The sequence below is a fragment of the Anabrus simplex genome, chromosome 2, assembly GCF_040414725.1.
Source record: "Anabrus simplex isolate iqAnaSimp1 chromosome 2, ASM4041472v1, whole genome shotgun sequence".
In the NCBI taxonomy this organism is placed as follows: Eukaryota; Metazoa; Arthropoda; class Insecta; order Orthoptera; family Tettigoniidae; genus Anabrus; species Anabrus simplex.
The window spans coordinates 334,109,464-334,397,821 of NC_090266.1; the positions used below are offsets into that span (position 1 = coordinate 334,109,464).

Genomic DNA, 288,358 nt, shown 5'->3' on the forward strand with positions numbered 1-288,358 from the left:
CTTTATTGTTCACAGTTTACATGGATCATCTACTGAAAGGTATAAAGTTTCAGGGAGTGATTCAGTTAGGTGGAAATATAGTAAACAGTTTGGCCTGTGCCTACGAGTTGGCCTTAATGGCAGACTGTGCTGAAGTGGTATCTAGGATGTGTATACTCCCAGGATGGTAGTAGCCTATAGCAAATGAGATTGAATCAAGGTTCATCAAAGGTAATGCGGTGAACTCGCAGTTGTGATCAACAGTATTCTGTAACAAAAAAAGTCAGCTTCCGGACGAAACCATTTTTACTACAGACAGTTTTCAGAGCAACTGTTTGTACAGGAGTGAAAGCTGAGTGGATCAGGATATGAAAGTTGTGAAAACGATAGCTGGTACAAACAGGTGGGAACAATGGTAGGAGCGTACTCGGAACGAGGAGAAGGCTAAGATGAACTCATTGGATGAAGCGATATGCATAAACGGGTGGGGTCACGTGAGGCGAATGGAGAAGGATAGGTTACCTAGGAGAATGATGGGCACGGACCAAGACGAAGACGGTTAGACTCAGTTCCTAATGATTTAAAGATAATTGGTATGGAACTAAACGAGGCCTCAGAGCTAGTTACAAATATAGAATTGTGGAGGCGTTTAGTAAATTCACAGAGGCTTGCAGACTGAACGATGAAGGGCATAACAGTCTATAATGAAGATTTACGTGTATGTATGTATGTATGCAATATTATCTATCATTGTGCTGAGTGGCTCAGCCGACAGAGCGCTGGCTTTCTGAACCCAAGTTGACGGGTTCAGTCCCGGGTTAGTCTGCTGGTACTTGAAGATACCATACACATCAGCCTCTTGTCGGTAGATTTCCCGGCACGTTAAAGAACTTCTGCAGGACAAAATCCAGTACTTCGACGTTTCCAAAAACCGTAAAACTTGTAAGTGGAACGTGAAAGTCAGTATTATTATTGTTAGGGCCTGCCTGACCGAGGCGGTAAGGGCGTGCTCGGTTCACCCGGAAGGACATGGGTTTGATTCCCCGTCAGGAAGTAAAAAAAATTAAGAAACGAGATTTCCACTTCCGGAGATGCACATGGCCCTGAAGTTCACTCAGCCTACGCCAAAAATGAGTACCAGGTTAATTCCTGTGTTCAAAGGCGGCCGGGCGTAGAGCTAACCACTCCACTCCAGTAAGTGCCGAGGTTACGGATAGTAGAAGCCTTTACCTTCCATCCCTTCCAGGGCTTTCGTGGCCTGTATGGAGATGACTTTGCTTTATTATTATTATTATTATTATTATTATTATTATTATTATTATTATTATTATTATTATTATTATTATTTCTTTCTTTCTTTCTTTCTTTCTTTCTTTCTTTCAGCGAGGGATCCCCCCTCTTCCATCTCAAGGGCAGTGTTCTGAGCGTGAGACTTTGGGTCGGGCGATACAACTCGGAAGGGGGACCAGTACCTCGTCCAGGTGGCCTCACCTGCTATGCTGAACAGGGGCCTTGTGCGGGCAAGGGCAGATTGGAAGGGGGAGACTAGGAAGAGGGTAGGAAGCGGCCGTGGCCGTAAGTTAGGTGCCATCCCGTCATTTGCCTGGAGGAGAAGCGGGAAACCACGGAAAACCATTTCGAGGATGGCTGAGGAAGGAATCGAACCTGGGCTTCCGGGGGTGGCAGCTAATCACACTAACCACTACACCATGGGAGCAGACATTATTATTATTATTATTATTATTATTATTATTATTATTATTATTATTATTATTATTATTATTATTATTATTATTACTGTGTTTGCACTCATAATACCGCGCTATCAACTAGCAAAGAAACATGCAATAGTGAATACATTTATAGGAGTGGCGTCAGGTCGTAAAACACGGCTTAAATCCACAAGTAATACCGACGCTAAGTAACTGGGAGTGCCTAAATTAAAAGGCACATACCCGACTAGGAAGGGAAAAGAAATCCTTAGACTAAAGTGAAACATGTTTATCTGTGGGGAGCCTACTGCGAATTTAAAACTACTCTGAAGGTCTTGGAAGGAGCCTCTCTCACTCACGGCCTCACGAGGGTAACTGATATGCTATCTAACCTCATTCTCTAAATCTGTTCTTTACTCGTGGAGATCCGTCGCATCAACATCGGCGGACAGACAGCTGTCAGTTAATACACCAAGACCTATGCTTTACGAGGATCCAATGGCATAGCGTAGACTGGGGAGCTACAGGTTAGGATACAAATTTTGCATTTTAGAGCACTACCAACGGCAAGTTTGATAGTAATTTAATGGCTGCCAACAGTGGGGTTCGAACCCACTATCTCTCGGATGCAAGCTCACGGCTGCACGCCCCTAACGGCACGGCCAACTCATCCGGTAATAATAATAATAATAATAATAATAATAATAATAATAATAATAATAATAATAATAATAAAGAATAATAATGAGAAGGAGGAGAAGAAGAAAACGATCGCCAAACTAAGCTACGACACCGGTCTATAATCTGTATGATAACCTATGTTATGTAGAAGGGTATGCAAGTGTGATTAACATCTTGGTTTAGAATTCTGATAGGACTTGAAATATGGTATTGTCCCAGAATTTTTCTGAAGTGGAAGTGGGAAGCCAGGAAACTACATTTAAGATAGCCGTTGTGAGGGATTGAATTCGAATCTCTGATCACTTAATAGTTATCTCTGAAGTGCTATGCAGAGTGATTAGTGTACTAAGATGGGAAGACCTTAACAAATGCAAGAAACAGTAGTTTATGTAGCAGCAGCAACAATAACAACATTCTTCTTTAAAGTGTGACTTCACTAAAAATTCGAAATGCAAGTCATACTTTGAGAGTGTTTTGGAGTCCACAATAAAACATAACCTGGTTAGCGTCTGCACCAAACTGCATTCCGATAAAGCTACAGTGTTTCAATTTATAATCATCTTAAATCTATAAAAGATATGAAATATAATATCACTACCCTTCTTAGTAACCGAGTGCGATTAACGTGTTTCAGGACAAGACTGAAACTTCAAGGTTGAGTGGTTCGACTTCAAACCATTAAGTTTATGACTTTAGTGATTTTCTCCCAGTATCACTCCAGGAAAATACTGGCTTAATAATCTATTTAAGACCAGAAATATCACCACAGCCACTGGGCAAGTTCATTACTGGACAAGAAGTTATTTTCGAACCTAGATCACTGAAAGTTTTGACAAGAGAGATTAATATATTAGTCTTTTGGCCAATATAATATTGAGAATAGTTCGACAGGGTGGAAGTACCTAGATCCTGAGCCTTTCACCCTTCATTCATAATAGAATGCATTATCAAGAATCTAGAACGTGTATTTTGTAAACTTTACTGTTAATCGCGATCACATTTCATTTTAAATTGCATAAATGTTACAGGTAAGGGATAGGAAAGTTGCTAGCCTGTTGACAGGGCAGAAACCTGTAGGTGTGGTGTTTGGAGTGGGGACAGGTATACGTGGGTTGATAAAGCCTCCTCGGTAACTTTCGGCTGGTGGAAGGAACAATTGTACCCTCTTTCTTTCCCTTCTTTACCTGACAGGCACTTACTGAAACATACTTAAATGTATGTGTTGATATGCACTGAACCTCTGATAACGTGTTACTTCGGCAAGAATAATTCAATTTACCTCCATTTTTGTATCTTTGTGGAAACATTAGTAATTACAGTATAACACAAAGAGTTACTGCATTGAATTATCACTAAAATAATTCCAGGATATCAGGTTGCTTGTGCCCATCTCTCCTTTAGACAGAAAATATATTCTTCAGAGATTCAAATTCTATTGTATCTAGGTCGTTCTATGAAACTATTTCTATTCACTTTGTGTTATAACCTGTGCGTATTTCTTTTACACCAGATGTGCTGATTGTTGTTTGGTTATCAACCTTTACACCAGAGTGTGTTATAAGTGTGTGTGTGTGTGTGTGTGTGTGTGTGTGTGTGTGTGTGTGTGTGTGTGAGAGAGCGAGAGATTGTGGTTATGGCCGGCGGAGGGTCGGGGGAGGGGGGAAGGAAAACAAGGCACAGCATTTTTAGTAAGATTAGATCTAATAATCTAATGTCCTGCTCTCCAGGAAGTAGTTCTGAAATGCTTCAGCGCACAACTGAAAATATTAACTGAATATGCTTCATGACGGCACAGCTGTGACACACATTCCATATTACACAGCCAGCCATCTGCCCTGACAATGGGCACTAATGTGGTGAGAGTTGTCTCATTTGAAGTATAGTTACACATTTTGATTTATCTCATAAGTGTATTCGAATTATTGTTTATCATATACTAAAATATAGATGGAATATTCGTTTTTTAGATGAGAATGACTACCACCTTCAGCTGTTACTCAGCTATTGAGAAAGGTAGACTCGTGCATAAATGTACAATCAGGTTGTTTCAGGTATGGTAAGAAAAATCTACTACACTCATTCGCGACGACAGGCGACGATAGACCTAGTTATCTCATATCACAACTACCATAAATTTTGTTGTGTTATGGTTCTAGAACTGAAGTTTGGATGTCAACATTCGAACTTCATTATGAACGTCTAGACCTACCCTAGTAGGTAATATAATATTTATATTATAATCTCAATGCAAGCGACGGTAATAGCTACACCAATATGGCACAAATAGCTGGACAGATGAGCAACGTATAATTATGAAAATTGCCTGTCATTACCATCTCCTTGGAACAAAAATAATGATAGTTTTACGTTTAAGAATAAGAAGAATAATCAAAGAAATAGTCATACACGAAATTAATAACGAAAATATATCATGACTATTAATCTCAGTCGCTGGTTCCAATCTTGCTTTGAGCAATGTACTTCACAGAGCATGCAAACAAGTCACTTCACTAACAATTAAACTAGAATGAAAGCATAGTGAAATATCTGAGAAAATACTATGCACTTATTTATGTCATGATCTGTAGAAATACGATACTTATCTTAATAACAGACATAAACTGACGTTAATAATATATCTGCTAGTACCGTTGTAGATAAATATAAGTCTCGAAAGATGACAAATGTTAACCTCTTCTTAGAAGCACAAACCTACCGTAATACGAACACTTAAAACTATCCTCTTGAACCAAAACTATGTTATACATCTCTGCATATTAACGCAATCCAGGTGAAGAACGTCTTCATGGTTAGATAACTTTTCAAGAAATGACGATACTTCAGATAGTGCTTTAGTTATTTGCAGAATGTAGCGATATTTAATACGAATGTAACACTCAACTGGAGGAGTTACGCCATGGTAATTGATATTGATTTTAAGGCTTTAAAATTATCGGATTTTCGTCTGCCTTGAATCAATATCCTTACCTCAGCCATGTGCTCGTTCGCACTGCATCGCAAACGAATATAGGGACATGACAGTTGATGTTTCTTGTCAGAAACCACTCCTGAAGTATGGTAGAGCTCTCCTGAGTAAGCATTACATGTCCTTTACGTTGCAAATGGCAGACAATAGAAGCCCGGAACATGCGGTGGAGACGGGAGCCATTTCGTCGCTCGCAGCTGGCAACTGGCACAGCGCAGTGAATAGGATCGTGGGGTGCAGGCAGGGCCGGCCGGCTGGTGGGGCGAGCTGTGGACAGCTGATAGGATGGAGAGCCAGCTGCTAACAAAGAAGCCAGCGTAAACCCGAACCCTTCGTTTAGTGTGTACTCGACAGTGGTGTGTATAATGCGGGAGTGTTCGTGCGTGCTTTGCGGGTGGATAGTGACGGCTTAAAATAAGGAAAATTTCATCCCTTAGGACAGTTTCTAATGCGCAATTGAATGCGCAGTGGCACAGCATACAAATATGGACGTCTGGTGGATGGTGAAAATTTTGTGTATGGGACTTTTCGGAAGGTAAAGTCTCTGACCGGGGAGGTATTTTATTATATTAATTGTGATCAGTGTGTGGAGTGAAGTTTGAAGAATTAGTGAGTGCTGTTTGTGTGAGAAAGTGATTGAGGGAAGATGGAGAATATGGGGGAGATGGCCGAACAGCAGTCGCTTAGTGAACCATTACCGGAGTCGGTCGATTCGCCAGCCGCATCTACGCATGCCGGACTAAGCATGTCTCCGAGCGAGCTCAGCCCCACTATTTCACGTTCGGCTGTGGTTGGGTCAGTGCCCACTTCCCACGAGTCACTCACTGAGTCGGGGTCGGGAGAGCAGGCTCATATTCAAATCAAGGAGGAACTAGCCACTAGTGCAGAAGACCTATCTGCAGAGGGGGCCGTAAGTCTAGCGAGCGACACCACCAAACAGGAGAGCCTATCTGTGATAGTACAACCGCAGGACGATTCTCATGACTCAGAACTGCTAAGTCCCGGGAAGCTTTCTCCAACGTCAGGTATCTCCGTTAGTGTTGCCAGTATGATTGACGCTACAGATTTTCGTACACTTCAGCCCGAACCAACGTATCAGACTTTAACCTCTGTTAATGGCAGAATGTCACCTCCAGGATTTAGCCCCAGTTCTTCATATGCAACACTCACACCGTTACAACCTCTACCCCCAATATCTACTATGTCAGATAAGTTTGCTTATGGCCATGCGAGCAATGTTTCTGGGTCGTTTACAGTCATGCAAAATAACGGGCTGGGAAATATTGGTCTCGGTATGGGAGTGAATTCCCCGTATAGTTACGACAAACTACCTTCAATGGGCATGTCTCCGCCCCATCATTATTCTTCACCCAACAATGGATTAGGCAGTATCAGCATTCCTCAGCAACATTCTCCTCTCTCCCCGCAGAGTTCATACAGTCAGAATGGTTTACACTCTCCGCAGAAAAGCATGTCACCTAACAGCTATGACTCGCCCTATACTCAACGGGATTTGGTAGGGCGGGCTACATTAGTAGCACCACAGAGTCCAACGCTCAGCCCTCCATCAGCTTCACTTCACTCACCTCCGAACTCGATCGTCACGAGTTTCGTGGGTACCACAACATTGGCAGCTGCAACTCTCCCGACCATCAATGGGCTCACAACAATCACTCCTCACACGGCAGTCGTCTCGCCGCATCATTCTCCCCCGTCGCTTGTGACCCAACAGATTCAGCGTGAGAACGTCGTTGTGGCATCCCCATCACCTCCGAGCTTTGTGACACAACAACCACCAACACCAGTGGCCGTGAAAACTGTCCCAACATCCAGCGGGGGTGGTCTAGTAGGAAGTGGTGGTGTGGGTCTAGGTGTTGGGTCGGGAGCTGGGGCAAGTGAAGTAGAAGAAATCAACACGAAGGAGCTAGCCCAGAGAATCAGTGCTGAACTGAAGAGGTACAGCATCCCACAGGCTATCTTCGCCCAGCGCGTCTTATGTCGCTCACAAGGCACGCTGTCAGATCTCCTGCGCAACCCGAAACCATGGTCAAAACTGAAGTCAGGCAGGGAGACGTTTCGCCGCATGTGGAAGTGGCTGCAGGAGCCAGAGTTCCAGAGGATGTCCGCTCTAAGATTAGCAGGTGAGTACCACATGGCCAGCACGTGAGGGGGCGTGCCTCCTACAAACACACGCACGGAGTAGCTTTAATCGAACCCATACCCCATGGCCTTTGCACTTGCAATATTGATTTTGTTTTATAGAGAAGTTCCCGCGTTTGAGTGGAGAGTTGCAGTTTCACAAGCTTGCGGACAGATGGCAGACGTTGCTAAATGTGAATTTCAAAATAATAAGTTACAGTAAATAAGTTTCAGTGCAAATTTTCGAATATGTGTATTACTTTTGCTACGTACAGAATGTTTTCCTCCTGTCTGGTTGCCAGTCTTAACATTCAGAATTATTTACGTGGCCACCATTTTTTCCCGTGTTTACCTTCATTGATGGGCTATTTTCTGCTTCTGTTTACATGAAAAATGTTCATATTTGATTTATATTTATCGGTTGCTAATTCTAATGGATATTTAGGCCTAGTGTTCATTTCGAACTTGGAAACAGTACTTAAACTTGTGATCAGTAGAGTTTGGTCAGTAAGAAAACAAACCTGTAGCAAAATGTGCTCTCCAGGGTAGTTTGTAATATTCCTTCAGAAATTCATTCTTTGATTTGAATTTGATATCTGGGATGTAATGTTTCCTGAGACTGTAATCTTCGGTAATATTTACTGGAAAATATTTTCGTGATCAAGTTAGTCTTGTAGCTATGAAATATAATTGTATAGATTTATCCCGTGTGAAAAAAGCGTTCAGTGGGCAGTGAGTGTTTTCTCGTAAACAACAAAATGCACCGTGTATACAAACCCACTGGCAGTGTTACTGCTGCCAGGCTCACTGAAGTTGTAGTTTTAAAGGAACTCGTGTAATCATTCAGTTTCGTGTTAATTCTTTATACAAGGAATATTTAACAGTGACAGTCTGTCGAAATGTACCTGGAGAGCCCTCAGCTTCTATGTTGCTACTATGGAGGAGGCTTACATCATTGAATGAATATTTCCGTTTTAAAGCAGATCGAACCCATTCCATAAAACATGTCATATGTGCACCCCTAGACATACTAATTTGTCGTCTTGGATTGTTGACGTTTTGCATACAATCCTTCTAGTGTAATCATATGCATAAACATTGAAGCTAAAGTGTGTTTTACGATGGAACATAGTAGTCAGAGTTCAGTGCTGATTCTATGAGATATAGAGTGTGAATAATTTATTTATCCTTGAATATGTAATTTTCGAGCCTTGTGTCATTGGGGGTTTAGACTCCTGGAGTGGTGTTTGTATTATAATGTTGCGTGACATGTTTACAAAACTTTTCTGTCTTCTTGACTAGTGGACAATGTTATTTTATTATTGGTTCATAATATTTTGAGTGGCTTTTCTTCCTGGTATTGATTAATATCCGGTTATTAAGACTCTTCCAGGCCAGAAAATAGCAAACTGAGCACATTTAATAAATCAGTGTCCAAACAGACAATGACTAACGTGGCCATGTTTGGACACCGCTTCCGTATACTTTTACACATGAAACGTGATGTTATACTCTTTGTAATGTTGATGTGTGGCCTTCGATATAACACGGTAATGTGACGTTGGAGGGGTACGGGCTGGTGGAGTGAAGATGTTTGTGTTGTCATGCGGGTCACTTAACCATGTCCCTTTAACTCGTGGAGAGGCCCTCTATACCGGTATCCGCCGAAACTTGAAAATAAGGTATCTTGGAATACCGACACTTGAATACTGTCGTTTGTTCGGCTCGATTAAAAGTTATTGTTTTCCTTATTTATTTTATCATCTGAATTGGGTGACTCGATTGTTTTAAGAGATCCTTGAATTAGTTGTTAATTTATAATGATTCCTTCAGTTTTCAGTTAAATCGTATTCATTGCTGACATCCCTCAAGATTTACAGTTAAAAGTCACAATTGTTGTGATACTAAGCCAAGCTTCTTTCAGTGTGATATTTATTTATTCAATTTCAAGTTCTCCTTTCTTGGCATTGAACTTACCTACTGTACCTAGACAAGGGAGCGTGCTTGTGCATTCTGGTTGATAAGATCTGGAAGCGAACGAGCTGAGTGGTTTGCATCTGGGCCACCAGTAACTTGCGGCGGCTACTCTGAAAATTGATCTCCCCTACTTTCTTCCACATTCAACCCAAGTGTTCTGTAGTAATTGCTTTTACTTCAAGTTCCGGAGTACCTTCTCCAACCGAAAGGCGATGGAGCGGAGTCTGCAATGCCTCATAGATGAAGAGAATGAATTAACTCCTAAGAAGAAGGGAAAGTTTCTCTACATCTCATCACGAAGCAATATAAAAATATGTTTTGGTCCGTAATCTTAGACCTAGATAATTATATTTACGCACGCTTTTAGGAACTCTGCCTAGCTCGTGATTGAAGCACACAGGTACAGTGGGTGGGTGACCTAATATAACTCTAAAACATAACAATAAAATAATAACATTCTGTATGTTACATGAAGGCCCTTTTTTATGCTGTAGTAGCCGAGGAGACACGTGGTGTTACTTTTGTTTGAAGATTTTGTGCAACAATCTTGTACGAACGTTAGTAACATGTCATTCACTGCAGTTCATACCCTGAGAAGTTTTGCAAAGTAATTGCACCCACTGAATTAGCGTTTCTCAAAATATTGTTAGAGAAGGTCCAAGTCACGAAAATAGATTAATCGTAGAAATTGTATATATGTCCTTCGAAAGAAATTAAGAACGCTATATTATACGCCGTGTAAGCCCCCCTAGAGTCCCGCCTGTCGAAATGTTTTCTTGTACGGATAGAACAAACACCGCCTCGGGAACACATAAATTCTATGCAAAATTTTAAAGTGTTTTAAGCCAACTGTTTCTACAAAAATTAACAGCGAAATAATTCATTCTAATAATGTTTCTAGTTTTTCGTCCCACTAATTAGTTTTACAGTTTTCGAAGACATTGAAGTGCCTGAGTTTTTTTTATTGCAAGGGTTCCTTCACGTGGCACCAAATCTACCGACACGAGGCTGGCGTATTTGAGCACATTCTACTACCACCGGACTGAGCTGGAACCGAACCCAGCAACCTGGCTCAGAAGGCTTACGCTCTTCCCTCTGAGTATAGATCGTTCACTTTCCTTTGAATATGCATACATTCCTCAGTAAGGATAATATTTTGTGAGGCAGGCTCAGTGGCTCAGACGGTTGAGGCGCAGGCCTTCTCACCTCAACCTGGCAGGTTCAATCCTGGCTCAGTCCAGTGGTAACTGAAGGTGCTAAAATACGTCAGCATTGTGTCGGTAGATTTACTGGCACGTAAAAGACCTCCTGCGGGGCTAAATTGCAGCACCTCAGCGTCTGCGAAAACCGTAAAAATGTAGTTAGTGTGACGTAAAGCAAATAACATTATTGTTACTAATATTCATTATTATTATTATTATTATTATTATTATTATTATTATTATTATCATTATCATCATCATCATCATCATCATCTGTTTACCCTCCAGGGTCGGCTTTTCCCTCGGACACAGCGAGGGATCCCACCTCTACCGCCTCAAGGGCAGTGTCCTGGAGCTTCAGACTCTTGGTCGGGGATACAACTGGGGAGAATGACCAGTACCTCGCCCAGGCGGCCTCACCTGCTATGCTGAACAGGGGCCTTGTGGAGGGATGGGAAGATTGGAAGGGATAGGCAAGGAAGAGGGAAGGAAGCGGCCGTGGCCTTAAGTTAGGAACCATCCCGGCATTCGCCTGGAGGAGAAGTGGGAACCACGGAAAACCACTTCCAGGATGGTTGAGGTGGGAATCGAACCCACCTCTACTCAGTTGACCTCCCGAGTCTGAGTGGACCCCGTTCCAGCCCTCGTACCACTTTTCAAATTTCGTGGCAGAGCCGGGAATCGAACCCGGGCCTCCGGGGGTGGCAGCTAATCACGCTAACCACTACACCACAGAGGCGGACATTATTATTATTATTATTATTATTATTATTATTATTATTATAACTAATTACTTAATTAATTACTAATACTATTTTGTGAGATCTGAAAATGAACTGTGCGAGAGTTCGCGGGAACATACTGGGCTAGAAGTACTTGTCAGCCGACATTGCAGCCGCTACTTCGTTACCTGTTACTACGGCTTCTACGGCTTCCTGTGTATTGAAAAGTATATATGTGATAATAATAATAATAATAATAATAATAATAATAATAATAATAATAATGTAATAATAAAAACCCTCACCCCATGGCACTACAGCCCTGGAGGACCTTGGGCTACCAAGCGATCGCTGCTCAGCCCGAAGGCCTGCAGATTACGAGGTATCGTGTGGTCATAATAATAATAATAATAATAATAATAATAATAATAATAATAATAATAATAATAATAATGGTGGAACTGAGAAATCAAAGTTCTTTTTTTTTTTTTTTTTTTTTACAAGTTGCTTTACGTCGCACCGACTCAGATAGGTCCTATGGCGCGACGATGGGGGCAAGAATGGGCTAGGAGTGGGAAGGGAGCGGCCGTGGCCTTGATTAAGGTACAGCCCCAGCATTCGCCTGGTGTGAAAATGAACCACGGAAAACCATCTTCAGGGCTGCCGACAGTGGGGTTCGAACCAGCTATATCCCGAATACTGGATACTGGCCGTATTTAAGCGACTGCAGCTATCGAGCTCGGTAATCAAAGATCTGGGGTTCGACCACATGCCATATAAGACTATCATGAATGTGATTTTTCTCTGACTTTTCCACACTCACTCAAGACAAATGCAGGGATAGTACTTGTTTTGAAGTCCACGTGCATCTATAGGCCAACCAAGCCTGGCCAAAATAGTTATACTCACTTCACAAATATTGTAATAATACAAGAGTCAAACAAGCAGTTTCCTCCAATCAAAATAAAATGACAGTGTTATTGATTTACGTCTCACTGACTAATTTTACGATTTTCGGAGACGCCGATGTGCCGGAATTTTGTCCCGCAGGAATTCTCTTGCATGCCGCTAAATATCTATCGATACGAGACTGGCGTATTTGAGCACATTCAGATACCACCGGACTGAGTCGGCATCAAACCCGCCAGCTAGAACCATTCAGTTCGTCCCACAGAAATAAATAAAATGATCCTCGAGATCATATGATATCCGAAGCACCTGATTTGAATAACCGAATAGCCGATGTCGTTCTACCGATAATATAGTGTACTGTAAAGATTGTAGCCTATTTTACAGAGGATTAGCGCCACTGTTTTCATCAATCAATCAATCAATATCAATCACTACTGATCTGCATTTAGGGCAGTCGCCCAGGTAGCAGATTCCTTATCTCTTGTTTCCCTAGCCTTTTCTTAAATGATTGCAAAGAAATTGGAAAATTATTGAACATTTCCCTTGGTAAGTTATTCCAATCCCTAACTCCCCTTCCTATAAACGAACATTTGCCCCAATTTGTCCTCTTGAATTCTAACTTTATCTTCATATTGTGATCTTTCCTACTTTTAAAGACACCACTCAAACTTATTCGTCTAATCATTCCACACCATCTCTCCACTGACAGCTCGGAACATACCACTTAATCGAGCAGCTCGTCTCCTTTCTCCCAAGTCTTCCCAGCCCAAACTTTGCAGCATTCTTGTAACGCTACTCTTTTGTCGGAAATCACCCGGGAAAAATCGAGCTGCTTTTCTTTGTATTTTTTCCAGTTCTTGAATCAAGTAATTCTAGTGAGGGTCCCATACACTGGAACCATACTCTGGTTGGGGTCTTGCCTCTCTTTTACATCCTTACTACAACCCCTAAATACCCTCATAACCATGTGCAGAGATCTGTACCCTCTATTAACAATCATATTTATGTGATTACCCCAATGAAGGTCTTTTCTTATATTAACACCTAGGTACTTACAATGATCCCCAAAAGGAACTTTCACCCCGTCAACGCAGTAATTAAAACTGAGAGGACTTTTCCTATTTGTGAAACTCACAACCGGACTTTTAACCCCGTTTATCAACATACCGTTGCCCACCGTCCATTTCACAACACTATCGAGTTCACCCTGCAGCCGCTCACAATCTTGTAACTTATTTATTACTCAGTACAGAATAACATCATCTGCAAACAGCCTTATCTCTGATTCCACTTCTTTACACATATCATTGATATATATCAGAAAACATAAAGGTCCAATTGAGGAATTCCCCTCTTAATTATTACAGGGTCAGATAAAGCTTCGCCTACTCTAATTCTCCGAGTTCTATTTTCTAGAAATATAGCCACCCATTCAGTCACTCCTTTTTCTAGTCCAATAACACTCATTTTTGCCAGTAGTCTTCCAGTTTTATCGAACAAGCATAGAAAACCAGTCTTTACATAATATTTTAGTTGACTGAATAGTGAGATTTTCGGAGGAAATTGTTATTTGAATGGTGTTAGAAGGAGGGTACAAATTAGCGCCTCTCACCTTACACGCACTGCTTGCTTAATTAAGCTACACACTTCGCCACCGAGCGCGCTTGTCACACCCGGTTGAAAGTGAGATGCTGTTCGCCGATCAAGGAGCCGAGACTTGAAAATATCTTATCCTCGGCATGATTCCCCTACAAAACGCTGAGATAGGACGGGGGATCTATTGCAGTCGTATAAATGAATATTATGTTTATTTATTTAATCCTTTTATACTCCAGAGTTGTTTTCCCCCCGGACTCAGCGAAGGATCCCAACTCAACCGCTTCAAGGGCAGTGTTCTGGAGCGTGAGACATTTGGTCGGGGATACAGCTGGGGAGGAGGTCCAGTACTTCTCCTAGGTGGCCTCACTTGCTATGCTGAACAGGGGCCTTGTGAGGAATGGGAAGATTGGAAGGAATAGACAAGGAAGAGGGAAGGAATCAGCCGTAGCTTTAAGTTAGGTACTATCCCGGCATTTGCTTGGAGAAGTGGGAAACCACGGAAAACCACCTCGAAGGTGGCTGAGGTGGGAATCGAATTGACTTCGTGAGGCTGAGTGGACCCCGTTTCAGGCCTCGGACCACTTCTCAGATTTCATGGCAGAGCTGGGAATCGAACTCGGGCCTCCGGGGATGACAGCTAATCACCCTAATCACTATCCTACTGAAGCGGACCGAATTTTTAAAAAATTTCCTTTACGTCGCACCGACACAGATGGTTCTTATGGCGGTGATGGGATAGGAAAGGGTTAGGAGTGGGAAGGAATCAGCCGTGGCCTTAATTAAGGTACAGCCCCAGCATTTGCCTGGTGTGAAAATGGGAAACCACTGAAAACCGTCTTCAGGGCTGCTGACAGTGGGATTTAAACCTACTATCTCTGGAATGCAACATCACAGCTGCGCGACCCTAACCGCACGGTCAACTCCCTCAGTAAAATAATAAAATTTAATTACCATGGATATTATAATAAGTGGGGTTATCTGATAAGTCCTACATTCACACATAAGACGAGACTGGAGGTTGGTTGGTGCTAGGATTGTGTTCACCTATAAATTATCCATAATAACACCTATAAATAAGTCTTTTATGACCTATAAATCCTTCAAAAATAAAAAAATCACAAAAATATGATCTAAGGATAAATTTAGCATAAATTTTGAGTTCTAAATCTTCTTCGTAGGGCAAGAAGTTTTGAACATTCTATTATTTAGACTAGTAATTAATAGACATCATACTCATAATTGAACTCAAGTACCAACATAGAGGACTATATACTACAATATTTGTTAAATTTTGTCTTAGTTTGATCGAAATGATTGCACAAAAATATGTTAACTGATGTAGTTTCCAGGAGTTAGTCCTGGTTAGTTGTTATTTTCCATTTTGCTTTAATGAGTTGCATTATACAGTGACATTTTATGTAAGTTTTCAGAATTGAGTTTTGACGATTGTCAGCTAACATACAAAATGTACGCTCCACCTCTCCACCTCCACTGAAACATTAGGGGCATTCTTAACTTATGCGATATTGCTGGTCACCAAATGACTGTCATCTCCTGCTCCAGTGAGATTAATATTGTTCTCCTTGGATATGGAGCACACCGGTCCATTACAGTGCGATAGAAATGTGGAAATATTGACTATGTACGAGAAGAGAATGAGAATATGTACAGAATTTAGGTACTAATGGCAAAAATGTGTGGAACAATTATGCAGTATCAATGTAGATACAAATAAAAGAACAAAATAAGTATTACTGAGGATGTTTCGACAAAATTAAACTACAGTGCCCTCACAATTTAAAAAAAATCGATCTCGGCTGAGGTCGGTGAAAGTTAAAGAGGTTGTTTAATATTGACAATTGTGTCGTTGGCTTCCAGTATGTTAAATAACTCCTGTGGGACAAAATTCGTACATCCCGGGGGTCCTTAAAATCTATAGCAATCGATGTGATGTTTCCCGCACTATAGTGGAATCGCGGTGCTATGAGCATCACACATGTGAATGTCCTTCATGACTCCAACACTATGTGGAGGGATGTATCTCATTATTGTGAGTTTCTGTGATGGTTGCTAGTGTAGTGTTGTGTAGTGTTATGTTTATTGACTCAAACACAGACACTCAGTCCCAGAACCAAAGGAAATAACCGAACGCGGCTAAAATCATGGACCCGGTCACTCTGAACCGAAAGCTACGACACCGACAATTCAGGCAACACAATGTTACGAGCATGACATATTTGCAGTTTTACCATGGCTATTTGAAAGAACTTCACATTCGTCAAATTTCAGGGGTTCCTTGTAACTCTTCACTAACAATTACAGACTCGATTATTTGCCCACCATGCATGGGAAAATGTCAAAAATCAACAATGCATTTATACACATTCGTTAGTTTATTTGTTAAGTATGTTAATTTGTTTATCCAATGGCAATTTGAAATATAAACAACATACGATTTACATTTATGTGATCATAATTAGTTACAAGAAAGGCGAACGTAACAATTGATTTCACGAATTAAAATAAATCTTTGATAAATCGTCAGCTTAGCTTTTATATCACATTTAGCACATAATTAGTTTTTTAAGCACAACTTATATTTCATAGTAAATTCGAAATGCATTAAACTGAAATGACGAATTACAAATATTTAAAGTAGGCTACCAAATTTCAAATCTTTCAGTGTTTGCTGTGCGACGCGTAACTAAAATATCCTGCCCTGAACACTTCATAGCGGACAACTAATTTTGATCTAAATTATCTGAAATTGAGGTGTCCGTTCTTGCCACGAAAGTATGGTTATACATTTTAAACATTCAGTATTTTGGTTATTTGGTTCAAGATTTACATACCGTACTAATAATTTGAGAAGAAATGTACCGAAAGACAACACACACTCTTTTGTTTCTTTTTTCAAAGTATTCTTTTCAGAGGGAATATATATATATATGACTAACACAAAATGAAATATAATTTTAAAACTTCTGTGTCCTGTTACATTTCAATAAAACAAGTGATAAAGACAGATTGTCCACGGGACTGTCACAAGCCGCTATCGTAGCTGTTACGTTGCGTATTCAAGTTTTGACGTGCGGCATAGTTACGAATATCCCACATTCGCGTATTTGCCGCAGTTGTTTTGCTTCTGATTGCAAAAATGTTGCAGAAAACTAACCAACATGTCATTCTAGATACTTTGTGATAATGAGAGTAGTTAACCAGCTCAATGAAAACTAGCAAATATGTCATTGAATTTCTGGAATATTGTATCTGCTGACGAGTCTTGTTTTCGAAATTTCTTCGTTGAATATGCAGTGGATTATTTATTGAAATGCTCTGAAAATGTTCAAAAATTACTAATATTGAAGAAATCGGACTCTTGAATTTTTGTTAAAATCGGAGATTTGAACATTTGAATCTACCTACATCAGGCAGATTGTGATGGAGATCTGTTTAAAGAGAGAAATTGGTGTACTGCATATTGAATATATCTTGAAATAAGCAATCCATTGTACTGTATTAGTACTCAGAATAGCATAGTAGTATTGCCTCAGACTGTCCTACATTTTGCCTTATACAGTGCTGTAATTAAACACTCGGGATATAGTGGATTCGAACTCCATTGTCGGCAACCTTGAAGATGGGTTTTCTTCCCAGTCCTACCCCCTTTTCTACCCCATCGTCCTCATAAGACCTGTCTGTGCCGGTGTGACGTAAAACAAACATCTAGTAAAATAAGTAATTAAACAGTGTAGCAAAGTTTAGAGAGTGGACAACATTCTGAAGTATATTATAAAATTCTCCTAGAAAATTAAAGCCTCCAAAAGTAAAAGTATATAGGTAATCCTGCAACTATCCCACATCACGCAAAAAGAAACATCCTTGAAAGGAAAAGAGGAGACGATTGGGTTAGAATCGGACTAGAATATATTAGGATTTACTTTGATTTCTCCCCATCTAAAGATAACTGATAGTAATGGGAGTGATGATTTTGTTGTTTCAAGGGGAAAAATTACAGCATTATCAGAAGCTCGAAAGAAACTCAACATAAATCATACAACCATATGTGAGAAAATCTTTCTTTTATGCTACCTGTTTCACGTCATACCAACACAGAATGGTTTCAGCAGTACTAAGGAAAGGGCCAAAAGTGATTACGTGAATGAATGAATGAATGAATGAATGAATGAATTAATTAATTAATTAATCCATCAATCATGACTATGAGAATAGGTGGATAGAGTTTGTAGCTTGTATTTTCATTAATTCTTTCCGCCTTCTGACGCTCCTATTTGCGAAATGCAGTAACTATAATAATTATGAGTGAAGAGTAATGCTAGTTTTCCAGTGTTGTGACTATAATGATGATATATCACTGCTTACCAGTGGAGTTTAAAGGAGAGAAACATGGTGAATGTGACATAATTTGAAATTTAAGAAGTGAAAATAATATAGGCATGAATTTGCCAGGTCATCTTCAGTAACTAATTGAACATTGTATATGCAGCGTCAAGTACTGAATATGTGAAACGTTATTCTAATACAGTTAAACTAACGCTGCTGTGACAACTGTAACGTCAACCACTTATGAAACGTAGGCCTAAGTCAAGGAGAGTAGAAGTAAATGTAACAGAAGACGTTGCTGAGAAGGGCAGGTTGAAACTGTTATTTGCTCCCCTGAACGGTAGGAATCTTCCCGTTCGTTATTTTAACATGATGCCGACGAAATCATTAACTCATTGTGTAAAGTAGGTATAATATTATGACACTGTTGTGTTATCCGAGATGTCATTGTAATATGATCAGTACTATACCGCTGTAACATAAAAAGAACGTCATCCATTAATCTGCGTTAACCTAAAATCACTGTTTCCTTTCTACTCGCTTCAAAAGCGCAAATTTGTAAATCTATAAATTCTTTAAACCATTAAGATAAAAGTGTAGAGTTCAGATTTCATATTACTTTCAATTGCCATATTTTGTCAAAATAAATGGACCTCAACATATTCGTTAAAGCAACTTTCCCCAGTGCGAACGTCGTGTCTTATTATCTTCTGGAGCAAACTGAAATTAATTTAATAAATAAAAGTGGTGTCTCATTTAAAGTATGTATTAATATCTGTTTACTGTAAACTGCCGGACATACGGGCTAGTGAAGGCGAGAACATGAAAAATTGAGAAACATGCATAATCCAATCCAGTGAAAAATTTAGTGGCATCATAGCAGATTATTTTAAAACTTAGCCAGAAATAGTTTATTTTGAAGAATTCTGAGTAATGCTTGTCTGTTTGTGAGAAGAGCGGAACATTTCCTCATGACAGTACATGCTTTCCTTGCCACCAAAATAAATCGTAATCTATGTCCCGTCGACTCAAATACTCAAGCAGCGTGTCACAACACGGTGCTATTGCTCACAGCCACACGTTCACTTTAGCCATCTTCTTCTCCCTTCTCGAATTTTCTCATAACTTCCAATTTTATATTATTGTTAAGCAATTTTACTATGCTTTTCTGCCACGACGACAGAAAACTGAGCTTGAATTCATTTCCACGAAGAGGCTAGACCAATAACAGCGGGTGTGGTACCTATTGTCACGCAATGCGGGGTTAATTACCGTCACAAAAGCTACATTTCTTAACAAGTCAGTTTAGAGAAAGCCTAGTTCAAAGGCAGAAAAATAAAATGTCCCCTAGAGTATATTTTAAAACTATTTCCTTTTTAGGTGCTCGACCAAATAATCAGGAGTTTACAGTTCTATATGTATATAATTTGTTATTTTGTCCGTAATTTTTGAACTTCTGCCCCATACTTCTACCTTTAATCTCTGATTAGATGTTGTGCACTCGTCGTTGGCAGGTTAGTCCTTGTACGATAATAACAGTAGTAATGGTACTAGCGAAGAAGAGTGGCAGGTGAAGAGTTAACAATTACTATTAATCAGTTTTTTGTTAACATTTTGGCATTTGATCTGTAAGACCATGCTGCCAGCTCTGTACATTTATAAAACAGGAAGGTCAAAAAGCAACATCTTTACAACATGGGACCTTTCATGTCATTGTGACTAAGTGGTGATAGAAAGCCACAGTACAGGAACTTGGGTTGGATGAGAACAGTTTAACTACGGACTATAGAACAAACGTATCACAATGTTAAATTGGCTTCACTTAACAATTTGGCTATTGCTTGATATATACGGATGTCATAGCTGCTTAACAACGACGAAACGGAAGTGGGAAGTGGAACTTTGAGTTGTATAAACGTTTGATATAAAATGATTACTTGTGGTTTGTATCTAGTGCATCCTAAAATTGTATGGTTGAAGCCTGCTTCTTGATTGGGGTCAGAGGGACAATTTGGGGAGTCTATAACCTTGAGTAAGAACAGATGACTGGGGTAAGATGCATGTCTAAGTCTCATTCCGATAATTGATGTGATATGACCGCGAGTTAGGGATAGTAGGTTGAATCATGGTTTCTGTGGGATGTGTCTCTGAATAGCGGCGTAATGCTTGCCTTTGATGAGTTGAGTTGCTGCCCGGTGATTTGACCAATCTTTGTGTAGTTAGTCAGTTATTGTTGATAACCTGGCGAGTTGGCCGTGCGGTTAGGGTCGCGCAGTTGAGAGCTTGCATCCGGGAGATAGTGGGTTCGAACCCTACTGTCGGTAGCCCTGAAGATTGTTTCCCGTGGTTTCCCATTTTCACACTAGGCAAATGCTGGGGCTGTACCTTAATTAAGGCCACGGCCGCTTCCTTCCCACTCCTAGGCCTTTCCTCTCCTACTGTCGCCATAAGACCTACCTGTGTCGGTGCGACGTAAGGCAAATTGTATTGTTAATAACCCCCACACATTTTTCGAGTGATCGTTCCTATCGCTACTTCGCATTTTTTTCTGAATTCGATAGATCTCATTATTATCTTCCTGATCAACATGAGCTTAATAACCAGGTAGATTATAAAATAAATCACAACAACTGTCACCGTCGCCAGTTCGTAATCAAGATCACTGAACAGTATTTCCACGCCAGCGTTGCTGGACTCAAGAGCAACTCACATATCTGCATTATTATTGCTCGTAAGACAAAAATGTACTAGACATAATATATATATATATATATATATATAAATTTTATTTTGTATAATTTTTGTTATTTGTATTTTTTAGATAGAACTGATACTTACGTAGATACTTGGAAGTTTATGAAAATATAATAATCGCGAATATCTCCGTTTTAATTCGTCGCAAAGTGAAATGCATCAAACACAGAAGATCCCCCCTCTCGCCATGGCACTACAGCGCTTGAAGGACCATGGCCTACCAAGCGACCGCTGCTCAGTCCGAAGGCCTGCAGATTACGAGGTGTCGTGTGATCAACACGACGAATCTTCTCGGCCATTATTCTTGGCTTTCTAGATCGGGGCCGCTATCTTACCGTCAGATAGCTCCTCAATTTTAATCACGTAGGCTGAGTGAGCCTCGAATCAGACCTCAGATTCGGGTAAAAATCCCTGCCCTGGTTGGGAATCGAACTCACATCCCCCGGGTAAGAGGCAAAAACCCATACAAGATAGGAAATTATATTTTGAATAACGTTTATTATGTACAGATTTTCGATACAGCCAGTATTAACGGAGTAATTTGGATGATAATAATGTTATGTTTTTGCGTCCCACTAACTACTTTTGACGGTGTTCGGAGACGCCAAGGGGCCGGAATGTTGTCCAGTGGGAGTTCTTTTACGTGCCAGTAAATCTACCGACACGAACCTGATGTATTTGAGCACCTTCAAATACCACCGGACTGAGCAAGGATCGAACCTACCAAGTAGGGGTCAGAGGCCAGCGCCTCAACCGTCTGAGCCGCTCAGCCCGGCGGAGTAATTTGACATTTCTTGTCTTGGTCCCGTTAATGTTGCTACACCACTGAATACTAATCAAATAATATACTACCTAGTTCACACCCAGCCTATAACTCAACTTAAATACTTTATTTTTTTTAAAATAAGGTTCCTAGAAGAAAACCTTATTTTTGAAATAAAGGCCAAAGGCAGGCATTTATACAAGTGGAGGCACATGCTTCCCCTGGTGCACTGTCACTGCACTGTCCTACATAGGAAGCTTGCAGTGGTGTCGCAACGGCGCACTAGCCGCCAGCACCTTGGAAAGGTGTAGCAATCCAACTTATGAGTCCACTGCTGCACTAGGGCGAACCGCTGGTAATTTCACGATTGTAAAAGCCTAAAGAGCTAGTGGTTTAACGTTGCTCTGATACATCGAAGGTTTACGGTGACGCAACGTTGGGAAAGGGCGTTTAGTTAAAGTACAGCCCCAGCATTTTCCTGGTGCGAAAATTGGAAACCACAGAAAACGATCTTCAGGGCTGCCGACGGTGGGATTCGAACCACCATGTCCCGAATGCAAGCTCACAGCTACGCGACGCTAACCACACAGCCAAGTCGCTCGGTAACTTAAATACTGAGTTTCCACAAATGCTGAGTCATTTTCCGTGCTACAGACAAACAAACAACCAAACAAGCAAACAAACAACAATTGGACTGAACCTACTTTCTAATTGTGTATACCTAATGCGAGGTATGAACGAAGTCTGCGGCAAAGACAAGTTGTAATGTTATTTATACAGGGTGTAGCAATAAGGCAGGCCAAACTTTCAAGACACAATCCTCACACATAGAAGAAGAAAATATGTAATTTAAACATGGGTATGGAAAAGCTATTTTTCCATGTTGGAACCCATTTTCTACTACTCTGCATAGTTCTTTAATCATGGGAAAGGCACAGGAACAGAACGTACCAGCATACCAGATAATAATAATAATAATAATAATAATAATAATAATAATAATAATAATAATAATAATAATAATAATAATAATAATAATAATAATAATAATAACGGCGTGTTGCCTCTGAAGAGGCCTGGTGCCGGTCTTTCGAGTTGACGCCGTATAGACGACCTGCGTGTCTATGAGGATGGGGGCCGATCTGTGATGAATTCTACGTGATGATGAAGACGGCACACACATCCAGCCCCCAAGCCTAGGAAGGTTAAGATATCCAACTGGGCGGGAACCGAACCCGGGGCTCCCTGGATCAAACATCCATGGAGCCGGATATCATACAATGTGAAACTCTTTCTTATATGAAATGTTGAAAATGTCCTCCGTTAGTATTGATACATGCATGAACCCGCATTCGCATTGAATCTCGGACTCTCTGATGTATCCCTGGAGTATTGCGCATGCATGTATCAATGAACATTTCCATGTGGTATACTGGCACGTTCAGTTCCTGTGTGTTTCCCATCTAGGGTTGTAGAAAATGACTTCTAACGTGGAAATAAAGCGTTTCCAGACCCATGTCCCTACAGCATATCTTCTATGTGGGAGACCGGGCGAGTTGGTCATGCGATTAGGGGCGCGCAGCTGTGAGCTGTGGGTTCCAACCCTACTGTTGACAGCCCTGAAGAAGGTTTTCCGTGGTTTTCCATTTTCATACCAGGCAAATGCTGCGGCTGTGCCTTTCCTATTCCATTGTCGCCATAAGACCTATCTGTATCGGTGCGACGTAAAGCAAGTTGTAAAAAAAGAAAAGAAGAAAGGTCTACATGTGATGAATGTCGTGAAAGTGTGGCCGTAGAGTAGGCGCACGGCAGTCCAAAATAGCCTCACCTGTAATTTTGCCTGTTTATTTGTTACATCACTTAAAACCGGCTGGATTGCATTTTACGTTTTAAGTTTTGCTTTACGTCGCACCGACACAGATAAGTCCTATGACGACGATGCGACAGGTACAGCCCCAGCATTTGCCTAGTCCGAATCCTTGGCTGAACGGTCTGCGTAGAGGCCTTCGGTTCAGAGGGTCCCGGGTTCGATTTCTGGCCGGGTCGGGGATTTTAATCGCGTCTGATTAATTCTTCTGGCTCGGGGACTGGGTGTTTGTGTTTGTCCCAACACTTTCCTCTTCATATTCAGACAATACTACACTACCAACCACCACAGAAACACGCAATAGTGATCACATCCCTCCAATAATAATAATAATAATAATAATGTTATTTGTTTTACGTCCCACTAACTACTTTTTGAGGTCTTCGGAGACGCCGAGGTGCCGGAATTTAGTCCCGCAGGAGTTCTTTTACGTGCCAGTAAATCTACCGACACGGGGCTGTCGTATTTGAGCACCTTCAAATACCACCGGACTGAGCCAGGATCGAACCTGCCAAGTTGGGGTTAGAAGGCCAGCGCCTTAACCGTCTGAGCCACTCAGCCCGGCACATCCCTCCAAATAGGGTTGACGTCATGAAGGGCATCCGGCCGTAAAACCGGGCCAGATCCATTTGTACGACTCAGTTCGCACCCACGACCCCACAAGTGTGGGAAAAGCGGTAAAAGAAGAACCCCAGCAGTTGCCTGGTATGAAAATGGGAAACCACGGAAAACCCTCTTCAGGTCTGCCGACACTGGAGTTCGAACCCACTATCTCCCGAATACTGGATACTGGCCAGACTTAAGCGACTGCAGCTATCGAGCTCGGTAAACTCGGTTTTTAAGGTAAGGAAAAGAGGGGGAGGGGGTAGCTAATTCTATAGTACAATATTCTGTTGTTCCTCTGATAATTACTTCTAGTACTCGTTTTTTTAATAGTCGCTTGTTAATCTCAGTAGTATGTGCCCCGTTCATTGCACACCTTCCTGAGCTGCATTGTTAATGCCCAGTGCCAATGTTGCTTCCCGTTCTTTGTTAACACGTGCTAGCCGGCTTACGCTGTGGAGGACGTCCCTGCCACACGCCATGCCACTGCAGCATGACAGCTGTACGGAAGTGCGAATGTAACGGCAATGGACAACGACTCGAGAGGAATCAGGGAGTGGTGGGGAGAAGGAGGCATACTTGTCCAGCAGTCGCTAAACTGAATGAGTTAACTCTCACTTGAAGATACTGGAACACGTGAAATAGTTACGTGATACTTCAGTGACCAGGCTGACGGCAACTGCTGTGAAACATGATGCCGGTAAAAAAGCGTGCTTCCACCGGATGAGGTTTCTTCGCAACACTGGGGATCCTCTCACCAATTCTTTCAGTTCCTTTATCCACAAAGCACTTTTAACAGTGTATTTTGTTTAGAAAGTCTTGCGCCAGAGAATACCGACGATGATAGCATTAAAACTCTGAATTTTCGTCATCTATTCCTGCATGGATCGGAAGACAAATGATTTTAATCCCACTGTCGGCATCTTTCTGTTCTCATTTTAGTCGGGCGGGCTTAGGCAGTACAGCGCTGGCTTTCCGAGTCCAAGTTGGCCGGTTCGATTCCGGCTAAGTCTGGTGGTATTTGAAGTTTCTTAGATACGTCAGTCTCGTGTCAGTAGATTTACAGGCACATTAATGAACTCCTGCGGGACAAAATTTCGGCACCTCGTCGTCTTCAAAACTGCAAAAGAAGTTAGTGGGACTTAAAACCAGAATCACGAATGGAAAGGCCTAAAGTGCTTGGTGAAATTAAATTATGTTTTCCTTCTAGGAACTTAATTTTTGATATTGGTATTATAATTATATTTCCGTTGAAAAGAATGCCTTCGGATTGGTCACAGGCGCTTCCCTCCGACACCCTGTATAAGTTGGCTTAATTTGTGTTCCTCGTTATTAGTGTAGTTAAATGTGGTTCCAGTCACGTGATATTAATTTAAAATGATATTGCTGTTGTCCTTTTCAAAGCATACGTATGTATTAAAAGATAGTTTCAAACTTCTGTATCTCGCGAATGATATTGTCTAGTTAACATTTTGCATAATATGCACTTTATTCATGTTGCAGTTATTCATATAGAGTAATAACAAAGACGGTACTTTATGGCTTCCTTAGAAAATTATCCCTGTCTATTTATACGTTCTGTAAGAGGTTTAACTATTTCTTCAGTCATTCTATTTCAGAAATACGTGGAAGGGCACATGTCAAGTTTATTTAGGAATTTTTAAAACATTTCTTGTGCGCAAATTATTTTGCTCAACTTTGACTCCGTATTGCTTCACATGAAAGGTAACCGTACGCTTCGCTACACGTTCAAATCGGAATGGACTTTACATTTTTTTTTACAATTGGCTTTACGTCGCACCGACACAGATAGGTCTTATGGCGACGATGAGGTAGGAAAGGACTAGGATTGGGAAGGAAGCGGCCGTGGCCTTAATTGAGGTACAGTCCCAGCATTTGCCTGGTGTGAAAATGGGAAACCACGGAAAACCATCTTCAGAGCTGCCAACAGTGGGGTTCGAACCCACTATCTCCCGAATACGGGATACCGGCCGCACTTAAGCGACTGCAGCTATCGAGCTCGGTGAATGAGGTTTAAGAAGAAGTGTAATGGACAGGTGAAAAAGGCCTATGATGTTTTTCAAATTATTCTTCTTCCTTGTCTTTTTCCAGTTACCTGCGGTCGGTATTTTGAATGGATTTAGCCTAATTCTACAGCCGGATGCTTTTCCTGACGCCAACCATATGTGGGGGGATGTTTTCACTATTGTTTGATTCTAAGGGGTTTGCCATGTTGTAACGTGTTATATGTACTTGAAGGTGCTCAGATACGACAGCCTCGTGTCGGTAGATTTACTGGCACTTAAACGAACTCCTGCGAGACTAAATTCCAGCACTTCGGCTTCTTCGAAAACCGTAATAGCAGTTAGTAGGATGTAAAAATAATAACTTTATTATTATACGTATTTGCAGATGTGTATTAATATGAGCACAAACACCCAGCCTCCATCTAGCCTACAGGAATTAACCAGACATGATTAAAATCCCCGCCTGGCCGTAAATCGAACCTGAGGCCCTCTGAACCGAAGCCTAGTCCGTTGACCGTTCAGCCAAAGCACTGGACTTCGTATTTTTCAAATTCAAGGACCAAAATAGATTCGGCAAGATATTCATGTATATTATTAATGATATAAAATAAGTGGTTTGTCTGTACATTGCTTAGAATTTAAAAAAAGAATGGTATTTCTGTGTCGGCCGTGTCCCAGTAACAAGAAATTGCACTTTTAAATTTTCCGTCATCTGTCTGTCTGTCTGTCTGTATGTATGTATGTATGTATGTATGTATGTATGTATGTACACAGTTCAAAAAAATAGGGGAACATGTTTTGTAACGTCTGGTATGTGATCGTTAATTTGGTAGATGGGGTTCCAATGGTCGTACAACATACCTTGAGACCTTAGCTACTCAGCGTGTGTCAAATCGAAGTTATACTCCATCTATAGGCGTAGCCATGCATTAAACTGTCAGGTGACCCCTCAAAACAAAGTGAATAGCGGTGCGACCGTGTGTCGTTGTGAGGTACACAGACTACTGCGGTCATTTGAGCATGTTCTACGTAAACCAGCACATCCCATGAGACATCTTAACGAGGTTCAAGTCGCAGGGGCGTCACTTTGGTCCAGGAAGGATGGACCTTTCGTCGTGTTGCTGTGGATCTCAATGTCTCTCCGTCAGTTATTCAACGCTTGTGGAATCGCTACAATGAGAGGGGCCAGTTCACAAGAAGGGTTGGACAATGTCGTGGACGCATGACAACCCCACAGGATGACTGATATCTGACCATCTGTGCGTTGCGGCGTCGTTCAGCAACTGCCAGATAAGTGGAACAGTGCTGCAGGAGGGTCACTGGAGTCACGGTATCTGACCAGACAGTAAGGAATAGGTTAAGGGAAGTGGTATTACGACCCAGACGTCCTGTTCGAGTGCCCCGTTTAACGCAGCCTCATCGCGCAGCTCGCCTTCTGTTTGCCCGTACCCACGTCAACTAGCAGCTTCGCCAATGGAGACCTGTGTTGTTCACAGACGAGTCCAGATTCCCCCTGGCACAGCGTGACGGACGTCAACGTGTATTGAGACGCCGTGGTGAGCAGTACATGCTAAATGTTGTCCAGGAAGGCGACCGATTCGAACAAGGTTCTGTGATGTGTGGGGTGGCATCAGTATTGATGGCCGTACGGACCTTGTCGTTGTTCGTGGTAATCGTACCGCTACGGGGTACATCGAGCAGATACTGCGACAGCATGTGTTGGTTGCTGCATACGGTGTTGGCCGTCCAATCTAGCATGTGTGGGAAGGCTTGACAGAAGGGTTAGTGGGCGTTCTGTTCCACCACAGACTCTCCAAGTCCTCGAACAGGTTCTCATTGAAGAATGGGACCTGATACCGCAACGTGACCTCCGTCGACTTATAAGGAGCATACCACGGAGGTGCCAAGCTGTGATAAATGCTCGTGGAGGACATACACCATACTGTGATAAAAATCCACCCTGGAGGACTGTTCTCACTTTGTTTTCGCCCCTACTTGTACATTTCCGTTTGTGTTCTGAAAATGAACGCGAATCCATCGATGTTTTCTTGGATACTTCAACGGTAAAGAATGAAGGTGTAGTTGGTAATATACCTGGGTGTGAAGTATTGTTTTGTGGAGCATGACATACGCTTAAAAACATGTTCCCTCTATATTTTTTTCACTATGTATGTATGTATGTATGTATGTATGTATGTATGTATGTATGTATGTATGTATGTGCATCACGAGAAAATAGATTAAGATAATTTAATGAAAACTGGAATTTAAAGTCGGGGAATGAGCCACTATGATCTAGGCTATAAATAATTTTATTCACGCTGAGTGAAATGGTAGTTTAGGGAAATCAAATATCTATGTTATTAATGGTTCTATCGATAAACATTACACTACTAAACTTTTATAGAATTACATTTTCGATCAGTTATATCTGATACATTTTTACTGTTCCGGCTATGATAACAGAGATATTCATGAATTTCGATTTTTGTTGCTAAGTCCATATCAACGCCGAACCACGAGAAAATAGGTGAACAGAATTTTATGAAAGTGGGTGTGTAAAGTCATAGAATAATTCTTTACAGTTTAGGTTATAAATCATTTTGTTCATGATCAATGGAATGGTAGTTTAGGGGAAGGCGCCTCAAATTTAATTTTTAAATACCTATGTTATTGGTCCTATCGAAATTTACTATTTAACAAAAGTTATAGAGAATACAATTTCCGATCATTTATGTCTTATACAGTTTTACCGTACCGGCTATGATAACAGAATTCATGAATTTGGACTTATGCTCCTTAGTTCATATCAACGCCAAGCATCGCTAACTTGGAAATATTGTTCAATTGTGTTAACTGGCGATAGTTTTTGTCATGATATTCTTAAGGTGTAAAACCACGTGGTCATCGGTCCATATCGACAAGGAAAATTATGAAGATGATTATGAAAAGTGAGAAAAACCATCGAGGAACGATCGCTTGAAGACAAGAGGGAGCCGTGAGAGTCGGAAGAAAACTAAATGTGGAGGCCCGCAATATCGCAACTGATGAACAACGTGTAGAGACCGGCTCATAAGGACTCCCGGACGTTGTCCTCCCTAAGAGGTTTTATTTTCTCTCAACATTTGAAGTCAAATGTTGGACTCGAATAATGCTAAAAAAAATACATTCTAATAAAACTCTAAACTCTCATCTATAAGGAAGAATGTTCGGCAATATCAAACTTCGGTCACTGACTTTTTGCGCACATCTCACTGGTAAATGTTTTCAGGTTGAAGATAGGGCACGGACTCTCGAGCTTCCGTCCGAGGATATAGTGTGGGTTAGAGGGTGCGGGGGGAGCGCGCTGATGGGCGGTTTTAGGGGTAGGAAGGGTGTGGGAAGAGGCTTTCACTTGGGCAGAGTCCATAGCAGTGTAGCAGTAAAAGATGTCCTCACAAATCCCTATACGAGCATGCGCCAGCCAAATCTCCATGGTCGCATGCAATAACATTAAAATAATAATTTATGACCTTGTTTGCCCTATCATTTATATTTTAATAAGAAAAATAATAAATAATTATATTGATATGTAATATATGAGACCAGTAATTTTGATTCAAATCGGGCCTCGGCTTGTATCCCGCGTTTTGTGAGGGTTGGCAACAGTGAATTAGTTTGTTTTCGCACGGAAGGCTTGAATGAGTGCGGTGGTTCCGGTCAGAAACAAAGAAAGAGTTGTGGGAAAATGTACTGTAGCCGCCCCCGCGACCTGTGAGACCACCGGCCGCCAATGTTGTGATGTGATTTATTTCTTCTGCTGCCACTCATCTCCGACGGATGGGATTACCGCTGCGTCCCGAGTAAAACAGCCTGCCTGAATATAGGCGGGAAGTAGCTAGGGACATGCACGCGATTACCCCGTCAATGGTGGTTATTACAACTAGTTATTAATGTAATCATTGGTTTTACGTTCCAGTAGCTACATGCTTATGGTTTTGGGAGACGTCGAGCTGCCGGAATTTTGTCCCTTAGTAGTTCTTTTACGTGCCAGTAAATCTAACTAGCATATTTGAACACATTTAAATACCACTGGACTGAGCCGTGATCGAACCCACCAACTCGAGCGCTTCCGCCTGAGCTACTCAGCTACTCTTTTTTCATTATATTTACGTTCATCGCTACATTTCGACTTACATGTATTAGTATAGGTTACATCGTTAATATACTGTAGAGTTCCATCATCTCTTTACTTAGGGTTCAAAACCTAGGCATAAGAATTATAATTTGGACTTTCCGGAAATTTCTAAGCCGAGAGAAGACTAGGTAAATAACTGATAGGGAATCTGCCACCTGGGTGACAGCCCTAAGTGCAGATCAGTGGTGACTGATGAAATAAAACTGTAGGTCATCGTCATCACTTTAAAAAACAAGAAGCTTCCCCCTGGGAACAAGAAAGGTTACGCTTGCATACTAATGTTGGTTTGCTTCTGAATCTACATTTTCTGTCCCCTTCCCCAGTTTGACCCCTCGGGAAGTTACGATTATTTTCAAGTTTTCTAAGTATACTTGGCATATCTGGTATTCAGATACCAAGTTTGAAGTTTCTAATCGCAATACCTGGACTTCCATTTATTTTTTATTTTTTTGCTAGTGTTTTTACTTCGCACCGACACAGATAGGTCTTATGGCGACGATGGGATAGGAGGGGCCTAGGAGTTGGAAGGAAGCGGTCGTGGCTTTAATTAAGGTACAGCCTGGTGTGAAAATGGGAAACCACGGAAAACCATCTTCAGGGCTGCCAACAGTGGGATTCAAACCCACTATCTCCCAGATGCAAGCTCACAGCTCGCTGAGTCCGAGGGAAAAACCAACCCTGGAGGATAAACAGATTAAGCAGTAGAAGAAGAATAAGAAGAAGAAGCAAGGAGACGACTGCAACTTAAGTAAGGAAATCCCGTCGCAACGGGATTGAAACCCAACTGTTTCTCCATTGACAGTGGTCATTGTGACCAACAATTAACTTCGCTGAGTTCTCCTGGTTGATAAATATACACTTCATAATAGTGAAATGAGAAAACATCTTTATGTTGAACTATGGAATTGAAACTTTCATTTTATGAGTATTTTCTGGGTCAAAAGTACTAATAAACACCTTTACGTACAGTCTCCATTCGAGTTTTTGTTCTTGCTATCTTGTCATGGCTGCTGTTCGTCACTCTTGTATTAAACGCATAACTTTTTCGTAGGAGGATAGCTCGCTAGTTGTACTCCCTCTTAACATAATAATTAACACCATTTCATCGGTTTTAATAAGATGAAATCGGCATCCGGCCTTTTGAATTTTGAAAAGGAATGTAGATTGCTTTTTTCTTACCATATGCTGATTGTGAAATTTCGCCAGTATTTCTCCCCCCCCCCCCCCCCATTCCTCCTTAGAAGGTTTCTACGCTGACACAGATTTGTTGTATTTTGCTGATATACTTCATTGTTTGAGACGTTGCTGTCATCAGATCCGTGTATGTATTTTTATACTATGTGACGTTTTCATTGTTGTTGAGAAGAGATGGGAACTAGTTGATAAACAAACTGTAGCTAAGCCTAGCCTTCATCTTTCCTGTAGCTTTTCAACATCTCTGAAGACATTCCCCTATCTATTATAATTGATAGATTTTCACCCTAACGCCATGGCCTAAAATCCTTGTAAATGGGGATGTGAAACTTTCACCTGAAAAAACCTCTTGTTGCCAGGAAGATCAGAACGGCTCTAGTGACACCGGGGATAAGCTGAAGATGTATATTGATTAAATGTCTGTAGAAATGTGTGCTACTTTAATTATCAGGGACTTGACACGAGGTACCATTACAGAGTTTTAGGGAAGTGAGAGAGGAAATACTCGGGGAACAGAGCAATATATATAGCTTCCGAAAGCTTCCGGAAACCTGAGGGATATTTACCATACTGGTTTGTGGACGCGGGCGACAGAAGGAAAATAACGAGGTATAATTTGCAGTACCAGCATGTTTCTCAGTTGTCGGTGGTCTCTGTAAAGAGATGACTCGAAAGGCTTCCTCCAAAAAGCAGCAAAATACCCATTTCTTAATAAAAATAAATGCCAGTGTACAGAATACAGTATAATTCCTTCGTGTTGTGTGGTGGGTGTAAGCGAATCTCATGCTCGGGAACGGTGAATGTGGCGGGGCATGCTTCACAGAGTCAATATTTGTAATGAGGTTGGGACACCTGTCTAGTGATGTCTCGTGTACATGACATGGCCGGCTGCGTAGTGTGGCCAATTAGGAACTCGTCTCCTATGCGTGAGATAGTTATTATTATTATTATTATTATTATTATTATTATTATTATTATTATTATTATTATTATTATTATTGGCCGGCCCCGTGGTGTAGGGGTAGCGTGTCTGCCTCTTACCCGGAGGCCCCGGGGTCGATTCCCGTCTAGGTCACGGATTTTTACCTGGATATGAGGGCTGGTTCGAGGTCCACTCAGCCTACATGATTAGAATTGAGGAGTTGTCTGACGATGAGATAACGGCCCCGGTCTAGAAAGCCAAGAATAACGGCCGAGAAGATTCGTTGTGCTGACCACACGATACCTCGTAATCTGCAGGCTTTCTGGCTGAACAGCGGTCGCTTGGTAGGCTAAGGCTCTTCAGGGCTGTAGTGCCATGTGGGTTAGTTTGGTTAGGTTAGTTGTTATTATTATTATAGTGATTTAATAATAATAATGTTATTTGTTTTACGTCCCACTAACTACTCTCTTACGGTTTTCGGAGATGCCGAGGTGCCGGAATTTAGTCCCGCAGGAGTTCTTTACCGACACGAGGCTGACGTATTCGAGCACCTTCAAATACCACCGGACTGAACCTGCCAAGTTGGGGTCAGAAGGCCAGCGCCTCAAACGTCTGAGCCACTCAGTCCGGCTATTATAGTGATTTAACTTGCTCTAACACATAGAAGGTTTTTGACGACGTAAGGAAGGAAAATGGCTAGAGGTTGGCAAGGTAGTTCCCGCAGCTTTCATTATAATTAAGTCCCCAGCATTTGCCTGGCGTGAAACTGGGAAACTACGGGAAAATAAAATCTTCAGGACTGCCAGTGGTGTGATTAGTATCCATCAGCTCCCGAGTGCAAGCTCACAGCTACGTGATTAGAATCACACAGTCAACTCGCACGTATTATTATTATTATTATTATTATTATTATTATTATTATTATTGCAGGTAGGTTTACGTCGCACTGACACAGATAGGTCTTAAGGCGACGATGTGATAGTAATGGGCTTAGAGTGCGAAGGAAGCGGCCTTGGCCTTAATTAAGATACAGCTCCCGCATTTGCCTGGTGTGAAACTGGGAAACACAGAAAACCATCTTCAGGGCTGCCGACAGTGGGGTTCGAATCCACTATCTCCCGAATGCAAGCTCACAGCTGCGCGCCCCTAACCGCACGGCCAGCTAGCTGGGTATTATTATTATTATTATTATTATTATTATTATTATTATTATTCTAGGGGCTTTACGTCGCACCGACACAAATAGGTCTTATGGCGACGATGGGATAGGAAAGGCCTAGGAGTTGGAAGGAAGCGGCCGTGGCCTTAATTAAGGTACAGCCCCAGCATTTGCCTGGTGTGAAAAATTATTATTATTATTATTATTATTATTATTATTATTATTATTATTATTATTATTATTATTATTATTCACGATTTAGAATTAATCACTACAAGTTAAGAATACGGAAGCAGCGTGTTTTCGTTGAAACGTACGTTTCTAATTAGAAGTATATCTCTCTCTACTCGAGTCCTAATAAAACTCCAAGAACTTGTGATATGACTTCGCAAACACTCCGCCATGGTTATGTAGAACGGTTACAGATTGTTATAAGATAGCAGTGACATGTAAATGACAGACGAGAATCTGTAGAACACTTATTCGATTTCCCCTTTGCCAAGCACAAATGTTTGGTGTGTTGACTGATAATTACATTCACTATAATAACGAATGAGACATAGAGAATTCGTTGTTATATATTTCAACGTATTTAACAATATTAAATGTTATTGACCTGGGCCGGAATAAAAATAACAGGATTTTTAAAAAGCAGTCCTTATGCAACTCCAAATCCTGAAGTATAAACACTAATTTTAACTCATTTTCAGTATACCTATAAACGTTCGATAACCCTTCCTTTGTAGAAGAAACACTGTCGGAAATAGGTGAACCCACTTACGCTGTATCCGATATCACCATCCCGCCTGCTGTTAATCGCGCGGTCCAGCGTGCACACAAGTTCCATCAATATTACTCTTTATAAATTCAGTATCACACTGTACGGTTACAGTGGTTGTAGTTTTTGATAACCACGTCTGAGTGCTTCAAAACAAGCCCAAGTGCCTTTTTCTACGTTTATCCTGGGCTGAGAAAAAGTTGCTGCAGGAAAATGATAATATTTTTTGGGGTGGTTGAAAAAATGTAACTCTAGTATTAGACTACGAATACATGCGGCAGTAACATATAAAAGTTTCATCACCATCAGATAAGTAATTTTCAATGTATATATTTTTTAAGTGAGCGGTTCCTAAAGAAGAAGCCGAACTATATTTACTTGAACCACAAATAAAAAATAATTAATGAACTTCTAAAACAATTTGTATTATTCACTCTAACGAGGAATTGAACAATGAAAATATTTTGCAATAGGCCTATAGGTTCGGTAGTAATTAAAGCCTAAACTCGAGTGTCCATAAAAAAAGTCCGACAGTAATGTACATATTTTATTCAACTTAATAAGGTATTTTCAGCGGGCTGAGTGTTTTTGACAACGACAAAAACAACAAGAAAACAAGAAACGAAAAATACGAAAGGGTTTGATAGATAAACACAAAAATTATAAGCGTCTGAAATAGGGCGACACCAGAGGTTTTATATTGGTATCTTCCTCTAAATGGTGTAGTCCAGTATTGTTTGTTATATTAATGTATTGTATGTCATGTTTACCCCCTGCCTTTGTTATCCTAGACACTTCTTTCAAAAATCAACTGAACAAGCCCTGCGCGTCTCAAGATGTGTCCTATTCGTTTTTGTCTTCTTCTGGCAAAATGTTCTCCTCTCTCCAGCTCGATTCATTATTTCTTCACTTGTGATCCGATCTACCCATCTCACCTTCTCTTCATTCCACCTTTTTCGTCTTTCTCCGCCGGTTATTGTCCACGTTTTACCACGTCACGCCGCACACAAAAAGTTTAAAAAGTATTTTTCTAATGAGTATAACTGTGTTTGAATAGGCAAATTTCTTTTCTTAAGAAGATAAGTTAAATCAGGGCTGTGATTTATATCTAATAAACATTACTAAATTTGTACAGTCGCTCAAAAAAGTGGACTTTTGGTACTGTATAAGTTTTCTCAGATGCACGTTTCTCAGGAACAACTGAACCTATATATATACAGTATATATAATGTTTTGTGAGCAGTGCGCAGAATTTTGTTAAGGGGGTTCATTATTAAAATGGTTTACAGTTGACATTATCTGTATTTTAAATTGTGTTTGTATTATAATAATATTATTATTATTATATAGTGTTGCGGTATACTTATTTTACCATGTTCAAATAGAACATATTCATTAATACCCTAATAAAATCTTCTAAATGTATTTATATCACAGCCTTAGGCTGCATTATTTTAAGAAATTTTAGTATGTTTTATTTTGTATTGTGAAAATGCTGTTGTCGGTACCACATGTCATTATTACATTAAGGCTACACAATAATAATAATATATTTTAATCAGCCGTTATTTGTATACGATAGGTAAGGCACTTAACATAACAGGAAAATCCCTGGAAGTAATCAGATACCGGTATATTGAAATAAATGTAATTTAACACAGTATGTCAATACAGAACGAAAGAAGGTTGTGGAATGAAACTGGCATGATGAATCTAAATTCGATGCAGATTATATTTTAAAATATGAACTGAAAAATGCACAAAACGTTAAACGAACGTTCCACAATAAAATCTGAACTCAGACTAACAGGTGAATACCGCTCGACAGTGTGCAATATTTCACATCTGTACTGCAGAACAGTCAAAACAATATGTTTCACAACATTTAAGTTTGTATGGTGTCGGCCTTATTTTATTACAAGGTCCGTATTATTACCGTATCTTCTTAACAAACGGTACGGCTTTGAAGCTCCTTTCTCTGTTTCAGTAGACGAGAGGGGGTGTACGATTAATTTTGACACCCACCGCGTCAGTGATAGCAATACTGCGTTCTCAGATGCTGAATGGCAGCTACTTGTGTCGATATGGTTAGTTACTCTGGCAGTGGGAAATTAGGGGGTTGGCTGGGGTGAGAAAACGATTATGGATTTGTCAAAATATACTCAGATATAAATATGTCAATTTTATTTTATACATGCTTAGTAAAATGAAGTGGTAAAACGTTCAAGGAGGGTTCAAACCGGTACCCGCACGCTTGCGTACGCCACTGGTTGTGAGTATCCACAAGATTTGTATGTAGAGGGAAGGTGAATTATATTTTTATATAATGAAAATGAAATCTGCTGAAATATTTAATACTGGGACCATACAATACTATTCGCTCGTTCGTTGACTGGATGACTATAAATGCGTGCTAAAAATTCACAAAATATTGATTAAAGTATGGACTAATTGTTTCTATAAAATAGTGCAAAATAGTATAAAGAATATCTGTACTGTATCAAATTTTCATATTTATAAAAACAGTATAGTTTAATATTTATTACTTAAACATGAAAGCCATAGAATATGAATGTAAATGAAAGCCGCAGAACGAGACTTTGACATTTTTGAAATAGGCCACAGGGGGTTGATTGATAGGGCTAAAGCTAAGAAGAAAGAAAGCAATGTGCATAGAGCAGAACTTGCTTCCCAAATTTCATAGAAATACCGGAACCCAAATTTGAAGTATTGATGCTAATAAAATAAATTCGAAACCATAAAATACGGAACTTGTTTAAAATAAAAGATTTATGTAAACATGTGCGAGTTTTCCTCAAATATGTAAAAAATATGAACTATGCCCTGAATTGTGGACAAATATGATAAATAAAACATGTATCTAATCACTCCAAATATTCTAATTTGTAAACATATGACAACGTTTTTACTATAGCTAATGAAAAAAACAAAAAAACAAATACAGTATGCATTTACCTGGAAATTCCAGCCCCGTTTATGACATAACTCGCTATATTATTCAAAACTACAGTAATAATGTTGCGTAAATTTCTAACAGTTTGTTCCCGGAATAACTTGAAACTATTTATGGTAAATTAATAAACATTTCTTATTCTCTTCCGCTTTCCTCTACCTTGGTAGGTATGCGGGTGCGATTTGTGTCTCACATGGACATGGCCTAGTTTTCCAGCCCTAAATTATGTGGTGGGACGCATTCACTATTGCATGTTTCTGTGGTGATTGGTAGTGTGGTGTGTTGTGCGTGTACGTGAAAAAGTGTGTAGAGCCAAAGGAATTGATCAGGCATGGCAAAATGTCCCGACCTGACCGGAAATCGAACCTGGGACCTTCTGAAACGAAAGTCCTTACGATGACCATTCAACGAAAGAACTGATAATAAATGCATCCTGTACTTCCGTTTAAATCTGTTCCCTTGCTCTGCGGTAATGGTATGTCCGGATTTAGTTGTAAGCTGGATTTTCCAGTTATCTCTTGAAGCTTCGAGATTAAATTGATATCCTTTACGACAATTCCGAGTTCAGCATAGTTTAATTAGATGGAGACTTACTGAAGTCTATGTAAGAAGTTGGAAAATGTCACCGCGTATTGTTGCTAAATATAGATTTAATAATAATAATAATAATAATAATAATAATAATAATAATAATAATAATCTGTTCGCTGTTCATTAAATGCTAAAAAAATTCCCCTAGAGGATGCAGGGTTGGAGGTTTCTTTCCATAGGATAATTTTCTGTAGTGATAAATCTACGAACATAAGGATATCGTATGTATTTAAATTCTCTTAAACGCTGAGTAATCCGAGATCGACTTTTTTTTCGACCAGCGAAATAAACTTTCGATTACCACGTCGTGCTATTTCTCATTTCTGCGTTGAACGCCTCATTACTTTTCAGTGAACACGTTTACTGCTTATAGCTACGATAGATGTAAATTGATCTTAAATTATACGACCTCTAGACAATTGTTTTAAACCGTGCACAAATCCTCGCGATGGCGGAATTCTTGCTCAGTCATCTTAACGGGCGCGTATTGTCTAAGAATTGACATTTTCTGTGCTAAATGCATATCCGTTGATTGTTAACTTGAACATGGAAAGTGAAGAAAGGGCACGTCATCCTGTGAAAATAATCGCGAATATAGAGATGATTTCAAAGAGACGTTTGCTGAAGAAAAGGGTAGGCGCTAGTGTCAGTGACATATTTTCTAACCTGAATTCAGGTGAAGAGGAGGAAGAAGTAGCACACGAATTCCAACCTATTCAACTCTTGTACAGAGACCAATCTGTATATGTGGTAACTATTACGTTTCACTTCCTATTTAAAGTAAAGTAGCGTTATCCTCTAACGTGAAAGGAAAGCCGGCAAAAGCGCCGCTCTACTGACGCAAACAACCTTGGATGTCCGTAAACATGTATTGGAGCATGCGGAATGTCTGTCCGACTTGAGGCCTCCGGTTCAGAGGGTACCCGAGTTCGATTCCCGGCCGGGTCGGAGAATTTATTCTCGCCTGATTAATTCTTCTGACTCAGGGACCGGGTGTTTGTGTTTGTTCCAACACTTTCCTCTTCATGTACATACAACACACCACACTACAAACCACAACAGAAACATACAATAGTGATTGCATCCCTCCACACAGGGTTGGCGTCAGGAAGGGCATCTGGGCGTAAAACAGGGCCAAATAGACATGTGCTATACAGTCGCACCCGCGACCCACAGGTGTGTGAAAAGCGACGGAAGGAGAAGAAGAAGAAATGTACGTAATATATCTTTTTGTCACGGGACTTCTGCACGTGCCTACTGTCAAAGTCGCTGTTGTGATGTTTACTTGTGTGAGTCTTTCTTGGGTACTTGTTAACCAATATCTAGTGGCCTTGGGAACATGTTACAAGTACAGAGCGACAACACTGTGGCTGTATCAGGAACCATATGTAACGATGTAGCCGATTGGAGAAGAATAAACCTGACAACGCCGCTGCGACTTGGTGCAGACTGGCTGTGGTTAATGCTTCAAATGCCCAAGCTGTACCTGACTTGTGACTTGGAAGTTAAGCACATGCTGCAGGAGGATCAGTCTTCCCGGGAGCATTAATCTGTTTGCCCACGTCCAGGGACTCGGTATCGCTCTGAGGTAATCATTACTGATAAGGAAACCAGATTACAGCTCGCCCCAGTTACTCAGAAAAGAGCTCCGGACTCACCTCGGACGAAACATCCCGTATCCATTACCTGTGAAAGTTCACTTTTAGCGTTACGTCACAATATGTTCTAAATAATGTTGTTTGAGGGAGCATCAGCACGATCACTATCAGAATCACCTTCTTGTAGCCGTGCCGAGGATCACTAATATATCACGACATGGGAACTGAGCAGTTCGTTTGCCTGGAGTATGGCACGTTGTTGCAAAGTAACAAAAATTTGGAAAGTTTGGGCTGGGAAGACTTGGAGAAAGAAGACGAGCTGCTCCACTAAGTGGTATGTTCCGAGCTGCCAACGGAGAGAGGCGTGGAATGACGTTAGTAGAGTTTGAATGGTGTCTTTAAAAGTAGGAAAGATCACAATATGAAGATAAAGTTGGAATTCAAGAGGACAAATTGGGGCAAATATTCGTTTATAGGAAGGGGAGTTTGGGATTGGAATAACTTACCAAGGGAATGAAATGAAATGGAGTGTGGCTTTTAGTGCCGGGAGTGTCCGAGGACATGTTCGGCTCGCCATGTGCAGGTATTTCGATTTGACGCCCGTAGACGACCTGCGCGTCGTGATGAGAACGAAATGGTGATGAAGACGACACATACACCCAGCCTAAGTGCCAGCGAAATTAGCCAATGATAGTTAAAATTCCCGACCCTTCCGGGAATCGAACCCGCGACCCCTGTGACCAAAGGCCAGCGCGCTAACCATTTAGCCATGGAGCCGGACTTACCAAGGGAGATGTTCAATACATATCCAATTTCATTGAAATAATTTAAGAAAAAGGCTAGGAAAACAACAGATAGGGAATATGCCACCTGGGTGACTGTCCTAAATGCAGATCAGTATTGATTGATTGATTGATTGATTGATTGATTGATTGATTGATTGATTGATTGATTGATTGATTGATTGACTAGTTCTAACGACAGATACTGAACTTAGCGGTTAGATAATAATAATAATAATAATAATAATAATAATAATAATAATAATAATAATAATAATAATAATAATAATGTTATTGGCTTTACGTGTCACTAACTACTTTTACGATTTTCGGAGACCCCGATGTGCCGGAATGTACTCCCGCAGGAGTTATTTTACGTGCCAGTAAATCTACTGTCACGAGGCTGATGTATTTGAGCACCAGGATCGAACCTGCCAAGTTGGGGTCAGAAGGCAAGCGCCTCAACGGTCTGAGCCACTCAGCCCGGCAATAATAATAATAATAATAATAATAATAATAATAATAATAATAATAATAATAATAATAATAATAATAATAATAATAATAATAATTTGACTTCCTAGCTGAATGGTCAACGTAGTGACCTTCGGTTCAGAGAGACCCGAGTTCGATTCTGCTGGAATTCCACAAGTTAAGCCTCACTGGAATAACCTTTCCTATACCCGAACTGCCTTCTATCGAACCAGTTACCGTATTAATTTCGCAAACGTGCCTAATATAATCAGAAAGAATGCCTTCCCAAAGCTTACTGCAACACATGTCAAACTGACTGGCCTGTAATTTTCAGATTTATGTTTATCACCCTTTCCTTTATACACATGGTACACTACAGCAACTCTCGATTCATTTGGTATAGCTCCTTCATAAAAACAGTAAACAGATGAGTTCTTCAACTATGTAACTACTTTTTTCGGTTTTTGGAGACGCCGAGGGGCCGGTATTTTGTCCCACAGGAGTTCTTTAACGTGCGCGTATTTGAGCACCTTCAGAATGTACTGTATGTTGGGTACTTCTGTGCACTGCATGTTTTTTTAAAGCTATATTTACTTAGAGCACATCTCTCCTCCCAATTTTTAATATTTTTATTCTTGGAGGAGTTCACAAAGGATAACTGCCCATAGCCATAGGTATTATGTGGTCGAACAGGTTAGTAGGACTACTTAGGAAGAGGGATAGGAAAATTAAAAGGTGACCGAATATCATGGAATGAAAGACAGTGGTTAATTACGAACGTTTGAAAATACTGAGTAATAATAATAACGATCTAATTACAGTAGAACCTCGCTTAACCGAATTTCCTCCGAAACCCGGTTTAACTGAAATGCTCTCGCAAAATTTTATTTTAATATTTTGTTTTTAACCTCTCGTTCTTAGTCGTCGATATTAGTAATTCTCTTGCTATACGTGCTGAGAGCTACTAGGCAAACCCTATTTTTATATTAGTCTATGACTTATGCCAGAATGCACGCGTAGCATAAAACAAAACAGTTTCTTACCCTCTAGCTCGTTCCATGATACATTTTTTCTTGAACAAACAGGAATTATTATTATTATTATTATTATTATTATTATTATTATTATTATTATTATTATTATTATTATTATTCGTCATGAATATTATGCAGACGACTCCGACTTTGACAATAGCAGTTCTGAGAATCGAGTTGCAGCAGATGATGGATTTAATACATTAGAGGTAAGATTGATTTCGAATTTTTATTAAAATACAGTACCACACACTTTAATTACACAACTGTAATAAAATTACTGTATACAGTATTCAGTTCAGAAGTAACAAAAATGGTTTCATTATTTCAGTTCGCTTTGCGCTTTGTTGAACAAAGCAATGGATCTACACCATCTGATGTATTGTCGATTAAACGGTGGCGCGACGTAGCTGCACGACAGTGCTGCACCAAGAAAATTCAGAAGAAAATCACTGATTTTATACAATGAGTGGCATTATGTGAACATTTTAATGTTAATATATAGTATGCACCTTTGTTTAACAGAGTTTATGCATTTTCATTTCGACATTAAACTTTCGAAAATATTTGCCATGCGTCATCAGAAAAAACGCGTCAACCGAAGTGGCTCTGCCCCCTTTATTTCGGACAAACGGGATTCTACAACAGACATTGGTGATAATTTAAAAATTAAATAAAAATTGAGAATTATAAATTTGTTTTAAAGAAGAAACTATTCGAAGAATAAGAAGGGGGGTTACAAATTAAGGGAAAGTTGAATAATTGATGCAGTGATTCTTGAAAAACAGAAGAGTTAGCAGAGAAAGTAGAAAAATACCTCGATCGAAATTTTAGATTGTTTAAGGTGGTAATTTTTAATGGCGTGTGAATTCCGAAGAGGCCTGTTGCTGGTCTTTCGAGTTGACGCCGTATAGGCGACCTGCGCGTCTGTCGGGATGTGCCCTACCCCGGCCGGGAATCGAACCCGGGACCCTTAGACCAAAGGTCAGCATACTAACCATTTAGCCATGGAGCCGGATGTTTAAGTTAGTACTAACAAAGAAGGTCGTGGAAATTGATACAAATGTTACTTCACGAAGGAAAATAGTTAATTTGAAATAGAAGTAAAGCACACTGTTAGTAAATTTTAACGCTGTGAAATTACGAAGAATCGTCCAACATCACTTAAATAAATGCGAGCTACGAAGTGCAGTTCACTAGTTGGTAAAATTTAGGAACAAAATTGACGTCGAAAGTCCAGCCAAGCAGGCTTAGAATAATGTTTACTGAGAAAGTGATTGTAGATGGATGGTTTGAAAAAATAGTTTAGTTACACTGGAGTAAACTGAAGTTAAAGAAAGTCTCCAAAAGTTCGAGTGATTACTGCCTCTTGTAAAAATAGTTTTCAGAAGCTGAAGAGTACCAGTATAAAGTTATTTAAAATTTGACGTACAATTTTACATGAAGTTGGAGCGCCGAAGACTGGATCGCAGATCCGGTGTTCTTAAGCGATCATCTGGCTGATGGACATTTGATGGCCGGTTGAAGCAGCTGAGTGTTACTCAGGAAGTGATGACAGCAGGACTGAGTCTGTACAATGAGCTCAAGCAAGATATGGCTTGTGCTGGCTGAAATCTGAACGTAGAGCTGGCGAGACAGAGCATGGCAGTAGGCGTGAGTACCTGAATTAGTCACGATTTAATAATTCAAAACAAAAAATACAACTTGGTCCAATGAAGACACACATTGGTACAAAAATGTTAATTTTAACAGGGAAATCCGAAAATAATTAATAAATGTGAGAATACCACCCAAAACATCACGCGAAACGTCACACCAATACGCAGTGATCTGCCAGTAAGGTACAAAATAATCGGACCTTTCGGAAAGGAGAAGTCACAAGATGAAACAGGCGTTAGTATAATGTCGAACGGCGGGGGTAGACCAAGATATGAATATGAGATGCAGATTAGAGTAGATGTAGAATTTAGTAGTTACGTAGAAATGAAAAGGTTGACACAGGATAGGATAGCATGGCGAGCTGTATCAAACCAATCTATGGACTGATGAGCCAAACAATAACAAAAACAAGAAATTGTACTGTTAATGTATAGCATAGCACATGACCTAATGTAAATGTGGTTAATACAAGCACGAATTTAATATAAGGCTATTGTAATCCAAAATGCCAGTATTAATTAAGGGAATATTGTATTAATTAGTATAATAGTTTTATAACCGATCACGTTCTGCTCCTGTACCATATGAGTTATCAATAAATGAAATTCAGTCTGTCAAAACATTTGCTTCAAGCTGAGCAACCACAAGGGACTGGTATTAGTCCTGACTGCCCAGAGGGAGAGCAATGGGCTATATTTCTTGGTAAGTTACGTGTTCTCGGAGCACAGTGACTCACGAAGTTCAATTCATTGAACTGTGACTGCACATGACGTAGTCACCGTGGTAACACAATGAGTTCATCCCCAGCGGTGTATGCCTTGTTCCTTGGCTGAATGGTGAGCGTAGTCGCCTTCAGTTCAGAGGGTCCCGGGTTTGACTTCCGACCGGGTCGGAGATTTTAACCTTAAATGGTTATTTCTCCTGGCTCGGGGACTAGGTGTTTGTACTGTTCCCAATATCCCTGCAACTCACACACAACACAATCCTCCACTGCAATGACACGCAGTTCCCATACAGGCAGATGCCGCCCACCTTTGTTGGAGGGTCTGCCTTACAAGGACTGCACCAGGTTAGTAATACCCACACGAAATATTTATTATCTATGATATGTCCTCCTCCTTATCGTAATGGTTATTAGCTGCCGTCCTTGGGAACCCGGGTTTGATTCCCGTTACTGCCAGAAATTTAAGAATGGCAGGAGGGCTGGTATGTGGTTAAAATGGTACACTCAGCTCACTTCTATTCCGGGTAGGCCTGAAAAGACCTGTACCTCCTCGGGATGAGGACACGACTTTACTGACTATGATATACTGTAGGCCTATTATTTCTTCAGGTTTCCATCAATTCTTTTCCACATTTGTCTACTACTGGTGTATGTGGAAGTGCTAAATGTGTTTATATTTCAAGAAATGTAGTAGCAAACGATGTGAACAAAGGTTCAACGAACCTCGAGTTCTTCACCCACGAAAATTTCACCCGTAGTTCCAGTCCTGATGCAGACTAAGTGGTGTTTAAGGTACAGCTGTATGTGCAAATGTAATTATTTGCGTTTCGGAGAAAGAAAGGGAGAGGGAGAGAAATTCTTGAAAGCGAGAGCCCACGTTAGTATTTAGAGTAAATACATCGATAAGTTGATCAAGTTATTTTACTACAATTTACAATATACTCTATATTCTAATTAGTTTATAAAATTAATAGCAGAAATTTAGAATACCCATCCATGAACTAGTGACAGAAAATATCGCGATTATTTCACTATTACTTAATCATTTCAAAACAATAGGCCTACCTCTTTTCATAAATAACATTTTTCATATATCTAGTGTCAAGCTCGACTGTTCTCCTATTACAATGTTTCTGACGTCTCATCTTCACAAGATGAGTCACATGTTGACTGTGTCTACACTGGAGTGTGTTTACTGACGTTTCCTCTTGATATCAGTAGTCACTTGTTGACTGTGTGTTCACTGCAGTGTGTTTACTGATGTTTCCTCTTGATATCAGTAGTCACTTGTTGACTGTGTGTATACTGCAGTGTGTTTCCCGATGTTTCCTCTTGATATCAGTAGTCACTTGTTGACTGTGTGTCCACTGCAGTGTGTTTTCCGATGTTTCCTCTTGATATCAGTAGTCACTTGTTGACTGTGTGTTCACTGCAGTGTGTTTCCCGATGTTTCCTCTTGATATCAGTAGTCACTTGTTGACTGTGTGTTCACTGCAGTGTGTTTCCCGATGTTTCCTCTTGATATCAGTAGTCACTTGTTGACTGTGTGTTCACTGCGGTGTATTTACTAACGTCTCCTCTTCACAAGATGAGTCACGTGTTGACTGTGTGTACACTGCAGTGTGTTTACTGAGGTCTCCTCTTCACAAGATGAGGCATGTGTTTTTAAAATATAAAAACATATTTATTTATCAAATATGACCAATTACACTTTTTTGCTGTTACAAATAAATGTTGTAAGTTCAGTGCGGACTGGATTATCTTTCCTATGCTAATTACATTTACTTGTTTTCAGTTTACATCCAGCTGTTAAAATCACCTACGAAGTGATACAATCTACTTTCACAGAGTATTCTAGATAAGGATCTTACTGTACTGTGTTTTAATTTCTCTCAGTTGATAATTTATGGTCTGTAATGTTTTCTAATTTTCTATTGCATTTTCTCAACTCTTGTAACAAAACCAAACAAAAACACCAACAGCAAAATATTTCTTCTCACAAAGCACTTAGATAATGTCCACACACTTCGTTGACTCTGGAAGCAACAAACTTCCATCTTAGTCTCTTCAGGTATGCACTGTAAAGCCCAGCTGTCCATCAGTAGTTATTATAAAATGGACAGTGTGTCCAATTATCCAGAGTGTAGAATTATGTTTTGTCCTTGGGATAAGGAGGTAATCAGGTCTTATGAACTGGTCCTATCTATTGATTGTGAAGTTCATCTGTTGAAGAAAAGATTTTGCTTGCATATACACCGGTCGGACCCTTAGACAAGTGGTCAGTCTATGTAGTATTGAGTCGCCTTGAGAACAATATGAGCAGGAATCCGAGTCAGTCATTCGTATTCGATATAGCCGTTCCTTTGTTGGTATAATGTAAAGGACTACCATATACCATGTAGATCGCACTTTAGCAGGTAAATGAGGAGCACTAATGTTTTTCCAAAGTTGTTTAAAGTCACTGTTTGAAGGGACGTGTTAAAATAAGCGCATGCGTGGTGGATGTGTTTGACAAAATAAATCAGCATAAATGCGACGTGTTACTTGTACTTCTGGTACTAACTTGGCTTCCGTCAAATAGCACCATTCTTGCAAATACATACGGAGAAACTTCAGGGCTGGCGGGACAATCCGAAGATGATGTGGATTGTGCAAGTCCGTCACAGTAGACCAGTGTTTCAACCAAGCAGATGAGAAGCTCCTTTGGTACATTTCTATGTTTCTCCCACGACTCAAGAATAGGGCTTGACATTTAATGGAGACGTTTACCAACCCAAGTCCACCAGCTGTTGACGGAAGATACTGGGTAGTTATCGGGACTCGGAAGATATTTCCATGCCAAATGTACCACGAAATAGCACATATCATCTGTCTAGCAAAAGTGATAGAAGGTATGTGTGAACAGTCCAAGTCTTTTGGATTAGCGAGAGGTCTCGGCATAGGCTTTTATCTTGTTAACAACAGGACCCCATTTTGTTTATTCATTTCAGTGGTTTTTCGAGCGTAATATATTCCAAGTATCTTGTGTGTTTCCGCCGTTTGTAGGGGGCGGGAGTTGATGTAATGACGCCCAGTCTCCTAAGGGAATCACTTTGGATTTATGATAGTTGATAGGCAACCCAGATACTGCACTGAACTGTGCGAGAGCATTTCGCATGTGATCATCGTTATCCCAAGTTAATTTGGACGTCATCCGCGTAAGCAGCTACCGAGAGCTTTGTATTTCCTTGTGTTATTCCTATTATGTCCTTTTGCAGCTTGCAAATGGGAGGATTTAAGGCCAAGGTAAACAGCACCATCGAAGCCGGGCATCCTTGTTTTACTGACCTCTTAATGGGAATGATTTTAGTGTGAAAGCCATTAATTTGCAAAATCGCAGACACATTTGTGTATAGACACTGAATGTAAGAGATAAATGTCAGACTCATACCATGCCATTTTAAACATTTTATCAGATATTGATGATTTACACTGTCAAATGCACACTGATAGTCTAAGGAGACTAATAAGCTCTGAAGGTTTACGCAATCACGCAGCGAACAGGTTCTTCTTTCTTCTTCTTCTTTTCCTACCGCTTTTCCCACACCTGTGGGGTCGCGGGTGCGAACTGTGTCGCACATGTGGATTTGGCCCTGTTTTACGGCCGGATGCCCTTCCTGACGCCAACCCTATATGGAGGGATGTGATCACTATTGCGTGTTTCTGTGGTGGTTGGTAGTGTAGTGTGTTGTCTGAATATGATGAGGAGAGTGTTGGGACGGACACAAACACCCAGTCCCCGAGCCAGAAGAATTAATCAGAAGCGATTAAAATCCCCGACCCGGCCGGGAATCGAACCCGGGACCCTCTGAACCGAAGGCCAGTACGCTGACCATTCAGCCAACGAGTCGGACCACGCAGCGAACAGGTAACATCAAAAATTGTTCGATCAGGCACTCCGCAGTGGTGTGTAGGGTGTATGAGGGAGGATAATAATGGTCGTAATCTCTTGACGAGAATTCTAGCTAATATTTTGCAGTCGTAAGTGAGAAGGGTGATTGGGCGATAATCATTGACAGCAGTAGCTGTAAAGAACTTCTTTATCAGTATAACAATCCCTCGACGATGTGATTCACAAAGTTGTTTCCTCTGTAGAACAGTGTTTAGGACGCAGGTGAGATCTCCGATTATCGACCAGCAGGCAGAGTAAAATTCCTGAGGTATTCCATCAATCCCAGGTGTTTTTTGTGTTGAGTGTGTGTACAGTGCGGTGTGTTTACTGACGTCTCCTCTTCACAAGGTGAGTCATGTGTTGACTGTTGTGCACCGTCATGTACGTATTTCTCAATGTTTCCTCTTGATAGCAATAGTCACGTGTAACTATAGGCTGCGCACACTACAATGTGTTTCCTGACATTTCTACCGGGTCAGAAAGTATAAAAAAAGATATAAATTTAAAGGATATAAATTTACATACGTGTTCCTTACATTTAAGCGGCCTGCTTTACGAAACGCCCGGAAGGACGTGGGTTCGAATCCCCGTCAGGAAGTCGTAAAATTTAAGAAACGAGATTTCCACTTCCGGAGGTGCATATGGCCCTGAGGTTCACTCAGCCTACACCAAAAATGAGTACCAGGTTAATTCCTGGGGGCAAAGGCGGCCGGGCGTAGAGCTAACCACTCTACCCCATCACGTGCCGAGTTTAACAATGGTGGAAGCCTTTACCTTCCACTCCTCCAAGGGTCTTCATGGCCTGTACGGTGGTGACTTTGCTTTGCTTTGCTTTACGAAACTCCGTCTCATTAATCAACTTGAGTTACTCCAGTTCGGCTCCCTAACTGGACAGTTCGGCTCTTCACAGGAGGTACAATATTCTCTCATTGTACTTCGGATCAGTGGCTTCTTCAGGTGTCGGTCGGTTTTCTCATCCCCCTCTTCCTTTCCCAACCCATCTCTTTATCGATTGCTGCTACATCGAGGTAACTTGACGAATTGGTGTGCCTCTGAAGACAAGCAAGTGGAAAGTTCTTTTTATTGTCATCCGAGTCATTTACCTGAGGACCTTGTCGACTTTGGAATTACTGCTGGAATTGTAGTTATGCTTGCAGTGTATTTCTTGCTTGATCTAAAGGTAAATTACTTGCGTAGATTATATAAAGTTGTATACTACTATCAAAAGCGTTCTTCGTACTGGCTAAACATACCCATACTTACACACTGCATTGTCTAGTCTAGTCTTTATGTTTATTGTTCTTATTCTTATTATAATATTATTAAATTGAATTTCGTGCGGCTATTACTAGCCGATTGCAGCCCTTGTAAGGCAGACCCTCCGATGAGGGTGGGCGGCATCTGCCATGTGTAGGTAACTGTGTGTTATTGTGGTTGAGGATAGTGTTATGTGTGGTGTGTGAGTTGCAGGGATGTTGGGGACATCACAAGCACCCAGCCCCCGGGCCATTGGAATTAACCAATTAAGGTTAAAATCCCCGACCCGCCCGGGAATCGAACCCGGGACCCTCTGCACCGAAGGCCAGTACACTGACCATTCAGCCAACGAGTCGGACATTATAATATTATTACTATTATCATTGTTATTATTCTACAGTACATCATTAGAGCAATTCCTTATGCAATGACCGACCACAATCATCTGCTCTGCTGATCTATTCACGATCACTCTACGATAGAACTAGAGTGAACCCAGCGGTTTGAATCACGTAGCTGTCAGCTTGCATTCAGGTGATAGTGGGTTCGAACCCCGGTGTTGGCAGCCGTGAAGATGGTTTTTGTGATTTACCATTTTCACACCAGGCAAATGCTTAATTAAAGCCACGGCCACTTCCTTCTCACTCGTAGCCCTTTCCTATCCCATCGTCGCTATAAGTCCTACCTATGTCGGTGCGACGTAAAGCAAATAAGACAATCTGGTATCCCAAAGTTGCGTCTCGTAATAGCATTACGAATGAAAGAGATGTTCAAAGTGTATAATTAACTATGTTATTTCCTATTTTCCAATACATACTCCGTACAAATGAAGTAGTGGCTTGTATCTAAACTCACTGCAAAACGTTGAACATGTTTTGGGTGTCTTGAATTACCTACTATCAATGTCTTCTTCTCTGCTATCTTTCACCTAATTTCTCTCTTCATCAGCTCGATTACAAATAGTTTAGTTTGTGAAGCAGTCTCTCAATCCCATATTCAGTATACTAATTGACTAATTTACTAATTTTACAGCCTTAGGCATCCACCATCCACACGAAGACATTTAGACACGACGGGTTTCAATTGGTAAACTATGTTACTCGACTTATAACATTTGAAGATTATCCAGAACATCCGTGAAACAGTAGCCACTTGCAGATATTCCTTCAGTACCGGAGGTACGTTTTGATGGAGGTTTTCATCTTTCGACAATTTTCCCCGTTGATATCGACAGTACGAAATTGATTTATTCGTGTCAGTAGCACAATATAGATTACAGATTGCAAATTAGATAAAATGAGACATAGCCTATTCTGCTGTGCTTTGCGATTCTTCATCATCATCATCATCATCATTGGCGCGACAGCCCTTTGTGGGCCTTGGCCTTCTGAAGAAATTTTCGCCACTCTTTCCTGTTAAGTGGAGAGCTCCTCCAATTCTCGATTCCAATGATCTTGTTTGCGAGGTCGTTGTAAAAAGGTCAGGCCGGCTATTTTTCTTCAGATTTCGTAACGAGAGTTTTTTACAGATTGGGCTGTCAGCCCAACGCCACCCCCCAGCAATCCTGGAGGGCCGATGTTTTCTTTCGGGGTTTAGCCGGTGGGTGCCCATTTTGAAGCGCCGGGAACTCGCTTTTTCGCCTTACATGTCTTAGCCGTGTACACGCAGTGTACCCGTTGCCCAGGCGCCGCGGCGTGGACGTGCGTATATCGGACTTGGTCGGAATAAATGACACACAGGACCACACACTACCCCTTCGACCCCCTGTGCTTTGCGATTACATCCGGTAAATTAACTGATTTTGAAGATATCGAGATCTGTGGCGTGAAAGAGAATGTTAACAGATTAATCATTGCACCATCGATAGGCATTAAAATATTTCTATAACTGATGACCCTGGCATGTGGGAGAATGTGATGGAAAGATTACGAGCAGTGTCACACTATTAACTAGCAAAGTGTCCGACTCGTTGGCTGAACGGTCAGCGTACTGGCCTTCGGTTCAGAGGGACCCGGGTTCCATTCTCGGCCGGGTCGGGGATTTTAACCTTAATTGGTTAATTCCATTGGCACGGGGGCTGGGTGTATGTGTTGTCTTCATCATCATTTCATCCTCATCTTGACGCGCAGGTCGCCTACGGGAGTCAAATAGAAAGACCTGTATCTGGCGAGCCAAAACCTTCCTGGGATATCCCGTCACTAAAAGCCATACGACATTTCAACTAGCAAAGTAGACTATGACACAATTTTGGTGAAAGTAACTACTCAACTCCTCTAATCCCTTCACATGTGTCTGTAATAAGAGCAAATACACCTGTATGGCAGCTCTCTCTGTACATGATTTAGGTGTGATAATGAAACAGACATCAAATCCGACTCGTTGGCTGAATGGTCAGCGTACTGCCCTTCGCTTCAGAGGGTCGCGGGTTCGATTCCCGGTCGGGTCGGGGATTTTAATCGCTTCTGATTAATTCTTCTGGCTCGGGGACTGGGTGTTTGCGTCTGTCAAAACACTCCCCTCTTAATATTCAGACAACACACTACCAACCCCCAGAGGAACACGCAATAGTGACAACATCCCTCCATAGAAGGTTGGTGTCAGGAAGGGCATCCGGCCGTAAAACAGGGCCAAATCCAATTGTGCGACCCCGCAGATGTGCGAAAAGCGGTAGTAGAAGAAGAAGAAGAATGAAACAGACATCAAATGGAATCCACGCAGTTCTCGTTATGAACGCAAGGTATGGAATAAGAAATGACCATCTGTTATAACTTACATGAGATAATTTTTGCACTGTACATAAATATCAGGATATTTTTGTAATATATGTACGTAGTTTCTATGAACGAAGAAAAATACATATTTTAGAAGTTTTGTTATTGTTGTTGAAATTACCAGTTCTTCGTCTGCCTATTTTATTCTGCAGAACGGAAGATTCAGGATAATTACAGTGCCCTAAATCGTCTTGTATTGCAATACATGGTTGGCTCAGAATGGAGATTACCGACATAGGTTTTCATTTTCCAATCCTTGGTTGTAGAGGACAGGTTGGTAGGCGTGCGTGCCGCGAGGCGAGGGTTTGTGTTGTGGAGGCGTTGTTACTAGCAACCCGACAGCTAGCACTTGCAATGACGTGGACTGGAATGGGGTCGTTGGAATATGAGAAGCATTCAGCATATCCTGGACGCCAATTAGTCTTCATGTTGATCAGTACAAACCATATTTTTTTTCTCAGTACTTAACGGTAGCTGCCCTGCTCTTATGTCTTCAGACTTATAAATTTATATCATGCACGCGTGGGTGGCCCATGAAATATCGTCACTTTTAATTTGTTTTACACATTCAAGAAGAATGGCTGAAGCGTTCGTACAGTCAAAGTGGAACTGTAGCTACACAGGTCTTGAAGGATTAGGTGGAGCTAAATCGATTATCTGTTGAGGATATATGGTTCTCTTAGTTGATCACTGTGGTTGCATGCAGAGAAATGTACTTGCTTTTTTTTACAGGCAGAAGACAGTAATTTATGGATGCAAGCTGTATTTCCCTCCTTGTGAAGGTAGATCATCAAGTAACGCAGTCCGGCTCCATGGCTGAATGGTTAGCGTGCTGACATTTAGTCACAGGGGTCCCGGGTTCGATTTCCGGCAGGGTCGGGAATTTTAACCATAATTGGTTAATATCTCTGGCACGGGGGCTGGGTGTATGTGTCATCTTTATCATCATTTCATCCTCATCATGACGCGCAAGTCGCCTACGGGGGTCAAGTCACAAAGACCTGCACCTGGCGAGCCGAACTAGTCCTCGGACACTCCCGGCACTAAAAGCCATACGCCATTTCATCAAGTAACGCAACGTTGCGCATACAAGTTCGACATCCCAGAACGGTTCAGTAATTATAAATTCAGTTTAGTTTTTCCAAATTTACTGGGGTCGGCTCTTGATGTAGATTTTCCTTAGGTTTACAGCGGGATGCCCTTCTAGACGATAACCCTGCGTGTTTCTACGGTGGTTTGTAGTTTGATGTGTTATATGTATATGAAAATGAGTATTAAGACACACACACACACACACACAGAGTCCCCGAACCAGAGGCGTTAATCATAAGCAGTTAAAATCCTCCGCCCGCCTGGGGATCGAACCGGGACCCCTCTGAACCGACGGCCAGTACTCGGACCATTCACAGGCAAGGAGCCGGAAAACGCATGTACGAGTATGACATATAAATGAATAAAAACAAGACAGTATGAACTCCGTTCGAGAACTATTTGTGTAGAAGAAATCCTTAAACAGGGCTGAAAATCGAACCAAGGCCTGCTAACCACTAGAAAAAGAAGTTGATGTGCATTACAATTGCTACTTAATAAACTGTGATGACATGACAGTTACTCTGTTTAATGGTGTGCTTGCTTCATGAATTAACTCGACCTCACTTGTGCGATAAACGAGAAAACTAGGCTATATTCGTAGTGACTTTGTGTGGAATAGAAGGAAGGCTAAAGCATCCACAACAGACATTCACAAAATGCTAGTTACTTTTTTTTTCGCTTTGCACGAATGGAAATTGCCATTCACTTCACTCTTGGACTTTTTCCCTTCATAATTTGGGATGCTATAATTATCGACGTTGATTGAGAGTCTCAATATCTATTGTTAAACTTGTCATGATTTGCTCTGTTGGTTCGTTCAGGATGATCGAATGACAAATGGCATACCAGCGTCTGCCGTTGTAGTGGCGACTGATACACTCACTCGGCCAACCAGTATAGTTCTTGTTTTTGTCTAGTGGTTTAACATGGAACGTTTCCGGCGACGCAGTGATGAGAGAGGGCTAGGAAAACCATTTTCAGGGCTGCCGATGATGGGATTCGAACCCATCATCTCCCGAATACAAGCTCACAGCTACGTGACCTGAACCCCACACTGAACTCGCTTGGTTTTCTAAATATAAAATCACGTACTTTTAGTTCAGATTGCCCATAAAACTGGAAGCCCCACGGCTGTGATTACGATATCAATAATAATAATAATAATAATAATAATAATAATAATAATAATAATAATAATAATAATAATAATAATAATAATAATAATAATAATAATTCCCCTTCCCTGAATCGATTTGAATTTTGGATGGGAGTTTAATGCCGGATGCCCTTCCTGAAACCATGTGATTTTTCAAGAAGAAATTGGTCACAGGGGTCCCGGGTTCGATTCCCAGCAGGGTCGGGAATTTTAACCATAATTGGTTAATTCCGCTGGCACGGGGGCTGGGTGTATGTGACGTCTTCATCATCATTTCATCCTCATCCCGACGCGCAGGTCGTCTACGGGCGTCAAATAAAAAACCTGTACCTGGCGAGTCGAACATGTCCTCGGACACACCCGGCATTAAAAGCCATAGGACTACGCCATTTAATTTAGTTCACGGTTACCTGAATTCAAGCCTCGTTCGTTAGGCTGGAAAGTCGGCTGCTAGGATACTTTACTAACCATGCCCCCAGAGTGCAATAATAATAATAATAATAATAATAATAATAATAATAATAATAATAGAGTCGGCTAAGATTGTAGGTTCGAACCCTACCGTCGGTGGTCTTAGGATGGTTTACTGTAAATTCCGAATTTCACACTAGGCAAATGTCGAGTCTGTACCTTAATCAAAATCACGACCGCTGCATTTTCTGGTCCACTTGTGTAGAACAAATCCTTAAACAGAGCTGAAAATCGAACCAAAGCCCGCTAACCACTACAGTAGAAGAAGAAGGTAATGTGCATTGTGATCCTACTCAATAATCTGTGATGACGTAACATTTACTCTTTTTATCCAATTGTCCCCGTAAACCTACCTGCGTGGAAGCAGTGTTAATCGGTTATAATAATAATAATAATAATAATAATAATAATAATAATAATAATAATAATAATAATAATAATAATAATAATAATTTAACTGAGGCTAATGACCTTCGATGTCCACAAGTCCCTTAATCAAACAAAAAATTTAACAACACCACCACCAACAACAAATAATTTAAATTATTTAGCTCAGTAATTATGTTTCCAGAAGGGAACCGTAATTTAATTTTACCGATTGCGAATATTAAAATATTCGAGTTGTTTAGGCCTTTTCAAGCGTGAAATTATCGTAGTTTCATATCCACCATCACCTGAGTTCGACCTTCGGTTGTTAGGCTGGAAAGTGAGCTGCTATGCTACTTACCTGTCATGTTCAATTGTGCCGGCACTTAATCCAACAAATCTCAGACAAACTACGTACTGTGCTTGATTACGCGTTCGCTTCTGTGCTGAAGTTTAGGGGTTCGAATCACGACACAATTCACTAAAGAGTGCTTCAGTGTAAGTGTCCAATTTCAGTAGATTTACTGATTTCCGCGGCATAATTCTAGCACCCCGGTTAAAAAGATAGTATTTGAAAGGACAGTTAAATTATTATTATTATTATTATTATTATTATTATCTGTTTACCCTCCAGGTCCGGCTTTTCCCTCGGACTCGGCGAGGGATCCCACCTCTACCGCCTCAAGTGTCCTGGAGCTTCAGACTCTTGGTCGGGGGATACAACTGGGGATAATGACCAGTACCTCGCCCAGGCGGCCTCACCTGCTATGCTGAACAGGGGCCTTGTGGAGGGATGGGAAGATTGGAAGGAATAGACAAGGAAGAGGGAAGGAAGCGGCCGTGGCCTTAAGTTAGGTACCATCCCGGCATTCGCCTGGAGGAGAAGTGGGAAACCATGGAAAACCACTTCGAGGATGGCTGAGGTGGGAATCGAAACCACCTCTACTCAGTTGACCTCTCGAGGCTGAGTGGACCCCGTTCCAGCCCTCGTACCACTTTTCAAATTTTCGTGGCAGAGCCGGGAATCGAACCCGGACCTCCGGGGGTGGCAGCTAATCACACTAACCACTACACCACAGAGGCGGACATTATTATCATCATCATCATCATCATCATCATCATCATCATCTCAGGAGGCAAACACCTTATCAACTGGACTACCTAGGGCTAGGCGATCTACAAAAATTGCTATGACTTCGTCCTGAATATCACCAATTTATTGCTCACACTTAAGTAGTGTGAGTGAATAATCTTTCAAAGCCTCGTGTTAATGCATTTTCTGTCCGGCTGCATGGCTGAATGGTTAGCACACTGGCCTTTGGTCCAGAGTGTCCCGGGTTCGATTCCCGGACGTTCCGGGGACTTTAACCTTAATTTTTTTATACGTCTGTCTCAGGAGTTGAGTGTGTGCCGTCTTCATCATTACATGCAGGCTGCTTGTAGGCCGTCTACTAGAAAAAGACCTGCACCAGGCCTCTCCGCAGGCCATATTCCATTATTATTATTATTATTATTATTATTATTATTATTATTATTATTATTATTATTATACACTAATGTATCTTCTACAGATAACTCGAGATAAATATTCGTATTTGTTTGTATTTTTTTTTTAATGTCGCTTCGGACCACTCGTTAACTGGGGCTTTATTTATTATCGTTTCGGTTCACCGGTGACCTGATGATTTTCAGTTTGGTTAGTACCTGCTACGAACTCCAAAGAGATACAGATGCGTTTGTTGGGTGGTTTATTGTTGGGGGGACATTCAGACGTCTTTATATGTGCGACAGTGTTCTGATGCCATAAGTGCGCGACCCAAAAATGACCCCGAAATCAGATGATACTTTCTCATTCATTTGGGCTACCCTGCGGGTTATGTAATTTGACTTGTGTATTATTTTCTTATTTTGCTTGGCACCAAAGAAGTATAATAACATCATAAGAGAAAGAATATAAATAGTACAGATGGGAGTTAAATCTGGACGTCAGAAGTAAGCTATCGTAAATGCCAAAACGACTATTTTGAGGATTTTATCGTACTGTATGTGACCTGTTTTGGTCGTGTCTCCTTATGGCACACTATTGTATGCTTTTCAGAAGTGAAGATAAGCTATGTGATACTATCGTATGTGCGAGGAGAACCCAGTGATAAAAATGGTAAGTGGTCATACAGCAGTTCCAACCGTACGCCGCCTGCCGTACTCCTTATCATTTTGGCAATTAATGGTAGTTAAACATGGTCAGAATTGTCGATTCGACTAATTTTAAAGGTAGTGAAATATGCGCCTCAGCAGCTTCTTCCTGCTCTCCTGTAATGTTAGCGAAATGTCACTTACGATAGTTTACCTCTGACGTCGAGAAATATCATAACAATATGGTAATATACATATTCTGTTCCACTACAGTAAGCTGCTCCAGAAATATTGTGTTCCACCGGTGGCCCTAATACAAAAGTAACTCTGTCAGCGAAACCTAAGAACGCCAACCAAACAAAAAGAAAACCCACGGCACTTAACGCCCTTGAAAGGGCCTTGTCCTGCCCAGCGACCACTGCTCAGCCCGAAGGCCTGCAGATTACGAGGGGTCCTGTGGTCAGCACGACGCATCCTCTCGGCCGTTATTCTGGACTTTCGAGACTGGGGCCGCCATCTCACCGTCAGATAGCTCCTCAATTCTAATCACGTAGGCTGAGTGGACCTCGAACCAGCCCTCAGGTCGAGAGAAAAATCCCTGTCCGGCCGGGAATCGAACCCGGGGCCTCCGGGCGAGAGGCAGGCACGCTACTCCTACACCACGGGGCCGGCCTAAGAACACAATAATAATAATAATAATAATAATAATAATAATAATAATAATAATAATAATAATAATAATAATAATAATAATAATAACAATGATTATAATAATCCGTGGTTTCCCCATTTTCACACCAGGCAAATGCTGGGGCTGTACCTTAATTAAGGCCACGGCCGCCTCCTTCCCACTCTTAACCCTTTCCTGCCCCATCGTCACCATAAGACCTATCTGCGTCGGTGCGACGTAAGCAACTTGTAAAAATAATAATGACAACAGAAGATAGTTTTAAAAATCTCAGGATGCATGCAGTTCTGAGAGTGTGTACCGGAGGCTCAGAACAGCAGGGCTGTTTGCCCGACGTCCAGCGGTGTGCGTCCCGCTCACTCCAGCACAGAAACGGGCCCGTTTACTGTGGAGCCGTCAACATCGAAACTGGACCATGAATGAATGGAGGTATGTGTTCTTCGCAGATTAACCCCGCTTCAGTTTGCAGAACGATTCCCTATTGCACATTAACCTGGAGAGAACCGGGTAGCCGATACAACCACAGGAACATCGTGGAACGGGACCAGTATGGTGGTGGTGGCGTCATGGTGTGGAGCGGCATCACCTTGAATGGCCGTACGGACCTGCACATCCTCATCTGTGGTCCGAGGAACACTTTTCACGCTCAGAGATACAGGGATGAGGCACTGAGACCACATGTTCGACTCTTCAGAGGTGCGGTTGGTCCGGACTTCCTCCTAATGGATGATAATGCCCGACCGCTCCGCGCTGCTCTGGTGGATGAATTTCTGGCTGGGGAAGACATTCATCGCATGGACTGGTCAGCAAGGTCTACGGATGCCTGGGATGCATTGGGGAGGCGAATTGCATCCCATCAGCCTCCACCCGGGACCCTCCAAGACCTTCGCATTGCCCTTTCGGAGGAAGGAGGTCGACTGCCACATGAGCTCTTGGACCATCTGATAGAGAGCATGTCACGTCGCTGCGAAGCATGTGTGGCCGTTAGGGGTAACCACACATCCTATTAACAGCATATTTTGTTGTGTAAGACATTGCCAAGTTTTGTTAGTTGTTGTCAAAGGTGTACAGTAGCTATCAGAACCTTTCTGACACTGTGTTTTTGGACAAGTTATGTGACATATGGTTTGTGATTCAGCTACCGTTTGTTCAGCAATCCGTCTGACATTCCTATCAGGCGGTATGGCCTCGTTTAATGATTATACTTTACTTTTGGACACTAGTGTATGTTGAAGACTGTATGGTTATTATAGGAAAGGTAGGTGCTGCATATAGGATAATCAAGGAAACCCTAGGAGGAAACAAAAATAGGTGGACAAACATAAAGGGCTCAGATATAAAACCATTTGTAGGGAAATAAATCTAGGCAGAAAAATGGCAGGATTATATTGTAGTTGCGAGAGCAATTAAAGGTATCTGACAATGCACTTACTATACATTATTTTCCTTAAGACCGGTCACGCTTCCCAGCCACACGTGGATATGCAGTCCATCAGAACAATTTACATTGTGATCATTTTCCCATGCGTACCGCTGGATTCCGGAGATGGGGCAGGTTTTCCTTTCTGTTCTCCGGTCTTTCCTGTCATCTTTCATTCCAGCAACACTCTCCAATATCACTTCATTTCATCTGTCAATCATTAATCACTGCCCCAGAGAAGTGCGACAGGCTTCGTCACCCGGCGCGATTCCTATCCTCGCCACTAGATGGGGGCTTCATTCATTCCATTCCCGACCCGGTCGAATGACTGAAAATAGGCTGTGGTTTTTCATTTTCATTATTTGCAGAAGAATGGAAAGAAAAATTGAAACTCAGTGAGAAGATCGATTTGGCGTCAAGAGGAATGTAGGAGCACGTGAAGCGATCCTGACTTTACGTCTGATCTTAGGATCGAATTAATAAAGACAAGCCTACGTACATGACATTCGTTGGTTTAGAAGGAGCATTCGATAATGGTGATTGGACAGAGCTATTTGAGATTCTGAAGGTGATTGGCATGAGATACCGATAAAAGAGGATGATGTAACTTACAATCTGTACAAAAATCAGTCTGCAGTGATAACATTCGAGGGGTATGAAAAAGAAGCAGAAGTCCAGAAAGGAGTGAGGCAAGGTTGCAGTTTCCCCCCTCTCCGTTTTGGAAAGGGAATGATAATCCAAGATGTGGAAATCTAAAAAATAAGTCCATAACAAAAGTAATGGAGTGTAGTCGAACGGATTCAAGTGATGTAGGAAATAGTAGATTAGGAAATGAATTATTAAAGGAAGTAGATTAATATTTTGTCTTGGGTGGTAGAATAACTAGTGTTGGAAGAAGTAAGGACAAGTCTCCAACCTGATAACATATCGGCTGACTACGAAATTTCTGTCATATTAGCAGTAGATGAGCTTTCCTTAACTCAGAATTTTCCAGCTGTCTCTTTCATTTAGCACTGAGCATGTGGCATAAATTGCAAGCTGGAGGTTTGACAGAACAGTTCATGGCCGACGAAAAAAACTAAATTCGCGCACAGTCTAAGTCAATCAATATATTCCGGTGGAACATAATCTTGAAGTATTCGAGATCTTGAGAGGAGATATTTGTGAAGATCTACGAGAAAATTGTAACTATCTAGAAATTTTCTATGTTCTTAGGAGACGTCAAGGTAGGGGGCGAGGGACACCAATATTTCCACCTAGTGCATGGAATTGCTACGACGGAGTCATTTCGCACCTTTCACGTACAACCAACATCTACGAAGCTTCGCACTATAGAATAAAGAGTTTGGTGGAAACCATCTTTAATTTTACCGTTTGCTCGATTACTTGCAAAAAAGAAAACGGTAAGATAGGTCGCGAAATTAAAAGACTTGAAAGTGGATATTCACCCAGAAAGAAAAAGAGAAAATACTCAGATCTTGATAAAAGGGTTGAAGGGGTCGTAGCAAGATACAAGGAATGTAGAAAGGAGGACAGAATTATTGACTTCCTACGAATACTTCGCCGAAGAATTGTAAATTGTAAATTCTGTACACAAAGAACTTGTGAGACAACATCCCGGTAAATTCTTGAAGTATACACTAAATTATATTTTATATCTAGTAAGAATTGTATCTCACTGATTTGTGCAAAAGAAACTCTTACATGACAAAAGTCGCGTTAAATTCTTGAGGTACACATAAAGACCACAGTTTTAAAATGAGCGTGTAGTATAAAGTCCACTGTTACAAGGTAACTGTCCGAAAGGACATCTGTGACGAAAAGTCCGGAATACGTTTTTGACGTAGGCCTAACATAAAAACCGAAAATAGATCGAATCTAGTAGTAAAACTCAATCCTTACTTCAATATCAACAAAATGTTACCTTTAGTTCTGAAGAACGGGTAACTAGGACGTAGTTATTTATTGCGCAGTTTTGGGAAGTTCGCAAAATTAGCGCCGATGAATGGGAATAATGTGCATCGGGACACATGGTGACCCGAACCGCAAGGAACGTGTTATAGGTTGTATTGTGGTGCGAGTAATTTATATCAGGACCTCAGGATATCTTGGACAATATTAGCCCCGCATTCCTGTGTATTGGAACTACCTTTCTGTAGGGTCTGTTATAAAGTAATAAAAGTAATAAGGTTTTCTGTTCAAAATATGAGTCTGAGGTTGGAAATGCTCTTTTTAACAAGCAGTACAGTATGGTTGTCTAAGCCATCCTATCTTCTCAACCCGTATCATAAATAAATTCTGGTATCATCATAGCAGATGCGGACTGATTCTCCCCTAATAACATTAATTCTCTGTCTGTCTGCTAGTTGTTTTACGTCGCACCGACACAGATAGGTCTTACGGCGACGACGGGACAGGAAAAGGGCTAGGAGTGGGAAGGAAGCGGCCGTGGCCTTAATTAAGGTACAGCCCCAGCATTTGCCTGGTGTGGAAATGGGAAGCCACGGAAAACCATTTTCAGGGCTGCCGACAGTGGGGTTCGAACCTGCTATCTCCCGAATACTGGATACTGGCCTCATTTAAGCGACTGCAGCTATCGAGCTCGGTAAATAACATTAATTATCCTCAGTTGAGATGTATCAAGTTCTAACCAGCAGATAGGCCAAGAAAAATGGCTCCCTCGTTTTTCCTAGTTCACGACAGAACTAAGAGGAAAAAGAGGCTATGGAAATAACCTAAACCCCTTTTTCATTCTTGAAACAGGTTAATTTTGCATTTTAACGTTTTAACTAGATTACCACGTAGGTAATCTATCATCAGTATTTCATTGTAGAAGGCGAAACCTACATAAATGGCGCGACGGAGAGGTCAGAAGGACAGCATCAGTAATGACTATCTTAGAATGGTCCACCACCGAAGGCTACGCGCACTTGCTATTGTATAGTCGCAGCGATTAAAAAGTCTCAGCCAGACGTATTTTCTTGGCGACGCAACTGTCTCTGTCGCGGAATGAGTCATATTGGGAGAAGCGAACCTGCGCACTCAAGCGACCATTCAGTCGTAGTTCAAGTTATCCGTATATCGGAACTACACGGTATATGAAGTTCGCACCGACACAGATAGGTGTTATGGCGACGATGGGATAGGAGTGGGAAGGAAGCAACCGTGGCCTTAAGTAATATGCAGCCTGGTGTGAAAATGAAAAACCACGGGCACCCAGGTACTTACAGTTATCCCCATGAGGTACTATCACACCATCAACACAGTTATTAAAACTGAGAAGATTCTTCATCTTGGTGAATGATAAAACCTGACTTTTCATCGCGTTTACCACAATACCATCGTCAGCTATCTATCTTACAACATTGTCCAGGTCCACTGCCTCTCATATCACATAGCTCTTCAGTTGAACACATGAGGCCGAATGAACCGCGTTCATAAAGGCAGTGGACATTTCTATGACAGCCTATCAGTAAGTAGAGGATTTTGCGCTGACCACGTGCCCTCCAATATGTGTGGGCCACCTAGCTGGGCAGCAGTTATTTTGGCAGGCCTAGGCCCTTAATGGATGCTATGTGTGAGGCTTTTGTTTGTATTGTTGTTGAGAAATACAAGGCAGTGTCGTAAATGGGTTCATGTTGATTTAATATTTGTATAACGGAGAGCTTCTTTTGCTTGTGTGTGCTTAAATTTCATTGTTTTTATTTTAATTGGCATAGTTATTAGACTAATAGTAATAATCATAACAATGATAACAGTTATTGGTTTTACGTCCCTGTAATTACTTCAAGTGCTTTCGGAGACACTGAGGTGCATAATTTTGTCCCGCATTAGTTCTTTAATGTGCCGGTAAATATACAGACATGGTTAACGTATTTGAGCGCCTTTAAATAGCACCGTACTGATTCGGAATCGAACCTGACAACTTGGATCCTATCATATGAACCTCTGAGCCCAGCGATTTGAGGACTCTGAAAATATCCACTTGATAGGCCATACAGTGCCATTCTTTGTTGATAATGTCTTCATGTTTTAAAATTCTGTTTGTAATATAAATTGTGCTCGAGCCTGGAAAGTTCTTTGGCATTCTCATTGTTAACAAGTCAACACTGAGGATCAAAGTTTCAAGCCAATCATTCTGTTGGCATAGAATGATGGAATCATTCCTGAAGGGCACCGTATTATTGGACATAGGCCTATGGTTTGTTTTGTTTGCTAGTAGTTTAACGTCGTACCAAATCAGACAGATTTTTTGGCGACGATGGGATAGAAAAGGGTTTCGACTGGGAAAGAAGCGGCCAAGGCCTGGTGTGAAAATGAGAAACCTTGGAACGCCATATTCAGGGTTACCGATATTGGAGGGTTCGAACCCACTGTCTACCGAATGCAAGCTTGATAAGCCTCTTTCAATTTCACTTCATTAAATAATAATAATAATAATAATAATAATAATAATAATAATAATAATAATAATACGGTCTGTAGCGCACAGCCAACTCGCTCGGTAGCGACCACGCTATACTCTTCGCTGAATCCACTGTTTCGCGTTATCTGACAATAATTGTTGGAATAATAAATACATGAATCGATCCAGGCATCCGTCGTTTAATGACCAGCTCCAAAATATATGGATTGTTCTTAGCTTTTGACCTACACGGCCATAGTGAAACAGTTTTTATTCATAAAAACGTGAAAACCAGAGTATCCACTTGTCGAGGACTCGCTGTCAATTCTACTACCTTGAGTAAAATGTGGATTGTGTGTATCTAAGTGTTCCTCGTACATGTTGCCCAGTAGTGGACATTATTATGTGGTAGGCGCACCCGTGGCCTTCATTTATAGCTCGAACTCTGCGGGAGATAATGTCTGCATATGTCGATACGTCTCTGGAGGAATGACAATCTATTCTTCATACAGCGCTATAGGAATTGTAGTTAGCGATGTGGGTTGTTGGGGTCTGGAGCAAAGTCGCCATTTTTATCCAATACAAAGGTGCTCGATAAGATTGAGGTGGGGTCTTCGGGATTGCCAGTCCATTTCCGGAACTTTGTTTTCCAAAACAAAAATCACCCACGAACATACCGCGCTTTACGAGAGGAAGCATTATCGCGGTGAAAACGCAATGATCAACTCCGAACCGGTCTGCTACCGGAGACAAAACGCAGCTGGCGAAAATGTCATCACATCCTTCCATCTTTAAGGTACTCTCTAGTATAACGAGAGGAGCAAGTCCCTCCTATATAAAACACCCCTAGATTATCACCTACCTCCATCATATTTCTCGGTGGGCGCTGTACAGGCTGGTGTGTATCGTTCGCCTGGCCAAAACCGCCCATCTGACTGGACTGCCATATGGTATAATGTGATTCATCACTCCAAATTAAGCATCTCCAGTCGTCCAAGGACCACGGGTGGCACTCTTTTCACCACCGAATGCGGTGTTTGGCATTCACTGGGGCTATGTGCAGTTTATGTGAGGGTACCTGAGCATTGAGCCCCAGTCTTCGTATCCTCTAGCGCACATTCATGAAACTAGCTGCACAATTATTAGCACTGAGAAATACACGTGCGATCGTATCGCACGAATTTAAGCAATTTTCCCGTAGCACCTTTTTTCAATGCTTGATGTACCCTGTCGGCCAGAAAACGTGGCCTGCCCGGTCGTGGTTTTGTTGTTGTTGTTGTTGTTGAGTCTTCCTGTTTCCACTTCTCAGTCACGCCCCCGGCAGTCAATTTCGGCAACACCAGAAAGACTGCTTACTAATGTGACAACCAATAATCATTTAACGTTTGAAGTCACTAACTCCCTTGCTCCAATCATTGTGCAGGTATCTCGTAGCAGTAGCGGTATTCGTAGCGACATCCAACTCTATTGTACAGTACGTATTGAGAGGGGTGTCCAGACAGTGTATTTGATTTAACTGCATCTGTTAGAATTGCAAGACCGATGCCGTGGTTTGCTGCTTTCACCTGATTCATTCCTCCCCTTTTCCCCCGCTGCACACAGTCCACTTGAAGGACAGGACCGTGCAGGCGATTAACTCCAACCTGACACGATAGTACACTGAGTCGATGTCTCCCGCTATAGAACAAACTTGAAGGCCATGGTGGAATTAAGTTCCTGGCTTCCGTCGTTTCACCGTTTATAGTGTATTTTTAAATGTTGTATTCCAATGAAAATTTCCTTGAAAATGGTGTGAGGAAAGCTTCGTAGCCATAATCGAACGTGACTGCTCCTGTACCGTATCCAGTGTATTCGCGTGGTGTACGCTTGGCACGTAAGCTGCCCGCATCTCAGTCAAACCACACTGGGCTGGTTAGCTTGTTGGCTCAAGCGGTCCTGATTTCGATTCCCGGCCGCTTCGGGAATTTTTAACCTTGAATGGTTAATTCTGACGACTCGGGGGCTGGGTGTGTGTGCCGTCTTCAACATTAGAATTCGTCAGATGTAGGGTCCCATCCTCACAGACGCGCAGGTCGCTTATATGCGTCATCTCCCTTGCTCCAATCATTCTGCAGGTATCTCGTAGCAGTAGCGGCGTTCGTAGCGAATTCGTGTGCTCGTCCCGAGCTGGTGCAGTAACAGGCCACTCTGGTGGCCACACGCTATTATTATTATTATTATTATTATTATTATTATTATTATTATTATTATTATTATTATTATTATTATTATTATTATTATTACTGAAGACTTATCATATCACAGGGTAGGATACATGTTTTTCATAGAATATAACATTAGGACTTAAAAATCTGATAACATGTAAAATTACTTTAACAAAGCTACTGAGATATAAGGACTTGTTTAGCATGCTGACCTTTGGTCCACTTTCAAGGTTACGCTCTCTCCGAATACCTCTGTCTCTGTAAGTGAAGCTAGATAGGCCTACTTCCATTAACTTTATCTGGTTTGTACGGTAAATGTCCTTCAACCGAGCAAGATGGTTACGCGGTTTGAGTCATGTAGCTGTGGGCTTTGCATTCGGGAGACAGTGGCTTTGAACCCCACGGACGTTCCCTTCCCAGTCCTAGCGATGTCCTATATCATGATCTCCATACGACTTGTCTGAGTCGGTGCGACGTAAAATTGATATATGTATGTTCAGTCCACAGCCCTAACGCTGGTTGGATCCTCAACAGCTCCACCATCAGCTGTCATTGATGGCCTAGGCACCACTGAAGAGGCGTTCTGGAGAAATGAGGAATGAGGTAGTTTCCCGTTGCTTTCCTCACCGAGCCAGGCGTTGCTATTACATATCAGTCTGCCAAGCCCACTGACATGCATGCACCAACCGACCCTCTGAGCAACATTTTCACACCATTCATAGCAGGGACTGGCTGCAGAAGGAAAGGCATTACTAGCATCGCTCATACCTGTCACCTTCATATTGTCAAAACCAAGGATAAGACAAAGACAGATCAATGAAAGTAACAAAATTGCTCTAGCCTATACCAGAAGACGTAGTGCACTGTAAACACTAGGTCCTGCCAGCAAAGGCAGGAAAAAAAAAAATCTCTCACATCAGTCATCACACTGCCATAGACTTCTCCTCGCGGGCTATCAGTAGGCCTACATTTGAACACGTAAAATACTGTAAGTGCATTCATGTCCTCGTCCCGAGGTGGCGCAGCTTTCTTCACGCACATCTCCAATGGAGATGAGCTGTATGTAACACTTTAAACCATATACCAGCCCTCCTGCTGATCTTAAACTTCTGGTAGTACCAGGAGTCGAACCCGTGACTCCGATGACGACAGCTGATTACGCTACGGAGGTGAAAGCAAGTTAAAGTGCACGGGTCTGAAGACCAAACATCAAATTTATGACCAGAGCAAATGATTTAAAATCATAGTGTGCTAAAGAATTGCGGACGGTATTGACGTGCAGAAAGTGACGTTGGCAAGGGAAAGAGGAACTGGCCCGATTCTAAATCAAATTAAATGTCTGATAATTAAAAAAGATAAAAGGATTTATTGTGAATTTTCAAATTCCAGGCTCGATTGTCAGAAATTTCTCGATTTTATACTGTCCAAGTCAGCTTCGAGCATTAGAGCTTTATCTAATGTTGTGATTACACACAAACATAGGAGAGCCGTGGGTTAGAATTACTCCAAGTCTCGTCCTTCAAATGTTCCATTCAGTTATGGGCAGTTGCTGTCGTTCATTTTTCATGGCCATTAGCCCCAACTCATTATTGAAAGTAACAGTTTCATAATTTCGGCCCCGTGGTGTAGGCGGCAACGCGTCCGCCCGTCACCCGGTGGCCCCGGGTTCGATTCCCGGTCGGGTCAGGTTTCCTTAATTGTAATGGTTAATATCCCTCGCCTGGGGACTGGGGGTTTGTGTCGTCCTTAACGTTCCTGTCCTCACATTCAACACTCTACGCTTCCGCAATTCCACTTACACGCAGTTTCCTATCATATTGTGAAAGTAGTGGCAAAAGATCTGCAGAGGTCGACGCCACGAACAAATATCATTTTAAAAAACTAGTTTAATAATCCATGTTATCACATAAATTCTAGTCGCTCTGAGTAGCACGGATGGTTAATCATTGTCCTTTCTTCCCAGGATAGCGGCTACAAATTTGTGTTATTGGCTTCTGGAATATTGAAGAGTTTTTTCATCATCATCATCATCTGTTTACCCTCTAGGTTCGGCTTTTCCCTCGGACTCAGCGAGGGATCCCACCTCTACCGCCTTAAGAGCAGTGTCCTAGAGCTGCAGACTCTTGGTCGGGGATACAGCTGGGGAGAATGACCAGTACCTCGCCCAGGCGGCCTCACCTGCTATGCTGAACAGGGGCCTTGTGGAGGGATGGGAAGGTTGGAAGGGATAGGCAAGGAAGAGGGAAGGAAGCGGCCGTGGCCTTAGGTTAGGTACCATCCCGGCATTCGCCTGGAGGAGAAGTTGGAAACCACGGAAAACCACTTCCAGGATGGCTGAGGTGGGAATCGAACCCACCTCTACTCAGTTGACCTCCCGAGGCTGAGTGGACCCCGTTCCAGCCCTCGTACCACTTTTCAAATTTCGTGGCAGAGCCGGGATTCGAACCCGGACCTCCGGGGGTGGCAGCTAATCACACTAACCACTACACCACGGAGGCGGACCCACTGGCATCTCTTGAAAAATCTATAACAATTGAAGGAATGTTAAACAGACAAATTATTATTATTATTATTATTAGTAGTATTTCTTATATTTCTTATCGTCGCCATAAGACCTATCTGACCGGGCGAGTTGGCCGTGCGCGTAGAGGCGCGCGGCTGTGAGCTTGTATCCGGGAGATAGTAGGTTCGAATCCCACTATCGGCAGCCCTGAAGATGGTTTTCCGTGGTTTCCCATTTTCACACCAGGCAAATGCTGGGGCTGTACCTTAATTTAGGCCACGGCCGCTTCCTTCCAACTCCTAGGCCTTTCCCATCCCATCGTCGCCATAAGACCTATCTGTGTCGGTGCGACGTAAAGCCCATAGCAAAAAAAAAGACCTATCTGTGTCGGTGCGACGTAAAGCCCCTAGCAAAAAAAAGTAGTATTTCTTTTTTTTTTTGCTATTGGCTTTACGTCACAGCGACACAGTAGGTCTTATGGCGACGATGAGACAGGAAACGGCTAGGAGTGGGAATGAAGCGGCCGTGGCATTAATTAACGTACAGCCCCAGCATTTGCCTGGTGTGAAAATGGGAAACCACGGAAACCCATCTTCAGGGCTGCCGACAGTGGGGTTCGAACCCACTACCTCCCGAGTACTGGATACTGGCTGCACTTAAGCGACTGCAGCTATTGAGCTCGGTATTATTATTATTATTATTAGTAGTAGTAGTAGTAGTATTAGTAGTAGTAGTAGTAACGGCAATGAAGCTGCGACTGCAATGTTCCAAGCCAGAAACATGATCATTTATGCGAAACAAACTTAGTACCTAAAAGTTTTCCATGAACTTCAAGACCTAGTCAATAGTTTCATGGACTTTCCTTTTCTATTAATTTGTAATGGATGTCAACATGACTTGACATCAAGAGTACTTATAATATTTTTTTATTGTTCACATTTTGTTGTCTATTTTAAATGTAGCGTTGTATGTTGGTGATTTTTAGCTTATGTCTCACCATTTAAAATTGTGATTTTTGTTTTTAATGTTTATTTGTTTTGCACTCCAGCTGATGATGTCCCCTAGGGGACGAAACATGCACTAGATTAATGTATTTAAAATGTATTGAATAGGCGGACCACTAAATAGAATATTTGAGTCCATGTTCTTAAGTATTTCGCTACTTGATATTTTTAATGAAAGATTTCACTGCCAGCATCTGATGGAAAGGTGTTATCTTCTTGACTATGAAGCCGTTGTCACATTTCGCCTACTAAAGTTGATTCAGACGATAGTGATACTGAGTTACTTTAATACTGCATTTGGTAGTTCTTACATACGCCTTCTGCAAGAACAAGGATTGCTGTAAATCCCAGAGCTGGAGAGGATGTCCCCTGGGTCCTTGCCTGAATGGAACTGCTGGACTAATTTAGTAGTTGTTGTGAAGACACTATTGATTCGAGGAAACTGATGTGTTGGCTACCACGCGCTAGTTCCATGCTTGTTTACGTGGAGAGGCGATTGAAATAGAGAAGCATTCCAACAACTTCAGTCGCAATGAGGAATGCCACATCCCAGGCAGCAGCTTGGCTGTGGTATTTCCCTAGAAATAGGGACTGCGCACTGTACGTACACGCCTTCACTTGTATCAGAAGACATCAATTCCATCTGACCGTCGACTGTCTTTTTTTTTGCTAGGCCCTAGTTGTTTTACGTCGCACCGACACAGATAGGTCTTATGGCGACGATGGGACAGGGAAGGGCTAGGAGTGGGAAGGAAGCGGCCTTGGCCTTAATTAAGGTACAGCCCCAGCATTTGCCTGGTGTGAAAATGGGCATCAAATAAAAGTGTATTCGAGAGGTGTGTAAATAGTATCTTAAAGATAAGTTGATGTGAAGGGATTATACCGCCATCTTGACCCACAACGACTTGGCTATGAACATGGACATTCTCATGGTTTTCGATTTGGACAGTTATTAGCAGGATGTGTACCTGATCTTGTTATATTTTGTTATCTTTGTTATATTTTATACCGAGCTCGATAGCTGCATACGTTTAAGTGCGGCCAGTATCCAGTAATCGGGAGATAGTAGGTTCGAACCCCACTATCGGCAGCCCTGAAGATGGTTTTCCGTGGTTTCACATTTTCACACCAGGCAAATGCTGGGGCTGTACCTTAATTAAGGCCACGGCCGCTTCCTTCCCACTCCTAGCCCTTTCCTCTCCCGTCGTCGCCGTAAGACCTATCTGTGTCGGTGCGACGTAAAACAGCTAGCAAAAAAAAAGTTATGTTTTATTATGAAAGTTTACGTTTGTTAAATAGTCTGTTGACAGTGCAAGTGAAATTTGCTCAGTGTAGCTGTATCTTGTGCTTCGCGAATAAATAAATAAATAAATAAATAAATAAATAAATAAATAAATAAATAAAAACATTTTCAGGGCTGCCGACAGTGGGGTTCGAACCTACTATGTCTCGACTGTCTTGACGAGCCCTGCTATAAAGTAGACGAAACATCGACACTACTTGTCAAAATGCGACCGCGGCCAACATCTTACAGTGTATACACGAGTACGTTTTAGTTGAAAACGATATGCCTTCTCAGAACTTGAACCCTCCTGGTTTCAACATGGATCAACTTTCTTCCACCAGAACAGCTCACCACATAGATATTCTGCATTGCGTCCAGCACGGGCATCTTACATAACACACTCTGTCAGTTAAAATTCATAAACTTGATTTAATCTGTTTTGAGAACTTTGGAACTCATCCTCCTTCGCAGACATTTCTGAATGATTGATTAAGTCGTTAATCTGAATGGATTCTTTCTCAAGTATCAAATGCACATATTTAATTAATTGAGCTAATTTCCATACAACAAACAACATATTATTCTTGGAGGTGTAAGAACCACAATGAATTGAAAATGACGGAGGAAATCAAAGTTTGTGGTGAGCAGTGCGTCTGCATTGCCTTTTCGTTCTCCATATCAGATTTATCGTATGCCGACCGGCATTTGAACTTCCAGCTTGAGCCTTTCGAAGGATGCTTCCAACAGTCTAATTTTCGGAGAAATCCTTGGAGTTTGCATTGATATACCATGTAATATTTCCTTTTAACAGAAAGTTTGAGACATTTTCTTTTACGCTGTATTTCATAATATATCTAATCTCGATTGTAACGGTGGGGCGAAGTCATTTTAAGATGGTGTTACTTCTCAACGCGTCACAATGGTTCGATGCCCAGAGACGTCCGGATTTTAAGAACTGTGCCCGTATTTTCAGACGACCTTTGCTGAACGAATTCAGATTTCTTCCATTGATGGATTCCTTCTTTCGTAAGTACCTTTCAGGGCTCGGGTCTACATTCATCGTATCATCCCCTGCCGGGCAGGTCAGGAATATCTATAACCCAACCTCACAACCGCAATGCACGAAGTTGCACATATCTCTCTCTTACTGTTCAAAATTATATCTTATTCCTCGGGATCAACCTCCACCAGTGATAAGTTGGCAACATTTTGGTTGATATTCAAGAAATATGTTCGGTAATAGTAACAACACTAATTCAAGGATAACTCGACCTGTGCTCAGGATTTACAGAACTCATTCCTTCACACGTTCCTCTTGGAGATGATCCAGTCATTCCTCATACGAGTAAGAAACACGGCGTTGAAATGGATGATTTCGAATTATTATTATTATTATTATTATTATTATTATTATTATTATTATTATTATTATTATTATTATTATTATGCAGTCAGCTTTACGCCGCACCGACACAGATAGCTCTTATGGCGACGATTGGAAAGGAAGCGACCGTGGCCTTCATTAAGGTACAGTCTCAGCATTTGCCTGGTGTGAAACTGGAAAACCACGCAAATTCATCTTCAAGGCTACGTGACCCAAACTGCACAACCACTTGCTCGGTGTTGGTTTTTAATTTCTGGGGAGTAGGCATGTGGTAATGTAAATTTGTGGCCTCGTCCCGAGGTGGTATAGCTCTCTTCAAAATGAAATGGCGTATGGCTTTCAGTGCCGGGAGTGTCCGAGGACAAGTTCGGCTCGCCAGATGCAGGTCTTTTGATATGACTCCCGTAGCCGACCTGCGCGTCGTGATGAGGATGAAATGATGATGAAGACGACACATACACCCAGCCCCCGAGCCTGCGAAATTAACCAACGACGGTTAAAATTCCCGACCCTGCCGGGAATCGAACCCGTGACCCCTGTGACCAAAGGCCAGCACGCTAACCACTCAGCCATGGAGCCGGACAGCTCTCTTCAGGAACATCCCGAATGGAGGTGAGCTGCAAGTAACTTTTCAACTATATACCAGCCCTCCTGGCAATTTTAAATTTCTGACAGTACTGGGAATCGAGCCCAGGCCTCCGTTATACTATGGAGGTAGGCACGTGGGATATGTATCTATTCTGTGTGACCGTTGTCCTTTGTTATTGAGATCTCTGTTCTATTATACGTAACTACAGTATTATAATTTTGGTCGGGAGTTAGGAAGGCGACCAAGCAAACTCGTAGTTTTACGTGACTGTTGATATGGTGATCATAGCCTCAGAACGTCCAGTGTTACGTGGATTCCCGAACTACAGGAACGTGATTTTCGATTTCAAAAGAACCGCATGCATTGCCCTGGATTCGAACCACAGCGGCCTTGGTGATCATCTGTTGACGATATCACTCGGCTGACATGCTCCCGAATGATTAAGAATTCAGCAGGATATAATAGATGTTTGTTGACTGAACTGCAGACTCAAGTTTTGCCTCCATGTTATTTAACATCACCTCTGTAGGTCAATACAGTTCTCAGCATATTGAAACTCCTTTCATGTTTATTTATGCGCATTATGTTCAACCTTTTATTGCCAGTAAAATAATAATGTCACATAACAGATATACCTCACTTGACGAATAGCATTGTTACCGTAAAATACAAAACTTTTTGAGTGGAATTATTACATCAGACAATCTTTCAAAGTGAATAACTACATTACAGTAGACGTATGCATTTTAAAATTGTTTTAGGTTTTATACAATTTAGAGATTACTTTTCCACATAAACATTTACAAATCCGTGGTGGATTAGCCAATCAGAACCTCGGACTGCCAAACGATTGCTGCCCAGCCAGATTTCCAGGGGCCTGTTCCACAAAAGTATGGTCTTGTACATTACAAGTAAATTCTCTAGTAACTTGTACAAATACCAGAGTTTCTGTTCCACAAAAGAATTTTCTACAGTTGTACTTTACTACTCCATACTTACAAATTACTAGTGAACTTTTATAGGCGTGTTCCACAAAAGTACTAGTACTTGTAACTTACTAGCGAATTGAGAAGAATTCTCTACCAGTGAAAGGACAATAATATATAAATGTACTAGTGCTATTTAAATACGCTTATTTTGGATACATTTTGATAAATATGTGGTCTAGCAGTAGTGATAGTGATGGTGATGAAAATGAAAACTATCGTCTGTACAGGGAAAGAATAAACTTCCAGTTTAACACTGTATTTGAATACAATGAACGTTTTAGGTTAAGCACAATATAGTGGAAGAACTTTTGATAGATATTGGCCATAGCTTAAAATATCCTACGAACAGAAATAAATCTCTCTCTGCTAAACAACATTTACTAACAACATTACATTGGCTAGGAAATGGTGGTCAGTACCATGGTACTGCAGATATGCTTGGGATGGCAAAATCTTCGGTCTGTGGTAGCTGCAATAAATGATATAAAATTTCCTCAAATTGTTTGTTGGCCTGAAAATACTGAAAAAAACATATTCCAAGAAGGACATTCCTGGAATCATTAATGAGCAGAATATCTCTTACATACGTCCAACTTTTCCCCTCAAAAGCTCCATGAGCTTTTCCCAAGTCAAATATTTCCATCCAACCATTTATTTTGTCTTGTTTTTTCAGACTCTCGCTGAATCCACCGAAACGAATATCTTTCCTACCTTCTATTTCCTTCAAAATGAATAACTGTGTTTCTCTTGACATCATTTTAACAATTCATGCAGAGTTTGCAATTTCGTAACAATTAAGTTTGGCGGCCGAATATCGTTATTAGCGGCATCTGATTCCTAATGACAGACCAAGGTAGGTATGTTAGACTCTCGTAGAACATACGCGAGGATCGCGGAAGAACAGAATGGGTGATAATAACGGAGTAATTTCCTATCATCAAAGAAATAAACTGAAAATTAACATCGTAGCATTAAAAAATTCACAGGAATATTAGTTCTTTCAATCTTTGCTGCATAAGTTACAGTAAAATACGATATTACGATAAATGAGGCAAGCATAACCTAATTCAACGAACGGAATACGAAGATAAACAGCTGATTCGTGCTATGACGTAGTATGTTTATTGATATGTCGTCACTTGTAAAACTTGTAACAATTCACTGGTAATATACAAGAGACTATCAATCTTTTGTGGAACAGAAATGTACAACTCCATACATTACAAGAACCCACACTAGTAACTTGTAATGTACAAGACCATACTTTTGTGGAATAGGCCCCAGATGATACTGCAGTGTCACTTGGACTGGATGATCATACCTTCAGCCGTCTTGCTTAACTCTCTTGACCGTTTTCGCTGCCTCTCGTGTCACAGAGATCCTCAGTTGGTCTCACGAAGCTGAGTGAACCCCGTTTCAGCCCTCAGTCGAGAATTGATCCTTGGACTGGCCGGGAACCGCTCGTGTGGCCTTCGGGTAACAGGCAGGCACGCTACTTCTGTACCACGGGCCCGCTTTATCATTTAACATAAGTTAATTATGATAAAGGTGTTTTGCTAGTAGCTTTACGTAGCGCAGACACAGATAGGTCTTATTGCGACGATGGGATAGGAAAGGCCTAGGAGTTGGAAGGAAGCGGCCGTGGCCTTAATTAAGGTACAGCCCCAGCATTTGCCTGGTGTGAAAATGGGAAACCACAGAAAACCATCTTCAGGGCTGCCGACAGTGTGGTTCGAACCCACTGCCTCCCGGATGCAAGCTCACAGCCGCGCGCCTCTGACCGCACGTCCAACTCGCCCGGTTATGATAAAGTATGGATTTATATTTTTGTGAGATTCTGGAATTGTGGAATTTGACAAGCCTTGTGACCGTGAGCATTATCGATCATAACGCCCTCCTTACCAACCCCACTAGTCTGCGAGCCACTGTTTGAAAGTCGTCATAGAATGTGCTTAGTCTGGAATTCTCATAGACGTAGTTTCATTTTTCTTGCTGACGGAGAAGTGCGTCCGTAATCTTTGTCATTCCTACTCGAGCGTTGCCCTCGCATCATGCGTTACTACCATCTAGATCTTCGCCTGCTAACATTGTAGTTACGCACTGACAGCTCACCTGTAATTCTCCCTCTCACAACAGGTAGTTCGTAAAACGTAATTTGCAGATAAAGAAGCTACATAAATTGAGAAGAAAGTGTATTATGTCCTTCTTGAAGCTTGTACTTTTCCGTGACTGGTGATATCGTGAACATAGCCACGAGATTTCTGGTTTTACGCGGGTCGGGTGAGTTGGCTGTGCGGTTTGCGCCATGTAGCTCTTAGCTTGCGTTCGGGAGATGATGGGTTCGAACCCAATGCCATGCTGTGCCGATCTCAGTGGCTAGGTCAGTTAGTCGTTGTCCTTCTGCACCTAATACAGTAGTTTCAAACCTGACCCTTGTTGGTGATGATGTTCGAATGCGACAAGTCCATTTCTTTGGCTTCACGCACATTAAAGAAATTCTGCGAAATGAAACTGTGATAAGGCGTCGCTTAAAAAATTAGCATTTGATGGGAAATTAATATATTTTTAACCACACATAGGTAAATCAATCAATCAGTCAATCAATCAATAAATCAATCAATACTGATATGCATTTAGGGCAGTCGCCCAGGTGGCAGATTCCCTATCTGTTGTTTTCCTAACCTTTTCTTAACTGGTTTCAAAGAAATTGGCAATTTATTGAACATCCCCTTGGTAAGTTATTCCAATCCCTAACTCCCCTTCCTATAAACGATAGCGATCAAAACACTATAGGGGACCGAGCTAGTTGGCCACGTGGTTTGGCCGTGCAGCTGTTTGCTTGCATTCGGGACATGGTTGTTTCGAACTCACTGTCGGCAGCCCTGTAGATAGCTTGCTGTGATTTCCCGTTTTAACACCTGATAAATGGTGGGCTGTACCTTAAATAAGGTCACGGTTGCTTCCTTCCCATTCCTATCCCCTCAATGCCGTGAGACCTCAGTCGGCGCGACGTAAAACCAAAGGCAAAAAGAGTTTTTCACGGTATCCGAACCACGGGAATGTGAAATTTCCTTTAAAACTTCTCACTTGCATGGTCCAGCATTCAAGCCGCGCCTCCTTGATGGTAATCAGGGACTATGTGCCACTCAGCTACCACGCCTCCTTTCTTCATGGATTTGTTGTTGAATCAAGATACTTTCTTAACACTGTGACTCAGTGCTGTGTGTTTTACGTAGCTGTAAGTATCCTAAGTGCGTCAGAATGTTGGAATTTTACCCTGAAAAGAGATACCTTAGCATGTAGTAAAATAATCTGCTGACACAGATCTCTGGCATTTAACGCTCTCAAATGCCGACTGACTGGATCAGGATTCGGCTCCACAACCGTGTGAGTAGGAGACGAGCGGCTAAAGCGGGAGGTATATGCAAGTAGGGCATTCTCACATTAGGAGTTAGGAGAGAAAGGTGGGGGTTGGGGTAGTAGGGAAGTGAGAACCGCAACATTTCCTTCCCAGTAAACTATCGTGTAATTTCGTGTGGCTATAGCTAGCCTGGCAGCATATGCCGTGTATGGCAAACTGTGTGTTAGTGTGGTGTGCGGTATAAGAGTTGTTGGGATGTACAATCTTCCTTTCCTATAGATGTGTTTAATATTTGTATTTAACTATCCACCTCTGTGGTGTAGTGGTTAGTGTGATTAGCTGTCATCCCCGGAGGCTCGGGTTCGATTCCCGGCTACGCTACGAAAGGATGAAACGTGGTACGAGGACTGGAACGGGTTCCATTCAGCCTCGGGAGGTCAGCTGAGTAGGGGGGTTCGATTCCCACCTCAGCCATCCTCGAAGTGGTCTTCCGTGGTTTTCCACTTCTCCTCCAGACAAATGCCGGGATGGTACCTAACTTAAGGCCACGAAACCCCTCTTCCTTGTCTATCCCTTCCAATCTTCCTATCCCCCCACAAGGCCCCTGTTCAGTATAGCAGGTGATGCCGTCTTGGCGAAGTACTAGTCCTCCTTCCCAGTTGTATCCCCCGACCCAAAGTCTCCCGCTCCAGGACACTTCTTTTCGGGTGGTAGATGTCTGAGTCCGAGGGAAAAGCCAACCCTGGACATTAAACTGATTAAGAAGAAAAGAAAGATTTTTATTAAGTGTCAATATACGTGTTTTGTTCCTTCTCCACTTTGGTGGAAAGTTTCTCACGGCGAAGAGAAAATGATTACTACAATTGCGTTGTTATGGTATTTTCTTTCTGAACCCATATTTTGAACCCTTTCTTGGGGCTTGATGTTGAAAATTAATTTTTACTATCAGGAAGCTTTTAAACTTTCTCCACTCGGTAAATAAATTTTTACGCTTTCGTACTTATTTATTCTGTTTTGCTTTGGAGTCCTATTTTCGACCAACTCCGCCCTTCCCCCACCACTTCGTGGAGCTTAGCGAATTTTCAATTTTTGTAGGAATCTTGGTGTTTTTTGTTTGATTCTCTGGTACCAAGTTCTAGGTTTCAGATGTGGGTGGAAGTACAACATTTATCCATGTCTAATTTCAATTTTATTCCTATCCTTTTAGATCGCTCACTTCCACGTTCATTTATTAGTCTAGATGAAATGAAATGAAATGTCGTATGGCTTTTAGTGCCGGGATATCCCAGGACGGGTTCGGCTCGCCAGGTGCAGGTCTTTCTATTTGACACCCGTAGGTGACCTGTGCGTCGTGATGAGGATGAAATGATGATGAAGACAACACATACACCCAGCCCCCGTGCCATTGGAATTAACCAATTAAGGTTAAAATCCCCGACCCGGCCGGGAATCGAACCGAAGGCCAGTACGCTGACCGTTCAGCCAACGAGTCGGACAGTCTAGATGAGAAGAGAGAACTTGTCAAAAACTTTTGTATCCTTTGTTCATTTACGAAATGTTTAAAAGTGTGCGCATGTGCTCAGCAGATATCATGAGACCTGGGGAAATCTGCGGGGAATTTTCGTTGGTATAAGAGAATTCTTGGTCGTCCGACTCTTTGCCTGAATGTTCAGCGTACTGCCCTAAGGTTCAAATGGTTCCGGGCTCGATTCCCGGCCCGGTCGGGGATTGTAATCGCTTGTGATTAATTTTTCTGGCTGGGGACTGGGTGTTTGTATATGTGCCAACACTCTCATCTTCATATTAAGACAACACACCACACTACCAACCATCACAGGAACAAGAGTTTTTCACGGTATCCTAACCACAGGAAAGTGAATTTTCCTTTAAATGTTCTCACTTGCATTGTCCAGCATTCAAACCGCGTCCTCCTTGCTTGTAATCTAGTGACTATATGATACTCAGCTACCACGCCCCCTTTCTTCATGGATTTGTTGGTGAAACAGAATACTTCATATTCAGACAACACACTACCAATCACCACAGAAAAAAAAAAGAGTTTTTCACGGTATCCGAACTGCAAGTTTGTCGTCAGGAAGGGCATCCAGGTGTGAAACAGGGCCACATGTGCGTCGCAGTTCGCACCCGCGACCTCGCAGGTGTGCGAAAAAGCAGTCGAAGAAGAATATGAAGAAGGGAATGATCTCCATCAGGCAAACGGGTGGTATACTGACTATAAAGTAGAATGTAAAACAGATCATCCTGTGGAGAGATGTATGTAGTCAGTATATGAACTCCTTAAGTTCTTGTCCATTACGCAGAACGTGTGTGTTCCTTCAAACTCACAGTCTGACAGAATCGAACGTGTTTTCAATGGGATCACTCATATCGCCCTTTCTACGATATGAAACGAGCCTGAATCGGTATCATTCCGAGAAAATATTGGGAACAGTGCCGAGGCCCCTTTCTCCTTCCTAGACCCAGAATATATTATCGGATCGAATCCCAGAATTGTCGATCTGCTCTAAAAGGTGCTTAAACGTGAGGAACCCGAGCTAGGAAACTTACCGGGTCGTTAAAGAAACTCGTTCAGGATAAAATTCCACAGTCTTGACTTCTCTTAAGACCGCGACCAGTTGAAGAAATGTTAAAAGCGTAACATTTTGCATCTTATATTCATGCCTGAGACTAGACATACATTACCCGGTAGGTGCAGTAAAAATATACTGCATGATGTTTCATTTCCTTTCATGCCAGTTGTCTGCATTCGTTGTATCATTAGTCGACAATAATTGCTATTATACTCTGCTACTTTCTGCTTTTATCAAATACCCAAGAGTATACCATTATTTAGAAATGATATTCAACAAGGATTTGGGATTAATTTCTATGGGCTTCCCTTACTGGCGTTGCAGCGGCCAGTACTGCTACTAATTTCACAATATATACAGTACATACTATAGTTTGTGTGGAGACTCGTTCCTGTCAACAAGCAGTCGGAGGCAAAAAATCAATAAGGATAACAGAATAGGTAAGCAGCGCGTCCTTAAACTCCAACTACTGCGCATGGTACTGTGGAGCACTGCGTGCTACGGCCGCTCCGTGTCCTCGTGTTGCCGGGGAATTAACATTTCTACATATTCCTAGGTTAGTTATTCGTCTCCAGCGTGGATTCAGATGAGGCGACGTCGTCACTCTGGCCTAGAAGCAGTACCATTCCGCAGATTTGATTTCGTTCCAGGTATCTTCTGACTGTTAGGCTGGACACGGTGAAAATGAAAATTCACAGCATGTTTCCAGTCATTTGACCGGTTCAGCGATGGAATGAATGAAGCCCCCATCTAGCGGCGAGGATAGGAATTGTGCCGGCTGCCGAAGCCTGTCGCATTCCTCTGGGGCAATGATTAATGAATGACAGATGAAATGATATGATATTAGAGTGTTGCTGGAATGAAAGATGACAGGGAGAACCGGAGTACCCGGAGAAAAACCGCTGGACACGGTACAAGATAATAATAGTATGCTGTTAGCGTCCCTTCAGCTGCGATAAATCTTATCTTGAATAAGAAACTTTAAAAGTCCTGACAGGGGTCTGTCGCAAGTGAAACCCCCCAATTTTGAGGACAGAGGGCAAGCTCTGACCAGTTACACTACGGCACTATTTTTAACCCTAGAACAACGCTGATGAATAGCCCATGACCTTGCCATGGCAGGATCATCTCTGCACACGCGCCAGATGATGATATATTGCTGTTGCTCTCTATCTACCTTTAGTATTTGGTTGATGGAGTGATGACTCAAATCGAATGGTTTTCTTTATTTATTGTGGGTTGTTTGGGTAAAATACGACTCTACAGTATGGTTTGTGTTATAAAGTTTAGGGTAAGTGACGCGTGGCGGTGAGTTTGCAATCGGGAGATAGTGGGTTCGGCAGGCCTGAAGAAGTTTTTCAGTGTTTCCCATTTTCACACCAGACAAATGCTGGGGCTGTAGGCTACCTTATTTAAGGCCACGGCCCCTTATTTCCACTCCTATCCCTTTCCTATCGCTTCGTCACCATATGACCTAACTGTGTCGGTGCGACGTAAAACAAATTTTAATTTTTTGTTGTTGTTCAGAATGTTTCTTTACCCGCCACATGCATGGCATATTTAATTAGATATTTGTGTATAGTAGAACGATACATTATTTGAGGTAGAGAACTGTACAAACAGCGCGATGTAGCCTTGGATCTTACGGCCGATGAAATTTCTAAAATAATGAGTGGTGATGTACGACATGGGAACGCAGTTTGCAATGAGTTGAGTGATTTTGAGGATTGTAGTGTTGCATTACCGTTGTTATCCTGATCATAGTTATGGGATGTCCAGTTTTAAGTGGAATCCGAACCACAGAAATGTGATCTTTCATATCAAAATTCTCACTTCCATTGACCGGGATTGAAAGACGACAGGATCTAGGCATGCGCAGAAAGACCAAAATCAACAATGATGTATCAAAACTAAGGTTCCTAGAAGGAAACCATAATTTAATTTCATCGATTGCAAATGTTAAAAACATTATGCTCCGCAACTGCTACACTGGGGCGAAACGCTGGAAATTTCACGATTTTTTTTGGCTACAGTATTTGCTTTACGTCGCACCGACACAGATAGGTCTTATGGCGACGATAGGATAGAGGAAAGGCCTAGGTATGGGAAGGAAGTGGCGTGGCCTTAATTAAGATACAGCCCCAGCATTTGCCCTGTGTGAAAATGGGAAACTACGGAAAACCATTTTCAGGGCTGCCGACAGTGGGGTTCGAACCCACTATCTCCCGATTACTGGATACTGGCCGCACTTAAGCGACTGCAGCTGTCGAGCTCGGTAATTTCACTATTGGAAAGGCCTAAAGAGCTTAATATGTTTAACACTGATGTACTATTTTATGATATTCTTGTGCAAAAGAAAGTACTTCTGAAATAATTTATTTACAATGTGGTTATAATGTGTAGCAGGTCAGTTCTGTAACCCATTTTACTAGTAATTAAATTATTAAAAAAGTGTCGTACAAACTCATATTTAACAGCAAAAAATATCTTAATGCTAAACTTTGGATCAATAAAAAGAGAAGTAATACAAAATTATACATATGTTTTAAAATCCAAAACATGTCGCAACAGCCCAGAAGGTCCTTAGCTACCAAGCGACCGCTGCTCAGCCCGAAGGCCTGATGATTATGAGGTGTCCTGTGGTCAGCACGACGAATCCTCTCGGCCGTTAATCTTGGCTTTCACCGAGTTCGATAGCTGCAGTCGCTTAACTGCGGCCAGTATCCAGTATTCGGGAGATAGTGGGCAGCCCTGAAGGTGGGTTTCCGTGGTTTCTCATTTTCACACCAGGCAAATGCTGTACCTTAATTAAGGCCACGGCCACTTCCTTCCCACTCCTAGTCCTTTCCTGTCCCATCATCGCCATAAGACCTATCTGTGTCGGTGCGACGTAAAGCAACTTGCAAAACAAAAATAATCTTTGATTTCTAGACCGAGGCCTCCATCTCACCGTTAGATAACTCCTCAACTGCAATCACGTAGTCTGAGTGGACCTCGAACCAGCCCTCAGATCCAGGTAAAAATCCCTGATCTGACCGAGAATGGAACCCGGGGCCTCCAGATAAGAGACAGGTACGCTACCCCTACACCGCGCGATCTGCATATGTTTTTAAATAGTTTCCTAAATTATGCTTTTTTCGTTCCAGCTCCTTGGCTTAACGGTCAGCGTCGTGGCTTTCAATTTTGAGAGGCCTGGCTTTGTTTCCCGGCTGAGTCGGGGATTTTAAACGCGTTCATTAATTTCTCCTATTCTTGACTAGGCGTTTGTGTTTGTTCAGCTCCACACAGGGAAGGTCATCCTGTCGTAAAATAGAGCCAAGTTCATATTTGGGACACAGTTCACACCTGTTACCCCAGAAGAAGAAGCCTAAATTATGCTTTTAAAGTGGGTCATCTGCTACCCAATGGTGTGGTTTGCGTCCTGAAAGTGACGGGATGTGGTTCTAGGGTTAATAAGGTTCGTAATTTGCATAACAAGGCAAAAGAGCAACTTTACTGGATATCCCATCGTAGTAAACCCGCACGGTGTGAGAATTAGGTAGCCAATGCTGAATGACTCAGTCTCGAAGCTCGGAATGTTTGGCAACTACTGTTACGGGTTGGTTTGAGATAGTGAAATTTCTTACATCGGATTCTGGAGCACTAAATTTGTTGCCAGTACTAACTTCTATTACGTAGAAATACGATATATTTAACCTTACAGATGGCACCAAAAAAAAAAAAAAAAAAAAAAAAACATGGCTTGTACATTCCGGGTGAGTGAGTTTAAATTTTTACAGCTGGCTAGCATGCTTTCGTCCAAGTGGTCCGGGTTCGATTCCCAGCCGGGTCGGGGATTTTAACCTTGATTGGTTTATTCCTCTGGCCTGGAGGCTGGGTATGTGTTCCATCTTCAACATTAGATTTCATCCTTAGTAGGGCCCCATCCTCACAGACATGCAGGTCGGCCACGGGCGTCAACTCGAATTATCTGTACCAGGGCTCACTGGATGCCATTATTATTATTATTATTATTATTATTATTATTATTATTATTATTATTATTATGGTCCGCAGAGGTTAGGTGGGGGTGTGGGTGGGAGCGGCAGGGCCTTAGGTCTGGACGAAGAAAATAAAGAAAAGAGCATCAAGGTAAGAAAAATAGTATATTATGTCTTAAGTCTTAACTGTTTTTCTTTCTTTTCTTTCTCTTTTGTTTTCAGCACGTTAAGAATAACATTGAATAAAATAATTAATTTATACCAATAATAGAAATTGAGAAGAGTAATCTTAAAGATTTACAATTATTTACAAACTTAATGCTCTCAGAGCATTAGGAAGTACAATAGAACAAATTGGGTTCTTACCTTCTTTTCTTTGCTATTTGCTTTACGTCGCACCGACACAGATAGGTCTTATGGCGACGATGGGATAGGAAAGGTCTAGGAGTGGGAAGAAAGCGGCCGTGGCCTTAACTAAGGTGTGCCTGGTGTGAAAATGGGAAACCACTTAAAACCATCTTCAGGGCTGCTGTCAGTGGGGTTCGAATCCACTCTCTTCCGGATGCAAGCTCACAGCTGTGCGACCCTAACCGCACGGCCAACTCGCCCGGTGTTCTTACCTTTTAAATGAAAAACAAGGCCATGATGCCTTGAGGTACAGATCGAGCACAATGTCACAGCTCGTTACATTCTCAACAAGCTAAGAAAAGTAAATACAGTGTCTTACAAAAGAAATGAAGCACCCAGAAGAAATAGTTGGATGTCAGTGTAACTTCGTACACACCATCGCATCGGTGGGTAGGGCCTATGTAAATTGCAATTCTCTGTGACAGAACAGCCACCAGAGTGCATTAGTGTTGTTCATGTTTAGTGTTGTTACCAGGCCTGGTGTTAACCTCCTTAGCGTAACGGCTAGCACTATTAGCTGCCGTCCTTGGGGGCCCGGGTTTGATTCCCGGTACTTTTTTTTTTTGCTAGGGGCTTTACGTCGCACCGACACAGATAGGTCTTATGGCGACGATGGGATAGGAAAGGCCTAGGAGTTGGAAGGAAGCGGCCGTGGCCTTAATTAAGGTACAGCCCCAGCATTTGCCTGGTGTGAAAATGGGAAACCACGGAAAACCATTTTCAGGGCTGCCGATAGTGGGATTCGAACCTACTATCTCCCGGATGCAAGCTCACAGCCGCGCGCCTCTACGCGCACGGCCAACTCGCCCGGTGATTCCCGGTACTACCAGAAAATTAAGGATGACAGGAATGCTGGCATTTGGTTAAAATGGTACATGCAGCTCACCTCCATTGGAAGTGTGACTGAAAAGAGCTGCACCACCTCAGGACGAGGACACGATCGTACGTTGCCATGCCTGGTAAGGTATAAAAGCAGCATGAACAGCGTCAGATGTTGAGTGATCACTGTGAAGGACACGGAGATGCCGCATACTTGTGTGAGACGGCGTTTTCAGCACCTCACAGGGTTTGAAAGGGGCCTCATTGGCCGGCTGATCGAATCGTGAAATGTACAGATTTGTGGGGCATTCTGATTATGACAGTGGCCCGATGGGAACGTGAGAGCAGGTATACTCAGGGTCAAGGTTCCGGGTCGACCACGTCTGACCACCACAAGGGAGGATCGTCGTAATGTGCACCAAGCACATCTGCACCTACCATCCGAGAACAAGTAATGGACTCCCTGCAACATTCTGTGTTATCCCGCACCATTGCATTTGTCGGAGACTAGCAGGAGCCGTCCCATGCGTTGGCTGCTGTTAACACCACAACACAACGGTTGCGTTTGGAGTGGTGCCGTGACCGGGAAGCATGGACGGTTCATGAATGGCGTCACATTGTGTTCAGCGATAAATTGCGGTTCTGCACTACCTCGTCTGCGACTTGCGGAGAGGCCCAATCCTTCCAATATTTGGGAGAGGCACAGCGGTGTTACTCCTGGCGTCATGGTGTGGGGAGCCATCGCGTATGACTTCAAGCCACGGCTGGTAATGATTGAAGGAACTCTAACGGCACACCGGTACGTCACGGACATCCTGCGTCCTCATGTGTTACCTCTCATAAGACAGTATCGTGGTGTCATTTCCCAACAGAAAAGTGCTTGTCCACACACGGCACGTGTCTCTATGAACGTGATACTGAGGTACTCCCGTGGTCAGCAAGATTCCCAGATCTGTCCCCATAGAATATGTGTGGGACCAGCTCGGACGTCAAATCCATTCCACTGTCGGTATCCAGGATATCCAGGACCAATTACAACAGTTGTGGGCCATTTTGCCTCAGGAGATGATACAGCGGCTTTGACACCTTTCCCAACCGAATCAGTGCACGTATCCAGGCCAGAGGGGTTGCAACGTCATACTGATAAGTGGGCTGGTACTGTCAAGTTCTTTGTAAATTTGACTCGATTTTGCAATCACTGAAATAACATCACATACCCTCTCAATACGTGAAGTTTCATTTCGTTTCCTCCTCCCCTTTTAGGTGCTTCAGTTTTTTTGTCAGGCAGTGTACAACCCAACATTCAAAAGGGGGAAAGATTCCCAAAAATGAACAGGGGCAGAGCTCACACTATAACAGGCCGTAATACGTTACATTCAAGGAATCAAACAAAAGATCAGGCCAGCAACACAAAGAGAATAGGGATATCGGAAACATAACTCACGTTCCACGCGACAGCAAAGCCTAATGGGGCACAAATACTCAGTTACGCAGACGTTAAGCCTTTACTGAACTGCGACTAGGAGGTCGGGAGGGAGTTAGAATAGAAAAATCTAGATTAGGTTAAGTTTAGAGAAAAGAGAGAGTGCAGAAAATTTGATAAAGGTAAACGAGGGTTCATACTCATGCTTCCTTTACAAGTCTTTAGCCATAATTTGGTACCTACATTTGTCGTGAGAGAAAGAAGTTAACTGAAGAAACGCCTGCATTATGAAAATAGGAAAGGTGAAAGTTACTGCTCTAAACTTTACATTATAAGATCACTTGTAGGATCTCCGTCAGCCAATAGATTTTAACGGTTACGTGGTGGTTGGAGCCTGGTATCCTACCCTGTACTTGCCTCAAGCGGTCAGCCGCCCGATCTGGAAAGGTCGTTTAGAATGCATATAGTGCTATTCTGTGAGTACTCGCGGCCTTTTGTGCTTTAGGCCGTGGGTCTGATAGGAGCGAAGAGTGTTGATGAGGGGGGTTACCACTGAGTGGGGCCCTCTTGTACATTGTTTTGGAGAGACTGGCAATTCTCTCCCTAACGGTGTCAATCTGACACAGGTCATGGAGGTGGATTATACGTGTAAACCGACAACAACCTGTTATAAGTCGCAGGGCCCGGTTTTGAACGGACTGTAGCTTACACGGGTGAGATACGGTGACAACGCCCATATAGGACAGGCAAACTCAGGTAGCGGCCTAATCATCGTCGTATACAGGAGGAGCCTGAGTTAGCGCAGATCATCGGGAACAATTTAGACACCCTTGCGTGGGCGTCCTGAACTAATACATAGTTATATGCTCACGGTAGGTCAGTCCTCGGTCCAGGGAAGAGCGTAGTCTGGCATTTGCCGATATTAATTTGGATGCGCCATTTCTCGAACGAGCGCTCGAGAGAGGTCAGTGCTCTCTGAAGGTGTTGCTCGACTCTGGGGGCTTGCTACGAGACCGCGGACAGAGCTGTGTCGTTAGCATATAAATGCAGTTTAGTGTTAGGAGTTTTAGCCATGTCGGAGGTGCCCGGGTAACTACCCCACCTTGCGGTATAGACCTCTTGGAGGCAACAGCGGACTCCTTTCATTTGCAGTGAGCTGGCTGCTGATTAGTCAAAGGTACTGTCAACTTAATATAAAAAAAGGAAGGTGTGCCGACACATAAAAATACATTACTCTCTTGAAAGTTCAAGTATTTGCTCCATGATGACAACAGCAGCCGGTAAAGCGACGCTGATGGGCAGGCTTGAGAAACAAACAACAACAACAACAACAATAATAGTAATAAATAATAATGTATGTATGTTGAGTCCTCAGCCCTAAGGCTGGTTGGATCCCCAACAGCTCCAACTCACTCGGTCAACCTGATGATATTACCTGTCATGTATGATTAAGCCTTAGCTGAAATGTGGTATTAAAGTGCACGTGACATTCGCCATTCACGAAAAGAAATTGTTCTTCATTTTACAGGCTAAGGATAGAGCGCTATACTGTGTGTAGGTGTGCTTGAAAACTATAATTTTTGGGAGAATTTCCTCAGGTTCCTACGTGAACCTCTGTCCCAATAATTCTCTGGAAGGAATGTGAAAGAAACTACAACCAGGAATGTCGATGTCATTAACTGGTGTAGTTTCTTACTCTGCCGAGCTGTGTAACAGCGTCTTCAACTGGGAAGACGAGACTGGAAAGGAGCAGCTGTTGGAAAGTGAATTGATTGACCAAGAAGCGGTACGCATGTCTAGAACTGGTGGAATGAGAAGTGTCGCGCGCGGAGAATTCTGATTAATATCCGTGTATTGTTACTGCTGCTGCATGTGTGAATTCCAAAGTTTTGCTCTAGGAAGAAACATATATAACTGCAGTTATATGAATTTAAGATGTCCTGGGAAAAATTTACTATATAATATTTCAATTACAAACCCGGCTCCATGACTGAATGGTCAGCGTTCTGCTTTTCAGTTCAGTGGGCCCCGGGTTCGATTCCTGACTGGACTGGAGATTTTAACTGTGTATGGTTAATTCTTCTCGCTCGAGGACGGGATACTTATGTTCATCTCAACACACCTCACTATCAACCACTACTGAAACACTCTCCACACAGGGTTGGTAACGGAAGGGGCATCCGGTCGTAAAAGTGGGTCATATCCACACAAGTGCTGACCCCAGGAAAACTGGGGAAAAAGACCAGGAAGAAGAATAAGAAGAAGAAGAAGAAGGAGGAGGAGGTTTTAGTTACAGCTGCCTGACATCCATATGGTGAGTGTACGGAAGTCAAACCTTATTACTTCGTCCAGTGCTATGGTCTTTTGTCATAAAGTATTTTTCATCTTTCTCTTTAGTCCACTACACACTTCGTCAATAAAATCTGGGCCTTTCAGAGTAGTGGTCTTCGGTTCAGAGTGCTCCTGGTTCGATTTCTGGCGGGGCCGGGGTTTTTAAACATGTCCTTTAGTTTGAGATCTGAGTGTTTGTGTTCGTCTTAATACAACACATCATACTAGAAACCATCACAGGAACACCCCAAAAACCAACGTAGAAACGCACAATTAAAAAAATACATCCCTCCACACAGGAAATGAATCAGGCCGTAAAACTCGGTTTATTTCACAAGCAGTGCCAATCCCAATTAATTGAGAAAACGGCAAGAAGAAGAAGATACTTTGTATTTTTTTGGAGTTCTTTTATGTTGTATTTGGAGGTGCCCGACAGCCGAGTGGCATAATCGCTGGTTTCTCGTCAAGGCAGCCGCAGTTCCTATCCCGACCAATTCAAGTGTGAACATTTAAATGAAAAGTCATTTCCCTGCGGTTCGGATTCGACGTAAAACTGTATATCCCGTGGCTGTGATCATATCAATAATCATGTCCGACTCGTTGGCTGAACAGTCAGCGTACTGACCTTCGATTCAGGGGGTCCCGGGTTCGATTCCCGGCCGGGTCGGGGATTTTAACCTTAATTAGTTAATTCCAATGGCACGGGGGCTGGGTGTATGTGTTGTCTTCATCATCATTTCATCCTCATCACGACGCGCAGGTCGCCTACGGGAGTCAAATAGAAAGACCTGCACCTGGCGAGCAGAACCCGTCCTGGCATATCCCGGCACTAAAAGCCATACGACATTTCATTTCATTTCATTTCATTTCATTTCATTTCATTTCATTTCAATAATCATGTTGGCTACAAGCTTGCTATAGGTTAAGTAAACGGCAAGCGATGTTTAGGGGAATTTGTGGCGAATGTGATCACTTAAATTCGTTCTAAAAGCATTGGTCAAGTGTGTGTAAACCTCTGTGAATGAACTCTTCCTTTCGATCGTGCCTGAACACGGGTACCACATTCAGACGATCCCTTTTTGTGCCAGTAGGCGTACATGTGACATGCTCTTCCTGTCATTCTTCTTTCCCGACTGAAGCGGATGTCCGACTCGTTGGCTGAATGATCAGCGTACTGGCCTTCGGTTCAGAGGGTCCCGGGTACGACTCCCGGCTGGGCCGGGGATTTTAACCTTCATTGGTTGATTCCAATGGCCCGGGGCTGGGTGTTTGTGCTGTTCCCAACATCCCTGTAACTCACACACCACACATAACACTATCCTCTACCACAATAACACGCAGTTACCTATACGTGGCACATGCCGCCCACCCTCATCGGAGGGTCTGACTTACAAGGGCTGTATTCGGCTAGAAATAGCCACACGAAATTATTATTACTGAAGCGGATGATCTTGGTAATCTTATTTCCTGATTCTGATGGTTTGAGGTGTGTAAGCAGGCCTACTGCATTATGGAGACATTCATTTTACGAGCTACAATGTACAGTACTTTTCCTTCTCCCATGCCGTCATTTCTTCGAATTGTCACAACTTTTTCTCTTCCTTCTTCAGTTCATGTTGCAGGGACTAATAACCTTACAGTATTATTATCTCTATCATTTCTATCATTTCTGTAATACATCATCGCTGCTACCATCTCGTAAAATAACATTATTAGTGGTTCAGGTGTGCTCTAATTCAGTACTGTGAATTTTGTGATTAGATCCAAGCCTGCTGCACCGGAATTTTCGTACAATGCCCTTTCTATACCCGTCATTACACTTTACACAATATTATCCATATCCTAGCGACGAACATGCACAAATAATGAGGAGGAATAACCGAGAATTATTATCATAAAATCAGCAGTCACATAATACTGTATGCCTTCTTTAATAACTGGGAATTCCACAAATCGTAAACGATTCTTCCTTCACCTCATATATATTTTTCCAAACTTTGAGGTAGGCACGGGTGTGGATTTGGCCTAGTTTTACGGCCCTATGCCCTTCTTGAAGCAGCCGTATGTGGCGGGACGTATTCACTATTTTGTGTTTGTGTGGTGGATGTTAGTGTGATATGTTGAATGTAAGTGAAGATATGTATTAAGAGGATCAAAACCACCCAGCTCTCGAAGTAGAGGAGTTAATCAATCAAGGCTAAAATTCTTGTCTGGCAGGAAATTGAACCCAGGGCTTTATGAGCTCAAGACTACAACGGAAACTATTCAGCCAAGGAACCGGATTATTATTATTATTATTATTATTATTATTGAGCAGCTTGGTTATGCAGCACTGATCGTAAAACGGTAATATTACACTCGGAAGATGGTGGATTCGAATACCACCGTCGACATTGCTGAGCATGGTTTACCGTAGTTTCTTATTTTCATTGTTAATTAAGTCTCCAGACACTATCTTCCCAGTCTTAGTTGTCTCCTTTCTCAGCGTCACCGAAAACCTGTCTGAGTCAGCGATGATATATTATTATTATTATTATTATTATTATTATTATTATTATTATTATTATAAATGACTACGTTGTACCGGACGCGTAACTTGCATTGGAGAAATTATGGGCTCGAACCTCACTATCCGCAGGTCTAAAATGTTTTTCCTTGAGTTTCCATTTCCACACAAGGTATATGTGGTGGCTATACATTAACTAAGGCCACGGCCGCATCATTCCCAGTCCTGGCCCCTGTTTTCATCCCATTGTTGTCGAAATCGTATCTGAGTTAGAGCAACGTTAAACTACTAGCAATACGCAGCGTGATGCAAGAAGATTCCGTAATGATATTGTCAATGTAAGCCTGCAGACATCCTGTAGACCTGATCAACTTCACCTGTTTTAATGCAAAGGCATTTGAAGCTTTCCTTTGGCAGAATGGATGTTTTCTTAAACTCTCAAACTTAATGGAGACCAACTTGAGGGGTTCTGTTCATCAATTTTATCTTTATGTTAGTCCTCTCTCTGTAGTGTTTCCTAACATCACTTACAAAAAGTGATAAGTATTGCTTAGCGAACGTAATTTGTAATTCTTGCCGTCGGTTATTATTATTATTATTATTATTATTATTATTATTATTATTATTATTATTATTATTATTATTATTATTATTATTATATTATTATTATTATTATTATTATTATTATTATTATTTTCCACTAATTATAGGTACAATTTAGGGATGGTGAGTGGAGGAAGGGCATAGTCCCACGTACACGAAAGTGCCTCTATCACCACTTTCTCTAGCATCCCCACTTATACTTTAGCTAGGCCGGTTCACTCATACCCATATACAGCCTCACTCACTCGGGATCCCATAAACCTTCATCCGTCCTCCCACTCATACTGAACATTCACACAGTAGAAAAAAATATGTTATGTACAGTAGGTTTCGTTATACATACATCCTTTTTACCTCTTTACAAAATTTTTCTGCAGGTAGTTCTTTTATCTGTTTTGAGAGTTCATTCCACAACCGAGCAGAACGAATATAGAAGCCACTTTGATATGATACTGTTCTTGGAAATGGAGGGAAAAGGGATACACCTCGAGCTCTTTGAGCGGAACGATAGTTCAGCTGTAAGCGGTTGAATGGTTTTATATGAATGTTACCTGCGAGGGATTTTCTCAGAAAAGCAATATCTATTTGTTCCTTGGTTTGTAATTACAGGTAGCGAGAAGATAAATTATGTAGCCTACTACAGCAGAGGGTAGCAGGTAATTAGTTACTACGTGATTCTGTCCGGTATTTATCTGCTACTACTCCATACCGTTCCTCAGGACATATGATTTGTCAAGGAAAATTCCTGCTTAGTCACTCACATCTTTACGTAAGACGATGTGCCTCACTTATACGGGTGGAGGGTGTCACGAGAACCGGGGGTTCTTTTCATCGTTGATACATTTTTCAAACTGGCAACATCTTTTGTCACTAGTCTGATTGATTCTTTATTTTTTCCTCCAGATCTACATTATATATGATCCATTGATGTAGAGAAAAAATAACAAGTCTGACCTAAATCAGCTCACAAAAAAGAAAAAGAATAGAATGCCACCAGATAGGCAGACATATGAAAAAAACCGGAAATAATAATAATAATAATAATAATAATAATAATAATAATAATAATTAAATAACAGTGCTGCAAAATAAACACTGTCGTATGGCCCAAGATTAACCCTTATTGGTGGTCTATTGGCCATGGCAGAAGGCAGTATGGCAGTATGATAATAAGAAACTAAAGTAATAACTTATTACTGTGTAATTTGTCACTAGTCGTGTGTACCTGAGAGTGTACAAAGTATCTTATAACCTGTGGTATTATTGTGATTGGTGGATTGTGTGTAACTCGAAATATTTGAAGCCTAGATTCGTGGTGATGATCTGGAAGATCGCAAATATAATGCTATACTAGGATTATCTGGAGTGAGCGCGGAAAATTGGGGAAAAGATCACGCTCAGTATGGTTGCTATCAATACGGGTATTCGAACTTTGGAACTCCTCTCTAGATTGCTTCTGTCTCCATCAGAACCACGTCGATGCGGCGAAGAGGTACTAACACACGTACTAAATTCTCGGCGCTAATAAATAAATTGTCCATTATTATGACGTAAAGTAATATTTATTAATATTTTCAGCTATGTCGCAAAGCCGTGGCTATTATTAACATCTTCTGATTCAAATTGCACTATGCATTGGGAAGCTTTCAAACATAGTCTTTCGGCATTGATGGTTTAGGAAAGGACTAATACTGCAGTTGGAAAGGTAGCGGTGAGGGATTAATGAAGGCACTGTCCTGACGATTGCCTGGTGTGACAAATGGAAACCATAGACAGCCATCGTCAGTGTTGCCGATGGTGAAGTTCCAACCCATCATCCCTGAGTGCAAGTTTACCGCCACAAGACCTGTTTAACGCAATTCACTCTCACGGTACATTCATTATGTGCAGTAAATTTCATTGGAAAAAACTTTTCCTTTTATGCTCGCTAATCTCAACGTACTCCACAGGTCGAATGGTTTGACGTGAATCATCCATCGTTAAATTCCAGTTGTGAGTTCTGTGCTGGACAAAGCTGAATATCAAGATGCAATAATAATACTAATACTACTACTAATAATAGGGATATGGATGTGACGTCATGTTATCCCTCATCCCACATCCCCCTTCCACAACTGTGCTCAATAAGTGAGTATTATCTGCCACCACAGTTATGGGTGGTTCAATCCTGACAACTGTTGTTTCGTCGCTGCGCCTGCGAAAACCTCTGTGTGTTAATGTTGATGGAAAAATACTGACCCGCGACACATAGACTTATTGTAAGAGCGAGAATTCTTTGAAATAATTCACAGTATTGAACATTAAATAATAGAACCTTGTCCGGTTCCATGGCTAAATGGTTAGCGTGCTCGCCTTTGGTCACAGGGGTCCCGGGTTCGATTCCCGACAGGGTTGGGAATGTTAACCATCATTGGTTAATTTCCCTGGCACGGGGGCTGGGTGTATGTGTCGTCTTCATCATCATTTCACCCTCATCACGACGTGCAGGTCGCCTACGGGAGTCAAATAAAAAGACCTGCACCTGGCGAGCTGAACATGTCCTCGGACACTCCCGGCACTAAAAGCCATACGCCATTTCAATAGAACCTTACTGGCCAAAGTTCTAAGCTGAAATATTTCACATAGCGGTTTCTGCAGGCGCAACGATTTTGTGTTTTCTCTTGGTAATTTTCGACTTTCACTCCAGGAAAATTCTGCGTAGTACAGTACACTTTATAGTAGGCCCTAGTGTAATTTGGGACTAGAATTGGATTCGGCGCTGCGGCACTTAAAGTAGGTTTTATTTTACGTTTTCCTGGATTAAGTACGGAAAATCACACTCTGTATAATCACTATCGAACCTCAGATATCTGAACATATTCACTCTTGTGTCATGTCATGCTCGGCAAGGAGGTCATCCGCCTGACATAACTTATTATCTATCAGCTATGTGAGGATCCACATTACCTGTAGGTTTCAGACTGGGAATTGAAGCACCATCGACCTACTAAGAATAATACACCCACTTCTCGATTAACATTCCGCAGACATTGTCAGGGATTGGGCATCAACAGCTGGTGGCCATCAGTGACACCAAGAGTTTCCTCAGAATCTCTGTAACACCTGCTTTTAAACCGACCTAAGGATTTCACTCACCGGGCGAGTTGGCCGTGCGGTTAGGGGCGCGCAGCTGTGAGCTTGTATCCGGGAGATAGTGAGTTCTAACTCCACTATCGGTTGCCCTGAAAATGGTGTTCCGTGGTTTCCCATTTTCACACCAGGCAAATGCTGGTGTTGTACCTTAACTAAGGCCACGGCCGCTTCCTTCCCGCTCCTAGCCCTTTCCTATCCCATCGTCGCCATATGACCTATCTGTATCGGTGCGGCGTAAAGCAAATTGTAAAAATAACGAAATAAAACAATCTCAGTACTCAGAGTACTCAGAATGGAAACTGTAGGACTATATTTCATTGGACTTACTTGCTTTATAAAGAGCACTTTTAAGGGAAAGATGTCCGCCTCCGTACCGTAACGGTTAGTGTTATTAGCTGCCGTATTCAGGGGCCCGGGCTCCATTCCCAGTAGTGCCAGAAATTTAAGAATGGCAGGAAAGCTGGTATGTGGTTGAAATGGTACATGCAGCTCACCTCCATTGGGGGTGTGCCTGAAAAAAGAGCTGCACCATCTCCGGACGAGGACGCGAGTTCACCAAGTGAAAGATGGAAATAATAATAATAATAATAATAATAATAATAATAATAATAATAATAATAATAATAATAATAATAATAATAATAATAATGTCCGACTCCTTGGCTGAATTGTCAGCGTTGAGGATTTCGGTCCATAGTGTCCCGGGTTCGATTCCCGGCCGGGTCGGGGATTTTAATCGCCTTTGATTAATTCTTCTGGCCCGGGGACTGGGTGTTTGTGTTTGTTCCATCACTTTCCTCTTCGTATTCAGACAACACACTACCAACCACCACAGAAACATGCAGTAGTGATTACATCCCTCCACTCCATGGCTAAATGGTTAGCGTTCTGGCCTTTGGTCACAGGGGTGCCGGGTTCGATTCCCGGTAGGGTCGGGAATTTTAACCATCATTGGTTAATTTCGCTGGCACGGGGGCTGGGTGTATGTGTTGTCTTCATCATTATTTCATTCTCATCACGACGCGCAGGTCGCCTACGGTGTCAAACCGAAAGACCTGCACCTGGCGAGCCGAACATATCCTCAGACACTCCCGGCACTAAAAGCCATACGCCATTTCATTTCATTTGATTTGATTTCATTTCATTTCATTTCATTTCATAGGGTTGGTGACAGAAAGGGCATCCGGCCGTAAAACAGGGCCAGATCCACATGTGTGACACAGTTTGCACCCGCTACCCCACGGGTGAGGGAAAAGCTGTAGAATATAATAATAATAATAATAATAATAATAATAATAATAATAATAATAATAATAATAATAATAATAATAGTGATAATACGGTAGTAAATGTTCTCTAATATATGACTCAGCAGCTGTTCCAGTTCTAATATGACACCGTTCTGGTGTGTGGGTTACCGTCATTACACGTTGCTCGATTTGTCCAGGTTCGATTCGTGACCCAGCCATTAACATTTCCTTGCATTAGAAGTAGACCTTAGACTGATGAATACAGCTGAGAAGAGACGTGCTTTAAAATCCCACTCCCAGTCATGTGAGGTCCTTCCCGGCCCCATTCCAGGTGAATGATGGGGTGATACCTAACTTGCAGGTTACGGCCGCTTCCTTCTAAATCCTAGCGCCAATTAATTACAGATTTGTTTATAATTAAATACAAATTAATCGGTCTTGAAATTTGTCCGGCTCCTTGGCTGAATTGTCAGCGTACTGGTCTTCCGTTCAGAGAGATCCGGCTTCGATTCCCGGCTGGGCCTAGGATTTGAACGGTGTATGGTTAATTCCTCTGTTCGGGGACTGGTGTTTGTGTTCGTCTTAATTCACTTCTCTTCATGTACGTAAAGCACACCACACTACTAACCACCACAGAAACACGCAACAGTGATTATATGATTATATGCAAGGGCATCCGACTGTAAAATTAGGCCAAGTCCATAGCAAGTGTCGACTCCAATAAATGGGGAGAAAGGCAAAGTAGAATAAAAAGAAGAAGAAGAAAAATCAGCATTCAATTGACACCTACTTGTCTGATAATACGACAACCACACATGCATACTTCTAAAGTACATGATCACGATGTCCCAAGCCCCTTTCATGAAGAAGCAGAAACTATATCAACAGCCTTAAACAAGTGCGTCTACATTGTTCCCTTATTTGTATGGAATTTAATAATTTATTTATAACTTCTCTGTTTTATCATGCAATTATTCATTGTCCTATGCATGTGAGAACAGTGCCCTATGATAATATTAAACTATAAGGGAAAGTGATGGTTATCCTTCTACGGGTCATGATCCATTTCTCTACGTGTATATTTTACTTCCTCTTTGGAGAATACTTATCTCATCACTTACATTTGTGTGGTACCTGTACTGGTGCGTATTTATAATTATTTACAAAATTTGTAAGATTAGGCCTACCTTTGTAAAAGCCAAGTCTTCTCCGTACAGGCCGTGAAGGTCCTTGGAGGGGTGCACGGTAAAGGTTTCCACCATTTTTTTCTAGTGGCTTTACGTCGCTCTAGCACATCAACGGTTTTCGGCGACGTAGGGATGGAAAAAGACTAGGATTGGGAAGGTGGTGGGCGTGGCCATAATTAACGTGCCTGGTGTGAAAAATGGGTAACCACGGAAAACCATTTTCAGGGTTTCCGACGGTGGGATTCGAACCCACCCTCTCCCGAATGCAAGATCACAGCTACTTGACCATAACTGAACGGCCAACTCCCTCGGTACTTCCACTATCAGTATACAGTACTTATCCTCGGCACTTGTTGGAGTAGAGTAGTTAGCTCTATGACCGGCCGCCTTTGCCCCAAGAAATTAACCTGGTACTCATTTTTGGTGCAGGCTGAGTGAACATCAGGGCCATATTCACGTTCGGAAACCTATTACCATATATAATCCAACATATCAGATGTCATTATTTTCAGCCTGGGAAGCTTGGCAGGCGGTATTTTGCAATGCTGTCATGTACCACAACAATAATTAATCGTTTCTTAACATTTCCCACTTCCCGACGGGGAATCGAATTCATGTTCTTCAGCGCGATCCGAGCACGCCTTTACCGCCTTGGCCAGGCATCCCCTGGATTACCTGTGTGATTTATGGACAAGGTCTCTATCCTAGCAGTTATCTATTGTTGAAATGGGAATTCATGGAGAAAGTCAGTTATGGGATGACTGACATTGGTGCGGTAATAATTAATTTCGTGTGGCTATTTCTAGCCGGGTGCAGCCCTTGTAAGGCAGACTCTCCGGTGAGGGTGTTTGGCATATGCCATGTGTAGGTAACTGCGTGTTGTTGTGGTAGAGGATAGTGTTCTGTGTAGTGTATGAGTTGCAGAACAAGCACCCAGCCCCCAAGCCATTGGAATTAACCAGTGATGGTTAAGATCACCGACCCGGCCGGGAATCGAACCCGGGACCCTCCGAACCGAAGGCCAGTACGCTGAACATTCAGCTAACGAGTCGGACATTGGTGCGGTACACATGCGGGACTTTATGCATTCGGTTGTGAAGGAATGTAACTAACACCAACACCTTGATGTTCTCCAAGTTGTAAACCTAGGTACTGCTTCTCTATTTGAAGTAAATATAAGGCGTGATCAAAAAGTTTCCGTTTGAGGGCGTTACTGCAGAGGATATGACACGTAGCGCGATTCCGATACGGGTATGTAAGCACGAACATGTAGGCAAAGAGCAGTCGATTCGTGCGGAGGTGCGTGCGTTAAATGAGGCCACGTGAACTAAGGCGACGTTATTACCAAATGTGTCCAAACAGGACCAACGTGCTGTTATTCTGTTCTTGGCTGCCGAATGAAGACTGTGTGTGGGGCAGCTTGTCTGTTGGAAACCACCGTTGTACAATGGTGCACCAAGTTCAGCGCGGGTCGCGTTTCGACACAAGACGCCGGTCGATCTGGGAGGCCAGCTTCATACCCCATACCGCACCTCGAGCACCCGCCCTACAGCCCTGATCTCTGCCCACGCGATTATCACACCTTCGGTGTCCTCAAAAAGGCCTTGAGGGGTCGACGCTTCCTGTCGGAGGAGGATGTGCAGCAGGACACGGTGTTTTACCTCTCGGGGATCTTCAACCTGGTGCGTCGGTGGGATGAGTGAGTGTCTCAATGCTCACAGCGACTTTGCCTGTTTGGTATCCCGATTCAAGACTGTACGGCCGTCAAACGGAAAATTTCTCTTCGTCCCTAATAAACACAGACACCTATTGCCGTATGTAATCTAAAATATCGTATGACATTATTATAAGCCTGAAAAGCTTTGTAGGCTGTATTTTGTAATGCTGTCATTTATCACACCAATAATCAAACATTTGGCACTGACGGCATCTGCAGTGCTGTTTACAGTAGAGGACAAGCAATCAGAGTGTCCGTCATGTTCGGGTCACTAATAATTAATTCATAATTTCGTGTGGCTATTTCTACCCGTGTGCTTCCCTTATAAGGCAGACCCTCCGATGAGGGTAGCGGCATCTGCCATATGTAGGTAACTGCGTGTTATTGTGATGGAGGAATTGTGAGTTGCAGGGATGTTCGGGACAGCAAAAAATACCCCGCCCCCGAGCCATTGGAATTAACCAATGAAGGTTAAAATCCCCGATCCGGCCGGGAATCGAACCCTGGACCCTCTGAACCGAAGGCCAGTACGCTGACCATTCAGCCAACGAGTCAGATATTCGGGTCACTTAAATGTATGAACATATTTTCTCCGTGCTTAACACGTATCACGGGAGAAATATAATCCTTATGTTGCTGCAGTATTACTTTCAGTGGAATCTGCTAGGTTCTGATGCGTATTGTTCCGAAATATCATCATCATCATCATCTGTTTACCCTCCAGGTTCGGCTTTTCCCTCGGACTTAGCGAGGGATCCCACTTCTACCGCCTCAAGGGCAGTGTCCTGGAGCTTCAGACTCTTGGTCGGGGGATACAACTGGGGAGTATGACCAGTACCTCGCCCAGGCGGCCTCACCTGCTATGCTGAACAGGGGCCTTGTGGAGGGATGGGAAGATTGGATGGGACAGGCAAGGAAGAGGGAAGGAAGAGGGAAGGAAGCGGCCGTGGCCTTAAGTTAGGTACCATCCCGGCATTCGCCTGGAGGAGAAGTGGGAAACCACGGAAAACCACTTCCAGGATGGCTGAGGTGGGAATCGAACCCACCTCTACTCAGTTGACCTCCCGAGGCTGAGTGGACCCCGTTCCAGCCCTCGTACCACTTTTCAAATTTCGTGGCAGAGCCGGGAATCGAACCCGGACCTCCGGGGGTGGCAGCTAATCACGCTAACCACTACACCACAGAGGCGGTATTGTTCCGAAATATTCCCTGCATTTTTTTAAATAAAAGTGGTGGTTCATTTCCAATGATTCCCAAAATGGCATCAAATATGTCTTACACATCAAATTAAAGTTTCTAAATGATTACTGTACAGTTGAATTAAAAGGAAAACATTCGAAACTAGCCAATTGAGCCAAATCATGATCCCGGAAATTTCACATCGTAAAAAGTTGTAGTAGTTGTGTTTATATTTCCAAGATGAAACTGTTGCTCGGGTCCATCAGCCTCCAAATCACCAGGTTCTATTAACGTGCTGTGTAAAACTTAGAATTCATTTGAGGAAGGACAGAAGATATTCGGACGCTCTTTAGGTAGGAATGTAAACCACTGAATGTTTTCGTTCTCCTCGTCTACTGTGAATTGCATTGAGACTTCATTAAAGAAGAATGATGAACGTTAGTTCCAGAGGCATTTTTTGTTATGTAATGACACAACTTGTGACTTGTATACATTGAAACTATTCATTGTTCCACAAAATTTTGAATTGTTTCCAGTTGTGCCGATTTCGCAATGTCCTTCTGAGCTCATGTTGGCGGCTTCGATCCCAGCTCAATCCGGTGGTATTTGAAGATGATCAGATACGTCAGCTTCGTGTCGATAAATTTACTAGCACATAAAATAATTCTTGCGGGACAAAATTCAGACACCTCGGCGGTACCGAAAGCCGTAAAAGTAGTTAGTGGAACGTAAAAGCAATATTATTATTATAAATCAGTCAGTCACCACTGATCTGCATTTAGGTCGTTCGCCCAGGTGGCAGATTCTCTATCAGCTGTTTACAAGACTTTTCTTAAATGATTTCAAAGAAGTTGTAAATTTATCGAACATATTTTTTTTGTCATCTCCGTACAGGCCATGAAGGCCCTTGGAGGAGTGGAAGGTAAAGGCTTCCACCATTGTTAACCTCGGCACGTGATGGGGTAGAGTGGTTAGCTCTACGCCCGGCCGCCTCTGCCCCCAGGAATTAACCTGGTACTCATTTTTTCTGTAGGCTGAGTGAACCTCAGGGCCATATGCACCTCCGGAAGTGGAAATCTCGTTTCTTAAATGTTACTACTTCCTGACGGGGATTCGAACCCACGTCCTTCCGGGCGAACCGAGCACGCCTTTACCGCCTCGGCCAGGCAGCCCCTATCGAACATCTCCCGATGTAAATTATTCCAATCCCTAACTCCTCGTCCTATAAATTAACATTTGCCCCAATTTTTCCCCTTGAATTCCGATTTTATCTTCATGTTATGATCTTTTCTACTTAAAAAACATTCAAGCTTGTTCGTCTGCTAAGTCATTCCACGCCATCTCTTTGCTGACAACTCTTTGCTTAGTCGAGCAGCTCGTCTCTAAGTCCCAAGTCTTCCCGGCCCACAGTTCACAACATTTTCGTAACATTACTCTTTTGTTGGAAATCACCATGAACAAATTATGCTGCTTTCCTTCGGATCGTTTCCAGTTTTCGAATCCAGGAATCTTGGAGTGGGTCCCATACAATGGAACCATTAATTGAGGTCTTACCAGTCTTACCTTCAAATCCTTACTACAGCCCCTAAAAACCCTGTGACCATGTGAAGAGAGCTGTACCCTTCATTTACAATCCACCGAGCGAGTTTTCTGTGCCGTTAGGGTCGCGCATCTGTGAATTTGCATCCGGAAGATAGTGGGTTCGAACCCCAATGTCGGCAGTCCTGTAGATGGTCTTCCATGGTTTCCCATTTTCATACCTTAATTATGGACACGGTCGCTTCCTTCCTACTTCTAGCGCTTTCCTATCCCACCATCTCCATAAGACGTATCTGTGTCGGTGCGACATAAAGTACCGTAAATTTAAAAATCTTATTTTTATAATCCCGTCTATGTGATTATCCCATTTTAATATTTCCTTATATTAAGACCTAGGTACTAACAGTGATCTCCACGAGGTTCTTCCATGTGTTATTTCTTAAAAAATAATTATATTAGAGTATGTTTAGTTGGAGGCCGATGCCGTGAGAAATTCGACAGAACCAGCCAGCCAGCTAGCTAATTATCTTTCATAGGGTTTCGAGTTACTGCGTTCTGAGTAATTTAATGACTTATTTTGGGGGTAGAGACATTTTAACCGCCATTTCGTGTAAATGGGTGCCTTAGACCTATATGGTAGCTTATGTCATTGTGGTATCTGTAGTAATCTGTGTAAGCGTAACACTTTTGAGTATATGATATATCACTCTGTATAATCCCAGTAAATTGCAGTGAGAAACTACTACTCGGAGGTCTGGTCACTATAAAGTCTTTGTTACGTTAACAGGTCCAACATTTTAAAACATCTCTTAGTTAATTTATACAGGTGATATGAACTGTCGATAAGTTGACCATTAACCTCTTCCTCCTAATATTACTCAAAACTGCTAAATGAGTACTGTGCATTCTTAATAATGTCTCTGTTTCATCCCTTCAATGTACACGATCATTTCTTATAAGTTGCACTTCATTTTGTTCGAGAACAATTCAAGAAATGAAGTAACCATGCGAGTTGGCCGTGCTGTTAGGGTTGCGTAGCTGTAAACTTGCATTTCGGAGAGGATAGGTTCGAATCCCACCGTCGGCAGTTCTGAAGATGGTTTCCCATTGTTTCCCATTTTCACACCAGGCAGATATTGGACATGTACCTTTGTAAAGTCATGGCCGCTTCCTTCCTACCGGGCGAGTTGGCCGTGCGGTTAGGAGCGCGCAGCTGTGACCTCGCATCCGGGAGATAGTGGGTTCGAACCCCGCTGTCGGCAGCCCTGAAGATGGTTTTCGTGGTTTCCCACTTTCACACCAGGCAAATGCTGGGGCTGTACCTTAATTAAGGCCACGGCCACTTCCTTCCCATTCCTAGGCCTTTCCTGTCCCATCGTCGCCATAAGACCTATCTGTGTCGGTGCGACATAAAGCAACTAGCTCTATGTCCTAGCTCTTTTCCGTCCTTGCGTCGCCGAAATCCTTCGATGTGTTAGTGCAACGTCAATCCACTAGCAAATAGAAAAAAAAGTAACAGGACATCCATCATCTTTTTCTTCCCCATACCTGTGGGGTCACAGATGTTACTTTGGCCCGTATGACCTTCCTGACGCCAACCCTGTGTGGAGACATGTGCTCACTATTGCGTGTTTCTTTGGTGGTTGGTAGCGTAGCGTAGTGCGTTGTGTGAATATGAAGAGGAGAATGTAGGGACAAGCACATACACCCAGTCCCTGAACTAGAACAAATTATCACACGCGATTAAAATCCCCGACCCGACCGGGCATCAAAGCCGGGACCGCTCTGAACCGAAGGCGTCAACGCTGAGCATTCAGCCAAGGAGTCGGACAAAGTAACAAAACATCTCTGTACACTTGTTTCAGTATTTCGTCGCTGTTAGGGAGAAACACTGGTCTGCAGCACGTATGTCATCCAGAGCGAACATTCTTTGAAACTACTCACACAATATTGAAACTTAGGTGGCAAAACCTTGCCGGCAAATGTTCTAAGCTGAACAGTTTCACATAGCGGTTTTCGCAGGCGCAACGTTCAGTTATATACTGTATCATTTATACTATCATAAAATAAATCAGTTTCAAGCGACTGACATTAAGACCTGAAGCATCGCTGATCTTCAACATCGGTTTCCAATTCTCTTCCCCTTTGAGGCTTCTCGAATGGCCCCAAGAGATGGATATCACAACATGTTGGTCTAGTACTCCCAGTGCAATAGTAGTGCTACAGTGACCGTCATAATTTTTCGAACAGGCAGAGTTCCTTTGAAACGAATAAAACATATATAGTTTAATTGTGCTTACTTCAGAATTAATTCAGATATAAAAAATAAACATGCACTTCATTTCATGATGCACAAACTGTTTGGAACTTATGAATGTAATTACAATAATACAAAATTGCCTGTTCATAAATATTCGGACAAAAATGCGCAAGTACAACACATATATGAGGGATGGAGTCCATGTAGGAATATTAATACTTCGTGATTCTTCCCTTCCTGCGAAGCACTTCAGTCAGGCGTCTCGGCATGCTCTCCACGAGTTTTCTTGTGGTAGAATGGGACAATTTTTCCCACTCCTCTTGCAGTCGTCTCTTCACATCAGCCTTGGAATTTATGGGAAGTTTGTGAGTGTTATTTTACAGTATATCCCATAAATTCTCTATGGGGTTAATGTCAGGACTTTGTGGAGGAGGATTCACAACTTTAGGACAGTTCTACAACATCCATAGCCGTACATTATTGGCCGTATGTTTCGGGTCGTTGTCCTGATAACATTTACAACAGTCCCCAACTCCCATATTTTCTGCACTTTTCTTCAGGTTGTTTTTTAAAATCTGAAGATACTGGCGGTGGTCCATGGTTCCGTCTATAAAAAGCAGCTCACCTACTCCTTGAGCCGACATACAGCCCCACACCATAACATGTCCCCCTCCATGTTTTACCGTTGCCTTCATATTTCTTTCTTCAAACTCTTTATTGGGCTGTCTCCAAACTATGATGCGTCCATCTGAGCCAGAAACGTTGAATTTCGATTCATCGCAGAAAATTACAGTCTTCCACCAGTTCATATCTTTGCTATGATGCTCCTTAACAAATCGTAGTCGCTTGATCCTATTTATTTTGTTGATATAGGGCTTCCTTCTTGCAGTTCGCCCGTGATAATCACCTCTATATAACACCCTCCGGATTGTACTTGCACTGATCTTCTTTCCAAACTCGCTCTCAACTGCAGCAACAATAGTGGACATAGTAAGACGTGGATTTATATTCACTTTTCTTATTACTGCCCTCTCTTCTCTCCTAGTAAGGAACCTCGGGCGACCTGTCTGTGGCAAATTTTCAATTCTCTCTTGAAATTTGTGTCGGCAGATAATATCGTTAACAGTACTTTTCTTCATGCTCATCAAATCTGCGATTTGTCGACATGTTTTCCCTTTCTCATGATGGAATATTACTAATTGCCTTTGATCAAATGTTCTCTTCTTTCCTCTGCGTCCCATTTCACTCATGAATCATTGCCTCTGCTTTGTGTATGAGGAAAGCACTGACTGGGACCTGCCTGCACAGCGCATAACAAGTGCAAAGCATGCCTCGAGTAGCTAAACATCTCATGTCCGAAAAATATTGACCAGCAAATTTTCGTATCTCAAATAAGTAAAATATATTATTACTTGATAAACTCATCTACAAATTGCAATTGGATAATTACGGTACCTACAAAGTGCATTAAATTCAGAGTTTATTCATTTCGAATTTTTATTACCTGTTCTTTCTTTAATAACAGGGGTATTACATGTATAGATTATTCTGTCCGAAAAATTCTGACTGTCACTGTATGTGTGGTTGACTGAATGTGGCCCCGTGTTTCGTCCAGCGTTACGACGTCTGTTAACAATGAAGTTGGCTGAATGTAGTCTCGTGTAATCTTCCAGAAGTACGATGTCTGTTCACAATGAAGTTGGCTGAATGTAGTCTCGTGTAATCTTCCAGAAGTACGACGTCTGTTCACAATGTAGTTGACTGAATGTAGTCTCGTGTAATCTTCCAGAAGTACGATGTCTGTTCACAATGTAGTTGACTGAATGTAGTCTCGTGTAATCTTCCAGAAGTACGACGTCTGTTCACAATGTAGTTGACTGAATGTAGTCTCGTGTAATCTTCCAGAAGTACGACGTCTGTTCACAATGTAGTTGACTGAATGTAGTCTCGTGTAATCTTCCAGAAGTACGATGTCTGTTCACAATGTAGTTGACTGAATGTAGTCTCGTGTAATCTTCCAGAAGTACGACGTCTGTTCACAATGAAGTTGGTTGAATGTAGTCTCGTGTAATCTTCCAGAAGTACGACGTCTGTTCACGGTGTAGTTGACTGAATGTAGTCTCGTGTAATCTTCCAGAAGTACGATGTCTGTTCACAATGAAGTTGGCTGAATGTAGTCTCGTGTAATCTTCCAGAAGTACGACGTCTGTTCACAATGTAGTTGACTGAATGTAGTCTCGTGTAATCTTCCAGAAGTACGATGTCTGTTCACAATGTAGTTGACTGAATGTAGTCTCGTGTAATCTTCCAGAAGTACGATGTCTGTTCACAATGTAGTTGACTGAATGTAGTCTCGTGTAATCTTCCAGAAGTACGATGTCTGTTCACAATGTAGTTGACTGAATGTAGTCTCGTGTAATCTTCCAGAAGTACGATGTCTGTTCACAATGTAGTTGACTGAATGTAGTCTCGTGTACTTCCAGAAGTACGATGTCTGTTCACAATGTAGTTGACTGAATGTAGTCTCGTGTAATCTTCCAGAAGTACGACGTCTGTTCACAATGTAGTTGACTGAATGTAGTCTCGTGTAATCTTCCAGAAGTACGATGTCTGTTCACAGTGTAGTTGACTGAATGTAGTCTCGTGTAATCTTCCAGAAGTACGATGTCTGTTCACAATGTAGTTGACTGAATGTAGTCTCGTGTAATCTTCCAGAAGTACGATGTCTGTTCACAATGAAGTTGACTGAATGTAGTCTCGTGTACTTCCAGAAGTACGATGTCTGTTCACGGAGAAGTTGGCTGAATGTAGTCTCGTGTACTTCCAGAAGTACGATGTCTGTTCACAATGAAGTTGACTGAATGTAGTCTCGTGTAATCTTCCAGAAGTACGACGTCTGTTCACAATGAAGTTGACTGAATGTAGTCTCGTGTAATCTTCCAGAAGTACGATGTCTGTTCACGGAGAAGTTGGCTGAATGTAGTCTCGTGTACTTCCAGAAGTACGATGTCTGTTCACAATGAAGTTGGCTGAATGTAGTCTCGTGTACTTCCAGAAGTACGATGTCTGTTCACAATGTAGTTGACTGAATGTAGTCTCGTGTAATCTTCCAGAAGTACGACGTCTGTTCACAATGAACTCTTAGCACGTTATAGTTTAGTTTTGTTGTCTGTTATGCGTTACTATTTCCTTTAATCGCACACATTGTTGTCCATGCATTTTACTGTCCTTCGCGAGACCATATGGCATTCGAATCACAATGGGTCTTCTTTTCTTAAAAAAAAAACACAAATGCGCAGTCTGCATGTCAAGAAGTATGTGAGGTAAGAAGTTACAATGGCATTGAACACCACAGAATCAAGCTGATTCATAAGAATTAGTGCTGGGGCAGAAGTAGTGTAGACGGCGATTTGTTAGCGGAAGCAGCCAAGCAAGCTGTGTTGGTCGACATCATGATCATAGCCACGGGATCTCCAGCTTTACATGGGAACCGAACCACAGAGACGCGAGTTTTCGATTAAAATATCCCACACGAGGTGGTCGGGATTGGAACTGCGGTCGCCTTGAGAGACCAGTGACCATGTCACTCGGAAATCACGTCCCATGTCATGGATTCTCGTGGTCGTAGACAAAACACAGCCATTGGAGTGTCCAGACGACCTCGAGTTCATCCATTTGTGTGTCCAGGCATTTTTATACTCCCAGTGTGTTACTGTCTGCCAGTAACTCTTAGAAATGACAATTTAACTTCTTTTGTAAATTCTGACAAGTTAACGACTTAGGAACGCGGAAGAGAAGAGCCTTAACCATATACCTGACAAGAATTCTGACAAGGACTGTGAAGTATGAGTACTGGTAAAATATTGCCCCTAAGATGGGAAGATATTCACTACTAAAGAACTGAAGACTTGTTTCCATTCTGGTGTGAACTCTATTCTGCTCGAATTCTGAGTACAGAGACGCTCACAGGTAGTGAGGTTGTTACCTGAAAACGTTCAGTGTCTTTGTTTATTGCAGTTATTAAATATCGTGAAACCACACGATGTAGGTTTTACCATAAGTTAGAGGTAAAACTGGAAGATATAATTAGTAAGTGAAAACTAAAGGAGTGACATTCCTCGACATTTTCATCTTTCTTCGTCCTTTGAACGTCTGAAATCCTTTGGACATTGCTTGAGTACAACAGAATGTGCATGACATTCGATTTCAGCCAGGTACCTGTTATGGAAGCAATAGTAAATAGCCTGTTGTTGAATACATACACAATATTTACGTAGGTTTTGACAGTGAATTTATTTTGTAAATTGAAAAATTACGAGTACTTCCATGGCACCACTTTACCAATGGCCGCTACAACTTCTTCACATGTGTTTGATGCCTAGGTCAGCAGCTAAAGAGCTGTTTTTCTCCCGGCGCGAAAGCGGAATGCTTCTTTCACCCTGGTCTGGGAAATGATTGATTGTGTTGTCCTATCCTATTATGTTATATAAATACTGATCTTAAAGCATTATGACTGAATCATAATTTTATTCCGTATTTTTTCAGCGGCATCTCAGGGAGGTGTGCTAGCTGAACCCAGTATGTGTGTGGCACGTGAGTGTTAATTATTGAGTGCATGTGGTTACCTAATTTTGGTTGGGGTGATAAAACGAGAGGACTGAGCACTACTATCGTATTAAAAATTAACCATACGTGGGAGCTTTAGCCGAGAAAAAATGTGTATGATGACCGCTGGAATGTTTCAAATCGGACCACTCGCAAATTCTATCGTAAAATTCTTGTATTCTTCGTGGTACTATAAACACGGTAAACTTATTATATTATTACCCTGAACTGTAAAAAGCATTTTCAACCGAAAGTAGCAAATTGATTGAAAAATCGTGGTTTATTGATGTAAATTAAGGGCTTGTTGATTGTTCAAATGACGTAAAGCTGCCTGGATCTAAGGAGTAAGAGTATTTCGCAGATAGAGTATCTAGCACTCTTTTAATTGTGGCGCTGACCTGCTGCGGCCAAGTTGGTGGATTCAATTCCGGCGGCTCTGTGGTGGTATTCGAGAGTGCTCAAATGCGGCAGCCTCGTGTTGGTAGATTTACTAGTGCGTAAAAGAACTCCTGAGGGACAAAACTCCGGTGAATCGGCGCCTTCCAAAACCGTAAAAGAAGTTAGTGAGACGTAAACCCAATACCATTATTATTGTTTTAAAAGGAACTGCAACTGGACAACGATCCTCTAGTAACACTAATTAGAGGGAAGATGGAAAAGGCGCGACCCTTTGTATCGGCAAAAGAAAGGGAAGGACTTCCTAATGTCATCAAATGTCATAAAAGATGAAATTTATCAAACAAAATGAAATTTATCAATCAAGGACTTCCTAGACCTCGCGGTCGGAAGAGGAAACGAGTTGACCAAAGAAGGTCAGATAGGAAAGGTAAATGCCAAGAGTCTCCCATAATTAAGGGAGGACCCGTTGTCAGAGAGCTCTGCGCAGTGGGGGGGGGGTCTCTTACAACAGGCAGTTGTGTTAAGTTACTCAGACATTATTTCAAATTATTCTGTTCTGAGGGAGAATTTTCAGCTATACTATTGAAAGGGTTGATGATGATGCTTGTTGTTTAAAGGGGCCTAACATCTAGGTCATCAGCCCCTAATGGCACGAAATGTAAGGTCAATTAAAAGTCCATAATCCTCCACTGACCAGAATTCAAAACGTGAGGACGAAGAATGAATGGATGGATATGAAGTTAAAACAATCAGTGGATCCGAACCGCAATGCCTCACATTCCCAGAAACTAACGTTAAACAATAGTATTACTGACCAAGGGACTGCTTCTAAAGCACAATACTGAATCGATGATGCTTGTAGTCTAAACGGGTCCAAAATCCAGATCATCGGCCCCTCATAATGGTACTGATCGCTAGGAAAGTAGAACCATGGTATTTGTCATGTTGCAGTACTAATCAAAAGTAGCGTAGACTCGCGGCATTCCACACATTATGGTACTACTCACAGGTAATGTAATGCGCACATGTAATACAGACCTATGGTGTTTCGCACATTGTGTCGCTATTTACAGGCAACGCGAACCTATACAGGCAACGGAAACCTATGGTGTTCATCGCATAAGTGGATGAACCACAGGGACTCGAACACTATCCCGTGGTGTTCCTCACATAGTGGGTACTAATCATAGGCAAGGCAGAACCATGGTGTCGCTCATACAGTGGTACGAATCACAGGTACTGTAAAATGCATCTTGAGCCCACACTGTCGCTACTAATCACAAACCTATTGTGTACCTAACATAGTGGTATTACGCGCAAGTAAAAGCGACCGATGGTGTGCCCTGAATGGTGGTACTTATTACAAGTAGTATCATGGTTCTAATTTGATCATCCCTTGGTCGCCCCTTTTAGTCACCTTTTACGACAGGCAGAGGATATCGTGGGTGTATTCTTCATCTGCGTCCCCCACCCACAGGGGGTTGTGTGTTTGGTCCTCGAGAGGTATTTTATTTCCCTCAAGTCCGCCGGCAAGCCGGTTAGGACCCCCCTATCCGCCACCTGGGACGTGCGAGGTGGGAGTATCACCTCTCGCCCTGCTACGCCAGCTTAGTAGGTTCGTGGTATTTAAAGGGAGAAGTAGGGAGCAACAAATGCCACTTAGAGAAATAGTCCACAATGCGAAGGCCTAGAATCGTGACTTACCTGCCTGAACTCTGCGTTCCACAGTTTCGTTGAAGGGATACCACATGAAAACAAATCTTTCGGGCAAAGAGTGAAACCAAACGGAATGTTGCCAACCTGCTGAGAGATAACTTTAGTGACTTTAGTGTGTAGTTGTAGATGGATGCTTGGGTGGCAACATTGACAACGTTTCGTCACGATTGTCTGATCGAACTAGGTATATTCCTCCCTAAGGCACCATGTGCTACATCAATTCTAATGGTTGCAGTCCGTTCTCAGGGATGAAATCGGATGTCAGTTCTTCTTTGTCAATTCTATATGGCGTGCTAACAAGTCTAAACTTACTTGAGTGTGTTGTGAATAGGTTGGTAAACGTTACTGGAAGGGTTGCACTACACGATCTTTAACTGTTGTAAATGCAACGAAGGTAGTTGAGTGTTACAAAGAAAAGCAATTTTTTTGCTATTTGCTTTACGTCGCACCGACACAGATATGTCTTACGGCGACGATGGGATAGTAAAGGCCTAGGAATTGGAAGGAAGCAGCCGTGGCCTTAATTAAGGTACAGCACCGGCATTTGCCTGGTGTGAAAATGGGAAACCACGGAAAACCATTTTCAGAGCTGCCGATAGTGGGGCTCGAACCCACTATCTCCCGATTACTGGATACTGGTCGCACTTAAGCGACTGCAGCTATCGAGCTCGGTAAGACATTTTTAATTGTTAACACCGGAGATATAGGGACTTCGATACTGGTGTGGATGAGACCAGGCAATAATACTCCAGCCTGACTGAAGTTCGAGGAAACATTTGAGTGGCTCAATAGAAGAACTACCCATCCCAACCTACAGGTGATTTTTAGTTCTATGCGGAATAAGTATCTTAGCATCGTCTTCTAGCAAACATCAGTAGCTTATAGTTGCACTCTTACTCGTTAGACGGTAGCAGTGCGTTTCTTTGATAGAAAACTTTTCATTGTTGTTGTGCGTTAATGGAACAACTCCAGTCACGTGACGTCCACTGCCCGCTTGCTCAAGTATCGCAGCGGAGCAGTAGGCTAGCAAATACTTTATTATACAGTTATAAGCGTTGTGTATTGTATATTTTTCTTACTAATAAACGTGGTCTACGCATTGTATTACTATACTGCACGTATACACACGTTCCAAGTCGTAGGAATCTCTTCCTGCAGTTCACTGGCGTATTTCGCACGTTCACCGCCTCAGTGATCTCTTCTGCTGGTTATCTACGAGCAAAACTTTCCGGAAAGTCGCGCAGCAGCACGGCATATCGAAAACGCAGTGGCAACACAAAGTGAGACAGTTGGAAATTGGCTTATATTGATATCAACAGTTCAATCAATCAGTAACTATTGATCTGCATTTAGGGCAGTCGCCCAGGTGGCAGATTCCCTATCTGTTGTTTTCCTAGCATTTTCTTAAATGATCGCAAAGAAATCGGAAATTTATTGAACATCTTCCTTGGTAAGTTATTCCAATCCCTAACTCCCCTACCTATAAACAAATATTTGCCCCAATTTGTCCTCTTGAATTCCAGCTTGCTTGTATAATGAACGCCACGAAAGAAATGGAAAAGCTTAAGAAAAGATCAAGAGCTCCTAACTGGGATAGTACGGAAAACGTAATTGTATTGAATCAATGAGTTGAAAAGGGTACCTACACATTCCAAAATCCTTACTTTTCAGGAGAAAGGAATAACTGTTTTGTAGCTAAAAGAAAGGTTTGATCAAAAAAGTTTCTATTAGGCATTTATACATCATATATCTGCGTATTCAACTACAAAGTATGGAAATAATATTACGTACGGTTTTCAAGGTATACCATTTTTTATGTGAAGGAATATGTCACGAGCCGAGTGATCCACCGTTCCGGGTTGTTTTTTTCATTTTTCGATCGTTCTCTCTACGGTGAGAAGCAATCATTTTTATGGGTTTCTCGTCACAGCGCTAAGAAGTGTTTCGAGCATGGGCGTTGCGTTCATTTAAAACCTGCCCGCCGGGCCGAAGCCGCGACGGGTCCCCTCGTGTTATCCCCGCTCCACTGAGTGAGGGAGGTAGATACCCGATGCCGAACGTCTGCATCGAAGGAGACGCGGCTACGCGGACCGCGACACTCCCGCTGTCGGCGACGGACGAAGCCGCCGCTTACAGGGTACGTACGGGACTCGCCTGAGCTCGCAACAGCGGGCTCGGCAGGAGTCTCGCTCCTCGAGGGAGCCTCGCCGAAGGAGAGGACCGCGCGGGGCCGCCGCTTACAGAGTGCGTACAGGACTCGCCTGAGCTCGCAACAGCGGGCTCGGCAGGAATCTCGCTCCTCGAGGGAGCCTCGCCGGAGGAGAGGACCGCGCGGGGCCGTCCGACTCCTCCTTCTCGAAATGCTTTTTGATAAAACAATTTCGGTAATGATCCTCCCGTAGGTTCACCTACGGAAACCTTGTTACGACTTTTACTTCCTCTAAATAATCAAGTTTGGTCATCTTTCCAGACACATCGGAAACTGCGTGAAGCAAATCCCGTGTACCGGTCCGAAGACCTCACTAAATCATTCAATCGGTAGTAGCGACGGGCGGTGTATACAAAGGCCAGGGACATAATCAACGCGAACTTATGACTCGCGCTTACTGGGAATTCCTCGTTCATGGGGAACAATTGCAAGCCCCAATCCCTAGCACGAAGAAGGTTCAACGGATTGCCCGGTCCTTTCGGACTAGGAGGACACGCTGATTCCTTCAGTGTAGCGCGCGTGCGGCCCAGAACATCTAAGGGCATCACAGACCTGTTATTGCTCATCTCGTGCGACTAGAAGTCGCCTGTCCCTCTAAGAAGATTTGTTGTCGCCGGTAGCACGAACGGATACCGGATGTGACTATTTAGCAGGCTAGAGTCTCGTTCGTTATTGGAATTAACCAGCTAACTGTTGGGTTCGATTCAGTGTCACTAAGCATACAGTTTATGGACGCTGTCTGCCGGTACATTGGCACATTGGCACAATATAGTCATGGTTTATTACGTATTGCCACTGCCGTGTTGTCAAAATCACTAGTGTTACATTTGCGGGTATAATTAAAGCATATTTTCTTTTTTCTATGGGATTGTAAATATGTTTGGGTAATATGGTAATGACATTAGTGCACGAATAAGCTTTTTTTTTGCTAGGGGCTTTACGTCGCACCGACACAGATAGGTCTTATGGCGACGATGGGATAGGAAAGGCCTAGGAGTTGGAAGGAAGCGGCCGTGGCCTTAATTAAGGTACAGCCCCAGCATTTGCCTGGTGTGAAAATGGGAAACCACGGAAAACCATCTTCAGGGCTGCCGATAGTGGGATTCGAACCTACTATCTCCCGGATGCAAGCTCACAGCCGCGCGCCTCTACGCGCACGGCCAACTCGCCCGGTACGAATAAGCTTAACCGGAGCTTATAAAAGTAGGAAAGATCATAGTATGAAGATAAAGATGGAATTCAAGAGGACAAATTGGGGAAATATTCATTTATATGGCGAAGAGTGAGGAACCTGTTCGATAAATTTCCAAGTTCTTTGAAAACTTTTAACGAAAAGCTATTGTATTGGTAGGGATAGGGAATGTCCCACCTGGGCACAGCCCTAAAAGCAGATCATTGATTGATTGATTGATTGATTGATTGATTGATTGATTGATTGATTGATTGATTGATTGATTGCATGAGTGATCGATCGATTGATTAAACTTTCGCGTTGATGTGAAATGACGAACGCAGCATTTCATTAATTACGGTCTTATTTCGTTCAACACTTACGTATAGAATTCAATTAGGATGTCTAAGAAGCAAGAAAAATCAGCAACAACTCATCCGAAAAGGAAAGACTTCCTCTATAAAGATCAGTTCAATTCAAATTGAAGGAAATTTCGTTATCAACCTAACTTAGCCTAACCTTGTCTTGTCACGACTTTAGCACGCAGACTGTGTATTCTTATTGACTTACGGCATATGTGTACACATGTAATGTATTTGCTTGTGTGTATTATTACAGTATGCCTTCTCCTCAGTCCGACAAGTAAGTTAATAGCAAATTTCAAGAAGGGAGATGAATTATTTACACAATGCAAACACGGAAGAACACTGTTATCGTAATGTGAATATCAAAATAAAGGCAGAAATGTATAACATTAAATTGAGTGAGGGTGAGAGTGTGTGTGTGTGTATTTCCTTAATTCCTCATTAAGCTTGAAATCCGAACTAATTTATAAATATCTTGATTGGTCATTTACTTTGGTAAGGGAACCTGTATTGTTGATACTTACGTTGAGGTTGGTTTGTTGATGGTTCTGTCTCGTGATTACAATATGTAACTAGTCAAGTTGGCAGCAGAGATGAGCCATGAGAAAAAATAGGGCGGCGATATTTGCCCTTCGTGAAGAGTTCTATAGCAGTGGAACGACAGACGTGGCTGGATGTGTGTCATATTCCAAAGTCCCAAAATGGAAAAGTGAATGGGCATGTGTAGAAAAAAGAAAAATTTGAAGATAAACATTTTATTATTATTATTATTATTATTATTATTATTATTATTATTATTATTATACTGTAGTTACATGACCCATCATTTGCAGGAAGAAAGACTATGACATGTACTAGAATCCTAATTAATATCAATAAAAAGTTTACCGAGCTAGTTAGCCGTTTGGTTATGGGTCACGCAGTTGTGAGCTTGCTTTCGGGAAATAGTTGGTTCGAACCCCACTGTCGGCAGCCCTGAAGATGGGTTTCCGTACTTCCTCATTTTCACACCAGGCAGATGCTGGGCCTGTACCTTAATTTGGCCACGGCCGCTTCCTTCCCACTCCTAGCCCTTTCCTATCCCATCGTCGCCATAAGACATATCTGTCCCGGGCGACGTAAAGCAAGTTGCAAAAAAATAATTCAAAAGTTTCATGCCGTACACAATTTAAGTTGTTTCGGGGTGGGTGTGCTATCCATGCCCCATATGTTCGGGAACACTCTGTATGTGAAATGCTTATTGATAAGAGTGACCGTTAGTCTACAGGTTACTCTCTAACTGTCTGGTCGACATGTAAAGGAATAGAATTGTATCTTTTTTTTTTTTGCACGTTGCTTTACGTCGCACCGACACAGATGGGTCTTATGGCGACGATGGGACAGGAAAGACCTAGGAAGTGGAAGGAAGCGGCCGTGGCCTTAATTAAGGTACAGCCCCGACATTCCGACATTTGCCTGGTGTGAAAATGGGAAACCACGGAAAACCATCTTCAGGGCTGCCAACAGTGGGGCTCGAACCCACTATCTCCCGATTACTGGATACTGGCCGCACTTAAGCGACTGCAGCTATCGAGCTCGGTGAATTGTATCTCTAGAGTGGATGCTTCATGGGGAAAATTAAAAGCTTTTCGAAATGAGTGTAAATATTTCATCTGATCGGGTTCCCGGATTTATCTCAGTTCCTCCGACAACTAGCAACATTATAGCAACCGCCTGGCAATTCCTTGTATTCCAGATGGATCTTCCTGAAGATATTCCTCTCACTGGCACTGTCGATTAGTCATTGTCCTTCTGTTTCCAATGTAGTGGGTTCGATCCTGGATGAAGTAATCAGAATTTGAGGGTGTTTAAGTGCCACAATTCTGTCATTGGCATCCAGCATGTTAAGGAACCGACACTCGGCCTCTCTTAAAATCTATAGCAATTGAAAAGGTTTTAAATAACATTGTAATTAATTCATTTACTTACCGGGCGAGTTGGCCGTGCGGTTGGGGACGCGCAGCTGTGAGCTCGCATCCGGGAGATAGTGGGTTCGAACCCCTCTGTTGGCAGCCCTGAAGATGGTTTTCAGTGGTTTCCCATTTTCACACCAGGCAAATGCTGGGACTGTACCTTAATTAAGGCCACGGCCGCTTCCTTCCCTTACTGGCACGTAAAAGAACTCCCGCGGTACTAAATTCAGGCACCTCGGTGACTCCGAAAACCGTAAAAGTAGTTAGTGGGACGTAAAGCAAATAAAATTATTATTAATTGTTGGATTTACACAGTTTGTCAGGAGCAAGCTGTGTAGCCAACGGCCGTAGCCGTGATGAAACACCGGATCCCATGAGATCTCCGAAGTTAAGCAACATTTGGCGTGGTCAGGAGTTGATGGGTTGCCACGCGCTGTTGGTGGGGGGTAAGGGAATGGAGGAGCGGAAAGGAACTGGCCACCCTACCGCACGCAAACTCCGGCTCAGGAACACCTCTGCGGAGGTTCGGACCTGCCTTCGGGCAGAACAACCCTTACCTACCTACCTACCTACCTACCTACTATTAATTTAGTGTTTTACTCATTGATTTGTGTTTTGGGGAGTTTATATCAATAGAACACGCCACGTACAGTTCATTCACATTTTCTTGGTCAGGTCAGTGAAAGCGCTTTGCAGCTCTGGTTATTTCTTCTTTTATCGTAGCCACTTTTAGCTGCTTATGAACATCCCGGTTTCTTAGGTGGTGCGGTGCGTTAACAATAATTATCAGTATTTTGTTTTGTCACTTTTGCATTTTTTGATGTAGCACTCCTTCGCTGTGCCTCTACACTGTTGAAGCATATAGTGTGACAAATCTAAGGAGTGTCTTGTTAGGGATGTCTAGTTTGGATCTTTTGTTGAGGAGACATTCTACCGACTTTAGCGCGTTATGTGACTTGTCCAATATACGCTTGGAATTGTAGGGTATGCTCTTATTGGAGAGTACGGTCAAGTTTCACCCCCAGATACTTGGCTTTATTTACCCACGATATTTCTTACCCGTTGATGTGAAGTTTTATGGTGGATTTTCTGTCATAAAGAACAGTATACTACACGGTTATAGGTTTATCTATCTATCTTAATCTGTTTACCCTCCAGGTTTGGTTTTTCCCTCGGACTCTGCGAGGGATCCCACCTCTACCGCCTCAAGGGCAGTGTCCTGGAGCGTGAGACATTGGGTCGGAGGATACAACTGGGGAGAATGACCAGTACCTCTCCCAGGCGGCCTCACCTGCTATGCTGAACAGGGGCCTTGCGGGGGATGGGAATATTGGAAGGAATAGACAAGGAAGAGGGAAGGAAGCGGCCGTGGCCTGAAGTTAGGTACCATTCCGGCATTTGCCTGGAGGAGAAGTGGGAAACCACGGAATACCACTTCCAGGATGGCAGAGGTGGCAATCGAACCCACCTCTACTCATTTGACCTCCCGAGGTTGAGTGGACCCCGTTCCAGCCCTCGTACTGTAACTGTTTGAATAAATAGCAATAAATAATCATAAATAAAAATATATAAATAAAAGACTTCAAATAAATTAAATTGATAAACATAATTAATCGAAATGTCCGTAACATGGGCGCCAGAGTTCACCAGAATGGATCCCTCGAATTTAGATAAAGCATGATAATTCTTTATCTCCCAGGGCGTGTACATAATGCTGCGTACTGGTACATCTGCTTCAGGCCTTACCTAACCTTCTGAAAACGACTAAATAGGTAGAAACTGCACCTAGGTTCATCAATAACTCCACTGATTCTAAAATATCTAACTATATTCTCAATAAAATCCGTGCATGAGCACCTCATCAACACACCAAAATATACATAGAATACACACACAGAATATTGCTAGAAGACTCCATATTTACAACAACAAAGAAAACAGCGAGAAAACGAAAGCGAGAACAAAGCCACCATTTGTAGTTAGTTCGTTGAACAATATACATATATTATGTATATAAGAACCCTTCACTGTCTCTGTATCAACACGACTTGCCGATTCTCATAATCAGCACTTATAAAATCACACAGATACTGTACCTCGTAATACTGTGTCCACAGACTTTAACACTTGTTATAAAGATGTATACATTTGAGCAACACACGCTTGTCGTTCCTGAGCATAAATTATGGAAAGTCTGAGAGAGATCACCTCCCAGCTTTCAGCAACATGTAATACCAGGCCACCACAAAGTGATACAATACATGGTTGTATGTCAGTCACTTTTCACAAACATAAAAACACTACGTTCCACCAACGTTTGAAGTCCAGTCCAGTATAGTGCAGCAGTCTCACTCCAGTACCGTATATCCAGTTTCACTCCCGTGTGTGTTAGCACTACTTCCTTCCCGTTCACTGTGTCTGCACTACTTCCTTCTCGTACAGTGTCTTCCCGCCGTTTGATCACCTGCTAAATAGACATAAGCATTCCCCTTCCTCTCACATGATTCGCCGAGATCGATCCTGGCCAGCCAATCATGAGTGGATCCACATGTCAACCACGCCGTGAACTTCTTCTTGGTCCCAAGAAAATAAACTCTGGGGTGTTTCACATGAGTCATAGAACTTCCCGAGTACAACAACAAGCCCATCTCATAAGAAACTGGGATGTCCGCATGAGTCATACAAATTACCAAGAGTTATTAAAGCAATGTTTTCCCAACCGTTGTACAAAACAAATTACTCATGCCACATATGTGAGACCTTCCAGCGTACAAATATTAATGGCAAAAGATACAACTGAAATACTGATAATAATAATAATAATAATAATAATAATAATAATAATAATAATAATAATAATAATCGAATACTGAAAACAATATCTCTTCTATATATAGTACGAGGGTGTGATATATGTACTATCACATTACCACTTTTCAAATTTCGTGGCAGAGCCGGGAATCGAACCCAAGCCTCCAGGGGTGGTAGCTAATCACACTAACCACTACACCACAGAGGCGGACGCTGTGGGTTTAACTAGATTTATCTTCACTCTCCACATCCGGCACCATATTTCTATATGTTCGATTGCCTCTTGTAGGTCTCTGGTTACGATGTCAGGTTTAAGTGACTCATCCGTGACTGCAGTGTCGTCCGAATATAAGACAGGTTCAGTTTTATTGGTTGTTGGTGTGTCAACATAGAAAATCAGGTAGAGGTAGGGTCGAAGGATTGATCCCTGAGCTCCCTCCTGTTTTATCTCCGACTTTTCGCTTGATAGATCTACATTAAACTGTCTGTTTATGAGACAGTCTGCAATTAAATTCCGATAGACTTTTTGGAGACCTTTGTGATGTAGTTTATAAAGTAGGCCTTCGTGCCAGACTGTGTCAAATGTATGCGCCACATCCATGTAATGTATACCTCTTCCTCTTTTGGTGTTCAGCATTAGAGACGTCTTTTGCCACTTTTCCCGCACCCTGATGGGATCGCGGGTGTGAACTGTGTCGCATATGAGGATTTGACCCTGCTCTTCGTGGCCCCAATTCTATGAGGTCGTCGCCATAAGACCTATCTGTGTCAGTGCGACGTAAAGCCCATAGCAAAAAAAAAATCTATGAGGCGGGATCTATTCAGTATTATGTGCTTCATTGGTGTTGTGTGTATCTGACGAGGTGTGTATTTATACAAACACAAGCACCCAGTATCTAAGCTAGAGGAATTAGCCAGTTACAGCTAAATTAATATCTCCACTAGAACGACGAGACATTGATGGAAAGCACGACTTGATACTCCATATTTTAGGTCAGCAGCCCCATATACTTAGTACGTGTAAGATTTGTATGATAACAAAGTGCTCAAATACTCCAGCCTCGTGCTGATGGATTTATGGGGGCGTAAAAGTACTCCTGTGAAACAAAATTCCAGCCTCTCCGCGTCTCTGAAACCATAAGCTTTGTTAGCGGGATGTAGAACTAGTAGCATTATTATGAGAGTATTATTCTCCATCGCAGAGGATGAAATAGAACGCAGAGCAACCAGACTCGAAGCTTATATGCTAACCGTTACATACGAGGTCATGATAGAAACCTTAGAGCGAAAGAAAGTCGCTAAAATGTACAGTCGGTCAAAAGAAAAACGTGTGTTCCGTTTACGAGATGTTGGAGTGTGCCGTGTTGCAGCATGTTCAAATACCACCAACTGGACTGGGATCGAATCCACCAACTTGAGTTCAGAAAACCTCTTACATTGCATTCGAAAGGGAAATCGAGATATTTAATCCTTGACTCGGTTTGTATATTTACTATATAATGATAATTGTAAGAACTATAATAATGACGAATAGACCCCCAGCAAATTACATGTAAGAACTATTCTTCGTTTGATATTCCTGAGAATATACGTATTCAGGATGTGGCCAGTATTCATACTCGTGAACTTTTACTTCACTTACCTCAGTATTGCTTGTGAGGCAGGCTGCGATGGAGCAGTTCGTGAGACGGTTGAAGGTTGTGGGATCGAATCCTGGCACAGTCGGGGGGTATTTTAAGAGTTTTCGAGATATGTGACAGATATACTGGTACGTTAAAACCTCTTTTCATGGCAACATTCCAACATGTGAAGTATCAAGTCGTGATTTCCATCAATGTCTCGTTGATATTATTTTAGCCTAAGTGGCTAATTCCTCTGGCTTAGATACTGGGTACTTGTGTTTGTATAAATACACGCCTCGGCAGACACACACAACATCACTGAAGCACATACCAGTAGTAGTTAAAGGATCGAGAAATACGAGAGAGAGAGAGAGAGAGAGAGGGACAGAGAGAAATGTGTGTGCCTAACGAGCGATAAAGAAGAGCTTTGGGCACCTCAGTGTCACTAGATTTTCACCAAGGTGACTGTAGTTCGAATCCCTATCTGTAGAAGTGAAGTTTCTGAAATAGAAAGCTACTTATCAGCAGTTCTGGGGCCGATGACCTAGTTGTTAGGCCCCTTGAAACAACAACAACAACAACAATAATAATAATACCAAACCAAACCCCACGGCACTTAACGCCCTTGAAAGGGCGTTGGCCTTCGCAGCGACCGCTGCTCAGCCCGAAGGCCTTCAGATTAAGAGGGGTCGTGTGGTCAGCACAAGGCATCCTCTCGGCCGTTATTTTGGGCTTTCGAGACCGGGGTCGCCATCTCACCGTCAGATGGCTCCTCCTCAATTCTAATCACGTAGGCTGAGTGGACCTCGAACCAGCCCTCAGGTCGAGAGAAAAATCCCTGACCTGGCCGGGAATCGAACCCGGGGCCTCCGGGCGAGAGGCAGGCACGCTACCCCTACACCAAATAATAATAATAATAATAATAATAATAATAATAATAATAATAATAATAATAATAATAATAATAATAATCAGTAGTTCTGATTCCATGTGAAACTGTAGGTCCTGTAACTCGTTTGATAGTCACACTAGACTTGAAGCTTGCTTGGAACGTAACTCTTACAGGATGAAGTACTCGTAGCTGCTTAGAAGGCGAGTAGTGACCTTTGTGTGATTAGTTTGATTCAGTACTTCGTCACTGAATCAATATGTCCGTTGTGAAAGGAAGGAACGAGCAGGAACTGAACCATTAAATTGTGCTCAAGATGATAAAATGAGTTCTTACTAGAATCTGCCTCATTACATGAAGATATTCTGGAGATGAACTCAATTGGAGTGGACGTAATTCTTGTGTACTCGTGCACTTGGAGCTAGGAGCGGTGTGGACTGTGGCGAAGGGTGAGTACCATCCGGCCAGCCCCTTTTACTGCGTGGGAAAGTGTCACCTGCACCACTGCAGGCTCCCCTCGTACCGCTCACCCTTCTCCTTCAACCCCTAGAGCTCTAGTTTGTCCCTGACGCCAATTGTGACGGACGGGCCAGTCCCAAGTGCATACGGACGAGAAGTGCGCTTCCATCATAGCACCACTGGACACCATTAGGGTACAGTCTCAAGGAGAACACGATGTCGTTCCTCACATGCAGTTAATACCATTGCTTTAGATCTTGTTGTTCTGAACAATATTGCATCCTTCATACTCTTCCACCACTGTCTTAAAATATATACAGTAGGGTTTTTAAATAAAATTCATAAGGAAACGATTCACGTCCCACCGTCTGTAATTAAGTTGTACCGAACATATTAGACCTGGTCATCTGAGCCAAGTACTCGGCCTTGTTCTAAAAGGAATCATCAGTCGATGTTATTCATTTATTACCCAGCGAGTTGGCCGTGCGGTTAGGGGCGCACAGCTGTGAGCTTGCATTCGGCTCGAACCCCAATGTCGGCAGCCCTGAAGATGGTTTACCATAGTTTCCCATTTTCACACCAATACTGTACCTTAATTAAGGCCACGGCCGCTTCTTTCCCACTTTTTGCCATTTCCTACCCCATCGTCGCCATAAGACATATCTGTGTCGGTGCGACGTAACAACAGCTGCAGTCGCTTAAGTACGACCAGTATCCAGTATTCAAGAGATAATGGGTTCGAACCCCACTGTCGGCAGTCCTGAAGATGGTTTTCCGCGATTTATTTATTTATTTATTTATTTATTTATTTATTTATTTATTTATTTATTTATTTATTTATTTATTCACGGAGTACACTGAGCACACTTCATTTGATCTCTCAGCAGGCAAATTAACAAACACAAACTTTGATAATAAAATATAACAAATATAACAGCTAAGTTACAAGATCAGGCACACAGCCAATTAATAACAACTGTTCAAATCGAAAACCATGAGAATTTCCATGTTCATAGCCAAGTCGTCGTAGGTCAATATGGCGGTATAACCACTTCACAGTATCTTAATTTGAGAGATTATTTACACTCCTTTGCAATAAACTTTTGTCTCTTAAAAGATTGTTAGGGAGAGTTGGGAGACGGATAAGAAAGGATCGTTGGAATATTGTGTGCAGAGTGTGGGGAATGTGGAGAAGGTATTTGACTCTGACGAAGTGGGGAGGAACACAGAGAGAGAAGAGTGAAACAAGATATTCCAAGTAGTAATATCAATGTAAGATTCTGTGGAGGAAACTCAGGACAGTAGCCTGTCGCCTTATGTGCAACAGTGACACATTTTCACCCTTAATACCTGCTGTGTAGATTGATTATTAAGCTTGGGGTTTCTGTTCCTTACAATTGCAGCAAAGAAGGAATCTGATTTGTATATCTGGTTAATTTTGGAGGAGGAGTCTGTTGTCCAAATCGGTGAGTAGGCCTAGTAGTTCAAGAGAGGTTCAATGATCGTGACGAAGAGAGCAGTGTGCCGGGCTGAGTGGCTCAGACGGTTAAGGCGCTGTCCTTCTGACCCCCAACTTGGTAGGTTCGATCCTGCCTCAGTCCGGTGGTATTTGAAGGTGCTCAAATACCTCAGCCTCGTGTCGGTAGATTTACTGGCACGTAAAAGAACTCCCGCGGGACTAAATTCCGGCACCTCGGCGTCTCCGAAAACCGTAAAAGAGTAGTTAGTGGGACGTAAAACAAATATTATTATTATTATTTTTTTTTGCTAGTTGTTTTACGTCGCACCGACACAGATAGGTCTTATGGCGACGATGGGACAGGAAAAGCCTAGGAGTGGGAAGGAAGCGGCCGTGGCCTTAATTAAGGTGCAGCCCCAGCATTTGCCTAGTGTGAAAATGGGAAACCACGGAAAACCATTTTCAGGGCTTCCGACAGTGGGGTTCGAACCTACTATCTCCCGAATACTGGATACTGGCCGCACTTATTATTATTATTATTATTATTATTATTATTATTATTATTATTATTATTATTATTATTATTATTATTATTATTATTATTATTAAGAGAGCAGTGGGATCAGAGATGTTTGTGAAACGGTAGAGAATATCTAGCAATTTCATAGCCTTGCCTGTATAAGTTTGAATGTGGATCTTGAAATGTAATTTGGTATCGAATATTACACCTAAGCTACGCCGTTGATGGACTTGTCGCGTAGGTAATCTGATGTCGGTAGAGGAGATCTCCGTAGGGCTATGGTCAAGTGGCTGCATTTTTCTGGATTGGGGTTAAGTTTCCTAGGATATACTAATGGCCATATTATACCCTTAACCTACTCCATTTTAAAGATACGTGATTTACTACGCTAACTTTTAACCTATTGGATACGATTGTCTGTGCCGTATACAGTATTAAATGAGAAAGCGGGTGAAAAGACGACTACCATCTTCCCCGACAGCTACCGTTTAGTCACTATCCCCCGTCAATAAATGCACGTGGATTATAACAACACCAAACACGTAGAATTTTATTCGCTTTTAGCCAACAGAAGTAGAGTCACCAACTGCTCCATCTCATAATATTGTCTGCCTGTCATAACACAAAGAAAGCCATGGCAAGAGATATGAACTCTACCAAGCGGCATAAATATTGAATATCATAGCAGTCCGTTGCGTAATCTATTGCTCCCAGTAATTGGCAAGTTTTCGTGTTTTACCCTCTAATTTATGATATTTTTTGCAAAAGGTTACTTATGACTTAACAGAAATCTCTGAGCCAAATTTCACTCTCACCGGTGTGTGGTAGTTCCTGAGACGTGATCGAATGAGTGAGTGAGAGGGTAGAATTTTGCATAAATATACGATATAGATTATAGTAAGTGTTTCCCAGCTATTCATGAATACCATTCAGTTTCGAAAAGTATTCACAAATCATCTGATAGAACTAATAATATTTATTTTTGCTGACTTACTTGAGGGGCTGTTACCATCCTCGTATATCAGCCCCATGTATTTTTTCGGTTTAAACTGCGTAATAGAAGGTAGTAATTACGGCTCGGATCGATATGCTTGATAAAATCTCCAGATATGCTCGAAAACCATGTGTTATATGCTCGAAAAACCCATTATATGCTCCATAGATATGCTCGAAAAAACCATTATGTGCGGTTAAATATGCACAATTTGCTCGAAAAACGCCGTTAAACTAGAGAAAGGAAAGTGAAACGAAAACCTTCATTACGAGAGAGCCAGATCCATGTTAAAATTACTTTTAAATTGTTTAAACGAGAATGCGGAATACGTCAATTTTGCACGAATTCATACCTTTTCATACTCTGATGAAACGTCGTATGCTGCACATACGGCTTACTTGAAATTTCAACCGTTTGACCAGTAATATCTTTAAGAACGTAGATGTGAAAATGTCAATAAAAACTTACTTCTTTTTCGCACATTTTGCAGAAAAGAATTTTCCTGTCAGTAGAAAACGAGTCAGGGTCTTCCTTTGTACATCGTCGGAGTAAAATACTCAGAGATTCCTTAACTTTAGGCATCGCGTACTTAGAAATCACAAGAACTCGATAGGTACGTACGGATACGATTACGAACTGAGAACTGAGAGTAGAATGCAAGAACTTCACTTGGACCGGGTCGGATCTTTCACCACTTCATGGGAAAAGCCACCTAAACAATACTGGTTCCCAAAATAGGCACACCACTAAAATACTCCACATTTCAAATCGAAAGGATGCTTGGAGCTTCCAGAGCTTATCTGACGAGTCGCAGTCTAATCCGGCAGAGGCCAATTAAAGTGTGTGAATGACCTCACTAAAGGTTAAAAACCTGCGGTTCTATTATTCGCACCAGATAGGCTTTTCAATAATTATTTCTGTTTTCGAACCTTAAGGATGGTCAGGGCCCGAATTCAGGGGGGGGGGGAAATTCAAAGAAAAACTATTTAGACGAAAACCACAAGAATATGCATTTATATGCTTCTATTCTGAAAACCGCGATTTTATGCATTTATATGTTCGATAAATTTAAATTCTGTTGGTTCCAGAGAGATGAAAATACCACGGAAAGGCTTCTTTCAATGTGTACTATTCAGGAAAAAATTATGCTAATATGCTGGAATCCGAGCCCTAGTAATAATGTTGCGCCTGTAGTGTTCTGTATACTTGAATGTCGGCCTAGAATATGAATAGATATCGTAGGATATCTAGTGCATCGTTGGTATTCTTCCAGCAGGAGGAAATCCCTATTGAAACGGTTTCATTTAGTCCTTCAGATATCGTTATCCTAATTACTTTGTACTTAAAGCGTAGGTCTACAAGTATAAGCGTGTTATTACAATAATCGAGCCTTTGGCTGTGCGGTTTACGTTACTTAGCTGACAGCTCGTATTCTGGAGATAGTGGGCTCAGCTGCTAGTCCCTGCCTCTAGTGCCTCAACAGGAAGAAAATTACAGCTATGAAGTTACAGTAATGGAGAATATTCAATACTACATCGAGTTAGGTTTCTGCGGCCAGTCAGAAGTTACAAGATAGTGATTGTGAGCAAAACTGCAAAATGACCTCGATAATGTTGTGAGATGTACAGCAGGCAATGGTATGTTGATAAATGGGGTTAAAAGTCAGGTTGTGAGTTTCACAAATAGGAAAAGTCCTCTCATTTTAAATTACTGTGTTGATGGGGTGAAAGTTCCTTTTGGGGATCATTGTAAGTATCTAGGTGTTAATATAAGGAAAGATCTTCATTGGGGTAATCACATAAATATGATTGTAAATAAAGGATACAGATCTCTGCACATGGTTATGAGGGTATTTAGAGGTTGTAGTAAGGATGTAAAGAAGAGGGAATACAAGTCTCTGGTAAGACACCAACTAGAGTATGGTTCCAGTGTATGGGACCCTCACCACGATTACTTGATTCAAGAACTGGAAAAAATACAAAGAAAAGCAGCCCGATTTGTTCAGGGTGATTTCCGACAAAAGAGTAGTGTTACAAAAATGTTACAAAGTTTGGGCTGGGAAGACTTGGGAAAAAGAAGACGAGCTGCTTGACTAAGTGGCATGTTCCGAGCTGTCGGTGGAGAGATGGTGTGGAATGATTAGGCGAATATGTTTGAGTGGTGTCTTTAAAAGTAGGAAAGATCACAATATGAAGATAAAGTTAGAATTCAAGAGGACAAATTGGGGCAAATATTCGTTTATAGGAAGGTGAATTAGGAATCAGAATAACTTACCAAGGGAGGTGTTCAATAAATTTCCAATTTCTTTGAAACCATTCAAAAAAAGGCTAGGGAAACAACAGATAGGGAATCTGCCACCTGCGCGACTGCCCTAAATCCACATCAGTAGTGATTGATTGAAGACTATGAATATGTTGACGGAAATGTCAACTTCATATTAAATATGTAGCTCAACATAGGTTTGGAATACTGTAGTTTTGACTTTATTGACGTCTCATATTTTACTTACTCATGTTGTTAAGCAAGAAACAAAATAAATATAAAATCAACTCTCAAATAATTCCACTTTCTTGAAAAATGACTCACAAAAAACCCAATTTTTTTTTCAGTACCTATGTCTTCAGAATACACACTTGTAGGATGTTCATCATTGAGGTGATTATCATGCATTAGTGATGGGTACATCCTGTAAAGAATGAGATCTTGCACTGTATCAGGCCTGCTCGGTATCAGACTATTCGGTTGCTCATGCAGTAAACTCTTCCACCCCTCTATGGCAGCATTGCTGAAGTCCCGCAGAGTAGTAGATGGGTTTGGCCACTTCGAAATTGTTACTTTCAGCTTGTCCCATGCATGTTCGATTGCATTCAGTCTGTAGTCCATCCGGCTGATAAGTTCTTGAAGATACTGACTGACTAACCGTCATAATACAATGTCTTCTACTACATAGAGATAGTCCCCAACATCAAGTTTGTTGGACCAAACAACGGTGTTTAGAATTTCTTGAACGTATCTGGAGCCAATAGGAATGCCATGAATGGAAGTACAGGTCACTGTCTAACCATTATTTCAGCCCAGAACATGAGGCCGTATTGATGGTTTTGCCTGGAGGTCCTCCATATTTTCGTGCGTCTGGTATCCGGTCTCGAACTACTGTAATTGTGATGCTCCACACTGCACACCATTTTCGTCCATTATTTAATGGTCCAATGTTGCTAAAAAAAGTACCCGCTTCCAACAAGTTGCTTTATGTCGCACCGACATAGGTAGGTCTTATGCCGACGATGGGACAGGGAAGGGCTAGGAGTTGGAAGGAAGCGGCCGTGGCCTTTATTAAGGTACAGCACCGGCATTTACCTGGTGTGAAAATGGGAAACCACGGAAAACCATCTTCAGGGCCGCTGACAGTGGGAATCGAACCCACTATCTCCCGGATGCAAGCTCACAGCCGCGCGCCTCTAACCGCACGGCCAACTCGCCCGGTTGAAGTTAGCTTACTGGGTAAAGTTTTACATGTGGTTGAAATATCAGTTCATAACGAATCGTGGATTGAAGGTTTTATCTTAATATTTATAGTAATGAAATGGCGTATGGCTTTTAGTGCCGGGAATGTGTCCGAGGACTTCTGCTCGCCAGGTGCAGGTCTTTTGATTTGACGCCCGTAGGCGACCTGTGCGTCGTGAAGAGGATGAAATGATGATGAAGACGACCACCCAGCCCCCGTGCCAGCGGAATTCACCAATGATGGTTAAAATTCGTGACCCTGCCGGGAATCGAACCCGGGACCCCTGTGACCAATGGCTAGCACGCTAACCATTTAGCCATGGAGCTGGACAATATTTCCAGCAAAATGATGGGACATGTAAAATCGGACACTTATTAATTGTTCGTAAGTCATGAACTGTTAAATGATTCCTCAGTGCTAAGTTCGCAATCACCACGTACACCCGCCTTCCTGACCAGGATGTCCCTAGTTCCTACAATGAACGAAGAATAACCCACTGCGTCTACTGTTGTTGCTTCATTTAAGATGCTCCGTACATCGAAGTTAACTGTCTAGATTTCGGGTTTGTGTTGTTGTTGTTGATGATGATGATGATGATGATGACAATAATTATGATAATGATAACGTGATGATGCCTTAAGGCTGCACACATCCGGATCGTCGGTCCTTACTTACCATGTATGTACGTATGTAATAGTGCAATGTTTTTTAAAAATAGAAATAAGGTACAGCCCAAAAATCGGCGAGAAACTGCTAGAGGAACAACCACGAACGATTCCTCCCCGGGATTCACTTGTGGTGGTATATTTATTTATTGAATATCCTAATAGTTTGAACCCTATTGTACATGAGTATATTAGGGTTATTGTTATGATTGGTTTAACCGCGAGTTAGCTGCATCAAGGTCTGAAGAAAATAATATACAATTTATTTTGATAGCATCGGGGTTACTTATAATTTACATCGTTCATCATATATATGTGTGTGTTTTATTTATAAAATGATAGCACGTGATCGGATATCAGGGGCTCATCCGTCAGGTCAGTTAACGAATGCTGGCGATATGCATGACGGGTCAGGCCATACATCGTGCACAAGTAAGACTTTTTGAATATATACTGACGTCTTTTTTTGAGAAAGACAGCTATATATTACTCTGACAGAAATGTCATGTGACCTCTCTGTCATTTAGTAAGTAAGATTTCGTTTCTGTAGAGATGATGTTAATAGTATGTTGAAGAAGTTCGTGACATTCCTTCCATTTGCTACGGTATCGTCCTGTATCTTCGTCTTCCTGGCCTTTTCTTACTTTTCTGGCGTCCGCACTTTGCACGGATTTAGCTCATTTTTACTGCCGGATGCCTTTCCTGTCACCAAATCTTTGTCGAGGGATATATTCACTGTATTAAAGCAAACACAAACACAAAACCCAGTCCCCGAGCTAAAGGAATTAACCAAACGTGGTTAAAATTCCCGGTCCGGCGGGGAATCGAACCCAGGGACCCCTAAACAGAAGACCAGAACGCCGACCATTCAGCCAAGGAGCCGAACGTGGTATCTTTCTATATTAATTTAATAATGTTTGTGGTTCAGAAGGTACTGTAGCATCAGGATAAGGGAAGACTAAATAATAATAATAATAATAATAATAATAATAATAATAATAATAATAATAATAATAATCTGTTGAACTCAGCTCTTTAAAGCACGCGTTGCCTCTCTTCCAATTACATCGTTTCATTATTCGACTCTCGGTTCAAATCCTTTCTTTTAATTTAATACATGATTACGTGAATATTTTCACTTCATATTGTTCATTTTATTTTTTCTTTGGCATATTATATTTAAATTACTTTCTTCAATTTTTTTGCACCCTCCTGATGCTATTACTCTTGGCTATCTATACTTCTTAATATTGCACTATTTTGCGTTTCCCTCGGTACTATTCCTCCTTAGTCTGTTCTCATTCATAACTTGCCAACACTCTCATCATATCATTCTTCATTGCACCAAATATTTTTCTTGCAGGAAGTTTTCTACTCTGTTCTACCCTTTCTATATTTTCTCGCTCCTCTTCGTCATCTCTCTGGTCTCTTACCAGTCTTAGTGTGACGCTAAACACATTGTGTCTTTGAAGCGAACATTTTGCGACAGGATGATGCAAAAATACTGCACCAGGGTATATAATCCTTCATTAGTATTTTTCGATTTCACCTTGGTACGTTCACCTTGGGACACAGCTTGTGAAGATGATCAGTCTTGCACCTGGGCACCTATCGTTCAGTTGTTATCGATGTATTCGGGAAATAAGTGCCTTCGAAACCCAATTTTGGCCCTCTCATTGTTGGCTTTTTCAGACTTATTCGCGTTTAGTAAAATGCACTGACAATATATTTCTCTGACACCATGGCCAGTTTCCTTGATCCGTCCCATTTCCCATCCTCACAAGGCCACTGTCTTTTTGAAGTGGCTGTAGCATGTATTCTCAACCGAATGTATCATCCGTAAGAAACTAGAAGGTAAGCAGGCTCACTCGTCCTGCCCTGCTCTCACTCACATTACATCGACGCCACGACATCCGATCCAGTGCTGGATGTGCACATTCCATCCCGTTAAGGTTTGCGACAGGGTGAATATTCCTGGTGCTATTTGCAAAATTAGAAACTTGCCTTGCATTTATTGTGGATCGATCTCATTTTATTCTAGCCGGCTGGTTAGCGCCCTAACCACCAGCCATTGAACCATCTGGCAGCAAATGAATATTATTTGAGTGTTGATATTGGCAAACGAACTACTTATTTCAGTTTTCCAAACATACATTATTTTGTACCCAGTAGCTACTTATGCCAGTAGCTGATCATCAAAGAACAGTCAGTCTTAACCTATTTCTTGATCCATTTGAAGTGGCGTGTGGGTGCGATCGTCTTTGACAACTCCGTGCCCAGGACGTTCAAGACCTCCCGGAAACAAATTCTGACAACTCATCTTTTAGAACTTAACGTCTTTTAAAACTATTGGTCGTAAGAGTGGACGTAAAAAATCACTGTATTATTATTATTATTATTATTATTATTATTATTATTATTATTATTATTATTATTATTATTATTATTATTATTATATGGAATTTTGCAGCCACAAAAACTACTGTATACTTGGAAACTGTTCGATTTAGTTCACCTTTCAATGATCAGAGAAATTCGCCTGTGATATCACAATTCGAATGCTCCCGTCTGACCCTATCAATTTTCCTTGTGTTAAGAATTCTCAAAATTGAACCAAGATGCTATTCCCTTATTCCAACAAAGCTGGTACCTAAAGAACTACGAATCATCCTAACGGCTCAGTTTATTATGTTGTACCGAGCTCGATAGCTGCAGTCCCTTAAGTGCGGCCAGTATCCAGTATTCGGGAGATAGTAGGTTCAAACCCCACTGTCGGCAGCCCTGAAAATGGTTTTCCGTGGTTTCCCATTTTCACACCAGGCAAATGCTGGGGCTGTACCTTAATTAAGGCCACGGCCGCTTCCTTCCCACTCCTAGCCCTTCCCTATCCCATCGTCGCCATAAGACCTATCTGTGTCCGAACGACGTAAAGCAACTAACAAAAAAAAAAAAAAAATTATTATGTTGTGTTTTGCTGCTTGTTGTCTTCCAAAAGAGTGAACTTCATTATCATGTGTGGAGTGTGATAAATGTTGCCTATGAAGGTTTGCTGTTTATTCCTCGTTTCTGCTCCATGTAAGGGACTTTGAATAACGTACCCAGTAACCCCGTAAACTTCATGTGAGTTAGGATTCTTCCAATTCTGCCCGCACTTCTACTGCTTCTGCTTTGGCACTGCAGCCTTAAAGCCTTATCCTCCTTAGATATATTTTTTCTTCCATCTCTACTGGACGCCGTCTTCTTCCATTCTTTTATTACCAGAACCTGAAAATCTGCCTTTACATCATCTAACCAGTGCAAGTGTAGTGTAATTCTTCCCATTTGTCTACATCCATAGGGTTATTTCAAGAGAACATTTTTCACATAAATGTCCACTGAAATTGCATTCCAACAATGGACCATGCACATTCTAGCCTGTGGATCTTTATAAAAGTGTCCATATCAGGTTATTTAAATTATTATTCCAATTCGCAATTCCCTCTTTCGTACTTAGGTCCTAAGATCTTCCTCAATATTTTCCTCTCAAATATCCGAAAGTTTTCTTCATCCCTCTTTGTCAACGTCCATGTCTCAAATCCATAAATTTGAACTGGATCCAAAAACATCGTATATAGATTGCATTTTGTTTTATTTATAAGAAGACACGTTTTCAGTAGCTTTTGCTGTCCCTAATAACATTTGGACGTATAAACTCTTTCCTTAATTTCTTTACTGATGTTGCTAAATGTTACGTGAAAACGGAGATACTTGAATTCCTTCACCAATTCTTTTTATGGTTAGCAATACAATACTGACACAGGCAGGTTTTAGGTTACGTGGGGGGAAGTCTCCCAGATAATGAGATTGTGTCTGTGTGGTGCCTCCACTGACGTGTACACTTGTAGTTTATACGGGCTAAAATTGTGAGGAAAGGCCGTGGCCTGTAGGCTGTATTTGTTACCATCCCCTCTGTCCCTTGGATGTATGTATGTTAAGTCGTCAGCCCGAAGGCTGGTTGGATCCTCAACAGCTCCGCCATCAGCTGTCATAGATGGCCTAGGCATCACTGAAGAGGCGTACCAGGGAAATGAAGAGTGAGGTAGTTTCCCGTTGCTTTCCTCACTGAGCCAGATGTTGCTATTACATATCAGTCTGCCAAGCCCACTAAAATGCATGCAACAACCAACCCTATGAGCAATATTTTCACACCATTCATAGCAGGGACTGGCTGCAGAATGAATGGCATTACTAGCATCACTCATACCTCAGTCACTTTCATTTTGTCAAAGCCAAGGATAAAGCTGAGACATATCAATGAAAGTAACAAGATTGCTCTAGCCCATACCAGAAGACATAGTGCACTGTAAACACTAGGTCCTGCCAGCAAAGGCATGTCCCTTGATAAGAAGGCATAAACCTCAGAAAGCCATCTCTACCTATAGAATGAAAGAGAATGGGATTTTGAAGAACTCGTGTACTGATCTGATGTAGTCCCTGAGACCGGTCTTTAATTTTGTGTGGAGTAGGGAATCGAATACGAGCCAATAACATTGCTCTTGCAGAAGTCACGGGGAAGTATGCTGTTCTGTACTGTATTGGTTTCTTTGTAAGTGTATTGTAATTATCTATGAAGGAGTAGCTGAAAATGTGCCCACCTCTGACACTCGAATCCGAAATGCGAGCGTTAACGGTGGACAAACCAGATGAAATATGTAGCATTTTGAAATGCAAGGAATGAATTCCTATGGGTACATTTGACTTTATATTGCAATTATATGCATCCAGGACAACGATAGACATACTTGGATCTGAAGTCATTTATCTCCAAATTGGAGAAAGGTTACTGTATCCAGAATCGAACATAAGCCTCTCATAGTTTGCCACTTGGTCGTTGGCACTGGGACACTTGAGCAAGATATCTTAATATACAGGGTGAAGCGTAATTCGCGCACTCGGGCGTCGCAGCGCGACTCCTCACATGCCAGCAATAAAAAAATGTCTCTTACAAAATTTCGTCTTGCGAGTATATCCGGCAGAAAAACGACGTTGAAGAGTAACAATCTGGCAACACTGTAACCACATGTAGGGTAACTACCTCTGTAGCAGAAGTTAGTCGTACTGTAGAGTTGGTGCAGTGGATAGAGTTTTGGGTTGGCATGCAGGAGGTTGAGTGGTCGATCCTGGGTTGAGGCGTGTGTTTTTTATTTCGTAAATGTAGTCCAGTCCGCCTCTGTGGTGTAGTGGTTAGCGTGATTAGCTGCCACCCCCGGAGGCCCGGGTTCGATTCCCGGCTCTGCCACGAAATTTGAAAAGTGGTACGAGGGCTGGAACGGGGTCCACTCAGCCTCGGGAGGTCAACTGAGTAGAGGTGGGTTCGATTCCTACCTCAGCCATCCTCGAAGTGGTTTTCCGTGGTTTCCCACTTCACCTCCAGGCGAATGCCGGGATGGTACCTCACTTAAGGCCACGGCCGCTTCCTTCCCTCATCCTTGCCTATCCCATCCGATCTTCCCATCCCTCCACAAGGCCCCTGTTCACCATAGCAGGTGAGGCCGCCTGGGCGAGGTACTGGTCATACTCCCCAGTTGTATCCCCGACCAAGAGTCTGAAGCTCCAGGACACTGCCCTTGTGGCGGTAGAGTTGGGATCCCTCGCTGAGTCCGAGGGAAAAACCGAACCTGGAGGGTAAACAGATGATGATGATGATGATTTCTGAACTAGTTCCAACGCCAATTTATAGTAGTTACATGCACTTGCAAAATCACCATATTCAGTCTTCTAACACCCCTTTAGCATTGTACTGATGGTTGTCTTCTCTCCATATCAGATATAAACAACATTGCCTATATGTCACCATACTAATGAGCGTCTTCTCTTCATGTGAAATATAAACAGCTTCGCTCACATTGCTTAGCAAGAGCTCTGCACTTGTTTACTTCTATGTCCATGTGGTATGAATGTGACAGGCGGATAATAAAGTGATACGATTGTATTTTTTTTGTCAGTCAAGTTATGAAATAACTTTCTATTTTTGAGTATTTGCATAATCTTAGAACGTAACCACGAGCCATAATGGGGATTTAATTCTTCCTTCTTTGAAAACGAAAATACACAGCCTGTTTTCAGTCATTCCACCGAGTCAGGAATCGGATGAATGAAGCCCCTATCTAATGGCGAGGATTCCTGTTTCTTTGTTTTAAATGTTCTCCTCAATAATTCTGGTGAATATTATACACAATTAATAGGCAATGATCACTATAAATTGGTCAGTTTTTTGTTAGTAATATTAAGTTCTCGGTTATATAATTATTAAACCTGGAAGAAATTAGCTCCCAATAATTAGTTGTCATCCACTTGATTACTCACATTTCAACCACTGCCATTCTAGACTGAATGAGTCAAGAGATCTGCGACTTTCTGTATGACAGTTATATCTGCTATGATTGATGGACTTCATTTGAAGAATATCCCTCTTTCTCTAGCGCCCCCACACACACAAATATCCGCAAAATATCAAGGACGTGTAGGATATCAATGCAAATATACTAAAATGTTGTAAAGTTTAAAATTAATTATGTCCGCCTCTGTGGTGTAGTGGTTAATGTGATTGGCTGCCACCCCCCGGAGGCCCGGGTTCGATTCCCGACTCTGCCACGAAATTTGAAAAGTGGTACGAGGGCTGGAACGGGGTTCACTCAGCCTCGGGAGGTCAACTGAGTAGAGGGTGGTTCAATTCCCTCCTCAGCCATCCTGGAAGTGGTTTTCCTTGGTTTTCCACTTCTCCAGACAAATGCCGCGATGGTACCTAACTTAAGGCTACGGCCGCTTCCTTTCCTCTTCATGGTCTATCCCTCCCAATCTTCCCATCCCCCGACAAAGCCCCTGTTCAGCATAGCAGGTGAGGCAGCCTGGGCGAGGTACTGGTCATCCTCCCCAGTTGTATCCTCCGACCCAAAGTCTCACGCTCCAGGACACTGTACTTGAGGTGGTAGAGGTGGGATCCCTCGCTGAGTCCGAGGGAAAAACCGACCCTGGAGGGTAGACAGATTAAGAAAGAAAGAAAGAAAGAAAGAAAGAAAGAAAATGAATTATAACAATTTTCATGGCATTTTTATTGTTTATAATGTAAAAGAACGGATAGGAGTACTTGAGTGACTAACATCCTTTGTAAATGTTAGGTATCTCATAATTCCTAAGTACACAGCTTGGAAGGTAACTGATGCACGAAATTAACACATATTTGCTGTACGTCGCAGCGTCATAGATAGGTCTCGCAGCGACGGGGATAGGAAAGGTCTACGAGTGTGAAGGAAGCGGCCGTGGCCTTAATTAAGACACATCCCCAGCATTTACCTGGTGTGAAAGTGGGAAACAGCGGAAAAGCATCTTCAGGGCTGCCGACAGTGGGGTTTGAATCCACTATCTCCCGAATGCAAGCTCAACTGTTTGACCCTAACTGCACGGCTACCTCGCCCAGTGTAATGTTTCGTACATCCAACATTAAATATAGGGACATTACAAATTCGTTACAAATGAATGAATGAATGATCTACCAGTGGGTTCTTCCCCCTGATTACTTTTTTTTGCTTAGTATGTCACTACGACCGAGTGTGATAGACGTGCGGTTAGGGTCGCTTAGCTGTGAACTTGCATTTAGGTGATGGTGGTTCGAATCCCACCGTCGGCAGCCCTGAAGATAGATTTCCGTTGTTAATAATAGTAATTAAGGCCACGGCCGCTTTCTTCCAAATCCTAGCACTTTCGGATCCTTGCGTAGCCACAAACCTGTAATCTATTAGCGCGACATTGAATCACTAGCAGAAAGAATGCTGTCTGTACCTGCTGTTGAACAATATTCTTCTTCCGGTTTTTCTCACTTCTCATACGTTCATTTGCCACATATCTGATTCAGTATCGAACGGCATAGAGTCCTCAAATATATACAATCCAGAATATACAATATTTACTCTATTTACGTGTTTTGTACAGAACATTATCTGGTGAGTTACATGTGCAAAGCCAGACTACTCATTGGCTGAATGGATTTGGTACCATTTTTTGAACAATATAAAGTTGGATGTGGTACTTCTTGATATCAAACCCTCTGTGAAGGGGATCTGGAACATTTTGCTATAGATGAGTTTACAAGCAGCTTTGGTTAAGTGTCAAGGATGTGGTGCCACATGTATCTCATTTTTAAACATTGTAGATTTGTTACCTTTAGAAATCAAACTCCATAATATGTTATTCGGTAAGTGAGCTAGAATAATATACTTTTGAAGTTTAATGTAGGAAGAACTTGTCTGTACTTAGTATTCATAACACAATTTCAGTATCAGAATACTATTCAGTTAAATAAGATATATGTTTATTTTAATTTTGCTGTACGGTACTTCTCAAACCAAAGAAGAACATTTTACAAAACTTCCGAATTTAATAAATAATGTCAATGTTGAAATTAAAATCAGGTTTTATGTTGTAATGTTTATGCTTAGAATGTCCTCAGAAAAGTGCATTTTGAGTGATGGAGCTGCTTCTTAATTGTCCTGCATATCTCTGTTATTTCGATTATGATAATGTTATTGGCTTTACGTCCCATAACTACTTTTACGGTTTTCTGAGACGCCGAGGTGCCGGAATTTAGTCCCGCAGAAGTTATTTAACGTATTTGAGCACCTTCAAATACCACCGGACTGAGCCAGGATCGAACCTGCCAAGTTGGGGTCAGAAGGCCGGCGCCTCAACCGTTTGAGCCACTCAGCCCGGCATCTCGATTATGTCTACAGTGATACCTAAACAGGTTGAACAGACTTAAAAGGCCTCCATCACTTTTAGTTGAAATACATATCACATTCCTTAGTTTCCCTACGTCACACTTCTTGGCCGAATGGTCGGCGTAGTGGCTTGCGGTTCAGAGTGTCCCGGGGTCGATTCCCTGCTGGGTCGGGAATTAAAATTTAGTCTGGTTGATTCCTCTATCCCGGAGCTGGATGTTAGTATTCGCCTTAATACACATCTTCATTAACAGAACACATCACAGAAACAATCAATAATGACGTTCCTCCGCATATAGTAGGGTTCGGGAAGGGCATCACGCCGTAAAACAGGGTTAAATTCATACGAAGTGTTGACCTCAGGCAATTGCGAAGAGGCCAGGAAGAAGTATTTCCCTCAAGTCAAGAGGCCGTTTCCTTTCCTCTTCCTTGTCTATCCCTTCCAATATTCCCATCCCCCAGCAAGGTCTCTTCAGCATAGCAGGTGAGGCCGCCTGGGCGAGGTACTGGTCATCCTCCCCAGTTGTATTCCCCGACCCAGAGTCTGAAGCTCCAGGACACTGCCCTTGAGGCGGTAGAGGTGGGATCCCTCGCTGAGTCCGAGGGAAAAACCGACCCTGGAGGGTAAACAGATGCGCCTCCGCGCATATTGCTGGCAACTAGTTGTGGATATTCTTCCTGTATAGAGTGTGAGAACCTCCACCCGGCCATATACGGGTACGCGATGCCCGCATGATGCACAATGTTCCGTCTCGAGCCGTTTAGTATGATAGGCTGCATTGGAATTTGAGTTGGATGGTGAATGACTGGCAGTGTTCCTCAGAAACTAGAGGGACCTGTCAAGGATATCTATCTCCAGTTATCCTGTTTGCTGTTGTTCAACTTTCGAATCTTGTACACAGGCATGGTACTGCTCTCAGTGGGTAGAACATATGATTACACTCGGTGTTCTGCCATGCATTTACTTACTCGAGTCCTCCAGATATGATTTTACACCTGTATACTTCCTGGAGAGAAATGGCCGAGAACAGTCGTCCTTTTTGTGTTGTCTCCATTCCTTTGCCATACCTGTGTAATTATAGTGTCTGTCTCGGCGGGTGTGCTGCATACGTACTTGTCTCCGGTATTCAATGTTTTGGATTCGATCTTATCGTCGCAAATGATTCTAAAGAGGGAATTCCAAGTTCGAGACCAGCAAAAGAAGATGGAGATTGAGTTATTGCCTTTACTGTTGATCATCCATCGAGCATCACTCTTGTGAATAGTAAAATATTTACGTTAATGATATTTCCTCATTTATTTCGTCTCTAAGTACACACTATCTCCTTAATAACAGTCTCGTGAAATTCAGATAGCGATGATTGATTTACGTACTACATTGCAAACACGCAGCTATCGACATAATTCTGTTCACGAAGTTAAAGACACATGAGTAAATCCCGCTGGGCAGTGAGATATGTTTTCCCACTGGGTTGGGTTGGTCCGCCTCTGTGGTGTAGTGGTTAGTGTGATTAGCTGCCACCCCCGGAGGCCCGGGTTTGATCCCCGGCTCTTCCACGAAATTTGAAAAGTGGTACGAGGGCTGGAACGGGGTCCACTCAGCCTCGGGAGGTCAACTGAGTAGAGGTGGGTTCGATTCCCACCTCAGCCATCCTGAAAGTGGTTTTCCATGGTTTCCCACTTCTCCTCCAGACAAATACCGGGATGGTACCTAACTTAAGACCACGGTCGATTCCTTCCCTCTTCCTTGTCTATCCTTTCCAATCATCCCATTCCCCCGCAAGGCCCCTGTTCAACATAGCAGGTGAGGCCGCCTGGACGAGGTACTGGTCATCCTCCCCAGTTGTATCCCCAACCCAGAGTCTGAAGTTCCAGGACACTGCCCTTGAGGCGGTAGATGTGGGATCCCTCGCTGAGTCCGAGGGAACAACCAACCCTGGAGGATAAACAGATTAAGAAAGAGAAGAAGAAGTTTTGGTTGGCACACTAGTGCTGCCAGCAGTTAATACACGGCTTCTGCAGGCATTGCTATGTGACGTGTGTTTACACTTGGTTTTCCTGCGTTTGTTATGCAAAGTGATATTATGAAGTTTATTGTTTATAAGTGATTTTTTTTACGTAGGTCTGTGAGCCACAGATATTACATTGTTGGGGATATCTGGATCGCTGGCATCCATGGCTAACTGGTTAGCGTGCTGGTCGTTGGCCCCACTAGTCCCGGGTTCGATTTCCAGCCCCGTCAGGAATTTTAACCTTCATTAGTTAACTTCTATGGCTTGTGGGCTGGGTATTCGTGCCGTATTCAGCATTAGAATTCATCTTAGGTAAGGCCCCATCCTCACAGATAGGAAGGTCGCCTCGAATGACCTGCAGCGGACCTCTCCGGAGGCCTCACGTCATTTTTATTACGCAATGGATTTACACGAAAAGGATATTGTGAACCTGCTTAAGGATTTCTGACAGTGAAGATTCGCTTTTTGGATCGTGGAGTGGTTTCTGACCCAGAATGTTTGTGCTCAATTGTAGAAGCATTGTAAACAAAGGAATCGAATTAAGTAATTTAATAAATATATACTTAGCAGATATTGTAATAGGAGTTGAATCATGGCTGAGAAATGATATAATGGATGCAGAAATATTCTCACGGAACTGGAGTGTGTACCGTAGGGATAGGATAGAAATGGTACGAGGGGGAGTATTCATTCTGGTGAAAGAAGAATTTCTAAGCTACGAAAAAGTTAAGGATGAAAAACATGAAATTCTGGGTGTAAGGCTCATCTCTAAAGATAATAGGCAACTTGATGTCTTTGGAGTGTACAGACCGGGAAAGGGTAGTGCTGGCGCTGATTCAGAATTATTTGATAAGATAATCAGCTATGTGGGAAACGATAAGGAGACGAACGTGAGTGTAGCGGGTATTCTCAGTTTACCAAATGTCAATTGGGAAGGAAATGCGAACGACAGGAAGCATGAACAACAAATGGCAAATGTGTTAATATGGGAAGGGCACCTGATTCAGAAAGTGATGGAACCAACTAGAGGGAAGAATATTTTGGACGTGGTGCTGATAAAACCAGATGAGCTCTATAGAGAAACCGAAGTAATAGATGGTATTAGTGATCACGAAGCTGTTTTTGTCGTAGTTAAAAATAAATGTGAAAGAAAGGAAGGTATTAAAATTAGGACTTTTAGGCAGTACCATATGGCTGATAAAACAGGCATGAGGGAGTTTCTTAAAAGTAACTATGATCGCTGGAAAATGGTAAATAAAAATGTAAACAGACTCTGGGATGGGTTTAAAGCAATTGTTGAGGAATTTGAAAATAGGTTTGTACATTTAAGGGTGGTAAGGAATGGTAAAGATCCACTATATTATAATAGATAAGTAAAGAGACTGAGAAGGAGGTGCAGGTTGGAACGAAATAGAGTTAGAAATGGTTATGGAAGTAAGGAGAAATTGAAGGAACTTACTAGGAAATTGAATCTAGCAAAGAAGTCAGCTAAGGATGGCAAGCATAATTGGTGGTCATACAAATGTTAGTGAAAAATGGAAGGGTATGTGTAGGTACTTTAAGGCAGAAACAGGTTCAAAGAAGGACATTCCAAGAATCATTAATGAACAAGGGGAGTGTGTATTCGAGGATCTTCAAAAGGCAGAAGTATTCAGTCAGCAGCATGTAAAGATTGTTGGTTACAAGGATAATGTCCAGATAGGGGATGTGAGTAATACTAAAGAAGTATTAAAATTTACCTGTAATAACAATGACATTTACAGTAAGATACAAAAGTTGAAAAGTAGAAAAGCAGCTGGAATTGATAAGATTTCTGGGGATATACTAAAGGCAATGGGTTGCGATATAGTACCATATCTGAAATAGTTATTTGATTATTGTTTGGTTGAATGAGCTATACCAAATGAATGGAGAGTTGCTAGCCCCTGTATAAAAAGGAAAGGGTGATAGACATAAAGCTGAAAATTACAGGCCAGACAGTTTGATGCATTGCATGTAAGCTTTGGGAAAGTATTCTTTCTAATTATATTAGACATATTTGCGAAATTAATAACTGGTTTGACAGAAGGCAGTTTTGGTTTAGGAAAGGTTATTCCACTGAAGCTCAGCTTGTAGGATTTCAGCAAGATATAGCAGATATCCTGGATTCAGGAGGCCAAATGAACTGTATTGCGATTGACCTATCTAAGGCATTTGATAGAGTAGATCATGGAAGATTACTGGCAACAGTGAGTGCTATTGGACTAGAAAAAAGAGTGACTGAATGGGTGGCTATATTTCTAGAAAATAGAACTCAGAGAATTAGAGTGGGCGAAGCTTTATCTGACCCTGTAATAATTAAGAGTGGTATTCCTCAAGGCAGTATTATTGGACCTTTATGTTTTCTTATATATATCAATGATATGTGTAAGGAAGTGGAGTCAGAGATAAGACTGTTTGCAGTTACAAGATTGTGAGCGGCTGCAGGGTGACCTCGATAGTGTTGTGAGATGGACGATGGGGAATGGTATGATGATAAACGGGGTTAAAAGTCAGGTTGTGAGTTTCACAAATAGGAAAAGTCCTCTCAGTTTTAATTACTGTGTTGATGGGGTGAAAGTTCCTTTTGGGGATCATTGTAAGTACCTAGGTGTTAATATAAGAAAAGACCTTCATTGGGGTAATCCCATAAATATGATTGTTAATAAAGGGTACAGATCTCTGCAGATGGTTATGAGGGTATTGAGGGGTTGTAGTAAGGATGTAAAGGAGAGGGCATATAAGTCTCTGGTAAGACCCCAACTAGCTAGTTGTTTTACGTCGCACCGACACAGATAGGTCTTACGGCGACGATGGGACAGGAAAGGGCTAGGAGTGGGAAAGAAGCGGCCGTGGCCTTAATTAAGGTACAGCTCCAGCATTTTCCTGGTGTGAAAATGGGAAACCACGGAAAACCATTTTCAGGGCTGCCGACAGTGACCCCAACTGGAGTATGGTTCCAGTGTATGGGACCCTCACCAGGATTACTTGATTCGAGAACTGGAAAAAATCCAAAGAAAAGCTGCTCGATTTGTTCTGGGTGATTTCCGACAAAAGAGTAGCGGTACAAAAATGTTGCAAAGTTTGGGCTGGGAAAACTTGGGAGAAAGGAGACGAGCTGCTCTACTAAGTGGTATGTTCCGAGCTGTCAGTGGAGTGATGGCGTGGGAGGACATCAGTTGACGAATAAGTTTGAGTGGTGTCTTTAAAAGTAGGAAAGATCACAATATGAAGATAGAGTTTCAATTCAAGAGGACAAATTGGGGCAAATATTCGTTTATAGGAAGGGGAGTTAGGGATTGGAATAACTTACCAAGGGAAATGTTCAACAATTTTCCAATTTCTTTGCGATAATTTAAGAAAAGGCTAGGAAAACAACAGATATGATATCTGCCACCTGGGCGACTGCCCAAAATGCAGATCCGTATTGATTGATTGATTGATTGATTGATGTGTAGTTCCGTATTCTAGACGTGTAGGAAAGGTAAACATTCCATCCTCTAAAGCTCAATGTATGTGCATTACAGTTGATTAGCCACACATTGGCTACGTGCATCAGATTCATTCATGCGACATTTTAATAACAATAATGTTACTTGCTTTACGTCCCACTAACTACTTTTACGGTTTTCGGAGACGCCGAGGTGCCGGAATTTAGTCCTGCTGGAGTTAGTTTGCGTGCCAGGAAATCTACCGACACGAGGCTGACGTATTTGAGCACCTTCAAATACCACCGGACTGAGCCAGGATCGAACCGCAAAACCACACGTGTGAGAAAAGCGTAAGAATAATAATAATAAGAATGAATTAATCAGTTGCGATGTATTTGTTCATCATCATCATCCAAGCCTCCTCCACTCGTTTCTGTCCTTCCACTTTTCCTGCTCCATTACTTCTGCCACATCCAATCCAGCTTCTCTAATGTCCTTCCAAATCTGATCCATCCACCTTCTTCTCAGTCTTCCAACTGGTCTCTTTCCCTTAACTTCTCTTTTCAATTCCCTTCTTGTTTCCCATTCCTTTCCCATTCTTTTTACATGTCCGAACCATCTCAGTGTTGTTTCTGTATGTTCTGTACTAACTGTTCTATATTTAGCTCTTCTCTGATTTTAATATTTTGGATTCTATCTCTTCTTGCTTTTCTAACCAATGTTCTTAAAATTTTCATTTCTACTGCTTGTATCTTACTCTCTTGTCTCTTATTAGTTACCAGCGTTTCTAGTCCGTATGTTACAATTGGTATGAAATACTGTTTATATAATGTTCATTTCGTTCTCTTGGGTACTTTGTCATCCCATAAAATCTCTCTGACTTAGTTTGTTATTAATTTCAGGGTTGATTTCACTACTTCCATTAATAATGCTACCCAGATATGTAAACTGTTCTACATTCTCTAACCTTCTCCGTCTATGTTCACTTGGCTTCTCTTTTCCTCTTTTCCACAGTGCATGAATACAGTTCACATTTTACTAATTACCATTCGAAACTCCTTCAGATTTTCTTTCCAAATGTCCAGTCTTCTTTCTACTTCCTTTTCTCCCTTTCCCCAAATCACCACATCATCTGCAAATACCAAAGCATTCACTTCATAACTGCTGATACTCTGACGTTTTATGAAGGTGTGATTCCTCGCGTAGTCTCAGAGTATAACCGACCTATTCTCCTTTACGCCTCACCGTCTCAGATAAGTATTATGGCGACGATGGGATAGGAAAGAGTAAGGATTGGGAAGGAAGCGACCGTGGTCTTAATATAAGGTGCAGCCCCAGCGTAAATGGGAAAGCACGGGAAACCGTCTTCTGGGCTACCGACAGAGAGGTTCGAGCCCAGTATCTCCCGAATGTAAGCTAATAGCTACGGTGCCTGAATCAAACAGCGCGGTGACTTCTTCGGTATAACCGACCTTGGAGGACAAAATGTTAAGAACCTCTCATTGATTGGGTAGTTCAGTTGGTCGTAGCTCACATGCTGTGCTCAAGGTTGTGGAAGCGAGTGTGAGTGGATTATGTGGAACGTGCCCAGAACTTGTGTGAGATGAGTTTTAACACGAACTCCTCCCGCGAGTTGTGATACAGCCTGTATAATGGAACCGATCACAATGGATCACGAAAGCATATAAATAAACGTTCAGTTAAATATTGACAAGCTTACAAGGCGCCCGGCCTCTTGGCCGAATGGTCGGCGTTGTAGCCTTTCCTTGCCATCTCTCCACTGATAGTTCGAACATACTGCTTAGTCGATCAGCTCATCTCCTTACTTCCAAGTCTTCTCAGCTCATACTTCGCAACATTTTTCTAACCCTACTCTTTTGCTGGAAATCAACCAAGAAAAAATCGTGCTGCTTTCCTTTGTATCACTTCCAATTCTCGCCTCAAGTACTCCTTGTGTGGGACCCAGAGACTGGAACCGTACTCTAGTAGATGTCTTACCGGAGACATTTACATTCTCACTACAAACCCGAAATACCCTCATAAGCACATGAAGAGGCGTATAACCTTAATTTACAATCTCGTTAATGTGATAAGCGCAGTGAAGATCTTTCTTTATATTAACACCCACCCAGTGATTCTCATGAGGTACTGACACCGTATCAACAAAGCTATTAAAAGGACTGTTCCTCTTGATGAAACATCCAACCTCATTTTTCATACCATCAGTTTGTTTGCTGTCAATTCACAACATGGTCTAGGTCCTTTTGTATTCCCTCACAAGCGTGTAACTTACTCTATACAGTGTAACATCATCCCAAAAAAGCCTTCCTTATCTGTGATTCTAGTTCTTTTAGAGCATCGATTATCTGAATACCGATCAACCGAAACATCGTTTAACTGAAAGAGTTGGATTCGGCAAATTCAAATTTGCGCCTCATGTAGAAGTTCCTCTAGTTGTTCATTTCTTTTTTTTTCTTGTCACGAAGTTATTCCGCTGAATTCAAACAATTTATCACTGTAATAGTGCTTTGTTTGCCAATTGTAATTTTACATTAAAAACCCATTTTTCTCCCATAATATTCTGCCAGATGTAACAAAATGTGTATGGTACATGTATCACAGCTATATTAAGAAATCTGCGTACGGAATTTTTGATTGCAGAATTTTTGCTAGTAGTAGTAGGGATTTTTAAGTCCAAAATTTTAGAACGTAAAAATTACACAAAGTTTAGTACGATATATTTCCTTATGTAAATTATGTACAGAAAAATCGATACGTAGTGAATTTAAAAAGAAGTTATATCTACCTAATTACGAATTTACATTTCATGAAAAAATGGAATTAAAAATTTTAAAAATATTTTCGAAAAATATTAATTGTATATGAAAGAAAAGTTCGTAAAAAGTTGCCATATAAAGTATCTCACCTCATCCCCAAATCCGTGTCAGGAAATGGGATTAATACCACACGTGCGTTCGCGACCGTTGTAGTAAATGCATTTGCTCAAATTAAAGACTAATTTCCAAGAAGAAATATAATTTTGTAACTGGTTTTCGTGCGTCTTCTTTGCCTGAAAGCTAAAAGGAGACACATCCAAAATCATTTGTAATCATGAGTATAAAGAAATTATTTAGTGTTAACTATAGTTTCTTTTTACAGTTGTAAATTGTCCCGGTATTTTCAGTGCCCGTCCTGCACGCGCCGCTTCTGCAGCTGCAGGCTCGCCTTTGCATGGATGTACTGGCGACAAAATATAGGCGGGTAGCGCTGTTCAAGGAAATGTCTGTCTGTACGTCGGGAAATTGCTTGCCTGTAACCGGTGTATAATAGCACTTCTATAGGCCTACAGAAGCAAGTGACCCATTCAAAGTCGAAGTTACCAATCACTGTCTTATGTCTTGCACATGTTGTTCTTCCTGCCCTTTTACAAAATGTTTAGGGACAGCATTTTGTATAAAGTAAGCCCAGTGTTACGGCCGGGTGCACTTCCTGCCGCCAACCCAATGTGAAGCTATGTGCCCGTGGTGGTTGGTAGTGTGATGTGTTGCGTGTATATGAAGAGCTGTGTATTACGACTAACACAAACACCCTGTGAGGTGTAGTGGTTACTGTGATTAGCTGCCACCCCCGGAGGCCTGGGTTCGATTCCCGGCTCTGCCACGAAATTTGAAAAGTGGTACGAGGGCTGGAACGGGGTCCACTTAGCCTTGGAAGGTCAACTCAGTAGAGAGGGGTGGGTGGGATTGGGTAGGGGTTCCATTACCACCTCAGCCATTTTCGAAGTGGTTTTCAGTGGTTTCCCACTTCTCTTCCAGGCACATGACGGGATGGTGCCTAACTTAAGGCCACGGCCGCTTCCTTCCCTCTTACTTGTCTATGCCTTCCGATCTTCCCATTCCCCCACAAGCCCCTGTTGTGAATAGCAGGTGAGGCCACCTGGGCGAGGTACTGTTCCTCCTCCCCAGTTGTATCCTCGAACTTAAGTCTCAGGCTCCAGAACACTGCTCTTGAGGCGGTAGAGGTGTGATCCCAACCCTCAACAAAAAACGGATTAACAAGAAGGAGAAGAACACCCTATACCCGAGCCAGTGGAAATAGCCAAATGCTAAAATCCGCGACTCGACCGGGAATCGCATCCGGGGCAGATACGCTGACAATTCAGCCAAGGTATGTAATGTATATCCTTTTCTTATCGAAGATATATTGTTGACATTGCACTATCTCTCATGGTATATGCTAGAAGAGAAGTATCGTATTATGTTTACTGAACGAAATTCTATAAGAGAAACAACCCAGCCAAGTAAACACGAAGCATTAAGGGTGTAATTGTTCTAAGTTACGTATGCACCCAAGAACTACGTAAAATGAAATAATTTTTGAATTGAAATTTCCAAAAATCGGAAAAACGCTTGATCCGCACAGTATGGTGGTAGTATTGTTTACAATTGCATCGAATAATTTAAATTATAGAACTTTATCATAACTGAAGGAAGCTTTCATTAGGAACATTTTTTTAGGTAATATAGATAAAAATATATGTAAAAAGACAGTGTTTGATGTTTAGTGCTCTCCTACACTGAGATCTTGCTCCATGACCATGCTCCCCTGGGCTCAGTCTGTCCAGTGTTTTTTTGTTTGAGCGACTATACATACATAGTGTTCTTTATCAGACTCAACAATTTTTACTGACATTATGGAAAAATGTAACCCTCTCTGACGAAAGAAATCCATCATAGTACAATACAGTAGCACAACACGCATATTATTTCTACGGTACAGGATAAAGGGATACTCTTCTGTCTCCGATTCTCGCTATATTGCAGGTATGTTGAAGGAGACAGGATTGGTTTTTGAATGCTTCCGTCCAGAACGTAGGTAGCCTACGTGTAAAACATAGAAATTAAGTGTGGTGAATGTCAAAAGACTCGGTCCGTAGCATAACGCGAGTGATATCGGAGAATAGAGGGTTAACTAACCTCTCTGTGTAATCCGGCCTTTCTAGAGGAAAGGGACTGTGCTAATCGGAATTTTACATGTCTCATCACTCGGTAATTATGTGATTTGGATATTGTTGGTGGTACGTTTATGAGTTGTGAGCTTTCACAGTCACGACTATCTCCTAGGGACATATTCTTTGAATAAGTCCAGAGGTCGCTGCCATCCAGATTAATCTCTTGGAAAGGATTGCCAGCCAAACAGGACTGAGGATCTCAGCAGAAAAGACCAAATTCGTGTCAAACATCAAAGATGGACCAAAATTCCTGGAATCAGAGATGGGACGGATAGGAAGGGTCAAGAAGTTCCACGTACCTTGGTGAGACCGTACAAGACAATGGACTAGAAAATGCTGCAGTGGAAGAGCGGATCTCAAAAATGGAGAGAGCATACGGCTTGACAAAAAACATCTACAATAAGAAGTGCTTATCCTGGAATTCCAAATTAAAACATTACAACACTGTGTTCAAAACAGAATGCCTGTATGCCAGCGAATGCCTGTCCATGATCTAAACGCTGGAGAAGCTAAAGGTCCTGGAAAGAAGAATCCTCAGAAAAAATATGGGAGCTGTCCAAACTGAAAGCGGATGGAAACTTCGGAGCAACAAAGAAGTTTACCAGAAGGTGGAAAGAATCTCAGAGACCATGAAGAAAAGGAGACTGGCGTTTCGCGGACATCTGTACAGAATGGACGCAAACAGACTTACCAAGCAGATATTTGATTACTTCTTGAGAAAAAAAGACCACTACAGCATGGATTAAGGAAACGAAGAAGGATATGGAAAGGTGAAGCATCTCGGAAGTCCAGCTGTTAGAAAGGAATACGTTTAGGAACACAGTGAGAATTTGGAAGGGGTTCAAGCCGCAGGAAGAACTAAGAAGACCGAAAGAGCCTGGACAGCTGAACAACGGAAGCAGGCCAGCGAACGTATGAAGGAGTATTGGACACAGAGTAAACTCCGCACGAAGAGAAAGAAATGAAATTGTCGCGTGGTCCTTAGTGGTCCATTCGCTTGTAAAATATATATATATAATAACTTTGAAGAAAAGCATTTGTGAAAAGTTGCTCTTTCATCATTTGAGGGGCTAGGAATAAGGAAGAGTGCGTTAGTTTATCGTATCTGATCTCAGCATCGGGACTGGGAAGCAACCCCTTTCGGTGATAGGAGTTACGAGTGTTGGCGCTAAGAACGCATATCCTATGTTCTTGATTTCTACCTCTCACTTTAAAAGTCTTCACACACTGTGGACTGAAGATGTTTTGGCAGTAGCATAACAGATTTAGATGGAAAACTTTATTACATTCAGTGTTCGAAATACTGATGACCTTTAATCATGTCTTTCTGTAGGAGAAGTTCATTCTTGCTAAGATTACCGTGAGCTCGGCCACGCACTCCTTCATGTCTTGTGGTACCCGTCCTGCGAGTAGAATTACAGACAGACTAGATGTTCCTAGTCCAAGTCGGAGTGTATTCATATTTTCCATCACCTTTTAAGGCTTTCGGGAAGGATGATGATGTTGTCTGATGTAAGAAGCGTGATACATTTTGGACATCAGTTCATTATAATTAGTGTATGTGATGCCTGTGATTACCTGTGTTGATGTGGCATCTGCACTGGCGTGTATGTTTGTTATTAATGCTGTTGGGGTTGAGAAGGAAGTGGCTGTGGCCTGTACGGTAGGTACCATCCCGGTATTCGCGCGGAACGGATGTGGGATGCCACAGGAAATCATTTCTAGTTAATTCCACTTACTATTTTTTTACAAGTTGCTTTACGTCGCGCCGACACAGATAGATTTTATGGCCACGATAGGATAGGAAAGGGCTAGGAGTGGGAAAAAAGCGGCCTTGGTCTTAATTAAGGCGTGAAAATGGGAAACCACGGAAAACCATGTTCAGGGCTGCCGACAGTGGGGTTCGAACCCACGACGTCCCGAATGCAAGCTCACAGCTGCGCGCCCCTAACCGCAAGGCCAACTTGGTCGGCACTTCTTGTCAGGTTCAGTAGAAAATAGCCTCAAGTCTTCCAGGGTGATTGGATCAGACGGTTGAGCCCAATTTCGCAAGTTCTACAGACACGACAAACTCATGTTAGTAGAATTACTGACACGTGAAAGAACTCTTGTGAGCAATATACTGGCACCTTGGCGTCTCCGAAAACCGTAAACGATTTAGTGGAATGTAAAACTAATTACATTAAAAACATTAATATTAGTCTATATCCATGGTAGAGCCGGTAATCGAACTCGGTCCAACTGGTCACTACGCAGTCACGGAGACCAATATTATGAGCTGTTCCTCACACGGTAACACGGAGCCAACATCCACTGGAGGACTCAAGAGAGACCGGAAGCTCTTCCACATAGGGGCGCAGGTGTGTCGGATGTACGTGCATGGCGAATATTCAGCGAGGGAAAAGAGAACGACGTCTGCTAGCCAGGTAGAACGTGAAAAGTTAGCAGTCTGCAAATAGTTGAAGTAAAACAGAACAGTCGTTCGAACACAAATATAAACATAAAATTAAATAAGAATTTTGATATTACATATTGGACTACTCGCCTCGCTTTATTTTCCAGTAGTTAACAATTGATTTTGATTTGATGTTTGATATTTGATTTGATGTAATTTTGATAAATTTCAAAATTTCCACAGGATCGCAAGAACCACTGGAAATTCTTCACTTTCTTCCTGTTACCAAGTAAAAACTGAGATGCACTGCTTGTAACCAGTCAGTTACACGCCACAAATGTTAAGATTCTGAAAAAGGATAAGAAAGTTCTCACCACCGTGAAAACAAGGAAAATTCAATACCTTGGCTACATTATAAGAAAAGAAAGCAGATATCATTGACTGCAATCCATCCTTCAAGGAAAGATACTAAGAGAGAGGAGTGTTGGTAGGAGAAATTTCTGCTTAAACAGTCTCAGAACCTGGACCACCCTGTCAACTACAGAACTACTCCACGCTGTGTGCAGCAGGGAAAACAATGGCGAGATGGCTGCCGGTATCCGGAACGATTATTATTATTATTATTATTATTATTATTATTATTATTATTATTATTATTATGTTATCCATTTATTTGAAATTCTGAAATTTTGTAACAGCTGTGTCTACGTGATGCCTGATATACGTTACGTATGTTGCGTGTTAACGTCATTTCAACTACTGTCAGTCTTAAGAGATGTCCCGAATAGAGGTTATTTAACGTACTAGAAAATCTGCTGCCCAAGGTGTCTTGCGTTACGTTTCTGAGCCTGTCAAATACGTCTTCAGTTCGTACGTCAAACGGTTTTGGGGGAATGATTATTTATTTTAGAATATAACACACCGGGCGAGTTGGCCGTGCGCGTAGAGGCGCGCGGCTGTGAGCTTGCATCCGGGAGATAGTAGGTTCGAATCCCACTATCGGCAGCCCTGAAGATGGTTTTCCGTGGTTTCCCATTTTCACACCAGGCAAATGCTGGGGCTGTACCTTAATTAAGGCCACGGCCGCTTCCTTCCAACTCCTAGGCTATTCCTATCCCATCGTCGCCATAAGACCTATCTGTGTCGGTGCGACGTAAAACCCCTAGCAAAAAAAAAAAAAAAAAAAAAAAAAGAATATAACACGCACTTGAACCTCGTACGGAAGATTATGAATGTTTTAAACCATACCTGATTTAACATTTAGGAACTAAAAGCGACCAACCTGTGAAATTTTGATTTTGTACGTCGAACAGTAATGGAGAAATGAATAATTTTTTAAGGGGAGAATGTTTTGAAATATTTATTCACATCTAGAATATACAGTAGAAAACCACCATTCATAAAAAGCATATGTTATGTTCATGTCTGAAACTGTTTCGGAAGAATGGATATTGTGTTTCTGAGAGTCAACCACCATCTAAACCTCTTAGGGGAGGAATGTTTTGAAGTGTACGGTATTTTACACCCAGGACATAAAATAAGACCCTTCTTGTAAAATTACAACTTTGTACGCCAAACGGTCTTGGAGGGATGAATGAATAATTTAGGCACTTTATCGGTGGAACGTTTAAAATATTTCCTATTTCACATCTAGGATTTAAAATATATACCGCTGTTTGGAATTTTGTCTTCGTACGTTAAACCGTTTCGGAGGAAGGAATTGATATATTTGTTTTCGGATCTTAACCCCCATTTAACTCACTGAGGGGTTAAATTTGTTTCAAACCTTCTGTTATTTAACACCTAGGATATCATTTGACATTTTACTTCGTAATTCAAACGGTTTCATATGGCGTAAACGTATATTTCTGTCATTCTTCCTCATTCCCCAGTCAAAAGCCCTTAGCGGTGTACTCTTTTAAGTCCACTTCTCATTCATATCTTCATACAAAGAAATTCATATCTTCATAAGAATAATTAAATCCTTTTACACCCCCCCCCCTTAAGTTGATTCCCTCCCCCCAACAAAAATGCGTGTTCCTGTATTTTAAGAGAGATTCCAAATACCTATTTTGACGTCCGTAACATCCTTCGCTTTTGTGATAGAAGTATCTTCATACAAAGAATTAAACTAATTTTTCAAATCATTTACCCACCCTTAATTGAATTATCCGCAAACAAAAAATGCGTGTGTTTTTATTTTTAAAGGAGATTTCAAATAAACATTTTCATTTCTGTAACATCTTGAGTTTTTGAGATATAAGTGTCCTCATAAAAAGAATTCAATCCCTTTTCAGTCCTGTTTACCCCGTTTAAGTGAATTTTACGAAAACAAAAGAATACGTGTTTCTTTATTTTTAAAGGAGATTCCAGATACCAATTTACCCTTTGTAGTATCTTCACATTTTGAGATACCAGTATCCTATTATTTACCGAGCTCGATAGCTGCAGTGGCTTAAGTGCGGCCAGTATCCAGTATTCGGGAGATAGTGGGTTCGAACCTCACTGTCGGCAGACCTGAAGATGGTTTTCCGTGGTTTCCCATTTTCACACCAGGAAAATGCTGGGGCTGTACCTTAATTAAGACCACGGACGCTTCCTTCCCACTCCTAGCCATTTCCTGTCCCATCGTCGGCATAAGACCTATCTGTGTCGGTGCGACGTAAAGTTATTTGTAAAAAAATTAATAAATGAAAAACCTACCGACATGAGGCTGGCGTATTTGAGCACCTTCAGCTCAGCTGTTAAAATTCGACGACTAATAATAATTGTAATTTAAAAAATATGTGATAACATTTATTTTTATGTTGCAATTTCGCGCACAATATAGGATATCATTTACGTTCCTATTATTATTAGACTATATTTATTGTTTTTTTTAAATACAGCTAGTGCTTAAATATCGAGTGGAGTGACCGCGCGTGTTAAAACGCTAGGGCTAAGGAGCAAAGTTCTGCATTCGTGAGACGAGTGGGTTCGAACCCCACCGTCAGCTGCCCTTAGAATGGTTTTCTGTGGTTTCTCATTTTCACTTCCTGTCAAATGCCGGGAGAGTTCCTATGCATAGGTCGTGGCCGATTCCTTCCACCTCGTTACCCAATTTCATTCACCAAAATTAATTTGATCTTCATTACGTCCTCAAGGTGTGTTGGCGTCAGGAAGGGAATCCGGCCGTAAAACATGGTAAAACATGCCGTGTAATTCCATCTCACCTCATTACCGACCCCGTCAGGAAGCGAGACTAAGATGTAGACAGAGATACATACAGCGAATGCTTAAATATATGACATACCCGCTTTCTTCCTGTACCTCGTTATCCTGCTATTCAATAAAATCATTTTGCAGAGCGTAAAGTTTTACATTCGATCACAGTCATGCGGTCTCCCTTGCCACGCTTTGTCTGTAGTCACTGAAACTGCTGTTGTAATGTCATCTGCCCTGAACTCTTATGCTTACTCTCATTGTATTCTAGTAAGCTTTGTGTCTAGTGGCATTTACTGTAAGCTTACCATAACTGGTCTACGACACACTTCTCGTGTTTTAAAACATTCTAAACCGAGCTCTATAGCTGCAGTCGCTTAAGTGCGGCCAGTATCCAGTAATCGGGAGATAGTGGGTTCGAACCCCACTGTCAGCAGCCCTGAAGATGGTTTTCCGTGGTTTCACATTTCACACCAGGCAAATGTTGGGGTTGTACCTAAATTAAGGCCACGGCCGCTTCCTTCCCATTCCTAGGCCTTTCCTATCCCATCATCGCCATAAGACCTATCTGTGTCGGTGCGACATGAAGCAAATAGAAAAACAAAAACAAAAAAGAACATTCTAATAAAGTACAGCAGTAATTCATTTGTTTTCCCCCTACAGATGTTGCATTTTCCCAGGACTGCAGTTGCCATTCTATCACTACCAAGAGTCGTAGTGATCGACTGAAAATGTTTAAGTCCCCGAGTACAAGTACAACCGAAAATAAGGAAGGTATTATCATAAAGATTTCTTGGCTATTTAATACCCGGAGGTTTAACCACATTTACAAATAAAAGGGTACACTTCTAGAACGAGTTTCAGTGATAGCATTGGCTACACATCGCTCTAAAAGCTGCTTACCATAATCCTGTAGAACAGTGCAAGTTTATCGGCCAAATACATATTAAAGAATAAAGCAATAAACACCTTTTTACGAAAAACAAAGTATGAAACGCGGTATACAAAATTTTACGCTGATTCTTCCGTCAAAGAGTCCGAACATGAGGATGCAACGACAGTGTTGACCGGTTCTCTTACATCCATTATTTGACCTCTTCTTTACCTTTACTTCCACTTAATAATGATTTTGACAGACCACTTATATTTTGCGGTGTTTGACAATGTAATTGAAAATACAAAATTCAGCAATAAAATTAGCATACATCATTATAGACCATTATGACTTTCAACGTTCAGTCTGCAAGCCTCTGTGAACTTACTACACGTCGCCACAATCCTCTATTTGCAACTAGTATCGTGGCCTCATTTAGTTCTATACCTCTTATTTTTAAATCGTTAGAAACTGAGTCCAAACATCGTCGTCTTGTTCTCCCTCTACTTCTCTTACCCTCCATAACAGAGTCCATTATTCTCTTAGGTAACCTACCCATCTCCATTCGCCGCACATGACCCCACCACCGAAGCCGGTTTATGCGTACAACTTCATCCATCGAGTTCATTCTTAACTTAGCCTATATCTCCTCATTCCTAGTACCCTCCTTCCACTGCCCCCACCTGTTTGTACCAGCAACCATTCTCCCAACTTTCATGTCTGTTACTTCTAACTTAAGAATAAGATATCCTGAGTCCATCCACCTTTCACTCCCGTAAAGCAAAGTTGGCCTGAAAACAGACCGATGTAAAGATAGTTTCGTCTGGGAGCTGACTTCCTTCTTACAGAATACTATTGATCGCAACTGCGAGCTCACTGCATTAACTTTACTGCATCTTGATTCAATCTCACTATACTACCATCCTAGGAGAACACACATTCTAAATACGTAAAATTATCTACCTGTTCCAGTTTTGTATCAACAATCGACATTCATATTCTCTCGGAAATCTTACCCACTGACATCGATTCAGTCTTCGAAAGGCTAATTTTCATACCATACTCATTGCACCTATCTTCAAGTTCCAAGATGTTAGAGTGCAGGCTTTCGGCACAGTCTGCCATTAAGACCAAGTCGTCAGCATAGACCAGACTGCTTACTACATTTGCACCTAACTGAATCCCTCCCTACCACTTTACGAGGTGTACCTTTCAGCAGATGATCCATGTAAACTCTGAACAACAGAGGTGAAAGATTACAGCCTTGTCTAATCCCTGTAAGTACCCTGAACTAAGAACTCATCCTACCATCAATTCTCACTGCAGCCCAATTGTCAGCATAAATGCCTTTGAGTGATTTTAATAATGTACCTTAATTCCATAGTCCCCCAGTATGGCGAACATCTTTTCCTTCGGTACCCTGTCATATGCTTTCTCTAGACCTACGAAACATAAACTCAACTGTCTGTTCTTCTCGTAGCATTTTCCAATTAACTGGTGCATACTGAAAATCTTATTCAGAAAATATGGTCTGAAACCACACTGGTTTCCATTCAACTTCCTCTCAACCACTAATTGCACCCTCCCTTCCGAGATGCCAGTGAATACTTTGCCTGGTATACTAATCAATGAGATACCTCGATAGTTGTTGCAATCCTTCCTGTTCCCTTGCTTATAGATAGTTGCAATTAGTTTGCTTGTCCAATCTGAAGGTACCTTACCAATACTGCATACTATGTTGTTGAAAATATATTCGAAGACCGAAACGGGTATATTTCTTGAATGTAGTGCGAAGGGATAAGGACATGACATTTATAACATAAACATTTCCTTTAATTTCATGTTTGAACTTTGGCATCCTCGCCATGTAGTGGATCCCTTCGGAACGTTAGGACCATTTTTATGACCTGGAATCCACTTATACAGGCGTGCACGTACGATCGAGTATTTTCTCACACGTAATAATTTCGTGTGGCTATTTTCTAGCCGAGTGCAGCCCTTGTAAGGCAGACCCTCCGATGAGGGTGGGCGGCATCTGCCATGTGTAGGTAACTGCGTGTTATTGTGGTGGAGGATAGTGTGATATGTGGTGTGTGAGTTGCAGGGATGTTGGGGACAGCACAAACACCCAGCCCCCGGGCCATTGGAATTAACCAATGAAGGTTAAAATCCCCGACCCGGCCGGGAATCGAACCCGGGACCCTCTGAACCGAAGGCCAGTACGCTGACCATTCAGCCAACGAGTCGGACTTCTCACACGTGACTTAAAGGTATACGAAAAATGCCGTCCGGGTTGTGGTAAAGCGGATCAGGACAATCAAAATGAGAACAGAAACCGACCTTCTAACTTGCAATTTTCTCTCAGTCATGCGGAAAAGTTATGTAATGTAATTTGGGCTGGGAAGACTTGAGCAAGGAGACGAGCAGTTCGATTAAGCGGTATGTTAGGAGCTGTCAGTGGAGAGATGGTGTGAAATGACATTGGTAAACGAATACATTTGAATGAAGTTTTTAAAAGTAGGAAATATCATAATATAAAGATAAAGTTGGAATTTAAGAGGATAAATTATGGCAAATATTTGTTCATGGGAAGAGGAATTAGGGACTGGAATAATGTACAAGGGAGACGATTGATAAATTTCCAGGTTTTTGAAATCATTTAAGAAATATCTGGAAAATAACTGATATGGAATCTACCACCTGGACAAGAGCCCTAAATACCGATCAGTAGTGGTTGATTGATTGATTGATTGATTGATTGATTGATTGATTGATTGATTGATTGATTGATTGATTGATTGATTGATTGATTGATTGATTGATTGATTAAATCATAATTTACCTACATGGGTGTTCTGCTTGACCTGAGTTTCACTTTTACATTTGAACTACGATAAGATTGAAGGAGTTATTCCAACATGGCAGGTTCGATCCTGACTCAGTCCGGTGATAATTGAATGTGCTCAAATATACGTCAGCCTCGTGCTGGTAGATTTACTGGCACGTAAGAGAACTCCTGCGGGACAAAATTCCGGCACCTCGGCGTCTCCGAAAACCGTACAAGTAGTTAGTTGGACATAAAGAAATTATTATTATTATTATTATTATTATTATTATTATTATTATTATTATTATTATTAAGGAGTTATTGTATTCGTGAAAAATGTTGACCTCCAATTTTTGACGAGCCTTGACGTTGCACGGTCCCGAGACAGCGAAACAGTGGGTTTAGTTACATGCGATAAGATTAAGCGTGGTGTACGCTCCTTCCCGGCCATTTCAAGGTACTGTATACAGACCTCGTTCTAAGCGACAGTATGTTAGTTAACTGGTTGAGAATTGCGAGGTTTAATTGCCCTGGTCTCCCCATGTCACGGCCTCTGACTACTGGACGGCAATTTTTGGTACATTCTGTGTATGACCTTAAAATTTTTATAGAACATTTTACAACTTTGATTTTCTCTAATGGACTACCTGAAGAAACCGTTCTGTGGCACAACTCCTTGGAGACAGAGGGGAATTACCACAATAGTTTTCATGTAAATGAGTAGGGTGATAGCGTCTGAGTTTGATTCACGGCTCGTCCAAGTAAAAGCATTTCTATTTTGATCTGTTATAAGAGGTTGTGAACGCAGTTATGAAAATCAAGCAACACGACTGACCATGCGTCACTCCAACATCTGCAGAGCATCTGGCTGGGCACCAGTTGTCTTGGCCGGCCCAGGTCCCTCAAGTATAGTATGTTCAACTGACGACTTTAAATCGGCATATTTCGTTTCATGCACCCGACCGACCACTTGGGTTCCTGAATCAGAGGATACGTCAGCAATGTAGCCAGGGAAACAGCTATTTGAGTCATTTCCCCTACCGCATTCTTCCTCCTCTTCTTTTTCAATCCTTCAGCCATTCTCCATACAACTTCCGATCTTTAGCCATCTTCACTTCCTGGAATGCTTTCCCCTAAGCCTCACTACGCCTGTCACATACTGTTCCAATTCCATCCGTTGTCGTCCTCTACTCTACCTCTTCTTCTATCAGGTCTTGCCCCCATCACAAGTTTAGGCTTCCTGTTCTCATCCATTCTGGTAACATTGACATATCATCTCAAAGTTCTATTTTCACACAAGGTGACAAAGTACTCCAGACGAAATTGTCTTCGTATCACACTGTTTCGCACGTAGTCCCTTCTCGTCTTCCCCGCAGCCTTTCGAAAATATTTCATTTCGGCCCCTGTCAGTCTACTTCTGTGTTTCTTTAGAACTGGAGCACCATACATAAGAGACGGAAGGAAGACAGATTTGTACACACTTCTTTTCGTCTTGCCTCGTATCTCCCCATTATATTTTGATATTGTAAATTTTATATATATTAATGATACATAATATTATACAAATACAATTTATTTATATATCCTATATATGATAATTTGTAATTGAAGAAGTCCGCCTCTGTGGTGTAGTGGTTAGTGTGATTAGCTGCCACCCCCGGAGGCCCGGGTTCGATTCCCGGCTCTGCCACGAAATTTAAAAATTGGTACGAGGGCTGGAACGGGGTCCACTCAGCCTCGGGAGGTCAACTGAGTAGAGGTGGGTTCGATTCCCACCTCAGCCATCCTGGAAGTGATTTTCCGTGGTTTCCCACTTCTGCTCCAGGCAAATGCCAGGATGGTACCTAACTTAAGGCCACGGTCGCTTCCTTGTCTATTCCTTCCAGTCTTACCATCCCCCCGCAAGGCCGCTGTTCAGCATAGTAGGTGAGGCCGCCTGGGTGAGGTACTGGTCATCCTCCCCAGGTGTATCCAACGACCCAGAGTCTGAAGCTCCAGGACACTGTCCTTGAGGCGGTAGAGGTGGGAGCCTTCGCTGAGTCCGAGGGAAAAACCGACCCTGGAGGGTAAACAGATAAAAAAGAAGAAGAAGAAGAAGAAGAAAGTGATACACGGGCCCCGTAAATTTCATGGAGTTACTTTTTTGTTGCTAGTGGTTTAATGCCGCACTAACACATCAAATGTTTCCGGTAACGCAGGAAGGGGAAAGGGTTGTGATTGGAAAGGTAGCGGCCGCAACCTTAATTTGCCTGGTGTGAAAATGGAAGTAACGAAAATATATCTTCAGAACTGCCGACTGTGAGATTCGAACCCATGATCTCCCGAATGGAAGCTCAGAGCTACTGTACACAACTAGCTCGGCTCTGGAAATACGCAATTCATGTAATACTGCCAGACATTAAAGTCGAAATTGCTCGGTTTGCTACGTACATGCCAGGAACGAAAAACGAGCAAAACTTGCGCACGGAAAACGACTAAGTGCTACAGTATATTTGCGCCAAGATGAAAGGACCATTCCACGAACGTACTGTTTGCGTGTTGTTACAATACAAGTACTGCTGATGCGATCAATTTAGTGGGAAAATGCTGATTCAGCACCCACTGTTCCAAAACATACTTTACACATAGGCCCTACCACTATCGTGACATTATTCATATCTAAGCCCGATATTTTTTGAATGTTCATATTACACACGGAATAGCATATTTATAAGCTGGTTTTAAAATACCTCACTAAAGAACTATCGGGGAAATTGTAATGTTCAACTCTAGCTAAGTTGTTTGCTCCTACTTGGCATTCAATCCTCTTAGACTTTGTCACTGGCGTGGTTCTGGACAAGCTGTCACACGTTCTTTCCAAAGTGAGATGTCCTAAGCAACTTTCAGGGAATGTCTTCCTATGCGGCGTTTTCTCAACAGATATTAGTTAACTAAGGAATAGATATCGGCTGAAATTCACGAGTTCACTTGCCTTTAGCAGCTTAGAAGCGGAATTTGTCACCGGACTTCGCTAGCAGGATGGTATGAGTGGTGCTTACTCGACTCTTGAAGCGGTATCACCTGTGCATTCATGCATAAAGCCATTACGTAGCCGATGAACATGCAAAAGATAAAAATATAAGAGATGAACAGGAAAACTGAAATGCCATTGTTAGTTTTTTAATTCTATGTGACCATAGCAAGAGATATATTTTCTTCGCCTATTATATTTGAGGGTTCAGTTCATATTTTAGCGTGTCCAGATCATAAAGTTCCTTCCAACGAAAAGCTGATTTTAGAAGAGAAATACAACGAACAGATGAAAAGAAAGGCTAAAAATGGGTGCAAAAGGTAACAGGTTAAAGCAAGATTTTGTAAAATATATAAATTTTCTCTCTGAATTATTCAGATGGTAACCTGTTCATTAGTAGTCCATTATTCCCGTGATACTGTTGAATTCTGAGGTATGATTTTATTGGTTCTGGCCCAAATGTAGAAGGAAATACCACAAGTTAATAATTGTCAGAAAAGAGAAAAAGGATGATAAAAATACGGGTCCAGATGAGAACACTGGCCGAGGCAGCCAAGTAAAATACCATTGAAGTAATGGAATAAACAAATAAATCAAAGGCATCCCCTTTCCCTTCCCCTTCCCATGCTACCATGTTTTGAAACAAAAATTAATCCTCTGTCTGCTTCCAAAGTTTTTATAATTTGCTTGTACGTCCTGCTTAAGCTGCACTCATAATCCCTGTTCGCATTATCAAAATGCTTCTCAACTTCAACATTCGCTCTCAACAGTCAGCTAATGATTTTAACTCTGCATATTTAGTTTCACGTAACTGCGGACCTGGGTTGTTGAACCAAGGGGGTACACCGGCATTGTGACTACTGAATTTGAGTCACTTCTCAGCTCGATACTTCTAAGTCCTCATTATAAATATGTTGATATAATTTAATCTCCTTCCACGGGTCTCTGGGTTGTTATAGTACCCTGGTCTCTCAACTGTTTATCTTAAATTCCCATCAAGCTCATTGGATATGTGACGAATAATTTTCCCTCATTCCTGAGGCTGATTATCGTAGTTTTCAGTTTACTTCTTAACTTTCGTATCAGATGACGTTATTATATTCTTTGTCCGGCTCAATAGCTAAATGGCTAGCGTGTTGGCCTTTGGTCACAGATGTCTCGGGTTCGATTCCCGGCAGGGTCGGGAATTTTAACCATAATTGATTAATTCCCCTGGCACGGGAGCTGGGTGTATGTGTCGTCTTCATCATCATTTCATCCTCATCACGACACGCAGGTCGCCTACGGGAGTCAAATCAAAAGACCTGCACCTGGCAAGCCGAACATGTCGTCGGATAGTCCCGACACTAAAAGGCGTACGCCATTTAATTTCATCATATTCCTTCTCTCGAGTAACACCGTGACCATCTTTCTAGACGTGTCGGGACGTTGTATACGGTGTGTTCAGTAAAAGCTGATATTTCACTTTGAGATTGCTTTCCATAAAAGAAAGATACTTTAAAAAATGGGATTATAATGCCATATAATATCGAAGTACCGGTACCCAGGATAATTGATGATGACCGATCAACTGCAAAACTTGAGAGGAACATGTCTAACTTTTAACACCAAGGAAAGTAACTCTTAGTCTTCCCAGATTTAAAAATTCAATTCAAATAATCTTGAATACGTCATTTGAGCAAGATATATTTTTGTGAGGTAACTGAAATTGAAAGTGCATTTCCTACATTCGCAGAAAATAACTTCAGGTGAAGAGTTGGAGGAGACACACCGTGTTCTGTTTGATGGCAAATGCCTTTTTTTGTTCAGTGGCCCTTTTTACTTTAGAGTAGAAGTGAATGAAACATTCTCTCTTTAAGTGCTGTATTCGTTTATAACAAGATCCTTTGGTTTTTCTTCTTGAGGATTAGTTCATATGTCCATTATAGTTACTGCCCGTTGCGTTACGCAGTGCAAGCAGGTAGTGTATCAGATGCACATAAAATAATGTTCAATCTCAGTCTGTTCAGCAATAATAACTGCATACTCTCGTTTATGTATTATACATGTTTACTTTTGCGTAATTCAGATATAAAATTCTGTGAAATCTTCTAACCAGTTGACAGTGAGTACCACATATCTTTGTGAAAGAGAACAGACAAACCATTTGTAGGATTTTCATGATGTGAATGAAATTCCGCGTTTACTCTCTTAATGTTTATGAGCCACAATTCCACTTGTAGCGTCTAAGAATAAAACGTCCTCCGTAGCTTGAAGAAACAAAACCCAGAAATAATAACATTCTATCACACAAAATGTACCAGTGAGACAATCCACGATAGGAAATGTACGAATAGGATTCATGTGAGATGCGCTGGATTGCTGTTCATTAGTCTGACAGGTTGTGCATGGTCATAAAGCTCGTTTCTCACATGCTAAATAATATGCTTTTTTTTCTTTTGCTAGTTGCTTTACGTCGCACCGACACAGATAGGACTTATGGCGAATATAGGACTGGGAAGGGCTAGGAGTGGGAAGGAAGTGGCCGTGGCCTTAATTAAGGTACAACCCCAGCATTTGCCTGGTGTGAAAATGGGAAACCACGGAAAACCATTTTCAGGGCTGCCGACAGTGGGGTTCGAACATACTATCTCCCGAATACTGGATACTGGCCGCACTTAAGCGACTGCAGCTATCGAGCACGGTCTAAATGATATGAGATGAACCGCTAATGTTCCACTAACACGAGGGATGTGCGTGTGTCCTGCGCCTGATTCTATATTTAATATTTTCTTCCAGTCTGAGAATTGTGCCTTAACTGTAAGCGAAGGAGGAGACACGCGAGTGAGCTTGATTCATCTGAACAACCGTGCAGTACTTAGTGTCGCTCTCTTAGTAACTTTTTGCCCAATTCTGAAGTACGGCGTGTAGCATATGAACCTATTATCTCAGTTCTAGTCCGAATTGCTGTTCATGATCTGTAGGTTCATTTCTGTTTATAAATGAGAATTACCACTATTGCTCCAAGAACCTAATAATAATAATAAACCGAGCGAGTTGAGCGTGTGGTTAGGGGCGCGCAGCTGTGACCTTGCATTCGAGAGAAAGTGGGTTCGAACCCCACTGTCGGCAGCCCCGAGGATAGTTTTCCGTGGTTTCCCGTTTTCACATAAAGCAAATGCTGGGGCTATACCTTAATTAAAGTCACGGACGCTTCCTTCACACTTCTAGTCCTTTCCTATCCCATAGTCGCCATATGACCTATCTATATTGGTGCGACGTAAAGCCAGTTATAATAATAATAATAATAATAATAATAATAATAATAATAATAATAATAATAATAATAATAGCCTGTCTGATTACCTTAGACGATAGAGCGCTCGGCTTCTGAGAACCCGCTCAAGTTGACAGGTTCGAACTTGGCTCAGTCTGGTGGTATTTGAAGGTGTTCAAATGCGTGAGTCTCGTGTGGGCAAATATATCGATGAGTAAAAGAATTCCTGCGGGACAACATTCCGTTATCCCGGCATCTCCAAAAGCCCTAAAAGTTGTTGCATGAAACCAATATCATTATTATTGCTGCTGCTACTACTAATGATGATAATAATAATAATAATTTTGTGCCATTGTGGGTCTTGTCACATTGGGATTCACATCTTCATTGAGGGAAGTTACGGCTGAGTTGAAGGTAGAGTAGATTTTAAAATGGATAAAGTGCACACTGTGAGAGAAGTTAATCAAGTAGAAAGTGAGCTTCCAAATGTTCAAATTAGAAGTTAAAGGAAAGATTCCAAGTTCAATAAAACTGTCGGACCCATTAATATAGATAGTTTGGGAGCAGGAGTGGGCTGATTACAGATACACATTTCTAGCTCAGATCTAGACTCAGTTTATGGAGCTGTTTAGGGCCACAATTACCAGCTGTATGGTGTTAAAGCTAGTAAGTAAGTTTCATAACTGGTAACATTTATGAGGAATTCTTGGTATAGATCAGTCAGAAAGTGAATGTCCTTCAAAAATCAGCTGTAATTAAAGTATAGGTCCGGTATTTGTCTAGTGTGAAAATGAATAAACGCGAAAACTTAACTTCGGGGCTCCGGATAGTGATGCTCAAAACTCCCATCTCCATAAGCTGCACAAATCATACCGCGTAGACTAGTCGCTCGGTTTGTTGTCTGTTCTCCATTTACCGTGATCTGATTTACCTACTTATACCTTTCCTTTTCTCACTATGTGAGCCAACGCTGATATTTTTCTAACCGATTTTATGTCCATGGTACGTATACTTCCTAATAAAAAAAATAATAATAAATATACAGAAGTTTATATATTGTTTGACGGTAAAATGAAGCACTTTTATGCTTTTCGAGTTTAAATGGTAGTTTTCGCTACAAACTGTATTGCCACTTTTCTAAAGTAATAGAACTGCGATATGAAAGTTTACTGCCAAAATGTGTATTGGAAAATGTTCATCAAGGAGAAAAACTAGAAATATGTAATTACAAAATATCATAGCACGGGATAAACTATATGAAATTTGGCAGTAATTTCTCTGTACACAAATCCACTCGGTTTTTGTCAGGAAGTGTCATTTTTACGAGTGGGAAAACAAAGTTGAGGGATACCACGCTGTCTTTCCGAGGCTATCCTAACAGCAGTTATCTTAAGATGTTTTCACTACCACTTCAGGTGGATGGCGGGAAGTCCCGTGTTACCTATCCAAATCTCAGGCTCAAATCATTTCTGTTGCACGATGTGTAATACGCACTAGAATAATACACAGGAATGTGGACAAGTATGTCCCAAAATCTTAAACTGTAAATTCAGGTCGGTGAGATTATCCAAGCCATTTAAGTAATCCTGGATGTGTTAATGATAATCGGGTAAGGGAAGATAACGAGGAAGAAAAAGGAGATTTTAAAGTGAACTCAACAGGCGTTAAGAAGGGAAGGCCAAGGTGTGAGGTAGAAATGTTCATCAGGAATACTATTGCACGCAACACAGTTTGTGGTAGGCACGTAAATGACCGAATGGTGTGGGTACATTGAACAGTTGGAGGAATTAGAACGAGAATTGGCTCTGTGTATTCAGCATGTGAGGGTGCAGATGAGGATGAAGTTGACAATTTTTATGAAGCACTGAGTAACATCTTAGTAAGGGATAGGAGCAAGGATAGGTTAGTGCTAATGGGCAATTTCAATGCGAGAGTTAGAAATAGAACTGAAGGGTATGAGAAAGTGATGGGTAAATATGGGAAGATATAGAAGCTAATAGGAACGAGAAGGTGATGGATAAATATGGGAAAGATATAGAAATTAATAGGAATGGGAAGTGTTTACTCGACTTTTGTGCTAGTATCGGATTAGCAGTTGCGAATGCATACTTCCCCAAGCACAAGGCTATTTATCGCTACACATGGGAGGGTAGGGACACCAGATCCATAGTACACTATATTATAACTGACCTTGAATTCCGGAAATCTGTTTAAAATGTGCACATATTCCGCGGAAGTTTTTGATGATGCAGGCTGCTTTCTAATCTATAGTGAAGTAAATATCCCTAGTCCTAGACTAGAGAAAGTGAAATCTGCCTGCAGACGAATAAGGGTAGGAAATATGCAGAACGAAAAAGTAAGGAGAAGTACACGTATATGATAAGTGAAGAGTACTAAGCAATTGACAGTATAAGCATGTTCAGGTATGGAGAGAGAATATTTGGCATTTAGGAATGCTGTAGTAAAATCAGGAATGGAATGCCTAAGAAGAACTGTGTAAAGATTGGGAAAGCGAACATATTGGGGGAATGATGAAGTGAGGGCAGCTTTGTAAACGTAAAAAGAACCCATTTCAGAAATAGCCCCAAGCAAGGACTGATGCAGACAGGGAAATGTACGCAGATGAAAGAGAACAGAGTGAAACAAATAATTGCTGAATCCAAGAAGAAGTTGTGGGAAGATTCCAGTATATAATAATAATAATAATAATAATAATAATAATAATAATAATAATAATAATAATAATAATAATAATAATAATAATAATAATAATGGCGTTTGGCCTCCGCAGAGGCCTGGTGCAGGTCTTTCAAATTGACGCCTAATAGGCGTCCTGCGCGTCTGTGATGAATTCTAATGATGAAGATGACACACACAAACCCAGATCCGAGCCACCGGAATTAATCAATGAATGTTGAAATCCCTGATCTGGCCTTGGTCAAAGGCTAGCAAGCAAACCATTTAGTCGTGGAGCCAGACAAGATGTGTGTCTAGGTCAAGCCGCAGGGAAACCTTACTGGACAGTAATAAGCAAGGGAGAGGAAATCAGGTGAACTCCCAGAGACAGGTGGAAGGAATAGTTTAAAGATCTTTTCAAGGTAAAAGGAAACCGTTCTGGTGACGTCGCGGACAACCGAGCTCATGGGGAAGAGGACAGTGGTGTTAGTGGAATTACGCCCGAGGAAGTGGAAAGGATGGTAAATGAACTTCATTGTCATAAAGCAGCAGGAATACATGAAATAAGATCTGAAATGGTTAAATATAATGGGAAGGCAGGAATGAAATTGCTTCATAGAGTAATAAGATTAGCATGGAATGTTAGTAAGGTACCTTCTAATTGGACGAAGGCTGTAATTGCACCGATCTATAAGCAAGGGAACAGGAAGGATTGCAACAACTATCGAGCGAAGTGAGGTATTCCCTGGCATTTTGGAAGGAAAGATGCTGTCAGAGATTGATAGTAAGTTAGATGATGACCAGTGTGATTTCAGTCCACAAAGGGGGCTGCCAGGATCAGATATTCATTATGCGCCAACCCCTAAAGCCCATGGCGCAACAGCCCCGAAGGGCCATGGCCTACTAAGTGACCGCTGCTCAACCCGAAGCCCTGCAGATTACTAGGTGTCGTGTGGTCAGCACGACAAATCCTTACGGCCGTTATTCTAGGATTTCTAGACTGGGGCCGCCAACTCACCGTCAGATAGCTCCTCAGTTGCAATCACGTAGGCAGAATGCTGAATAGACCTCGAACCTGCTCTCATATCCACGTAAAAATCCCTGACCTCACCGGGAATCGAACCCGGGGCCTCCGAGTTAAAGGTAGGCACGCTACCTCTACATCGCGAGGCCGACTTCAGTATGCGCCAGGTAATTGAAAACTGCTACGAGAGGAATAGGTAGTTGTGTTTGGTTTCGTAGATCCAGAGAAGGCCGTACCGAGGTATTATGGGATTGAAGGTGATTTTAAAAGAAATCAAAGGTATATATGTTGGCGTCCGCCTCTGTGGTGTAGTGGTTAGTATGGTTAGCTGCCAGCCCCGGAGGCGCGGGTTCGTCTCCCGGCTCTGCCACGAAAATTGCAAAGTGGTACGAGGGCTGGAACGGGGTCCACTCAAGCTCCGAGGTCAACTGACTAGAAGTAGTTTTCCGTGGTTTCCCTCTTCTCCTTGAGGTAAATGCCGGGATGGTACCTAACTTAAGGCTACGGCCGCTTTCTTCCTCCTTGTTTGTCCCTTGCGATCTTCCCACCCCCCACGAGGTTCCTGTTCAGCATAGCAGCTGAAACCACCTAGGCGAGGTACTGGTCCTCCTTCCCATTTTTATCCCCGATCGAAAGTCTCACGCTCCAGGACGATGTCCTTCTGAGGCGGTAGAGGTAGGATCCCTCGCAGATTCCGTGGGAAAAGCCAACCCTGGAGGGTAAACGGATTAAGAAAGAAACGAAGATACATCTTGCAATTGGGCTGTAGTGAGAATTGTTAGTAGAATCAATTCCTCGTTCAAAGCAATTAAAGGGGTTGGGCAAGGCTGTAAACTTTCACCTTTGTTGTTCATCTTCTGAAAGGTGTAACGCGGCAGGGAAGGATTTAGTTAAGTAGAAATGCACTAAGCTGTTCGGCCAATGCCGACGAATTGGTCTTATTGGCAAACGGTGCTGAAAGCCAGCAATCTAATATCTTGGAACTTGAAAATTAGGTGCAATGAGTATGACATAAAATTCGGGCCTTTGCAAGACTTAAGTGATGTAAGTAGGGAGGAAACCTAAGAGAATCGAATGTCAGGTTGGGAATACAAGACTGGAAAGGTAGATCGTTTTAAGTATTTAGGATATGTGTTCTCTCCGGGCGGTAATGAAAGTTAGTGAGATTGAATCGAGGTGCAGCAAAGCTAACACAGTGAGCTCATAGTTCGGATCAGCAATATTCTGTAATAAAAAAAAAAAGAAAGAAAGACCAGCTCCCGGACGAAATTGTCTTTACACGAGTCTGTTTTTCGGCCAATTTTACTGTGCGGGATTGAAATCTGGGTGGGCTCAGGATATCTTATTCATAAGTTTGAAGTAAGAAGCATGGAAATAGCGAGGATATTGGCTGGTACAAACAGGTGGGAACAATGTCGGGATGGTACTCAGAATGAGGGAGATAAAGGCTAAGTTAGGAATTCACTTGATTGTTGAAGTTGTACGCATAAACCGGATGCGGTGGTGCGATCATATGAGGCGAATGATGATAGGTTGCCTACGAGAGTAATGGACTCGGTCATGGAGGGAGACCAAGTCGACCAAGTCGACGATGATTACAATCAGTTTCTAATGATTTAAATATAGGACGTGTGAAACTAAACGAGGTCTGTGAGCTAGTTATAATATATGATTATTAAATTCACAGAGGCTTGCATACTGAACGCTGAAAGGCATAACAGTCTAATGAAGATGTGTATGTATGATATCCAGTAATCTGGTCATGAATTCTAGGACTATCTTGGTTAGCCAGATAGCAATGAAACAACTCCTGGACTCCAGTGCTATCTGTACATTCACCCAATTCACTCAGACCATCATCTGCTTTCATCTCAGAGCGTTCACATGACCTCCTTGAAACATGTTTGTCACCTAGCGAATACGAAAATTTTTAGCTCACAATTGTACTTACTTACTTAATCTGTTTACCCTCCAGGGTCATTTTTCCCCTCGGACTCAGCTAGGGATCCCACCTCTACCGCTTCAAAGGCAGTGCCCTGGAACGTGAGACTTTGGGTCGGGGATACAACTGGGAATGAGACCCAGTACCTCGCCCAGGCGGCCTCACCTGCTATACTGAACAGAGGCCTTGTGGGAGATAAGGAAGGATAGACAAGGAAGGGGGAAGGAAGCGGCCGTGGCCTTAAGTTAAGTACCATCCCGGCATTTGCCTGGAGGAGAAGTGGGAAACCACGGAAAACCACTTCGAGGATGGCTGAGGTGGGAATCGAACCCCTCTCTACTCAGTTGACCTGCCGAGGCTGAGTGGATCCCGTTCCAGCACTCATACCACATTTCAAATTTCGTGGCAGAGCCGGGAATCGAACCCGGGCCTCCGGGGGTGGCAGTTAATCACGCTAACCACTACACCACAGAGGTGGGTGCTCACAATTATAGATAAGAATAATTTAACACAAACTTGTATTTGTCGAATGAAAAATAATTATAAGGGCATTAAATGCCGAATTTAAAGATAAGAAATATGGAGCTAAACGAGCTCATAGGGCTGGTTAAAAATAGAGGACTGTGGCGGCGTTCATTAAATTCACAGTGGCTCATGGACTGAAAGCTTTAAGGCATACAAGTCTATTATGAAGTTGTATGTAGAGCCGGCCCCGCGGTGTAGGGATAGCGCTCGTACAAATTACTAGGAGGCCCCGGGTTCGATTTGTGGCTGGGTCAGAGATTTTTACCTGGATATGAGGGCCGGTTCGAGGTCTACCCAGCCTGCGTGGTTACTATTGAGGAGCAATCTGACTGTGAATTAGCGGCCGCGGTCTAGAAAGCCAAGAATACTGGCCGAGTGGATACCTCGTAATATGCAGCCCTTCGGGACCGCTGCGCCATGTGTTTGTAGATCTATGTCTGTGTATGCACTCTATGTATAATACCTTAAGTAAGTATTCTAGTACTTCTGTCATTTTTTTCGATAGGGCTAGTATTTAGGGGATAATTTTAGACCTCTCTCTAAACGAACAATCAGTTCATTACCCAAATAATTTATAGCCGAGGTTTCCATTAACGTAAACATCCCATGTCGTAAAATTGCATTCTGCCGTACTCCAGACAGGAGAAAACAATTCACTGTTAATGTTTCATCTGAAACAGTTTACAAGACGCATGCCATAGGGTATACCGAACATATTGGCTCAGATGGTAAATATTTCTGAGTCCAAGGTGGCGGGTTCGATCCCTAATCTCTCCACTGGTATTAAATGGTGGTTTTATGCCAGTAGATTCACCAGAAGGTAAAATAACTCTTGCGGTACAAAACCGTAAAAGTAGTCAGTCGAACGTAAAAACAGTAATATTATTATTGGTGTTATTATATTGTTGATTTACTGGATATCCCAGATAATGTAGATAAAGCGCTCTACCTGGTAAGTTGGCCGTGCGGTTAGGGGCACGCAGCTGTGAACTTGCATCCGAGAGATGGCTCGAAGCCCACTATCGGCAGCCATGAAGATAGTTTTCCGTGGTTTACCATTTTCACACCTGGGGCTGTATCTTAATTAAGGCCACGGCCGCTTCCTTCCCACTCCTAGGCCTATCCCATCGTCGCCATAAAACATATCTGTGTCGGTGCGACGTAAAAAAAATATTTTAAAAAATCGTTCTAAATCAGGAGACAATTACTGCAGGGTGAGCAGTTTCTTTTCCCTCCACTAGGAAACAGTAATTTTTATGAAATATACGCAACATATATTCTTTTTTATACATTTTATAATGTGAAATGCAAAGCAAGTGTTATAATTGCCCAGTGTTTAAGTAACTGCTATAATTTGCGTAGTAATAGTAATCTATTACTGTATTATACCACTGGACTGAGCCGGGATCTAACCCGCCAGCTTGGACTCAGAAGGCAAATTCTTTTACGATCAGAGCAAACCAGTTCGGTGCTATTTGTTCGGGGCATCGACGTAGGAAGATCTTTTGCCCCTACTTGCACCATATGTGAGGAACCTGCGTGTATATTGTAAATGGTGGAAGTGTAAAGTGTTGAATGTGAGGAAAGGAACGTTAAGGACGGCACAAACACCCAGTCCCCAGGCCAGGGATATTAATCATTTACAATTAAAAACCCGTGGCCCGGCCGGGAATCGAACCCGGGGCCGCCGGGTGAAAGGCTGACGCGTTGCCCCCTACACCGCGGGGCCAGACTTGGTGTTATTATTATTATTATTATTATTATTATTATTATTATTATTATTATTATTGCCGGGCTCAGTGGTTCAGAGGGTTAAGGCGCCGGCCTTCTGACTCCAACTGCAGGTTCGATCTTGGCTCAGTCCGGTGGTGTTTGAAAGTGCTCAGATTCGTCAGTCTCGTGTCAGTGGACATACTGGCTCGTAAAATATTCCTGCGGGAATAAATTCCGGCACCTCGGCGTCTCCGAAAACCATAAAAAGTAGTTAGTTGGACGTAACGCAAATAACATTATTTTATATTATTATTGAGAAATTGAAAATTTACGGCCGGTTTCCTGTCATTCGACTGGGTCAGGAATGGAATGAATGAAGCCCCCATCTAGCGGCGAGGATAGGAAATGTGTCTGCTGCCGAAGCCTGTCACACTCCTCTGGGGAAAAAATAAATGAATGACTGACGTACAGAGTGAAATGTTATTGGAGAGTGTTGCTGAAATGAAAGATGCCAGGGATATTCGGAGTACCCGGAGAAAAACCTGTCCCGCCTCCGCTTTGTCCAGTACAAATCTCACATGGAGTGACCGGGATTTGAACCGTGGAATCCAGCGGTAAGAGCCCGTCGCGCTGCCGCCAGATCCACGGAGGCATTATTATTATTATTATTATTATTATTATTATTATTATTATTATTATTATTATTATTATTTGTTGTTGTTGTTGTTGTCTCTTATTATCTTTGCTTTTCCTACCGGCTGTTTCTCCTTTTGGTCAGAATTCTCGGACTCGCAGAAATACGTCCCTTGTAACCCAATGCATCTTTGCTCTGTCATTGGTGAGTGTTTCACTTTTTAAATATTGTTGAATTTCCCTTTTGGGATCCGCTTCCATATAACTTCGCAACCATTAGCGAACAGGATGCTGAGTAGGACGATGGCTCTCTGAAAGATACATTTTCCTTATATTTTCTCATCCTTCCTAAATGTACGATACCACTTTAATTTCAGACAAAGAGCAACTATAACCGTCCTAGATCAAGTAAGAATGGAGAGTAACACAAGACCTCCGACATATTTTTAATGAGAGGTTCTGTGTGTCAATCTCTGGCATGTTATTTTAAATCACGCTGTGAAATGCGATTTGTTTGCATTTATTCCACATTTTCTAAGTGCAGTCAATATTTTCCCACCTTTCAAACTTTATCTATTGCCTTTTCAGACCCCCGCTGTATTCTCCGTGCTTTCCAAGTATTTCTCTTCGTCGTTACGGAAGGAACTGTTGGCTTCACAATTGATGTATTGCTTAGTCGTGCCCCTTATCCTCACTTGTGACAGAAATATAATGTTTAACTATATAATAATAATAATAATAATAATAATAATAATAATAATAATAATAATAATAATAATAATAATAATAATAATAATAATAATAACTATATCGCCCCTTCAATTTCTGTCTTTTTTAGAGCTGCCAGGGTGTCGGAAAAATTTTCTAACACCCTAGAAACAAAGGATGACATTATCTGAATTAAGCACCCCTCAGATGTCATCAGCCCTCGGCCAGGGTCCGATCCACTTTCTTCGGAACATTAGGCCAATGACTATCGAACTACGCCGGGAATCGTACCCGGGGCCCCTTGAACCGAAGGATGACCATTAAGCCAAGGAGCTGGACATCAAACCATGTCATTTTCTTTATTTCTTCGTGTTAATTCCACATCAGGCGGACGACACCTCTTCTGCAGTCCTCCCTATACGTGTAATTCTATATTGAAATCTTGTCTGTAGTTTATTGAGCTAGAAACATGCTCTGGTGACAGTTGTTTGAATTGGGGGAGGGGTTGTGTGATATCTCACCAAGGTGGCGCGGTTCGAATCGTAGGGAATTTTGGAAATGAAAAACCACGCCTCAGTGGTTCAGATTCGCTATGATCACGATATCAACAAGCACGCAAAACTGCAAGCTTGCTTGCCTTCTCTTATTTGAGAGCTCCTGGATCTGAGCAAAGCAGGATGACTCATTAATTGAAGAGTTAAAACAAGATGTTTCGGTGCTGGTCACGAAAACTGACTTTGACGGCAGGAGGATTCACCATAGTGACTGCGGTTCTATCCCTTGGAGGCAGCTGTCTGTCAGTAGTCCCTACGTCCCACTACTACTTTTACAGTTTTCGGAGAGGCCGGGGAGCCAGAATTTTGTCATCAGGTCACGAAAACTGATTTTGACGGCAGGAGGATTCACCATAGTGACTGCGGTTCTATCCCTTGGAGGCAGCTGTCTGTCAGTAGTCCCTACGTCCCACTAACTACTTTTACAGTTTTCGGCGAGGCCGGGGAGCCAGAATTTTGTCATCAGGAGTTCTTTTACGTACCGGTAAATCTACCTTCATGGGGCTGGTGTGCTGCCGGGTGAGCCGGGATCGAAGTGCCAACTTAGGTTGAGAAGGCCAATTCTCTGTTGAGCTACTCAAGCTGGCATTACTCCGAAGTGTTGGAGTTTCTGAGGTCCCACTGAGTCATGGTAGCCGGGTCAGTTTCCCCGTCCCTCGACATAAATTGAAAGTATATAACGCTGAGTGTTTAGGTTACGCCGAGCTCCAGCCGGGGTATCTGACGGGAGTGTAGTAACCACGTACAGTTCCTGTATGACGCTCTGAGGAAGACACGCGGGGAACTTAATCCCACAATACGATCTTAATTTGTCATTTGTCGCACTAGAAGAATCCAAAGAACGAGATCGACTCTAGCTATGTTAAGGTAAACAGGGGCGCTTGGTTAAGATTATCGCATATTTGGTACCGTCATCATTCAAATACCTAGAACCAGCGTTGTGATAGCAGACATTCCACACCTATAGAGGGGTTGCTTAACGTTGGGAAGGCAGGAACTTCCTTACCCCCTCTGCCACTCAAGCCCGCAAACCATTCCATCTCCTTTCAAACGTGCAGCTTGCGCGCTCCCCCGTCCTCCCCGTGGCTTTAGTGGAGCAGAGAGAGAGGGATTAACCCACCCACCTTTGTCATTCATGCTTTAGCCAAACCGCATGCGGCAGATTGATTGGGCTGTCTGTACAGGCAAATAGGCAGGTTGGGCTTTCCCAGTGCTGCCGCAGGCCGGGCTTTCTGCTTATGCTTGCGTTGCTGCCGGGCGGAATCGGATAATGTACATTCTTCTTTCTCTGTAAAAGCGAATGCCAAACATATTTTGGCAGGAATTGCGAGTTTAAAAGTGATATTAAAACGGGAGGAGGGCGAGTCCTCTACTACCTGCAGAAGGTAGCTCAACATCCAGCCCAACCTGAGTAATGATTGGCAGCCAGAAATTAATTAGTTTGCCTTTCAACAAAGCCGCATGGTCCGCTCCGGCCTGAAATATTTTAATATCAAACAGGGAGGCATCTATGATAAAATTATGTGATTATGCCGCCCCTTCTACCTCGAGCGAACACACCGTGCAGGCGGGATTTAGTTTTTGAGGTCACGTGATTCAAGACATATATGTATAGAGTAGCGCAGTGTTTGGGGATAAAAGAATTTGTCCTCAACTTACCTTAATTAATTTAGAACGTCAATATCACCTTGTGTTGCTTAATTAACCGATTATTCTGTCAGATATTATTTGAGCGATGGTATTAGCTGCGAATCAACGGTGGCGTATTCTCATTCGAACTTTATTCTGCTGTACCTCCCTTGCCCTTCTTTCGTTCATTGCCTCGGGTTCAGTTAGATTTGTGTTGGTTGTATTGACATTTTGGTTTGTACAGTATGATGTATTTGTACCTACGTAGTGAAACGGTTAGCAGTATTGGTTGCTGTCCTCGGAGACCCAGGTTCGATTCCCGATGCTGCCTGGAAGGGCAGAAGGGCTAGTTTGTGGTTAACATTAGGTACGTGCTACTCTCCTCCATTGGGGGAATTCGTGAAAAGAGCTGCATCATCTCGGGATGAGGACACGAAATTACATTCTTCCTAATATGAGATCGTGTAAAATCTAGTATGCAGATTTGTTAATTGTTAACTTTGAATTTTTACTAAAAGGGTGTAATTTTCCCTCGGACTCAGCGAGGGATCCCACCTCTACTGCCTCAAGGACAATATCCTGGAGCATGAGACATTGGGTCGAAGGCATACTACTCGGGAGGAGGACCAGTAAGTTACCTCGCCCAGGCGCCCTCATCTGCTATGCTGAAAAGGGGGCCTTGTGAGGGATGGGAAGATCGGAAGAGATAGGCAAGGAAGAGGGAAGGAAGCGGCCGTGGCCTTAAGTTAGGTACCATCCCGGCATTTGCCTGGAGGAGTAATGGGAAACCACGGAAAACCACTTCGAGGATGGCTGAAGTGGGAATCGAATCCCCTCTACTCAGTTGACCTCGTGACGCTGAGTGGACCCCGTTTCAGCCCTCATACCACTTTTCAAATTTCGTGGCAGAGCCTAGAATCGAACTCGGACCTCCGGGCGTGGCAGCTAATCACAATAACTACTACACCACAGAGGCGGACAATTATTATTATTATTATTATTATTATTATTATTATTATTATTATTATTATTATTGAGCGCAGTGGCCGCGTGTGTTTACGTGCTACGCCTATTGGAACCAAGCTATATTTTCGGAAGACGCGTGTGCTCGAGACCACTGACGGTTGTTCTAAGAATTGTTCAGGGGCCACCGCCGATTCCTTCTAATTCCTTACCCAATTCAGCTTCATTAGCTCCTTAACTGAGGTTGACGTCAGGAAGGGCATCCGTCCGTAAAACAAGCCATATGCTTTCATCTCATCCCCGACCCCGTATCAGGAAACTGGACTAAGGGGTTGAAATGTATTATTATTATTATTATTATTATTATTATTATTATTATTATTATTATTATTATTATTATTATTATTATTATTATTATCACAATGGAGCGGAGCAGCCATGCGTGTTAATGCGCTAAGGTTATAGAACCAATCTCTGCATTCAGAAGACGAGTGGGTCGGGACCCTACCGTTGGTTGTCCTGAGAATAACTTTCTGTGGTTTCCCATGTTCTCATCCAGGCAAATGCTGAGAAAATTCATATTCATAAGCAAGAGACGATTTCTTCTACCTCCTTGCTGAGTTTCATTCACCCTCATTCATTTCATCTTCAGTAGCTCATCAACTGAGATTGGTGTCGGGAAGGGCATCAGGTCATACAAACAAGCCATATCATTTCATTTCACCTCATCCCCGACTGCGTATCTGGAAACGGAACTTAGGGGAAGGTAGGTACACATACATTATTATTATTATTATTATTATTATTATTATTATTATTATTATTATTATTATTATTAGACTATTATTATTATTATTATTATTATTATTATTATTATTATTATTATTATTATTATTATTATTATTATTATTATTATTTTGTTTAACGTCCCTTAAATTTTTATAGAGTTTAAGGGAGAGCAGGTTGTCCCGCCGGAGTTCTCTAATCCTATAGAAGCCAAAAACACGGATTGGTTTGCTTCAACAGTTGTCAGTTGTCCGACTCGTTGGCTGAATGGTCAACGTACTGGCCTTCGGTTCAGAGGGTCCCGGGTTCGATTCCCGGCCGGGACGGGGATTTTAAGCTTTATTGGTTAATTCCATTGGCATTATCGGGGTTCCTGTTACAGTGCTAGGCTTATATAATTAGTTTCACAACAACTACAGACACAACTAAGTATCTTGTTATTGGAGACTTTCATACCCAATTACGTATGTATAAAGATATTTTGAGGCCTAAATACGAAATAAGTTTCCTAACTGACTTCTCTTTGTCAACATTTACTCTCCTCCAAGTCAAGATATTTGATATCGAAGACATTTAATTTTCCCCGACTGTGTTTACTCCTTTCAGGTCTACATTGGTTTTCCGCTATGACTAACAGCATATTTTAGGGTAGTACTTTATTTCAAATCGAAGGGCACATACTCTAAATATGAATAAAAACTATTTCATTTAACGCTTCAATACGGCAACACCAGCTCTCAGGCAGGTTTCTTAAGCACATACAAACACTTGGCTGATAACAGTGGTACGGCAACCTCAGGTCCGAAAAGAAGCAACAGAGAACAACCCGCTATATTCGAATTTGACACTCTCATTCTTTGTGGGCTGAGGATTCTACCACCTTATCTAAACTCTAAATACTGAAGTTTCTAGCCTGTTTATAACTCTCGGCAGTCAGTGTAGTTAAGCAGGTCTACGATGGAGCGCAGTAGCGGCGCTAAGAAGCTGCCCCCCCCCCACCTCTCCCCACTCTCCTCGCAATAATTGAAAATGGACGCCTCGTTTTAGGAAAGTTACAAGTTTACTTCATAGTACAAGGTTGTATATTATTACAGTGAACAGGAACGACGATAATAATAATAAGAAGAAGAATAAGAGGAATAAGAAGAAGTTACACAATGTTGTTTTCAAATCCAAAGAAATAAAAGTAATACATTTATATGGTACGAACACACACAAGAAAGGCATATTCCAATTATAGTAACCAAAACACACTGACCGTCACAGTATTAAGAAATCATCTCGTTCCTAGGACCAAATAATTTACTACTATTTACAACTCAAGCGTCCATCGTAGGCCTACTTAGGTACACTGACTGCCGAGAGTTATAAACAGGCTCGAAACTTCAGTATTTAGAGTTTAGATGAGGAGGTTGTCCATGTTATTGCATCTTCTCTGACTACTGGGTTCTCAGAACAGGCTAATTACTTGAAAAGCCTTGTTGATTGTTGTGAGTGGAAACAAGGGATGGTTATTATTGGAACAGGTTGGGAAACCCACATTCTACCAGAAAAAAACTACCGCACTCCTATTGACGAAAGAAGTAGTTCTGCACTACGACGGCCTAAGTTTGGAATAACCCTCTGTAATACAAATAATACTGTGTTGTATGCTGAAGCTTTATCGATATGTAAAATCACTCTTCAGCTATTGAATTAAGAAAGAGTCATGGGCCCCTCACAAGCCGTGCCGTACTCGAGTCCTTGCGCAGTGCACACTGACATAGTGTGGGATTATTATTATTATTATTATTATTATTATTATTATTATTATTATTATTATTATTATTATTATTATTATTATTATTATTATTACTATTATTATTATTTAAACTAGGACCAGGCTGAGTACCACAGACGGTAGTGTGCTGACCTTCTGAGATTAAGTCGGCGCACAGTGCGGCGATCATATGGAAGTAGTGGACAAAAATCAAAATTAAGTTTTCTTCAGGTGTTTATTGTCTGCGAAGGCGCTCACTGGCCAATTAGACCTAAACAAAGATGTTTGCCGTCGTTGAACTTTACAGCTGTAAATATATAGAAAATACTATCTCGTCCAAGAGTCATGTATCAAACTTCACAAGGCACTTGTAAACATAAGTAATAACACTGAAAATATAGCAAAAATAAATAAATTAATTATATGACTTCAACATGTCTAGATTTCCTTCTATCAGTCATCAGCATGACAGTCTACGAAATCATAGTTGCCCATACAGGTATCATTTCTAAAACAAATGTCCGGATCTGTATCTATCGTCCTTTTCTTTGTGTACGTCTTTATATGTGATTCATCAGGTCTATGGACCGGCAACCTGTACAAACTGCTTGGTATGTAATACCACCTTTATAACCTTAGATACAAGTCTTTGGTATCGCAAGTAAGACTTTTAAGCCTGTCTACGTCAGTGACTCTGCCACTTGCAACTAACCGTAGAATCACAAACAGGTTCCTAATAGTGTAAGTGTTTCATCAATGCTTGTTACTTCAAAAGCCTTCTTAAGATAAGTAAAGAAACTTCTGGCCGTAATACCATCGTTGGAGGACCCAAACCTTATTTGGGTTTATCAACAATGAAGCTCATTTTCTCTTTAAAATCATTTTGGATTCTCTTTTCTTTCATAAAAAGTACCCTTCTTTCTTGACCCCTAAGCGGCCAGGATTTGAAGAGTAGATGATTCGCAGTAGGTAATAAACATTCATATGTTCTTATGGCATGAAGTGGAGATAGACCGAATGAAAGGACAGCTTTGTTTGCAGACTTATCACAAGGTTTAGTAGAATTCATTTCTGTTGGTTTTGAACCACAAAATGAAACAATTTGACGTTGCGTTAGTTCCACTTACAGTGTTACACACGCTGCCATATGCCATACTTAAACGCAAATGAAAGACGACATCTAATGTACAGTGACCAAGACCAAGGTACAGTTCACAAGATTCTCTATACGGTACGAGTCTTCGTGTCAGATTCTTCTCGTAAAACCAACTTCTGCGATTGTTTCGAGAATATGAATCTAATAGGCCTACAGTATGATTTTGATTCCGGATGATCGTTGCACCACAGTACTGTTCCCGATATTACATCAATCAATTAAATAGGGATGAAGGCAATCAAAAACCGGTAATCATCCGTATATTCCACATCCGGATCATTGAATGTCTGTTTGTAAATACTGTGACCTACACTGCCGTCAATTTCCCATTCACAGATCAATTTGGCTGTTACATCCTGTTGTACATTCAACGATTTGGAAATGCTTTCAGCAATGATTGTACAAAAGTTCTTGTAGCTCTACATGTGCAGATGTTTCGGTGACTGAAATACATTGGGGCAGAAGTTCTTCCTTTGCTTGCCTTACACTGTACTAAGGAAACAGTCTGCATGAATGTTGTTGATGACTGATCTCAAAGTGGTGTATTGCTTTTCGGAAGGATCGAGATCTACAAATAAGGATAAGGCTTCATATCGGATAGGCATTTCGACTGTTCTGTATTTCTTGGTGTGTTTTCTTTCGCCGCTGCTTGTTTACCAGCAAAAGAAAGCTCCTCTGCAGAGTTAGTCGCTAAAAGAGGTTCTGCACGCCTTTCCTTTGTTTTTAGTGAACAGTACTCGACCTATTTACAGGGCCTACCGCGAGCAGAGCAAGCTGCATCGGTCTTGACTGTACTCTAGCAGTGAGCAATTATCAACGTTGTTACATAGTCCGACAGTGTACACGGACGATCGAGCCACTCTGCATGTTTAGCTAGGAACACCGACCGAACCCTGTGAGACACCCGCCATGTTTTGCTCAATGTCACGTGCAGTAATTCACTAAATTTACGTAAACTGTTGTACATATTATCTGTGCAGGTTTCAAGTTTATAAGCGCTACAAATAGCCTTCAGAATTTCCACCTTCTTTCGACTAGCATCGGTGGTTGACATCCACCTTTCAAAAATGTGTTGGTGTTTCAGGGTGCATTCTCCTGAAAAATACGTCGTATAAGCCAAACTTGCGGACAGATAACACAACGTACTGACAAACCTAAAGATAAATGTTAGAGAAAGATATTACTGCGAAGATCACGTGACATGTTTTGGCTTTGTTAAGATATCCTTCATATACCAGAGAAAACATGTTTACCAAACGTTCGTCGTAAAGGAAAGCACGTACTTGTACAGAAACTGCCCACTAGTAACAAAAAGCCTCAGCCTTCACTGTGTTCTCAAACACCAATGCACGCACTGGACGAGTGGACCTGCAAGTGGGGAGGTAACGACTCGGGTTGGTCGAATAGTGTCGTTTGGAGCGCTCACTCTGTTGACTGTGGGAGTTTCATTTGTTTGCGACGTGGGTTTTCTACCTTAGCAATCAATTGTAATTCATTCTGTGCTACGCAAACTTGAGATACAATTGCTATTTTTTTTATTTTTGTCCATTGGTCAATGCCGGCTCAGCCCGGTGGTATTTAAATATGCTCGGATATCAGTCTCGTATTGGTAGATTCACAGGGACGCAAAAGAAGAAATCCTGCAGGACAAAATTTCAGGCTCTCAGCGTCTCCGAAAATGTAAAATTAGTTCTTCGCTCCTCAGCTGACGACAGCTTGTGATTTGCTCCGCAGCCGGTATACGCTGCTGTGGGTTCCGCTGGTTTTCGGACTTCATAAATCGTCTTTCGCCAGGTGTTTCTGTCTGTAGCTGTCATAAATCGTCTTTCTCCAGGTTTCTCTGTCTCTAGCTGTTGCACAGGTTTGAGTTATAGTAAGTCTTAAGTTATTCAAGTCACGCTGGATCCGTTTCGCCAAGGTCCTCTGGGATGCTGCCCTTTGAGCCTTCCGAAGTGCTGGCCGCTAGTGTTGGCTACTGAATGCATGATTCGAAACAGTGTATCGATTCATTCAAGTGCCCGAGTTCTGAGTGAATCGATTCACATGAACGGCGAGCTCACAGCACACGATTCAGCTTACTCCCAGCGGACAGTGCTGAGTGGCGCACTCACTTAACGTTGACGAGGAGCCGAGCTTCCGCTGCAGCGAGACAGTGAATCATGGCACATCGAAAGAATCGTGAACGAGCGCGGCTCAGTGAGACACAAGATACACACGGCTCCTTATCGGCTCACTGGATACTGGCGGAGAGCCGAGCTTCCGCTGCAGCGAGACATACAGTGAGCCATGACACACCGAAAGAATCGTGAACGAGCACGGCTCAGTGAGACACAAGATACACACGGCTTCTTATCGGCTCACTGGACACTGGCGGGGAGCCGAGCTTCCGCTGCAGCGAGACATACAGTACGCTATAATGGACTCTCGAGCTCAGCTCATTTGAAAATAATACCCATTTGCATTCACTGTCCTCTTCTTACAGGGAGGTTTAAATAATAGATGGATTTATTTGCAGTGTAAAAAAAAGGTGGTCAAAACATAATTCTGAAGTAGCTAGTAAGTAGGTAGGTTATTAGGTTATACTATTTATTAGTTTAAAGAATCTTAGTGTTATAACTTAGTTGACATTTGACAATTAAACTCGACTCTAGCCTGCCCTATGACTATGAGTCATGCTCATGACCACTGAAAAGTACCTGTTTTATATTGGGAAGAACGGCTCAGTATTCTCTCAGTTCATACGTCACATCGTTGCACAAGACTTCAATCATATGTGGACAGACGCAATAACTTAACCAACAGTATATTGAATCAGAAAACCAGCGGGCTACTGTACATCTCGGGTAGCCTATACAAAATATGACGATTTAAAAAATCCTCGGCTGATAGAAAAATACATATTTTCAAAAATGACTGAGCGAGTTGTCGTGCGGTTAGTATCGCGTAGCTATGCGCTTGCATTCGGGGGATGGTGGGTTCGAATCCCACCGTCGGCAGCCGATAAGATGGTTTTCTGTAGTTTCCCCCATTTTCACACCAGGAAATGCTGGGACTGTACCTTAACTCAGGCCATGGCTGCTACCTTCCTAATCCTAACCTTTCCCACCCTGCGTCGCCGGAAACCTTCGATGTATAAGAGTGACTAGCATTTTTTCTAAGAAAGGAGTTCATAGTATGAAGACCAGATGGCAGCTGCGAGCACTGAATGCTGTTGCTGCTGTCTTAGCAGCACATACTACACAGATGCAGTAGGAGCGGTGACTAATGTGCCGTGAATCGGATCACTGTATCGATTCCGTAAAATGAATCGAATGTCCCATCACTACTGGCCGCTACCGACAAAGAAGCCTGTATGGTACCTTGTCTTCTTCCATCTGACAGAAATGAACAAACCACGGAAGTCTCCTCATCTGAATTACTTCTTCAATACTTGGTAGGTCATTATATTTTTTCCGAATGTTCACGTTTCGTTAAGTGGTCACGGGTGGTAACGCCGATAATTTGATAAAGGTATCTCATCTGGAAGACCTACATTCTGAAGATCTCATTTCAGAAGGGCCCATAGTCTCGGAACTGGTAGAACGAGTGTACGAAAGAGATGGATCTCTGTCTTGCGCCTGACGTTATTCTTCCTCCACAAACGCCACCTCCTAGGGGATGCGAATGCTACCGCTGCCTGTTCAATCCTGTTACGTACTTCTGCACTTGTTGCCACTTTATTCTTGTTCTTGTTCTTGTTCAAGTACAAAATCAACATAATCAGCATAATCATCCACATGACAAAACTAATTAAATACATTTTAATTCTATTATTCTCTCAATTTTGAATATTTTTTGCTAGGGGCTTTACGTCGCACCGACACAGATAGGTCTTATGGCGACGATGGGATAGGAAAGGCCTAGGAGTTGGAAGGAAGCGGCCGTGGCCTTAATTAAGGTACAGCCCCAGCATTTGCAAGGTGTGAAAATGGGAAACTACGGGAAACCATCTTCAGGGCTGCCGATAGTGGGGTTCGAACCTACTATCTCCCGGATGCAAGCTCACAGCCGCGCGCCTCTACGCGCACTCGCCCGGTCAATTTTGAATTATCCGAAGCTCTACATAAATTCAAAAATTCTACCTTAAACATTTACATTTAAACTTATTAAAAATTTACTAACTCCTACGTATCCCCTGCACCCCATCCGTCGTTAAGGTTTTGGTTTTGTCTCCGTGTATCTTCAGGCCACACGACGAGGCAATATGGTCATGTATGTACGTAGCATCAGCATCGGTATCAGCGAAGATGGCACTGTCATCAGCAAACATGAGGTTGGTCAGGACGAAATGTTCGTCATACTGAACTGCTGGTGTACCTTCAAAATCTTTACTCATAATCGAATCAATTACCATATTGAAAATTGATTGGCGGACTCCTGATTGAATTAAGAACTCTTCTGACAGTTCGTTTCGAATGAATGAATTACCGAATGATGCCTTCAGCACTCACTTTTACCGGTGACTGTGCTGGAATTCTCCACTGTTTGCCAGTCATGAAAACATGTGATGCGAATTTGCCATCTAGGCGGCGGAGTTGGGGGCTGTTTGTCTAACTGTTGTAGCAGTCTAATCCTTCACCCAGAGCAGCTATTCCGAGCGCTCTCTGTGGTCAGTCGATGTATTGATTCAGAATTGTCTGATAGTCAAGAATGGCATTTCTGCTCATAGGGAAGCGGCTGTAGTAGGAGGTGCTCACTTCTCAGAGTTCTTCTGACGGTAAGAACTGAGCTGAAATCATTACAGTTCTGATCATGAAATCTGAGCTAACTGTGGATTTCCATCCAGTTCTTTGTAGGAGAATTTTGCCATTTCACCTGTTCTTACCCTGACCTCAAAACACTTTACGATTCATTCGATAACGACAAAGTAAGAGACTAGTTGAGTGGCTCAGATGGTAGAACTCAATTTGGTGGGTTCGATCCCGGTTGGTCCAGTGGCATTTGCTCAGATACGCTCCCGGATGCCAAGAATATTTCGCTTGATTGATCGGCTAATCTCATGCTTTTATAAACTGTACATAAGCTAGATGGGAACATACCAAAACATTATTTTCGACACGAGACTGGCTTATTTGAGTTCCTTTAAATACTACTGACACGTAAAGGGACTGCTGTTGGACAACACTTCAGCACCTTGGAGTTTTTAAAAAATCGTAGCAGTAGTTAGTGGGACGTGAAACCAATAACATTATTATTATTATTATTATTATTATTATTATTATTGTTATTGTTGTTGTTGTTGTTGTATTTTTTAACTGGGCAACGGTTCTGATAAGAGTGCTGAATATGGACCAAACCATACTTGTCACAGGTCGATCTAATAGTTCTTAAATGGCACAGTAAGGAAATAGGCTGTTTAGATTACAATACCTCACTCCTCGTAGGTATGAAAGGTATTTTATGAATATGAAGATCATTTGTTCCCCATTCGTATTGACATCGCGCACCATTAGACGAATTGAAGAAATACAGTTCTATTTAACGGAGAGAAAAATGTGCAGTATTAAAGAGAGAGATTTCATGAGAATAAGAAATATTCTTTAATTCTAATATAGTGTGTGTCCCTCGGTTAAGAATGTGCTCTCAGTAGTCATAGAACATTTTCAGAAAGAAGTATGCACGTAGAATATCGTATGACGCATATTTGATGATGATGAGGATGATGATAATTGTTGTTTAAAGTGCCTAACATCTAGATCATCGACCGAAAGACGCATATTTATCATGTATTATGTATCGATCTGCACTATTTGCCAAAACAGTAACTTCAGTATAGAAATATCCCAGTGAAAATCTCGCAGTCCTGCCTTGAATGATTTGCGAGTTAATTTACTGTTGTGGTTAGTCAATCTCTGAAACACGATGGACAAACTGTAGGAAAGGCATTCCATAGCTTTTTAATTCCTTACACTTAAACTACCTCTATGTTATTACCGTTTGGTGGTCTAAATGGTGAACATGTTCTTCATTTCCTAATAGGAACACCGTCTGTGTTACAAGTAGACATCGAAAATATATGCAGACGCATATTGTGTTTGCTGCTGTAAATAGATCTGTAGTTAAGTTAATAGGTAGGTATAATAGTGCATATATTTACATGTGTTAGAGGTTAGTGCATATATTCGGACTTTTAATATTACTGTGCATAATTTTGTATTCATGTATATTGCATATATTTTAACAGGTTTTTTAAACAATCACAATATAATTTAAGTCATAAGGCCTTGAACAAGCACTCTAACTATGCTGCCTTCTGCCACGAGAGAACACCAACATTCGCCGATTCCCATCTACACTTCAGAGAATTTACTGATAGATGGTTGTGTAGAGAGCAACGGATAACCAATCAGCTGAGTAGCTCTTGGTATAATTGTGCGATTTTGTGGAGGAAATTGAAAATAAAACTTTACTGAAATGGCTGTAATATGTAAACAATGAAATAACTTGATGACCAGTAATACTAACATCTTCAAAGTTTCCGTACCCATGATTGCGATATTTGTTGTTTCGCAAGGGAAGGAGAAGGCGCAGAGGTGAAATGGTCTGATGAACTCTAGAAAGTATTCCCGACAAGGAATGAGTCAGCCAAAGTAATGTCTGGCTTAGAACATGCCGATATTCTTTTCCTGCAACTGCCAATTTCGGCTATACAGTGGAATCCAGCATTGCCAAATAGCGGTGGAGTGTCCTTCAGTTTGTTCACACTTTCCTCTGCTGTTTAATCTGTCTCAGACTTCTCGAGCAGCAGTTGCTATGTTAGATAAATATATAGTAGAAATATCTGTATTTTATCGGCCGTGGAGTAGTGGTGAACAAGTAGACGTCTAATTCGGCCCAAATACCAGGAACTTCTTGTCAAAGAATGCCGACCGCTCTTAAAAGAGGTAACATAGTAGCTTTGTAATTCAGGTTTTTGCATGTGGCACGTGAGTATTGTTACTTAGGGAAGGGGATAGGGAGAGGCCATCTTGTTCTGAGTCAGACTTTACAGTGCTCAGTGTTCAGTAAACACAGAACCTGTGGAGACATACTTTTTACACTAAAATTGTTTACTTTCGCAGTGTTGTTAAGGAACGAACCAGGTTACGTGCTTTCGTAAATGTAATTTTGAAGCGAAATCGGAAGGGCCTGGATTGGAGATGACGCCGGGCTGGGTGCTCAAGCAGTGGAGTTCTGGCTTCTTGAGCCCAAGCTGCGAGTTCAATCCCGGCCCAGTCTGGTGGTACTTGAAGTTAACGATTACGCCAATAACATTATTATTATTATTATTATTATTATTATTATTATTATTATTATTATTATTATTATTATTTTATCGTCGCCATAAGACCTATCTGTGTCGGTGCGACGTAAAGCAACTAGAAAAAAAATTGTTTATTATTATTATTATTATTATTATTATTTGTAGTAAGAGTAGTAGTAATAGTAGTAGTAGTAGTAGTATTGGGCGGTAACATGTTTGCTTATTACGTTTGTGCAAAACCAGTTCCGAGCGACACCTCACACAACATTACAATAGCATAATAGCAGAAATTACATATGTGTTAAGCGGATGGGTACCGGTAACAAGAGATCAACTTTACGGACACAAGAACTGCCATCCTCTTCTGCAGAGAACAAATGTTACCCTTCATCATACAGTAGTAACTGTACCAAATATCCCATGGGATAAACTGAACAACTCTTACCTCCGCACCTTTCTTGGAAAATACTGCAACCAAACTATGCCACAAGTGTCTGCACTTGGGGAAGCATATTTCAATAAATGCCATAATTCAGTGACCGAAGAGAGTTGTACAATTGTCTGCTTTGGGGAGTTGTAGGGGAGGCGGCGTATGCGTAGCAAATATGTCAGTTGGGAAGTTGTGTGGAGATGAACCGTAAACGAAGTGTACGGTACAATAGAGCAAATCATTCTGCAATTGCTGACTTTTTCAATAAGTACTATTTGAAGGGTTCGATTCCAGTGATAGTAGCGTTATTCAGCTGGCCAAAATACTTTCAATAACGAAACAGTTCAGGTGGATTTAACAATTATCAGGACACACTTCAAAATGATATCAGTAAACAAAGGAACTAGGAACACGAGGTGATTCGCAGCAGACCTTCGAGACAGTGAAACGTAAACTCGAGCCTTTAACACCACTTGCAAACAAGATCGTGCGACGTCCTAAAACGAAATCTGTGCTACAGAAATATGGTAACTATAAGCAAGTATCTGGAAGACGTTGGCTGTCTGGATCTGCCTGATTGTGTGCGTAACACCGACACTTACTCACGAATTCTAATACTGCCCTCTTAGATCCTGGCCAAGAGCTTGAAAGATTCTGGCGTGGTTCACGGCATTACATACGTGGAGAGAGACCATTTATCTTTACAAACATAATATATTTACACCCTCTAAAATACTCCCAGTGTTTTGAAAGATGAATTATGTCAGGCAGTAAGTACTTACATAAACTGAAGAGTGAAATTAAGAGTGTCCACCTCTGAGGTGTAGTGGTTAGCGTGATTAGCTGCCACCCCTGGAGGTCCGGGTTCGATTCCCGGCTCTGCCATGAAATTTTAAAAGTGGTACGAGGGCTGGAACGGGGTACACTCCTCTTCGGGAGGTCAACTGAGTAGAGGTGGGTTCGATTCCCACCTCAGCCATCCTGGAAGTGGTTTTTCGTGGTTTCCCACTTCTCCTCCAGGCAAATGCCGGGATGGTACCTTACTTAAGGCCACGGCCGCTTCCTTCCCTCTTCCTTGCCTATCCCATCCAATCTTCCCATCACTCCACAAGGCCCCTGTTCAGCATAGCAGGTGAGGCCGCCTGGGCGAGGCACTGGTAATTCTCCCCAGTTGTATCCCCCGACCCAAAGTCTGAAACTCCAGGACACTGCCCTTGAGGCGGTAGAGGTGGGATCCCTCGCTGAGTCCGAGGGAAAAACCGACCCTGGAGAGTAAACAGATTAAGAAGAAGAAGAAGAAGAAAAGAAATGAAGAGTGTTTCTTTGATCTACGAACACTATTTTCAAGCACCCTTGTAAATAATTACCTAACTTTAAAGGAACTACATTGGGTATATTATTTTCGTTTGTGAAATACTTGATTCCCGGCCAGGTCAGGGTTTTTTACCTGAATCTGAGGGCTGGTTCGAGGTCCACTCAGCCTACGTGATTAAAATTGAGGAGCTATCTGACGGTGAGATGGCGGTCCCGGTCTAGAGAGACAAGAATAACGGCCGTGAGGATTCGTCGTGGTGACCACGCGACACCTCGTAATCTGAAGGCCTTTGGGCTGAGCAGCGGTCGTTTGGTAGGCCATGGCCCTTCGGGGCTGTTGCGCCATGGGATTTGGTTTGGTCTGGACAGTGACCAATGAAAATTAAAGACGTTTCATAAATCATACATTAAGCAATTGCTTCCAGTGGAGTAGCCCGTTGGTATAAGTAGGATACGATTGATCTTTGTTTGTTCACTCATCAATAGCAGGCTACTTAAGCAAACTTGTATAGATATGGGTAAATTGTTTAAGTGTAATAAGTATATTTTGTGTCCGAATATCTTCAAAATATGTTAAGTAAAATAGAAATAAGTGCATACTTTAACACTTTTTTGCAGCATTGTTGCACTCGAACACAAATGGAGATATTTGCGATCGCATTTATTTGGAATAAAGAAAATTCCAGACACTGTAAGTAGTGTACCATTACTTTGATTGAGCGTGAAGGAAAATTCGGACGAACTCAGAGCCAAACTCAGGAAAATCACTTAAAAACGTTGTGGATGATTGAAATTCTTAGATTTGTTTTCTCAGTTCCGTCGTGGGGGTATCTTCACAAGTTTCATTCCAGTGGGGTGTGGAAACATGACATGTATCCTCAGCCTAGTTGATAGCAATTGAATTGGTGTACTGTACCATTGTTGGTATATAGCGTCATCACGGAGCTAAGAATCTTACACACCGGGTGAGTTGGCCGTGCGGTTAGGGGCGCGCGGCTGTGAGCTTGCATCCGGGCGATAGTGGGTTCGAATCCCACAGTCGGTAGCCCTGAGGATGGTTTTCCGTGGTTCCCCATTTTCACACCAGGCAAATGCTGGGGCTGTACCTTAATTAAGGCCACGGCCTCTTCATTCCAACTCCTAGTTATTTCCTATCCTATCGTCGCCATAAGACCTATCTGTGTCGGTGCGACGTAAAGCCACTAGCAAAAAAAAGGAATCTTACAGAGTATATGGATCAGTCACACAGCATAACATCCGTTTCAGATCACGATTAAACGACTTTTATTTTCGGACACTTATGAATAAACATTGTAAGGTAGCAATGAAACCGAAATATTAGCACGGATTATATGAGGTGGGAGGTAATACCAGTGACAGCTCTGTTGCTTTACACACGGAACGTTTCACAATAATGCAGTAATCCCCTATTGTAATTTCAGCAGACAGTTAACGGGTTCCCATATAGGCTACACTGATTCTTGAAGACCATTCCTGAGTCACTTCCAGAGCTGCGGTTGTTGTTTAGATGCAGTTTTGTAACAGCTTTATGGAAGGAGATCCAGTAACAGAGTGATGTAATTGTTATGGACGAGTCTTGAAGATGGCAGACGTAACAATAAACTGTTTATAATCTAAGTCTTGCGCGCCCGATTAAAATCCTGTGCTGCTCAAGCGACAAAATTCAGATTTACCGGTATAACAATAATGACCGATTTTTTTGTGATATTATAACTGGAAATTGTTTCTTGATGTATTTTAATATCTGATATTTTTTTAAAAATTCAGTATCAGCAACAGCATTACGCCGAATTACAAAGATCCGAGCTATGTACAATAGATATTAATCTAAAATGAAAGATATATAAATATTTTAAAAGGACACAAATATACACAATAAAAACTGTACAATCATACATAATACATTACAACGACATTAACAAAGGAAAATACACTTACAGCAAATACAGGGGCAGAACAGGAAAGGACAAGAAGGAAAATTAAGTTACGTGAGAAATATCATGAGAGTAGGAAGGAAACGTTACGAAGATGTCCAGGTTCTTGTTGATAGATAGTTATTAAACATTGCTGGAATACGTACAGAAAGGGATCTTTGGGTGAGGGAAAGCCGGGAGTAAGAAATATGGAATAGGGTCTTCATTCTGGTACTACGGGATGGGACGTGGAAGGGGAATAAGGAAACTAAATCAGGAGACCTAAATAGAACATTAACTGCTTTGTATAGCAGCTTTAGGTCGGCTACTTTCCTCCGAGCAGAAACCTATTCCATAATGGTATTGTGACTACCATTTGTGTGTGTTTTCTAATGTCCAGGCACAACGGCCATGATGATGTACGCACTATCCTCCTTACCTAAGAGGCATAGGTAATGACGTGAGTGTGTGTGTTTCTTTGTCCATTGTAATGACTGCATGTTACGTGTTGTGTAATGTGAAGGTGAAACCCGGTGTCGGCTTACTCCTGTCGAATAACACTAGGGGTGTCCGGCGAACGAATCACCAGCAACAGCTTCATTTACCCCTAAGTAAACTCGCGTCGAGGTGGTGCAGCCCTTTCCAGGCACACACCCGATAAAGGTGAGCTGTATGTACCATGCCTGCCCTGCTGATAGTCTCACATTACTGGCAGTATCAGAACTCGAAATTCGGCCTCAGAGTTCGGCAGCTAATAACGCTAAGCGTTGCTCTATATGAATACTGCGGAGAGGTTTGGGATTGAAATCGGGCTTCTTGGTTAGGCTATTTTGTTTTCAATAATAAATAAAAATAATAAGCCGAGTTGTGTGACTGGAATGATAGAGCGCTGGTTTTCTTTTGATCCCGACTCAGTTCGGTAGTAGGTACATTTCTTTTACAGGTTGACTTACGTCGCACCGACACAGATAGGTCTTGTGCCGACGATGGGATAGGAAAGGCCTAGTAATGGGAAGGAAGCGGCCGTGGTCTTCCTTAAGGTACAGCTCCAGCATTTGCCCTGTGTGAAAATGGGTAACAACGGAAAACCATCTTCAGCGCTGCCGGCACTGGGGTTCGAACCCACTATCTCCCGGATGCAAGCTCACAGCTGCGCGCCTCTAAACGCACGGCCAACTCGCCCGGTAGTTCGGTGATATTTGAAGGTGCTTAAATGCGCCGGCCTCGTTCCGATTTATTTACCGTAGTAACTCCCTTGGTAAAAAATTTCTGGCATCTCGGTCTCTCCTAAAACCATAAAGAGTAGTTAGTAAAAACAAATAAAATAATAATAATAATAATAATAATAATAATAATAATAATAATAATAATAATAATAATAATGACCATCTACATGTACATCAACACAGCAAAGAAAGGTCCGCTAGAGATGGAAAATGGCACAATTTCACATGTATCCTCCTTCAAATCCCTTGGAGAAATCATACTACCATCAGGATAGACAGTATGGCCAACATAGAAAGAGCCACTAAACTCCATAAGGCGTACAGACTAACGAGGAATCACTACAACAAGAGAGCCATACCGCTTAAGGCAGTATTAGGACATTACAAGACAGTTGTTTTTGCCGCCTCAGAAACCATATTCCTCGGAGGTCACTCTAAAATTATAGAAATTGAAGAGCAAGAAAGGAAAATTCTCCGAAGAATGTATGGTCCCAGAAGAGAAAATTAGAATGTGAATAAAGAGGAGAACAACGGACCTCTACTCATTAACTGACAGGTTCACCGAAGTCGTACGCAAGAGACGCCTCAAATTCTTTGGCCATATGTATAGAATGGACAGCAACAGACTCACCGAAAGATTATTTAAAATGATCAACTCAAAGATGGTCAAAATAAACTGGCTAGAAGAGGCTAAGGCGGCCCTCCAAGAAATGAATATCACGGACGACATCATAGAAGACCGTGGAGCCTTTAGTACAATAGTAGCCAAGCACAAATTCGTGGAGAAACCTGAAAAGAAAACTGATGGGAAGTGGTCCACAGAACGCAACACAGTGCATTCCTGAAGAGATTTTGGGAGGATAAGAAGGCGGAAGCCATCAGGGCAACGAACAAGTTCAAACGTGCTCTTTGAATGGGCATAGCGAAGAAAGAATAATAATAATAACACCGGAATGCCAGAATTTTGGTCCAAGAAGTTGATAATTTCATATGCCACAAGGCGCGTCTTTCTTACATTAAGTGTCAACCGATTGCGGTGAGATTCTGTCCCGCAATCTGTAGCACAAACGATGAGCTTCTAACCAAGTGCGCTAGTCAACTGGTCTCACTATGGGCACAATTCTGTTGAACTGATCTGAATCAAACTGTTTTCATTCGAACACGATACACACCGACGTGTCTCAGAGTAAATGAAGTAAGTTACCCTCCCAGGATTCACTAAAACAAATAATTGTGTAAATATCTAAATAAAATGTAAGACATTGTTGAGGTCTGATTGAATCACTTTCGAGTTCATTATTTAGATATGCGTTGGGAATTATATATCAATAATTTCCTCATTTCCGTTGCGAATATAATATATCGTTCACTCGACAAAAGACATGTACATTTGAAAAGAATGCTGATAAACCTGTAATTATCCGAAGGTGTATTTGTATAAACTTGATGGATCTGGCATAGCCCCAAGTTACATTCAAAACTTGTGTGAAATAATTAGTAACGTCATAGAGGACAGGTCAATGGGCGAAGACTGATCGGGAGCGAATTTTACGCCTTCATGTTTTGTGTTCAGTGTATTCAATGAGGATGGTCAGTTTTTGATATTTTATTTCCTTCTCAAAGGGGCTGACCAGGGCCTCTCACCGCTGGATACCGTGGTTCATGTACCGGTCACTCCATGTGAGATTTGTGCTGGACAAAGCGGAGGCGGGACAGGTTTTTCTCCGGGTACTCCGATTTTCCCTGTCATCTTTCATTCCAACAACACTCTCCATTCTCATTTCATAGCATCTATCAGTCATTAATAAATCACTTTGGTAGTGGCGACCCCATTGTACAAATAGCATCTGCTTCATTCATTACATTCCTGACCCGGTCAATGACTGGAAAACAGGGTGTAGGTTTTTAAGGGGCTTACCAGATTGTAGTTGGGAGCATTCATTATTTTAGATTTGCTCTCATTTCTATTCGTAAAGACACAATAAAGTCGGCTTTGGTGCTCGTGAGGTCACCACCCCAATTATTTATATTTGCATAACAGTTCTGTGACTAAAGCTTTTTACCACCTTATTTACATTCTATGAAGAGTGCTACTCCACGGGTCGGGTAGATGAACATCCAATGAGCACCTTGTAGTTGGTGTGATTAGTACTGTATACTTGTGACTGGTAAATAACGTAACTAGTATTTCTAACCGGTGCGTGCTTGTTTAGAGAATGTGACGATTACAGGAGATATCCAGTTACTGAAATAACAACGGCTTGGCTAACGAGGGGTACGCGCAGACGTAGACTACTTGCAAATCGGTACCAGTAACCGCCACAGTAACCAGAATTTTACTAACCAGTGTTGAGTGGTTAACACGTATTTTTTTGCATTACCTGGGTTATGAAGAGTGCAAAGACGTGTTATATGTAGTCACATTTTTCGGTGACAGGTAGCGAGTTCGCTAAATACTGTATGTGTGTGAAGACGCGCTCATACAAGTTATTTAAGCATATCGCCGGTTAAGGAACCATACCGCATATCTGACAATGCTCTTCCTATCTATTATTTTCCTTAAGACCGGTCACGCCTCCCAGCACGTATGGATATGCAGTCCATCACAACAATTTCCTACGCAAATGTGTAAAGAAACATGAAACTTACCGTACCGTACTGCGTGTTTGCATGGCGTATTTACGCACTCTTTCAGTAAAATTACATTTAAGGGCCATTTTGCTTTACACATAAGCATAGGAAAATTGACACAATGAAAACTGTTCTGATGGACTGCATATCCATATGTGGTTGTGAGGCGTGACCACTCTTAAGGGGAATAATGACTAAGAAGAGCATTGACAGATAGGTAATATTGTTTCTTAACGTGCGATCTAATGACATTATTCATGTGTTATGTTCGGTTATTATTTCTTGTATTTTCTCTTATTGTGAGCCTAGAAATTAGAGTTCCTGTTTAGCAGTTACTCTAGCTTTCTATAAATAGTTATTTAAGCATGCAGTTGACATTAATGTAAATACTTATTTTATTATACAGGGCTTTTTTAATTTTCTCATTATTGATATAACTTGCGTATTTACGCACTCCTACAGTATAATGTATTTAAGGTCAATTTTTCTTTACACACAAGCGTAGGGAAGTGAACACAACGAAAATATGTGGCTGGGAGGCGTGACCAGTCTTAAGAAAAGCATTGTGAAATACGAGGTTTCACTTCTTCGTTTGTATGGTGCAGTGGTATGAAATTATGAAACTCAGCTTACAAGTTGGGCTACTTGCGTAAACCATGCAGTTGTTACTGGTTCTGTATCTCCGTAGTACAGCGAACACAATATGAAGATAAAGTTGGAATTCAAGAGGAGAAATTGGGGCAAATATTCGTTTATAGGAAGGGGAGTTAGGGATTGGAACAACTTACCGAGGCAGATGTTCAATAAATCTCCAGTTTCTTTGAAGTCATTTAAGAAAAGGCGAGGAAAATAACAGATAGGGAATCAGCCACCTGGGTGACTGCCCTAAATGCAGATCAGATACCTTCAGTATAGGATCACCCTTGTACTAGTGTCATCGCTAACGAGTATTTGGGGGGTAATCATACTAGGCCTAACCATTAACCAAAAATAAGAACTAAGCCCATCTCTGCTATAGATAGTGATACTGCCGTCTGGAAAGTATATGCAGTGAAGATGTTGTGATCTAGTAGTTGTATATAGTTTAGTTAATTGGTATCAGAGCGATGGTGTAAACTACTTTTTAAGATTTTTTTCTGGTTAATTAACGGTACACAGACATAAGATTCGACGACGGTGGGGTAGAAAAGTTCTATGACTGACACGGAAGCCACCGTGGTCTTAATTAAGGTTGAACCCTGGTATTTGCTGGTGGAAAACTGGAAACCACGAGAAACCATCTTCAGGGCTGCCGACAGTGTGGTTCGAACCCACCATCTCTCGAATTTAAGCTTTCAACTACACGGGTTTTTCGAATAATTTATAACTCAGTTATTTCTTAATAAACGTGGGTTTAATTTTATTTGATAGGGCATCAGCCCGGAGGCAGGTTAGATCATCAAATAGTATCACCAAAGGTTATGTGGTTATAGGAAAACCACAGAAACCAATGGCGACGCCATAATAAGGACTGAGAGGCATGGCGAGGAATAGAGGTAGTTTGATATTGCTTACCTTACTGGGCCAGAAGTTACTATTACAGCTCTATGAGTACATCCTGATGCACTAGTCGTACTCCAAGTGTCATTACACAGAACCACCCATAAGTTATATAATAGGTTTCATGTTGGCTTTATGCCTGACGTCCCCTCTGTGAAGCAACGTGCGTTGTATTTTTCTCATTTATAAGGCTTGGCTCTACTCGTAGAAGGCGGCTTGGTGGTGACCTTTGTTCTTTTATTAAATGAATTGAACATGTAATCTGCTTTTCTTTATGGTGATTTTTAGTGAGTCATTATTATGCTTAAATAAAGGAAGTTTGAGAATCGAATTTATCTTGTAAGATTATCTAACTCAGTCATTTACTGTAGTTCCACGAGCATAACTTTTAAGCGTGTTGGTCCTAACGTCAGTCATTCGCATGTAGGAGATTAGGAATATTATACATGTGCAAAAACTATGCAATTTATGAAAACCAAGAAGAAAAATAGTATGTACATTATTTTCAGAATACCGGTAATATTATATTTAACTTTCTCTGAGGTACTTTGAATTTGTCTCAGTCTAGAAAGCTAAGAATAACGGCCAGGAGGATTCTTCGTGGTGGCCACACGATACCTCGTAATCTGCGGGCCCTCGGGCTGGGCAGCGGTCGCTTGGTAGGCCAAGGCACATCGGGGCTGTGGCGCCATGGGGAACTTTGAATCTGTAACGCACTGTCCCTCTGATGAGAGACCTAACTCCTGCTGAAATGTTAGAAGAAAAACAATTACACATTCAGACTCAACAACGTGATAATTAATGATGTTGCTTGTTATTTTAAGGGGCCTAACATCGAAGGTCATCGGCCCCACGTGATAATTAAAGATGGGAATTTGCCTATTTGCATATTTTATCCCTGTGTTTAGAAACGTAGGCTTTTGAGATATAAATCCCTTTTAGGATATTTTAGCTATATTTATTTGGTTTTATTGTGCCTATAAATGCCTATTTCAGGGGTTTGTACCTATATGGAGTATAATTGCCTATTTGATGCCTTTTGACTGTATTTAAAAAGGGCGATTTTCTTCCAGTGCATTATATTGTAGCCATTGTGCTCGACAGAATTATCTTCTCTTTTCTCGATATCTGTTTATCCCACGAACAAAAATGGGAATTCTCATAAGTCACCAGAAATATTTCTTGGGAAATTTCAATCGGGAGGAACAAGGAATAATTTGACCTCGAAACCTTCAACCCCTCCAACCTCCTAAGACATAATTATGCGAGAACCAGTCAACAACCCATATCCCCTGTACCTCCTTTTCAATGCGAACAGTTGTACGCGGACACTTTATCTTCAGAACGTGTTGTGATTTATTGTGAAGAAGAAGAAGAATTGTGTTTGCAGCAATGTCCAAAGAAAAATCGTCGAAGTCCTACTGGCTGAAGCAGTGGATCACAGAGGATCCCAATTTCACTACGGATGGAAGGGTAGTCTGTCAAGTTTGCTGTAAGGAGGTAAGTTCGTTTGTTCCTTTTATCTTTTTTGTGATTGAGAACTATGATCGCATTTCATTGTAGCATTTATGGGCCTATTAATTCATGTATTGTGGCAAGTTGTTTTGTTGCAATGCTGTATTAGTCGTCAACTTTCAATCATTTATATTGCTAAAATGTAAATAATAATTCAATTACTAAACGATGAGTTAGAACGCCGGCGGTGTCTTGTCGCAGAGTGGATGAGAATTAAATCAGTATTTTGAACTGTGATTCTTTTCCTGTGAAAATAGAGATTTACAACTGAAATGCAATTTTTAAAACTCCCTTTAAAAAATCGTGAATTCTATTACACTTCCGCTAAGCCTTCGCGAAACACAAGTTGCAGATCCAATGTAGCCCGGCTAGGAAGATGCCACAGCATGTTTTACAAGGTTGCCAAGACTATATTTACAAGACCAGGCCAGCGAAAATAACGTTGGTCTGGATTGGTGAGGTTCGGTTATTAACCGTTGTGCTGGGGGGGAGAAAGAGAGTGTGAGGGGCGTAAGCTCCCAGGTTAGCGCCATGAAGTTGCCAACAAGCCTCTAGCATCCCCTCTAGAGTCTTGCTAAATTATGACAAAAAAACAAGGTTATGGGCACATGCCATGACAATTTCAAATTACGCCGTTTCGAGGGTGGCAGCCTTGTGGGCACACATGATGCAGGATTTTCCTCTTGATAGCTGACCCGGTTGACCAAAGCCGGCGAATAGCAACGAGTAAAATGTTCACAGTTCTGAGATTTATAGTGCCTTCGTTTTAATTCATCTATATAAGTAAGAATACTGCTAGGGGCAGCTTGGTGGGTCCTTGGCAAGCCTAAAGGACGGATCTCTTCTCTACGCTACTCCGGTATCTTTTCACGTCTTTTTTATTGTATGTTTCACCCGGTGAAATGGACACGACCGAGCTCGATAGCTGCAGTCGCTTAAGTGCGGCCAGTATCCAGTATTCGGGAGATAGTAGGTTCGAACCCCACTGTCGGCAGCCCTGAAAATGGTTTTCCGTGGTTTCCCATTTTCACACCAGGCAAATGCTGGGGCTGTACCTTAATTAAGGCCACGGCCGCTTCCTTCCCACTCCTAGCCCTTCCCTGTCCCATCGTCGCCATAAGACCTATCTGTGTCGGTGCGACGTAAAGCAACTAGAGAGAGAGAGAGAAATGGACACGATACTGCCAAATTATAACTGAAAATCTTTGAGGACGTATTTCCATGTAAAATTCGAATTTCCTTGTTCCTACTTTAAAGTTTTGTACTTCTAGAAACATCATCACTAATAGTCTTTTTTTATGAAACAAATGCATGATATAAAGCATTATTGCCAATTAGCCCAACTGTAGAAATTTAAGATATAGGGACAATGAAATTTAAGTCGACTTTATTATTTTTCAGATCAAATGTGAGAAAAATACGACATAGATCAACTTAGAAATACTGCGATACATCTGACACGTGTACAGAAATCTGTATCAGCGCAGCTTTTCTACCATTCGACTTTGCGCAGCGACCAACAACCATTTTCTTAAAACCTATGCACTGCAATGGGGGGAGCTAATATCTCCCTGCATAAACCGGAGCATCTTCAAACTTCAACAAGCTGCCGGGAGCAATCATCAAGTTGGAGAAGAGTGCTAAGCACCTGGTGCAGTCATTTAGGGTTGTGGAAGAATTCAGGGGAAGTTTTGACCGAACCTCTGGGAAGGCAGCCGCTGTCAGCGAAATAAAACCAGGTGAAGTGATTTCATTGAAATATTGCCCAATCACTTCATATGATGTTGAGAGAGGTCTCGGTACAAAAACATTCTGCATGACAGGGGAACAAGATTGTTACCGGAAAACATTGAAACGTTGCTTATAAATTCCTTTTATAGTAATTGAGGAGTGTGTTATTAAATTATAAGTAATTTTCTCATGCCTATTTTGTTGCCTATTTTGTTGCCTATTTTATGCGTTAGTGCCTGTTTTGGCCAATTTAAGAGCCTAGATGCCTGCCTATTTTAACTGTTTTTAGTGCCTATAATTCTCATCTCTAGAATAAGTTGCCTTGTACATATACATAGACCTTTCTCTGGAAGATATAATTCAGCTTCTGTAAGACCAATGTAAAGGTATATAGATCCTCCTGATGTCCCACTTATGGAACACAATCATCACTCCTCGTGTAGGACTCGATATTGATATTGATATTATGAAAAATATACTGTGCAAAAAGCAACATTTTATATGGTTATTGAAAAAACTGTTAAGCTGGAATTACATTCAGACATAGCTGAGTTAAATCCCTTTATTTTTATTGGATGACATCTTTCTTATTAATATCAGAGTTTAAGGAACAACAAGTATTTTGATTCATTTGCTGATATTTTGTGAGAAATTTGTTCATTTATAACTTGATTTCGTACGAAATGCATGTTTTCCTGCCAGATATTTAAATCCAGACCTCGTATATAAGGAACTTTTGTAGTTCACACTGGAAGTCATACCGATATAAGTTTAGAAGGAGTGCAGCATCTGTACTGTTGCAACTAGACCATTCAAGATGGTCATCAGTTACTTTTTTGGCGTTGTGGTTTGGAGGTAGATGACTTTCATTTCAGTTGTCGTAATAATTCACGTACTTTTAAATTATAAGTCTTATATGCATCTAACAAGTATTTTTACACTTGTTAAAAGGAATAAGCCAGCCCCGAGGTGTGGGGGGTAGTGTATCTGACTCATACCCGGAGGTCCCGGGCGCGATTCCTGGCCAGGTCAGGGAGTTATACCTGAATCTGAGGGATCCTTCAAGGTCCACTCAGCCTGCGTGATTATAGTTGAGGAGCTATCTGACGGTGAGATTGCAGTCCCGTTCTAGAAAGCCAAGAATAACCGACGAAAGGGTTCGTCGTGCGGACCACAGGACACCTCGTAATCTGCAGGCCTTCGGTCTGAGCAGCGGTCGATTGGTGGGCCGTGGTCCTTCGGGGCTGTTGTGCCATAGGGTTGGCTTGGTTTAATTGAATAACAATTTTATTGGCTTTGTTTTGGTTTTGTTTTAACCGTGGGTACGAGTTTGGGTCCTGGGACTTGAAATAAGGCACCGTCCAAGCAGTAGCTCTAATTGTCAAGAACGTCATCCTGAGCTTAGCTTTCTAAGGTCCTGTGATCTGGAATCGAACCGTGGACGTCAACTAGAAATACTTGTACCAGGCCTCTTCGGAGGCCACACGCCATTATTATTATTATTATTATTATTATTATTATTATTATTATTATTATTATTATTATTATTATTATTATTATTTCAAGGGATAGACAGTCTGTGAGTGATATTTACGTAGAAAAATGCTGAAATGTTAGATATTAATAAGGGAACTGGTGTTTGATTCGTTCGCAGAGTCTTAGAGATTGGAAGTTAACGGACAGTGGTGATCCATTTCTCCACTGCCTTCTTTCTTACTATTTCTGATAGTGTCGATTCCCCTTCATATCTTTAGACATTCTGTACGTGTCTTACTTTGATTACATTTCAGGTTGAACCCAACTGGAATCTGAAGCTACGTTGTAATTAAGTTTGTTCCTCGTTATCTTATCTCTATCCACTTGCCTCACATTTACAAGTATATGACAGAATTCTTTAATGCTGTCGTTTCTCCTGGATTCTGTCTTTCTCGCTTGCTACGGACTTGTTATTTGAATATGAAATTACACATCCTTTTACGACAGACTTTAAAAAGATAAACCGTTTACGAAAAGATGGAAATATATAATAATAATAATAATAATAATAATAATAATAATAATAATAATAATAATAATAATGCAATGCGTGTAAAATCCCTTCATTTCTAATATTATTTGTTTATTGACTTTAGCAGTGGCGAAGTTAAGGCTCGTGGCCCTCTCTTACACTTAACCACATAATTAATCTACAGATAATACATATACTGTATAAAAGAAATGTACTATCATATCATAAAATCAAAGATAAGCTAAAAATTACAGATTTGGACAACATATAATGAAGAAAGAAAGTAGAGTTCAACAAATAAAATAGAATAAAATTCGGAGCGTATAGATAATGAGAAAGAGACAAAGTCATAATGAAAAAGTAAGATACAAACTGTAAAAAATAAGCAATGAATTAAGAGGACACAACAAGTAATACAGTAAATGGAAATACAAGTATGGCCATAAAAGTGTATGTACATGAGTAAGAAGCTAAATATTATGTACATTACACTATAACAATAATAATAATAATAATAATAATAATAATAATAATAATAATAATAATAATAATAATAATAATAATAATAATCACAATCACACAACATATCGTACGTCATCACACACACGAAACAACCAGAGGTATTCAACAGGTAATCTCTACAGGCAGTCTTAAATTTCGATATTGAGTCTGAGTTCCTGACAGCAGCTGGGAGTGAATTCCAAAGTCGTGACTCAGCCACAACGAAGGATCTCTTATATATTGAAGAGTGGTTGACGGGAATAGCGAGGGAAGTGCCAGATCTAGTGTTACAATTATGGAATTAGGATAGTAAATGGAATTTTGAAGAGATGTATTTGGGTAGATTTTCCTTCTGAGTTCGATATATCAACGTAAGTACGTGGAATTTCCGTCGCCTCTCGGGTTTCAGCCAGGAAAGAAATGTGTAGCTTGGGGTTATGTGAGCATCGTAACTCAAGTTAAAAACAAATCGAAGACCAGAGTTCAATGCTCGTTGAAGTTTTATAGTTTGTTCACGGGTTGCATCAATGAGGACAATGTCGCAGTAGTCAGGTATTGGTAGTATCAAAGTTTGGAGTAGTTTTATCTTTACGTCTTGTGCCAAAATGTCCTTGTGTCGTTTCAGAGGGTGTAGCGTCGCGTAAGATATGTTAGTGTCGAAATTTCACTGCGAGAGCGGATTCTGCTTAAACAGGTCTCACGCATTTAAGCATTCTCATATGCTAATTGACTGCGTCGGTATTCAACTCCGTCACCTTGAGCATAGAATATGAGTGCCTGAACCAAGTATTGTTCGCTACGTAGCCGCTCCAACAGACCACATGCTGCACTCCATGGCACTTGGATATCAGTCGAGCTATGAGTTAGCCTACTTTATCTGGATAAAGCAAAGGAAGGACAAGTTTCTCGGAGCTACAGCATGTGGTTTTCCGTGTCGCAGTTCATTTCAATACATTTCCATGAGCTTCTTAATCCAGTATTATACGTAGTCTTTGCTATGAAAACCGCGAAGTTAATGAGCCAGGACTTCATGTGGAAAGATGCGGTATAAACCACATAGCTATGACCAAATATAGCAATACTAGTCGTGTATATGTTGTGACTTGGACCTTTTAGTCGCTCAGCGTGTGATAATTCACCATATAAATTTTAATTGGGAGATGAATGTACCAGGTGCATGCATAAGTTTTTGCTGGTTTTTGAGGTAAAGAAAACACGTAATTTTGAAGGGAAATTCATTTTTTGTTTATTCACAATACTGGCCGTCGGCTTCTACACACTTCGCCCATCTTTTAGGTAAGTTATGAATTCCATACCAGAAAAACTGCTTGACTTTTGCAGCAAACCATTCGTCGAGCTATTTTCCAACTTCCTCGAAATTGCTGAAGTGCTGCTGAGTGAGCGCGTGCTCCATTGATGCGAAGAGGTGACAGTCAGATGGCGCCAGGTCGGGGCAATACGGTGGGTGCGGAAGGATTTCCCATCCAAGCGATTTCAAGGTGTCTTTCACTGGTTTCGCTGTACGAGACGGCGCATTGTCGTGTAGCAAAACCACTTTTCCATGTCTTCTGGCCCACCCCGGTCGTCTTTGGATGAATGCGTGATTTAAATGAATCATTTGTTGGCGACGGCGTTGTGCGTTAACGGTTTCGCCGGGCTTCAAGAGTTCATAATACACAATACCAGACACCAATCATCAAGTTTAAATTGTCGAAACCATGTCCCACAAATTCTAATCGATGGAGCGTGTTCAGCATATGTTTCTACCAGCAAACGATGACTTTCCACAGCCTTTTTCTTCTGTTTAAATACGAAAAGCAATGCGTGCCGCAAATGTTCTTTCTCAGGCACAAACGTCGACATGATCGCTGAACGATACAACACAGACGCTAGTGTTTGGCGGGGTTGGTAGGTTGATGTCAGACGAACAAACTGACGTATGTGTCAAACTCATACACTGCGTACTGTTCGCTGGCGGTATCTCTTAGTGAAACTGGAAAAAGACTTATGCATACACCTGGTAAACAAATAAGATTGCCTTACAGTAGGGATGGCGAACCTATGACACGCGTGCTACTAGGTAACACACTTACACGATTTCTGTTGCACACCGCACGACATATCAACAAAATTTTAGTGTTTTTAATAAATAGGTCGAAAATCTACCAATATAGCCATTTTTAATATTACGCTTTAATAAAATTAATAAATATGTACCGGTATGTCACAATGTTGCCATTGATGCTTTCACGGTCTGTACTTATATACATGATACAGGCTTTTGGGCTGTGCTCTGTGTCATCAGAAAAGAATATCGACTGTCCACGAGAAAGAGCACATTTCTCTGCGAAACGTAAAGAATTTCACCTTATTTCTTGACACGGCATAAGCCCAAAAGCCTATATTATGTCTAAATATGTCACAATTTTATTGCTATATTTTTCACAAATTTTATTATGTTAAAGAATAAATATATCTTATTCATAAAATTTATCTGTTGTCTGAAATGTAATTGTCGGTGTTGTTTGCAAAATAAAATCAAGAAACATTCACTCGATTCGATTTACATGTAATGCAATCTTCTACTTAAGCGAAGTGAAATGAGAGGTTTTCATGATGATTTTAAATAAAAATAACCGGTGGCACACTAGAGAGTAAAAAATAATGAAAAGGACCTTAATTGACACTCTAGTCGGAAAAGTTTTGCCATCCTTGCCTTGCTGGTGAGCAAAAATACCGTAATTTCCCGTTAGAAACCATCAACAAAAGCAGGGCCTACTTTTGCAAATATCATGTGAGTCATCAGCGATTATTTTCCCTTTTTGAAACTGAAGGAGAATCGTAGGGGGGGGGGGGGTATTCTCTCATGTTCAAAACTAAAGTTGAATGGATTAGTTTCCGAGTTTTTATCGCTCGTTCTCTCTCCTAGCAGATATTGGATTGTACTCCATATCAAGTCTAGGATAAGCCTCCTCAAACCGAGTCTGAAATACATAGGTAGGCAAACACCAACACACATTATTCGACACTTTTCACACAAACAGGATAATTAATGTGCCATTCATGGATGTGAAACAACTGTATCTAAACCTAGAAAGGATATCGTGAGTAAAAAAAGACTGATTTTTGAAAAAAATACGGCTTATTTGAGTAACCGTTTTAAAATTAGACGGTTCTCAGTTTTTAATTTCAACGAAGAAAGCTGTTGTTAGTAGACAAGTTCGGGAACTGATGCTCTGTAAGAGGGGACAAATTTTCTGACACTACTACAATTTGCAAATATCGAAATATTAAAAATAAAATAATAATAATAATAATAAATAATAAATAATAACAATCATGTTTTACATGACCATTTTGCTTTACGTGGCACCCACACATATAAGTCTTACGGCGACGATGGGATAGAAAAGGATTAGGAGTGGGAAGGAAGTGGCCGTGGCTTTAATTAAGGTGCAGCCCCAGCATTTGCCTGGTATGAAAATGGGAAACCACGGAAAACCATCTTTAGGGCTTGGGTTACAAATCCACTATCTCCCGGATGCAAGCTTACAGCTGTGCGCCCCTAGCAGCACGGCTAACTCGCCCGGTATGATAATAATAATAATAATAATAATAATAATAATAATAATAATAATAATAATAATAATAATAATGGATCATGGTGTGGGTTACTGTAGTCACGTCCAACTTCGTGAACCATGGGCAACGGCTGAGTGGTCTAGTAAGTGGTCCTGAGAGTCAGGGTACCAGTTGCTATGGAATGGGAGTGGGCCTCCTTGTGCTCAGGCTGCTAGGACTATACAATCCACCGGTGGTCCATAACCCGTTAGAGGAGAGATCCTCACTTGGACTATGTGTAAGTAGGGTAGCATCCTGCTTCATAACTTTACCGAGCTCAGAACATTTTAAGGAAGCCTCGGACATATGGGAGTAACGGAGTCCCACTCTCATTTGACAGGCGAGGGGCTCCTTGGAAACAACTTGGCGAACGAAATGGAATTCAATGGGGAGCTATCAATATTAATGGGGCTTATGGAAGAAAGAAAGTAGAACTGACTGAGTCAGCAAAGACGATACATCTGGATGTACTAGGAGTAAGTGATATTCGGATAAGGGGAGATAACGAGGAAGAGATAGGAGATTATAAAGAGTACTTGACGGGTGTTAGAAAGGGAAGGGCCGAATATGGGGTAGGACTGTTTATCAAGAATACCATTGCACGCAACATAGTTCCTGTTAGGCATGTAAATGAGCGAATGATGTGGGTAGTTTGGGCAGTTGGAGGAATTAGGAAGAGAATTGTCTCAGTGTATTCACCATGTGGGGATGCAGATGAGGATGAAGTTGACAAGTTTTATGAAGCATTGAGTAACATCGTGGTCAGGGTCAACAACAAGGATGCCGGGCTGAGTGGCTCAGACGGTTAAGGCGCTGGCCTTCTAACCCCAACTTGGCAGGTTCGATCCTGGCTCAGTCCGGTGGTATTTGAAGGTGCTCAAATACGACAGTCCCGTGTCGGTAGATTTACTGGCACGTAAAAGAACTCCTGCGGGACTGAATTCCGGCCCCTCGGCGTCTCCGAAGACCTTAAAAAGTAGTTAGTGGGACGTTAAACAAATAACATTATTATTATTATTATTATTATTATTATTATTATTATTATTATTATTATTATTATTATTATTATTATTATTATTATTATTATTATTTAACAACAAGGATAGGATAGTGCTAATGGGCGATTTCAATGCGAGAGTTGGAAATAGAACTGAAGGATACGAAAGGCTGATTGGTAAATGTGGGGAAGATATGGAAGCTAGTGGGAATGGGAAGAGTTTGCTGGACTTCTATGCTGGTATTGGTTTAGCAGTTACGAATACATTCTTCTAGCATAAGGCTATAAACATGGGATGCTAGGGATACCAGATTCATAATAGAATATGTCTTAACCAACTTCGAATTCAGGAAGTCTGTTAGGAATGTACGGGTTTTTCGGGGATTTTTCGATGATACAGACCACTATCTGATCTGTAGTGAACTAAGTATCTCTAGGCCTAGGGTACAGAAAGTGAAATCTGTCTGCAAGCGAATAGGGGTAGAAAATCTCCAGGACGAGGAAATTAGACAGAAGTACATGGATATGATTAGTGAGAAGTTCCGAACAGTGGGCAGTAATTAGGTTCAGGATATAGAATGAGAATGGGTGGCATACAGGGATGCTGTAGTAGAAACAGCAAGGGATTGCCTAGGAACAACTGTGTGTAAGGACAGGGAAAAAGCGATCATCTTGGTGGAATTATGAAGTGAGAGCAGCTTGCAAAAGGCTTATTAGAAATGCCTCCAAACAGGGGCCGATGCAGACAAGGAATTGTACGTAGATTAAAGAAACAGAGCGAAACAAATAGTTGTTGAATCCAAAATGAAGTCGTGGGAAGATTTTGGTTATAACCTGGAAAGGCTAGGTCAAGCAGCAGGGCAATCTTTATGGACAGTAATAAAGAATCTTGGGAAGGGAGGGAAAAATGAAATGAACAGTGTTTTGAGTAATTCAGGTGAACTCATAATAGATTCCAGGGAATCACTTAACAGGTGGAGGGAATATTTTGAAAATCTTCTCAACGTAAAAGGAAATCTTCCTGGTGGTGTCGCGTACAACCAAGCTCATGGGGAGGAAGAAAATGATATTGGCGAAATTACGCTTGAGGAAGTGGAAAGGATGGTAAATAAACTCCATTGTCATAAAACAGCAGGAATAGATGAAATTACACCTGAAATGGTGAAGTATAGTGGGAAGGCAGGGATTAAATGGCTTCATAGAGTAGTATTTGTAAGATTAGCATGGAGTGTTGGTAAGGTACCTTCTGTAAGAAGAAGTCAGTTCCGGTTGCAACTTACATCGGTCTGTTTTCAGACCAACTTTGCTTTACGGGAGCGAAAGCTGGGTGGACTCAGGATATCTTATTCATAAGTTGGAAGTAACACACGTGAAAGTGGCGAAAATGATTGCTGGCAGAAACAGGTGGCAACAGTGGCAGGAGGGTACTCGGAACGAGGATATAAAGGCTAAGTTAGGAATGAACTCGATGGATGAAGCTGTACGCATAAACCGGCTTCGTTGGTGGGGTCATGTGAGACGAATGGAGGAGGATAGGTTACCTAGGAGAATAATGGACACTGTTATTGATGGTAAGAGGAGTAGAGGGAGACCAAGACGACGATAGTTAGATTCAGTTTCTAACGATTTAAATATAAGAGATATAGAAGTAAATGAGGCCACAGTACTAGTTGCAAATAGAGGATTGTGGCGACGTTTAGTAAATCCACAGAGGCTTGCAGACTGAACGCTGAAAGGCATAACGGTTTATAATGATAATGTATGTATGTATGTATGTATGTATGTATATGTATGTATGTATGTATGTATGTATGTATAATAATAATAATAATAATAATAATACCCCAGGCCCTAGTCTTTCCCGGTCATCGGATTCTTGAGGAACGAGAACATCATGTGGGAATGGATTGGAGCTTTCCAAATGTATTCGCCCAAAGTGCAAACATTTCATTGGCACCTTAAACATGAATACTCGTCTTAAGACTGGAAAGCTAAAACAACTAACAAACACACTAGATAAATTCAACGTCCAAATTCTAGGACTCCAAGAAACCAGGTATGCTGATGAAAATAATTTTGATTCAGACAGTTACAGAATTTACAAAGGTAAACCAGCAAACTCCCTCCCTAACCAGCCAGATCAGTTTGGTACTGCGTTTGCAGTGAGGAGAAATCTTACAAACTCAGTACTGAACTTCACGTCTCTTTCTGAAAGAATTCCATTACTCTCAATTAAATCAGGAAACAAAGCCTATACACTAATCACTGCACATGCACCTACAAACAACTACAATCAAAAACAACTACAGGAAACTACAGCCAAAATTCCGAAGCATCTTGTCAAAATCATTTCGGGAGATTTTAATGCCCAAATTGGCTAGGAAAAGAAGTTCAGAACCATCGTGGGACTCTATCCAGCTCACCAGAGAACCAATAGAAACGAAAAAATATTAATTGGCATCTGCGAGAGTTTTGATGTAAAATTAATATCAACTCATTTCCTGGCACTACCACAAAAGAGAACGACTCTGAGATCCCCTAACTTTCACTTAGGGGATTTCCAGTTAGATCATATAGCAATTTCTATGAAAAATCAAAGGTAAATTATGAATGTTGAAGTCAAGAAATGAGTTGATGGCTCCGATCACCACTTACCTCTAGTTAAAGTCAAATTTCAACCTAACAGACACAAAATTAGAACAAACAGGAAACTGCAAATCGACCTGGAACATCTTAAAGAAAACTCGGACTCCTTTATTGCAAATAACTCCAACCAGAATCCATCCGACTGGTTAGAACTCAAAGAAGCATTTGTAGAAGCTTCCAAAGTATAAGCATCCCTTCCAGGAGACGCAAACACAGATGGTGGAATGAAACCTGCCACAAGGCCATAGAACTTCGAATGAGAGCCTGGGGAGATTGGAATTTCCATAAAACTGGATGAACTTGGCAGGAATATATTAAGATCCAGAATCAAACCTCAAAAATCATCAGATGTGAGAAACGCAAATATAATTACAGAAGAGTGGCAGAAATTGAACTGTAATTCACAAAAAATAATGCACGAAACTTTTACAGAACTTTCATAGAAGAAATATCAAATTACCAGGCACCTAGCGTTTGTTTCAAACGTCCGGATGGAACTATAGAAACAAATAACCAGGAAAATTGCAAACTGTTAGCAAATCATTTTCAGAAAGTTTTAAACTGTGAATCTCCTGGAGAACAACTCACCTTTGAAAAACCCACACCTAATCCAGATTCAGAACCACCTACATTAGAAGATATCAAACAAATTTTCAGTGAACTGAAAAATAACAAAGCTCCAGGTGAGGACGGTATAATTGCCAAAATGTGGAAAATTGATGACGAAAGCCTTGCCTCGAAACTTCATGCTATTCTCAGCAATATCTGGATCAGGAAAGGATTCATGAGGATTGGAAATGTGCACTAATTCACCCACTGCACAAAAAATATGATAAAACTGACATCAACAACTACAGAGGTAACTCCTTGGTATCAGTTACCTACACAATTTTCTCCAAATTTCTATTGAGAAGACTTGAAAGACAAACAGATAACCTCTTTGGAGAATACCAGGGAGGTTTCAGAAAGGGCAGATCATGCACAGAACAAATACTCAATCTCAAAAATATCTTACAAATGCGTAAAACTAGACAAACAGTGATCACCTTCGTAGACTTTAGAAAAGCATATGACTCCATAGACCGACAGACACTTTTCAAAGTACTCGAAGAATTTAAAGTAGACAGAAAAACAAGAGAATTGATCAGACAAACATTAACTGACACTACTACCAAAGTTCAATTCTTAGGAGAAATATCTGAGACATTTGATTTCAACACAGGGGTTCGACAAGGAGATGGACTGTCACCTCTCTTGTTCAATCTTGTTATAGAAAAAGTAATCAGAACATCGGAAAAGAAAGTTAAAGGAATAACTCTTAGTAGACTACTGAAAAACAGAATTCACGTGCGGTGTCTAGCTTTTGCAGACGACCTGGCAAATCTTTCTAATAATAGGGAAGAAGCAATCCACTCCCTCGAAAACCTACATGAAATTGCAGCCAAAACAGTACTTCAAATTTCATATAAAATTACCCAGTACATGGAAGGAGCCTCTCGGTTTATAGATGGGCAAGCTATGATGACTAAATTTGGACAAATTTCCCAAGTAAATAAATTCAAATACCTCGGAGAAATCATTCAACTTCCTGGATTAAATCGTGAAGCAAATAAGGAGAGAGATTAAATTACAGAAAGCATATTGAATCACTTGGAACACATATAACAAAAAATCACTATCTCGAAAAACAAAACTAAGACGTTGTAATGCAGTAGAAAAACCTGAAGCATTATACGCATCGGAAACCACCATCATTGGTGGTAGATCACTTATAATAGATATAGAAAAGCAAGAAAGAAAAATTTTCGGGAATATTTTCGGCCCAGTCTGCACAGAGAGAGTATGGATGAAAAGGAAATCTAATGAAATTTATTGCCATACTGAAAAAATCTCAAACACAATCAGGAAAAGGAGGTTGAAATTCTATGGTCACATTCTCAGAATGAACAATGATAGACTGACCAAAAGAATTCTAAATGTTGCCCTCACACTGAAAGTTACGAACAACTGGCTAAATGAAATAGAATCAGATCTTCAGGAAATCATCATCAACCAGGAAACTGTGAAGAACCGATCTGCTTTCAGAACACTGATGTTTCGCGGAACCAAAAGCTAGAAGTAATAAAACCTGGACAAAAGATCGTAAGGAGAAGAAAGCAAAATCATCAGCTAAATAAGTTGAGTCGTGTTCCTCAGGTGGGCATAACGGTGTAAAAAACAAACGTCCCAATGACTGCTTTAGGGGTACATTGTGTTTTGCTTTTTATCAGGAATATGATATTGTTGTCATCAGAAAGACGATATCTTCTTATACTAGAATCTCGTTACACGTACTACTATATGACTTATACTTCCTCCTTATGTTTTGTACCATTAAATGTCAAAATCAAAGCCATCTCCGTTACAAGCCATTAGAAGGGGAAGTAAAAAGTTTTTCGCTGTCCATACAAAGTGTGATAGAGTAGTTTAGCTTTACGTGCAGCCGTCTCTAATAGTTAACTACACTAGTGTCCAAAAGTTAAGCATATTCACTAAACGAGGCCATACCGCCTGGTAGAAATGTCAGGCGGATTGCTGAACAAACGGAAGCTGACTCATACACCATATGTCACACAACTTGTCCAAAAAAACTGTCAGAAAGGTTCTGGTAGCTAAGGTACACCTTTGACAACAACTAACAAAACTTGGCAATGTCTTCCACAAAAAATATGTTGTTAATAGGGTGTATGGTCACCTCTAACGGCCACACCTGCTTCGCAGCGACGTGGCATGCTCTCTATCAGATGGTCCAAGAGCTCTTGTGGTGGTCGATCCTATTCCTCCGAAAGGGCAATGCGAAGGTTTTGGAGGGTCCTTGGTGGAGGTTGAAGGGATGCAATTCACCTCCCCATGCATCCCGGGCATGTTCTATAGGATTCAGATCCGCAGACCTCGCTGGCCACTCCATGCGATGAATGTCTTCCCTAGCCAGAAATTCATCCACCAGAGCAGCGCGGTGCGGTCGGGCATTATCGTCCATTAAGAGGAAGTCTGGACCAACCGTACCTCTGAAGAGTCGAATATGTGGTCTCAGTACCTCATCCCTGTATCTCTGAGCGTTAAAAGTGTTCCTCGGACCACAGATGAGGATGTGAAGGTCCGTGCGGCCATTCAAGATGATGCCGCTCCACACCTTGACGCCACCACCACCACCATACTAGTCCCGTTCCATGATGTTCCTGTGGTTGTATCGGCTACCCGGTTCTCTCCAGATTGGTGTGCGACGGGAATCGTTCTGCAAACTGAAGCGGGATTCATCTGTGCAGAGCACATGCCTCCATTCATTCATGGTCCAGTTTCGATGTTGACGGCTCCACAGTAAACGGACCCGTCTCTGTGCTGAAGTGAGCGGGGCGAACACCGCTGGACGTCGGGCAAACAGCCCTGCCGTTCTGAGCCTCTGGTACACAGTTTGCCGGGAAACGGCAACCCCTGAGACGGCTGCAAGCTCCGCCGACAATTGTCTTGCAGATGCACTCCGATTAAGGCCAGATATCGGTCCCGCTGTGGGGTTGTTACCCTTGGTTGGCCTGGTACTGGCCTACGACTAACATCTCCTGTGTCTTGAAATCGTCTCCAAAGCCTGGAACTGACACTTTGTGGCACATTCAAGGATACGGCGACTTCGATCTGTGTCTGGCCTGCTTCCAGGCGGCCGAGTATTCTACCCTGCAAAACGGGGTCCAAATGGCGTCGTTGTGCCATTATGTTGTCACGTTCACCACAAGGCTACACTCCGCACACTATAACAGGGCAAACACGACTGAGGGAATATGGGGCGCAGGCACTGGCTGTGTTTACCTTGTGGTTACGCCGCTAGTCAAAGCAGGGAACACTCCTTTCCTATACAGAGCGAACACGTAAGGTTGGTAGGGGCATATGTCGTGCGATTTGCGGTCTATTTCCTGTTGCCCTGCTTACTCGTGACTTATGCCTAACTTTTGGACACTATTGTAGGTACTTCTTTCTGTTGTAGGGTGAGTGTACCTTACGGGCTTAGACCTCTCCAGAAGTCAAAATTACGTTTCTAAATACCTGAATTTCTGAGCGGGAATCAACCCACGCTCTTCCGTGAGAAAGAAGTGCGCTTTACGTAAACGTATTTTGCCACCTCTGCCAGGCACCTTCTTCTTGCATTTGCCATAAAGTGAATATTGTAATAATAATTCACTGCTGTTGGACAAACTACACCAGAATGAAATTGATGTATTGATTGAATACTTAAATGGGGAGGTGGGGAAGGGAGCGTTGGGGGCTGGGGGACGACGTTCCCTAAGGATTGCGGGCGACAGTTGATTTGTGTTCTAAAGAGTTGTTATTGATGAAAAGTGAATATATTTCCAGTCTAACACAATTTATAATATTAGCTGTAAGTTATGACATGAAGATTGAAACAGTAGCCTAACACTAGACCGCCTCAGAAATATACACGTTACAATATTTCATTTTGTTTTGATGAATCTGAAGATGTCCACGTGATCGGACGAAACGTGTCATTCCGTACTTAATAACATTAACGATCTAGTTTTTATCCATTAACTGTAACGTGTTAACCGAATAGCATTGTCACTGGCTTCTCGCCAAGGCAGTCGGAGTTCGATTCCCAGACAATGGATGTACAATTATGGCAATGAATGTTCGTGACATTGTGGTTCGATTTCCACGCAAAACTAGAAGTCCTTTTTTTTTGCTAGGGGCTTTACGTTGCACCGACACAGATAGGTCTTATGGCGACGATGGGATGGGAAAGGCCTAGGAGTTGGAAGGAAGCGCCCGTGGCCTTAATTAAGGTACAGCCCCAGCATTTGCCTGGTGTGAAAATGGGAAACCACGGAAAACCATCTTCAGGGCTGCCGATAGTGGGATTCGAACTTACTATCTCCCGGATGCAAGCTCACAGCCACGCGCCTCTACGCGCACGGCCAACTCGCCCGGTAAACTAGAAGTCCCGTAGCTATCATTACGTTATCAATATTCACGGAAAACTGCAAGCTTGGTTCCTTTTTTCCTTTATGTGTTAATTTCTCGTTTACGTAGTAAGTTGTGTTCGTGGTAGAGTAGTTTAGCTTTACGTCCAGTCGTCTCTACACCCGGTAATTAAATAGGTACCCTACTTACTTCTGTTGTAGGATGAGTGTAACCTAGGATCTTATACCTCTCCAGAGGTCAAAATTACGTTTCTAAGTATCTGCATTTCCTGAGCGGGAATGGAATATTTTTCACATTCTCATTGTTAACAAATCGACATTAAAGAACGCGCCTTGTTATTGTTTCATATAGGCTAAGGGCTTGACATTTCCTTGGTCATTACAACCTGTGTCATTGACAGGTCTCTGACAGAATAATTATTTGACCTACATATGTGGCAGCCGGACTGAATCGTTGAGAAACTAATTTCTGGACTGAAATTATCGGGTTCGATCCCGGCTCAGTCCGGTGGTATTTGAAGGTGCTCAGATACATCAACCACGTGTAGGTAGATTCAGCGGCACGTAAAAGCACTCCCGCGGGCAAAATTCTGGCATTTCGACGTCTCCGAAAACCGTGAATGTAGTTAGTATTGACATTTAACGCCATGTCATCCGGCGAGGCGGCATTGAGAAACACCACATTCAGAAGAAAGTTGATGTATTTATTTATTATTTTTTTTTTTTTTGCTAGTTGCTTTACGTCGCACCGACACAGATAGGTCTTATGGCGCCGATGGGATAGGGAAGGGCTAGGAGTGGGAAGGAAGCGGCCGTGGCCTTAATTAAGGTACAGATTCATAATAGAATATGTCTTAACCAACTTCGAATTCAGGAAGTCTGTTAGGAATGTACGGGTTTTTCGGGGATTTTTCGATGATACAGATGATATTTGCCTGGTGTGAAAATGGGAAACCACGGAAAACCATTTTCAGGGCTGCCGACAGTGGGGTTCGAACCCACTATCTCCCGGATACTGGATACTGGCCGCACTTAAGCGACTGCAGCTATCGAGCTCAGTAAAGTTGATGTAAAGCAGCAGCCTCGAAGCGGTACATTGACCAGATAGAGAGTGACGAAATTGCCACCTAAAATAATAATGTATATGATAGAAGACCCCATTGCATGGCGGAGTAGTGTTCACAGAATTATGTGAAGGGTCGCGAAGGTCGGAATAGAGCCGCGACCAAGAACAGCATATGATTTCTTGCTTTTTCTACGAACATTAGATCGGGCCTAAATCTAACCAGCGTACCACACTTAGAAGGGAACTGTTTGGGTTGGATCAAATAAATTGCATTGAAACTTGGTAGGATGATCAACTAAGACATCATATACTTAATGATACCAGTCATTCAGTCGTAAAATAATATTTACATAGTTAAAGACAGTTACTTATTGCTGCAGTTTTCAATGGAACTTGTCTCCAAGGCATTCATTGAAGTGAAATTTGAAAGGATGGTCAATTGAGAACTTCGCTGAACGCCTGCCTTTGCCACGTACGATGTCTACAGCATGAGAAAATGAGCGACTCTGAGCAGGAATCTGGCAGTTTCCTCGTTTGTGCTTATATAACATTAATATTAGTAATAATATGTACGTTTATATATAGATGACCTTGATTTTATTCTACGTAAGATTCTATCTTCCATTACAAACGATTCAGAAATATTAAAACCCTAATATTTTATATATTTTTATACTACATGTGTTTGTAGAGCGTTAAATTTTGTTCGTGTTGTCAGCTTTTTATTTTTGGTATAAAGTGTTTTTGTACCTTTATAACAGAACTTCATGTTTCTCGAGTGCGTTAGGACATCATCAGTTAACTGCTCCGATCTGCCCAGATGGTTTTCAGCAATTAATTACAACACTATCGCCGATTTTACTGCAAAATAAATTTCACCATTCAATTTAGGATATGTAAATTGATGATTGGCCCAAGTTTCAGTCCAACCTGAACAGTTTCCTTGTCAGTTCCTTTTCTTGTGGCTTGAAGTGGAGACTTTTAGTTATGTAAAACGCAGGACCGGGCGAGTTGGCCGTGCGGTTAGGGGCGCGCGGCTGTCTGCTTGCATCAGGGAGATAGTGGGTTCGAATCCCACTGTCGGCAGCCCTGAAGATGGTTTTCCGTGGTTTTCCATTTTCACACCAGGCAAGGCCGCTTCCTTCCAACTCCTAGACCTTTCCTATCCCATCGTCGCTATAAGACCTATCTGTGTTCGTGCGACGTAAAGCAACTAGCAGAAACGAAAAGAAGTAAAACGCAGGAAGGAAGGATCCATCAGTGGTGAGTGCATCAAGATTCCAGTGAGTTCGAACCTCGTCGAGGTCGGTGGCATTTAAGAGTGTTTAAATGTGACAACTCCGTCTTGTTGGTTGTCAGCACGTTAAATAACTCCTGTGGGATAAATTTCTGACACTCTAGTGTCTTTGAAAATATATAGCGCCGGGCTGAGTGGCTCAGACGGTTAAGGCGCTGGCCTTCTGACCCCAACTTGGCAGGTTCGATCCTGGCTCAGTCCGGTGGTATTTGAAGGTGCTCAAATACGTCAGCCTCGTGTCGGTAGATTTACTGGAACGTAAAAGAACTCCTGCGGGACTAAATTCCGGCACCTCGGCGTCACCGAAAACCGTAAAAGAGTAGTTAGTGGGACGTAAAACAAATAACATTATTATTAAAATATATAGCAGTTGAAAGGATGTTAAATGATTACATTCTTCTTCCACCATGTTTCTCTCACCTTGCTGCGAGCTATGGAGCATGTGGACATTACCCAGTTTTATGGCCAGATGCCCAACCTGACACCAGCCTAATGTGGTAGGATGTTTACAATATTGCTAGGGGAGGTGATCTTTAGCATGTAGAAATTACAAATTTGGGATTTTGATTTGTACATGTAGCATTTAGTAGCGGTTATATATCTGCAATTCAGCTTTTTATACTAATTTGAATAAAACATAAAATGTGAATTAATTCTGATAAATAGGTAACGTCTTTTGATAGTATTAATGAGAAAACACCGCATTTGCGCAGAGCGTATCAAATTAAAAATGTACAAATTATAATAAAATTGTACATCAATTTTTCACAAGTTGCTTTACGTCGCACCGTCTTATGACGACGATGGGATAGGAAAGGTCTAGGAGTGGGAAGGAAGCGACCGAGTCCTTAATTAAGGTACAGCCCCAGCATTTGCCTGGTGGGAAAATAGGAAACTACTGAAAACCGTCTTCAGGGCTGCCGACAGTGGCGGTTTGAGCCCACTATCTCCGGCATATAAGCTCACAGCTGCGCGCCCCTAACCGCACGGCCAATTCGCTCAGTGTACATTCATTTGAAATTGATGCAGGATAAAGCATAACAGATTATAAACAAATTTCTATTAATGCAATATCGGAATAATAAAAAGAAAATACACAACATTAACTTAGCCATATTCATGAAACCGTGACACTATTGAAGGAAATCACGGAACATATCTGAGAATTTGGTTTTGACATTCGAGTTCGCCTATTACTTGCCGTTAAATAGTATTTACTGAAACATCATTCAGCATCTACACGGTTGGTAGAACCCTTATAAAGCATGTTAGTATACATTTCGCATATTACCGCGTTTTCAGAACACATTAAAACGTGGTTTACAGTCGTGAAAAGATAATATACAAAAGTATAAAGCTTTATCTTATATGCATTTCGCGTAATATCGCTACTGCGAAAAATCACCACTCCTGACTATTGCGTGTTTCCGTGGTGGTCAGAGGAATTAACCAGACGCAGTTAAAATAACAAAAGCGTCCGGAAATCGAACCCGGGACCCTCTGAACGACGCTGACTAATGAGCCAATAGCCGGGCCTACATGATGATAGTCTTCTTTCTTTCTTTCTTTCTTTCTTTCTTTCTTTCTTTCTTTCTTAATCCATTTACCCTCCAGGGTTGGTTTCTCCCGCGGACTCAGCGAGGGATCCCCACCTCTATCGCCTTAAGGGCAGTGTCCTGGAGCGTGAGACTTTGGGTCGAGGATACAGCTGAGGAGAAGGACCAGTACCTCGCCTAGGCGGCCGCACCTGCTATGCTGAACATGCGCCTTGTGGGGTAATGGGAAGGTAGGAAGTGATAGACAAGGAAGAGAGAAGGAAGCGGTCGTTGCCTTAAGTTAGGTACCATCCCGGCATTTGCTTGGACGGGAAGTGGGAAACCACGAAAAACTACCTTGAGGATGATTGTGGTGGGAATCGAATCCCCCTCTACTCAGTTGATCTCCCGATGCTAAGTGGATCCCGTTCCAGCCCTCGTACCACCTCTCAAATTTCGTGGCAGGGCCGGAAATCGAACCCGGGCCTCCGGGGGTGGCAGGTAATCATACTAACCACTACATCACAGAGGTGAACTTATGATAATAATTATAATAAAAGTAATAATAAATTACCGACCGAGTTGGCCATGCAGTTAGGAACGTGCAGCTGTGAGCTTGCATTCGGAAGATAGTGGGCTCGAACTCCACCGCTGTCGGCAGCCTCGAAGGTGGTTTTCCGTGGTTCCTCATTTTCCTTAATAACGGCTACGGCCGCTTCCTTGCCATTACTAGCCCTTTCCTATCTCATCGTTGCCATAAGACCTCTCTGTGTCGGTGCGACGTAAAGCAGCTTGTAATAATAATAATAATAATAATAAATTATAATAATGTTATTGTTTTGGCGTCCAAATAACTGCTAGTACGGCTTTCAGAGACGTCGAAATGCCTGAATTTTGACACAGGAGTTCTTCTACGTGACGCTAAATCTAGCGACGTAAGGATGGCATATTTGCGCACCTTCGAATACCGTACTACCGGACTGAGACAGGATTGAACCCACCTGGTTGAGTTCAGAACCAGCTCTCTGCCGTCTGAGATACCCTAAAGTGGAATCCAACCTCTCCAGAATGAAGTCATTAACACTATAATTTGGTCAGTGTTCCACATTTTTCATGCTGCATTAGGTAGCAATTCCATCAATAACGGCCGTCACTGGCAAGCTCCACAAGTTAATACAAACGATCGAGGAGGCTTGTTTTGCATCTTGGCGCTCACATCAACTTAGATTATGATGCGGTTAGAACTTACGGAGGGAAGGAAGCTTGTTATTCTCGTACAAGCGCTGTTTTCAGGCGTGGGAAATGTCGCATAGCTCTGTAACAAATGAAAGCTAGCAGTAAATCTGGCGAGTGGCGTTAACTTCCATTGATCAGTGATTGTTTTCCCGCACCACGCGAAAACAACATAGTTCCTTCTTCGAGAGAAACTCCTTCATTGTGGGAACTCTAGTGATTTGTCACAACTTGGTCACCGAGAGCCTTCAATGCATTTCACTTATTTTTACAATTTCCCTCGGATTCCTTATCAGACGACAGCCGCGCAGGCTTGAGAGGCAAAATCAGGATGAAAATTACCGACTGGTTTAAGGAATCCGTTTTTCCTTAATCCTTTTTCTCTAAGCTGCCATTAATTCTGCAAATCGTCTGAAAATAATAATAATAATAATAATAATAATAATAATAATAATAATAATAATAATAATAATAATAATAATACGAATCCTCATTCTATGTTGGAGTATCTCTTTTTCAAGCACACTCCCAGTAGGGGTGAGCTGCATATACCATTTCACCTATATACCAGTCCTTATGCCATTGTTAAATTTCTGATAGTATCGGAAATCGATTCCGGGCCTCTGAGGACGGCAGCTAATAGTGCTAACCAGTACACTACTACTACTACTACTACTACTACTACTACTAATAATAATAATAATAATAATAATAATAATAATAAATAGGAACGAGCCACGAACTCGTGTCCCAGCAGCTCACTACGGCCTTGGCCTGCCAATACATCTGCTGCCCAGGCGGATTGCTTGCAGATTTTGCAGTATCAGGAGTTGAACGTAACGACATTCTCAGCTGTATTACTTGGCTTTCTTGACCAAGTCCACAGCCTTTGGTAACAGGCAGCTTCTGCCCCAATTTGTCCTCTTAAATTTCAACTTTATCTTCATATTGTCATCTTTCCTACTTTTAAAGACACCACTCAAACTTGTTCGTCTACTGATGTCATTCCACGCCATCCCTCCACTGACCAGGAATCGGACCCGGGGCCTCTGAGTAAAAGGCAGGCACGCTCCCTTTACTATGAGGCTGGAGATAATAATAATAATAATAATAATAATAATAATAATAATAATAATAATAATAATAATAATAATAATAATAATATGTATTTACAGTATGTGTGAGTGCTCAATTCGAAGACTGGTTGGATCTCCAACAGCAACGCCATTAACTATCAAAGACTGGCCAGGTGTAACTGAAGAGGCATACTAAAGAAGATAGTGAGGTAGTATCCCGTTGCATTCCTCACTCAGCCAGAAAGTGCTAGTACATATCAGTCTGTCAAACCCAGTGAAAATAATGTATATATCAATTGACCGTGTGAGCGACACTGTGATACCATTCATAACAGGGACTGACTGCATAAGGAATTACGTTATTATCGTTACTCATGCCTCAGTTGCTTTCATATTGTCAAAGCTAAGGAGAAGACTAAGACAGATCAGTGAAAGACCCAAATCTGTTCTAGTCCATACCAGGAGACATAGTGCATTGTAAACACTTTGCCTTGCCAGAAATTGATCTGGAATTAATAATAATAATAATAATAATAATAATAATAATAATAATAATAATAATAATGAGAAGAAGCATCAACAGAGATATTTTTTAGAAATAAGTTGTTAAAAATGGATGGATTCCAAGGTCGGGAGGTAAAGAAAACCGGCTCAAAATGGTCCGAGGAGACGAAAAGGAGACACAGTGAGCAGATGGAGTGTTGGAGGAAAAAGAAGGAACAACAAATGTTGAAGCATAGAAATTGTCACGTGGGCCCTAGAAGACCCTAGTGGACAAAGATAGTAATAATAATAATATTGATAATTCCACACTTCTTATTATTAAAGTAGTAAAAACTGAGTATACCAGTCGTCACCTTGGCCTCCGTCCATTTCAATCAATCAATCAATCAATCAATCAATCAATCAATCAATCAATCAATCAATCAATCAATCAATCAATCAATCAATCAATCAATCAATCAATCAATCGATCGATCAAACAATCAATCAATCAATCACTACTGATCTGCATTTAGGGCAGTCGCCCAGGTGGCACATTCCCCATCTGTTGTTTTCCTAGCCTTTTCTTGAATGATTGCAAAGGAATTGGAAATTTATTGAACATCTCCCTTGGTAAGTTATACCAATCCCTAACTCCCCTTCCTAAAAACGAATATTTGGCCCAATTTGTCCTCTTAAACTTCAGATTTATCTTCATATTGTGATCTTTCCTACTTTTAAAGACACCACTCGAATTTATTCGTCTACTGATGTCATTCCACGCCATCTCTCCAATGATAGCTCGGAACATACCACTTATTCGGGCAGCTCGTCTCCTTTCTCCCATGTCTTTCCAGCCCAAACTTTGCAACATTTTTGTAACGCTACTCTTTTGTCGGAAATCACCCAGAACAAATCGAGCTGCATTTCATTGGATTTTTTCCAAGTTCTTGAATCAAGTATTCTTGGTGAGGGTACCATACACTGGAACTATACTCTAGGTGAGGTCTTACCAGAGACTTATATGCCCTCTTCTTTACATCCTTACTACAACCCCTAAATACCTTCGTAACCATGTGCAGAGATTTGTACCCTTTATTTACAATCATATTTATGTGATTACCCCAATGAAGATCTTTCCTTATATTGACACCTAGGTACTTACAATGATCACCAAAAGGAACTTTCACACCATCCGTGAGAATATTTCTGTATCCATTATATAATTTCTCAGCCATGATTCAACTCCTATTACAATATCTGGTAAGTATATATCTATTAAATTACTTAAATCTATTCCTTTCTTTACAATACTTCTACACTTGAACACTAACATTTTTATGGCATCCCTACTTGACTTCCAGATTCCTGTACCCTTATCACCGCTCCCTAGACCACCCCGTTTCCCTGAATGTACCTCCGTATAACCCTTCTAAACAAATTCCCTAACGTATATGTTCCAGTGCGGTTTAAGTGAAGCCATCTGAGCGCAGATCCCTACCTCCTACCCACCCATTAGGATCTAGAAATCTCACTCCCAGTTTCCCACATCCCCACTCCATAGTCTTATTTAAATCCCCAATCACCTTCCAGTCATTGTCCCTCCTACGCAGTATTCCACTGATAACAATCTCCGCTTCCTTAAACGTCACCCGTTTTTTTTCATAGTTGCTTTACGTCGCACCGACACAGATAGGTCTTATGGCGACGATGGGACAGGGAAAGGCTAGGAGTGGGAAGGAAGCGGCCGAGCCCCAGCATTTGCCTGGTGTGAAAATGGGAAACCACAGAAAACCATTTTCAAAGCTGCCGACAGTGGGGTTCGAACCTACTATCTCCCGAATACTGGATACTGAGACGTCACCCGTGCTGCATTTACCAGATCCCACACATCCCAACTATGTTGGTACTTATACCTGCTTGCCTTACGTTGTTGTTTTTGTTGTTGCTAGTGGCTTTACGTCGCACCGACACAGATAGGTCTTATGGCGAAGAAGGTCCTTACGTTGTTGGTACCAACGTGAAACACTACCGCCTTCTCCTTTCTTTCCTCCTTTTCTTCTACTTTTCTCAACATCTGCCTTAACCTAGTTCCTGGATAACACTCTACCGTAGTTCCCTTTCCTCCACACACTTTCCCCACATGTCTAACAATGGAATCCCCCGTGACCAGAGCCTCAACCCTACCCACCTCATTTGATCCCCATCCCTCCTGGTCAGCCCGATCTTTCGTCACTGCTGCAGAAGCTACTTCCTCCTCCCTTTTCTCCCTCCCATGACCTTGTTCCACCTGTCTTTTCCTATCCTCTGTTCTACATTCCCTTTCCTAGCCTTTGCTTTCCTCCTACTTCCATACTTCTCAGCTGCAGTTCCCTATTCCTCATTTTCTTTCTGTCGTTCTACCGCCAGTGACTCGTACCGATTTCTCACAGACAGTTGTCCCGAATTCTGATCCTGAATACAGCCATTAGCCTGCAACCTCTTTCCCCTTAAAACTTTAAACTATCTGTCTTCTATAATTCCCCCCTTTCCTTCCCATCCCTCTTTTTACACCTACTGTATCCTGCACATTTTTTAGAGAGGTCTACTTTCCTTCTTGTCCTCTGAGAGAATCCTAATTATCTTCCTCAAACTCTCCAACTGCTCCCTCATACTCCTTAATGCCTGGCCACATCCACATTTCCTACACTTGCACTCCTTAGCCATTCTCTACGCAATAATGAAAAGAAAAGGAAAAATAAAATACTTATTCTGTGAAAAATATAAATGTAAGGAAAGAAATATTGTCTAGGATAGTACACAAAGATCACACGACAACAAGGTAATTAATACAGGCTAATCCTACTAGTTGTAGTAAATTTTTATCTTACAATACCCTTACAGGATGAAAATAGCTGTTAGTTACTGAAAAGAGAAAGGAATACACAAGAATTACACAATTTTAAACTGTATTTATGTCTACCCTAATTACTACAACAGAATTCTAGTAAGAGAGTTACTACAGATACTTCTACTAAACTACACAAATATTTCACAGTAAACGAATAACCACGTTAATTTCTGATACTACAATGCACTACAATAATTTTAAACTAAGTTCAGACGTATCCTACTGTAATTACAATAGCTTATTCATCATCATCATCATCATCTGTTTACCCTCCAGGTTCGGCTTTTCCCTCGGACTCAGCGAGGGATCCCACCTCTACCGCCTCAAGGGCAGTGTCCTGGAGCTTCAGACTCTTGGTCGGGGGATACAACTGGGGAGTATGACCAGTACCTCGCCCAGGCGGCCTCACCTGCTATGCTGAACAGGGGCCTTGTAGGGGGATGGGAAGATTGGAAGGGATAGGCAAGGATGAGGGAAGGAAGCGGCCGTGGCCTTAAGTTAGGTACCATCCCGGCATTCGCCTGGAGGTGAAGTGGGAAACCACGGAAAACCACTTCGAGGATGGCTGAGGTGGGAATCGAACCCACCTCTACTCAGTTGACCTCCCGAGGCTGAGTGGACCCCGTTCCAGCCCTCGTACCACTTTTCAAATTTCGTGGCAGAGCCGGGAATCGAACCCGGACCTCCGGGGGTGGCAGCTAATCACGCTAACCACTACACCACAGAGGCGGCCACAATAGCTTATTACTAAGCAGAAACCGAAATGGAAATTGGAATTAAAGTTTGAAATTCGCAAGAACTACTCAAAGATTACCAACAAAGGTAAATGCGTATACAGATTATTATTAGTAAGTTACTATTTTATCCTACTATGCTCTCATAGAAATGAAAACTGCGGTTTGGTTAAATGCTGAAGGAGCGAGAGGGCTACCGTAGACAAAGATACATAGGAATATATCAGACAAGATACTATCTAATATACCGTAACTTCACTACAGTTCTTAACTGAAATGCGGTTATGTTATTATTACAGCTGGTGGATTACTATTATTTCCCTACTTCACGGGACAGAGAACAAAAGCGTCCTTAAATGCTGAAAAATAAGAGGTTGACTACAATAATTTCTATAAAAATCTTTTGTCGAATCTACGGTGGGGACTTGAATTTGTCTTACACTCTGTGACCGAGCTCATCAATCTCCTAGGTAGCTTATCCACCTCCATTCCCCTCACATAGCTCCACCACCGAAGCCGGTTTGTACATAGCCTACAACTTAATGCATCGATTTTCTTCCTAAATTAGCTTTTATCTCATCATTCCGAGTACCTTCCTGCCATTGTTCCCAACTGATTTTACCAGTGATCGTGTCTGTTACCTTCAACTACGGAGCCAGTGGCTGCGTGGTTTGGGTCACGTAGCCATCAGCTTGCATTCAGGAGATAGTGGGTTCGAACCCCACTGTCGGCAGCTCTGAAGATGGTTTTCCGTGGTTTCCCTCTTTTTCACAACACGTAAAACAAATTGTAAACATTACTTCCAACTTATGAATAACATATCCTTAGTCCACCCAGATTTCAATGCCGTGCTCTGAAGTCGGTCTGAAAACTAACCTATGTAGAGAAAATTTCGTCCGAGCTTTTACTTCTATCTTACAGAGTAGCGTTGATCGAGCTCACTGCATTAGCTCTGCTGTATCTTGATTCTATTTCACGCAGGATGCGAACCATACTAGAAGGTTACAGATCCTTGGTACTAGAAATGATCTACCCTTTTCAGTTTCGTATTCCCTATTTGGCATTGAGTCCTCTTCCCTACTGACATCACGTTAGTCTTGGAAATGCTAATATTCATTTCATTCTAGCTGCACCAGTTTTTAAGTTACAATGTATTATGTTACAGGCTTTCCGTACAATCTGTCATTAAGACCAAGTCGCTGGCATAGGTCAAACTGTTTACTACATTTCCACCAAACTGAATCAGTAAAGGATTCACGAACTTCATACTGTGAACAATACAGGTGATTTTTTTTTTTAAAGAAATGCTATTTGTTCGGGGCGTCGACCTATGGAGATCTTTTGCCTCTAAAGGTGAAAGATTACAGCCTTGTGCAACCTCCTTAACTAGTTTGAACCAAGAACTCATTCTCACCGTGGTCCGATGCATCTGATTGTCTGTAACAATCTACCCCTAATCCCACAATTTCCCAGTACATATAACATATTTCCTCTTGGTACTCTCTCTTAGGCCTATATCTTTTCTAGATCCACGAAACCTAAATATAACTGTCTATTTTTCTCATAGGTTTTTCACTTATTTGATGCATGCTGAATATCTGGTCCTGACATCCCCTCTGTGGTCTGAAATCTCACTGGTTTCCAACATACTCTCCACCATTTATCGTACCCTGCTCTCCAAAATGCGTGTGAGCAGTTTCCCTGGTACACTGATCGATGTTATACCTGGATATTTGTTGCAGTCCTTTCTGCTCCCTTGCGTAAAGATAGGTGGAATTCCGGCTTTCATCCAACCAGAAGGCACTTTCATGCTAATCGTAATACTCTGTGAAACTATTTCATCCCTGCTTTCCCACTATATTCTATTTCTTCTAATCTTTCTGCTTTATTACAATGCAGTTTATGTGCCATGCTTTCTGTCTCCCCGAGCGAAATTTCACTGTTATCGTTGTTCTCCCCCATTAACTCCATTTTTCGGGACTTCACCAGAATGATTTCCTTTTATGTTGAGAAGACATTTGAAATATTTCTTCCTTCTATCCATTAATTTCCTGGGGTCTACAATGAGTTCACCTGATTTATCCAATACACTATTCATTTTCCTTTCTCACTTCGTTTCTAATATTCTGTAATCCGGTCCAGAAAGGTTTCCAAGCCACTTGAACAAGTATTGTCACATGGATCGAAATCTTTCCACAATTTCTTGATGGACTCTACAATGGTTCGTTTCGCTGTTTCTGTCATCTACGTCAGCCCTTTCCTATTCTATCGTCGTCATAAGACCTATTTGTATCGGTGCGACGTAAAACAGATTGTGAAAACATATTATTATTATTATTATTATTATTATTATTATGATTATTATTATTATTATTATTAAGAAAATAAGTGATATACAGCAGAGCCTTGAAAACGGCGCTCCCCGCACAAACAATTGTAGAAGTCAGTCTAACTCTCTCCCTCTCCCTTGCTTACCTGACATTTATTCAGAGCTTGCGATAAGATTAAACACGCGTGCTTGATGAATACCTTTCAACTATGGTGAGTCTTGTAAAGAAACAGAGAAGAGGAAACGAACAACGTTGGGAGATGGATTATTTCTGCATTTAAATGCTAAATATTTGTGTGATCTTGTCGTTTGAATTATTGAAAGAAACATTCTCCGGAACGCCATTATAATTGAAAACGTAGGGAAGTTATTCGACTTTTAGAAGATGAAGTTTCCACATGTTTTAATGACTTTGGATAGTTCAAGCCCACTTCTGGTTTATTTGCTGAACTGTTTTTGAGTGTGTGTCAGATGAACCTTGCAGATGGAGCTCCTTGAACTACCTTACAGTCAGACCGAAAGATGGGTTTTTTCTACTTTGTGGGAGTTTTACGGAAAATTCGCTTAACGAGTACATCCGAGAGTCCATAAGGTGGCGGTGAAAGTGCTCTACATGTTCAGTTATTACATACGTGAAAAGCCTTCTTCCGGGAAATTTTTAAAAGAGGAATTTTCCACACGCCTCCTACGACTTTGAATAGCTCAAGTCCACATTATTATGTAATTTTAAGTCACGATATTTAGTGCAGAACTCGAAAGAGCGAAGAAAAGCAGGGTGTCAGTTTGAGACTTCTGCAAAATGCATTCGAATGCTGTTCTGCGAAGTGATTTTCGTGGTACCAGGTTTTATAGGTGTGGACTGTGTAGGGCCTAGTGCAAGTATTTTGGAGTTGACGCCCTGTAAGCGACCTGCGCGTGGTGGTACAAAGTGACCACAAATGACCTGGTAGGGGCTCGGGGCGCTGATAAGCCTGTTGGCGCATTGGCGCACAAAGTCTGGACAAGGCACACATGCAGGGATGCTATCGTAGAAACAGCAAGGAAATGGCTACGAACAACTGTGTATAAAGATGGAGACAAGTGAACATCATGCTGGAATAATGAAGTCAAAAAATTGCTTCAAGCGGCAACTGTTGTAGACATCAATTTTCTTAATAATAATAATAATAATAATAATAATAATAATAATAATAATAATAATAATAATAATAATAATAATAATAATAATAATATTTTGCAATATGCTTTACGTCGCACCGATACAAATAGGTCTTATGGCGACGATGGGATGGGAAAGGGATAGCATAAGGGAGGAAGTGACCATGGTCTTAATTGAGGTACATTTGCGTTGTGTGAAAATGGGAAACCATGGAAAACCATATTCAGGGCTGCCGACAGTGGGGTTCGAACCCACCACCTCCCGAATGCAAGCTGATGGCTACGTGACCCAAACCGTGCAGCCATTATCACTTTATGCAGCTTAATGCGTTCTGTGCTATAAATACGACAGTACTTTCAGTATTCACATGATTATTTGGCTGAAAGAATTTAAAAAAAATATCTCTGTAGCTTTCAAATCGGAGAGTGCGGTTTGCATAGTTTTCATGTTGAAGGAGATTAGTTTTACTGATAAAATAAGTAATATAAAATAGAGTTAGAGTTTGAGGCAATATATAGTTTTGTAGGATTAATGTATAAAATGAAACGTGTGATGCAGGTTTGAACTGTCTGTCGGGAAGTAAGAAGCCCGAAGGAAATATATTCCTGACCTACCTGTATGTGTGGACAGGGTCTGAAAGGGTTATCTATACATACTTCAATAAATCTACGATGGTCCTCCAGAAAGTACTTTATCCTTAATTATTACCGTTCGTTTTTCTTCTAATTTTTGCATTAGTCATTATTTTTCAAAATAAATTTCTTGTGACAGGGAAGGGAACCTCAACATTGAGTCATTGTGGAGCGGCCCGTTGAACTTGTGATAATTGTTCATACTTGAGTTAATTAGCCTGGCACCAATGTTAACATTCAGTGGAGGTATATACAGTTCAGTCAGCAGTGGTTTTGAACTCCCCCCTCGACAACTAAATTGACGTATTTTTCCTTGATAAGACCCAACAAACTAAAATAAGGACAATTACATTTATTCAAGATGGGAAGTTTTCAAACGAATGCACGGTATAGAAGAGGCAATTGATTGCAAACGAAATATTTTCAATATCAGCCAACTTAATTATGTTATAACTGCTATTGTACCAATTATATTTGAAATATGTTCAATAGTTTTTATAACTAACTAACTAAATAAATAAATAACTAACTAAATAAATAAATATTTGTCCGCCTCAGTAGTATAGTGGTTAGTGTGATTAGCTGCCACCCCCGGAGGCCCTGGTTCGATTCCCGGCTCTGCCACGAAATTTCAAAAGTAGTACGAGGGCTGGAACGGGGTCCAGTCAGTCTCCGGAGGTCAACTGAGTAGAGGTGGGTTTGATTCCCACTTCAGCCATCCTGGAAGTGGTTTTCCGTGGTTTCCCACTTCTCCTCCAGGCAAATGCCGGGATGGTACCTAACTTTAGGCCACGGCCCCTTCCTTCCCTCTTCCTTGTCTATCCCTTCCAATCTTCCCATCCCCCACCAAGGCCCCTGTTCAGCATAGCAGGTGAGGCCGCCTGGGCGAGATACTGGTCATCCTTCCCAGCTGTATCCACGACCCAATGTCTCACGCTCCAGGACACTGTCCTTGAGGCGGTAGAGGTGGGATCCCTCGCTGAGTCCGAGGGAAAAACCAACCCTGGAGGGTAAGCAGATGAAGAAAGAAAGTATATAAGTGCAAATAGTTTCTAGAGGACCCGCTGCAATCGCTGTTGACGAGCAAGATGCTGGATACCATACCACCTGGACTACATTTACGAAATGAAAAACATACGTCTCAACCCAGGATCGAACCGTCGACCTCCTGCATGCTAACACAAAACTCTATCCATTGCACCAACTGTACAGGTTGCCTAATGTGTGCTGACAGAGATAATTACCCTACATGTGGTTACAGTGTTGCCAGATTGCCACTCTTCAACGTCCTTTTTCTGCCGGATATACTCGCAGGACGAACTTTTGTGAGAGACATTTTTTATTGCTGGCATGTGAGGAGTCGCGCTGCGACGCCCGAGTGCGCGAATTACGGTTCATCCTTATACTTTCGACTCTCGACTGTAGTGAGGTATGGTGGGTTCAATTAGAGCATTGTCTTGTTCATCTCACCAGTGTTGGTATGTTGTAGTCGAACGAGGTGATAAAAGTCTGCATGCGTCAGTGAGGGCATGTTGCCTGCACTCTAGTTCCATGTGTTCGCTGCTCGATGCCCGCTCGCTTGCACCGAATGTGTTGACCTCGTCCTTTGCCCGCTTTTCCTTCAGTTGAGGCTGCGTGACCTTAAGATATGTTGTATGTGTAAATACCATGCACAATTTCATCCAATAACTTCAACGGTATTAAAATTATGATAAAAGGTTGGGTAAAAATTAAGGCGAGTGCCAGGCGAAATATACATGCCAGCCTGTACAGCGCTCACTGTGAAATTTGGAGGAGGTGAGGTGACAGTGTGGGGGTGTTTTTCATGGAAGGGCCTTGACCCCGTCATAATATTACAAGGCATATTAAAGGCCTCTGTGGTGTAGTGGTTAGCGTGATTAGCTACCATCCCCGGAGGTCCGGGTTCGATTCCCGGCTCTGCCACGAAATTTGAAAAGTGGTACGAGGGCTGGAACGGGGTCCACTCAGCCTCGGGAGGTCAACTGAGTAGAGGTGGATTCGATTCCCACCTCAGCCATCCTCGAAGTGGTTTTTCGTGGTTTCCCACTTCTCCTCCAGGCGAATGCCGGGATGGTACCTAACTTAAGGCCACGGCCGCTTCCTTCCCTCTTCCTAGCCTATCCCATCGATCTTCCCATCCCTCCACAAGGCCCCTGTTCAGCATAGCAGGTGAGGCCGCCTGGGCGAGGTACTGGTCATTCTTCCCAGTTTCATCCCACGACCAAGAGTCTGAAGCTCCAGGACACTGCCCTTGCGGCGGTAGAGGTGGGATCTCTCGCTGAGTCCGGGGGAAAAACCGAACCTGGAGGGTAAACAGATGATGATGATATTAAAGGCAGAGGGATATAAGGACATTTTTGCCAGCTACATGTTTCCTAGTTTGGAGATGATCACAGTGTGTTTCAGGATGATAATTTTCGCTGCCATAAAATGGGGTATCTTCGTTAGTGGTTTGTGGGTGATAAAGTTCTGCAAGTGGACGGGAATTTCAGTACTATCGAACACATCTGGGATGAATTAGAGCGGCGACTTCGCTCCAGACTGCAACGATGAACATGGCCAACTTATATAGGTGTAGGCTATATGACCAGGGGGAAGATACCTTCCAGCCGTTTGTCGGGTGTTAAGTGAGAAATTACAGAAAACAATTTCAAAGATAAAATTGTACGTGATGATTTGACAAGCTGTATAAGAAGCAGCACAGAACAAGTTCCGCCACAAATTACTATATATTCCACTTAATGGGTTTGATGAAGGGCAACACAGCTTCATTTCTATCATGAACTGCATAACTACCACCATGGTGGTTCTATCCGAGTCTACAGTGATCATTTTGTGTGAAGTTTCTGAGTTCACTCTGATACATTGGTCTCGTTCCCAGAATCAGAAGTGCAGCCGGAGTTGTATCACCGGCAAACAATTTGGATTAACCCTTTCTGGCCTCGTGGTTTCACTCTGCGAGTGGTCCGTATCCAAGAAAAATAGTGGTATCTAACTGAAGTCTGCAGTGTAAGCTGTTTGGCTCTTCCTATACGTCACAATTGCAAATACCTTCCTCAAAGACTTCAGACTGTCTGTAATTACTGGATCAGATTCTTCATCTTCCATTCCTATGTGGATGACGTCAAAAACGCATATTCAGTATGCACCTATTCTATTCGTACAGGCTGTTTGCTTTAGTACCTCAACGCACTGTCAGAAAATAATAAACTGAAAGGGATTTTATTCACTGAACATATATCCAATAAATCCTTCAGAAAACATATATCTACTATATCTGTTTGCAACCAAGCTTCTAATAAAGAAAAGCGCGCACATAATCTGGTATCTTTCCTATTCGTACAAGCAAATTGTACACTTGAAATAAACAAAATAAGGGGTTCCTGGAACATGTTAGTATCTAGTGGAATGTCCCCTAGCCTTTATAACTGCCTGACATCGTCGCGGCATAGAATACACTAACTTTTTCCACATGTCTGGGCTGATTTTCTGCCATTCCTGAAGAATCACACTTTTAAATTCCTCCTTCGCACGCACACGTTGCCTACGTATATTTCTCTTCAACTTAGACCAAAGATGTTCGATGGGATTTAAATCCGGAGACTGGGGAGGTGTTCTAAGCTGATTAGGAATGTTCCAGATCAATCATATCTTATTAATGTCAGCTGTGTGTTCTGGGACATTATCATGTTGGAGCATATAAACAGGTGGCACCTCCATTTCTTCGGCACTCACCTTCACGTTTGCCCTCAGGATTGCATTATAGCCCTCCTTTTCATTATTCCGTCAATGAAATGTACTGTATGTTACCCACATACAGCCCGAAAGCATTACAGACCCACCACCGTATTTTACAGTTGGGAGTGTATTTGTCACATTAATGTCCGTACCAATTTTTCTCCGTATTCTGTGGATGCCAACTGACTCGAAAAGGTTTATTTTTGTCTCATCAGACCAGATAACATCATTCCAGAATTCGTTCTCCTTATTTATATGTTCCTTAGCGAATGTCAGTCTAAGCCGTCTGTTTCTTCTACTTACGTATGGCCTTTTCCGAGGAATTCTTCCATAGTACCCATGCCAATACGGGATCCGACTCATGGTGAAGTTGCTGATCTTCTTTCCGGTTCGTTCCTCTGTGAGTTGCCTCAATACTGGTGCACTTAATTTGAAATCTGACTTTATCAGCCAAACAACAAACCGTTCTTTCGTTTCAGTTAAACACTTTCTCCTGGGTTTCCTTGCCGTGTTCTTAATAGTGCCTTTGTATTTAAATTTATCAACCACATATCGCACCGTAGAATGTGTTCTATTGACCAGCTACCCAATCTTTCGTAATGAAAATCCTTTAAGTGCCAGTTTAAGTATAGTGTTCTTAAACTCTGTACTTAACTCTGTACTCCTACCCACATCCACCACAGATGCACTAGGAAGGAGACTAACAACACTTGACCAGTCGTATGCCGTCACTGAGACTTTTCCGTGCATCACAACCAAACGGTGGGCATCATCCTGTACGAATACAACTGGTACACCCATTTGTCGATGCCGACACATTCATATCGAATCTTCCTGCTTGTATTTATATAAGTATGGTTTTGACTAACGAATTATCATTGACAAACCACGTTTTAACCGGCAATGCACGTTTTATTTCAGTGTTTGAATCGTTAATGTGAATATACGAGACTTGATAAGAAATTGAAGCCTATACGAATAACACAGCCACATACTGTAGAAGCCCAGTGTTTTTGCGGAGACTTGTCATTATAAGACCTGTTATACGCCTGAGAAATGACCATTTCGTAGATTGTGGTTGCACTGAGGAATCATATTGCACGAACTGGTGGTGTTGGTGTGGGGTGTGGAGTAAGATATGCAATGCAAGTCTGTATTTAACAAAGAATAAAGAACTGTTTCGTAGAATTCCACAAGCATTTAATTTTGTCACAAATGTTTAGAAGATCCGTGATTAATTCTCGCAAAATGTTGAATAATGGTAAACATTTTCATTGTTTGTATATAATAATTTATTTTCTAAGGATGAAATTTTGTAGTTTCTGTTTTAAATTAATGAGCCTGAAGGGGTAACACAAACACTGTAAGTGCTCCAGGTTTAAGGTCACCTCCCCGGCTTGGAAGTTACAGGAGACTTAGGGTTTTATTTCTGACTCAGTGACACTCTACGAGCTTCTAAAACCTCCTGATGGTAAACAGGGGAAGGGAACTGGCCATCCTACGTCACACGAGTGAGTCATTCTAGCTACAGACCCAGTCATCTTTAATTATTACGCGTACACGTGAACAGATGACCTCAGTGGTGCAGTCGGTTAGTTGTCGTCACTATGTTCGTAAGATTGCGTCCTCGGTGGCATTAGATTATGTTTTAATGTGACAACTCCACGCCATTGGCTTCGGGTATGTTAAATAACTACTAGAAACAAAACAACCAATCCTGTGGTCTCTCATGCCCAGCTTGATTTGGAGTGTTATGTGGTTACATGATAATCCCCTAAGCCATATCTGCCTCTCATGTCAGACAGTTGAAACAAAGAGGCAGAGTGAACATCGTTCCAGACCTTATTCCAGGATTAAAATCCTTGGACGTGTTGGGAATCGAGCCTGGAGTGTCCATTAAGGGGCAGATACACTAAACCTACACCGCAGACTCCCGGAGAAAAAGTCCTGCACCCTGTTTCTCTTAAGATGTGTAGCAATTGGCGGGATGGTATGAAAATATTGTTTATAATTACACACTAATAAAATAATTTTACTGTCGTTAAACATTGTACAGTGGCAATTGACAAAAGTTGATCACACGAAAGAACTTAAACACTTCTCCGTGTTTATTTATAATTCAGTGAAGGGCAGCATGTAAACCAACAACAACCCAACGAAGAGAGAGTCCTAAACAGCCGAGCCTGAACAGAAACTGGTCTAGCTGATGAGTGCCGCTACAGCGGAAACTACCAATTCTCTGCTCATTGATTGGATTTTGTTTCTACAGCAACGTGATGGCATGTATACAGCCTCTTCCTGCAAGTCCAGATACTTTGGAAGAGCGTCTACATAGTACTTCTTTGTGTTCAGATATCCAGTGATGTTAAACATGAAATCCTATCGGCTATAGTAATGGATAGATAACGCTTCTTCTTAATCTTCTTCGATGGTTTACCTCGGTTCTAATTTAGACTGTGTGGTCATTCTTTTCCGCAACCACCAAACCAGGAAGTACTCTGGTACTCGTGTCTCTTACAGGGTGAGTGAAAACCAGAGCTAAGTGTAAATCCTGGTTCCTAAATCTTCTGAATATCTCGTGGGTAATCGATCTAATGTCCTTCCTGGGTAACTACGTCCCTTTACTGTCTCTTCAAAATAGTAATTACTGAAACATGGTATCTGTGACGTTTAACGTTATATAATTCATGAGTAATTTTAATTCTAGTCTTGTGGCATATACCGGGATTTGAAGTGGTTGCTTGTGTAGCCACGTGGGAGACTGAGGGAAGGACGCGGCTCTCAAGGACAAAATATTAATATAATATTGAATAGGACGGTAAGATCACTTGTAAACAGTGTGTATTGTACTGGGAGAGGTAGCGAAAAGTATGCAGGGGACGCCCGCGGAACAGACTGCCCGCAATGCAATGCTAGACTCAGCGGTAAGTTGAGCAGCGCGGGCGGGCGTTGTTTCATTACGGTAGGCGTAAATTATTAGTTAAGAGTCAATAATGAATTAAGTTGAAAACCAATGTAGATCTTACCTTTCATCAAAACAGCTGTTGAAAATGACGTCCATCGTTCTGGATACAAACGTTTCGTCAGCGTAAACAATTCTGAAGCACTCGTATCTCTCCGCTTGTGAATTTCATGTATATCAGGGCTTCAAGAGTACATGAATTGTTCGTGTACACTTTCTGTTTTAAAGTTCCCCAGAAATAAAAATCACGACTGGGGAATGAGGGAGTGGGGGGTGGGGAGGGCAAAGCCCACGAAATGTTTCAGCTAGAAATATCCGTTGTCCAATACTATACGTCACCATACTGAAAGCTAATACAAATAACATTCAAGACCAAGTGTAATAACGTAACACTAATAACGGTAATAATGTGCGCTCAACAAGAACTCCGTTCGTTAACTATATATTCATGCCGTACGCTTACCGCTAACCATGCTCACTGCGCACTCTTTCCCCGCCGCTCAAGAATAATGTAAGCATTTCCCCAGCCTACCTGCGCGGCAGTGCCGGTTAAAATGCCCGTAAGTTTTCGCTGTCTCTTTCTGTAACAATTTTAGCTGTCGATAATGATATTATACTCGAGCCTAGATACGACAGAGCTTACAAAACAAAAAGACAATATATTCGATATTCCTTGTTGGGGGATGAACTCATGACAATCTGTGCTGTGACTGTAAACAAGAGGCCCGGGTTTGATTTCCAGCCCGGTCAAGCATTATAGACTGACACCGGGTCTGGAATGCCATGAACCATGAGAGGTGATATTCCCACGTGGCGCGTCCCAGGTGGCGGATAGGAGGGTCCTAACCGGCTTGCCGGCGGACTGGAGGGAAATAAAATACCTCTCGCGGACCAAACACACCCCCCTGTGGGTGGGGGAGGCTGACGAATAATACACCCACGGTATCCCCTGCCTGTCGTGAGAGGCGACTAAAAGGGGCGACCGAGGGATGATTGAATTAGAACCATGAAACTGCTTTTGATTCGTACCATCACGCGGGGAACACCACGGGTTGCCTGTACTTGCGAGTTGTACCACTATGTTCGGTACGAAATGGGTTTGTGTTTAGTAGTAGTCATGAGCTTGGCCTGGGGGTTTCCAGTACCCGTGCGTCGTACCCATGTGAGCACCATCGCGGGTCTGGGCGTAGCCTGTGAGTTGTACCACTATATGAGCGACACCGTGGGTCTGCGTTGCCTTTGATTACTATCCACTCTGTGAGGAACACCACGGGGCCCGTGGGACCGGCATCCGTGCCTAGTACACCTAGGTGAGGAAACTCATTGGTTTGCGTTGGCTCTGAGTGGCGCCATTGTGTGAGAAACACCATAGGTCTGCGTTACCTGTACGAAGTGCAATACTTGTGAGTAGTACCGTCTTGTGTGGAACACCGTGAGTTTCGCTACTTTTGATTAGTACCCCAACATGCCAATACCATGGTTCTACTTTACTCGCGACATGTACCATTCTGTGGGGCCTTAGACATGGATTTTGCACCCCTTTCGACATCAAGTATCATCGTGCTTTATGAGTGGTCCCTTGGTCAGTAATCAATTATGTATTATGATCTTTGTTTGAGCCTGATCCACTGTATTTTCGTTGTTTGTTTCCTTTTTTGGGGGGGGGGGTTCATGTCCATCCATCTATCTTCATGACGACATTATTATTATTTTTTGATCAGTGGATGAATTTGACATTTTTGTTCTTTCATTTCGTACCATTGGGGCCGATGACCTCGATGTTAGGCCCCTTTAAACAACAAGCATAATCATCAACATCATCATCGGGTCTGGAATGTAGATTATAAAGTATATGTAGGCCTACTGTATGTCACCTCTCTGAGGTCCACCGTCATCTTGGAGACTGCTGAGAACCAAATATATTCCTACCTCGGTGAATTAGGGTAGAGCCTCCGTCTGATAATCCCAAGTTACGGAGTTTTATCCCGGCTTAAGCAGCTCATTCTTGATGGGCAGTCAAAAATCTTGGCGCTCTATGACAGATGGCCTACTCTGCTTCCACACGGCAGAATTTACTCAGACTCAGTCTTAGGAAGCGTACAGTCGTGTCCTGCTTCATTGCTTCAGAAGACCTGCAACATGGTGGCTTGCCTCAGTGACTCAGACGGTTGATGCGCTGGCCTTCTGACCCCAACATGGTAGGTTCGATCCTGGCTTAGGTGCTCAAATACATCAGCCTCATGTCGGTAGATTTAGTGGCATGTAAGAGACCTCTTGCGGGACAAAATTATGGCACCTCGGCGTCTCCGAAAACCGTCAAAAATGTAGTTCGTGGGACGTAAAAACAATAACATTATTATTAAAGGACTGTGAAGTATGTAATGAACACGGTAGAGGAATTCTCCGTCCTGATCACGTGTCACCCAATGTCGACAGGCATCAGCTCACTTATTGAGTACTTAGCTTGACATCACATGGTAACATTTTTACAGGTTAACACTCTAAATGTTTGACGTTACGTTGAACTTTTGAAATTGAACGAGGTGCTAAGGAAGGTCACCTTAATGAAAGGAACTATGTTGGTTTTTTTTTGCTTCTAAGACTGTTCTACTTTAAATGAATTATTAATGTGTTTTTGTACCACAAGGTTCTAGACCCCACTGGGTAGTTAGCAATAATATCATTTTCAATAAAATTGAAATTGTGCTTTAAGCCAAAAATATTAATTTTAGAAGTGGATACGAATGTGACTGTCGATAATTCCCGAAATGGATTTCTGTGGTTTTCTACGTCAATTCCAGCCAAATACTGAGTACCTTCTTCTTAAAAGCAAAGTCGATTCCTTGTCAGTTCCTAATTTACTTCCCTACTACCCATCCTTGTGGGACTCAGTCAGAGCATACCTGTCAGTGTAATATTTCCAATGAAATGATTCCACCGATGATCATCAAATCACATCTGCTATTTGAAACTTTACGTATCCTTGGCTTCATTGTTAGAAATGAATGAAATAATCCAACATTACTCCAGAGAATTAGCCAAGCAATCTCCATTACATTACCATGCAGGCCCCTGGATGAGTGCACGTTTCGTAACCTCAGCACTGAATGAAATGACGTGGCTAGCGCTGTGCTCAGCCGCCTTAACGTCCACTAATTTCTGTTGGAGGGTGAGTGATGTTCACCAAACACTTCGTACAGAACAGAGACACCATGAGATCCCATTATAGCCATGCCTACTTTCAACCGGCTTGATGTTGTGCAGCAGACAAGTGTGTCCAGTTCCCCGACCCATAACTTCGTTAACAATATATGCTCATACACGTTGTCGCAACTTTAAAGCGTGAAATAATCTGAAAGGCGTCGCAAAACTGCAGTGTTCTTTTTTAAAAGAGGGTAGCTTCTGTTAGTGGTTTGATTCCGGTGTTCAGTGACGGGGCAGGTAATACGGTTGTGGGGACGGGAATGAAGTATCGGAGGGAAAGAAGTGTTTGTCATCTCCTTGGGCTCTGCACCCTCTGTCCAAGAGATCCCTCACGTTACCATACGTTGACTGTATTATTCTTGTTGACCGTGCGTAACCTTGTTCTCAATTACTCCGTGTTGTTTGACTTGGACGTGATTATCTTACCTGTTGGTTTTCCGACCTGAAAATCGACTTTCCAATCCCAGTGACGAAAGGGGCAGGGTGCGGTGACAGGGGTAAAATAAAATAAAAAATACGCGTTTATTAATTTACTGTTTTAGTATTGAATTTGACATACTGGATCAAGACCCATATTGAAACTTATGCTCTGCTGACACCAGAAATGTCATAGAAAGATGACATTGGAAGGTATAGAGTGTATTTGCTGATGCGGTTAGAGGCGCGCGGCTGTGAGCTTGCATCCGGGTGATAGTGGGTTCGAATTCCACTGTCCGCAGCGCTGAAGATCGTTTTCTGTGGTTTCCCATTTTCACACCAGGCAAATGCTGGGGCTGTGCCTTAATTAAAGCCACGGCCGCTTCCTTCCAACTCCTAGGCCATTCCTATCCTATCGTCGCCATAAGACCTATTTGTGTCCGTGCGACGTAAAGCCACTAGCAAAGAAAAATGAAGCATTTACCGATCTCGATAGCTGCAGTCGCTTAAGTGCGGCCAGTATCCAGTATTCGGGAGATAGTGGGTTCGAACCCCACTGTCGGAAGCCCTGAAGATGGATTTCCGTGGATTCCCATTTTCACACTTCTTTTCTTCTCACTCCTAGCGCTTTCCTGTCCCATCGTCGCCATAAGACCTACCTGTGTCGGTGCGACGTAAAGCAAATAGCGAAAAAAAAAAAAAAAAAAAAGTGAAGCATTCTTCTGAAAATTTTGAAGATCCCGAGTAGGAACCGAAATCTGATCAGCTGCTATTGTCGCCTTGGTCTCTTCGTTCCTTTCTGGCAAGTATCTCGGGACCTTTCGTCATAGTGGTTATTCGTTCCTTACAGATGGAAGAAAGAACTTGCAAAAGCTGTATTGCCATTCCTAACTTCAGTTGTTAGATCATAATCTTCGATTAATTCTTCAGTTTTTCCTACAGTTTATTTCAGCTGTCGCCTGCATACTACAAAAGCAGTGCGTGATATCGAACATTGTAAGTTTCAGCTACAAGGCTTCTCTTATAAACCCAGACCGAGCGCACGGTGTTTGTACTCTGCGCTGTGGCAGCTGCCTCAGCCCAACTTACGTCGCGCGCGGCCACACTGCTTTAAGATGCTGGAAGTGTCATCAAATACAGTAGAGACAATACGCGACACTTACAGATATAGCCTTGTTAAAATGGGAGACAATTCGACGGTGGCGCTCCTAGTGACTTGATCTGAAAAGTCGCGCTAAATTCAAATATAAATGGAAATGCATATACGAAAATGGATAAATAAATTACGTCTAGAAAGAAAGTATGATTGAGATATTAACTTCGAAGTTGCTAAAGCAATTCTGGATACATGAATGAAGAATTACTGAAAAAGGTTATTATTTAAAGACTGAAATTAGACATATAAACAAGATGTGAAATGGACTGCTGTGAAATGGCTTGATCATTTATGCATTACAATTTTTGCTTTAGCATTCCTGCCTGAACTTTTACGGTTAGAGTTGTCTTTCTTCTCATTTAAAAACATTTTATCGTCACATTAAGACACTTGTCAATAAAAATATCGGCACATTCCTTACACACATGATGCAATGAATTACCATTTAAAAGCTGGACAATTTTCCTCTTAACATGAAGCCCACTAACAGAAAGAAAATCTATAAAATCCCGGCTTTAATCTGAGAAGATGGATAAAAGAAAGAAAAGTATGAAAATTTTGTCGATAGTGATGCTTTGAGGAATATTTACGTACAATTAGAGTAAAAATGTAACATACCCTTGGCTGTATAGTCGAGGATTTTTAAAGTCGCTGGCGTGGAAATGATCTGAACAGATCTTATAATTCTTATATAAGCGTAACGTCCCTTCTTTCTTGTACACCTTATCCAAATCACTTCTGTAACATTTCAAAACCCACAGATCACACCTACAACACCACCTCGGTATTGAAGGTTAACTGCTGCACTATACAATAAAATATGCGTATTATATTTTAAGCCAGTTAAAATATGGGTCGAGCAGGTCAGAAGATTATGAAGTACTAGAAAAATATCTTTGTCACTGGCAGAATATATATGCAAACACAATATTACTTACATTTTTTTGTCACGAAGGTAGCGAAAGAAAGACCGCGCATTCTTCTCTACTTCATAGTTACTGCAGCCAAACACAGCACATACCTTTCCCCTCACGTTGAGAGGAGATATCAAGGAATGACACACGCTAGTATTTAATTATGTCAACTCACTGAAAACGCATAAATAACACCAAAAACTTCACACACAAATACACATGTTCTTATGGCAGAATCAGTAGTTCTCAGGTCTACACGCTAGAGGGAGCTCTAATAGCTGTCCCTCGATATCTCGCTGAGTGTCGCGTATTGTCTCTACTGTATTTGGTGTCATCCTTCATAATGAGGGACTTCATAACCACCATTAGGATTTTCTGCACACTAATAACGAGAATTATAATAACGGTCGAGAGGATTCGTCGTGCTGACCACACGACACCTCATAAACTGCAGGCCTTCGGGCTGAGCAGTGATCGATTGGTAGGCCAAGGCCCTTCAGGGATGTGGTGCCATGGGGTTAGGTTAGTTAATAACGAGAGTTATGACTGTTCACGCGACCATTAAGATGAAACCAGGCCTCATCCGAAAACAACGCAAGCTGTGGTCGAATAAATGATCATTCAATGATGCAAGATACCACTCGCAATATCTCACTCTTGTGGCTGGATCAGCAGGTTTTAAACAATGAGCCCGTGTAAACCTAATAATAATAATAATAATAATAATAATAACAATAATAATAATAATAATAATAATAATAATAATGGACGAGTTGGCCATGTGGTTAGGGACGCGCGGCTGTGAGCTTGCATCCGGGAGATAGTGGGTTCGAATCCCACTGTCGGCAGCCCTGAAAATGGTTTTCCGTGGTTTCCCATTTTCACACCAGGCAAATGCTGGGGCTGTACCTTAATTAAGGCCACGGCCGCTTCCTTCCAAATCCTAGGCCTTTCTTATCCCATCGTCGCCATAAGACCTATCTGTGTCGGCGCGACGTAAAGCCCCTAGCAAAAAAAAAACTTCCTTCCAACTCCTAGGCCTTTCCTATCTCATCGTCGCCATAAGACCTATCTGTGTCGGTGCGACGTAAAGCCACTGGAATAATAATAATAATAATAATAATAATAATAATAATAATAATAATAATAATAATAATAATAATAATAATTGCTTTACGTCTCACTAACTATGTTTACGGTTTTCGGAGTTGCCGAGGTGCCGGAATTTTGTCCCGCAGGATTTCTTTTACGTGCCAGTAAATCTACCGACACGAGGCTGACGTATTTGAGCACCTTCAAATACCACCGAACTGAGCCTGGATCCAACCTGCCAAGTTGGGGTCAGAAGACCAGCGCCTCAACCGTCTGAGCCACTCAGCCCGGCTCATGTAAACCTGTACGGTTTCATGTGCAACAGCTTTGTAGCTATGTGAGTAGAAAAAAAAACCGAAACCCCTACTACTTGTGCTAATTTTGTGAGTGATTTATCCGGTGACCGTTCAAGATTCGCACCAATGCCGTCTAGCTTTTCCTGTGTTAAAACTGTTCGTGTGCGTGCATGTTTCTTATTGACCACTGAACCAGTAGTTTCAAATGTATTTACAACTGGCTGATGTACCCGTGCTTCTTTACGGAATTCTACATTGTATACAGAATTCTAGGTTAGGGAGTGTGCACGTTGTAAGATTGTTTTAAATTGCATAGCTCTTAACGTTACCACAGAAACGCAACGGGAAGCCACCATAAGTCTTTTCTCGTGTGAATAATGCATTAGGGAATTTTCATTACTATGGTAGGCCTTCTTGCCTACCATCAGTCACAGTCAAGTTGGGGAGTTTTCATTATAATGACAGACACTCACTTTCCACCTGCCTTTTAATATCTCCTGTGGTTTTCCCAACTGAAATCACCATAGGTCATTACAATGACGTCAGTAGAAATGTCGCGATTAAAAGCAATGCTATCATATGAAATACTCGATCAAATGAAAATCCACACATTTTCTCACTTTTAACTCAACTTTGAACGAACAGTACTATGCTGTAGAGCTGGATTGACCAATCAGCGCCTCATGGTACGGACCGAATAAAAGGAATACTAGGATGGATCAGTGTATTACGTACCATCAGTATCAGAAATGTATGAACCAGAGGAATGGCATGCTAAAGAAGAAAGTTATCAAACTCCCCAGCTATTTCCTGCCAATATTCATGCAGGCTGTTATACTCGGTACGCAGGAGTAATCCCATCTATGGGGGATGATTGGCAGCAGAAAAGACAAAGAACATCACAACAAACAGCGATCCATGTAATGTTATTGTTGATCAATTTTATGAGCTTTCGATATTGTAGGCCTTCATATTCAGTTTCCTTCCGACTCTGAAATACTACTCTTACCATAGTCGGCACGCTTAAACTGAATATGATATACATCATTGCAAATTGCTTTATCTATAACTTTTGTTATGTAGTTCTTTTCGATAGGACCAGTAACGTAGGTAGCTAAAAATTAAATTTTAGGTACCTGCCCCTAAACTACCATTTCATCCAGGGTGAATAAAATTACTTATAGCCTAGATTGTAGTTTCTTATTCCCCGACTCAGCATACTGATTTTCATTAAATTCTGTGTACCCATTTTCTCGTGGCTCGGCGTTGATATGGACTTTGCAACAAAAATACAAATTCAAGAATATCTCTATCATAGCCGGTACAGTAAATATGTATAAAACATAAATCATCGGAAATTGAATTCTGTACAATTTTAGTTATGTAGTAGGTCTTTATAGATAGGACCACTAACAACATAAATATTTGAGAATTAAATTTTAGGCCTTACCCTAAACTACCATTTCACTCAGCATGAATAAAATGATTTATAGCCTAGATTGGTGTGGCTCATTCCCCGACTCTACATACCGACTTTCATTAAATTATCTTTACAATCAAATTGGGGAGTTTCCATTATAATGGCAGACACTCACTTTCCACGAATTTTACGTGAGTCTCTGCGGGTGAAGGGCTCACTTCACCAGGAAATTGCTGAACAAATGCATCGCGTACCAGTCGAAAGAACTCGTACGTAAAATAACTTTTACATATGAAAATACGGTGTTGGAATGATGACTGTCTCACCACGTTAACAGCTGAGATTCAGGCTGGCTACTGATCCTCGGTAGAACACGTGCACGCTCCTTACAAGGTCAAGAACTATTCGCGTGCCTCCCGTACAGCTGCTTAGGTCTCCGAGGGTAACAAACGGTCTGGGTTTATAAGAAAGACCCTGTATCGCTTATAGGTTCACAGAAATGTCTATAGAATGGAAATAATAACTTTAAAAATCCGTTTCTCTAGTTTTTCTTTTTTTACAAGTTGCTTTACGTCGCACCGACACAGATAGGTCTTATGGTGACGATGGGACAGGGAAGGGCTAGGAGTGGGAAGGAAGCGGCCATTGCCTTAATTAAGGTACAGCCCCAGCATTTGCCTGGTGTAAAAATGGGAAGCCACGGAAAACCATCTTTAGGGCCGCCGACAGTGGGGTTCGAACCTACTATCTGCCGAATAATGGATACTGGCCGCACTTAAGCGTCTCGGTATCTTTTTTCTTTTTTTCTTTTACACTTTGCTTTACGTCGCACAAACACAGATAGGTCTTATGGTGACGATGGGACAGGAAAGGGCTAGGAGTGGGAAGGAAGCGGTCGTGGTCCTAATTAAGGTACAGCTCCAGCATTTGCCTCGTGTGAAAATGGGAAGCCACGGAAAACCATCTTCAGGGCTGCCGACAGTAGGGATCGAATCCACTATCTCTCGGATGCAAGCTCACAGCTGCGCGCCCCTAACCGCACGGCCAACTCGCCCGGTGACTCGGTATCTGTAATTAAAGAAGCACAAGTTCGTTTGTTGCATGTATGCTAGATATACTCTCCTTCTGTACGCAACTTACTTCGAACGTATGACTTTATCTCCTTTACAAATTACTTTTGAATAATCAAATCCAATTCTTAACTGCAGCCCAGTGAAGAATGATGTGACCTCTTCCTGCTCATTCACAGTGCAGAAAGCCAATGTATTCTCTAATCACATATGATACGTAAAATTTCCCAGAGAACCGCAAATCTTATTTTTCAATCTATTTTGCATAAATATGCTGCACCATACATGTAAGTCCATGTGATTGCGTCTACTTAGCAAGTCTCAGATTAGAACGTTGAATTCATTTCAGTCACATTCCTTTGACAAAGGTAAAATAAAAATATTGCATGTTTATTAGATCATTGTTTCAGCAAGGAGGATAAAACTTGATCATTTGTTTTCTCAACAGGCATCTCGGCAGCGCGCGGAGCTCACTGGCTACCGAACAAATACTGTGCAATATGAGGTAATTCTGCGCATCACAATCGTAAACTAGGATCTCAATCCATTATTTTCTCGACTTCCCTTCTCCCTCCCCTTTCACCCCAACCCACCAGAAAACAAAACATATACGTCCTTCATCCCCTTCTTCTGCCTGGAAGAAACAAAAAAACCCTCGTATAGTGTTACGATGAGAAAGGATGTGGATGTGTGAGTCCAGTTTTCATTTCACTTGCCCCTGGCATGTTTTAATCATCGTCGAGTGCAGAAAGTCTCTAATTAACATGAGACCTCGACAGTCAAAACAGTTCATCAAGAATACAAGCAGGAAACTCGTGGAAGTTAGGCATTACTGGATCTTGTTCGACAAAAGACAATTCGCCATAACATCCCTAATGAAATGTTGCGTGATTGTTGTACTTAGGGCGTACCCTGCCTTCCTTTCTTTCAGTATATTAGTTACTTTCTTTCTGGTGCACGTCACTTTCATTTTTGAATTAAAAGTGGTTTGTTAGGATATATTTATTTATTTTTGAATTAATGAATTAATGAATTTAGTAGTAATCAGATACAAGTACAAAGTATTCCATTTTTCACTGATTGTATCACAATATAAAATATTAGCATTAAGAAAACAAACAATAACATTTAACAAAGAAGGGTCGTAATACCGACAAATTCTTTAGATAATAAATAACAATTATATATATATATATATATATATATATATATATATATATATATATATTTGCTTTACGTCGCACCGACACAGATGGGTCTTATGGCTAGGAGTGGGAAGGAAGCGGCCGTGCCATTAATTAATGTACAGCCCCAGCATTTGCCTGGTGTGAAAATGAGAAACCTCGGAAAACCATCTTTAGGGCTGCCGACAGTGAGATTCGAACCCACTACCTCCAGGATGCAAGCTCAGAGCCGCGCGCCCCTAACCGCACGGCCAACTCGCCCGGTAATAAAATAAATAACAAGGAAAAAACACATATACAATAATACCCTTGACACTAGTAATGTTCTGGCCATGTTGTCAACAGAGAATCGAGAGCTTACTCCTTTAGTATACGTTTCAGTTTGGTTTTGAAGAGACGGTAGGGAATGAAGATGTCAGTCTCATGCAGGGCATTTGCTGTTGTGGGAAGCCGACATAATACGGAGTATTACGTGCACACGAGGGATATGGGATAGAGATCTATTTCGGATCTTACGTGAATGAACATGTGACAGGAAATGAGGTTAAAAAAAAGATGTGCATTTAAGAGTCCAATTAGCAATTCTGTGAAGAAAGCAGAGATCCCTTAGAGTTACTCGAACTTGTGACGTAGGTGTTCAGTGAACATATAAAACGGTGCTAACTTGGTACCAATAATAAATGTGTCATTTCATATATTTACAATACACAACGATTTAGTGATACAATGAGTAATAAGAAAAAAAATACTATTCTTTGCAAGAGCTTTACGTCGCACCGACACAGATAGGTCTTATGGCGACGATGGGACAGGAAAGGGCTAGAAGTGGGAAGGAAGCGGCCGTGGCCTTAATTAATGTACAGCCCCAGCATTTGCCTGGTGTGAAAATGGGAAATCACGGAAAACCATATTCCAGGCTGCCGACAGTGGGGTTCGAACCCACTATCTCCCGGATGCAAGCTTACAGCTGCGTAGCCCTAGCCGGACGGCCAATTCGCCCGGTAAAATACTATTCTGAGCTTCTTATAAATTGTAAGCCCAGAATATATTCGGATTCATAAAATATCTCCCTCTGATTGCTTGTAGGTGAATGACACGAAAGATTTGAATTGTGACAATTTCCTGTTTACACACAGTCAACTACAACTTATTACTATTGTCGTAGGTTGGGCCATTTACGAAACATAAAACGGGTTGTTTTGACTATCTTACCGGTAATTTAATGCATTGCACATACAGCACATCTGGGTACCAAGGAAAATAAGCTGAAATGAATGTGTCCACGACAGAGATCTACCTACTGATGCGGTAGGAAGATTTTCTACTTACAGGAAGATACACGCGTAATGAACACCCAGCACAGGTCACGGAGCACATGCCTAGTAGTAGAAAACGGTTATGTATGTTGGGTATTCAGCCCGAAGGCTGGTTTGATCCTCTACAGCTCCACCAACAGCTGTCATAGAGACCTAGGTGTCACGGAAGAGACAAACTAGGGAAATGAGGAGCGAGGTAGTTTCCCGTTGCTTTCCTCACTGAGCCAGAAGTTGCTATTACATATCAGTCTGCCAAACCCACTGAAATGCATGCAACAACCAACCCTATGAGCGATATTTTCACACCAGTCATAACAGGGACTGGCTGCATAAGGAATGGCATTACTAGCATCGCTCATACCTAGGTCACTTTCATATAGTCAAAGCCAAGGATGAGACTGAGACAGATCAATGAAAGTAACAAATTTATTCTAGCCCATACCAGAAGACATAGTGCACTGTAAACACTACATCCTGCCAGCAAAGGCATAGAAAACGGTTACAAATCATTATTTTTATTCTCTTCTACAAAAAAGCGCTGAAAACACTTATTAGCACATGCTACTATAACCTTGTAGGCTTGTATTGAGAGAGCCATTGACCTAGATGTTAGGCCCCTTTAAACAACAAGCAAGCATGTAATGAGATCGGAATTCTCTCACCGCATCTGCATATATAAATTCATACTTACACACATACGTACATACATATAGTCTATACATACATGCATCGTCCAGTCACCACCCGAGCCACTTCACACGTGTACGAGCCACTTCACACGTGCAGCTTCTTACGACGTGTTTAGTCTTGACTTGGCCTTAATTTCTTCCTTGCGATTACCTCCTGCCATCGTTTCCATCATTTTTGACCTGTTATAATTATCATTACATTCAGCTAATAATAATTTCATGTGGCTATTTCTAGCCGAGTGCAGCCCTTGTAAGGTAGACCCTCCGATGAGGGTGGGCGGCATCTGCCATGTATAGGTAACTGCGTGTTATTTTGGTGGAGATAGTGTTATGTGTGGTGTGTGAGTTGCAGGGATGTTGGGGACAGCACAAACGCTCAGTCCCCGGGCCGAGGCAACTAACCATTTAAGGTTAAAATCTCCGACCCAGTCGGGAATCGAACCAGGGACCCTTTGGAACAAAGGCCAGCACGCTAACCATTTAGCCATGGAGCCATTCAGCTTGTGAAGAAGACATTTGGATTAGGTCGCTGGAGATACTGCTGTCATCCTTTTGGAAGGCACGGAACTCAGATCTTACTCTTAGTCTGTTGATTGGTGAAGCTCCTTTTTATCCCTGCTTTGCCACATGACACTGTATTTCGCCAAAGTATGTAATAGAGGAGGTACTCTGTGGATGAAATTCTTCTTGGAAACTGGACGGAGTTCTCAGAAAACACGCTGTCACATTCTACAGAACTGTAATGCTATCTTTTAGTAGACTCGTGTGGAGATCGATTTAAAACTACGGTATTGTAAGAAGCCGCGTCACTGATTATTGTTGGGAACAATAAGAGAGAAAGGGGGGAATTTAATCTAATTGATAAATTTGTCTGACTCCTTAACTGAATGGTCAGCATACTGGTTTTCAAGAGCCCCGGGAACCGGGCGAGTTGGCCGTGCGCGTAGAGGCGCGCGGCTGTGAGCTTGCATCCGGGAGATAGTAGGTTCGAATCCCACTATCGGCAGCCCTGAAAATGGTTTTCCGTGGTTTCCCATTTTCACACCAGGCAAATGCTGGGGCTGTACCTTAATTAAGGCCACGGCCGCTTCCTTCCAACTCCTAGGCCTTTCCCATCCCATCGTCGCCATAAGACCTATCTGTGTCGGTGCGACGTAAAGCCCCTAGCAAAAAAAAAAAAAAAAAGAGCCCCGGGTTTAATTGACGGTCGGGCTTGGGATTTAAACTGCATGTGGTTATTACTCTAGCTCGGGGACGAGGTATTTATGGTTGTCTTAATACATTCATCTTCATGTAATCGCAACACACCACACTACTTCTTCTTCTTCTTCTTCTTCTTCTTCTTATTATTATTATTATTATTATTATTCTCCTACTTCTCCTACCGAGCTCGATAGCTGCAGTCGCTTAAGTGCGGCCAGTATCCAGTAATCGGGAGATCGTGGGTTCGAGCCCCACAGTCGGCAGCCCTGAAGATGGTTTTCCGTGGTTTCCCATTTTCACACCAGGCAAATGCCGGGGCTGTACCTTAATTAAGGCCACGGCCGCTTCCTTCCACTTCCTAGGCCTTTCCCATCCCATCGTCGCCATAAGACATATCTGTGTCGGTGCGACGTAAAGCAAATGGCCTACTTCTCCTTTATCTGTTTACCCTCCAGGGTCGGTTTTTCCCTCGGACTCTGCGAGGGATCCCACCTCTACCGCCCCAAAGGCAGTGTCCTTAAGCTTCAGACTCTGTGTCGGGGGATGAAACTGGGGAAGATGACCAGTATCTCGCCCAGGCGGCCTCTCCTGCCATGCTGAACAGGGGCCTTGCGGGGGGATTTGCCTGGAGAAGAAGTGGGAAACCACGGAAAAAACTTCCAGGATGTCTGAGTTCGTAATCGAACCCACCTCTACTCAGTTGACCTCCCGAGGATGAGTGGACCCCGTTCCAGCCCTCGTATCACTTTTCAAATTTCGTGGCAGAGCCGGGAATCGAACCCGGGCGTCCGGAGGTGGCAGCTAATCACACTAACCACTACACCACAGAGGCGGACACACACTACACTACAAACCACAATAGTCCGGCTCCATGGCTATATGGTTAGCGCGCTGGCCTTTAGTCACAGGAGTCCCGGGTTCGATTCCTGGAAGCGTCGGGAATTGTAACCGTCATAGGTTAATTTCGCTGGCCCGGGTGTTAGGCGAATGTGTCGTCTTCATCATCATTTCATCCTCATCACAACACGCAGGTCGCCTACGGGAGTCAAAGCAATAGACCTACACCTGGCGAGCCGAGCATGCCCTCGGAAACTCCCGGCACTAAAACTCATACGCCATTCCATTCCACCAAACACCATAGAAACAGGCAATAGTGAATACATCCTTCTACTTAGGGTTGGTGTCAGGAAGGCTATTTTGCCGTAAAACTGGGCCAAATTCATATAATGTGCAAATCCCAATATATTGAGCAAAAGGCGAAGAAGAGGAAAGAAGAAAAATTATTACCTCAAAGATAGAGCTTCAGAATAAAGCAGCTGAAAAGAATGTGCTTCCCCTGCTTTCAACCCCAGGATGCTATATTTTTTTGCTAGTTGCTTTACGTCGCACGGACACAGATAGGTCTTATGGTGACGATGGGATAGGAAAGGCCTAGGAGTTGGAAGGAAGCGTCCGCGGCCTTCATCAAGGTACAGCCCCAGCATTTGCCTTGTGTGAAAATGGGAAACCACGGTAAACCTTCTTCAGGGCTGCCGACAGTGGGATCTTCCCCAGGATGAAAGCAGTCGCTTATCATTCTCGTGTACGGTATGTTCAAAGTCACGCGATTGTGACGTAATTTCACTGCTCACGTGATAAACCAAGGACACCTCGGAAAGAAACTAGCGGACACACTAACTGTGAATGAGGTGCTATCAATATCTACGTAGCGTGGTGAGTACAATATTGATGGAGTTGGTAAATAACACTACATGATGTGTCGTGTGATTTCGATAAGATGAACTCCGACTGGATGAAATCACGGCAGTACCCGTACAAACAATTGAAAAGAATATATTGCAGCGACACGTTGGTCAGTATTCATTGATGACGAATGAGATGGACGAAAAGCAACGCGATTTAAGATCACAATGTGATTGTCAAGACTTTCAGTATATGCCCAGTAACTGAGGAATACCATGAGAGTAATCCAGGAGAACAGATATTGACATTCGTAGCACCAGAGACGGAAACACGCTAAATTTACTCGAAACAACTTCTAGCACACGGCCTGAAATTTAAATAGTAGGTACCATACTTCAAACTCAGAACTGATGATGATGATGATGATGATGATGCTTGTTGTTTAAAGGGGCCTAACATCGAAGGTCAAACTCAGAACTCAGTAAACGCGGAATAAACGACATGACCATATTTACATAATTTTAATTCAACACCCGCGGAGATTATAGATCTCTTATCCAGAGTTACCGGGGTTTTCATTTGTACGTTCTTAATGGCCAGCGGCAAATATGCTATTGTGCAGCCTGAGCACTGAGATCAGTTAAGACAGCCATATGTTTATAGAATGATAGGTTAGACTGAAAAAAAAAATATTTTGCTGAATAAATAGTGCCGTTTAGCCTGCTCTACGGTTTTATAGGGAGAATTGCAGGGGTTCTAATGGGCAGCACTTCTTCTTCTTCTTCTTCTTCTTCTTCTTCTTCTTCTTTATCTGTTCACCCTCCAGGGTCGGTTTTTCCCTCGGAATCAGCGAGTGATCCCACCTCTACCGCCTCAAGGGCCTCCTGGAGCGTGAGACATTGGGTCGGGCGATACAACTGGGGTAAATGACCAGTACCTCGTCCAGGCAGCCTCACCCGCTGTGATGAACAGGGGCCTTGCAGGGGAATGGGACGATTGGGAGGGATAGACAATGAAGAGGGAATGAAGTGGCCGTGGCCTTAAGTTAGGTACCATCCCGGCATTTGCCTGGAGGAGAAGTGGGTAACCACGGAAAATCACTTCGAGGATGACTGAGGTGGGAATAGAACCCACCTCTACTCAGTTGACCTTCCGAGGCTGAGTGGACCCCGTTCCAGCCCTCGTACCACTTTTGAAATTTCGTGGCAGAGCCGGGAATCGAACCCGGGCCTCCGGGGGTGGCAGCTAATCACACTACACACTACACACTACACACTACACCGGAGAGGCGCACATTTATTGTATTACTCCAGAATAAGTCTGGGCTTTGGAAATTTACTTTAATTTTAGTAATTTACCACATACCCTTAACTCACTTTTTACAACATATTCCTTTTTTATTACATCCATGCTGGGGCTGTACCTTAATTAAGGCCACGGCCGCTTCCTTCCCACTCCTAGCCCTTTCCTGTCCCATCGTCGCCGTAAGACCTATCTCTGTCGGTGCGACGTAAAACAACTAGAAAAAAATGACATCCAATTAAATAAATAGTTGTGAATGCATAAAAAATTAAATGTCTTTGCATATCTGAAGTGGAGCCTCCGTGGCTCAGGTGGCAGCGCACCGGCCTCTCACTGCTGAATTCCGTGGTTCCAATCACGGTCACTCCATGCGAGATGTGTGCTGGACAAAGCGGAGACGAGACAGGTTTTTCTCCGGGAACTCCGGTTTTCCCTGTCATCTTTCATTCCAGCAACACTCTCCACTATCATTTCATTTCATCTGCCATTCATTATGCCCCAGAGGAGTGCGACAGGCTTCGGCAGCCGGCACAATTCCCGTCCTCGCCGCTAGATGGGGCTTCATTCATTCCATTCCTGACCCGGTCGCATGACTGGAAACAGGCTGTGGATTTTAATTTTCATATCTGAAGTCTATTTTTCTTGATTCCTAGGTAAACGCTATATTAGAGAATGAAATTGACCTAGAAAGTCTATTACAATCTTCGGGGATATTAACTGATGATTATACTGTAGGGGTATGCCATCATCCTGGGCTGGATGTATCCTCAAACTCCACTACTGTAGCTTGATGGTTAAAGACAAACCACAGACACTCAAGGTGGTGGAATAATGAGGCCTAGTACGTAAGTTGAGGACTAAGGTTGTTCGCCATTACCCTCCTCACTGAGCCGTGAAATGTTATTGAAGCACCATTAACCCCATACGGAAGACTTTTCCTCTCTCAGACTCCGGCTGTGGCCCCAATGCGACTATACAACATTACCCATCCTCGAGCAGCTTCCGAACTACCACCGATACAGATATATGAGACTTTGTCTCTCATTCTGAAGAGAATGAATAGTCTATACTTGGTAATATACAGTGTGATTCAGCAGCCCCTTCCAATATCGTTTGCTGCAGTTCAACTAACGTGCACATGGTTATAGGGGTGCTATTACCGTGCAGGCGTACTGTATGGTACTAATGTTCAGTGAGCACATTTTGCACACGATTCTGAACCCTAGCAAAATGTTATATCATCCGTCCGCAAAACATGACGCCTTGAATTCATGTAGCAACGTCCTTTTACCATGTAACTATGTTAATATGTCGTGCCTCGTGACCGGGTGTAACGAAGAGGGGAATCAATGCATAAAACTACGTAACGGTGCAGTAATTAAGGTCTTAAACACCGAACCGGATGGCGTATGTACTCTGCTCTCGTCATACTACCAGCATGTTTTCAGCAGTGGTTAGGCGTTCGTCTAGCCATTGACGGTATGTGCCAGCGGCGGTTCGAGACCTGCATCGATCAGATATATTTGCATCGGTATGATGTTTGAATACGTAAACATTGCCCCACGATTGCCACATTCGAACAGTAGAATGACGCTGTTATTCATCCTGTGCCCTGCGCATACTCCGCTGGTTAGTACCTGAATGTACTGTAATCTCTGCTGTCATTCGGCATGTTTTCCACAGAGGAATACGTTGACATGCTCCTCATTTATGGGGAAGCAAAACAAAAACGCGTGCGAGGCACTACGTCTGAACCGGGAACGGTATCCCGACTGGCGTCACCTGGCTGCTACAACATTCCGCCGTGTTGAAAGACGTCTCAGAACAACAGGCGTGGTTTCCAACCAGCCACCAGTCCGCGATAGCCCGTTACATCGGGTGAAATAGAAAAGGCCGCTCTGGAGCCAGCTTGTAATAATCCACACATCAGTACAAGGGCGATTGTACGACAGGTGAACACCAGGCAGCCTCGTCCGTCTGGCGAATACTGCATGAACATAAATTTCACACTTACCATCTCGAGCTACACCAAGAGCTCCATGGGCGGGATTTCGAAGCTCGAATGGAGTTCTGTCGGTGGCTATTAGGCAGGCTGGACAATGATGCAGCATTTGTACCGCATATCTTGTTCTCGGACGAATCGCGCTTCTACAATAATGAGACGTCAATCGCCACAACATGCACTATTGGAGTCCGGGCAATCCTCATTGGACCGGGCGATTTGGCCGTGCGGTTAGGAGCGCGCAGCTGTGAGCTTGCATCCGGGAGAAGCTCTGAAGATGGTTTTTCGTCTTTTCCCATTTTCACACCAGGCAAATGCTAGAGCTGTACCTTAATTAAGGCCACGGCCGCTTCCTTCCAACTCCTAGCTCTTTCCCATCCCATCGTCGCCATAAGACCCATCTGTGTCGGTGTGACGTAAAGCCACTAGTAAAAAAAAAATCCTCACTGGCGGCCCATTAAGTACGATGAGGAGTGAATGTTTGCTGTGAAAACTTGGCGGATCGCCTGTTTGGACCTTATTTCTTTGCGGGCCATTGGACGGGCCCACGCTACTTGCACTTTCTGCGTCAGGAACTCCCACTGCTGCTGGAGGATGTGCCCTTGCACGATCGTTTGACGATGTGGTTGCAGCAGGATGGCGCTCCACCATATTCGACTTTGCCCGTTCGTAATCATCTGAACGAGGAACTGCCAGGGAAAAGGATAGGACGAGGAGGCACTGTTTCTTGGCCCACCAGATCACCGGATTTAACGCCGTTAGACTTCTTCTTGTGGGGACATTTGAAGAACGTCGTTTACACTGAAACGCCGGAAAACCCTGACCAGCTCCGGCAATTCATCACGGGCGCCTGCCGAGCAATTACACCTGGAATGCTTCAGCGCGCAAGACGATCTATTGGACACCGGGTCCAAATGTGCATAAACCAAATCGGTCATCACATCGAGCATTTGCTGCAATAAAACATTGTCAGGGCAGTTGTGTTCCTATTATTTCCGGTCTGTATGTGTCCGGCTTGCTAACTAATCAGCCCTTCTTAGGGCCACAAGCACATTCATTCACACACAGTTTGCATGAGAGCGGGTATTGAACTTACATTACGTGCGGTACGTATTAAACAAATATATTTTAAAAATTGCGATCTTCACCCCAGACTCCAACCTCCCATCTGACATGCAACCCCGCTCCGCCACTCCTTTACCAACTACACTACCGTTCCGTATCGAACAGTGGGTAGCTTATAGTAAGTATTAGGTTTACTGCGGTCACAATATCAATTTAGTGTTTCGCCGGCGTGACAGGCTCTTATAATCTAGAAGGCACACGCATGTCTTCCAGTGTTTAATACGAGTATAATATTACGGAGTCCTATCATGGTGAGGCGGAACTACCAAGATATCCGGTTGTGTTGTCTGAGCATTCTGTTAGGGCAGATGTTTTCAGGACGGAATGAATATTGTGGGTTGCATAAAACTACATGGGAAGGGGCAGCTGAATTAGGCTGCATATCAGCGTGTGTTTCTCTAGTAAGAGTACCGGGTGGTTCACAAACCCCTTGCGATTTAGGTTTACGCATCCCACCGCTTTTACTATAATTCTGAAATACATCGGCCCCTCTCCCTACACCGGGGTAATATAACGTGATGTTGTAAGGACCGTCTTGCACGCTGCAACATCTCCGGCGTAACGGATCGGCATGCCTCGGTGATGAGCTGTCTAAGGTGACCAGGACTGCTCGGCGCCTATGCATACACCAGTTGTTTTACATGGTTCCACAGAAAAATCAAATCAAGGGGCTCAAGATTGGGCGTTCTGACGGGCTAGGGGACTGGTGCTCCACTTTCTATCCAGTTATCAGGATGCGTCGCATAGAGATGGTTCGGGACGACCAGCGCCGCGTGTGGTGGAGCTCCGTGATGCTTACGACACATACGGCCCATCACAGGGCCAAATAAACAAATCAGTCTGTGGAAGCTATCAAATATGCAACCTTACCACATCCCGGGCAGTTGGCGGCAAAATAAAAATACTTGCGTGGAATTCGAACCTTCAAGCACCGTCCACTACCACAACTCCCATCTCGCCTCTGCCAAATGAACTATTGCGAGGCTTGACATGCAGTGCGCAGTTTCCAGCCTACACAGTGCCTGCTCCTGCTCAGTATGTGCACCTCCTGTTGTGAGGTACATGTTCTTCGTGTCTGTACTCGTTTTACGTGTTCATTCCAGGTACCCATAATTAATTATGACCGAGCTCGATAGCTGCAGTCGCTTAAGTGCGGACAGTATCCAGTATTCGGGAGATAGTAGGTTCGAACCCCACTGTCGGCAGCCCTGAAAATGGTTTTCCGTGGTTTCCCATTTTCACACCAGGCAAATACTGGGGCTGTACCTCAATTAAGGCCACGGCCGCTTCCTTCCCACTCCTAGACATTTCCTGTCCCATCGTCGCCACAAGACCTATCTGTGTCGGTGCGACGTAAAGCAACTAGCAAAAAAAATAATAATTATTATGAGTGGCGCTCACGATTCCTACTGTCTTCTGGCCCGTAAAAACACATTTCGTTATATTACCCCGGTTTAGGGGGAGGGACCAATGTATTTCTGAACTGTAATAAAAGCGGCGGGATGCATAAAACTAAACGCAAGGGGCTGGTGAATCACCCGGAATATACCGGGTGGGTACATTTAAACTTTCCCTACCTAACCGTACCCGTATGGAAAACGAGCGATGGCATGAATAGGAAATTAAAATGTGCATTGCCAATGAAATGAGAATGAGAAGCGATAAATAAGAAATTCTAATGGAACACTTAATGCCTTGCTGTTTCATAATTAACTACAAACATTTTCATTCCGCACCCTGAAGGTGAGGGGGTTGGTGGCCCTGGCCTATACTAGAACTGTCCCGACATTCGCCTTAGTGCAGGAGAATGGAAAACTACAGAAAAACATTATGAGGACAGCCGACGGTGGTGACCAGACCCTCTCCGTCCCCCGGACACAGACGCGTAGAGCCACCACTCCTCGGCTCGGTTGATCTGTTAGAATGCAGAGCTCTCGGACCACGGACCAGCCGTGGCCAATTGAATGCCAAAACCTACTCTGCATCCGCCGACGCCATTTCATACAGTATCCCTGGTTTTTATGAACAGTGTCCGCCACACTACAAAGTGCGTTCGCAGTGTGTCCAGGACATTATTCCTACCGAGCTTGGTCCACGTACTATGAATAGTATCCTGTCCACAGAGGGTTAAGTAGGGAAAGTTTAATTGTAACCACCCGATATACAGTTTCTCTAATAGGTGACGTGCCGGCCCCACGGTGTAGAGGTAGCGTGTCTGCCTCTTACCCGGAGGCCCCGGGTTCGATTCCCGGCCAGGTCAGGGATTTCTACCTGTTCGAGGTCAACCCAGCCTACGTGATTACAGTTGAGGAGCTATAGCGGCCCCGGTCTAGAAAGCCAAGAATAATGGCCGAGAGGATCCGTCGCAGTCTGTAAGCCTTCGGGCTGAGCAGTGGTTTTAGTAGGTGACGTATCTCATCATGGCCGACCCCGTGGTGTAGGGTTAGCGTGCCTGCCTCTTACCCGGAGGTCCCGGGTTCGATTCCCAGTCAGGTCAGGGATTTTTACCTAGAACTGAGGGCTGGTTCGAGGTCCACTCAGCCTACGTGATTAGAATTGAGGAGCTATCTGACGGTGAGGTAGCGGCCCCGGTCTAGAAAGCCAAGAATAACGGCCGAGAGGATTCGTCGTGCTGACCACACGACACCTCGTAATCTGCAGGCCTTCGGGCTGAGCATCGGTCGCTTGGTAGGCCAAGACCATTCAAGGGCTGCAGTGCCATGGGCGGGGAAGGAATATAATAGAAAGACTGATCTAGCTGTAAGTGACTCTCATTTCCTGAACGTGTGCCATGGTGAATGGCCTACTGATCCCGAGTTGCCAGGTTCGATCACTGCTCCGTCCGGTGGCGTTTGAAGGAGCTTAAAAAGGTGTCGCTAGATTTTCCGGCACGTAAAATAACTCTTGAAGGACAAAATTCGGGCACATCTACGTCTCTAAAAGCTGTAAAAGTTCGTAAAACTAGTAACTATTATTATTATTATTATTATTATTATTATTATTATTATTATTATTATTATTATTATCATCATCATCATCATCATCATCTGTTTACCCTCCAGGTTCGGCTTTTCCCTCGGACTCAGCGAAGGATCCCACCTCTACCGCCTCAAGGACAGTGTCCTGGAGCTTCAGACTCTTGGTCGGGGGATACAGTACCCCGCCCAGGCGGCCTCACCTGCTAAGCTGAACAGGGGCCTTGTGGAGGGATGGGAAGATTGGAAGGGATAGGCAAGGAGGATGGAAGGAAGCGGCCGTGGACTTAAGTTAGGTACCATCCCGGCATTCGCCTGGAGGAGAAGTGGGAAACCACGGAAAACCACTTCCAGGATGGCTGAGGTGGGAATCGAACCCACCTCTACTCAGTTGACCTCACGAGGCTGAGTGGACCCCGTTCCAGCCCTCGTACCACTTTTCAAATTTTGTGGCAGAGCCGGGAATCGAACCCGGACCTCCGGGGGTGGCAGCTAATCATGCTAACCACTACACCACAGAGGCGGACTATTATTATTATTATTATTATTATTATTATTATTATTATTATTATTATTATTATTATTATCATCAGAATATGCAAAGAACTATCACGTTGGTTCACGACCAGACTTACTTCATGAGTGATTCATTGTTACTCTCATTTAGCGGCTTTGGATGTTGTGACCATGAACTGCACGAATATACTGTGAGAGAGGATGATGGTTGATACAATGTTTTAACTCTTCGTTTTAATTTTAATATTGAAATATTAATTTAGATTCTATAGATGGATTATATATGGCTCCGCGGTGTAGGGGGCAACGCGTCCGCCTGTCACCCGGCGGCCCCTGGTTCGATTCCCGGCCGGATCAGGGTTTTTTAATTGTAAATGATTAATATCCCTGGCCTGGGGACTGGGTGCTTGTGTCGTACTTAATGTTCCTTTCCTCACATTCAACACTTTACACTTCCGCCATTTCCAAAAACACGCAGGTTCACAACATGTGGTGCAAAGTAGGGGCAAAAGATCTTCTTAGGTCGACGCCCGGAATAAATAACATATAAAAAAATAGAAGGATTATAGAAGCAGAAAGGTAACAGCCCCGTGGTGTAGAATCCGGTATCGATTCCTGTCCAGTCCAGATATTTTGATTCCAATCTGAGCTGGAACGGGATTCATTCAGCCTCGTGAAGCAAACCGAGGAGTTGTTGATACGAGATACAACTGCCCCGACTGCAAAAGATGAATAATAAGACTGAAAGTGCCGTTACGCTGACCAAATGCCACTCTAGCATCTGCAGGTCCCTGGGCAGTAGACGTCTTGGCAGACCCAGGCTCTTAATGGGCTGTTGCTTCAACGTTTTTGCCTGTTTTGCTTGTTTCACTAAATGACGTGGCTAGCCGCCACATTGGGTTGCTAATCAGTCAGTGTGATCTATTGTCGCGCAAGCAACATAATATTCCCTGGACAGGAGTTGCGTATGGCGATCTACAGGTGTGATAAAAGTTCGGATTTCAGTTTCAGTTACCATTCATGCGGGTTTCTTCCCTCTTCTCTCGTACCTACCCACATTTCGTTTACGTAGTGTTTCCTGTATTTTCCGGTAGTCAAATCATTTCTCTTTCTGATGCGGAGTAGGTAGTTTTGTAGTTCACTCCACAGTGATCATGATAATTCACTTTTAATTCTCCTTCCCTCCACAACAACGTTTGCAACTTCCTGCGCACTCCTTAAAAAAGAAATTGAGGACGATCTACTTGCTCTAGGGACATTTATAGATATCACCCAGAAGTAATATTTAAGCAATTCTTTCCATTAGCATTTTGTTAAGTAGTGTTGAGTTAGTGGAAATTGTTGTTTGCGTACCTATGAGGAGTGTGTACTATTTCCGCTTCTTTTTTTAGTATTTCATTCACATGCATTAAAGAAGATGAATGCTGTCGAATGCCATGAACAATCCAGACCAGAAAGATGTAATTCTTTAAAAGTAGTAGCATACCCAAACATAGGTATTTTCCATGTGCCTTGTATTATACGTTTCCTTGCGTTTTTCCACGATTTTCTTAGAGTGTAAATGGCGCCTTTTGAACAGACATTCCTCATACATATATGCATACATACGAGGGCGAGTCAATAAATAAGTCGCAAAAATGAATTGAGGCAAAAATAATCAAAGTAACTTTCTGACATTTATTTCACTTTTCCACATATTCAACCTGTTCATTCAGGCACTTGTCCCATGTCTTTACAAGTCCTTGAAAGCCAGCAGCTAAGAAGTCCTTTGGTTGCTGTCGCAGCCAGCGTGTAACCTCATGGATTATGGCATCATCTGTATCAAAATGACGGCCACACAAATGATCGTCACACGCCGGTCATTACGGATGAGTTGATCCACACGCTGCAATGTGGTTGCAGTTGACACCTACGCAGGACGACCAGGACGCTCCCCATCTCTGCTGTTTTCCTTCCATGGTTAAACTTCTGGATCCAGTTGAACACAGCTTTCTGTGAGAAACAGTTTTCACCATAGACAGGATGCATTTCGCGATGGACTTCTTCTGTGGACAGTCCTTTGGCCCACAAAAAACGCACAACTGCACGCTGTTCTTCTCGTGTACAGTCATGCAACACATGTGTCATCGTGCACTAACAGCCTCTGACTGAGTGCCTGCGAGATGTCGTACGACAAGCATACATATACTGCCATCTGTTGGCAAAGCTTGCGCGCGTAATTTCAAATGGTAAAAGGCACAAACATTTTTGCGACATTTATTGACTCACCCTCGTACATACATCATAAAAAGGTTGCCCAAATTTACCTGAGACATTTTTTTGCTATTTGTTTTACGTCGCACCGACACAGATAGGTCTTATGGCGACGATGGGATAGGAAAGGCCTAGGAATGGGAAGGAGGCGGCCGTAGCCTTAATTAAGGTAGCCTACAGCTCCAGCATTTGCCTGGTGTGAACATGGGAAACCACGGAAAACCATCTTCAGGGCTGCCGACAGTGGGATTCGAACCCACTATCTTCCGGATGCGAGCTCACAGCTGCACGCTCCTAACCGCGCGGCCAACTCGCCCGATGAGACTTTTGTACGAGCGTCGTTATTCGAAGAAAGAGAACATTGCGCATGCGTCGGTGTATTTCCGCCCATGTCAGGAAGATATCTGGTATCGTCGGAAAATGTTTGTACAGGTGAAAGCGAAGTGACTACGTATGGTTTTGCCCATAAATTTGTCCGTAATTGCCCAGCATCGGTTATTCAGTTGATGGTGGCAGATGGTGTTAGCGGAGCCGACATTTACTGTCGTATAAAGGATGTGTACAGTGTCCAGATGGTGCTGGGAATTTATCATGGGCGAGTAAGACGTGCGGAAACCAGGCCACGCACAATGGGCAGCCTGGTGGAAAAGTGAAAATGAAAAGAAAATCAAGGGATGGCGGTTCGCAAGCAGTGCTGAGTCCGGGACTCCGCGCCGTTCAAGAATGGATCAACCGGCAACTATGGACGTTGTTCACTCGGGATCCGTCATCAAGAGGGTCGCCTGAACCAACAGTCAGATATGTCACCCATACATCACTCCTTACTTCCTGTATATTCTCGTATTCCAAACAATAAACAATTACAGCAACCAACAAAAGTCTCAGTTTCATTTGGACAACCCTTATACATACATACATACATACATACATACATACATACATACATACATACATACATACATACATACTGAACCCTTCAAAGGTCATGGGTTCAATACATACATAGTTTCATACATACATACATAATTTCGTTTTTGCTAGTGGTTTAACATCGTGCCAACTCAGTTAGGTTTTCGGCGACAATAGGATTAGAAAGACCTAAGATTGAAGAGGAAACGACCATGGACATTTGCCTGGTGTGAACATGGGAAACTACGGAAAACCATATTCAGTGCAGCCGATGGTGGAGTTCGAACAACAGGACTGCATAAACTGGTTTATACCCGGTTCGTCTTCAACCGGTCAGCGAACATAATGTGGTGGTTGTATTTGCGGACCGATCTTACCTTTGAGTATACCATCGCTCAAGGAAGAACACGGCAGAACTAAGAGAATAGAGCCCAAAGCAGCGATTCAGTATCGCGTAACTAACATGATCAAATACGTAATATTTTTCTCTTACAAAATACACCCATGTTCATAAAAAACAGAACACCTTGAAAAACTAGAGATAGGAAGTTCATATTCACAGGACATGTTCATTAGTAAGTTATTCAGAAACGATTAGCATTTCAGTCCCCTAGGTTCAGCATGTGTCCTGTTGCCTAGTAGGCACTGGGTCCTCCATGGGCACTGATAACTTAATCCATGCGTGATAGTATCGACGTGTATAAGGCGCAAATGGCGTCCTGGAGTACAGCCATCCATGCTGCACTCATATGGTTTCACAGTTCATCTTTGGTGGTTGGCATTGGGTCACAACGCCGCACCCGTCGTTTCGCCATATCCCACACATTTTCGATTGGCGACAAGTCCGGTGATCTGGTGGGCCAGGGCAACAGTCCGACATCCTGTGACAACAAGAAGGCACGTGTTAGTGCAGCAACATGTGGTCGCGCATTGTCCTGCTGAAGTATGGTGTCTGGAGTGTCATGCACAAAGGGTATGGCTACGGATCGCAGGATGTCATTCACGTAGGTTAAACTGGTCACAGTGCTCTGGACACGCACCAGCTGTGATTTGTGGTTGACCCAATAGCGCGCCACACCATAAGGCCTTGAGTTGGTGCTGTATGTATTGTGCGAATGCAGTCAGTGTGATGTCTCTCTCTCTCTGTCTGCGGCGAACCAAAATGCGTCCATCATTTTCAAACAAACAGAACCTGGATTCGTCCGAAAACACAATCTGCTGCCATTCCTGTCTCCAGTGACGCCGTTTCATACACCATTGGAGTCTAGCGTGTTTCTGCACATTAGTCAAACGTAGGCAGAGAAGTGGACGACGCGCCGGTTACCCAGACCGTAATAAACGGTGACGGGCTGTCACTCCTGATAGAGTACGATGTGTTACAGTGTTGCGCCAGAGCCGAGGAGGACACAGATTTGTTCTGCAATGCCATTCGGATGAGGTGTCGATTTTCTCTGAGGGTGGTCTGGGTGGTGCTACCAGACCCATCTCGTCATGTTCTGCGGCCTTCTATGAACCATTCTGTACACACCCATTGCACTGCCGACACACTTCGTCCCACACGAGCAACAATTTTCCGGATGGATTCATTACGTTCTCTCATGCCAATAATGCGCCCTCTTTCAAACTCGCTCACTGCTGCCTCATGCAGCGTCAGTACATTCTATGAATCTCCTCCCGTCTATTGATATAGCATACGGCCACTGCGCCTGCGAAAACGGCAATGTAAAATATTTCAGTTTAGAACTTCTGGTAAGGTTTAGTAGTGTACGAGTTTTACCAAAGAATCTTTTTGCGGGAAACATTTTACTAGGAATCATCATAACACGGGACGAGGAATGCATAGCTTTCTGTGCAGCAGTCCGCTCAGCTTTTATGCCAGAAATGTCGTTGGTGTGAAAGTAGGAAACCACAGAAGACGATCATCAGAACTGCCGGAAGTGTTATTGAAACCTGTCCATTCCCGAAGGCAAGTCAGGCTACATGATCCATAGCACCTTTCTTCAGACACATCCTTTTATCTGACAGCTGATCGTGGAAATGTTGGTAATCCAGCAGGCTTTTGGTCATAAGAGTCTGCATGCATACATTCTAGAAAAACCACGGTAGTAATGTAGACTATCCACCGTAAATCTCTTTAACAACAACACTTCTTAAATCACAGGAGTAGGATACTCGCGAACTAGTGGCCGTGGATCCTGTTTGATAACTTCCCTTACATATTGCAGGATGCATTTGCATTAGCGAGTGAGCGTGTTCTCCAAACTCTTTCTCCTCCATTTCAGTTGCATTTGTAGATAATTGTAAAAAAAATCGTAATTTTTAACGTCACTGTCGATCCGAATAGACGTCACAGTACTGAAAGTTATCACTGAGGACGATGCTAATAATAATAATAATAATAATAATAATAATAATAATAATAATAATAATAATAAGAGCCTCCGTGGCTCAGACGGCAGCGCGTCGGCCTCTCACCGCTGGATACCATGGTTCAAATCCCGGTCACTCCATGTGAGATTTGTGCAGGACAAAGCGGAGGCGCGACAGGTTTTTCGCCGGGTACTCCGGTTTTCTCTGTCATCTTTCATTCCAGCAACACTCTCGATTATCATTTCATAGCATCTATCAGTCATTAATATAACACCTTGGGAGTGCAGATCCCATTGTAATAATAGCCTATATATGGTTCATTCATTACATCCCTGACCCGGTCAAAGACTGGAAAACACGTTGTAGATTTTCAAAATAATAATAATAATAATAATAATAATAATAATAATAATAATAATAATAATAATAATAATAATAATAATATATTTTTACGCTTTGCTAACCAGTTTTACGGTTTTTGGAGAAGCCGAAGTGCTGAAATTGTGTCACTCAGGAGGGCTGACTTATTTGAGCAACTTCAAATCCCTCCGGACTGAGTTGGGATCGAACCCGCCAAGTTAAGCTCAGAAGGCCATCGTTCAATCGTCTGATTTACTCGGCCCGACTCTGAGGATGGCTTCGCCATTGTGGAAGGGCTTCACCTGCCTCCTAAGACCAATAATATTTTAAGGAACGTTAAATTCATAAAGTTATTGGATCTCCCAACACGATTCATTTGTATTTAATCACCCTTAAATGCCAACTGACAGTGAGGAATTCAACGCCATAAACTTGACAAATCAATCTCTAGAGATTGTAAAGATACGGTACGTTATATGTATATTTAGTATGTATGTATGCCTGAAGGGTGATCGGATCGCTGACGCGACAAGAAGAGTTTCCCGGTGTCGAGATGTGATGTGCAGTGCACTTGGCTCAGAGAGTGATTTAGTTCAATCTTCCAGCTTGATTAGACATTTATCGAGGAGGTTCGTGGTACGCATATGTAGGCTACATCACACAGAGAGAAGCGTACAATACAAATTTAAGAGTACTTGCTATGCCAGGCTGATCAGGAAAAGCCGTACAGTAATTAGGACTTGCAATGGCCGCCCTGACATCGAACTGTTTCTGTAGCACTGCGGGCTTGGAGAACGACATGAACAAAAGCCACTCTCATTAAGGAGTAGGAGATGAGCAGAGACACAAAGAGCTAGTCCAATATTAATCCGCAATATTTTTGTTCGCTGACGCCTTGCACAGTAAGAGAAAGAGAGAGAGATTGGAAGTCTTCCATTACATGCTCTTCAGCACACAGGTCGGTTACTGCACTGTGCTACCTGGTCAGTGGGCAGCGCAGCTAATCAACAACTAACTTCTTGTTGTTGTTGTTGTTTCTTGTAAGAGGTCCAAGCATCGTGATCAACAGTCCTTTGTACTTGTATTCGTGTCATGTAGCGAGAATGGCTTTTTCTCTGTTAATATTCTGCTGTTCCCGAGAAGCTGAGGTGTGGAATGACAGAAAGCCACTTTTGGGACGATGCTGGGTTGGATTGTATCTCACTGGTCTTTTGAGGTCAGTGCATCGTTTCCAGTCCTTCAAGGCGTGACAGTGCTGGGAACTTATACCTGGCCAGCCAGGCTAGGAAGGGATGCACTGTAATTGAAAAGTGATTAAGTGTATTATTATTTCTCAACAAGCCGCAGAGTGCCATAGGCGCTCCCGTCAACTCCTTCCTCAGCATGAACAAGAACTGACCGCAGCATGAAGGTATTACCTCAGCACTTTCATCCTACCACGGCATAAATGAGACTGAGACATCAGCGAAAGCTACCATCAGGAGGTGGCTATGGACATTTTCAATGTAGTGAAGGCAGTTTGACCGAGCTCGATAGCTGCAGTCGCTAAGTGCGGTCAGTATCCAGTATTCGGGAGATAGTAGGTTCGAACCCCACTGTCGGCAACCCTGAAGATGGTTTTCCGTGGTTTCCCATTTTCACACGAGGCAAATGCTGGGGCTGTACCTTAATTAAGGCCACGGCCGCTTCCTTCCCACTCCTAGCCCTTTCCTATCCCATCGTCGCCATAAGACCTATCTGTGTCGGTGCGACGTAAAGCCCCTAGCAAAAAAAATAATTTAAAAAAGGCAGTTTGAATTAGTCAACGTCGCTGAAGAGGTACACCAAGGAAACACAAACGAACAATCTTGTTGCTTTACATATGACATATCTTGATCATAGCCACGGCACCCCCGATTTTACGTGGTATCCGAACCACTGGGACATGCCTTTTCGTTTCAAAAATTCCACACGCACTGATCAGGATTCGAACCGGTGCAAAGCGAGTGACTCGGCTATCACGCACTAAGGGAATGGGGAGTGAGGAAGTTCCACATTGCATTCCTCAGCGAGCCAGAAAGCGCTGTTACATGCCAGCCTGCCAAACCCAATGATCAAGCTACTCTCTCCCAACATCACAAGGACTGACTGATTATGCCTCTGCTACATTGATATTGTCAAAGCCAAAGATGAAACAGAGACAGATGAATGAAAATAATAAACTTCTTCTTCACCAGAGAAGTGGGTAATATACTATCTCATAAAACTTAGAGACTTCTCATGCCAACATCGAACATTAAAATTTATTGTCCTTATAGAATATTGTTTTGTCAACTTCATTCAGAATTTCCAATTAGCTGCTTAGTATTGCTACTCATTGATACAGATTATGAAATATTATTAGGAGCTGTTTCCGAAAAATGTGCGAGTTCTCCCCCAACAAGCTTGTAGTTTTACGTGAACGTCAAAAATGTGATCATAACCTCGTTTAAACCCAGATCCATTCGAGAGGTGATAGACTTGAACACCTTCAAGAAAGATGATGACTGATAGCTATGTACTGAGCGAATCATGGCCACCCATTATACTTACATGACTTGAAGGCGGCTCTGGTAGCAGATTTCAAAAATGTCGGAATATTTATTTTATATTACATGATCTACCAGGTATGCATAAGTTTTGTGGTGAAGAAAACACGTTATTTTCGAGGGAAATTCATTTTTTATTTATTCGGAATATTGGCCATCGGCTTCTACACACTTCGCCCCTCTTTCAGTTTCATGCCAGAAAAATTGCTTGTCTTTTGCGGCAAACCATTCGTCGAGCCATTTTCCTACTTCCTTGAAATTTCTGAAGTGCTGCTGAGCGAGCTGAAGAGGTGATAGATGGCGCCAGGTCGGGGTAGTACGGCGGGTGCTGAAGGATGCCCCATCCAGGCGATTTCAAGGTGTCTTTCACTGGTTTTGCTGTGTAAGACGGCACATTGTCGTGTAACAAAATAACTTTGCCATGTCTTCAGGTGCATCCCGATCGTCTTTCGATCAATGCGAGATTTAAATTAATCATCTTCTGGCCACACCGTTGTGCATTAACGGTTTTCCCGGGCTTCAAGAGTTCATAATACACAATACCGCTCTGGTCCGACCAGACACAAAGCATGGTTATTAGCGAAGCAATTTGGCCTGGGTGTTGAAGGACCGTCTTCGCCAGGTGACAGCCACGATTTTCTCCGCTTCGGGTTTTCAAAATAAATCCATTTTTCGTCACCCGTCACAATTCGGTACAGAAATGATTCTTCTTTCGTGGTGTTGAATCAGCATTTCACTAGTGACTTCGCGATTTTCCATTTGCCATTCATTCAAATCGTGTGGGACCCATTTACCGAGTTCACTGGTCTTCCCCATTGCTCTTAAACGTCTGCTGATTGTTTCTTGTGACACACTTAATGCTTGTGCCAATTGTTGTAGAGTTTGAGTTGGGTCATCATCCAGTAACGCCTGCAATTGCTCGTCTTCGCACGTTTGTGGTCTACCAGAGCGCTCACTGCCTTTCACATTGAAATCAGGACGTTTAAATTGTCGAAACTATGTCTCACACGTTCTAACCGATGGAGCGTGTTCGTTATAGGCTTCCACCAGCAAAATATAATTTCCCACAGCCTTTTTCTTTTTATTAAATAAGAAAAGCAATGCGTGCCGCAAATGTTCTTTCTCAGGCACAAACGTCGACATGATCGCTGAACGATACAACACAGACGCTAGTGTTTGGCGGAGTTGGTAGGTTAATGTCAGACGAACAAACTGACGTATGTGTCAAATTCATACGCTGCGTAATGTTCGCTGGCGGTATCTCTTAGTGAAAACGGACAAGACTTACGCATACACGTGGTTTCGTTTAATTATGAGTTGTAATGGTCGTGAAAGCTTATGTTATAAAATATTTAAACTGTTTATCTTCTTCCTGACCTTTTACCTTTTAAAAAATTAGTGCCGGCAGTTTGTATGAATTTGGCCCACTTATCCAGCCGGATTTCCTTACTGACGCCAACCCAACATAGAGGGATATATTCACTATTATTTGTTTCTGTGATTGTTACTAGTGTGATATGTTGTATGCAAATGAAGATAAGTGTATTAAAACGAACACAGTCCCCGAGCCACGCGATTTAACCATACCCAATTAAATTACGAAAGGAATCGAACCTGAACCACCCTGAACCTAAGGCCAGTATGCTGACCATTTTGCCAAGCAGTCGGAAAGATATATAAAATGTTCACCTTGAAATTAAATGGAGGAAATATAGGGGTATACAATTCACTGCAAGAAATCTTAACTCTTTCCAACGTTAAATACTTCCCACCTAATGGCTTACATACATTCCACTACGCAGGTACCAAATATCTTGCATGCATTCCACTATGCAGGTGCCTAATGCCTTGCATGCATTCCACTATGCAGGTGCCTAATGCCTTGCATGCATTCCACTATGCAGGTGCCTAATGCCTTGCATGCATTCCACTATGCAGGTGCCTAATGTCTTGCATGCATTCCACTATGCAGGTGCCTACTGCCTTGCATGCATTCCACTATGCAGGTGCCTAATGTCTTGCATGCATTCCACTATGCAGGTGCCTAATGCCTTGCATGCATTCCACTATGCAGGTGCCTAATGCCTTGCATGCATTCCACTATGCAGGTGCCTAATGCCTTGCATGCATTCCACTATGCAGGTGGCTAATGCCTTGCATTCATTCCACTATGCAGGCCACGGAGAGTAAAGTATCTTCTCTGCTGACATTTAAAAATGTCCAGCTCTTTCGCTAAGTGGTCAGCGCACTGGCTTCTTTTGAGAGTGCCCCGGAGTCGATTCCCGGCCGGAGCGAGGATATTGACCGCGTATGGTTAATTCCACTGATTGAGGGATTGGGGGTTTGTGTTCGTCTCAAAAACTTCTCTTCATCTGCATACAGCACGCCACACGGTTAATAACCACAGAAACACTCATTAGCGAATACAGCCCTAAGCATATGAATCTCAGCATAAATGGTGATTTATAAATAAACACCTAGGTTCTTCTATATTCATAAGTTTAGTCTGTCTCAGACTGTCTGTTAAGTCATCAACCTAAAGGGTGGATGGATCCTCAAATACCACCACCGAAGGTTAATTGATTATGATGATGATGATGATGATTATTATTATTATTATTATTTACAAGCTGCGTTACATCGCACCGACACAGATAGATCTTATGGCGACGATGGGAGAGGAAAGGGCTAGGAGTGGGAAGGGAGCGGTCGTGGCCTTAATTAAGGTACAGTGCCAGCATTTGTCTGGTGTGAAAATTGGGAACCACGGAAAACCATCTTCAGGGCTGCCGAGAGTTGGGTTCGAACCCACTATCTCCCGAATACTGGATATTGGCCGCACTTGAGCGAATGCAGCATTCAGGCTCGGTATTATTATTATTATTATTATTATTATTATTATTATTATTATTATTATTATTATTATTATTATTATTATTATTATTATTATTATTACATTGAGTAGGTTTCTTAGCTTATCAATTTTCAGCCAGGTTAGCTTCTCATAATAAGGGGAGATATGTGTCCTGAAGTTGAAAGAAAGTATAAATCATATACAGGAGTCCATTGCCTTCTGAAGTTTCATTGTTTGTGTTTCAGTTGCATCGGTTAGTACAACATCCCAGTAATAAATTATTGGAAAAAAGAGTCTTGAATAAGTGTTATTTTCATACTATGAGGAAGAATGGATTATTTAATGTTTATGGGATCAAGAGATGCATATACCTTTCTGCAGACACTTGTTATATGATAATTCCAGTTTTATATGTCGTTCATGACGACACCTAGGTTTTTACAGACTTTTGAAAAGGTGTAACTTCACCACAGAGCCTCAGAACAGACAGATGCGTGATATTTAGAGTATTTAAAGTCCTAGGCTATCCTATCATGATTGCTTGCGTTTTCTTTGGGTTAATTAATAGGTAGTTCTGTTTAGCATATGAGCTAACTGAATTTAAAATCGAGTTCATTTGATGGATTGCATTGCGATCGTCAGAGACTTTAATGTGCGAGTATATTTGAAGATCATCAACATAAAGCTGATATTTTCAGCCATTCAGTTGAGCAAAAATGTGATTAATATAGATTAAGAATAAGAACAGACCCTTGAAGGACGCCAGATATTGTAGTCTTCAATTCCGTGGTCCTCATGTTTGATACAACTCGCTGTCGTTTGTTTCTGAGGTATGAGCCCAGGAGATGAATAGCAGAAGGAGCCATACGAAGTTTTTGTAACTTAGCTAACATTATGCCTATATTAACAATGTCAAACGCACTGCTGAAGTCTAGAAGGGTAAGTATGGTCAGTTTTCGTTCATCCATTGCCCGTCTACTGCCATCCGCATTCTTGGTCAGTGTTGTTGTAGTACTGTGTCCTTTCTTAAAACCAGGCTGCAAGGGATCAAGAAAAGAATTGTTTACCAAATTGTTAACAATATTTTTGTGCTTTATCTTCTCCAGAACCTTAGAAAGTGCTGTGAGAATACAGACAGGTCGATAGGCGGATGTATTTCTTGCTGGATATTTACTGGGACTGGAACAATAAATGTATCTTTCCATTTAAGTGGGATAGTGCCTGAATTAAATAAATGCGTAATAATAAGCAATATTATGTCAATTATGCAGGTCACGAATTAAATAAATAAATAATTAATTAATTAATTAATTAATTAAGTAGGAATTTCATCAGTTCCTGTTGCGTGAGATTTAATTGATATACTTCCCTTCTTACTTCATGCTCTGTAACAATATCACATTCAAATAAAGGACGGACTGTTGCTGTTTTACTTGCGGTGTCTCAGGAGTTAGACGTTCCGTGGAGAAATATGTGTTTAATCCTCAAGGAACATCGCAAATCAGCGTGCCTCACAAGTGGTTTGCGAACACCAAGTGGCCGAAGTTGTCACGATGTGGAACCAGTGTTAATATTTTTGTTTAAATGCCGGAAATAATTACATTTCTTATTTCGAATTACTATTTTAATTCGGTTTCAAAGAACACGGTATTGCTCCTGTACGTCAGCTAGTTGAGTCTGTCTAGAGCGTGGGTGTAGTAAGTCTTGTTCTTTCACAATAGTCTTAACATCAGTAGTCAGCCAAGGACAGGGCGGGTGTGTTACCCTCACACTGCACTTCATATTCATATGGGAATTAAATATTTCCACTTCCTCGACAATGTCGCCCTTTATCGCTATGTCATACCAGGGGCATTATTGTGCATCTTGTCTCAATTCATGCTTTTAAAGTCTCTACACGTTACGTCCGTATTTAGGTGCGCGCGAGAGTATGTTAAGTATATGTGGTCATGTTTAGGAATGTCATGAACAGATACTTGAACGTGGTGAAGGAATGTTGGGGGTTATTTATTATTACTACGTCTGCGAATGTATCAGCGGAAATGGTGGAAGTATGGACGTGGCGGCCGGGCTGGGCAGCTCAAATGGTAGACAGCTGGCCTTCTGAGCTCAGGTTGGCAAATTCCATCCTGAATCTCTCCAATGGTATTTGAAGGTGCAGGCGAGGTGCCGGAATTTTGTCCCACAGGAGTTATTTTACTGCCAGTAATCTACTGACGAGCTGGCTCCGCGGTCTAGGAGTAGCAAGCCTGCATCTAGCTCGGAGGTCCTGAATTCGATTCCTGACCTGGTCAGAGGTTTTTACCTGGATATAGGGGCTGGTTCAACGTCCACTCATCCTACGTGATTACAATTGAGGAGATATTATTTATTTATTTATTTATTTATTTATTTATTTATTTATTTATTTATTTATTTATTTATTTATTTATTTATTTATTTATTTATTTATTTATTTATTTATTTATTTATTTATTTACCATAAATCCTACAGAGTTTATGGATGGTCTAGTGTACATTAAAAGCATCACAGACCCACTAAGGTAATGTTGTTAACAATAATGACATTGTTCACACATTTACACTCGTTCGGTCATTTATTCGCTCTTTAACACTTTCACTTCCATTCATGTACACTCAGAGATTTACCACATGTGTTTCGTAAAATGCGTTAGAGGCAAGGATTTTATGTTAGCCGGCAGCCCATTCCAGATTCTTGAGGAGCGGCCGTAGTAACCGGATTGGTATGTGATGGTGAGATAGTGGCTTCGGTCTAGAAAGCGAAGAATGATGGCCGAGACGATTCGTTGTGTTGATCACGCGTTACATCGTAACCTGCAGGCCTTTGGGCTGAGATAGACCAACGTCCATAAGGACTATAGCCGTGTGCAGCTTATCTAATTAATGAGGCTTACATATTTGAGCACCTTCAAATACCACCGGATTGAGGCTGGATTGAACCTGCGATCTTGAGCTCAGAAAGCTATCGCTCTACCGTCTGAGCCACTGAGCTCAGAAGCCTATAGTTCAGAACTCTGTCGCTGTGTTATCATATCATTGTACCCCAGCGAATTCCTCGGAAAAGATGACGTCCATAATTTACTCCAATTTGAGCTCTGTTCTTAACATGTGTATAGCTCGTACTCACGTCAGTGTACATTGAAAATGAAGTGAACAACAATGCGGTGTATTAAGGAAACTAGTCGATAGTATACCTGGATATGTGAGACAACATTGCATAGAGCCTCAAAGCTTACCCACCGAGCTCAATAGCTGCAGTCGCTCAAGTGCGGCCAGTATCCAGTATTCGGGAGGTAGTGGGTTCGAAGCCCACTGTCGGCAGCCCTGAAGATTGTTTTCCGTAATTTCCCATTTTCACACCAGGCAAATGCTGGGGCTGTACCTTAATTAAGGCCACGGCCGCTTCCTTACCATTCCTAGGCCTTTCCTATCCCATCGCCTCCATAAGACCTATCTTACCAGAACGACGGTCGGAACCCACTTTGTACTAGAATAATGTCACACTCTTCAGCTAAAGTGGACAGGTATTTCCTTGTCTACTGTGTGCTGTTCCTCCGCTCTGCAGTCCACAACCTGCACAGCTAGTAGATGCGTTATGATAAATTGGCTCGGCTGAACCAGGTTAAGTGGGTATACGTTACATGTTGTCTACAATTACGACTGGTCTTAAGAGGTGCCGGGGTACTGGAGTTTTGCCCCGGAAAGGGTTTCTTAAACATGCCAGTGATTCTACTGCTACGACTGTCTCGTAAATAAAATGTTAACCCACTGCGCTGGGATTCGACCCCACATCACTGAGCATAGACAGCGGGCGGTCCTCCAACTGAGTAATACATTCGGTCGATATCGTGTGTGTCGCTGAGATGAGGAAGGAGACGGCTGCTGCATGTATGTTTGATATCCCGACACTCGCACAGGCCTGAAGTGGTAAACTATAGTACTTGAAGGATGATGAGAGTGAGACTTAAGCCATAGTTGCCATCACCATGGCCCAGTATAGCCCCTTCCTGACCTTCAAGAAGTTTTTTAAATTCATGGAAGAGTGGGCAATAGATCCCAGGCCATCCGGGTCGTGAAACTACTATGTTAACTTAGATCTGCCTAGGTCACACATTTGCATGTTATTCGCAATAATACAATATGCATCACTATGGATAAGCAAACCTCATAGTACAACAGTTCTTATGGGCCTTAGCCTACCAAGTGACCGCTGTCCAGCTCGAAGGCCTGCAGATTACGAGTGACACGTGGTCAGCGCAACGAATCCTCTCGGCCATTATTCTTGGCTTTCTGGACCGATGCCTCCATTTCACCGTCAGATAGCTCCTCAATTGTAATCACGTTGGCTGATTGTACCGGGAATTAGTCCTAAGTTCCAGTTAAAAATTCCTGACCTGGCCGGGAATTGAATTCAGGGCCTCCTCGTTGGAGGTAGACTCGCTATTCCTAAACCGCGGGGCCGACGTGCATCACTATGACTGACTTTCTGAGCCCGAGTTGGCGGTTTCATTCCCGGCTCAGACCAGTGGTATTTGAATGTGTTGAAATACATCGCAGGTTGGTAAAATCAAACCTGTGAGAAAAAAATTCTGGCACCTCGGCGTCTGCGAAAATCTCAAAGGTTGACAAGGAAACTTAAAACCATTAATAAAAAACTGTGGCGCAAATAGAATACTAAGACACTCGGCCTGTCAGGACGAGTGCTGTCCAGGGAGATGGCCTGTATATGTTGAGTGCCACATGGTCAACGTAACGATATGCTCAGCCATGTTAGCTTCAGCGGTCGGCTCCCCTGTCTCTCCTGTTAGACAGCACCTCAGTGAACCTCGTTCCAGCCCTTAGTCTAGAGTTCAAAATCCTGGACTGGCCAGTAATCGAATTTTGGCCTCCGGGAAAGAGACGGGCACGCTACAATACAGGGATTATTATTATTATTATTATTATTATTATTATTATTATTATTATTATTATTATTATTATTACTGACCAAGGGACGACTAGTTTTTTGGTACAATATGTAGAACTAGTTTCACACAAAACAGCCTGTGAGAAGTGTACAGTGTTCTGTGACACCTCCCCACTACTAGCTCACGGCACTCTTCTAACTTCTCTCCGTTCTTGAGGACCAACAAGTGTTCCTGTGCAGAGTCGAACAAAAGCACACGATTACTAATGATTCATAAGTCTCACGCCATTTCCCTACCACTCACTGTTCAGATGTTCATGACTGGTGTGAGATCGTTTGTCCATCTTATCGACCACTACGAGTTTGTGACCACACGTGATCAACCTCACCTGCCCGTATATTGACACCAGTGCTATTCATTACTTGTAATAATTTGCATTAGTTCTCTAAGGAACTTAAAATATTATGAATTAATGAGAGATTTAATCCAGATTCGATAGTTTAGACAGCTCAGCGGATGAACGCCCAGATGAATGAAAAGTAGTTACGGTAGTTAATTTGTACTCCCTGTTCGTTTATTAAAATAATAATAATAATAATAATAATAATAATAATAATAATAATAATAATAATAATAATAATAATAATAATAATAATATCCAGCTAAGGAAATTATAGTACTAAAATAATTTCGACGTTATTTTCTTGCCTTACTAGCGATTTATTTTATGGTTCATCGTTTTCTCACCTTAGCTGTATAAGTAGGAACCTTTCTTATTCTATTATTCGACCCAGAAAACTAGAGACGTTTTGTGTCAAAACTTAAATTCTGTAAAGTTTACAATTTTCTTTAGAAGTACACCTTAAATCGGCAATGAGTGATTTGAATAAAGCTGCTAAAAGCGTTGTCAGCATTACGAAGGCCACTTGAAATTTGGAGGATTGGAAGGAAAAATGATCGAAAGGGGATCTGTACTTCTTGCGGTATCAGGAAAACCTGCAGCTATTTGAACATGGTCGGTTTAAAGTTGAGCAAATCGCTAAGGAACTTTTTCCTAGATCCCGTTGTAAATTTCATGCAGCGGGCTTTATTGCATTTAATAAGTAAATGACCTTCAGTAATCGCAAGTAAACTAGTTTTTAGAGTTCAGGTAATTGATTTATTTTTATTTTTATCATTTGCTTTAAGTCGCACCGACACAGATAGGTCTTATGGCAACGATGGGACAGGAAGGGCTAGGAGTGGGAAGGAAGCGGCCATGGCCTTAATTTAGGTACAGCCCTAGCTCGATTGTTTTGACTCCACAATTATTTGAATATTTGGTTCTACGGAATATTGATTTAAACGTACCCATCACAACATGCGACCGAGCGGGTTAACCATGCTGTTAGGGTCGCGCATCTGCGAGCTTGCATTCGGGACATAGTGGGTTTGAATCCCACCATCAGCAGCCCTGAAGATGGTTTTCAGTGGTTTCCCATTTTCACACCAGGCAAATTAGGGCTACGGTCATTTCCTTCCCACTCGTAGACTTTTCCTACCCCGTCGCTGCTATAAGACTATCTGTGTCGGTGCGACGTAAATTAAATTGTAAAATAAAAACGGAATTAAATACAAAGAGACATTTGTGAGAAGATTTGGAATCAGTTATGACACTATAGCGTCTTGTAAGATTCTCTGACCCAGAAAACTATATATGCTTTGTGTCACGGGAGCGTAAGAGCCGAGTGGCATTATAATTGGATTCTCACTTAGGTGACCACGGTTCATATCCCGGCTAATGCATTTGCGATTTTAGAATGAGAAATCACGTTCCCGTGGTTCGGATTGCCTGTAAAACTGGAGGTTCTGTGGATACGATTACGACATCGACTGATAAGAAACACTACAAGTTTGCCTTTTTCTTATTGTTTCCTTACTGCTCTTGATCTCAAAGGGGTCAGAGACACATCCTCGAAATTTTACTTTGGATTTGGTATTAGTTAGTGTTGCCCTTATTATCACCAGCAGTTTCTCATCGACTCCCATTTCTGCAAGGATGTTAAGCAACACATCTTGGTCGACGGAGTCGTATGCCTTCCTGAAGTCTACAAATGTAGATACATAGGTTTGACCTTTCAGCATATGGTATCTTATTATGGTTTCTAGGTTATGTATTTGTTCTGAACTTGATCGGCCTTTCCGAAAACCTGCTTGGTATTCCCCGAGTTTGTGTTCAACTTGCTGTTCTAGTCTTTCAAGGATGGATAGTGACAGGATCTTGTAGCCTACTGACAGAAGAGAAATTCCACGGTCATTGTTCACATCCCTTATATTTCCTTTCTTGTGTAAAGGATAGATCAAAGCTAGCTTCCAGTCCTCTGGTAGTTGTTCTTTTTCCCATATTTCTACAACGGTTTGGTGTAGGAAGTCAATTGCTTCTTCTGGGGCATGTTTCCACAGTTCCGCAATCATGGAATCTTCACCAGGAGCCTTGTTATTTTTCAGTCTCTTTATGTGGCGTTTGATTTCATCCCGATTTGATGGAGAAGATGGCAGGTTTTGGCTCACTGGTTTGTTTGTTTTGATGGGGTTGGCTGGTTTTTCACAGTTTAGAATGTCGTTAAAATACTTAGCTAAGATTTCGCAGTTTTCTTCATTTGATGTTGCAAGAGTTCCATCTTTCCTTAGAAAGCAAAGGGAAGGTGCCTTGTATCCTTGTACCTTCTTTTTAAAATCTCTGAAGTATTCACGGGTCTCAACTCTATGAAAGTCTTTTTCAATCTTGTCCAGTAGTTCCTTTTCATATTTGCTTTCCTCACTGCGTATTATTTTTGCTGTTTGTGCTTGTTGTGTTTTGTACATATTCCAATCTTCTTCTTTCTTGGAGGTGTAATATACTTTTTCCAGGCATTCAGACGATCCCCTAAGGTCTTCTCGCAGTTATCGTTCCACCACGTGTGCTTCTTCCTCTTCTTGATTTCGGCCACTCCTTTTGCAGCTTTTATCATGTGCTTTCTCGTGCTGTTGAAGTCGTTTTCCACTGGATGGGTAAGTTCTTTGAATTCATTCTCTCTTTCTCTGAGTTTTTTGGTGTCAAAGCGAATTATGGTAGGTTCTTTCTTATTTTTGTTGAGAGGGATTGGCCGAAACTTGATTACTGATACGTAGTGATCTGAGTCTATGTTTATTCCCTTTTTTACGGCAATGTTCATGATTTCCGGACTGTATCTTCGAGATATAGCAACATGGTCTACTTGGAATTCTCCTATTGTTTTGTTTGGGCATCTCCATGTCGTCTGTTTTCTTGGTAAGTGACGAAAGTGTGTTGACATCAGTTGGAGGTTATGGTTATCACATAGTTCAACGTGGCGTTCTCCATTCTTGTTGGTTCTTTTGTGTGCTAGGTAGAGCCCAACAACTTTCCTGTGTTTCCGTTCACGTCCTACCTGTGCGTTAAAATCACCCATTAGGATCTTGACGTGGTGTTTTGGGATTTTCGCTAATCTGGCATCCAGGACGTTCCAGAATCTATCTGTATCTTCCAGGTCCTTTTTGTTTTGTTCATTAGTTGGTGCATGTGCATTGACTAGCGTATATGTTTTATTTGTAGTAGGCATAACCTATCATTAATAGCTTCAAAATTTGAGACTGACCTAAGGATTCTGGTGTTGACAGCAAAAGCTTTACCGAAGATGGGGGTGTTTTTCATTACTCTCCTATGGGATTTGCTCTTTAAGAACCGGTACCCTTCAGACTCAAACGTATCTTCGTCAGTGAAGCTAGTTTCTTGCAGAGCCATTAATGCGATTTTATTTTCGTGGAGGGCATTGGTCAGCTGTTTCATCTTACCAGTTTGCATTAGAATGTTTATGTTGAATGTTGCCAAAAAAGTCTTAGATATGGGTTTCAGCTTTCGTGACTGTTCAGGATTTCCAAGACGCTCCGACTCATCTTTAGCATGATGTTGCATCCACCCCACAGAATCCGAACGGGATGCATGCGTCGCTTGTCGGTGACGGTGGATTTCTTTGAAAAGTTGCCACCTGGGGTATTAACTTCATGTCTTTGTTTTACCATCATGCTTGAGAAGCATTAGCTTAGCTTGGAGCAAATTGCTCATTCTGAATATAACCAAGGTTGTTAGCCCTGGAGGGCCTCAAGATGTTCAAGATATTATTATTAACAAGTTCCTTGCTGTTGGGCGATATCGCAGTGGAAATGTTTACTTACATTAGTATAACAACGAAATTAAATAATTAAGGTAATTACAAAACGACAGCAAGAGCAACAAAAAATCGACGAACAATTACATGGAAAACCAAATATTACAAGAAATTACCGTAAGTTGAAAAAAATAAATTTCTTAAAACAAGACATTTTACGATAAGAAAATAAAAATAAGAAATGTGCACATTAAAACAAGAAACAAAGGAACCTAACATTTAAAAATGGCATACGAGTAGTGTGACATAATGATTAAAAGCAATCGCATAGAAATGAATACGAAATTTGTGGAAAATTCCCCTTCATGTAGTGTAAGATAATTACAATGCAGTCATTCAGAGGGGAAGTTTTCGAGTTGTTACTACTAAAATATGTTTTCATCCCTCCCCTGAAGGGAGATTTGTTACGGTGAAGGAGATGTTCGGAGAAGGTGAGCGGTTTGGCGGCCGTAGCCTATACTAGAAACTGTCCCGGCATTCGTCTTAGTGCAGGAGAATGGAAAACCACGGAAAACCATTCTCAGGAGAGCCGACGGTCGGGGCCAGCCACGAGATCCAGCCCTTTGCCGTCTTCCGAATGCAGAGGTGTTGAGCTTCGGCAGAGCCGTGACCACCTCTCCTGTGCTCGGTTGGCCGGTCAGAGTGCAGAGCTGTTGGACCACAGCTGAGGGCCGACCGACGAGGTGTTATGCTGCTCTGATTAAGGTGACGTACTGTACACACTGTACAGCCGCGGCATTTACCTGGTGTGAAAATGGGAAACCACGGAAAACCATTTTTAGGGCTGCCGGCAGTGGGGTTCGAACCCACTATCTCCCGAACACTGGATACTGGCCGCACTTAAGCGAATGCAGCTATCGAGCTTTTAACGAAACCGATATGTAAGTTATACATATATATAAGTTATATATCGGAATTAACTGATTAGGGCATGACATAGTCGTGTGTTTAATCTGCTTGTTGCAAGTCCATGAATCATATCGGCAACATTTCCATGTTGACACCTTCCTTGATCCTCACTTTATTGGCAATATGGATAATATGAAAACAGAGGCAAACTAACACTCAACTGTGTGGCTGTGACTCATCCCCCTCATCCTACCTCAGGGTACGTCCAAGATGCACGCTGGTTTTCTGAGTCAGACAGTCGGCGCTGAATGTCTAACTCCGAGTGGCAGGTGGGATGTGGCCATTATGAAAGCTGCTTGTCAGCGCAGACAGAGCTGCCACAAAAGAAAAGATATGAAATACAACTGATCAGTGCTAACAAGAGAACAGGCTGCAGCTCTATTGCTGCTAAGTGACAATGTTACAAAACGAATGAGAAGTGATATACATCCAATTAATGAATTAAGATCTATTTACGGGGAGTACAAACACCTTTTTCCACAGTTACTTGTCGACGAAAACAGATTTTTGAATATTTCAGAATGAGTTCGGATACGTTTTGTTTTATTTTGTTAAAATTTGAACACAGGCTTACGAAGAACTGGGCGAATTACCACACTCAACACGAAAATCAACAGCCTGCGCGACAGGTTGTCTGAAACCAGAATGAACGAATCATTCCGGTAAATATCTGAGTCAGACTACCAGTGCGCAGGCTTCCTGCGCGCAGGTGCATTATGGCCAGTCCCGCTGAAAAACACAGGACATACTTATGTCGACTCGGCGCCGACTGTCTGACTCAGAAAACCGGCGTGCATCTTGGACGTACCCTCAGCCACGAGCTACTGCGCGATGCGTCCCCGCGTCTCTTTTTCACTACTTTCGACACCGAACGAGTTGGCAGCTCTGAGCTTGCATTCGGGCCATTGTAGGTTCGAATCCCAACGTCGGAAGTCATGAAAATGGTTTTCCGTGGATTCCCCTGTTCACACTAGGCAAATGCCGCGACTGTACCTTAATTGAGCCCACGGGTGCTACCTTCCCAGTCCTAACCCTTTCCCATCCCTCCGTCGCCGAAATCCTTCGATGTTTTAGTGCGACTTTAAACAAGTAGGAGAAGAAACTTCTTTCAACGTTAAATAAAGAGCTTTCAACATTAATAATACTAATAATAATGTTATTGGCTATACATCTCGCTGACTAAGTTTTCGGTTTACAGAGGCGTCGAGGTGCCGTAACTTTATCCCGCAGGAGTTCTTTTACGAGCCAGTAAATTACCGACACGAGGCTGACGAATTTGAGTACCATCAAATACCACTGGACTGAGCCAGGATCGAACCTGCAAAGTTGGGGTCAGAAAGCCAGCGCCTCAACCGTCTGAGCCACTCAGCCCGGCATTTTCAACATTAATCTAGGCGCATACTGTACGATTTTCACTTTTTGAATGTTCACTAGCTCATCTACCAGTATGCAAACATTGAACGCAGTCAGAGTGTAATTCCAACAATTACAAAATATTTCGTTGCGAGTAGCCCAATAATAGTTAGAAGATAATCACATACAAATTCACAGATAACTGATGTTAGAATCAAGAACGCTTGGCAATATAGCCAATATCTGACACCATGTTGAACAACTTTCGTAGTAATAATCTTATGTATTCAACGTTCTTTCATTTGCTATAGATTTAAAGAGACGTCAGATTGATGGTAATTTTGCTCCTGAGAATGTCCTTAACGTGCAAGAAGCTACCGGCGCGTATTTGACCACTCTCAAATGCCACCAATCTCAGCCAGGATCGAATCCGCTTCTTGGATAAAGGCTAATTGACTGTGCTACTGAGGTCGGCAACAACAGTCGTCTTGGCACAACTACATGGGCTGTAATTGTTCTCAGGTTTTAGTTAACCTTGTCATTATAAGCTATAGGACTTATAATTTTACAAGGAATCCAAATCTCAAGGATGTGATTTTCCATGTAAACACTCCCTCATGATTTGTTCGGAATTTGAATCGAGATCACTGTCACTGACCTATCACAACCCTAAAATGTATGTACTGTAGATTTCAAATGCAAGAAGTCAGAACCCAGATTCTGACACAAAACATAATATTACCTGTTATTCAGCGTACAGTTCATACAATGAATGCTATCATACTTCCCCTATTCCTCTTCAGCCTACAGTTTTAGCTTTATTGAGAGAATTGAGATTGGTTTCTTGATATTGGTTTTGCGTTGCACCGAATCAAGCAGGTCTTATAGCAACGATAGAGCTAAGAGTGGGAAGGAAGCTGGCTTTTTTGTCATTTGTCTTACGTCGCACCGACACAGATAAGTCTTATGGCGACGGTAGGATAGGAAAGGGCTAGGACCGGGCAGGAAGAGACTGTGCTTTAATTAAGGTACAGCACCAACAATAAATGTGCCTGGTGTGAAAATGGGCAAAAGTCATCTTCAGAGCTGCCTGCAGTGGTTCTCGAATACGCTATCTCCCGTATGCAAGCATAACACCTACACAGCCCGAACCGTGTAGCCAACTGCTCGGTGAGATAAATTATGTCTGTTGTGAAACGGAAGTATATATTTTAATACTTTACTTTGTACTGTACAAATATTGGATCCTTACATCCTCGAAAATATTCATCGTCTGAGACATGAGGAACAGTATATCTTTTTGCACAAGGAATTAGTATAGGGCCCCTTTGACTTCTGCCACTATGTTTTCATCGAGGAATTAGTATAGGAACCCTTTGATTTTTCCTACCAGGTTTATAGCGAGGAAGGAACCCTTTGATTTCTGCTACCAGGTTTATAGTGAAAAGTTAGTTTAGGAACGCTTTGATTTCTACTACCAGGTTTATAGCGAAGAATTAGTATAGAAACGCTTTGATTTCTGCTACCAGGTTTTATAGCGAAGAATTAGTATAGGACACCTTTGATTTCTGCTACCATGTTTGTAGCGAGGAATTACTATAGGAACCCTTTGATTTCTGCTACCAGGTTTATAGCGAGATGAGTATAGGAACCCTTTGACTCCTGCTACCAGGTTTATAGCGAGGTATTAATATAGGAATCCTTTGATTCCTGCTACAAGGTTTATAGCGAGGTATTAGTATAGGAACCCTTTGATTCCAGCTACCAGGTTTACAGCGAGGTATTAGTATAGGAACCCTTTGATTTCTGCTACCAGGTATATAGTGAGGAATTAGTATAGGAACCCTTTGATTCCTGCTACCAGATATAATGCGAGGAACTAGTACAGGAACCCTTTGATTTCTGCTACCGGGTGTATAGCGAGGAATTAGTATAGGAACCCTGTGATTTTTCCTACCAGGTTTATGTGCAGTATCTGATGTTCCCTGCCTAAACTGCATAGCTCCTCGCTAAAATGTAGCTTCAAATTATTGTACTGTAGGTGACCATTGTCCACCTGTTCAAAATCAAACTTGTAGTTTTGCGCGCCTATTGGTGTGATCATAGCCTCAGGACCTCCAGTTTTACGTGGAATACAAACCACAGGGACGTGAATTTTCATTTCAGAAAATCCATATTATCAAGCTAATTAGTTGTGTAACTGTAAGCTTGCATTCAGAAGAGAGTGGGTTCGAACCCCAACTTTGACAGCCCTGAAAATGGTTTTCCCGTGGTTTCCCATTTTGGTACCAGAAAAAATGCTCGCGGCTGTATCTTAATTAAAGCAATGGCGACTTATCTTCCAGTCCAAGATCATTACTAGGCCATCGTCGTCACAAGAACTGTCTGAGTTGGTGCATCGTAAACCGGAGTTCCCTCAATTAAGCTAATCTTGGCGAGATGCAACCTTCACTGTTTAACATGCGAGGTACCTATTAATGGTACAATGATGATGTCTTTAGGTTAGATTGCTCGTTGTGTCATGTTCCATTATATTCATACAGTCCAGCTTCTTGTACAAAGCTGCATACTGTATATGAGCTATATGCTTGTTCTATTTGCTTTCAGGTACGCCGAACTATATTCCCTATATGGCTGGGCAGTCTGACAGAAGCCAAGGTAATGTACAGTACTTGTCTTCGTATTCTATAGATTAGTGAGAGCATGTGCAATAGCTGGGACATGTGTTCATCCGTCAATGCACCCGTAAAGCTGTAAACATTTTCATGTAACATTTTTCAGTAGTAAATTAGTTGTATGGCACTGCGTCATCTGCACTTTCATTTTAGTCGTAAACTTGCCCTTCTCTGAAGCTGTAGAGTCACCGACACTGTTGCAGTGTGTTCTTTTCGTAATTTCGGTTGTTTACAATAAAAACTTTCCCTACTATGGACACGACACTTTTCATAGTACGCACACCAAACTCGGTAGGAATAATTTCCAGATTATGGGCTATAAGATTTGCATGGTTCACTGTACCTGAAAGATGGGCTTTATCAGGGGAAAGTCCCCACATGCGCTGATCTGAAGAGAGATATCAGGCATACCAATGGAGATGCTCCGTGCAGCCGTGCAGCGAGCTGGCCTACACTGTCAGACTGTCCTGGACACGGATGAACAACCATTTCGAGCGCACTTTGTGGTTGTGACGCTATGTTCACAAAATCTAGGAACATTGTATAAAATGGCAACTTATTAATAGTGTTTCATTGGAATTGCTTTTTATTTCCCATGTTCTTTGCGATGTTCATTTTTTAAATTTAATGATAATGTTCTTGTTTCTTACGTGCCACTAACTACATTTTAAGTTTCCTGTTCATCCGATTGCTTGTTTTACAAATAGAGACGGTTAAGTACAGAAAGATTAATTGTAACCAGTCGGTACTTTCATTTTCAGGAACACTTGTTCCTGTACTTAATATTAGATTGACCGATCGCTGTTTTTTAGAATTCGAACGGTATTGAATAAAGAATTATTTACTTGCTCAAAATACTACTTTCCTCTCTGGAATTCATCTTTGCACTCATACCGTTTGATAGGATCAGTTCATGCTACCAATCCCACATCTCTTGTTTAATGTGTATCTACGTTTGATGGATCGTGAACAAATATTTTCCCTCATCTGAGGGTTAATTTCTGGTTTTATAAAATAAAACCTTTCTCGCCAGTCTCTCACCATACGATATGATGTTGGCTGAAGTGGGACAGTTCGAATTTTAGGCACAGAAACTTGCCTTAATAATTAATGTAATTTGAGACATAGTCCACTAAACTTTCTTATAGACATGAGAGGGAGGGAAATAAAGATGGACCACGCCATTGAATAAGGAACAGTCAAGTAGTCGTACTCCGGTTAGTGTGCTGGCGTTTGGTCACAGGGGTCCCGGGTTCGATTCCCGGCAGGGTCGGGAATTTTAACCATAATTGGTTAATTCCGCTGGCACGGGGGCTGGGTGTATGTGTCGTCTTCATCATTATTTCACCGCCATCACGACGCGCAGGTCGCCTGCGGGCCTCAAATCAAAAGACCTGCATCTGGCGTCCGGCTCCATGGCTAAATGGTTAACTTGCTGGCCTTTGGTCAAAGGGGTCCCAGGTTCGATTCCCGGCAGGGTCGGGAATGTTAACTATTATTGGTTAAATTCGCTGGCGCGGGGGCTGGATGTATGTGTCGTCTTCATCATCATTTCATCCTCAACACGACGCGCAAGTCGCCTACGGGAGTCAAATCAAAAGACTTGCACCTGGTGAGCGTACACTCCCGGCACTAAAAGCCATACGCCATTTTATTTCATTTCATTCAAGTGATAGTACTTTGGTATCTTTGGATCGGAGTTATTCTTACTATGCAGTATTTTCTCAGTACGTAGAGGGGATCACTCACAAACATATCATCTGTGTTATTGACATCCCTCTTCATACTGCAAAGTCAACCATTCCTTCTCGGTTCACTCATACCTCGTGTTTCTTGACCTTGTAGCATCTGCACAGTAGCCTACATTTTGACAATGCTGGAATACGATGCTTACAAGAGTTCATAATTGGATTATTTCCCCTTAAGATAATAATCTCCCTCCGCCCGTCCAGAGTTTAATATTTGTTGCAGAACATGCATGAGCCTCGTGTTGTAGGAATACATTTCTGCTTCTTACCTGCAGGCCTCGGGTTTAATACCTGTGTTGCCTGGAGACTTATTGTGATCTGAAGGTACGAGTGGGGGTTAAATTAGCCTTGAGAGGTCGACTGGGCAGCCGTGTCTTGAATATTGGGCAGGCTTGGGAAGCTGCACGGGCAGCATTTGTTTCACACTTTCCTAACATGCCGCTCTTTTTTCGGATGTACTACAAGGAAATTTAGGAATGACATCTCATTTGAAGTTTCCAGTTCTGCCCCAGGCCTCTCAACGAAGAGAGTAGTCGGGAAATAGTGTGTTTCCAGCATATACGTTTTGAGGGTTTGTATTTCATTTCCAAGGTAATATTTGTTTTCCTGTGAGCTGAAAGCTTCTTCTGTTCGAATAAGGATAACATTGGAAGCAAATTAGATTTGGACATTATTGGTTGTCTTGTCCAACTCGTTGGCGGAGCGGTCAGTGTACGAGCCTTCGGTTCAGAGGGCCCCGGGTTCGATTCCCGGCCGGGTTGGGAATTTTAACTTTAATTGGTTAATTCCAATGTCACGGGGGCTGGGTGTATGTGTTGTCTTCATCATCATTTCATCCTCATCACGACGCACAGGTCGCCTACGGGAGTCAAATAGAAAGACCTGCACCTGGCGAACCGAACCCCGTCCTGGGATATCCCGGCACTAAAAGCCATACGACATTTCACATTTCATTGGTTGTCTTGCAATAAATGTGTCGCCGTTTGATCGAGGTCAGTACCGATAGCGGGCTTTCCTATTGGCTCCTGAAGTTTACTCTTCCGTATCTTCAAATCAAGGAAAACACCAGGACCACTTTAACAACAAGCAGCGAGTGTGTTTTTGACGACTTGACGAACTTTTTATTTTATCGGTCTTACTAATAAAAAGTCCTTATACAGTTGTTTAACACTTGTATAGTAATACAGTGAATAAACCCTGTATAAGCGTTTTATATTTTTCTTACTAATAAACGTGGTATACGCATTGTATTACTATACAGCACGTACACACTCGTTACAAAGCGTAGGGATCTCTTCCTGGAGTTCACTGGCGTTTTTCGCATGTTCACCGCCTTTATGATCGCTTCTGCTGGTTATCTACAGGCAAAACTTTCCGGAAAGTCGCGCAGTAGCACGGCATATCGAAAAGGCAGTGGCAACACAAAATGAGTCACCTGGAAATTGGCTTATACTGATATCAACATTTCTTCAGCTTGCTTGTGTAATGAACGCCAAAAAATAAATGGAAAAGCCTAAGAAAAGATCAATAGCTCCTAACTGGGATAGTACGGAAAACGTAGGCTAAGCAATTGTAATTGAATCAGCGAGTTGAAAAGTGTTCACATTCCAAAATCCTTACTTTTCAGGAGAGAGGAAAACCTGTTTTGTAGCTAAACGAAAGGTTTGATCAAAAAAGTTTCTATTAGGCATTTATACATTAT

At 42.1% G+C, this 288,358-nt stretch overlaps 1 protein-coding gene across 1 annotated transcript; it reads left to right on the forward strand.

Annotated features, from left to right (window-relative positions):
* Positions 1 to 6,004: 6,004 nt before the first annotated feature.
* LOC136863535 (one cut domain family member 2-like) lies at positions 6,005 to 7,525 on the forward strand. Its single transcript, XM_067139921.2, has one exon. The coding sequence runs from the start codon at positions 6,005 to 6,007 to the stop codon at positions 7,523 to 7,525; it is 1,521 nt and encodes a 506-aa protein (XP_066996022.1).
* Positions 7,526 to 288,358: the final 280,833 nt, after the last annotated feature.

Bases quoted from the DNA above. Each gene is read 5' to 3' on its own strand.
- LOC136863535 (XM_067139921.2), top strand. From the start codon at position 6,005: ATGGAGAATATGGGGGAGATGGCCGAACAGCAGTCGCTTAGTGAACCA.